This window comes from Camelus bactrianus, chromosome 4, assembly GCF_048773025.1.
Source record: "Camelus bactrianus isolate YW-2024 breed Bactrian camel chromosome 4, ASM4877302v1, whole genome shotgun sequence".
Classification (NCBI taxonomy): domain Eukaryota; kingdom Metazoa; phylum Chordata; class Mammalia; order Artiodactyla; family Camelidae; genus Camelus; species Camelus bactrianus.
In genome coordinates this window covers 33,526,225-33,770,017 of record NC_133542.1, presented here as the reverse complement: position 1 = coordinate 33,770,017, position 243,793 = coordinate 33,526,225, and the positions used below count along the sequence as shown (strand labels likewise).

The 243,793-nt window shown below is 42.1% G+C and overlaps 1 protein-coding gene, 1 long non-coding RNA gene and 2 other non-coding genes across 10 annotated transcripts; 1 reads left to right on the top strand and 3 right to left on the bottom strand.

Moving 5' to 3' along the window:
- Nucleotides 1-6,627: 6,627 nt before the first annotated feature.
- On the top strand, nucleotides 6,628-187,063 carry KANK1 (KN motif and ankyrin repeat domains 1). 7 transcript variants are annotated; one of them, XM_074361652.1, is made up of 13 exons: nucleotides 6,628-6,908; nucleotides 67,951-68,076; nucleotides 131,010-131,129; nucleotides 158,976-161,636; nucleotides 172,981-173,178; nucleotides 173,849-173,957; nucleotides 175,130-175,372; nucleotides 176,808-176,895; nucleotides 179,872-180,091; nucleotides 182,460-182,602; nucleotides 183,131-183,331; nucleotides 185,384-185,482; nucleotides 186,060-187,063. In XM_074361652.1, the coding sequence occupies exons 3-13, from the start codon at nucleotides 131,093-131,095 to the stop codon at nucleotides 186,120-186,122; spliced, it is 4,062 nt and encodes a 1,353-aa protein (XP_074217753.1). In that variant the 5' UTR covers nucleotides 6,628-6,908; nucleotides 67,951-68,076; nucleotides 131,010-131,092; the 3' UTR covers nucleotides 186,123-187,063. The 7 variants fall into 7 exon arrangements, with proteins under 7 accessions (XP_074217753.1, XP_074217752.1, XP_074217754.1 ...); XM_074361651.1 differs by having other exon boundaries at nucleotides 6,630-6,908; nucleotides 158,976-161,648; XM_074361653.1 differs by lacking the exon at nucleotides 175,130-175,372 and having other exon boundaries at nucleotides 6,631-6,908; nucleotides 158,976-161,648.
- LOC123612126 (U6 spliceosomal RNA) lies at nucleotides 25,791-25,894 on the bottom strand. The gene has a single exon (XR_006719319.1). It is a non-coding gene; the product is annotated as a U6 spliceosomal RNA (small nuclear RNA).
- Nucleotides 171,332-171,403, bottom strand: TRNAV-AAC (transfer RNA valine (anticodon AAC)). Its single transcript has one exon. It is a non-coding gene; the product is annotated as a tRNA-Val (tRNA).
- Nucleotides 187,064-193,726: 6,663 nt separating the features above from the next.
- Nucleotides 193,727-199,377, bottom strand: LOC141577454 (uncharacterized). Its single transcript, XR_012506366.1, has 2 exons — nucleotides 199,050-199,377; nucleotides 193,727-194,046 (listed from the first exon to the last, which is right to left on the bottom strand). It is a non-coding gene; the product is annotated as an uncharacterized LOC141577454 (long non-coding RNA).
- Nucleotides 199,378-243,793: the final 44,416 nt, after the last annotated feature.

Genomic DNA, 243,793 nt, shown 5'->3' with positions numbered 1-243,793 from the left:
TGCTGAATAGCATGGTGACAGTGGGCCTCTCTGGGAAGATGACGTTTGAGTAAAGGAGGTGATAACAGAAGCCATGCTGCTCTGGGGGACGAGAAGAGGAATGCCAGGCACAGAGGACCGAAGGTGGACACATTCCTGGCGTGTTCCAGGAAGGATGAAGAAGCCAGTGTGGCTGGAGAGAGGAGAGGGGAGAGGGAAGAGGGGAGGAGGGAAAACTAAGTAACTATTATGGTCTTCATCATGATAAAGGACTCCATGAACCCAACTTCCACTTTGGAATCTCAGTTTACCTGCTCTATGACTGCAGGGAAACCCTAAACAACTTACTTTTTTTTTTGGTGGGGGGTTGTGGGGAGGAGGCTAATTAGGTTTATTTCTTTCTTTCTTTCTTAATGGGGATTGAACCCAGGACCTCATGCATGCTAAACAGGCATTCTACCACTGAGCTACACCCTCCCCCTGGAATGATGGTTCTTGTAAAGCATGAGTAGGTTAGGATTTTTTTCACAAAACTATAACTAGAGAAAGTCAGTATAGCTTAGTGATGATGTGTGTGCTTTAACTGATAGGCCTGAGTTTATATTCTGTTCTCCTTACTTGCTTGATGTGTGCCCTTGAGCAAGTCACTTAACCTCTCTGTGCTTCAAGTTCCATCTCTGTGAAATGAGGCAATTAGAAGTGCCTCCTTTTGAGTTGTGAGGGTTATAGGAGAAGGTCCACGTAAAATGCTTAGCACCACGCTTGGCTCTCAAAAAGTACTAAGTGAATGTCATTATTATTTCTTGAAAAGTATAATTAGGAGGATTAGGTATTTTGAAATATCTACTTCAGTGTACACTTGAAATGTATGTTTAATAGCCAAAACATGCTTTTGAGCAAAAATGTCTTATTATTCTTATTAATAGAAGTGGTGGCCAGCCTCCAAGAAGATCTCCAAGGATCCCCATGTCATTCATTCACACCCTGTGTTAGTCTCCTCTCACATTGCATCAGGGTTGGTCTGTGGGACCAAAGAAGATGGTGGAAGTGATGGTACTTTTGAGATGAGGTTATAAAAGACATTGCAGCTATGATCTTGGTCGTTCTCTCTCTCTCTCAATCACAGTTCTTGGGGAAACCTGCTGCCATGTCAAGAGCAGCCCTGTGGAGAGGTCCCCTATGGAGAGGCACCCCCAATGAGGTACACATGACAAGGCGCTGAGGCCTATTAAGCAGCCCTGCTAGTGTGGGGGGGATGGGCAGGGGTGGAGAGTTAACACTTCTTTATTGACACGACTGAAGTGTGTTGACATCAGTGTTCCTTATTAGGCTTCAGCTGCGGTCATTCTCAGTTGCACGTGGGCAGCGTCCTGCCTCCCGGCTCAGTGCCCCTACCACCCGTGGAAGACCACGCCCTGCCAGCTTCGCTCCAAGCACCTTCGTTTTTATCTTCCCTTGAAAGTTTGTCTGATGAAAAGATTCCAGGGCTCAAAAGACAGCTCTGTTGTTCGAAAACCACTAGGTTAGAGAATGGTGCTAATGAGGTCAAGGTCACCAGGTCACTAGGTCAGGGTTTCCTTGCCAAAGGAGAAGAGGCTTCAGTGACAATGACTCAGCTCGAAGTGATCACTAACATGATAGAAAAAACAACACAAAACAAAGCAATGTAATGCACAGGCTGTCCTAAGTTCTGGCTCTGCACTCCTGCCACCTGGGTTCGAATCCTGCCTCCAGCACTCGGCGCTGTGGCTTCCTGCAGATATCTGAACCTCCCTTAGCTCCATCCTCATTTCTGCAAATGGTGGATAAGAATCATGCTACCTCACAGGAGAAGCAAGTTCTCAGTAAGTGTTATCAATTACTAAAATTATATTGTTTTCATTATAATAATAGTTATTCTTTTAAGTATTATATATTATATTTTATATATAAATGAAGTATTATATTATTATAATTGTTTTATTATAATACTGCTTATATTATTATTATAATACTTATCTTTTTCAAGCCAAAGTCTATTATATTATAGTTAATTTAGTAAATATATTAACTTCCCTAAAGGTCAGGTAATTTCTAGGGATATATTTGTGTCCTTTATAAAGCTTAACCCAGTGCTTTGGTCACAATATTTCCTCGGTAAATATTTGTTAAATAAATTAATGTTCTAAATATAGTGGGTCTGCAGGGATAGGCTTGTACACATAATCCCTCCACTTAGCATCCTAGGAGAATGTCATACACCTTTGAATGCTCTATAAATATTTTATAATAGTAACAATGATATACTGAAGATTATAATTATGAATAAAGATTATTCTTAGCTAAATTTCCTGAACTAGGGTTACGTCCTTCAGGAACATAAAACACGTATTCATACGGGGCTTCGGCTTAATGCAAACTGAACCCTAACTTACTTTGTGAAATAACTAAAGCAAATGAGTCAATGTGTCCTTTACCTTTCAAACAGTCGTTTCCAGGAACCAGAAGTGCGGGACTATCACATTAAAGGCTGAGATAAATTAGGTCCTCTTTTCTTTCTGGGTTTAGATAATAATTATCTTATGTGCTTTCTGATAAGAGTCAGCAACTAGATTATTTTACATTCATATCCTAAGTTTTGTAATGCTTATAACTAAATGGCAAACTAGCTTGTGAAATCTGAGTTATGAGCTTTGGGATATAGAAAAGAGCAGAGCCGGCCAAATGCTTCTCCATTTTAGTTTTCTTCAACGAGGGACGCTGAAGCACTCTTTTGGGAGAGGAAACCACAGAGCCATTGGCAGAAGGGAAGTCTTCCAGATTGTGACTCACAGAGTAGCATTTTGTAATATTAATAACTGTTCCTTAAAAAGAAGACTCCTTGGTGGCAGTAAAGCCTTGGGCAAGGGTGAGGGAACACACCACTTCCCTTAGTAAAATCCACAACCTTGAAGGTTGGTGTTGGAAAAGGCCCTACAGGTGGTGGATCCAGCTCTCTAGACAGCACAATTCCCCTGCCCTCCGGTTTACCTTCCCTCTGAGGGAGACTCACTCGTGCCCAGGTTTGTACACACTCCCTGTCTCACACGCATGCACACGCACACACACACACACACACACACATATTCTTGCCACTTTGATGACTTCCCTTTAATACTCTGGTATGAAGACAGCTAAAACCCCTTCCTTCAAATCTCTGTAAAAATTTTGAGAATGACAAGAACTTTTTAAAAATATTAATAAGTATGGTATATATCCATTGTAAAAACAAAAAAAAGTGAGGACAGGGAATGAAGAAGACTATTAGGAAGGAAATTACTTCCAGGGCCTGACCCCATTCTACCTGCCCCAAAGGTCTGGGGTGGCTTTGGTGACCTCTTGCCTGTGTCTTCCTTGCTCTCTCCTGATTTATCTCCTTGCGGCCATGTGCCTCATTGGGCCTGGGTCTGTGGGACACTCAGGGTGCCGGATTCTTACCTGCAGCATACCCAAGGCCCATTCTGGTCCACTTACTCTGCGCGGTTTGACCCTTACTGTACCTTGATGAAGCAGGCACAGTAGGTATTTCTTCCTTTTATAGACAAGGACCTTGAGGCTCAGGGGGGTCAAAGAGTTGGCTGCTGCTATTTGCACACCATTCCTAGTATGTGGCAGATGACTAATTGCATACATGAAGGTCCACGGTGCAAGTGGGCTGCTACCTCAGAACCAGGGCAGATGCTCTTTAGCTGCGAAGTGTGTGTGACTTACGGTCATGTTCATTATTAATGTACTAGATTTCCTTAACTTAATCCCGAAGGAATGGGTGCAGGATAAAATGGCTTTGACGGGAAAGGAGGGAGAGGATAAGGTTCTGAATGCGGGGATGCTGCCAGTAAGACAGTCTTCCTTATGACCACACATGTGGAGCACGGAGCCATATGCTGCCACTGGGGCTGATATTCAATAAACAAACGATACGTGTTAAAAAGGGCCTGAAGGAAATTTGCCGTGCGTTTAACAGTGGCTGTATCTAGGTGATAGAGTCATAAGTGATTGTTGTTTTTTCTTTATTCTTTTTTATATGTTTCCAAATTTTTCCTTATAATTGGCATGCATCACTTTTATAGTCTAGAAAACTGTTACACATTAGTTTATGATATTTTGCACAAATATATGACTATCAAGTTAAAAACGTGTGTGCTTCAAAGGACACTATGGGAGAAGATATTTACAAATCACATATCAGATAAAGGACTAGTATCAATTATCAGATATAAGGAAAGACCTCTTATAAAGACTAACAATAAAAAAAGACACATAACCCAATTTTAAAATGGGTAAAGGATTTGAATAGACATTTCTCCAAAGAAGATATACAAATGGCCAATATGGATATGAAAAGATGCTCAACGTCATTAGTCATTAGGGAAATACAAATTAGAACCATGAGATAGCACTTCATACCCCCTATGATATATACAACAAAAAAGATGACAATAACAACTGTTAGCAAGGACTTGGAGAAATTAGAACTTTCATAATGGGAATATAAAATAGTACAGCCACTTTGGAAAAGTGTATTAGTTCCTCAAAAAATTAATCATAGAGTTACCATAAAGCCAAGAAATCCTACTAGACATACACCCAAGAGAAATGAAAACATATGTTTACACAAAAGCTTGTACATGAATGTCTTAGCAGCATTATTCATAAGAGCCAAGAAGTGGAAGCAATCCAAAGTGCCCATCAATGTATGAATGGATAAACAAAATGTAGTATGATCCATACCATGAATATTACTCAGCTATAAAAAAGGATGAAGGAATGGTACATGCTACCACATGGACGAACCCTGCGAGCAAATGTTAAGAAGCCAGACCCAAAGGCTACATGTTACATGTTTCTATTTATATGAAATGTCTGGAATAGGCAAATCCGTAGAGACAGAGAGTAGATTAATGGTTGCCTGGGGCTAAGGGTCTGGGGACTGGAGAGTGACTGCTAATGAGTATGGGTTTTTTTTTACTGGAGTGATGAAAGTGTTCTGGAATTAAATAGTGCTGATGGTTGCATAACTGTAAATATATTCAAAATCACTAAATTATACACTTTAAGAGTAAACTTTTTTGCTATGTGGATTGTATCTCAATAGGAAGATGACTAAAAATAAAGCTTCTAGGATAGATCCACTAAAAATTAAGGATCTGCCATACTTTTGATTGATTAGGTTTGACTGATTAGGTTTCATAGGTTTGAGGACCTATGAAATAAGTGTTTACTGATTAAATGTAAGGAAGGAGAAATAAATGATGGAGGGCACGTTGTGTATGCAGGAGCCCCCTTGGGAATAAATACTCTTTTCATAGAATCATAGACATTGGGCGGGAGGGTTAGAGAAGATGTATTGAGTCCACATAGCCTGTTCTACAGTTGAAGAATCTCAGGCCAAGAAGGAGGAAAGAATTTGTTTACTGTCACCTGGTGAGCTGGCAAAGGGGCTGAGACTAAAAATGAGATTTTCTGTTCCCATATATCTTTGAGCTGCCCTCTGTTCATCCTCTTCACAGGCGGGGGCCATCAGTTTCAGGAATTTGCAGGTGTGCTTTGGCTGTGAACATGTAGGGAAACATTGATCTCACAGCCTCTTCTCCCCAGAGGCCAGCCTTTCGTCTTGTGAGGTTTGATGACTCTTCATTTTAACCTACTTGCAAAGATACTGTGACGTGCCTAAAGCCCCCTGGGCATGTGCTGTGCTGGAGAGCTCAGGGGAGGACGTCCCCACCCCCACACCTTGCCCTCCTGCCCCTTAAGAAAGTCAGTGATTGAAAGCTGACATTAGTGTTTCTTGTCTCGGGTAGGTTTTTGTTTTGTTTTGTTTTTTTAATTTAACTAAAGTCGATCCTGCCGTCCTGTTTATTCAAACCATCTTCAATTTGAAAGAAGACTTAAATCATAGCCTCATTTGCACTCACTGAGGTTGTTCTGAATCGACTGTCTGACTTTCTAGGTTGGTTCTGAGCTCCCAGGCAGGTACTGAACCTTCTTGAGTCCCCCGAACACCTGCACCCTTTTGGATACGCATTCTCTCCTTTCCACTGAGGACTCCGTCCTGCAGTTGAGCGGGCGCGGACGCACGGAGGACACAGGGCGGGTCCAGAGAACCGCGGGAGGCTTCTGGCTTCCCCAGAGACTGTCCCGCCCAGGCACCTGCCAGAAACCAGAGCCCAGCATGCTCCAGTGTCCCGCTCTCACCAGGGGCCAGAAAACCGACAGTCACAGAGCAATTTCTTAGCGGAGTGGAGGTGGGGGGCAGTAAAAGGCGTTAGGCGGGGGTGTTAATCGTGCCAGCCTCTCGATCCAGGTACCCCTCAGGGTCAGAGGTGTTAGAATCGAACTGACGTAAGTCTCACTGGGGATGGATTTTTTCCCCCTCCCTCAGGGGAAAAAGGTAAACACACATCCGCAGAAGCAGCGTGCCGGGGTGGAGGGAGCTGCTCTGCCTGCTTCTCGCAATGCAGAAGCCTGCCAGCCGGGGTGAGCCGGCGGAGGTGCGCGAAGGTGCCTCGTGGGCCTGGTGGAGTTGGAGAGGCGCGCAGGCGCACTGGAGTCTGCCCGCCGGCCGGCTACGGGGTACAAAGAGAGCGCCGCGGAGTGCCAGGGTTGCTTAAGGTCTCGGGAGCCGCCTGGGGTTTCGCAGGGCCAAGCTGTCCCTCCCGCCCCGCTCCGGGACGCAGCCACAGACGTTTTCCATCCAGAGTCTGAGGTTTGCCTGTCTTCCCCGAGTACCTCGCGCGTGAGGTAGCTGCGGGGCCTGGGTGGATACTGTACGTTTCGGGGTTTAATTCTGGCGCTTGCGAGCCGGGGCCGGCTCCGCCCCTCCGCCCCGCCCCCTCTTCTGAGGTCCGGGAGCCGTGCGTGAGGCGGCGAGCGGCCGGCGGGGCGCCGCAGGTGGGGAGAAGCGCCTGGAGGTGAGTGGAGCTGGGGACTGCGCCGCGCTCTTTTCCCCAGCGGGTTGGCGCGGTGGCGCCGTGCAACGACCCCTGCCCCGAGCCGGCCTTCTCGCCCAGCCAGGCCAGCTTGGCGCGCGCCAGGGCGCACGGCGGCTGTGGCGGTGGAGGAGGGCAGCCCCCGCGGGCTCCCGCTCCCCGGGTTACCCAGGCGGCCTCAGGGCGGGCCTAGGGACGGGGTCCGAGAGGTTGCGGCGGCCCGGTGGCCGGCCGAATTTGGCGCGCTGAGGCAGCGGGGCTCGGCGGGTCTGGAACGGGAGCGAGGCGCGCCCGGTTCGGGGCAGCTGGAAAGGCCGGGCCGGGCGGCGGGAGGGTGCGCCTGCCCAGCGGGGACGTATGGCTTTTGGGTGTCCCTGGGGCACTCTGTTGGCCCGGGAAGGGGTAGGAGAACTCTCCGAGGGGTCTCTCCGTAAAGTTTTTGGCTCTGCTCCGCAGGAGGGAGTGGCGGTCGACCCCTTTCTTCCTCTGTTACAGAGCGGCAGGTGGCCTCGGGTCGCCCTCAGCCGACTCCGAGATGGTTCCGCCCGGGGTTGGAGGGGTCGGGAGGTGGGGGAGGGGTGTGGGGGGCTCCGGGGCCAGTCGAACCCGGCCGGAGGTCGTGTCCAGGGAGGGTGCGAGCGCCCTTAGGCGGACTTGGTCCCTCAGCAACCCTCTCTTCCATGCCTCTTCGGCAAACACGCAGGAATCCTGCGCCCACCGCAGCTACTTCCCCATAACCATTCTAATCCACCTGGATCCGCGTGGAACTTTCCCAGGCAACTCTTCGCAGTGGGTCCTGCAAGTCAGCAAGAACTGTGCCGCACCGGGGTGACTTAAAGAAAGCTTTGGCGAGTTAACTTTAAAAATAATCTATGGCGTCCTCCAGCGCTCGCTCTCGGCACATCGTCTCCACGGAGTTTCATCTCGTCATTATTAATTAATGAAATGTTGTATCAGGACGAGAACCCTGAGACTAACAAGGAAGGTTAATCATACAGATCTATAATAGTGCACTTTTTTGCCCTACCTTCATCCCATCCATCTCTGAGGTGGATGGAAATCAGGGCCAGTTTCCTTATTTTTAATTCATGAGTTTATTCAACTTGGTTTTTCAGTGGTCTTAGCTGTCCATCTGCTAGTTGCTCCTTTCGTTCAACTTTCTCTTTTTTCTCAAAAAAAAAAAAAAAAAGTTGGGCACCCCCATATTTTATTTATTTTAAAAATTGAGATAAAATAAGCTGTCATAAATTTACCCAATTAAAGCGTACCATTCAGTGTTTTTTTAGTATATTCACAAAGTTATGCAGTCATCCCTACTAATTTCAGAACATTTTCATCACCCCCAAAAGTAACCTCGTACCCATTAAGCAGTCACTCCTCATTTACCCTTTCCCCAGCCTCCTACTCATTCTAAGGTGACCCTTTCCCAAGATAGACATTGAGTGAGAAGACTGAGAGATTATTGACTCCTTTTATTCGGTCCTTTTTCAGTTAATAGATTTGGGGAGAGGTGCTGCTGCTGAAGCAGGGGAAGAAAAATTAAGAATGGGCTGTCCGCTGGTGAGATTACAATGTCTAAGGAAGCTGCCAGTGGGGGAATAATTGCCTCCTTTAAAAATACACAAATTAGGAATGCATTTTATCCCTGTAGGGCACACAGGTGCTTCGGGGCACTTTCTGCACTTTAGATTTACCAGGACCACAAATCACTCTATTTGAGGTTCTAACTCAGAAAATGTGAGTTCTGTTTTGTGTGTATGCGTTTTGGGAGGTGTTAGAGGAGGGAAAAGGACTGCAGGTTTTAAACTAGTTTTGTTTTAAATTACCCAAACTGTCTCCAAAGAAAGAAATCACAGGCAAATGGCTACTAGAATGGATACAGTCAAGACTTGAGTTCATTTCTTGAGTATCAGCATCTGCTCCCAAATAGTCCTGTGAGCTAATGTGTTCGTGCATTAACCCCCTGGTTCCAGGAGGAAGAGGAAGACGGGAAAGGGTCTAGTTGGAGGAAATTCAGGCAATCGGAGAAAGGCTGAAAGGGAGCTGAGGTCTGTTAAAATGGAGAAGGGTGAGCAGGTTCAGAAGCAGCAAAGGGATCTCTGGAAATTACAGACACCTCACTTAGGCATTTGTTGGACTATCTGTGCGTATTTTAAAAGTCACGTTTTAGTGAGCAGAGTTGAAGCTATCCAGATTACGAAACAACCACCACACTTGTCTTCTGCCCTCCAATCAAATGAGGCCAAGTTGGTTTCAAATGTTACAGGATATTTTATGCCTGTTGCATGGATGGCTTGGCTTATGCATCTTTTATTAGAAATAATTTTTAAAGTTGAACTGTAACATACATATAAATATTAAGTGTACAATTTTATGAACTTTCCCAAGTGAACATAAACTTATAATCAGCACTGAACTCAAGAAACAGAGCATTGCCATGTTTTTTTCCAGTCACTCTCTCCCCAGGGGTAACCATAGACTAATTTTGCCTGTCTTCGTGCTCTATATACATGGGGTCATACAGGGGTTTTTTGGTTTGTTTTTCGTTTTTGTTTTTTTGGTATCTGGCTTCCTTCACTCAAAATTACGTTTGTGAGATTTAGTCATGTTGTTGCATGTGGCTGTAGTCCAGTCATTATCATGACTGTCCAATATTTCATTGGGTGACTGCACCACAGTTTGTCCATTTTAGGGTTGGTGGGCATTTGAGCAGCTTCATTTTGTCTGTGGTGAATAGTGTGACTGTGAATATTGTACTCCATGCCTTTGTGTACCTCTGTATTCTGTGCATCCTCAGGAGTAGAACTGCTTTTAATTCCTCTCTCCTTTCAAGTAAAACTCAGTAAAAATTTCTCTAAGGTGAAGGCTGCTCCACTAACTTTCATTTAGAATAAACCAACATCAATGAATTGTAATAAATAATAATTACATTTCTCTTTTATCCAAGGCCCTGGTAGGGAATTCAGAGACTAAGATCCTCATGGGATTCATAGAAAGTGGGGAGATGTAAAGATACGGTATTGAGTTGGAGGCAGAAGTATGGGAATATCTGATATAAATGACTTATTGGAAATGGGGGAGGGGGGAATTAACACTGAGTACAGAGGTTTGGATGATATTTAGGGCCTTGAAGAATGTGTACAGTTGGGGATTAGAGTAAAAGACATTGCAGTTTAGGCCATAGCATTTAAAGAAGCAAAGCAGTCCTTGTCATTGTCAGTCACGTACTTGGAGATCCAGGTGAATGGCAATTTGAGCTTATGCCCTTCTAGTGGCTCTCATGACTACTGAGTGAGCCTCGTGATCCTTGTGGAAATATTGTAGCTCTGGACCCAGACTGGCTAGTTTGAATTTAGATGCTGCTGCTTGCTGTGTAACCGTTCGGTTACTGAACCTCTCTGTGCCCCAATTTTCCATCTATAAAAAGGGGATAATAAAAGCCCTCTCCTCATGGGGTTATTGTGAGGATTAAATGAGTTAAAACATATAGCATGTAGAAGATTGCTTAGCACACAGTAAGTGCTAAACATGTTTGCTGTTGTTTCTTTAATTTTTAATTGTTTAAATATCTGTAGTTATATTTGTCCATAGTAAGTATATTATAAACAACAAAGAAGGGTTTAACATGAAAACTAAAACCCATTACTCCTTTTTTATCCCAACTCAGCTACCGTCTCTTCTCAGGTGTGATAACCACAACCTGTTTCTGTTTTTAGTTCTTTAGGTGATTATCATTGAACAAGTTAATGTAAATTTTAGTGGCTTAAACAGTTGTTTCATGGTATTATCGGTTCTGCGGGTCAAGGATTCAGGCCGGGCTTGGCTGCTTCTGCTCCTTGTGGTGTTGACTGTGGTCTCTCTGTAGCATGAAGCTGGTGAACGGGCTGGTCTGGAGGTATCCAGGAAGGCTTTGCTTCCACGCCACGTGCCTTGGCAGGAATGGCTGGAAGACTGGGCTCAGCATTGACTGTTGACCAGAGTGCCTACAAATGGCAACTTCAGTGTGGTGGCCCCAGGAATTTGCATAACTTATATTGTCACCAGCTTCCCCTGTGTGTTAATCAGGGTCTGTAGAGAAACAGGCCAATAAGGTGTGTTTATAGAAAGATTTAAGATAAGAAATTGGTTCACACAACTGTGGAGGTTGGTGAGTCCAAAATCTGCAGTGTAGGCCGGCAGACTAGAGACCCAGGAGAGCCCGTGTTGCAGATAAAGACTAAAGGCAGTCTGCTGGAGAATTCCCTCTTGCTCAGGGAGACGAATCTTTTTTTGTCCCAGTCAGGCCTTTAACTGATTGGATGAGACCCACCCACATTATGGAGAGCAGTCTGCTTTAACCAGAGCTCACCACTTAAAATATTAATCTCATTCCAAAACACCATCCAAGTAGACACATGAAATTAACTTGAGGTATGAGTGGGAAGCTTCATGCCTAACCTCAGGAGTTATATAACTTTCCTTTCACCAAACTCTGTTGGCTGGAGTCAGTCACAACGAGGTGGGGACACAGACCAGTCACTTGATGGGAAGAATGTCAGAGAACGTGCAGCCTTCCTGTGCCACAGTCTACACTTGATTTCACAAATCTGACTGAGGAAGAAGTGGACTTTGTATTACCTCCCACTTCTCTTCCTCTCCTCTCTGCCTCCCAGTATTTATTAGATATCCTATTATTTTTGTCTTATTAATTTTAGCTCTCTTTTTTCAGTTACCCTTATAATTTTAAACAAAGCATTCTGTACTTGACAAGGCCATGGAGAGGTGGAAAGCTGACATCTGTTGGAGTGCGTGTGTGTTTGGGAGGGGCAGTTAAAGAGAACAGCAGACCTGTCTTGAATGGGGGGACCTCTGATGATGAGGCTCTTATTAAAACACTGCAGGCATGTGAATTGCCTGTGAGCAGGTACTCTTTGCGAGCAGAGCAGGTGATAAAATCCGACAGTTTTTATTTTCTCTCTTTGGCTTCTAAACTTGGATATCTGTTTGCCTTTTCCTTCCTTGAGCTTTGCATTTAAAGTATGGATTCTGGAAGCAAATGATGTTCTCACTGATGAAGAATCTTAAAACAGATACACTGCTGAGTTGGGTATTTGTGTGTGGATGTATGGTCCAGAAGACCCTGTCAGAAATAAGTATCCTCATGCTTCTTTCATTACAGAAGTAATCAGTTAATTGGAAATAGTTATATATTTCGGACACTGTCAGGAACCCTGTAGCTCTGTTGTCTGGTGGTTTCTTTCTTTCTTTTCATTTCTTTCTTTTTTTTTAAATCCATTTAGTTAATGGAATTGAGCAATGGAGCTTAGTTTAACTCTCAGGAGGCATACTAATACCTTTTTATAATTATCTGATCCCCTGAGAAGCACATGAGAACTTCTGTTTTTGTTGGTTTATGTTTATTGCATATGCAGTTAAAACTTGTTTTGATATTTATTTTATATAATTTTTGGCTTGCTCAGAGGCAAGAATGTAAGTTTGTTGTTATCTGCATTATATTTTTGGCTACGTTTGTTTAGATTTCTGTTCATAATTCTGACTGGCTCACCCTTTGACCTTGGGCAAAAATATGAAAACATAATTAGAGCATAGATGGAAATCAAGCCTGGTTTTATCCTCCTCCCCTGTTTTTATATTCTTAACAGAGCTACTCTTTCCTGTAAAACTACCTGCTCAAGAGTGGCTGTTTTTAGGGGCTGGGATTGTCCCTGTTTTGTGATGCTATGGCTCACTTTTCTGCCAAGTGCTCCCTCATCTCTGTTTCTCAAAATAGAGCCATAGGCCCAAATTGATCATCTCCGTGTTATTACCCCTTCCATTCACTGCTCTAGCCCGAAGGGTATCCTTCTAGTAGCACTGATTACTTTTGTCAGTTTTTGAACTTTGTATAGAACCACAGAGTGTGTTCTTTCTTGCGTTTGGCTTCTCTCACTCCATGTCATATTTTTAAGATTGCTCCAGGTTGTTGTGTGTGGCTGTGGATTGTCCACTTCCGTTGCTCTGCTGTATTCCATTGTGTGAATGTACCACTGTTTAGCCATCCTGATGGAGATGTACACTGGGTTGTTTCCAGTTTGGGACCAAAACGGAGAGTGCTGTTGTAAAATTTTTTCTGCATGTTTTCTGCTGAATGTGTGTACTTGTTTCTGTTGGGTGAGTGTCTAGGAGTGAAATTGTTGGGGCATACAGTTCAGCTGTAGTAGGGACTGCCAGGGTGGTTTCAGTAATTTATGTTTCCAACAGTGTGTGTAAGTTCCAGTTGCTCCTGTTCTTATCAATGCTTCTTACTGTCTGTTGTCCTATTTTAACCATTCAGGTGAATATGTGCTATTAAATTTAATGACTGATGAAGAGGAGCACCTCAGGGCTTATATTTTTTAAAAATTTTATAGCAGAGTGAGAAGGAAAAGGTAGACCAGTTAAAGAATTCATTGAGACTTGATATCATTTTTTTAAACTAATCTAGCTTTTCTGTTTCTCCATGTTCTAAAATTTATTTCTTGTGAGTTTTTTTTTTCTTCTAATTGGTGGGAGATGCATCTCAAGCGATTTATTACTAATAAAAGTTGAAAGAATGGAAGTTTGTGAATAACCTACTGGTTCTGAGAATTAAGGTGTTCAGTATATTTAAAGGCTAAAATTTTGCTCATGCTGTCTTACTTGTTCCACTTTTCTGATTTGTTAAATCAATCTATTGATTTTTGCCATTCACTGTGACTTTTTTATAGGGGAATTTGCCTGTAGTTGGCCAGGAATTATATTTCCACATGAAAATGTAAAAAAAAAAAAAAAAAAAAAAGTAAAAGAAAATTTGAGTTCTTGGTGCATAATTTTTTAAAGGAAAAACAGGGGTTGTCAACATAGGGATAAGTTGGATATAGTGACACTTCAGTGGCACTGCTGGAAGTTTTTGCCATTTCTTAGAAAATGAAGTGACTAGTTCTGATGAAACAATATATGGTTTGGTGGGCTTGAGTTTTTGATTTATTCTCTGTTGGCCTTTTAAAACTTCATCCTTCTGCTTCTATTTAGGGCACCAGTGTGTTTTCTCAATTGTTTCTTTTTAAGGATTATGTGCTCTTTAAGAATGCAACCTGTCTTAGTGTGTGTGTGTTCCGTCTTCCCTTAAATGTTACTAGGATTAGTGCTGACCAAGGGATAGACACTACTGGTCCTAAATACTTGTAAAGCATTTGTGGCTACTGTTTGGTTTCTTGGTGGCAAGATTAAGTCCTGGGTGGCATAACCTAAAGGGTCTTTGGAGAATCCAGACTTTTGACCTTGAGGGTAATAAGATTTCTCTGCCTCCAGAAACATCACATTTTGATCTCCTTTCAGAGTTATGATTCAGGAGTGGGAGGAGAGTTGACTGAATCCCTCTCAAGGAGAGGAGGTTGGGAGAGAAATGATTGACATTTGCGTACTACAACTCAAAGTATCCCAGCTCTGGCAGGGTTTTGGTAACAACTGGGAGAGGCAACTCAAATAGTTCACTACTATGGGAGTTTTTGTATATTGTTTTAATGTTGAAGGAATTCAGGTTAGTCCTCTAATGAAGTCATGTGAACTTAACTTGTGTTCTGATGTTTTTTTATTGGGGAGGGGGAGGAAAGAGAAGCCGTTGTGGTCTGAGAATTGTTCATCATGTTGGGGATGACAGCCATGGGGGTAGGGGATGCGGTGTGGAGACACTGCCTTGAGGAACACGAGAGCTTTTTATGGAGCGGCCACATGGGAGGGGAGTCACTAGGTTATGCTTTGTAGGCATTCAAGAGTATTTGTTGAATGAATGTATGTAATTTCATCAGCGGCACACTGTGGCTGTGAGATCTGCTTGAAGGTACCAATTCATCAGTTACAGTGATTTAGGTGCCCTTTGAATGGTAACCTATCCTGCAGGTAATTAGAAGTTTCATGCTTCCATCAGTTGAAGTTCAAACATTTTGGTTGTAAAGAGATTTGTCCTAACAACATTTGACCCCACCTGCCAGGTGTGTATCTGAGTCAGGTGTTGATTCTCCAGCTCTCCTCTCCACACACACACCTGCTTGTGTGTGTGTGAATTTAGAGCCATGAGAGAACCATAGGTTATCCTCCCCAAATTCAGTGAGCTCTCTTTTTCAGGAGAGTTTAAATCAATTTTAGGCTAATAGAAAAAGAGAACTGTTTCTTTTTGTTTGTTTTTTAAGGTTTATTTTAGCCAACCTCAGGAAACAAAAGGCTACTGTTTGGAAACCAGGAAAAGCTAATTGGAATGCCTTTGTTTTCCCTTTGGTGAAATCCTTTATGCTCAAATAGTTTTTTCCCACCTTCTGGAGAGCCAAAGTATTACTCAGAAACAGAGGGCTACTCTGTCCAGGCTCAGTTGCTGGGAAGGGTGTGCCAGTGGTTCACCTGCTGAACTCAAGAATGAGTAAGAAGACCTTACTCTTACTAATGAGCCCAGAAGGACTCAATAAAGTGGCTTTAGTACAGTGGAAAAAAATGTCACTTTCCTGCTCTGTCAAGTTTGCTAGCAAAAGGAGGAAATACTGCTTAAGGGCTTGCAGTTTATATTGTTTATGAATCATTTTCTTGGGAGCGTTCTCTTTCAAAGAAAAGGTGTTGTGAACCTCTGGCCTCACATTCAAGTTGACCAGATAACTGTGCTTGCCTGTTAACCTGATTTGAGCCCTGACTTGGAGTTGTTCTTCACGTTTTGATGTCTGTATTTTGGCCTGGGTCCCTGGCAGGGTTGGGGGTGTTGAGTGTATGGAAACTGTGCGTCATCCAAGCATCTTTTTTCTATTTGACCCTCAGTGACCCAGGGAAGCTTTTCTTTTCTTGTCTCTTCCCCATTTCATAACCTTTATTTTTGGACAGGTCACAACATTGAAGGGACCTGATTCTGTTTAGGGCAGCAGTTAGGAGGTTGGCCTCTGGAACCTCAGGCCAACTGCTTCCTGCCAGCCATGTGTTTCCTTTGCCTCTGTGGGTCTGAGAAGGAGGAGTAATGTAGTTGTGCCATGTGTTTAAGTGTGTCTTGGTGTGGTGGGGAGGGAGGGGGAGGGAAGAGGGAGAAGAGAGGGAAGATAGAGGATGGAATATCTGGGATACAGTCTTTCCTGACTGTAAGTCTCCCTGGAAAAAAAAGTCTCAAAAGACCTACCTTGTTTGCTTATGACCAGAGGAGCTGAGAAAAGGCTGTGATCCCCGGTGGCACACAGTGGACCAAAGAGAACCCTGGGAGCAAGTAAGAAGGTAGAGACAGGTTCAGGGACCTGGGTCCAGTAGGAAACACCAATTCCATGAAGTGCCACCACCTTTCTCCCTTCTCTGCAAGCACTAACACAATTTTAGCTGAGCAAAATCATCTTTCTCTGCTTAGACCGTGGGATAACGAGAGATACTGCACAGAGGAGCTGGGAGGATCACTGAGGAAATAGATGTGTGAGCCCTACCCAAGCTTCCTTGGAATCTGATCATTGGAGAAGCCCATTGCTCCTCCAGCCTCAGACAGGAAACTTTCACTGGCTGTTTAGGAAAATGGGATTCCTGATAATTGCTGGGAAGTTGTTGAGATTGGGATATTTTTCTCTGGGGGTACTGGGTTGGAGAGAGTTGAGGTATGTTCTTTGGATTGTGAACTTGTGCTCTGAATGTCTCTCCAGGGAAACACTCTACAGGGCTGTTGGTTGTGTTGGGCTGTGCTGGAAGCCATGCTGTGCAACTTTTAAGGCCTGGTGGTGAAAACCATTTGCCATTTATAACAATGTTTCCAGGGTATGATGCATAAATATACTTGATAAACTGTGGGCACACTACTGGTTAAATTGGTGATTTCTTGTATCTGAAGCTTTGAGGAAGTGAGGATAGAAACATTGTATTTATAGTCCAGGGCCTATGGAAAGACTGGGTCCCATTCAATTGGCTAGTTACCTTTCCTTCAATCTGTGTCTGTGTAGACCCGGGGATTGGATCTATTTCTCACAGTAACATGTACTATTTTGCTTGTTCTCATGTTCATTAAAATTAAAAACTTTCACTCAGTGGTCAAATTAAGAGTCAAAAGGCAAGTCACAAAGTAGAAGATATTTGTCGTAACACATATCCAACAAGCAACTTGTCCAGAATATGTAAAGAACAGCTATAAATCAATAAGAAAAACAAAACATAATTTTTAAAATGAGCAAAAGGGTTTCAAAATTATTAGTCATCAGGAAAATGCAAATTAAACTGCTATAAAATACCAGCACTTAGTCACCCAAATGGCTAAAATTAGAAAAAAAAAAATCCTGATAACCAAATGGAAATATAGAAAGACTCAGACTCCTATACACTGCTGGGGGATATGTAAATTGGTTTAACTACTTTGGAAAGCTGTTTGGACTTATCTCTAAAACTGAACAAACATGTATCCTGTGACTCAATAATTATACTCTTAGATAGGTATACCCAACAGGAATGAGTGCATATGTGCACCAGAAGTATTTGCAAGAGTATTTATAATGGAATAATAGAAACATAGTAGAATCAATACAAATATCCATGAATGGGTAAATAAACTGTGGTGTGATTATGCGTGAAATACTACATAGCAATAAAAAGGACAAATGCCTGCTACACAAAACAACATGATGACTCTCATAGATATTTCGCTGAGTAAAAGAAGTCAGAAATAAGTGTACATATTGTATGATTTCATTTAAATGAAGTCAAAAAGGCAAAAATACTTGATGGTGACAAGTCAGAATAGGGCAGGGGTGGCGCAAGTATGAACTGACTGGGAAGGGGCTTGGGGGACACTTCTGGGGCCTGATAGTGTTCTGTATCTTCGATCTAGGTGCTGACGACATGGATATATTCATTTGTGGAAAAAAAAATCATATGTTGTAAACTGCTATACTACAATTAAAAAATTCATCATGATAAAAATTTAAGACTTAAGTGCTTTACTGTATGTGTATTATTCTTTAATCTAAAAAGTCTATGAAGATCAAACATTTAAAAATAAAAAATCCAAAAAGTAAAACAAACTTAGAAGGTTTATTAGCTGCAAAGAAGAGGAACTCATTTAAACTGGCTTTAACAAACCAGCATCAACAATAAGAAATTTGACCCAAACAAACAACAACTAACCCAATAAGGAGTTTGTTGGGAGGAATCCAGTGGAAACCCAAGTGCATGGTAGCGCAGCCAGTCCTCCTGGGAACTGGGGAGTTGGGGCAGGAAGTTATGATTTCTTTTGGACACTCGGGGCAGCTTGTCTCTAGCATTTGCACCGTTCTCTGGCTTTTCTCTAGAGATTACCTTTCTCTGCCTCTGCTCCCACATGGCAGAAAATGGCAACACAGCCTTTACTATGACCTTCCATTTCAAGCCTATCTCTTTTTCATACTGTATGGTTCAGTCTTTCTAGCCCTCTCTCATTCGCTTCTGATCAGCTTGGCCAATGATCAGAGTAGGAACCATTCTGTGGTCCAGTCAGCTGTGGCCAGAGAGGCTGGGATCATATAGAAAACACGGAGCAGCCAAGGATGGGTGGATTTCTCTAAAAAAGGGGAATGTGGGTGGGAAAATGCTTGCCATCCTACCACATGTTTTCCTGCTGAGTGTCTGCTTCCTCCCTTCTTTCCCAGCCACTGTTTGGAGCAGGGAAAAGAGTCCCCCGGAAATTGTCTTCCCTCCTGGCCAAATCAGACTGTAATGTCTGCTTCCAAACAGGACATCTCAGCAGCTTGGCCCTAATTTCTTGTTGAGTCTCCTCTAACCACAGACTAGTCTTGCAGAAGGAGCTGTCATTACCTTGTACTGGTTTGGGATTATGGAATAATTTCCCAAATGCTTGACAGTGCACACCTTCTGAGTGTAACTTTGTATCAAATTATAGGAAATATTGTTCCTAACTTAATTTGATTTAGCAATGCAAATAGCCTTTCTAGTCATCTATTATGGGTTTGATAACCCTAGGGGAGAGAATTGTGCGCCCCCAGATTAAGGACTGTTTAAAGCAGAGTACAGCATTACCTCTCTCCTAGTCCCTTGGATAAGCTGTGAATTGTCTGTACACCTTCACTTGGTTTATGCCTGAATGAAGTTTCTTAGTGTTGCCCTTGACCTTTTACCAGGTACCTTCTCACTGTGCCTTTTTTTCATTTGTCCCCTACCAATTGAACAGCTTCTAGATAGCACAACCTGACAGCTTAGTCCTAGTAAGTGTTCTGAGTTTCTTTGGACTTCTAGCTTGCCAAGACCTCATCACAAATTTACAAGAGGGGGTGTTGAATATTTTTCCTTCAGAAATTAATTTTTAGATAAGTTCTTGTATATTTTCAGGGTAGCTATGAGAGGAGTATTAACTTTGGACATTGTTTTTCTTTGGCTTCTGGAAAAGAATTTGAGAGATCTAGTAATTTTCGTTGAGTTCTGTTTTAATTGATCATTTGAGAAACTGTTTGCATCATCAGATCTTATATCTGATTAGTTAAGATTTTCAGGCAGGGACTAATACAGAAAATTGAAAATGAACCTAGCCTAGACTTTTTGGGGGATGATTTCTACATCCCATAAAATCTCAGGCAGTTACATTTCCTTGTTTTGCCAGGATACTGGTGTGCCAGTTAAGTTTATAACCTTGATTCCTGTTTTATCCCCACATCAGTTAGAGATTAATTACATGCCTGTGGAAGGGTGAGCTGTTGAACTTTATCTTCTTTGAACCTACTGTTGTTCTCAACGAAGTCTTCTAAAGGTCAGTCAAACAAGTAACTTAAGTTTCTCCCTTCCCCCTAAAGCACATATTTATAAGGTGAAAACTTTAATTAGAAGAAGGCAGATGTTATTTTCAGTTTATTACATTCATTATGCAGATGGTTAACATGAAAATTCACTGGCAGTGAGACCTACATGTTCATCCACCTTTATTAGGCTGCTCTGGGTATTATTTCGTTGAGCATTAAAACATTTTTTAAAATGAAGTGTTGGTTTCATTTCTCAGCTGAGACTAGATGGAGCTCAGTGGCTTAAAACAACATATTTTAATTTCTTGTTCACGTTACGTGATAGTAAGGGCTCTGCTCCATTCTCTGCTCTAGATCCAGACTGAATGAGCCACCTGAGTCTGGGACAAAATCTCCTGGGGGTCAGAAAGGAAATGACCAATTCAGTCATGGCTATTAATGCTTCTGCTTATATGTTACTTCCACTCACATTCCATTTGCTGAAGCAAGTCACATGGCTAAGCCTACTAACAATAGGGTAGGGAGGTATAAGTGGATATTCCATCTGGAAGCACTACAAGTCACGTGACACAGGAGGTGTAATCCTCTTACAGGGAGGGCAGCAAATAACTGCAACAACATTATAGTCTACAATAATGGAAAGCTGTCAGAGAAGTTTAATGGTCTGTATGCGGATTCAGAAACAGTTTTTTGGAATTGATTAAATCTGTATTTCAGGGTTTACCTTGAAAAGGTTTTGCTTCAGAAATCTACCCAGATACGGAAAACTGTCTGGTTTTGGTACAGGACTGATTAATCTTTTATGAGTGGCAGAACTGTACCCACAATTTGGCAACTTTCTGCTCATTTTTCAAGGGTCTAGATCTGTATTTTAATCAAGAAATGACTCTTCTTACTCTTTCGACTTTTATTTCTTGATTTTCCGTATATTACTGCTACAATACTGGTCATTGTTTTTTGTTTAATTGTCTGAATTAATATGGTCTTGGCAGTCAGTTAAAGGCAAATAGTACTGTGAAGGGTAGAGATGAAGCCTTTTGGTGAAAGTAAAATTTATTAGGTCCTAGTAAATGTGGCCTGGTTTTTTTCTTTCAAAGGTGAAATTGCTGAGCTATTGCTAATATGCTTACTGGGAAATTTCTATCCTATCATCTAAAAAATGCAAAATCAGAATCCTTCAAAGGAAGACAGCAAATTATAATCATACTTACTACGAGATGTAGAACTTTAGTGCTTTGATGGGTTACTCACCATCTAATTTTTGGAGAGATTCAGAACTCCTTTTGAGGATGGGGGAATCTTGATCATTCCTACACGTTTACCCTCACACACATTGTGTGATGTTGGGGGCTGCCTGTTTAGGCAAGAGTCTTGGATTGTTTCTGTAATTTTTATGAGAATGCTGAAATTCCTTCTGCTTGGCTGACTTTTATAGTTGGTGGACCAGCCCTTGATTGGTGACATTGAATGCTGCACTCTGGGTTCTTCCTGAGCACTGGACCTGCCCCAGCTGTTAGTGAAAACAGAGAAATAGGGCTCATTCGTGAAATTCTGAAGGATCTTACATACCAATTCCATCAGAATATTGGATACTTGTAATGTTTTACTTTTCTTTTCCTTCTGATTTCCTTTAATTAAATTTCTTTTCATTGAGCATGTGTTATGTTCTCAGCTTACATTATTGAGGGATAGTAAAGAGTTTAAGAAATACCCACAGGAAACTATCACACATTGCTGCCCCTTTTGTGTCTCTCTGCAGCCCTTTTTTGAGGAAACATTAGAAACGCTGCCCTAAGCCTCTGTGTCAGGCAGTGCTAGGACGTTTCTTTGAAAAATATTTGATTGATTGAACATTGTGAATCTTGTAAGAGAGTATGATTTCTTTATTGCTTTGGTCGAGTTTATATTCCACTGTTAAACTATGTAGAACTTAATGATAGTCATTTTTGCTAACTGGTGTAGGCCTCATTTACTATTCCATTATATTTTCCCTTGTTCTGAGTTTAATTTTTTTTTTACTGTTTTTAAAATTAATGTGCATTAGTCAAGTTTTGAAAGTTGCCTGAAGCCCTTTTTGGAACAAGGTTGTATATAAAAACGTATATTATGCTTACTTGGTGCATTTAAAAATTTTTAAGAGGGTCCTGCTTATATGAAGTACCCAGAGAGAGAAAGAGGGAGGTGGGGGTGGGGCGAGAGGGAGAACACTCTTCTCTGTACTCTTTGTCTCTTTTACTGTTCTCACAAGCAGATGTGTGTGCTCCAGGGATTACTGGGGTCTCTGTCCCTTGTACTCAGACTCAGGTCAAGAGACTATTTCTGGCCCCTTGCTAATGAGGAAGGGGCTCCTGGTGTGCCATGGGATCTGCTCTCCAGGCCCAGGACCGAGAGTGGGATTAAACTGGCAGAAGGTAAACAGTATAATGGGCACTTGTGCAGGGACGGATCAGGAAGGGGCTGCACACTAATTTGGAGGGTTGAAGTTGGTATTTCCTAACGAGCTACTCTGGCATCTAACCCAGCTCATTCTCTAAACTCTGATATTCTCCTTGGGCTAGTAGTGCGTGTCTGCCTGTGCTCCCTTGACCTCCAGCCTCTGCCCTGCCCTGGCTTGTCCTTCCCTGCCCCCCACCCCCTTAGTGCGGGAAAGATCGTGGGAATCAAGCCAGAGTTGGCCAAAAGCTAAATGTGTGGGCTGCTGTGCTGTAACTTCCCTGTGCCTTCCCTGAACTCAGACTTGATGTTATTAGCCCTTTTGCTGTTATTGATGGATAATATAAAGCGTGATCGTGTTAGACTTTTTCTGCACCTGCTGATTGTCCTCCTGGCTCACTCACTCCTCCTCCTCAGTTTCCTTTGCTAGTCCTTCATATCTGTGAATTCTTTTTTGGCAGGGGGCGGGCCTTGGGCTCCGTCCTTGATCCTTTCTGTAGACACCCACCCCATTGGTGGTCTCATCCAGTCTCATGGCTTTAGGTACTGTTGATATTCCAGTTATTCTCACATGTACTTCTCCAGCTCTGACTTCTTTTCCTAACTCCACACTTGTATGTCCAGCTACCTCCTCGTATCCTCACCTGGATGTCTGGTAGCCACGTCAGGCTCAGCAGGACTGAAACAGAATTCCTGGGTTCCCCCCAGACTCATTCTTCTGCAGTCTTCCCTATCTTGATAGGTGGGAAAACCCCCAAACTGTAGCCCTTCTCTCTTGCCTCTCACACTTCACCTGGAATCCATTAGCAAATCCTGTTGCCTCTACCTTAGAAACTTCCAGCTTTCCCCCCTTTCCACTGCAACCATCCTCTCTCACCCAAATGACTGCAAGAGCCTCATAACTGGTCTCCCTGCTCCTGCCTTTACAGTCCATTCTCAACAGTGGTCCTTTAAAAACAGAAGTCAGATGGTGACACTACTCTGCTCAAACCCTCTCTTGGCCTCCTGTTTCTATAAGGGGAAACATTTTTAAGTAAACCCCATGACTTTCTTGACCCGGTCAGTCTGTTGATACTCTCTAGCTTCCTCTCCTGTGCTTGGCAGCACTGGCCCCTTGCTCTTCCTCAAGCATGCATGCCTGTGTGCTTCCCCTCAGGGCCTTTGCACAGGCTGCTTGTGCCCGAAGTGTTCTTCTTATCTCCACACTTGCTCATGCTGAGTCCTTACTCAGCTGTCACCAACTCAAGACCTTAACTGTCTATTCAGAATTATAATCTGCCTTCTTCTGTTTCCCCCTTGCCCAGCTCTTTTTTCCCCCACAGTACAAGGACACATGTCATTTACCTAATATGTTTATTGTCCATCTCCAGTAGAATATGGGCTTCCCTAAGGCAGGGATCTTTATCTGGGATGTTGGCTGATAAATATCAAGCTTCTAGAATGTAGAAGGCACTTGACAGGTATTTGTTATTGAATAAGCTACTGATGAGGATTTGCTGAGCCATCAGACTCCCTTCTAGGAGGAAGTGTATGTTTAAGTTCACATTTAGAAAAACATTTTACAGTATTTCCCTGATGAACAGGGACCTTTTCCCCCCTGAGTCCTGAAAGTCGTATACCTCATCCCGTTTCCTTTTCTGCTTTGGCTACCAGGATGCCAGGAACTAAGCTTTATGCTCACCTGTGATAGTGCTTCAATATTTGGGTGAAATAATACAATCCTTCCCTTCTTTTCCCCTCTCCCCAGCCTTCATTTGATGAAAAGTTGTTCTGTAGTTCTTTCTGTTTATTTTAGACAAGGACTATCTGTACCTTTTGTTGTTAGACCCTTCAAGTAAACTTTGGGGGTGAATGGTTTATAAAAATTCATATCCACTGTACAAAGAGAAGTCATAGCTTATTAAAGAGATTTGTTTGTCTTCACTTATTGCTGGGTTTTTTTGTTTGTTTTGTTTTGTTCTGTTTTTTGAGCTTCAGCCAGGTCAGCACCATTGTTTCAGGTAGTATGCCACTTACTGGTTTGATCAGCGTTCTGAGACAGCAGTTTTGGATGCGCCTTGTCTCCATAGGCTTTTATTTGGTTGAGTTACTCTTATACTAGTATTAGTATACTTGTAAACTAGCATTGTCTACTTGTTTGTCCAGTCAATTCCAAACTCTTGCTTCTTAGATCCAGGGACCCTAATTTCTGACAGAGTGTCCCTCGAAGAATTTCTTGCCACATTTCAATAAAAGGAGTTGTTGGCTAAAACTGGAAAGGATTAAATTAATGGCAGGGTGTTCAGTCTGGACACATAACTGATGTCCCAGTGTGTGCTTTTCAAATGGGAGTAGTTTGCGGGGGTATCCAAAATCAAAGGCCTAAATATCTTCCTGGAACTTCAATTTTGCTTGCAATTTTTTGAGAAATCTCTTTTGAATTTGAGCAACCTCGGAAATTCTGTCACGAAGATGATTACAAAAAAATATACAGAAATCCGTATTTCTGAGTTGGCCTGTTTGAGTTCATGATTTTGATAAGTGTTGTCCTTTGATTTAAGCAGCCTATGGTGATATTAGCAGGGTGGTCCAGGAGAGTAAGTCACAAAGGCTTGTGCTAATGTCCCTGCTCCTGGGACTGCTGTTTATGCGTTAGAACTGGAGATGAGGATTTCACAGTGACTCCTTAGAAATCACACAACTAGTTTTTTAACAAACTGAATTTGCCACCCACAGGATCAGTAGTCTCAGTTGGTTTTAAAATCTGATTACCTAAAGTCATTGGTTCTTCCAGATTAGTTCAGTTTCCTGTTCACGTTGCGTTTAATCAAGTTCTGTGTACAAACCCACACATATGCCTAAACTTCGCCTCTTATGACTAAGGTAATGGAAAACACAACAGTAGGAGGAATTCTGATTTTATCTTGTGATCTCAGTCACTTTAAAATGATAAAAATTGCAGAGTGAATGAGAAAACCTGAAAAATCCCAAACTCTTCAAGGAACGTGACCACCCTGGCATTGTATGTGAAGGCGTTGCTCCTCATGAGTGGGCCAGCGAGGTGAAGCCTGTGTCCCCAGCCCTCAGGTAGGCAGTCCCAGCACTAGTCTCCTAAAAAACACAGACTGCGTTTTAGTGCTGTTTGAAATATGGGTTTTTATTATGTTGGCAGGGCAAGTTAGCTCGTCATTAATTCTCATGTGTAAAAAATATTGAATATCATATGGCTCTATGTAAAAGGTTAACCACGTTTTACATGTGTGTTTGTATTCTTTAAAACAGTCAGGTGGTTCTGCAAGGCCTGTAAATGAAAACAGCACCTCTCTACCCCACCTTCTCCCCCGATTCCTTCCCCTTAGAGGAAACTACTTACATACATACATACATGTATGTACTACGTACATCCAGGTGAGGATACGAGGAGGTAGCTGGACATACATACCTCTTTTGCTTCTAATGTTGTTGCACCATAAGAAAATACTGATATTTGACTGGTTTAGACCTGTGAAAATGGCAGGGTTTTTTTAATTTGTTTTAACTGAAGTATAGTCAGTTTACAATGTTGTGTCAATTTCTGGTGCACAGCATGTTTCAGCCATACATATGTGTACATATATTCCTTTTCATAGTGTTTTTATTATAGGTTACTGCCAGATATTGAATATAGGTCCCTGTGCTATACAAAACTTGATGTTTATTTATTTTATGTATAGTAGCTAGTATATGCAAATCTTGAAAAAATATGGACTGCCTCACGAATTTTCGTGTCATCCTTGTGGAGGGACCATGCTCTCCTCTGTATGGTTCCAGTTTTAGTATATGTGCTGCCAAAGTAAGCAGAAGGGCAGTATTTTTAGAAAACATGATTATACTGTCATTTCTCAATTTTCTAAAATCCAAATTTGGACATTTCCTTTCTTCGTACTGTGAAAGATGAGATTATAACTCTTACAACTACTCCCAACACTCTTTTCTAAAATCCAAATTTGGACATTTCCTTTCTTCGTACTGTGAAAGATGAGATTATAACTCTTACAACTACTCCCAACACTCTTTTCTAAAATTATCCTAATGTAAATAAAGTATTAAATTTTGATTAATATATATGGGAGTCATTCTCAGCTGAGACATGTAATTTAAATGGCATTTCCTTACTCATACAGCTTTTCCTTACCCAGAGTTAAGAACTGTTTTGTTTGTTGACCTTATGTACCTCTCACTGATCCACCCCCAAATTGAAGCCCAGCCTCCCTCTGTCTGTGTTTGAAAACCTCGGGGTAGCTGTCTGTTTGATCCTTTCCTCCTGAAGGCATCCTCTGTGAAGTGTCCCCATCAACCCAGACATGCCCTTCATGTCTCTTTCCTGGATTCTGTGGATCACCTTTCCTGGTGGTCTCTCTTGGTCCCTTATCTTGGTATAGGGCACTGGCCATCAGCTTCTGAGAAAAGGGTACACAGGGGATACAGTTATACAGTTTCTTGAGATTTGACATGTCTAAGTTTTACCCCCAACCCCCCCCCCCACACACACACACACTCTTGATAGTTTAAACATACAATTCTAGGTTGGAAATCCTTTTCCTTCAGCACTTTGGTAAGGTTGCTTCCTAAATTGCTAACCTTTTATGAAAGCTGGAACTTTCCCCTCTTCTTCTCTTTGAAAGCTTTTAGTATCTTTTATTTGTCCCAAGTATTCTAATTGATCTGTTTTCATAGACTTTTCTGGACACAGAGTGACATTCCCAATATAGAAGCTTACGTTTTTCAGTTATTGGAAAATTTCTTGAATTACTTTGATCACTCTCTTCTTTTGCTTGAATTCCTGTTTTCAAACGTTGATCCTTCTGGAGCAATCTTCTGATTTTCTTACCTTTTTCTCCTCTGCTTTCTAGGTCTCTGTCTTTTTATTCAATTTTGGGGTGAATTCTTCAGCTTTATTTATAACCATTTTACTGAATTAAAAAGTAATCTTCAGGGCAGAGGGTATAGTTTAGTGGTAGAGTGTGTACTTCTCATTCACAGGGCCTTGGGTTCAATCCCCAGTACTTCCATTAAAATAAATAAGTAAATCTAATTACCCCCCCAATTTTTTTAATAAAAAAAATTACAAATGGAAAAGAAGTATGGAATTCTTAAAAAAAAATAGTGCCATCTTCAAGTGGATAATACATGGCTCAAATTTAAAAGATATAAAAGGGCAAAATGAAAAACTTCCCAGGTCCTGCTGCTGGCCACCATATTCCCTGCCCAGAGGCAATCAGTGTTCTTTCTTGTAGAAATACTCTGTTCATATATAAAAGAGTGAATGCGTGTGTATTATTTTTTAACAAGATTCATTTTTTCTACATATCGTTATATGCACCTTGCTTTTTCATGTAATCATGTCTTGAGATTCCTCTGTATTTTTATATGGAGGTTCAGTGTCTCCTATATTTTTATAGTTCAGTTTCTCCTGTATTTTTATAGTTTTAAGCACAGCAGCAGAGTATTGCTTTTCACAGATGCTCCGTGTTTTGTTGACCCTGTCTCCTATTGTTTTGCTATTTGCAACAATGCTGCAAGGGATAACTTTGTACAAACATTGTTTTTGCTGACATGTGACAGGATTCTAAATATGGAATTACCCGTGAAGGGATACGTATGTATTTGGACTTGTAGTAGACATTGTCCCGGATGCCTTCCCTGTAAACTCAGCAGCACAGTGTGAAAGTACCTTTTTCTGTATCCTTGCCAACACGGTAGGTTAGGAAACTTCTTGGTCTTTGCCAATCTGATAAGTGAAAAATGGTATCTCGTGTGGTTTTAATTTGCATTTGTCTTAGGAGGTTGACTATCTTTTCATGAGTCTCTAAGAATTTGGATTTACCTTTTTTTTTTTGTATTTTGTATTTGTGTTTACCTTTCTGTGAACTGTTGTATCCTTTGCTATTAGGCTGTTAGTTATCAAGCTGTGTCACTCTGTGTATAAGGGCAATAGGGCCCTTAACAGTGGTAAGAATTGAAGTTGTTCCCAGTTTGTTATTCATTTTTTGACTTGGATTATGTTTCATTTCTCCTTGCAGATGAATTTACCAACTGCTTCTTTTAAGGCCTTTGAATTCAATGCTATAAAGAGAGAATGGTCTTCTCCACTCTAAAAATATATATTTTTTAATTGACCAGGGTTTCTTCTGGTACTTCTGTGGCTTTCATTTTTATATTTATATTATTAATCCACCTTAAATTTATTTCAAATTATTAATCCTCTTAAATTTATTTCAGGAAGTAGGGATATCAGTTTATTTTTTTCAGATGGCTGCTGGTTTTCCCAACCATTCATCGATAATCCATTTTTCTTTTTCTTTTTTTGATAGGAAATGCCACCTTTACCATATACTAATCCCATATGCTTTTGTGTCTGCTTCTGTTCTGTTGATCTCAGGCTATTCCTGTTTTAATTGTAACACTATTCTAATTGTTGAAGCTTTCCAACATAATTTTGTATTAGGGAAAATGAGGTTTTTGTTTTACTCTGTTGTTGATGTTAATCATCAGTTTTGCAGTGACATTTGAAAATGAGTTATGCACATTTTTAAGGAAACCAATTAGAATTTTATGTTATGCAAAAGAAGTACACCACCCTAGGTAAAGGGCAGAGTTTCTTAACTCAAAGTTTGCTTTCTTTTTTCCAATGAGGGAAAAACAAGATGCCAGAACAAGGGTAGTACTTAATTATTCACCTTTGGGATCAAGATTGGCTTATGCATCAGAACATTTAGCCTTGAGGGAGGGAAAAAGTATTTACATAGGTCAGCAATTGTGCAGCAAAACTCAAGTTTGATAGTTGGATGAAGAGACTTGATTGTGGGAATTCTGAATCATTTCAGATGCGACTCTTAGTTCATTCTCAGGTGATGAAAATACAGCATCAGCAGTCAAGCAGCACCGGTGAAAAGCCCTTTATTTGTCTGAAATGAAAAGAGAGACTCAGTGAACCAGAGACCATTTCCTTCTGAACCATGACAGTCTTTTGGCATCTCTCCTCAGTGTTACTCCAGGATAGCCCATGAAGTGGAAAATCCAGTTGCCACTTCTGTGTGTGTGTCTGTGTGAGCCAGTCTGTTGCTGTATTAATACTGGGACAAGAGAGCAGAGAACCTGTCTGGGTGGCCTCCTGAGCTATGGTGCCCCAAAGGCATGCTCATGAGTGAGGCATTTCAGAAACCCGTTTTAATGGGTTTAAAATATTGATTGACTGTGAATGCAAGCACAGATGTATTATGGGATAGACTTGTCTTAGTCAGCTCTGGCTGCTTAACAAAATACTCAGATTGGGTGACTTGAACAACAGACATTTCTCACGGTTCTGGAGGCTGGGACACCTAAGCAAGGGCCTCGTGATTGGGTTCTGGGGAGAGCCTGCTTCCTGCCTCGCAGAGGGCTGCCTTCTTACTGGGTCCTCACATGGTGGAGAGGAAGGGCTCCGGTCTCTTCCTCTTTATGTAAGTTCTCTAATCCCATCAGGGCTGCTCCCTTCATGACCTCATCTAAACCTAATTTCCTCCCAAGGCCCCACCTGCAGATCACAGTGGGGCTTCAGCATATGAATCAGGAGGGGATGCAAACATTCAGTCTGTAGCAAGACTTAAAGTGATAGGTGGAGACGGGCTCCATTTAGACATAACAGCTTAAATAGATTGAAAAGTCACTTGAGAGCGTTCATCTTTCTTTGGGAGCCCTGAACCTAAAACTTGTGTTTTAAGTCTTTCCTGTAATGCCTAGAACGGATCCAGGGTCTTTCAGTGGTTTGTTTCAAAAGGTGCTATAGCCTCATTTCCCTTTGTAAGTGAGAGGTTTCAAAGAAAGAAGCATTCACTTGAATGTTAGCATAAGTTTGTTTGTTTGTTTCTTGTTTTTACCATTTTAAGTGTACAATTCGTTGGTGTTAAGTATATTTATATCACCCACATCCATCTTCAGAACGTTTTCATCTTCCGAAACAGAAACTCTACCCATTAAATGCTAACTCATGTTCCCCTCCCCTGACCCCTGACAACACCCATTTTACTTTCTATTTGCTTTATTTTTATGTTTAAATATATAGCTGATATTCAGAAGCTAAACATTCCTTATTTGAAAGTCTTCACTAAGTTACTTGCCGTGAGCATACAGTTTGCTGATTAAGCCTGGGATTAAACCAGTCTTAATCATTGGTTTTAGAATGTCTTGGAAGTGGATAAAGTGTCTGAGTTTATTGTGAAGAAATGTACTTTCGGATTTCTAGAGTAGATCAGAGATTGCCTTACCAACAGTAGCATCTCAATCAACTGTGTATATCTTACCTCTTGGCCAGAAAACAAAACTAGCCATTGTGGTATAATAAACCTTGTGTACACCGCTGCAGGAGGGAGCAGGGAGGTAGCTGTGATCAGAGACCCTAGGTTACTTGCGGAAGATGGTGGGACATCTGGCACCATGTGGTTTCTGGTAAGAACAGTTTTGGAATTGGATTTTGTCCTGTGGTGATGGTGACTCTTTGAAGAGGAAGGCATTTTTGAATATTTGCATTGCTTTGAAGGCAGCGCCAAGGAGATATTGTGACTTATTGCCAGTCAGAGGCAAAGGTGGGTGTGTGAGGCTTTCATAATTCAGGAGCAAAGATTGTTGAGATAGTCATCAATATTGTCAGTAAAAATTTTGAACCCCCAGGGCAATTTGGAAGAGTCATAGCTGTTTTTAGAATCTGCTGCTAATCACAATATATCATAGATGTTAATCCTGGATTAAGAATTTGAATTTGGGTTCAGAGTTTAGGTCTGCTGGTTTGTGGCTTCAGGCATATTGTTTAACCTTCCTAAGCCTCCGTTACTTCATCTGAAGAATGAATATCGAGACAGTTTGTTACTGGGTTCTTTGTAAGAAACAGATGAAGTAACGCACAATGCGTTTAAAGTGTGTGGCACAGTTTAAGTACTTAATATGTGAAAACTCATGCCCCTGAAAGAGGCATATAAAGTGGAAAGTTTTATACATACATACATATTTTTATCCTCTAGAATACTCTTAAGAGCTTCCAGTGGAGTTTATTTGGCTTATTTGAATCCCGAATAATTTTTCCTGAATCATGTTTGGATATCTGGACTATCCTGGTTGAAGGCGAACACTGCCTGGTGAGAAGTCAGGGATAACAGAGGCTGGTTTTTGGCACAGTCAGTCAAAACCAGGGTGGCATTTCTAGTTCCTGATAGAGTGAGTGAGGCAGATGCAGAGGTCATGTGAGCTTGGAACAGTTCCTACCCATTATGTTGTTTTCCTCTTCAAAACGTAGTCTGGAATTTGTTTTCAGTAGCTAAGTTCATTATCTAACTGTCTCCCAGCTGTACCTCCCCTTTTCCATGTTTATGAAAAGCCAAACAAAATCACTAGGCGCTCACATCATCCTTGTAGGAGGATCTGGAGATTGACTAGCTAACGCTCCCAGATTCTGCAGATTTGGGTTCAGATGAGGAGAAGAATATGTCACCCAGTCCTTTTCCCTCTCCTTTTTATCGACAAGGATTAGCAGAGAGGTTTGCAGCCTGGGGAGCAGAGAAAGGGGTGGGCAGAAATATGCACCCAAATAACGCATCTGCCTCGATAACTGCCTCTCTGGGTTTACTTGGAAAGGGCATGAGTAATAATAGTGGGAGTGTGAAGAATAAGCCTTTAGACCTACCCAGCCTGTGGAAATTCAGAAAATGTAATGCAGAAATGTACGTTTTTCCAGTTTGTGAATCCAAAACAATGGGCTTGTTGGAAGAACTTTTGAGACTTGTTCTTTTTTTGAAAGCATTATTGTGTTCAGTGGGTACATGTTCTTTGCTCATAAAAGTCTGTGCCTTCAACATTGTACACTGACTATACTTCAATATAAAGGAAAAAAAATGCCAAAAAAAAAAAAATTGTGCCTTAATCACATTGCCAGGGAGGCTGTGGATTTTACTGCCAACAAAGTAATGGAAGATGTGGTGTCTTCTCAGCAGGCACCAGGAGATTCTGTTGAAAGGGGGAAAATGCTGCTGTTAAGCAGAAAATGCTGACTGTGTTGGCAGACATGTATCTTATAAACACCACACACTGGTGGAGAATGATCTGATTCTTTGCCACTTGGTTTTATCTTAATCATTCCTAAGGTGATTTTTCCCCCCTTTTAGTTATGCAGTAGCCTGCTGGTTGACATTTAACTGCCGACTGTTAATCCTAGGGAATGAACTACTGTAATTTATAGTCAAGGGTACAGATGTAGAGAGACTGAAAGGATATTCACATGCTTTTAGTGCCTTTTTTCTTCTCTGTGATGTCTTGTCCCAGAAACCTTATGAAAGCACCCAAACCAAAAAAAAAAAAAAAAAATTACATTCGGAGAAAAACTGCCTTAAGTAGAAAATTCTGTGAGTTTCTGTAAAATTTTGCTTTGTCTTACCCACACAGGGACAATTGTGGCCTTTTAATTTTCACTGTGTTTTATAATTCCTTGGATGGAGATGGGTGGAGGCGGGGGAGAGGGGAGGCTGAGGTAGGAAGCCAGGCTGGAGAATTAAAAATGATGTCTTTCTTTGAGGGGCCCCCTTCACCCCCTCCTGCTGGCTTCTCGACCGTGGGACCCAGCCACATCACTTCCTGCCCAAGTTGGCACTGGCAGTGGCACAGTCTCTCTGCCCAGTGTTCTCAAACTGCAGTTGGCGAGTTTCCAGTAATAGAATCAACCAGAGGAACAACTCAACCTCCTTTTTGTCTTTCTTTGCTGTCTTGGGCAGCTTCCTCAGCCCTCAGTCTGTCTGTCCCTTGCGTTTTGGAATAGCCCCATTGAGTCCCCAAACCTTGCCTTTGATTTATAGGGCACTGGCTTCTTGAAAAGCCAAGTTTGCTTCTGTTTCCTTCTTTTATGCTTAGGCCCTAAGTCTTCTCTAGGGAAGACTCGTCAACTGCTTTCCTGTGGGAGAAAGGAAGGATATATTCCTGTGCAATCATTTTTCTCCTTTAGACTGGGTAAGAAAAATAACTCACACTTTTGAGCCTACTGTGTACTCGGCACTGCACTGAGGGCTTTTTATGCATGACCTCATTCAATCCTCAGAACAATCCTTCGAGACGCGTGCTAGTCATCCCTGCGTGCGGGTCACAGAGGTTGTTTGCCCTGGGTCACGTGGCAGGGATGTTGCAGCATTGCACGGACAACAGCTTTGCTCAGTGGGAAGTGGGACAGCATTGCACGGACAACAGCTTTGCTCGGTGGGAAGTGGGTCCCCCGATTGGTCAGGGACCCTCCCCCACTTTGGGGCCTCTCTTTCTGAGGGCACAGTACGCAGCATGGTAGGATGGCAGTATTTAGGTGTATTCTTTAAGGCAGTTTGTGTTTTCTCTACCACCCTCTTCACTTCCTTCTGAGTCTTCCCTAGCAGTCCTTAACATCCAGAGGTCTCGAACAGGTCTGTCCAAGGCAATGTAGACTTTCTCTCCCATCCACTTCGGAAGCCTTCCAGGCTCCACTCACTGCCCAGTTCTAAAGCCACTTCCACGTTTCTTGGAATCTGTTATAGCAGTTATACCCCACTTCCAGGTGCCAAAATCTGTAATGGTTTTCTACCCCTGCTGTAACAAGATTCACAAATTTAATGCTTAAAACAACATAAATGTATTGTCTTATAGTTCTATAGGTCACAAAGTCAACACAGGTCTCACTGGAATCAAATCAAGGGGTGGGCAGGGCAGGTTCTGGGAGAGAATCTGTTGTTTCCAGCTTCTAGAGGCCACCTGTGATCTTTGGTTTATGACCCTCTTCTTCCATCTTCAAAGCCTCCATCAGTGAGTTGTGTCCCTTTCAATTTTTTTCTGGCTGCTACTTCTTCTGTCATCCTCTCTCTGACCACAGCCAGAAAAGGTTCTCTGTGTCTAAGGATTCACGATGACATTGGACCCATCTGGATGACCCAGGCAGATCGCCTCATCTCAAAGGTCCTTAATTGTAATCACACCTTCCAAGTCCTTTTTGCCATGTAATGGAACATAGGTCTGTAAATTAGGATTTGGATATCATTGGGGGTGGGGTGCATTTTTCTGCCTGCCATACATGGCAAGGTATGAACACAAAACACAATGAACTGTTTGGTCTTAATTTGCAGCCAGCATTCCTATAGATTAAGCATGTGGTTTCTAATACAACAAGCATTTTATTCAGGGCTCATGAGTTCCATCTATCTGGCTGGCAACATACACCTTGTAGGACAGGTGTCAGATGAGCAAAAGCTGTTGGAAGGTGGAAGCTTCCACCTCCCCTCTTTCAGGGAAAACATGAAATAGAAGCAAGACCACTTACTTGGGTTTTGACCATCTTCCTTCTTGTGACATTAAGAACTGATACTAAGACAACAACAAAAAGCCTTTCATAACAGAAATACTAGTGCTGGTGTGTAAAACTGACCCACCTCCTAAAAGGCTCTTTCTTCCTTGAAGACAAAACTCAGGTGCATTGTTTCGTTCATGGGAAAATCAGACTCCCTGGCGGCAGGTGGTGTGTTGCTGAGCGGGGGTGGGGGGGTGGGCTTGGAAGATGGGAAGCCCCCCCCCCCCCCCAGCTCTCCACCTGGAATTGGATGCCACTTCTGCTCCAACAGCTGCGTAGCCTGTAAGGCCCTCACGAGTTAACTCTTGTCTCAGGAAGTAATTTGCTAGAAGATCAAAGCATGGATGGAACAGATTAATTTTTCAACAAACCGCAGGTCTGGGAGAATGTAAACGTTATCTCTTTAAATGCTAGTAATGTCTTTGATGAAGGAATAATTTGGGGGGGGGATTCTTTTTTTTTCTTTTAAGATTGTAATTCTGCATTTGATTGGCTCATGTCTTATTATGCTGAAAAAGAACTCTTGACAACTTGCACTTGATGAAGGTAAGGCCCTGCAGTAGCCGGTTACTTTTATGGATTTCACATCTATCTCATTTAGAGCAGTGGTTCTCAAGGGGTTTTGGGGGTCGAGGCCAGGGGTGCTACTACACACCCTGTGATGTATAGGACAGCCCCTGCTATGTACAGCTATCCAGCCCCAAATGCCAGTCATGCTGGGGCTTGAGAGACCTTTAGAGGGATAATTTTCAGTTTTTCACTGATTTGGCTCTGTCTTTAACACGGCACATAGATTTGATTTCTTTGAGGTTTCCAATCCTTTTAGTTTCTCTCTCAACACAGCATCTTGCCCTTCGTAGGCTCAGACGTTTATCCATTGAGTTGATTTCTCCATCCCCCCCATCCTTGTTAAGGTATTCATCCTTTTTTGTTTTGGACCAGAGCTTTTAGGGGCATCGTGGTATGGAGAGTGGAAAGAACACAAGCGTAGGACGCCTCTCAGACTCTGCTTTCCCATCTGTGAAATGGAGGTAATGATAGCACCCAATTTAGAATGATTGAATTTAAGGATGGTGTTGTAGCATACAGTAGGAGACCGTGTTTAGAGTCCCAGGAGCCTAGGTAGGACCGTCTGTTTTTTTGGTTTTTTTTTTTTAATTGTTTTTTTTTTTTTTAAAGGAGAGGCACAAATTCTTAAGCATTCTGGGTTGTTCTCAGCTCTCCAAGGAGGAGAAGAACTTACAGCTTTTCAGTAAAATGTTACTCCTTGATTGACAGAACAATCTGAGGTACCTAAGAGGCATGTTTTGCCTCAGGCCAGAGCTATTTTAAAAAACAAAATTGACAGCAGCTAGTTTAAGTTGGAACATTCCTGACTTAATTATAGATACCTGCGAAGGTTCCTTCAAACAGGGGGGTTTCTGCCATTGGGTGCTATTTGGGAAAAGCTATTTCTTGCTCACTTGTTTTTGAGAGTCAGCTTAGAACATAGGGTTAGCAGTCAGATTTAGCAGTGAATTCTGTCTGTTCTGGCCAGAGCCTCAGTTTTCTCATTTGTAAAATGGACACAATACTACTCCTCTCAGAAGATGTCTATAAGAATTAAATGAAGGCATATTTGTAAGACATCCAACTTCATATATGATGCTTATAAAGATTATTGGTTCAAATTTTTCCAGTTGTTTAATGTCATGTACAAAGGTGCAATGAGAGGTAACAAGAAGTTAATTTTCACCCAACCTATTTTTTGATATTTCTATCCAATTATATTTTGAGAAGATTGGACTTGCTGCTCCTTGTCCTTTTTTGGAGGGAGGGTCAGCACAGATCTCTGTGACTTACAGTTCTCATGCCACCAAACTGACTGTTCCACGCTGTGTGGGCTGTCAGTGCCAGTGGAAAACTAGCAGGGAGCAGTTTACAAAGTTCTCACTCGAAAAAACACGGAAAATCCAACTGATTTTTAAAAGTTGTTGATTGTTTGCAAAATTTGACATCTCTCTAATTAATTTCTATGCCTGTCAATTTGCCTCTCGCCACCTTCAAAATCATCTCAGCCCAAATCCTGCGCTGTAGAAGGAGGCTCCAGACTGTCTCTGCTTCATCCTGATAATTTCTCTATTTTGCATCTCCTAACCACCTGTTTTCTGAGGCTGCCTTTTCTAATTTGCATCTGTAGACCTATTGTTTGGTAAATAGAACATTTCTCATTATGCCGTTTCCCTACCTTGGTATTTTTCTTGAGGACGAGTTCCATTTCATGCATACCTGTTGATACCGCTGTAGCTTCTGGTGCAGAGAGGGGCATTCTGTAGTTCTGCTGCTTATGTTTGCTTTGATGATGAGCCATAACAAATTTGAGATCAGCAGTGAACAGAGGGACCAACCAACAGCGAACGGAGGAGTAAGTGAGGCTGAAGCTGATGGGTGGTGAAAAGAGGAGATACAGCTGGTTTAGTCGGGCGGTCAGGCAGGTGAGTGGAGTAAGTGCTCTGATGGGGGAGGTGCAGGCTATCATGGGCACATAAAACGCTAAACGTTGATGGGTGGTGGGGGTCAGAGAAGCTTAAGCTGAAACCTGTTGGGTGAGGTGGAGTTGGCCAGGTGAAGTGGTAGATTTGGGCAAGAGGCTGTTCCAGATACAGGAGGGAGAGCATCCTGTGTCTAGAACCACAGAGAGTTTAGCTTGTGATTTCAAATTGGAGGGTGGAGTTGGGTACAGGGGTGTGTGTGGACTTGGGGGTAAGGTCATAAAGGGCCTGGCAGACCATGTTAAGAAATTTAAAATTTTATCTCAAGGGTGGTAGGAAATCATTGTAGAATTTTTAACTGTTGAGTGATGTAATTCTGAAGTTCAGGCTGAGAAACTCCCTCTGGCTTGGGGATGTGAGGATGGCCACAGAACTGAGGCACCTGCAGTGATACCCAGGTGAGAGAAGTCTTAGTCTGGGTGAGGGCGGGGCTACGGCAGGGTGGGCAGAGTGGAGGTGTAGAAGAAGGAGCTCTGAGCTCATTGGGTGGGCAGGGAAGAGTCAAGTGCAGTGCCCAGGTTCTGGGAGGGCCGGCTGCGACTCAGAGGCATCCTAGGAGGTTTGTGTGAAATCTGCATTTAAAGTTCAGAACAGAGAGAAAGAGCACACAGTGAGTTGAATTCTGTGAATCTCCCTCATATGACTGGCCATTGCAGCAGTGAGGTAATAAGGCCACTAAGCTGGGGTGGGGTTGTAGAGTGAGAACGCTGAGGAGCAGCCTGCCAAGGAGACTGAGGAGGGGCGGCTACGGAGGTCGGAGGAAACCTGTAAGAGTGCATTTCAAGGGGGGATTGGTTACTGGTGTCTGATGCTGTGGAGCCATGAGAAATGAGGCGTATCTGGTGGATTTGGCAGCATGAACAGTTTCAGAGGCTTGATGGCTGCTGGGCCCAGAGCAGAGGGTGGAGGAGTGGATGGGAAGTGAGGAGGGCGAGACAGCATGTGTAGATGCAGTGGTCTGGCTGGCCTGTGTGGAGCCTTGGGGGCGTTAGGAGAAGGTGTGCTCCCTGTGGGTGGACACAGTCCCTGGGTGTGGGACTTGGGCAGTGGGCCATGGGGGAGACTTCAGTTCCCATGTGCCGCCTTAGTGGGTGCCTGTGTTTAGTATGCACACTGCACCCCCTGGGCAAGGTTGTGAGATGTCTGTATTTTAATACCACTGGTCAGGAAATTCTGTTTTGGCAAGCCAGAGACGGATGTTGCTTTGGCTAATCTAAAGTAGTCCATAATTCAGTGTCAGGTTGATAAGGCTTTAATGCATGGTCAGTCAGCCCCTTGACTGTCAGGCTGGGAAAAAAGACAGGAAGTGTTTCTTGTCTTTAGAAGCAAGCCTTGCTTCTGGCTTTGGGAAGAAAAGAGAACAAATGGTTCTCACCAGATAGGGTTGCACCAGCTCTCCCAGCATTTTGGGAACAAATCAAGTCATTATCTCGACAATGTCAGAGCTGTGTTCCCAGATCAGTTGTTTGAAACATTTGGGCCTGATGAGGAGGAGAAGAATTAATGAGCAGTTCCCTCTCCTGGTGTCCTTTTTCAGCCTTCTCACATTGCAGCAGGACAGTCTCTCAGACATGCGGGCTGCTCACTTGATAATCTGTGTTTTGCACGGGTACAGAGGTTGCTCGCGAAATATTGCGAGCTCCTCTAACGTGAGGCTGATAGTGTCCTGGGTCCAATGAACAAGAGAATCTACTGTAACATACCGTCAATGGGGAAGCACTTGAACTCACAGAACAGCCTTGGAGAGTCCTGGGTAAGTTTGACGACCTACGTTGCCTTTTCTGTTTTCAAGAATGTTTTACCCTGCACCAGTGGGTAAATCTAAAGCCCTTGAGAGAATGAAAACACACTTGATAGTAAGTTTTGGCAAAGAGTGTGCAAGACAATGAGAATGTGTAGGGTTAAGAACAGGAATCATTTTAATTTTAAAATAGTGGAGTGGAGGTGGATTAAAATGAGCTGCTGGCCGTGTTGACTGCAACATATACCTTGATTGTGGGCTTGTTGTTTCTGAATTAATTACTGTATATAGAGACTTATTTTAGGCCCCTTCCTATTAAACTGTTTTTCATATAATTAAAAAAGATAGGGCTGATGATAAGAATTCTCTTCCTACACAGTGAGTGCCATTGTACAAATGGTATAACCGTGCTTTTCGTGTATCTGCATGTGCAGCCTAGTTCCGTCTACAGTACCACAGAATAGGAAAGCACACTATAGCTTTTAAATTTCTGTAGTGTAGCATTCAGTCCCTGCTGTGAAAGGGGAAGGTGGCAGTGGGCAGGAAATGGGAAGTTTTAGGTTAAAGAATACTGATGTAATATCTTATTTCCAATATGGCAGACTCTGATCGTATAGTTAAACAGTTTGAGATCACCTCACATTTAGAAAAATTTTCCCTAGTCAGAACTGTAGGAAATATTTATAAACATTTATTTCGTTTCTAGAGTTCTCTGTACTATGAAATTCATGATCTGTCTTTATAATTACAATAGCATGTGGTTATGTACAATTAAGGAAACTATTTCTTATCTGTCTTTGGTTTGACCAAATTCTTTAATTAACTGGACTAGAAATTCTTTATGATAATTCCTTGAGGAAAGAATATTTTTTTCTTTCAGTTTTATTGAGATATAATTGACACACAACATTTTATAAGTTTAAGGTGTACAGTGTAATGATTTGACTTGCGTACATCGTAAGATGATTACCGAATGCAGTAAGGTTAGTGAACATCCATCATCCCATATACACACCACATTAAAAAAAATGGAAAAAAAATTTTGTCTTCGTGATTAGAACTCTTAGGATTTATTCTCTTAACAACTTTAATATACGTCATATAGCCGTGTTAATTATATTTCTCATGTTGTACATTGCATCCTCAGTACTTATTTATCTTATAACTGGAAGTTTGTATCTTTTGACTGCCTTCATCCAGTCCCCCTTTTGCCCTTGTTAGCCACAAATCTGATCTCTTTTTCTGAGTTTGTTTGTTTGATTTTTAAATATAATTGACCTACAACACTATGCTAGTTCCTGGTACACAACATAGTGATTTGATATTTCTATACATTTCAAAATGATCACTGTGGTAAGTCTAGTTTTCATCTGTTACCATACAAAGATATTACACAGGTACTGACTATATTCCCCATATAGTACATTTCATACCTGTGACTCACTTATTTTGTGACCGAAAGCTTGTACCTCTTAACCTCCCTCCCTTTCCTCCCCTCTGGCAATCACCTGCATGTTCTCTGTATCTAGATGTGACTGTTTCTGTTTAGTTATGTTTGTTCGTTTGTTTTTCAAATTCCACGTATAATTGAAATCATACAGTATTTGTCTTTGACTTAACTTAGCATAATACCTTCTAGGTCCATGCATGTTGTTGCAAATAGCAATACTTTTCATTCTTTTCTTTGGCTGAGGAATATTCCATTTTATATATCCACGTCTTTATCCATTCACCTATTGATGGGCACTTAGGTTGCTTCCATGACTTGCCTACTGAATATAATGCAGTGCACATAGGGGTGCAGATTTTTTTTCTAATTAGTGTTTTTGTTGTCTTTAATAAATACCTAGGAGTGGAATTGCTGGATCATATGGTAGTTCTGTTGTTAATTTTTTGAGGAATCTCCAAACTGTTTTCCATAGTGATTGCACCAGTTTACGTTTTCGCTCACAGAGCACAAGGGTTCCCTTTTCACCACATTCTCACCAACTCTTGTTATTTGTTGCCTTTTTGATGATAGCCATTCTGACGGGTGTGAGGTGTTATCTCATTGTGGTTTTGATTTGCATTTCACTGATGATTGGTGATGTTGAGCATCTTTTCAGGTGCCTGTTGGTCATCTGTATTTTTTTCTTTGGGAAAAAAAATATTCAGATCTTATTCCCACTTTTTAATTGAGTCATTTGTTTTTTGATGTTGAGTTTTATAAGTTCTTTGTATATTTTGGATATTAACTGCTTGTCAGATACATCCTTTGCAAATATCTTCTCCCATCCAGTAGGCAGCCTTTTCATTTTATTGATAGTTTCTGTCACTGTGCTAAAGCTTTTTAGTTTGATATAGTCCCATTTGTTTATTTTTGCTTTTGTTTTCCTTGCCTGAAGAGATGTATCAAAACAAATATTGCCTAGGCCGATGCCAAAGAGCAGATTGCCTTTGTTTTCTTCTACATGTTTTATGGTTTCAGGTCTTACATTTAAGTCTTTAATCCATCTTGAGTTTATTTTTGTAGAGTGTGTGAGAGGTAGTCCAATTTAATTCTGTTGCATGTAGCAATCCAGTTTTCCCAGCACCATTTATTGAAGAGGCTGTTTTTCCCCGTTGTATATTCTTGCCTCCTTTGTTGTAGTTTAATTGCCCATATTAATGTGGGTGCGTTTCTAGGCTCTCTATTATGTCCCATTGATCTTTGTGTCTCTTTCTGTTCCAATACCATACTATTTTGATTACTATAGCTTTGCAGTATAGTTAGAAACCAGGGAGCATGGTATCTTTAGCTTAATTCTTCTTTCTTAAGATTGTTTTGTCTGTTTGGGGTCTTTTGGGTTTCCATACTGATTTTAGAATTATTTGTTCTAGTTCTGTGGAAAATACCATTGGTATTTTGATAGGGGAAAGAATTTTTTTATGGATAAATAATTATGAGAAAGTAATTAAGATAATCCTTATGCCTTCTTACCATATCACAAGCCTCAGTGAAAATGAATATAAATTTTTTTTTTTCTCACTTCAGGCAACCGGCAGAAGATTCTCTAGGGAAGAATGCCAGCTCCTTCTTGGTGTTATTTAGTTAACAACCCAGGGGGGCTTTCTAAATCTTTGTCAGTGATACACAGTGGATTCCTGATTTTTTGATTGCTGCAGGTGAACTTGGTGCTTTCTGGGCTGCTAAACCCTTAGCAGGATGTATAGATGCCCCTATTTGCCTCCTCAAACTACTTTAACAATAATTAGCAAAGATATTTGCCAAGAATGTTTGAAAAGAAAATTCAGACAAAGCTATAAAATAAATACAGATTTAAACAAACAGATATTCATGACTCATGTGAAAAAATTCCAGTGGGTGTAGTATGAGGAAATTTTTATAAAGGCACCCCTCACTAACTAACTCATATGTATTTATATATGTATACATTTGCATAGGAAAAAATCTAAATGGAATGGATGTACTAAAATGTTAACAGTGGTGAAATTTCTTTTGGAATTATAATTTAAATTTTCTTTCTGATTAGGATTTTTAAAAGTTTTATGATTAGCATTTTATATTTATGCAATAAAAATAAAGTAGGGGAGAAGTATAAATATATAAATGGCAGGAATTTTATAGTCTGGTGAAAGAACAGTACACTACATGAAAGTACAGATGAGGTTGTATAAGTAAATTGTACAAAACTAATTTTTTCATTTTAATTCCATCAATAATTCCAAAGAAGTTTCTTTTCTTTATAAATTCAAAAAAAATTTCTTCCACAGGAAAGCAGAGGGAAAGGAGGCATATGTGAATTTTGGGCTCTTCTTCTGTCTGATTTTATCTCTTCTTCTCTCTTATATTGATAATTCTTCTTCCAGCCTGTTGTTCCAAAACCTTCCAGAGGGAGTAGAGAAGGCGCCATCAAAACCCTCCACAAGACTGTCCCCAGCTTCCTACGGTGGGTGTGACCGCAGGCCACTTGCCTCCCCAACACCCCACTCAGCCCTGTGGGAGAAGAGTGCTTTACTTAGTACACATGAGTGTGCCTCATTCTATGGCTGACTTAGTTCATTTCAAGGTACTTCAGTCTGTTAGTGAGGAAAATTGCCAAGAAGTTGTTAATGGGAGAATCGAACTAAACCGGTAGAGGAAAGCTCCACAGTGTTTCAAGACAGGCTCTGTTTCATGTTTAGCAGTTTTTCATGCCTTTAGGATAAAAGGCCAGGCAGTCCTTCGTAAGGACTGTTTCTCCTTCCTTTTCCTTTTCCAGCTCAAACAGCTGTCTCAACACACAGCTTGAGATGGGGAGCAACCTGGCTGCATTGTTGGGGATGTGATTCCTCTTTCTGCCCCGGCCACCTGGTTCCTTTGTTTCTTTGTCCTCCTTGTCCTCTGGGGCAAAAGCGGCAGTGACTCCATGACACAGGAACTCGGATGGTGGTGAAAAAATCCCCAAGCAGGTGGCTGCCTATTGTCTGTCTGGAGGAAGCAAAAAGGGTTCTTCCTGGGACTGCTTTCATCTTCTGAGAGCTTCCAGAGGGCAGAACGATCCTTAATTGGGGTTGGGAGATTGCACACACAAAGTCCTGGGGTCACAAGTTTCCCTAGTGAAAACCAGCCAGGTGGGCTTTGTTCTTTCCCCTTCATAATAACTCTGAACCCTTTTGGGGCAAGGACTTGCTTTCTGATGTGGGCACGTTCGGAATGTCAGTGGTCTCAGTACCCCTGGATTGGATGGAGATACTCAGAATAGCAAGTACCTATTTGGGGGAAAAACACATTGCAGGTATGACAAATAAGTAGATTTAATCTGTGATAGTTCCCCCTTTGGTTGTAATATGTAGTATCTTTTAGATACTAGTAATTCTAGAGAGAAGCTCCAAAGTTTAACTGGGTTTTGTGATAGCCATTAGGGTGTCTATTACCAAAAACCACTCATTACTTAAAAACACTGTGCGAGCCACCCATTCCTTGCAATATCTGCACATAAGCCAGATGGCAGATTTTTAACAATAACTTCCTTCAGGCTGAGCTGCAAGAACAGTTAAATCATCTTCTCAAGACACCACCAGAAAGTAACCTGGACTCCTTTTTAAGATTAAATTCTCTCAGAGCTGGGAGACAGTGGCTAGCAGCCTGAGAGGGTGTAAAAGGTCTTTTGGGTTGTGGCATGGAGGGGGTTAATTATAAGAAAAAGGCCCAGCAGTCTTTTCTCTGTAACCCTTGCATTTTATCCACTTCCTTTTTCCATTCATTCCCTGAACTCTCTTTTGACTTTCTTTAACCCTTCTTCGCCTTTTCCCACACACCAGAATGATTTCCTGCCATGTGTTTAGCAGTTTCTCCAGGTTAATGTGGCTCCAGGAGTCTTCAAGTCCAGTGCTCTTTCTCTTGTATCACTGTGTTTCTCACCTGGAGGAAGGCGAGTGGGAGAGAGTAAGGGAGAGCTGGAAAAGGAATGAGAGGCCAGAGAGGATAGCATGGTGGAGAACTGAAGGAGACAGATGAATAACCTGACGTGAAGGGGTGGTGGTTCGTGGATGACACCACATGCAGGCTGCGTATAACCAGGATTGTGATGAGAAGACCAGGAGGCTTCTCTCCACCCCCAGGGCTTCTCCCAGGTACAATAAAAATAAAGGGAGAAGAATGAAGGCACATCATGGGGACAAAAGGGAAATAGATTTGCCTCTTTACCCCTTTTATCTGGATTGTCTAGGTGGGAGACACAGTCATTACCCATGAAGGTATTTAATACTAGATCCAGCATACTAGGTTATTTGGGTTTATAAGCATGAGTCTCAGAATTTTGAATCTGAGGTTAGCTGTCTGTTTAAACCCAGAGGGTCCAAGGTTATTTTTCATCTTTTACCTGATTCTCCTTTTGGAAACCAGAATGATGTTGAAAGAATTTACTTTCTCACCTGACAAAATTGCATGTCTGAAAACCAAGCTGATCCGAAAATGTGTTTACCTTTTAATTCTACAAAGTTAGATCATCACTCTGGTTTGTTAGAAAATCAGAGAACTGTTCACAATGACCACTCTTACCTGTGCTCGGTGCTAGAAATACAGCACTGATCAAACATGATCCCTGCCTGCAGGGAGCTTGGAGTCTAGTGGGGCAGACAGACATTAAATAGAAAATTACAAAAGAGCAGTGAAGTTATCATTGTGACAAGAGTCTCCAAAAGTAAATAAAGAGAGCATTTAAGGGGAGGATCTCCTCTCATCTAGGCTGGGAAGGCATTCCTAATGGATTTTGCTCGGTGAAGGTCAGAAGCGGATACTCTGAGGTAGGAAGAGAATTTGCTGAGGCCCTGAGGCAGGAAGGGGCTGTGGCCTGCTGGAGGAACAGATTAGGATCCCGTGGCTGCTGTGCAAGAACGGACAGAGAGCAGATGAAAGTAGAAACAGAAAGATCAGTTAGGAAGCTCAGGGACTTGCCCAGGGTCAGTTAGCTGATGAATAGCAAGTCAGGACTCAGACTCAGGTCTGTGTGAAGGTAAAGGCATCCTTACTGCTTGTTAAGTGATACTTGTTCACAATGTTCACATATCAACCCAGAGCATATTTAAGAGACTCTTACATATCATCATTTGGCATGGCTTATTGATCTTTTAATTATAATATAAAAGGTGTTTTCATATGAAGTTACCATCTGCAAAAAGAAAAGAGAGTACTCATTTGAATGAACCAGCAGAAACTTGGAATTCCGCCTGCCTTCTACTTCAGCCTCACCAAAACGGAATTTCTGTAATTCATCCAATCACATTCTTGACTAATCTGCGCACGTCTGTACTATGCCTTGGCCTTTTCCCCATAACGGCTTACGGATCTTTAAAGGAGATATTTTGAAATGCTTTTCTCTCTTGACCAGGGTGTTTGTGGTTAGGTAGTGTGTACACTCCCTTTATTGCAGGATGAGCGGTTTTTCTGTCGTGGGATCCTTTGTTAGGAATGAAATGCAGTTGTAATTTTGTCACCTTTATTTAAAAAAGTCATTGGTAAGGTGTTTTCCACAGAAAGTGACTTAGATGTTTACATCTTCTACTTTCTAGAGACTTCAGCATGTTCGGAAGTATTTAAAATTGAGTAGTTCTCTTAGCTAGTAATGATAACATTACCGTCGTGCGTTGAGAGCTGCTTTGTGCCAGGCAGTATGCTTTAAACGTCTTTGATTCTCACTACTACCCTACGATGACGGTTGTACTGTAATTTCCATTTTACATTTGGGGAAACTGAGGCTTGAAGTGACTAAGTGAGTTTTCCAAGAGCACCCAGGTGGGAAGTGGCAGCTGAGACTTGAGCTCAGGCTGCTTCAGGGTTCTTGCTCTTCAGCCCCGTGCACTTCTGTTTCAGGGTCAAGTTTGTTTTAGGCAGTTGTTGGGGGTCACCTCAAATACTGAGAACCAGCGTAACATAGGGGATCAAGTACATTTGAGCAATGTAATGAAATATTTTCTTATAAACTATTGTAAGTATTTTGTTCTAAAGTCCACATAAGAAAAAATAAAGAAGCAAATTGCTAAATTTCACATTCACTATTCTTACCCTAAATTTTTGGTAAATTCAGAGCTTCTCTCTATTTCAATTTATTTTATAGGAATATTGGAAGATCAATAAACTACTCTTAATGGGTATAATGAAAATTAAACCCAAGTATAATGACATTCTCAATGAATGATCACTTTAAAAATGTCATCCATAGCTATGTTCTGAAACTTTAATGCTCAGCCAAATCCCCTGAGGGCTATATTAAAACTCAGATTGCTGGGACCCATCTCCGGGCTTTCTGATTCAAGAAGTCTGGGACTGGTCTGAAAATTTACATTTCTGACAGGTTTCCAGGTGCTACTGCTTGTCTGGGGACTACACTTTGAGAGTCACTGGTTTGGGGACAGTAATAGTGCTAGTGGAATTAGATGGGCCAGTAGCTCATCCCTGAAAAGGCCATTTCTAAGTCTCAGACCACATTCACAATCCAGAGCAGGATGGTGTCCTAATGCCCACCGGGTTAAGGGTGGTACAGTGACGCCATGGAGCCATCCCCACTGTTGGGAAAACAGTGAGCTGTCTGCCTCTGTTTCCCCCCACACCATGTCGTGTTGACACATAACTTAGATGTGCCAGACGTACACATGGTGAACTCTACAGTTCTGCTGTGCTAGGTGTGGACACAGTTGCCAAACCTGCTAAATTAAATGCGTCAAATACGTGAACATAAATCAGGATTTAGAAACAAATCAGGTAAAATATTCTAATTTGTATGTCTTGGGGATTGTCCTTATTCTGGGATGTTTTAATGCCAAAACCTTTGCTGGATTCCTCCTTCTTTCCCTGCAGTGACTGAGAATTAGCTGCAATAAGCCCAAAGTGTAAGATCCCCATTTGGCTGGAAATTAAATCACATAGGCTGATTTAGAAAGCTTTAAGAAATTCTTTGACATTCGATGCGTTCAGACTTGTACTGGAATATGAAATACTTGATTTAACAAGATCTGTGAGTTCCCAGTGCGTAAATGTTTTTGAAAATGTTTCTCAAAATACAATTAGGAAAAAATTCCATTGAAATGCTAAAATTACCTTTTAAGTGGTGATAAAGATGCTGACAACCCCTTCTAAAAAAACCAAAACAAAACTTTTAACCTTTATGTTGCTATAATATCATTAATTTGTGTGTAGATGAACATCATTGGTCATATTTAAAGTAATCATTAAATTTTTTCAGAACTATACTTAAAACTCCTTTTTAATCTTACTACTCCAATTGAAATATTACTTCAAAGTTGATGATGGGTAGGAGGGGCTAGGTTGCAATTCTTATTTCTTCTTTTTCTGAAGTCTTTTTTGGCTTAGTTTAGAGGAAGAAACCAAAAAGTTGTAACTGAATATAGAAGCATTTTTAAAAATCTCATTTTGAGGAGGAAGGGAAATTTTGGAGCCACTTCTGATAATGAACCTCGAAAAAATCTGAGATGTATTAGGATTTATTATTTAGCTTATCTTGTTTAATTTTCTTATTTTTAAATTAAAGAACATGTATTACTCACATAAAAATTCCCTTATTTGTGCATGTATGTATGTATCTGTTGCAGAGAGAGTTCAATGTGCATTTAGTAATTCCCAGTGAAGCCCTTGGGAACCTTAATATCTTAATTGTGCTGTCTTCTGATTGAGTATGGGTTGAGTCTTAGGCTCTGTGGTCAGCCAGCCAGTTTTAGTGTCCCAGTGGAGCCAGTTACTACATGTGACCCTAATACCATTTAGCCATGAAGTCTCTGTTTCCATATCTGTGAAGTAGGTACAATCGTATTATCGATGTCATGTGGTTACAACATTAAGTAAACATTCAGTAAGTAATCTGTAATGTTTGCAGTCATCCTGATAAATTGTACTACCGTATTCATTTTCGTTTTGTAAGAAAAATAAAGTAAGGATTTTGACTATGTTGAGTGATCTGGGTAAGCATCCAAGAGGTAGAAGTAGTCATCTGCACCAATGTTACTTACCTTATATGGTATTTTAGGCTTATTTCATTTTGGTCTTTTTGATGAGATCATATATAAATGTATACCCAAGATTACTTTAAAGTGATAGCATAATTATTAAGGTGCCATGATATATAAAAAGGTACTTACCAAAATTAAGGTTTGGAAAATGAAATAAATTAGATACAGTGACTGTAAGATTTTCTTTTTAATAGCTGGTTTTTTCATTACTCCATTGATCCAAAGTGGGATTTTAAAATGCAACGTCCTTGTTCCATTGAGATAATTCAATCGTTTATCCAGTTGTTACTCAAATTAAGTTCTTAGCACTGTTGGTGCTTTTTCTCTGGCTAGTTTCCTGTCTCCTGACTTTCCAGCACGGTTTTAATTTTACTCATTTATTTTTCTACTTTTGTGCACTAGGCTTCCCATTTAGTCATTTTTGTTGAAAGAGCTCTTCCTCTCTTGTTTCATGTCTTTGCACAAAGATGAATCCACTTTGTATTTTATATTTTAACTTACCCATATTTATTTTAGTATAAAATGTTTTAAATTATTATCAAATAAAATGGTTTGAGTAGCCCTTCCAAAATGACACGATGTTCTGGTTTGAGAGAGTGGTCTTTGACAAAGAAAGGTGGATCAAATTTGTGTCTGTTCCAGTGTTGGGAGGAAAACTAACCAATGCGTTGTCAGAAATCGAAATAGAAAAAGGCTCCCCAAAGCTGAGACAAGCAGCATGAACAAATATACAACTAAGCTCTACTGAATTACAGCTCCCTGTTACCTAGGCTAGGGGAGAAAAAAAAAAGTTGTGTGCCTGTGGATCAGAGAGCTGGGTCCATAGCAGCTCTTGTTAAAGAGCTTTAAGGCTTTAGCCAACCGTTTGGCATTGTTGGCCATCTCCAACAGTATCACTGTCACAGTACTCAGAACCAAGGAGATAATCACCCCGTTGTCTTCTGCCTTGGTCAGGCTGCCTCTGAGGGACTGCTTTCAGTTCTGAGCTCCACATTTTAAGAAGGCAAACCAGGGAGGTAAACAGACGAGAAACTATGCCCTACCAGGAACAAGTTGAAAGGCTACTGAGTGGAAAAGAGAGCAAAGTTAATTTTCAGCTTTGGGGACAGAATTGGAACTTTTGGGTAGACATGGAAAATGATTCCTTTCTGTGTCAATTAATTCAATATTTTTTGTCTGTGTGTGTATACACACATAAGATGAGGATTGTATAAATACTATTTAGTAATTGCTTTTTACCAGATACACCATGTGTATCATTTCATGTTAGTATTTTTATATCTGTGTTATATTTCTGCTGGCAGCATAGTATTCTATATTATACAAATGCACTCTTATTAAAACCGTCCCTTGCTGATAGTCACTTTGGTTGTTTCCAGTTTTTTAATGTCATAAACAGTGGTGCTATAGTGAACATCTCTGAGATACTCTCAGTACTGTGTGCTTGTTAGGTTATTTCCTTAGGACGAATTCTCAGAAGTGGAATAACTGGGTCAGAGTTAGTCTTTTTTTAAAAAGACTTTGGATACTTATTGCCAAATTGTCTTATCAGTAGACCTGGACATATTAAAGAAGTTGGATTACCCCCAAAGTCAGAGGTCAGTTGTGGAAAGGATTTTGGCAGTGGGTTATATGTTGGACTATGATCTTGAGATCCCTTTAAAAATGCCAGGAAGGTTTTTACAGAGGACCGGATGATTTTATCTGAAGATGTGATGCTTCATCCTTACCGTGTCAGTCATAGCATTGTAGCAAACTAATTTTTAAGAATCTGTAAGGAAATTCATACAGATTTCTACAATCAAAAAGGACTGGAAATCAACCAATGAAGGGAAGTGAATCTCAAGCTGCAACTCAGCCCTGAGACCCCATGGCTGGTAACAGTCAGCAAATTAACCATTTTAAAACAGATAAATTGGGCTTTTCCAAACTAAGTGAATTGCATCTTCTGCACACTACCAGAGCTGGGTAACCTGTGCTTCTGGGGAGGGTAGGAACAGGCAAAATGCTGCTCTAGGTTGAATTCCTAATAGAGAGCTCAAGGTGATTTAGTACATATTTTATCCTCACCACCCAAAGCCCAGCTCCTGTGAGATGAGGTGGTGTATTGTTACCATCAGGGCAGTGGATTCCAGCTTCACTGCTGAGGTAAGCCCCTTGAACTCTTAAGCCTTAGTTTCTTAGCCTGTAAAATGAGATGAGTAATGATTGCTTATCAATTCTTTTCAGAGTTATCATGAAAATTACATGAGATAATATATAGGACAGTACTTTATAATCTGTGAAAAGCTACACAAATATTAGCTGTCACTATCAGTTAATGGAACTTTCAGCCTGAATCTTTCTAATGAATGAAGGAGCTAGTATACTTCATCAAGGAAGAAATGGGGTTTGATTTTGTCTTCTTCATGTTTGGCTTATAGTTGTAACTCACTAAGTAGTTGTTGAATGAATGCAAGGCAGTTCTTGTGGAATATAGCCTTAGGTGGCATAGAGCAACATTTTTCCCTTGAAAAGTGTGCTTTTCATCTTTTTGAAATAAATACTGCTACTCATATCATGAGGAAACAGATCCACTGATTCTTAAATCATTCTGACAGCCAGATGCTGCAGTTTCAGGTGATTTCTAATCACATGGAGAAGGGATTACAGCAAGTACTTTTTTTGGTTGTTTAAGAGAGAAAAATGAAACAAATCTGTATACTATAGCTCAGTTGTATAAAACCATTTGAAGTGAACTGATGAAATATTTTGTCAGACTTTATTTTTATTTACTGACCCTTAATAGAAACTAATTTTATTTGTTTTCTATATAGCCTTCACTAACATCTCTGTTGCCAGGAAGCTACTTCTTTTATCCATGCCCCTAACATGGCAGCTTTGTCTATGTTTCTATTCTTTGTGCATTATGTTCAGTCTTAAACTGTGAATATTCCATTAACTGAGAGCTCTGAATGGCCATTGTGTAACTGGAGTGATATTTTGTCTGTGTCAGTTCCATGCATTGTGTTTGAGAATAAAGGTGCTATTTTATTTCTGATGGGACTTCTCTCATTGCCACTAACAATGTGATGTTATAGAAAAGATAAGTCTATGAATAAACCTCATAAATGCTTTGCATTTTTGAAACATGTAATCTTTCATTTTAGGATTGTGTAATTACACACAAGTTCCTACATTTTCAAATAGGCAGTAGAACTACCAGTGTTTAATCCTTGAGCTTTATGTGAGAAATGTCAATGAAATTGAATCCAGAATTACCTGTTGATGTGTGCTTTGTTTGGGATAAGCTCCTCCCACCCCCACCTCTTTTTTTTCCCCCATCAGAGTCTTATATTTAGCCTGTAGTCTAGAAATGTTGAGAGACCCTGACCCAATAAATTCATTTCAGCCCTGGTAGCTTGTTTGATCACTAGAAAGTGATATAAAATACCTAGACTAGTACAGGGTCCTCATAGGTGCTAAACAGGTGTGTGTTGGAGACCGGATCAGAATCACAGGTTCTGTTCTTACCTGTAACACATCATGGTTGCTGAGCTCCTAGAGGACAGAGTATATGTTTTACTCATTCCTTCGCATCCTGACTTCTCGCCTCTGTCTCCCCACGTGAAAAAAAAAAATGCACATTCTATGTCAGAGTAGAAGTCTTAACCTTTTTGTTAGAATTCCCCATTCATACAAAACAGTTTGAGCACATGTCCTCCAAACAGGCTCTTATTTATAAGTTATATACTTCCACACATCTTCACTGAGGATACAAGCTCATACTGTTTAATGCTGATGATAGAAAACACACACATAGCAATGTTAAAGAAGATGAAAAGCAGTGTTTTAGAATATATTGACAACCACGATGGCTTCATATTAATGTTAACTAATATCCAAAAAGGTAGACTGTATACTTATTTCTTCTCATTCCTACTTTTGTCCCCCTCTTGATCTGGGCTTGTGCCCACCTCTGGCTTCTCTTGGCTCCCCTCCTGCTTCCTAACATCCTTTCAGCAGATGTCCTCACTGTTAACTGCTTTTTCTCTAAGTTCAAATTCCTGAGAATCAGACTCTCAGTTAGCTAGTTTACCTAATCGTGTCAGGTCAGCTCATGTGAATCTGTGATAGCATTGTTTTTGGCTTCTCTTAGGAAGTTACTCTGTTCCCCACAAGTGGCTTGAGCAAGTGGGAGACAAAGTCACTTGGCACAAACATGGCTGCTCAGGCAGCAATGCATGTGGGGGACAGCTTCACTGAAGAGGAACCCAGTGAGGCTGGAATGGTGACTGGCCTCACCCTTCCATGAATATGTCTGTGGGTCTAAAAGAGACACCAAAGTCTGACTTTCCTTTGTTTCTCCTTTGCAACTCCATGCCTATATCCTTTTAAAGACCACTTGGCATATTAGGTAAAGTTTTTGTAACTTAAGTAAACCAGGGAGCTGGAGACCATTTTTTTCCCACAAAGGTCTTCTCCACCCACCTATCCACCCACCCATCCACTTTTCCTGTCTAGTTACTACTCAGGAGAAAATGGTAGCAGCTCCACCTTTAAGACTTAACCCCCAGTTCTTGGACTGAGGAAGAATGGTTTCATGTTTGCTTACATTCAGCCTCACGCAGACAGCCTCAGAAAGATTTCTTCTGCAGAACACAGCTCATTTCTTCTAAGTCCCTTCTGCATAGATTGGAACCAACAAGGAAGACTTTTGAAGCATTTCCTAGTTTGGAAGGGCCATATAAATGAAGCTGTGTTTGGGAATGTGAAACCTATTTATACATCCATGGGAATGTTTCCTTTTGAAAAGCAGCATTCTGGGTCCCTTCCTTGGAGAACTTTAGTTCACTGTTACCCCATTTTAAAGGCTGCTTGCCACCTGAGCAATGCGTGAGCTTGTCAGAGTCAGACCTTCTCATCTGAGCATCTTCCTGAGCATGTTTTATAGCTTTAAGTGGCCACGTGGTATTAAATTTAGAGCTAATTTTTTATAACTTCCTAAAACCTGTCTAGCATGAACAAAGTTTATAGTCTTATAAAAAGAGAATGAGTCCTAACATTTATTGATTGCCCAAGGTCAGCATTTTGCATTCTTTGTTTCATTTACTCTTCATGCCCCTTTCAGGTAACTATGATTGTGTCCACTTTGAGAGCAGAAAACAAAGATCAGAAGTTAAGTGATGTTATTGAAGTTACAGACTAGCCAGGTGTGAGGTAGAAGGTGATCCTGTGTGAGGATGGCTTACATTTTTCTCTTAACTAGACTCCAGCTATGCTGAAAAGCATTTTAACATGCACTGTCTACTTTATTCTCACCACATTTAAGCCTCAGAGGTTTTAAAAATTGGTCTCATGACTTTGTAGACCAAGGGCAAACACTATTAAAATGCTGATGTATTTTTCCTTCCAGTCATTTGGGTATAATTTTGTATAATCTCTTTAATTTCATTCCCGTTTTCACATATTATAAATGAAACATTTCCTCATCTTAATAAAATTTTAGTAAATATGTTTAGTATCTGCATGATAATTTAATCATTTCAGTTTCTGACTTTTTGCTGTTACAATAGTGGGGCATTGAATGTACTTGTGCCTAAATCTGTGGGTTGTTTTATTTTTAAACATTGCCTTCTTAGTGTGTATTATTAGAAGCAAAATTATAAGGTCAGAAGTTAGAAACATTTATTTTTAAAACTGTAACCACTTTAAAGGCCCTTGATACATTTTGCCCAGTTGATTTCTTTTAAAAATAGGACTGTTGTCCACTGCTGTGGCAGTGTGTGATTGCCTGTCTCCCTGTAGACCTAGCCCGGGGGATGGGAGGACGGTTCTCATGCTCCACCATCCAGCCATGGTGCTCCTTCCTGGCTGACTCCACTATGGGGTGTTGGTCGGCTGTTAGGGCAGATACCTCTTCTGAGTCTGCCTGACGCCTGACTCTTTGCAACTGCTGGGCACACTCACTGCAAGTCCTCCTGCTCTCCCTCCATTGTGTCAACTGCGTTTTGAAAAGCCTAACTTCGTACCTCTGTATTATTTGTCATTGCCTGACTTATACCCCTCAGTGCAGAGTACTCATCTTGTTTCTAGTTGTATTCACTTGTACGCAGACTCACAACAGATTTACTTCTTTGGTTGGATTTTTAAACAAGCTCTTGGGTTTACCATTTCTGTTTTTTTCTGTTGTTTAATGCATTCATTGTTGCCATAGTAACTTGTTACGTAGTAATTTTTTTTTTTAACAAATGAGTTGAGTGTTTTTCCTCATTTGGAGATTTAGTTCATTTATTTTGATTACTTAGGACTTACAAATTTATCTTCATCCTCACCTTGAGCAAATCCAATAAGCTTTGATATGTAGGGTTTCTGTTTTTGTTAATTCTACACCTTCGCCACTCCAAGTCACTTTGTTGTTTTTCCGAACAGTCTCATGTTAGGATTTATATGTCTTTGAAACAATAATTATTTAGAATAGTTTCTTTTTCTTCATGTATTGAGTTTTTGTTTAAATGCCTATTATTTCTGTGATGGTTTTATTTTAATCTGTGCTTGTATATGGTCTATCCTTGCTACTTTGCAGAATGTATTGAATTCTTTTTTGAAATAATAAATTATTAAAATTATGTATGTGACATTTGGAAAAGATATTATCTCTGTAGTGTTAACTTAGGCTTAATTTTAAAAATTTGTGCTGTATTTTCTACCGTGAAAATGTGATGTCCTCAGCATGCCCTGAAATTGAAGCCTTGACTTGTTCTCCTAGCATGGTTAACAGTTTTAAGACAACTGAGTCTCACGATCTGGCTGCGCTGTTACCCAGTGTGCACAGCTGGGTGTGCAGCCTGTGTTATGGAAAGAAATCAAGGCTCAGGGCCCTAGAAACCTATCTGTGACCTAGACCTTGTCCCTGAGGTACTCTGAACAGAAAGTTAATCTGTTAGAGGAACTTTCATCAATATAAAAGGCAGAAATAATTTTCTTAATGCTGTTGATAAAGTCTGGACACATCCTGGTTCACCCTGTTTATTATGGAAACAGCTTGGAGACTTACTTTCCCTTTTAAAACCACCTGCCTCCATTAACTTACATTAATTGTCATATATATTAAGCATTTGAACATTTGTACCTTTTAGAAGTTTGAATGATATATATGCTTGAATTTAATAGTTATTTAAGACTCCTTGTTCTCCATGAGACTTCATAAATATGTTTAATGTCTGCATAATAGTTTAGCAATCATTTAAGTTTCTGACTTTTTGCTGTTAGCAGTAGTGGGGCTGTGAATGTATTTGTGCTTTAACCCCTGGGATTTTGTTGAACGTTGTTTCCTTAGTGTATGTTATTAGAAGCGAAGTGAATGGGTCAGAAATTACTAATGTGTGTGAATGAAATAACTGGAGCCACTCTAAGGACCCTTGATGCATTTTGCCAAATTGATTTCTTTTCAGGATGGAAGATTTCCACTGTCACGGTGTTGTGTGAGTTCCTGCCTCTCTGTAGAGCTCACCTCGGGGGTGGAATGGGTGTTTGGAGTGCTTCTCCACCCAGCTGTGGTGTTTCAGCCCACACCAACTCTGCTGTGGGGTGTTCTGTGTGACAAGGTGGTGTCATGTGTCTTTTGCACAAGAAAGGGCATTGTTACCAAGGCAAACAGTGACACTTGATACAGCTATGTACAGGCTAGAGCCAGAGAAAAGCTTCACTGGAGGGATAGTGGACAATTGTTAGAGGTTGTAGCAATGCAGAAGTTACATAGTGTTCCTTTGGCAACACATGTTAGTGGGTTTGTTCTCATGTTGGAGTCTGACTTAAGTGAAAATTCTGAACAACTACACTGGAAAAATATAGTAATAAAATAAAAAGTTTTAGTCAGGAATGCACTGCTTAAGAAATTGCAAATGAAGTCCCATGTTATTAAAGTAGTTTGCTTTAAAAAAAAATAGGTAAGGGAATAGCTATGCTTCACTTTCAAGTCAAAAATATTTATGAAAACAGATTTTTAACAAGGAAACAATGACCAAGATATACTCTCTGGTCCCCGGGCAGTTATAATCTCATGTAAATTTACAACTAGTAACTTAATACAATTCTGCTTTTTTTAATGAATGCTGAAATACCATTGGAGCCAAAGACACTTGGACACATAGAGTGAGGTTAAATCAAAATGACTGATTTTGTTTAAAAGGCAGTGCATGGATGCTTCAGGGAGAAAGGAATGTGGGGGATTTTAAAAGAAAGTGCTTAATAAGTACCTGGTAAAGACTCAGATTTTGTTCTTTAACTTCTTGTCTCATAAAATTAAGTCTGAAATTCATCAAGCGATATTCTCCCCAGTCTTCCTTTGGGTCTATGTACAGAACAACTTAGGAGCATTGTAACTGGGCATGTATGTCTGCCACTCCACCCACGAGGTGGCTAGGAGGACATGCCCATTTTCCGTTTTTCAGGTATTTCAGCTTAAAACAAGTCTGGACTGGAATGTCAGTGTTTTCCCTCCATTCATATGTCTCTAGCTTGTGTTTGTAATAAACAGAGACTAAAAATATATTTATACTTTTTAGAAGGACAAGTGTGTCCAGCAGGAGTGTTTCCTATGCCGGTGCATTCTCGATATCTGCATTTTACCTGATGAGGCGACCGTGCCTGCATCTAGCAGAATGATCCTTCTGTCTTTAGAAAATTTCTGAGCTGTGATTTCTTGTTGGGCCAGAGCAAGTGGCAGATTTCTTCAGGACTTACTTTTTTTCCTACTTCGCAGTGTTATCAAGCCTTAACCACAATATATGTCTTAATACAGCAGCGGTTAGGTTTAATACGAACCTATCTTTTCTTTCCAGCATACGCTGAGAAAAAATACTTGAGGCAATAAGTTGTAATTACTGGCAGGATTCACGATGCTGTTGTGCTGCTGCTGTAATTGGTCAGGGGCTGCCTTTATGGTGTGAAGGAGATTGTGGCGTTACCAAAGGACGGTCTCTACAAGCAGAGAATAAAATAGAATTGGAACATGTGGAGAGCCTAGATCAATGAAGTTTCTGCCTTATCAGTCTCTGAACTTATCTAATAAGTAAACATTGGGATTTTTTTTTTCCTTTAAGCCAGAAGTAACAGAAGTCATTATTAGTGCAAGAAGAAAGGCGATGAAAGTAGCAGGGATTATAGAAGCCAAAGGCATTGTTTTGTTTTTATTTTTATTTTATTTATTTATTTATTTGTTTTATTTTGATTGAAGTACAGTCAATTACAGTGTATCAGTTTCTCGTGTACAGCACAATGTTCCAGTCTTGCATGTACATACGTATATTTGTTTTCATATTTCTTTTCCATTAAAGGTTATTACAAGATATTGAGCATAGTCCCCTGCTATACAAAAGGAACTTTTTTAAAACTGATTTTTATATATAGTGGCTAACATTTGTAAATATCAAACTCTCAGATTTATCCCTCCCACCCCATTTCCCCGGTAACCATAAGATTGTTTACTAAGCCTGAGAGTCTGTGTCTGTTTTGTTGTCTATATTTTTAAAGAAAATGTTAAAATGGTTGACACTGTTCTCTAACTGAGCCTCCTCCCCTGAGACTGATAGATGTTTGCTCTAAAAATACTGAGTGAAAAGACTGAGGAATTACCTCCCTGTGGTCACAGTCACTGGTGGGAGAAGGTCAATCTTGCTACATTACAAGGTGATAGTGAGACATACACACTTTGAAAAATTTTAATAGTAGACTGTTTAATAGTCTAATATTGTGTTTATCTTAGGTTATGTCTGCTACATGTTTATAGTTTAGTATTGAATATAGAGGAATAATACACTTCTTATTTTTGTAATTTCAGTTAGCTTTAATTAGAGGCTCAGAGTAGAAAGCTAGGGGTTGCTTACAGGGGCCAGGGAGGGAGAGTCATGTTCATCCAGCTCTGCTCTGTGCTTCCAGATTGTTTGTGAGGGTAACCTGAGCTTGTCTCCCTAGTGAAAGGAGTCGTCTTGTCCTACAGAAGTAGGATTCCCTGACGCATCCCTGGCAGGATCTCACCTTGGCCCTTGGGCTGCAAATACTCAAAAGGCCCACCTCAGACCCACTCCTCTCTTGGGAAAGGTGAGAGTTCTGTGCCTGTAACATTCCATTCAGGCTAAGGATCAGAAGGAGAGTGAGTGGGCAGGGTGCCAGTTGTCTGTGCTGAAATACCAGAGCCTGGGCTCTGATAATTAATGAGGTTTGAGAGAACACTTCCTTGGCGGACTTCACTGCCTGACCCAGTTGACTGGGGCACTCTGGGGGAATGAGCCTCGATTCCTGTTCTTTCCTCCTGAGATTGAAGTCTGGCATTTATATGATTGTTAGTATTGAAATGAACACCTGTACCATCCTATTCTCATTGGAAAGAAGCCTTTATATTTTGTAATTCTTTATTGAAAGTACTTTTTCTTTTTTAAAACATATGTACTTTTAAAACTGAAACCTGTATATATTTGCTCTGTCTTTATGCACACAGGGGCACTTGATAGAAACAGTTTTTTTTTTTCCCATTAGGAAGAATTCAGATTATTCTAAATTTTGAGAAGGCTCCCATTTGCAAGGTTTTATATTTTACAAGGATAAAGATTTCTCCCTTCTTTTCTGGTGAGTGAGGGGTATCAGATACTTGTCTTAAATGTTACAAGTTGTTTCAATTAAAGCAGACAACAGTATTCTAAAGACAGCCAATAGCTGATACTTGGTAACGTCTCATAGTAGTAACTTTCAATCAGATTTACAATATTAGGGAGGTAGGTAGACTCAATTTAAGCATGAAAAGTTAAAGCTCAAAGTTAATACAGTACCTTGCATGAGGTGAATCACATGATTGATGACAAAAATCTACATTCTTAGTCCTTTATGTAAGAAGAGACATCTGTTTTAATGTAGTAAGTTAATTAGAGAAGATAGCGTTCTAGTTAATAGAAAGGAGTAAGTTTAGCAAATGGTTCTCAGAATACGAACCTGAACCAGCATTACTTGCATCATCTGAGAGTTTGTTAGACACTTAAATTTTTAGGATTTACTCCAGACCTATACTGATGTAACCTCAGGAGGTATGGGAGTCCAGCAATCTATATTTTTAAAAAGGCCCACCTCACGCTTGTGATGCACTCTAAAGTTTGACTGTATCACTGGCTTGATACAGTCTTTCCATAATTATTTATGTAGTTTAAATGCTCGGGGTTGCTGAGGTGATACACCTAGGTGGAAGCAGTGGGGCAGCCTTCCTGGAAGCCCTGGCATGGATAGTCTTAACAGGCCCCCAGAACCTGACTTGTCTAGGTGCAGGGAGAAGATAGGTATGGAGGTGGAAGAGGAAGTGATCTTTGGATTGCCTCTGCTATGCCCAGCATGATGGTGGCTTTCCTCAAGCAAGATCTCCTGCATTCAGTCCTCACTTCGGTCGAGTGTGTGTCATTAGTATGTCCCTCATACCTCATGGGCACTTCACCACTTTCTAGTTGAAATCTCAGTCTGTCCTTTGCTTTGGTTCTCCAGTTGATAACTGCTGAGAGTTGATTTTTCCATTTCATTTTGGGGGCTGTGCCTTGTGTTTGAGAAGTAGAAAGCTTCCTGCTGAACTTGGTGCTTCCTCCTGGCAGCTGTTTTATTTACTTTGGGCATGTCAGGGGAGGGAAGGAGGGACCTTGTCTTTCTTGGAAAGCATTATGTTCCTTGTGCCTAAGGTAAGATGCTTGGTCAGCAAGTGCTGAATTGATGTACATGATTGTATCACCCCCTAAAGAGCTCATGCGCTCTTCAAACTCACTTCTGTTTAAGGCAGTGGTTCTCAAATTGTCATCCCCCAATCATCATCAGCAGCAGCAACCGGAACTCTGAGAGTGGGGCCAGCGATCTGTCGATCTGTGCTTTAATAAGCCTCCAAGGTGATTGCCCCATTTATGCTAACATTTGAGAACAACTGGTTTTAGGCATGAGGAGTGGGCGTTTGTTTTTTTTAAAAACTGATAACCTTCTATTATAATTTTCTGAAAAAGTAAAGATATTTCACATTTAAACTTTGAGATAAAGGCACGCTGAAGAGGAGCATGACATCCTGCAAAGTACCTGACAAAGAGCAGACTGCTGACGGTTACCTGCTCGCACACCCTCTCCTCATTCAGAGTCCAGCCAGGGGGACTCCCTGCCATCTCATCTCCAGGTGGTCACTTCCTCCACAGAGAACTGAGAGAGGAGAGAGAAATTCTGGAGGGTACAGAGATTTCCATCTGAAAGCTTAGGGTTTAAAGGGCAGAACTGAGTCAAATGGTAACCCCATCAGGGAGGAAATCGTTTTCTGATCTGATCATAAAATCAAAACTTTTTCTTTCCTTGCTGTCAGTGGACATAGTCTTCTTAATTTATATATCTAGATACCAAGTAAGGAAGTTGCTTTGGATGGCTGAATGCTCCTTATCCATATGCAGTCTCTCAAGTAGGACCTTTTTTTTTTTTTTTTTTTTGGCCTTTGCCAAGCCATGGAGGGTTAAAAAAAATTATATATATTAGCAACATAGTTTACAAGAATAGCAGTCAAGATATTTCATTTCTGATTGATAAATCCTAAAAGGGAAACCTTTTTTTTCTTGAAACCTCTATACAGTATTTAAACATTTTTCCCTAGACTATACCACAGTTTGAGTGTATCTCATCGCTGATTTTTTTTAAAGTAGATGCGCAGATGTAGACAGCTCGATTTATACATTGTCACAGCACCAGTGCATGTTTTTAAGGAAAGATCAAGGATGAAAGTTGAAAATAAAATACTTATTACCAAGCAGGACTCTTCTTTACCATTTCAAGAAGTTGTACTTGGATGTTTATGGGAGAAATTTTTCCAGACCCTACCAGTTCTCTGTCAGAAAACTGATCATATTCTGACAACCGTTTTCTCCCACCCGTGTATAATATTTAACTTTTCCTTGAACTACAAACCCAAGCTGTGCTAAAAATTCCATCTTTAAGTTATCAAGCCTATACAAGGGATGGGCGTGGAGAGCAGAGCACGCTCGTAACTTGGAGTTTTACTGTCATATCTTGATTTACTAAAATGTCTGCGGCTGAAAACAGGAGACGTTGACTACATACAGGTTTGTGTGTATATATATATACACACATACATATATACACACTTATATATATATGATATATTCAAGTAGAGCATTCATCTTGCACCTAGAAAAATGGGTTTCAGTGAGGCAGAATTTGGCAGGGAGGACCTGATGAGAGATCTCATCAATGGGAAGGTGTTTCTAGTTGAGAGCCTGGACTACACCTGCCCTCTTCCCCACCCCTCCTTCCACCCCACTGCACCCTGGGTTTACTTCCCTCTGGTCTGATTTGGTGCCCACCCAGCACACCCCATTATTAGCTTGATAACATGGTAACAGGGAAAGAACAGTATTCAATTGGGAATCTTTGGGCACAAGGGATAAAACCAACTTAAGGAGCATTTTATCAGGATACTGAAGTACTCCAAAGAATTCAGGATCCTCAGAGGTAACTTAGAATCAAAAACAGGAAAGCACAAGGAATTTGAAGGAGTCTGTTGGCTCAACTGCCCTCAGCTTTATCCTCACCTTTCTGTTGTAGACCAGCTCTGTCTGTGGTGCTGGTCACAGGTCTCCCTGCATCTAGGGTCTGGCTGGCAGCTCCTCAGTGCCCATTTCTAAGCCCCAGAGGAGAAGAGTCTTGCTTAATATGAGTCTGATGTTTTTAAGTGGTCCATTGAGCCACGGCCAGGCGAGGCGTGTGCAAGGGAGGCGGCATGGGAGACCCACCTCTGACCCTGTGGCTGTGTCAGAGAATTCCAAAGAAGGGAGTAATTTGCATAGAGCAGATGAAAGCATCCCCCCACACATATCACTAACATGTTCCTGTGGGTTTATTCATTAACCCCACTCTGGGGCAGTGATTATCTTTGTCTCCAAGAAAAGCTGAATTTGGACCTGAAAAACCATGGGCCAGACTCTGAATCAGGGTCATTTTTGTGGTGAATTTTCCGAAGTAACTCATAGCTGTCATCAGCTAATGCCTCCAGAGACCCCTGTCTCTGTTAGTACAGACCCCTCATACAGCAGTGGTGATGAGCAAGGCTGGGTGTTCTTGGTGAATATCCATGTTCTTCTGCATAATGCAAAAGCCTCATGAATCTATGCTCTAAAAGCATTCTTTATTCTGAGTAACATTCTGACCCACTGATGGAAGCCAATGAAATTAAACTAATATTGTCAGAAAAATATATTGGTACTAGATCTTTAACCCTTCTTTCATTTGCTCGCTTGGTTGTTAATTTGAATTGGGAATGACTCTTAGTCCACAAGCTCAAGAGTGCAAGAAATAGTGCATTTTCCTGAGTCAACTTAGTTTTGACTGGGGTAGCAGAAAAGGGAACCTTCGTTAGGCTTGGGTCTCTTTCCCACACTACCCTTCCAGGGTTGTGCAAGGGTCCAGGTTCTTACTTCATGTCATAAGGTCAGGAAAGCACCCTGGGTCATCTGTTCACACTGGTCCCTGCTGTTTCTGGGCCATATTTGAGGCTGGGGAGGATGCTTTTTCAGAGCTTGGAGACCCATCTCAGCACCTGGCCATTCCCTTGGGGCTCCTGCACATCTGAGGGTGCTGCCAGGAGCAGATGTCCTGTGCTGCCGAGTCTCACGCTCACTCTCCTCCTAGACTCTCCTTTCAGTCTGCAAGGATACTATCTGTATTTCTCTCTTCTCAAACCCTTTCCTCCTTATGGAAACCCAGCCAACCACAGCCTCTCTGAAGCAGGGAAGCCAGAGCCCTCTCCTCACATGAATGAGAAAAGTTCAGAGAGAAAAACATCGAGGAAGCCTCATGCCCCTGAGTCAGTAACTACCCAGGTTCTGGCTAATGGGTGGTGTACTGGGCTCTGTCTCCTCTCCAGTCATCCAGCAGCAGTCGCCTGTGGACAGAGCCCCCGCTGCCAGGCTTCACCTGCTTTTTCTCATGGCTGCTGATTTATGGGAGGCTGTACCTGCCCCAAAATGGCAGGGATTTGAGGCATTTGTTGTTGTTAGGCTGTTTTCAAAGCCAGTTTGTAAGCCTGTTTCTTCCAGAAGCGTACCCTTCAAATTCCTAAGCATTTCTATAAATCTTTAGTGTATTTGTAAAATTTGGGGGAAAGATTTCCTTTTCCCTTTTCTGGTAATGGATACTTAGTTCTGTTAATATTCCTGCAGAGAAACTTATCTACCTTGTTCACACACATGCACTTTTGCCCTCAGAATTCTTAGTGACTAATTGTGAGTGCATCCAGTTTCAGGGACCAGCTACCTTCCTTTAGCCATTATTTTGGATCCTGCCTTGCCCACAGCACAACTAATGGATTAAAAGATAAAAACATTTTGCATGGATAGATTTAGGGTTAAATCAAGGGGAATGCTGTGGAAGATGGAAAAGCTTGCACATATCATTAATGAAAATATGCTGTCTTGGGCAGCCAGCATATTACGTAGGATCTCTGAATGCCTCTTCATCTAGAATTTCAGTACGAGCTGTACATAAAATATTTATACAGCTCAGTGCTGCTTTACCCTGAACAAAAGCATAGGTTCAGGTGTCTGCTGTTACCATAGATGCTGCTAACATATAAGCAGCTGAAGCACTTTTAAGGATATTTGGAATGTTAGAAAGTAAAATATCTGTCATGGGCTTCAGTTTGTAGTGACTGGTGAAGTGGCCTTGGTTCCTAAACAGAAACGTTTATCTTGTTGCCAGAATGGCACTTAATAGTAAAGGCACGTCATAGAGGAGGGAGAGGAAGAGAGTTTACTAATGTGAAATTTAGAAGAATGGCTGGTGCAGAAGCTAGTGACCTGGTTTGCTGTTGGTGGAGGGGCTGGAATAGTCCCTGGGATGACTTTTAAGGAAGAAATGTTATTAAAAACACAACTGAGAATAATTCTGTTACCAAGTCTTTTTTAGGTTCAATGCAGAGCTTATTTATAAAATAAAAATCTGACTATAACTTTACAAATTATGGGTGCCTATTACATCCCATGTGTAAAAGAGGAATGATAACACCTGCCTAATGGGCTCCTTGTAAAGATTGAAAGAATAAAGCATCTTAGTGCTTAGTAAGAAACAGCGATTTTGTTTTGTTTTGTTTTTTGGAGATTTTTTGCTTTATTTTAACAAAAATTACTTCCATTCATGACTTACTTGCATTTTCTTTAACCCTCAAAGTAGACCAGTGAAGTAATGGTATTTCCATTTTAGACATAAAAATAAAAATTGAAAATATTTGCAGTATATGTCCAAGTTCATGTATAGTATCCTTATGGTAAGGATCCTTTCTGGCTCTAAAAGACTTGAGTTGGTTTTGTTCCTTGTAGCCAGAGGTTCCCAAATAATCTGCCATTTCCTCTGCATTATTAAGGTACCAAGTTAATAATATACTTTTTAGATGAAGAGGAGCTACAAATGAATAAGATGAACATTACAGCAGAAAAATAAAAAGCATATACAGGAAGTGCAAAAAAGTAAAAAATGTTCCACCTCAGACATATGCTAATAAAAATGAACTTTTAAAAACTGTAAGATAGGACAATTAAAAAATTAATACTAACCAGTTTTAGAAGGAATGTGGAAAAGTGTACCACTTTTATACCACTCATATACCACCAGAGCACAGATTAGGTCCAGCATTTTGTAGGGCAAGATACCAGTAATACCAAGTCCATATTTTTTCCACATGTTTAAACCCTTGACTTTATCCCTAGAAAATACCTACTGGTGCTTTTCAGGATAGCTATCTCAGTATTATCTACATAATCAAAAGTTGGAAGTGACTTAAATGCATCAGGGAGATTTATTAAAATTGATTTTTGTATAGTTACTAAAAATAAAGACATTGAAGACTAATAAATGACACAATGCTTCCATCAAAAAATGGGGAAGGCAGGTTAGAAATAATGCCTGTGATTCACTTTAAAAATTGTACATGCTTGCACGTTTGTTTTTTATGTTTATGAATGTGTCATGTATGCGTACCAAAGTGGAAGGAGATTTAGAAAAGTGCTAATGGTGCTTGTAATTATTTTCTTTATTCATATTTGGTTTTTCTAAACTTTCAGTGAAGAATAAGCACTACTTTGAAGGAAGAAAAAGTGTTTAAAGTTATCTTTTTGATAATTCAATAAACATAGGTATTGTACCCAAAGGTAGTAATACAGTATCTGACCTGAGTCTGGACTTTTGCTCTGTTGATCTGATACATTTAAGTGTCTCTTTTCTTTTTCATTGTTAAATGAATAACTATTATTTGCCTAAAGCAGGAAAATACAATTTAGATGTTCAGACTTGATAGCATATAACCATTGAATCGTTCTGTAAAGTTTTCAGGGAACCAAAACCAAGCACACAAGGGTGGTGTCAGGAGAGATTGGTTGGGTTTGCGTTCAGTTATATTCAGTAGCTGAGCTCTGTGCGTATGGAAAGGCAAGGAATAAGGGAATAAGAACAAGGTGAGGTGTTTTTTATCAGGCTGTTAAGTAAACTCAAGGTAGAAAATGATCAGCACAAACCCCTTGGCTTTATAAGCACAGTTCTTGATGGGAAAGGTTCTGCTTGTCTCCCTTTGCCCTCCCAGTGTCTTCTCAATCCCCTGCAGCCTGCTCCTGGACCAGTCCTATTGAAAATTGTCCTTCAGGGTCACCAGTGATCTCCTTACTGACTGTTACATCCAGTGACATCTTGTCAGTCCCCATCCGCAGCACTTGAAGTCACACATCTTTCTTTGGGTTGGTGTGCCTCTCCACCCTCACGGTTAGTCTCCTGCCTCTGCAGCCACTCTGTGTCTCCTTCAGTGGTTCTTCTTCCTCCAGCTCCCTTGCACCTTCACTGTGTCCTCTACTCATTCCCCTTAGAACCTCTATTTAGTCTTGGGGCTTCAACCATCATCTTTTTCAAGGTACAAATCTAGCAACCTGTCTTTCCCCACTGCGAGTCATCCCTGTTGCTGCTGAAAGTTTGGTCATAAAATGGTTTTTGAAATTAGAGACACGTTTGCTTTGACACAAAATCTGCAGACGTTGGAGACACTTGGAAGACATCTCCGGCTCTTGGAAAGACCCCTGGGTTGTCTAGGAATGGCCTACTTACTGATGATGGAATCAGATCCTTGTGTGAGCCTCTTCACGCAAGTGAAAATAGTGGAGTTCATAAAAGAATCTCACCTCAAGGCTCAAAGGCTTGTAAATTTCAAAAAGCATTTGCAGAGCTGATGGAAAAAATACTGAGATTGTAAAAACTCTGATGTGGTCCACAGCACAATGAAAACCTTACTTGAAATAACCAGAATAGTCCCTTTCCAGCTTGAGAGCTAAACTCAATAAACTTGAAACAGTGGCCAGTACCGCTGAGACATTGTGTGAGGGTTAAATTATCTGGAAGGTGGGATTGCCGGATCTGGGAACTTGAGCTGGGCCTTGACTACGGGGTTAAAAAAAGCTGTATCTTGCACGGGGAATGATAGTTGCGAAATCAGGGTGTAGGAGTATGTGTTCTTCGGAACATGATAAGACTTATCTGACTAGCACAGAAGGTGTTTGTTGGAAGTTGGAGGAAGAGAAGATAAAGTAGAGCTAGATTATGGAAGAACCTGAAAGTCAGCAGAGGAGTTTATATTTGTTGGAAGAGAAATGTCTTACCACTGTGGATATGGATGTAAGACAATGCTAGCTTGGGGGGTGAGAAGAAAAGGGAACTTCAGAGTTGGAGGTATCCTACAAGGTGGGGTAGGAATGACTAATATTCATTAGACCTGCTGTGTGTCAGGGACAAGTTCTCATAGTTGTTATTCGTACAGCAACCTTAGGGGTAGATGATGTTAGTCATCCCATTTTATGTATACCAAACGAGCTCTGAGGAAATACAGTTTGTCTGAGTTCTGTAGAGTGCCGGGGCCGGGATTCAAGCCCAGAGACATCTGACTTCAAAGCACAAGGAAGATGGAGAACACTGAAATCAGTTCTTCATTTTACAGTCAAGAAAACTGAGCCCAGGAGATAGGGGACTATCTGAGGTATGCAGGTAAAAGGATGAAAGCAATCGCTCTGCAGGAGTGTGGATAGGCAGTGATCTGGAGAGAGGCCAGGTTAGAGGCTACTGTTGTAAACAGGTGGGGGTGCCCAAGAATTTGGTACTAGCAGTGGCGTAAGTGTGAAAAAAGAAGTAGAGAGCAGTAGGACATTCAGGGAAGGTGTCGGTGGACTGGTCTTGGAATGGGCGATGATGGAGGGGGACGACGTGAGAACAGTGCCAAAGTTTTCACCCAGCAGGACTGCCACTCACCAGGAGCATCCTCAGCAGAGCTAGTTTTAAGAGAAGGCCGTGTATTTCTTATGGGCTGGTCTGATTCTGCAATGACAAAGATGTCAATACAAAAATTGATGATATTCATGAGCTGACTTATGTACATAATGACAGATGTATGGAGAGCAGTAACAGAAGTGGGGGGAAAGTCTGCGAGGAACCAGCCCTTGTCTTTGAATGGGTGGTGAGATGCCCCAAGAGCTAGCGACTGGCTTTTACCTAAAGCAAAGGAGACTCCTGTCTGCATGATATCCTAGGTTCTTTTTTATTCTTGCCTGCCCCTTCCACCCCCAACGGGAGAATGCCTTAACCACAGTTTGACTTCTAAACTGCAGAGCTGCCTCTAATAATTGATTCCTCTCTCCTGTAGGTCTCGAGCCTGGAAAGGAGTATTGCCCCATCACATTTCCCTCAGTGAGGCTCTCTTTTCTTTCAGAGTGATTGTCACTGTGCTGGATGGACCACTGAACTCTTGAATTACTTCCATCTTTTGACCACACTAGGAAATTGTCCATGGAGCTGAGATATTTACTGCAGTAATTTCTGGCCTTACGTACTTGAGGTAAGTTATACTTTTTTTTCTATATCACTATCATGAAGTTGTCATGTTTGTCTTCTTTAACTTTGCTTTTTAAGAGACATTAACCTGTTCTTTCCCTCCTACTTTTTTCTGCTCTAATAATCCCTTCAGAGTGCTCTTAATCTGCAAATATATGAGTGCAGAAAAGACTTTTATATCATGAAATATGAGCAAGCTGTTTGACTCTGAAGAATAAAGGGGAAAATGTATTACTCTTTAGATTAAATCAATAAAAGTACCCCATTTCCTTAAACACGATATGCAGAGACTGGATTATACTAGAGAAAGTTAATAGATTGAAAGGAATATTTATTAAGTCTACTTGAAAAAAATGGAGGAAATTAAATATTAATATATTGCTGGCTTTATTCAAGTAAAGAAAATTTAGGAAATACAGGGAATTTAAAAGAAAAAAATTCATTTCACTTCTGGCGATAACCAGTGTTAAAATTTTACCGAATTATTTGTAATGTTTGTATTACAAATATTTATAATGGAGAGTGAGTGTGTCATATGTGTTAACTTGCTAGATTTTTGCAAATGAGAAACATTTATCACATGCCAGGCCTTGTACCAAGCACTTTACATACATTAATTTATTAATTCTCACAACCCTATGATGCTGGTGCTTTTCTTATCCCATCTATACATAAGAAAATTGAGGCTCAGAAAAATTAAATAACATGCCCATGCTCATACAGCTGGTTAACCCACTCAGAACTTGAACCAGTCAGATGCCAAAGCCCATAACAATAGGCTTTTTTAAAAAAAAAAATACTACTTTTATTTGACAAAGTACTTAATCCTTTTTTTCCTGCAGCATCATTTTAAATGACTGCATGGTGTACATTTATTTGGGTATGCAGTGGTTTCTCTGCACCATCTCCTTTGCTAGACATTTATTTGTTTTTCATTATTTGGCTTTAGAAACAATGTTGTTATAACATCTTCTGTGCACATCCATAACTGTTTCCCTCGGGCAGACAGCTTCAGGTGGCATTTCTGAGTCAGCCACAGTGTGAGACTGGATCCTTCAGGTTTTTGATGCACTCTGCTAATTGTCTTCTCAAAGGTTGTACCAGTTCATATTCCCACGAGCAGTATATGGAATGCCCGATGACCCTAGGCCCTCAGCAGCACTGGTAGTTGGCAATGGAATAATTTTGTTTGCCTTTTGAAAAGACTCCAGGTGTCCTTGCTCAGCTCTGTCTTCTTGTCTCCAGTCCTCTAGAGCCGTAGCCTCCTACCTGGTTTCTGTTTCTCCACTTTAAACCTCACTTCATCACTAAAGGAACTGCAGGGCAATGTGTAACAGAATGGACTTTGGAGCTGGATGCCTGGGTTTAAACTATGGCAGTGCTGTTCTGCCTGTTTTCCCATCAATAAAATAGAAATGGTAATAAAACCCCTCCTGTAGTGGTACTAGGTGATAGTTGACATAAGTGTCTTAGAACAGTGCGTGACTTCTGGTACCTGCTCAGTAATTGCTGGTTATGACTATTGTCTCCCAGAAGTCCATGCTCATATAACTGAAAAACCATAGTTATATGCAATTGACCCTTGAACAACATGGGTTTGAACTGCACGAGTCCACTTACGCACAGATTGTTTCCAGTGGTAAATACTGAAGCACTGCGCGATCAGTGGCTGGTTGAATCTGCTGATGTGGAACCCTGGGTACTAGGCAACCCGGACATGGATGGAGGGACAACTATAGGTTTTTGACTGCGTGGAGGGTCAGCACCCCTGACTCCCGTGCTGTTCAAGGGTCCACTGTACTTGTTTTGGGTTGAATATGATTATTGCCAGATGAGTAACTCACAGTAGAAACTCCAGGTGCTGACATTACGGTGTCACGTGTGAACTCTCTGAGCAACCTGAAGGTCACAAATAACCATCCCTGCCTCCACTGACGCTGCGAGGTCCAGACATGGAGGGGAAAGAGTAACAGGAGTAACTAGAATGTTAAAGTGCCCTCTAAGCTCACAGAGCACTTCCACACACATTATCTTGCTGGATCCTCACAACATCGCTGTGAGGGAGGTGGAGTAGGTGTTGTTCACCTCGTTTTATGGAGGAGGAGTTTGATTTGGAAGAATCGAGTGACTTGTTCACTTGAGGTCATGGAAGCAGTGAGTGGCAGAGCTCAGTGTGCACCCTAGGCCTTCTGACTAAATCCTCACTCTGATGCTTCATGACATGATGCTAGACTCAGGAGGTGCAGGACAGGATATTCAGGTCCAGAAATGTACTGGAAAAGGAAGGAGCAAAGAGAGACGCTGCCGGGGAGGAGGCAGCAGAGTAGGGTAAGGAACTTGGATGTATTGAATGTAAGGCAGGGGCCCAGTGGGGAGGGAGGAAGGGAGGTGGGAGAGAGAGCATGACCAGAAAGAGGGGAAAATCGAAGGGGCCAGGACCACAGGACCCGTAGAGCTGGCTGAGGTGATGGAGGGAGGGGGCTCCATCGTTGCAGGGAGGAGGGGAGGGAGAGATGGAGGATAGTGACTCAGGTGCTTTGAGGTAGAAAGGAATATTTGAGAGGGCTCAAGACTTATGGCTTGGATATACCTCCTGACTAAAGAAAAAGGGAAGTATTCGTGAGACTAAGAGTGGTCAGTTTGAGGTTTTTGATTTGAGAAAGAGGAACTACTTGGAACAGCCAAGGTGTGAAGTGGGCCCGGGAGTTAGAAAGGGCTGTCAGAGAACCCAGGTAACGTCTGGGTTCCAACTTGGCAGACTCTGTGACCCCAGCATCCCTGCTTTAGGGGTGCTGAGAACGTGCACTTGCCAGACAGGGGCAAGGTGAACATTGGGAAAGGGAAATCCCTTAGTTGCCTGTGGAATGAGAGGAAATCACACTCTGCAACAATCCTCTTGTTTCCAAATACCACAGCGGCTGTCAGGCTGTGCTCTAGCCCTGGGGTACCCTTTGCTCAGAAGTTAAGTACTGCAGTGATAATATTTATACACACTTGCTGGTGGTTGCAGTCAGCAGAGAAACAAGAAGCACTCGTTCAGCTCTTGGTTCTAGAAACCTTTGTTAAGGGCTGTGCTTATAGTCAGGTAGGTGAAGTGGGGAGATGGTAGGTGGTTTCTTAATCTGTGAAATGAGGAGTTAGACAAGATACATGCCTCCAAAAGTCCCTTTCTGTCATACCATTTTCTGATTCAACTCATCTACACTGAGTCTTCTGTCTGTGACCTCCTTTACAAGGCAGTTTAGCATTTCTACAGTTTTATTTTATGATGTTCTATTTTTTTCCTTAGGTTCTTTGTTTACTTGTTAAAAGCAATGTATATTGACTTATAGATAAATGAAAGATATATAGATAAAATAAAAGGGCCTGTTGAAAAATGCACAATCCTACCACCATTAAATCACCACTGTTAATACTCTTCAGAGATTTTTCCATGTGTATATGCTTAAATAAGATTTTTTAAATACAAATATGCAACCTATTTTTCTTAACTGATATATTGTACACTTCTCTCCATGTCTGTGTCATTGCTACATAATTATTCAAGGCTGGTAAAGATTCTAGTTTAGGAATATATGTACTTCACAAATCTCCCTCTGGACATATGTATCTTCCTAACTATAATTTTGAGGCTACCCTTAATTATTCTTAACATAAAATCAGGAAAGAGGTTTTTGATTTGTAATACCTGAAAGACAACCAGTGTATAATCGCACTGGCAGTATGCAAGCGTTGTCTTTTCCCACAGTCTTCATAACAGTTAGATCATTGAATTAAAAAAAAAATTTACCCAGTTTTATGCACAAGTAAACATTTGTCCTATGTTTATAAGCCATTTGTGTGTATTCTTTTGTGAATATTCTGTTCATGTTCTTTGCCCACTTCTCCAAAGAAGTATATGCTTTTTTGTTACTGATTTGTAAGTCTCTTTTTTTATAAATTATCTTTTATGATACAAATATTATATATCCTTTGCCTTTGAATTTTACGCAGTGTTTTTCATAGTAAATACTTAAGGTGGTTGAATCTTTTCTGTGGTTCCATATAGACTAACTAGGAAGCAAGAATGCCTTGGTATTCCTCCCCTAAAGTCTGTTCTTCACCTTCCAGAGTGATCTCTTTCAAGTGTAATCACACCTTGGCACACCCCTGCCTAAGCCGGTCATGGCATCCTCCTTACCATGTCCTGCAAGGCCCGGCATGATCCAGCTTTGCCTGCTATCCAGCCTCACCTCTGTCACTCACACTCAAACACTATGTTCCAACCCTACTGGCCTCCTTTCAGTTCATAGAATCCATCAGCCAGTTTCTTGTTCCCAGGATTCTGTAGGTGCTGTTCTTTGCCTGGAGCATGTGCTTGTGTGTGCGTGCACGTGCACAGACACACACACACACACACACACACTCTCATACACCTTTCTTATGACTGACTCCTTGTTCAGAGAGCCAGTTCTCGAGAGAGAGCTCTTAGAGTAGGCTGCTTGGCTTCACCTGGCTTCCACATTCACTAGCTCTGTGTCCTTGAACGTGTTTCTTCACCTCTCCTTACCTGTAACAGCAGAATCATCATCATATTAGTACCTAACTTGACTTGTTGAGAGGATTAAGTGGGTTAATCCATGCAGAGCTCTTAGAAGACCACCCTGTTCACAGAGTGCAGGTAAGTGGTTTTCTGTTATCATGGTCCTCATTCTTCAGGCTTCACCTTAAATTTTACATCAGACAGAGTGCCTTCCTGTCTAGCATTTGGTCTTTCTTCCCCAGTATTCTCCATCTCACAATCCTGGTTTCTTTCCCTTTGCATGTATCAATATGCAATGATTTTTGATTTATTTTCTTTTTCTCATTTCCTCCTCTGGCCTGTGACTCCATAGGGACAGGGGTTGTGTCTGTGTGGTCCACAGCTAGGTCTTTAATGTTAAGCATGTAGTGTTTGTAGAATGAATGAATGAATAGCAATTATCTTCAACCACAAGATTGCATAGAAACCCACCTATATTTTCTTATTGTAGTTTTATTGCTTCACTTCACATTTTAAAATACTTCATCTGTATGAAACTGAGTTTGAAGTATGAATGAAAATTAATTTTTTTCCCCAAATGAGTAGCCAGTTGGACTTTTCTAATTCTTTTAAAGAGAGCTCTTATTACCACCCATATTACGGTCCTTAGGGACTCTGATGTTGCTTTTTGTTTCTTTGTTTGTTTGTCTCTCCTTGTAGTTGTTTTTCAAAAAGTACATGCAGAAACTGTTCATTGACTTGAGCCAAATTCTTCCTGAGCGTACCAGCTCAGTACCATCTCAGCCCAGGAGAGATGCTCCTGGGGTCGCCTCCCGTGGCCATGTTTCCAAGAGGAAGGAAGACGTCATGTTGCCAGTTTAGGGGCTTGTTCTGTTTGCTCAATAGCTAATTTCATAGAACCTGCTAGAAATTTTGACAGTCTTGTTTTAGATATTGTGTCTGCCTTTAAAAAAAAAAAAAGTTGAAACCTGGAAACTTCAACTTTCCGATGACTAAGTTTCTTTTCTTTTGCTGCCTCTTGCATTTAGATAAGGGGCAAAAACGCTTTGGCAGAATCTGTATTCTGATTTCTTGGTTTGGAAAGATTGGTCACCATTCTTTTCCACATTTTAGCTTTTAAAATGAATTGCAAAAATAATGCATATCCATTGTCACATATTCAAGCCATAAAACATGTATGAAGAAAAGAATTGACTTGCATCCCACCTTCTGATCCCACCTCTTAAAATAACTACCGCTGAGTTTATTGTATATCCTTTCAGACTGTTTTATGCTTAGTAAATATATTAGATCTTTACCAGCCCCCCCCATATACTTGCATGCATTTTTTGAACAATGTATTAAACCCACTTTTTTATACACATCAGTGGGCTTTAAAAACACTTGAAGCCTTTGTTTCTGGCTGGCAGCATCTTAGAGAAGTGACTAATTGATATTTTCCCAGGACTTTGAACACCAGGCTTCCTTGGTTTGCAGGAATCACTGAATGTAATCTTCCAGAGGACAGGGGCTCGGGCACATGCAGGAATGCGGTATAATCGGATACTGATTTTTGTCTCACTGCAAAGGAAGAAATGGGGACTTTGGAGTGGGAAAGGAGAACATTCTTCCAAGTTCATGAGGGTGAACATTTAGTGAAATGTTTCACTGGGTTATGTAACAAGTAGTTTGACTTCCAGGGAAGCAGGATCGCAGATGGGGTGCTGTCAGGTTACAGAATTTCTCACCGCTCTGTCTCTCATCATTCTCTTCTGCCTTTCTTTTTGGACCACAAGAATAGGAGGTAAATTTGGGGTGGAAGAGGATGGAGAGCAGAGTGACTCACCGGGCTGTGCCCTTCACACTGGACTTGGAATTCATGCAGCTGGTTGCCCTGGGTTCTGATGTATGGCACTGCAGTCCAGAGAACTGTAAGGGTTTCTGTAAGTGATGAGTGCGCTGAACTTAGGCAGAATGGCACTTGTTGGGGTTTTCACAGTGCCCACCTTATTACACTAGAGAGGCAAGTTTCATTGCTTAAGGGGACAATTTATGGCAATGAGCTTATCTCGTTGTTTTAGCTCTTGATGTTTTTCTGCCTCTTTAATAAAATGTGAAGTCACAAAGCAATTAAATAGTAGTGTAGTTTTCTGGCAGGAGGTGGAGAAAGGCTAACCAGGGGAAAAGGCTAATGTGATTGACAGAGGCTGACTGGAGATTTACATTGAGAATAACTCGTTCTTCAAAACTTTCTTCATTTTCTTGTGGGAATTACAGGGTAAATCATAGACCAGGAGGATGGATGATTAAAAATATAGGAGTTATGATTTCTTTTTGACTTTGTAAGTCTCTAAATCCTCCATCTTAACATAGAGTTCTCATTTCAAGAACTCTTGATGAAATCATGGGACCCAACCTTGCCAAGGATTAAAAAAAAGCAGAAACACTAAAAATCTTAAATTGTTCATAAGCTTGAGGTTGTTTATATTTTGTAAAATGTCTAAAGATCCAATGAAATGAAGTAGAGAATTCATGAGTGTTTTTTTGTTTCATTTCTTAAGCTCAAATCCACAAGTATAGGTATTTTTGAATATTCAAATATATTGAATAGGGTTTTAACTGTTAGTTTCTAAAACTTTAAAAAGTAGCATTAGTGCTGTTTACTAATGACACTTAAATGAGGAAAATTTTGAAAAAATTGAAGATAAAAATCTGGAGAGTTAAGATTCCCGTCACTCTTATTCAGGCTCCTCTAACATATGAAAGAAATTCTTTTGATTTAGCCACTTTGTATTGATGAGATCTGTTTATTCCAATCAAGAGAATTAACAAAGTTATGTAAGTTCTTCATATCATTCTTTCTTGTTACAGAAACAATTTGATTCTACAAAGTTTTGAAAAGCCGCCTTTTGATTTGAAATTCTCATTTCCTAAGACATGGAAATAGCCAAAACAAATAGCTTAAACTAAAATGCAATTGTTGGTACCTTTGGAGGATTAACTAAGAGTTAATTTATGTGACCCAGAAACAAGCAGCTGAAAGGGCAGTGCTTTTTCTGGTGTGGATTTCTGTTGCCATGGAGGCACTGTGAAGGGGACAGCCCGTACCTTTGCGGGAGCACCCCAACCCCCTGACTTCCCACCACAAAAAGAACAAGAACTGGGGAGCTGACTGCAGAGTGAGTCTGCTGCCCTTGAGGGCGTGCTTCCAAATAGATCACCAGTGAGAAGATTTGTGCTGAGAGAATAGGAGAAATGCTAATTTCTAGGACTTGGTAAAATGGTGACAAGCAGCTTTTACACCAAATCAGCAAATCTTTTCCAGGTTCTTACCCGGGGTCCTGTGTATGAGCTGTGGTTGTTTCCTCCCCTGTAAAGGAGGGAGGGTATGGGGCTTCCTATCACTGTTGATTAAGTGTGGAGAGAGAGGAGACTGAAGGCAGCCGGGGCTTGTCCTCTCAGCCCTTATCCTAAGCTCAGCTGGGCTGACTAGGCGGTGTCTCAGGAAGTGGATCCCTTTGCTGCCCTGGGAACAGTGCTTACTTACAGTCCCTAGTATGTAAGTATGTTTTCTTTTCTCCTGGTGACAGTCCTTTATCCAGAGTGTTCCACAGAGAGACATCTGGATACAGAAGATGCCTGTCCACGCTGATACCAGTCTGACTATTCTGCAGTAAAGTAACAGTGGGGATTGGTGTTTTGGTCTTACCTATATAATACTGTTTAAATTGTATTTATCGTTAAGGAGATGAAATCCACACAACAACAACAAAATTTTTTAATGAATAATTTGGCAGCGTTTATTACATTCACAGTGTCATGCAGATGCCCCCTCTATCTAGTTCCAAAACATTTTCCTCATTACCTCAAAAGAAAACCCTCTACCAATTAAGCAGTAACTTCCTCTTCCCTCCTACCACTGCCCCTGGCAACCACTTACATGCTTTCTGTCTCTATTAATTTACTGATTCTGGATGTATCATATAAATGGAATCATAGTATGTGACTTTAGTGTCTGGCTTCTTTCACTTAGCATGTTCTTGAGAGTCATCTGTGTTGTAGCATGTATCAGTCACTTTATGGCTGAATAATATTTTCTGTTGTATGGATACGCCACAGTTTGTTTATCCATTCATCCATTGATGGACATTTGACTTTTTCCACCTTTTGGTTATTTGAATAACACTGCTATGAATATGGATACATCAGTATTTGAGTCCAGTTTTCAGTTCTTTGGTGTCTGTACCTAGAGGTAGAATTGCTGGGTCATATGTAATCCTATTTAACTTTTTTGAGAAATTGCCAAACTGTTTTCCATAGCAACTGAGTCATTTACATTCCCACCAGCAAAGCATAGAGGTTCCAGTTTCTCTACATCATTGCCAACACTGATTTTTCCTTAAAAAAAAAAAATTATAGCCATTCTTGTGAGTCTGAAGTAGCATTTCATTATGGTTTTGATTTGCATTGCCCTAATGACTGATTATATTGATCATCTTTTCATGTGCTTATTGGCCATTTGTAAATCTTTGGAGAAATGTCTATTCAAGTCGTTTACCCATTTTAAATTGTGTTGTCTTTTTGCTGTTGAATTGTAAGAGTTCTTTATATATTCTGGATACTAGACCCAAATTTGAGTCCTCCAACTTTATTTTTCTTTTTCAGTATCATTTTGGCTATTCAGAGGTTCTTGTATTTCCATATGAACTTAAGGATCAGCTTTTTCCATTTTTGCAAAAAACGATTGTTAGAATTTTGATAGGGAGGGATGGCATTGAGTCTATAGATGATTTGGGGTAGTGTTGCCATCTTATTAAGTCTTCTAATTCATGAACATGGGATGTCTTTCCATTTATTTAGGTCTTAATTTCTTTCAGCAATGTTTTGGAGTTCTCAGTGTACAAGTCTTGTCGCCATTAAATTTATTATTAGGTATTTTATTCTTTGGATACAATTGTAAATCAAATTGTTTTCTTGATTTTTTTTCATATTCTTCATTCTTGGTGTATAGAAACAAAACTGCTTGTACATTATTTTTACATTTTTAAAAATTTTAAATTAAAAAAATAATCTCTACTGGTTATTTTAAAAATTAGGTAAGAACACCACCATCTCTCCAGATACTTCCTGGAGTGGCTCCTGTTAAGTCTGATACACATCCTTCGATATATTCTCTATACATATGTGTACAAATACACTAGGCTCATATCTGTCATAGAGTCATATGCTAGACTCATGACTTTGTGTACATTTTAACTTAATTGTTTTTACTTAATTATTGACTATGAAATATTTTCTTTGCCAGTACATCTGGATTGACCTTATTCCTTTTAAATGCTGAGTAGTACCCTTTTGTACAAATGTACTATATTTGTGTGAAAGCTTTCTTTTAATGAGCATTTAGTGTGTTCTCAGTTTTTCCCTATTATAAACAATGTGAAATTAATAATCTTGTACCTTCATGAATGTATACTTGTGTGAGCATGTTTTTAAGGTAAATTCCTGTAAGTAAAATTGCTTAGGCAAGCAATGTGCAGATAATACCTTTTGATGGACAGTTAGAAATCTTGTTTTTGTTTTTAAGTGCCTGTTTACTCTGGAAATAGATGCCACCCACTATTAGTTAAGAATTACAAAGAGTAGTTAAATGCTTGGCGGGGGGAAAGGAGAAAAGAAGTGTATGTCTAACCCTTTTAATTCTTGTGTTATGTAGTAACATTATATAGTAATCTAAACATAAGGTAAATAATAAAATCCTTTTGGGTATGTTTATGAGCTACGTAAACAAGGTGTTTAAAAGTGCATTGTTAGTCCAACTTACTATTGTCAGGTGCAGAAGCAACTAGTAGCACGATTGCACCTCTCAGGCTTTTCTTCCTCTTGCTTTTTGTGTACCCCACCCGACTCCTGTCTTTTATTATCCCCGCCCCCCACTGCTGTCAGTCATTCTTAAATAGTTTTGGATTTTATGCCAAAAGATCTGCTTGTTGACAGTCTGTGAACACCCAGTGTTCTCTTGTTTATTAGCACCATCCACAGAAGATCAGTTTGGGAATTTACTAACATATTCTAAAGTTAAAGACTTTGTTTTGTTCAAGGCTAACTAAAAGGTTTAGCTAAACTCCAGAAAGCGGACCACATTCATTTAGGGGGGATGTAACTGTGATATTCTGTGTATCTGAGTCTCATCTCACACCTTTCTATGCTTTTCACATGGTTAACTAAATAAAGCAGAGTAAGATGCTTTCATAAAATGCCCAAAGGAAGGAAAGCCAGTGGAAGTGAGGAATGAGGATAATGACAGTTGCTTTCCTCATCCAAAAAAAAAATTTTTTTTTTAATTTTGAAATAATTTTAGACTTGGAGAAAAGTTGCAAGAGGTAGAGCAGAGTTCATAATAGCCTTCAGCCAGATTCTCCTAATATTAGCATCTTACATAACCATAGTGTTCTTATCAAGTATCAGGAAATTTAAATTGATAGCATACTTCTAGCTCAACTGCAGACCTTATTAGCGTTCCATCCAGTTTCCCGCTAAGGTCCTTTTTCTGTCCCAGGGTCCATATTGCACCTGGTGGTTCTGTCTCTGTAGATGCCTGTCATTTGTGACAGTTCCTCGGTCTTTCCTTGTCTTTCATGATCTTGCTACTTTTGAACAGTTCTCGTCAGTTACTATATTCAGTGGCTGAATTTGGGCTTTTCTGATGTTTACTTTGAGCTTCTGTAGGCATTTTGCGTAGGCATCAATACCACAAAATTGATGATGGGGCTTTTTTTTTTTTTTTTTTTTGGTTAGTGGTTACTTGAGGTCAGTTTCCCTTATTACTGGTGACGCTAACCTTAATCATTTGATTCAGGTAGTCTCTCTCATCACTATAAAGTGACTATTATTCTCTTTGTAATTGATAAGTATCTTGGGAGGAGATACTTTGAAGCTAATCAGTTATCCTCTTTCTCCTCAGGCTTCCACCTGCTGATTTCAGCATACATTAGTAGATCTTGCCTGCCGTTATTATTACCATACCATTTGCCTAATGGTGATTTTATCTCCTTTATTATTTGTATGCTTATTTATTTATGGAATTCTTTAAGGAAGAGCTATTCACATGTGTGTGTGTGTGTGTGTGTGTGTGTGTGTGTGTGTGTGTGTGTGTAATCTCAGTATGGACTCATGGATAGTTACTTTTCTCTGTGAGTTCTAATCCAATATTACCATTATTTTGTTGCTCAGATTGTTCCAGCTTTGGCCATTGGGGGTTCCTTCAGATTAGCCCTAATGTTCCTTTGATAAGTTCCTAACCTTTTCCAAACACTTCCTTATGTTGTAGCACCTCCAGATGTTCAAGGCTCATCTTGTGTTTTTCCTTACTCTAGCTCTGGAATCAATTACTTCTTCAAGGAGCCTGGGTCCTTTTACTGGAGAATGTTTTGGAAAGCAGTATCTACATTAGATGTGCACGTTGCACCTGGGGTGTCATTGTTTCTACTTTCCGTCAGTTTCACAGTGGGCTCTTTCCTGTGAGCATGGGTGTAGCAGGTCTGAAACTTGACATTGCTAGGTAGTGAATCATTTTAATGTAAAGTCATTTTGATCAGGCCACTTAGTGGTGGGTTGTTAAAATTAGTGCTCATAGGCCTATAGACAAGCAGATATTTTGACTATAAATGGAGTGGGTTACTTTTTTGTGGAAAAACAGTTTTACATTCAAAGGCTAGTGTTCGCATCCAGACATCCCTAACATTCTTTCAATAACCTTTCATGGATTTTTGACTCTTAATTTTTAGTTCATGCCACATTTTAAAGTAGAATAATTTTTGGTTTTCAGTTATAGAAGATAAATACTACCTGATGTATTCCTACTAGAGTGTCTTATTCAGTGTTTAAGTACAGGTTGATCATCCTATAATAAGATAATTTCATTTTTGCTTAGGTTATTAGATGGCACAAAACTGGGAAATTTTTCATGTCCTTATAACTTTACTTGTGAAGTCGTACAGTCAGAGGACATTGATGAAATGTTTTTGTTAGTTATAAGCATGGAGGGCCTCTTTTCCTTGGAGAGTCAATGCAGTTTCTTTTGACTACTGCTTTTAATTCTTGCAAAATAGATCTTGCCTAGGTGAAATTCCAGTGTGACTCCCTTTTTCTTTTGTAATTTTTTATGTTTCTCTTACTATGCCTCAACTCTTTTGGCTAGCAGCTTCTGTGAAAACAAAGCATGAATTCAAGGCATGTTGCATTTGTGATGACTGGGATTGTAACAGTTACGGGTCGTGTCCATCTGCAGTGATTATGATCTTCCTAAGTGTTTTACTCTATTTCAAAACTCATTCTGGGGTCTTACCACCTTCTTTTTGTATATGGAGAAGGTGTCTCTTGTTTCTTCTCAACAAGAAGCAGGTTTATTCAGAATTTCCAAAGATACATTTTTTCAAGAACATTTCCTCTTGGCTTTGGCATTTTGTAGGAAATTTTCATATTCTTCCCCCTTCTGGCACACTTTAATTTGAGAGTGGGGTTAGGTACAATATGGTACAATCCCTAGCTGGTAAATAAAGCCTAGAATTGTAATGTTTTGAAAATATGCCTGACTAACTCTGACGTTTAAATGTATAGATTGTCTTTGCATCAGTAAGTGATTTTGAAGAGCTTGGAGTAGCTTTGATAACTAATCATTGTATGATCATGCAGCCAGAAGAATTTACCAAGAATACCTTGTATATCTTGTGCCCAGTTTAAAGTTTAGTATTGTGAGACTCATTCCTGGTGCCTGTCACTCTGGGTATGTCGAGAGATACCACATTAGCATTTATTGTATCTTTACTCATAATAGTTTCTACATCATACCTTTTCTTGAACCTGGATATAACTTCTCTCTTAGACTTTCTTATTTTCCTGTGAGTGGAAACTTCAGGCTGGAGGAATATTATATTTAACAGCAGAGAAAATAAAGCACTAAACTTGAGTCAGTTGTGACTGCCTTGACCTTTAGTTTGAATGCCCCTGGCTTCACCTTGCACCCAGCATATATGGAGTTTGAATTCAGGAAGCCCAGCAGAATGATGCAGTTAGGAGTATCTGGGATCAATAAAAAGCTCTAACTCCAACACCCCTTACATTTATCCTCACTAAATTGCTAAGGTGTGAGCTTCTGCTGATACTGGACTCATGATGAGATCTTCCTTTGGAAGAAGGTAGTCTTGAAAAGAGGAGGAGGATGGATCTTCACCTGGCATATAATTAAAAACCTGCTTTACAGGTTCTGATCAAGTGGGGTCATAGGTGTTGGGCTTAAGATGTCAAAGGATTTTGCTGTAATTAATGATTTGGGATGTAAAGGAGCTATCCAGCTGATATCGCCTGAAAGTTCCCTTCTTAGGCTGAGGGAAAAAAATTGAGGATATCATAAACACAGCAATCACAAATAACTTAAACACTGAAAGACTCTCTTAGGCGCTTGGGTTTATATATAAAAAAGTCATGTGACTTTTATGTACATGATGCTTATACTAGGAGATGGAAAACTAATAGAGCATTTTGTGTTTACAATACATGCATCTGAGGCAGATAACAGAACCACTTGCTTACAACTAACCTTTCAGAGAAAGTTCTTGTCATTGTACTAACATACTATTGAAGACACAGCCATGCTGGTAAGAAGCAGTTAGTCCCGGCCTGTTTTTAATTGGTAATGAGAATTATCTTATTACCACCTTGTATTTTAAGTGACACTTAAGGAAGTGACTGGGAAATGAAGTAGGGGGGAAAGACTATTATAATTAAATATATGCCATTAGCAGACTCTTAAAAATTGGGAGGAATTGGCATAAGGAGAACACACTGGAGTCATACTCCCTGAGGTCAGATACATTATGACATGGGACGTCTCTTGTCATTAGAATTTTTCGTTTTGGAACCTCTGGACTCAGGGACCCAGTGCAGTGAGAAATTCAGGTGTCCGTGGAAGGAGAGTGAGTCCTGCCCTCCTTGCTGCACGCAGGCGCTGGGAAGGAGGGCCCTAGATACCGGGCACTGATAGAATGACAGGAACTGTCTCCTGCCACCCTGTTTTGGTTCTCATCCTTCCCTCTTTGGTTTGTTTGCTCTTCATGGCTTAGCATTCCTACTCACTGAATCTGTTGCTCGTAACACACTCGGGTACAGAGGTCAGTGCTGGGGTAGACTTGGTTTGATGCTTTCAGATAGAGTGTGTTTCAAAGCAGCTATGGAATAGCAAGTAAAGCTTCTCTAAATCCATTGAGAATTTGGACTTAAAACAACGTTAAAGCGCTTAAGAGGTTTCCCAGCCATTGGTCACTGGGGATGCTTTTTGATGTTTTCTAAGGTAGTAAGGCTACTCTGGCTACACATGAAATGCAGGAGAATTTAAGATGAGTATCATATGGTATACTATGAATGTAAGCTAAAAAATGTGCAATAACGTCAAGTTTATTTAACTGCAAGTTGCCTTGCAGATGTGCATTCAGAAATTTTAAAAAGTTGGGCCACAGTTCATATTCTATTTATGTATTTTTCCACACAGCATTATTTTATATTAATGTTTCCATAAGTGGACAGAAGTCATAGAATGGTCATTTTTATTAGGAACATTAATATCCTGTTGTTTTGATGTACCATAGTTCTTGCTACGCTGTTTCCCTGGTGTTGGATATTTAGTCTGTTTCTAGTTTTTCTCTATGACAAACACTAAGGGTTATATATAGAGAGGGCCGCTCTTGCTTTGGTGACTGTGGAGCATGTGCTGTATGGGGCCGTGCGTGACGTCAGATTCTGTGGTGGATGACACAAAGACGAATGAGGCACAAACTGCTGGAGGAGACTGCAGGAATGGGGGATGCCTCCTGCCTAGTGTGATCAAGGAAGGCTCCCTGGAGGAGAGGCATTTGATTCAGGGTCTTGAAGACTGAGTGTCAGTAAGAATGGCAAATATGGGAAAATTGAACTCCAGGCAGTGAAGTAAGCAATTTCAGAGTATTGTAGCTGGAGCATGTTGGGTCCATCTGCTAAAGAGTCCAGAACACATTTCACCACAGAATATCTTGCTGTAAGAATGTGCCTTAGATATGTTTTAGAAGGAGTATGTACTTACAAGTAAGTGTGTAATAAAAATGTTGTCTAAGAGATGCTAGAGATAGAAAGTATGCTACTAGAGGCTTAACTCCTGTTTGCCAATCACTTTTTGATCTTCCCTAACAGTGATTCTGTAGACCAGTCTTATCAGGACGATAATGCCTGATTTCCAAGTGATAAAAGGGAGGCATTTAAGTATGCCATTTTCTGTAAAATACAGGAGGTTATCGACATACATACAAGCAAACTCCAGTTCCTTCATGCATGGATCAAGGATTTTTAGCTAGTTATTAAGTGCTAGATGGGCTAGTGCTGGAATAAAGAAATAGAAGACTCTATCTCCTAAAGAAACTAAGGGATTAATTGAAGACAGAACCAAAATAACAACAACAACAACAACAATGAAAGTAAAAACTCAACAGTATGTTAAGCTCTTTGAAGTTAGGCATAGGGTACTGTGAGGGCATAGGAAAGGGACATTTATCATTGGTGGGGGGAATCGGGGAAGGCTTCCTGGAGGAGGAAATGTCTGCACTGGGTTTTAAAGAGAGGGAGGAAAACAAATGAAGCCCTTCTGCAGTAGACAGGGTGAGCAGCCTGGGCAAAGGCATAAAGAAGTGAAAGAAAATGAACACTAGGAAATTCTCTCTCTCTCTCTCTCTCTCTCTCTCTCTCTCTCTCTCTCTCTCTCCCCCCCCCCCTCTCCCTCCCTCTCCCTCTCTCCCCCCCTCCCTCTCTCCCTCTCCCCCCATATATATATGTATGTATGTATGTATGTATGTATGTATGTATGTGTATATATGTATACCGTAGTTCAGCTGGAGACATGGGGAGACCAGAAAGTGAATGGCTCTGAATGATATGCTATTAAGAAAGGTCTGAGTTTAAAAAAAAAAAAAAAAAGAAGAAGAAGACACATGATCACGTTTACCCAGGAAGTGAATGAATTGGTCCAGGCTAGTGATGTTGAGCATAGCTACAAGGCATAGAAGGGGACTGAGAAGGAGGCCTCCCTGGTGGCCTGCTCTCCTTCAGTGCTTTGGAATGTGATGACATGAACAGCATCCCCAAGGGAGCCGCTGTATCCAGAACAGTGTGCAAATGTGGTTCTGTAAGGAGAGATGAACACCTGCTGAGAATTGTTTTATTATGGGTTAGTCAGTGCCCAGGATGGAAAAGAGAATGGTAACAGGGTGAATCTGTGTCCATACTCCCCACGGCACGTGGGGGGAGCCCCAGGTCTGTGCTGTGTTCCGGCCCTGCGTCCCGAGGCCCTTCCCCCTAGAGTGGGTGGTGGTTAGACAGGCTCAGCCACACTCTGCACTCTGGGTCTGGGCTTCCCCATGCAGCCCATTCTATCACTTAGGGTAAGCATGTTTTCCTCTTTAAAAGACCATAGCGGAGAGAAACCATGCAGCTGTCCCCTACTGTATAGCACTGAATATGATATAAAGTATATATAATTTATAATAAATTGCGATTTAAATCTACAAATTTAAAAATTTTAAATACACAGTGTAAGTCACTGCTCCCATGTGACCACTGCAGTTGAAAAGGAGGGCCAGACTTAGTGAGCTGTTAAAGTGTATGCATCCACTCCACAGATTATATATTGAGCTCCTACTATATGCCAGGCACTGTTCTCACCACTGTGTACACAGCAGAGAACAGAAACAAAGTCCCCCTTCTCATGGAGTTTATATTCTAGTGGATTTGGATAAGATAAGGCACATATCTGGGTTGTTTTAAAACCTAAAAAGAAAGTGGTTAAGTGTAGTTGTCCATTCAGATTTTTATTTTTAAATGTTTTATCCTTAGGGAAAACTTCGGGGCTGGGGCTTAAATTCCAATTTATGAGTTTTCATGGGTCATTCTTTAAAACTGGCTCTTCAGCTGGTCATAGATAGGTAAATGATGCCCTCTTTCATCTTCCTTAATTCCTTTGCGTATTGTTGGGTCATTCAGGATGGCACTGAGGTCAAATTTCACGTATCATAATCCAATTGAAAACAGACGGTTAAGCCTGGTAAACACAGGTTCAGTCGGTGCCTCTCCTGTGGGCTTGTTGGTTCCTGTGCAGATTCCTACTTCCACCCAATTCCAGGATCAGCTGCACATACCTGCCCCACCCCAATCCAGGAGGGCCAGCCTTGTTTCTTCACCCAACCCAGAAGCAGTTCTAGAAACATTTGCTTTCAGGGCTGTACGAACCTCTGTAACTTTTTCTCCCTTTCCCTGTTCTCTTAACTTACTGTGCTGGGAGACACCATCATGGTAGGGTGGCAAGGATTTAGAGGCAAAGAATCAGCTGGAATGGACGTGGTGCTGAAATGAGGCTGCTCTCCAGGAAGAGACCAGGACCCTAGAGCGCCTCCTTCATGTCTCCACTACCTTTACCTGGTTGTGTGTGTTGTGTATCATTTGTTCTTCCTTTTGAAATCTGTGTGTGTGTGTGTGTGTGTGTGTGAGAGAGAGAGAGAGAGAGAGAGAGACCCCCAGTACCATGGAATCTTTGAAGGAAAGAGTATAAAACTTTCAGAATTATAACCTTAATGACTTCGTTTAATGTGCATCACATTCTGTGTTAACAGTAGACCAGTTCTCCTTTACTAATATTTGTGTATTCTCCTAAAGACCTGAAAGAAAGTTTGGCTTTTAAAGTCTCTTTTGACCAATGTCATATTAGAAAAATGTTATTGTCGTAGTGCATATGAGATGAAGACGGTTAACAGGAGGGTATTTGCATGTGGAAACTATAAAGAGAGTTGTGGTTTCCAGGGGTGGGTCATATCTGCAGTCTACTTCAGGAATAGCGCAGTCATCACCCCTGCTGATCTGGTCAGTCTGTCTGTCTTTAAGCCAAGGGGATAAACAGACTTCACAAATTGTTCACAAAAGATTGCCAGTTTTTAAGGTGTGACTGTTGAACCACACCTGGGAAGCTACGTACGCGAAGCCAACTCATAAAGTTACTTAAGAGCCTCCACCCCAGCGGATGGTCCAGGTAGTCTCCAAGGGCGGTGAACTAAGCCAGTATACTAAGGCTTTGAGTGGGACAAGGCAGTGGTGATAATGCATAATGGATGCATTCATGTACACCGCTTCTACACAGCATTTTCTTGGATGGAAGCCTGGGAAATAATACAGGAGCACGCACTCAAGCTTCTTGTTAGCTTTCTGGGTCACCGCTGGCCTCCAGCTGTCCTTTCTTGCCCAGCTACTCACTGGGAGTTGAGCTTTTGAAATATCATTGAAAATCTTTATGTTCTGAGAATCTAAAGGGAAGAAAACTTGACCGCTAGCCCTTTGGAAACTTGGTTGAGCCAATAAAAAGTTTGGAAAAAAAAATGTCCATACGCATAGCAGTTGGCTTTGACTAGAAAAAAATGGACATGTTATTAAACTGTTAATTGTGGTGTTGCTGTCATGCCACTGTAGTGTTTTAATTTAGAAAGTACTTGAATTATTTCAAATGATTTTTCTCTGGTTTATGGCGTGGATGTTAAATGGATTTGTTTGTAAAGTCTTGGGGAGTTCCTCGAACCTCTGATTGCTGCCTCAAGTCCATTTTAAGTAGATCCCGTAGCTCTTCATCTTGCTGCCGTGCTTTATCTTTTAACCAGCTGGTACTTCTTTCCTTTCCTTTAGTGAACTTCAGTGAAATTTAGGAATGCTTGTAAGTCCAGTAAAATTCTCTCTAAATAAAGGAGAAGTAAGTCAATATCTTTGTTTGGAGCTATGGCAAAATTAACTTTCCTGTAACCACTGGTTAGCAAGTACTTTATATTTATTTGTTAAAGAAAATCAACAAAACATTTTAAATTTCAAATAAATTCTACCACCCTACTATATCACATTTTCATCTTTCTTATATATATAGATTGAGTTATATTTTAGTTATGAGGTGCATTTGGAATACTACTTAAAGTTGTAGCAGTTTTCCACTCATCTTCAAAGCCTTTAACAATTATAATGATAAATAATCTTTAATCATATCAATGTACCATAATCTATACACCATCTTTCTAAAGTTAAAAATGTAGATTGTGTGTAATTCTTTGCTACTTTAGACATTATTGCAGCGAGATTATCAGGCTGTAATGCATTATTTCTCTGGGATAAATTCATAGGAATAACTAGGTTAAAGGATGAACATGTTGTGATTTGGTTAGTGAGTTTATATTTATCAAAACTTTTCAGATTATAAAAGTAACACATGATCATCCTAATAAATTAGAATGGTATAGAAGTATAAAAAAATACAAATTCTCAATGGGACCTCAGTTCCAGTCTTCAAGTGAGTCCTTAAGCAAAGGGCGTATAGAATGAGAAAAGGTAGTTCTGACGAGTGGAATGATACACAAGTGGTGATGATGTACTGTGTAGTTTAAAAACAAAGTACTAGTTTATTTGTATGATTTAAAAAATGCAATCCAAGCAGTCCCTTCTTTGGACAAGACGTAGAGGTATCCATTGTTGGTTTACTGTAGCAGCTGGTTTGACAAAGTGCAGTCTCCCGTATCAGGCAGTGTTAAGAGATACCCACGCCCCCTTGACTCTGATCACGAAGTGGCTGGAACCATCAGGCCCCAGCTTTCTTGGGTTTAAGGGTCATTGAAGAATCTTTGTAGATAAAAGAAGGATTGTATATTCCAGGCCCTGGAGTGAGGACTAGGCTTGGAAAGCCAGAAGGGCCAGTGGAGACGGTTCAGGTGTGCTAAGGGGAGAACATGCTTTTTGGCTGTGTGTCTGTGACCTGAGTATCCATTTGATTTCATCTTCTAGACCCACAGGCAGACATCAGGCTTGTGGCCTTTCCCGCTTTTCTGGGAATTGTGACTGGGCAAAGGCAAAGAAGCTGGTACCCAGGACTTCTCTTTATGGAAGTGTGAATTTCCTCCACAAGCCCATAGAGGAATATTGCAATGGTATTCTCTCATTTGGTTGCTTCCTTGAATTATTTCGAGTGATTTTTCTCTGAAAGATGTCTTCTGGGTCCTGTATATGCTCCCTCTGCTACTCTGGCCCGAGTAAATTAGGTTATGTTATCACTCTGCCTGCCAGCCGTGTCTGCATCCTCTCATCTCAAGGGAGGGTTGGCTAACATGCATGGTGGTTTTTTTGGCCTTTGGAGATGGTAGCTGTCAGTCCCCAGAGTTCCATTTGCTGGTATTGTGCCCACTGCAGGCTTACTGCCTGTAAGAGCAGTAGGCAAACTAAGGAATCGTTTAGTAAATCACAGATAAGATTGTCACTGAATGGAGAGTCCTGCTTACTGGACCAAGTTCCTCACTGACTGTACTTTTGTTTCCAATTTGTAAAATTGAGTATCTGGATTGAGCTCCAAGATTCTGTCTGGGACATAGATGAGAAGAGGTGGAGGCCCCAAGTGATGACTGAAATTGGAATAAAAATCATGACACCCATTTCCCCTGTCTGTCATGCTTTTCAGACCTGTCTTAGAAGTTGCTCCCTGCTCTGAAGCTGAATTCCAAACAAAGAAGCCACTGAGGAAGTTATGCTTCACTTCACTTTTTAATAAAAGAGTATCTCATTAAATAGGAGTATGTCTAAAATTCAGAATCTCGGATACTAATTTTCTAACCTTCAGATGATCTTTCAGTTTTCCAGGAATTTTTGGATAATTTATCTTCCCATTAATATTTCAGTTATCTTCATCACCTTGACCATCAAATTTTGTGTGCCCATGCCTGTGCACGTAAAAATACAGTGTTTAAAATAAAACCTGCTTTCATTTGCATCATGAACAAACATACTGCCTATAATATCTCCCATACCAACCTACCCACACTTCATACATTCTGATTTGCTAATAGGAAATGGTTAGTTATTTTGTGCTTTTGGGAGTTCTGGAGAAAATACATAGTCAAGTATTGTGACTCGAGTGTAGGACTGAGAATGTAATTTTTCCAATCTGTATTTTTAATAGCTTATTATTGGAGATAAGAAAGGAAATTTTGAAGAAAAAAAAAAGAAGCGAAAAAAGAGAAAGAAAGGGAATTTTGATAGGAAGTGTGAGATGTCCCAGTGATGAACTCTCACTTGGCGTCAGCATCTAAACAACACTGACTGAATGCAGTTCAGCAGTGCGTAGGCAGGGCTTCTCAGATAAGCAAGATGTGTGCTCAAGTGCTGATAAGGTATCCAACATTGCCCTCCGTGTTTCTGGAGAGAGAAGGGGGAGCCTTTGGGATTTCAGTATTGTCATCTTCATGCCTGGTGCTGTAACAGTTTATATTCTGTCTTTGATTAAGACTTTATATTTAAAAAAACCTTTTATATGAAATATTTTATAATTTGGAATACATGGATCCCTTACTAGGAGTGGGACAAAGTATAAAAACAATGAGACCCAGTGGTTTTGTGGGATGGGAAGTAAAGAAGCAGTCCCTTCAGTTGAAGAAGCTACAGGAATTTAGCCTGAAGTCCTAAGGATGAATTTAACTTTCATCCTAAGATGATGACGTCTTCTGAGGCCATACTGTAATGTGAAGAAGATGGTGCTTATAAGTGAGGAATACCTCTGAACCCCAGTTTTGACCATCATCAGTTCTTCTAATGAATTACAGGTGAGAAGGGGACCCCAGAGTCACACAAGGCAGGAATCACCATGGCCTGTGACAATTGCCTTCTGTACACTCATGGTTCCATGATCATGGTCCCAGTGGTAGCATCATACACACAACACAAGACAGTAGTGGATTTTGTTTCTGCGTACCCATTCTTTCAGAAGGAAATTTACGGTGGCTTAAAAGGGTATCCAGAATGAAGTTAAACATCAGTGGGTGAGGATACTGGGACGAGGGAATAGCAAGAAGAGGAAATAAAGGGTGAAGATAGAGCATGTATTGCTTGAGGTTGTGTGAATACACTGGAAATAGGCTCCATGCTCTCCAGCAGCAGAGCAAGGAGAGAACTGTGACCAGACCCATGATTCACAGGACCTTTAAGGTTCAGTGAAGTAGTTACTCATCACATGGGGACAAGTGGGCTATGCCGTCAGCAACATGCTGATTGTAAGTACAGCCATAGCAGTCATTGCTGGAGGAAGAGCAGGGCTTCCAGGCTTGACAGGGAAACAGAATTTGCTTGTGTGCCCCTAGTGTGCTAATAATACTAAGAGTAATACATAGACTAGAAAGTTTCCTTTAGTACCTTTTTTCCTCCTCTAAAATGTAAAACAAGTGATACTGCAAATGCAACTAAAACAGGTTAATTATTATACTGCATGAACTCTACTTTAGAAATAATAGGTCCATGGGCCCGTATATTTTTGTCTTTCTGGTAGAAAAAGGCCTGTATTCACTAGGTGGCAGTATCATCAGCCTTTTGGGAAGTTAAATGTGATCACAAGTCTCAAATCCTGAAAATGCAGAAGAGTAGGAAAACCATTTACTTGGACATACAGGATCTCATTTCTACACCTCACGTGAAGGAGTATATTTCCATTTCCTCCTCCCCTTTTCTTCAGGGCCAGGGAGAAGGTGCTGTCTGTCGTAGCTGTAGGCACATCGGGATGGCACTGGAGGGGCACATTTCACGAGAAGCAAATGAGCAGGAGTGACTGGCAGTGGTTCTGGACCAGCTGTGGGATAACAGTGAACTGATGGGGCGCAAAAACGTGTTTAATAAGGGGGATAACTTTTAGACCCTTGGCTTTGCTCAGTTATTTCTAGCATCAAAGCAATATGACCTCTCCCAGGGAAGGAGGTGACTTGACTTTTCTCTATTTATGTAAAAGTCTTTTGCCTATTTACATCTTTGTGGAGAGACTAAATTCTTTTTGAGAGCATTTTTTTAGTGGAAAAGTTAGATTCAAAAATCATGTTATGAAAGTAACGAACGGTATTTGGTTGAATTTTAGGGTTTTTATATTGTCTTAGGTAGCACGTGAGAAGTCTTAGAAAAATTGGTCTTTGTCCTATTCCTCCTAGCGTTTCCTTAATAGCAGTGCTGCTGGTGTTCTGCGTAGGACTTCTCTTCAGTGTGTGTGGCTGTCCCATGTGCTGTAGGGTATGCTGCATCCCTGGCCCTTGTCCACTAAATGCCAAAAGTGTCCCTTAGTCATTGTGATGACCCAGTGACACAGATGTTCATGTGCCTTCTTAAGGGGGCAAAGGAGGGGAGGTGGTGTTGTCCGGGGTCGAGAGGTTTTAGTGTAAGTAAAGAACCTGTGGAATGTAGTGGGCATAATCTCTTAAAGACATGTGCATTGATAACTTCATATTTTAAAAAATCACAACCACAACCCTGTCACCTTAAACTTTTACTCATTTGCATTTATTTGTGGGTTGTGATTCTGCTTAACTCTACATAAACACAATTTTTACATAGTAAAAAATTGTACATATATAATTTATGGTATACTTTTTGTATGACCTCATCATGTGCTTTTCCTTGTACACCTTACTAGCTTTCTGTTTAACTGACACATCACGTCCAGATAGTTCATTCCCCTCCACCCTGCATCCCCTTGCCCCTTTTAAAATTACAAACATTTTTTTTTGCCATTTTTGCATGTGAATTTTAGTATCATTTTCATGAGAACTATAAAGTGTCTTTTGTTTGCATTTTAACTGAAACTGTTAGTATATAAATAACTTGGGGGTGAATTGTATTCTTTCCTATTTTAGTCCTTCTGGCATCATATATATTCCTTTTTGCTGGGCTTCCCTTTATTTATCCCTTAAAAGTTTCACTGGGTGGGAGGAAGCCTTGCCTGTGTTCCCTAACCCTTACTGATCCCACCTGCCCTTGAGCTGTGGTTGGTGTATGTACGTGTATTCATTTCCAAATTGTGCTAGTTGAAAAAAAGAGTAATCTTGTTTCCTTTTCTCTTTTTCTTTTTTTTTTTCATCAAGACTGAAAATTCCACTGGAGCTTAAGGCCTGGACCCTGGGATTCCTGTCTGTTCTCTTGGTACCTAGCACAGGGCCAGTCCATAGTGCATCCTCTTGGTGAAGACTTAACTGATTGGTGTGTTCTCAGTTCACTTTCCCTAGGTGGTCTTTGCATTCGTGTGGTTACCACTAGCTTCTGCATACGGGTTGGGTGACCATAAAATATGTCCAGGACAAAAGAAGCAAATTTTATATCGTCCCTTTGATGTTCAAGACAGAAGGTAGTGGTAGAGAGGATCCCAGGTGGCACCTGATCTAACAAAAGACCTATGAGTAATGGAGGAGAAGAGAGGGACAACAGCTGCGCAATCCAGGTGGAAGAATGCCGGCCGGCTTCTGGTCCTTGGCGTGGCAGCTGATAACATGTGCTCTCTGCACCTGAGTCAGTGCCATTTGCCTGCCCAGACAAGCCTCTTATGCACAGAAGCCTAAGGAAGGTCTTTCCCATTAAGGAGCAGCAGGGACTCTTCTGCAACCATCATGCCAACATTACCTCCCCACCCAGCATCAGCCTAGCATCACACCCCTGACTGAAGCTCAGTAAAGAAATGCTATTTAATGCTAAAGGGTATCAACCAACAAGATGGAATTTTAAGGTTTAGGTAATCTGGGGGACTTGTTTGTATTTTTAGGCTTTTAACTGTGATCTAATCCCTAGAACCACCTTATTACAAGATGTATCCGTGGGGACTAAGGAGAAGCTGTTTTGGTAATTACTTCAGTGACTCCTCAGGGGCAAGTTAGTATTCTGCCTACTCATGTCCGGAGCAGCTGGATTAAAGATGGCAGACCTCATCCTGATTGTTAGAGTAGACACCTTAGATGCTGATTAAACTGCCGTCAACTTGTGTAACTCAGATCTTTATTTTAATGTACAGAACCTTCGTTTTGCGTGCCACTTTTCCAAACTGTCATTTAACCTCAAAGCTGCTTGTCTCCACACTCTCTCAAGAAATATTTGACTTACAGTCAATTGGTACCTACCAAATTTCTCCAGTGGATTTCTCAGTACTTCTTATCATCCATCCATCTACCCATCCATCCATCCAAGCTTTGTTAAGGGTCCTAGGTAAGGCATTCAATATGAATCAAGATACTAATTATCCTACATGACCCCAAATCTCAGTGGCTTTCAAAACAGATTGGTTTCTCAGTTGTCCTACATGTCCCTGTGGGCCAGCCGCAGCTCTGCTCTGTGACCTTGATCTACTGATGGAACAGCCTCTGTCTGCACCATTGCTACTCTTCAGAGCAAAGGAGGATAAGAGGGCAAGGTGAAGTTCCTTGCTGGCCCTTTTCAAGCTTCCTCCTGGAAGGGATATGTGGTCCTTACCCAAAGCAAATCACAAGGCCACACTTGAGTTCAACATAGCAGGGGGCGTATATAATTCCCCCTTGGAAATGGGCAGGAAATTTTGGTAAATAGTAATGTAATATAATCTACCACCCATCTGAAAATACAGCACCTACCCTAGAAGATCTTAATAATCTAAGAGAGAGTAGTTCTTGTTTAGCTTTTCAAAATGCAGTACTTTAAATCAATGGTGGGTCAGTCAGTTTGATTCTTTTTTTTTTTTTTTTTTCATTCTTGTAGGGAATCTACTTTTATGATTAATAAAGTATAATAAAGAGTTCATGATATTTGAGCTCTCTTTAAAGTTATTTTATTGTGGCTTAATTTATCAGGTATCAGTGGCCTAATATAACAATTTGTATTCAACAAGTGTCATATGTGGGCTTTGCTGTTGAACATTTATATTTCAAAGCCAGATGTGTCTTTTGTCTTCAAAAGGCAAATGGAATCAGGTTGGGGGGAAGGACAAAGGAATGGGGGATGGCAAATGTCTAATATCCTGAGTTTTATTTCCCTATTGATTTTTAAGTGAATGGCAGTACTTGCTCACCTGGGTATGTCCCTGCAGTCTGAGAAGTTATTTTTGCTCTTGGACAGAAGCCCGCCTGGCAGGGAGAGCCCAGTGTCACCTTTGCAGCTGCTGGGTGTGGTGAGGGGCCAGTTCGTCTTCTTTCATCTGGCTGTGGGAGGAGGCACTTGCAAAAGGGACTGGTAGGAAAAACTGCTTTTGGGTCCCACCATCACTTTAGGCAGATAGGGTGACACTCTGCACCTATCTTCTCTGGCAGAAGCTGAGATCAGCAGGCCAGTTCCTGACACACATCTACGCACATTCTGAATTGCTTATTCTGTTTTCCTCTTTCCTGCTCGGGTTTCTCTCAGGAGTAGGCTCCGCTTCAGGCTTATCACTGTTGTCAGAAAGAAAACACATATTTATAGAATGGAATATCTTACAGAAAGAGGGTGTGGGCAGAGTGGAGGAAGAAATGAATCCTGGGTGTTGTCAGTCAACAGTATTTATGGAATGTACCCTCCGGATGCCACACTTCTGGTGGGCAGTTACCAAAGAAGAAAGTTTGCCCACCTGCTTCCTGTTATCCACCCTGCACAGAAGACTTCATCCTGGAGATTATTTCCACCAGTACTACCTGTAGAATTCAGCTTCCTCTAGACAAAGAACAATATTTCCAAGTATAAATTAGAAAGATCTAGACTCCATGTGGTGTAAAACTGTGGTATTCATTGAGAAAGGTAGAGTATTCTCAGTTCCAGATTCACATTTTTAATGCAAGAAATGGATATTGTCTCACTGTCAGAATATTTATCAGGGCATACATTTTTTAAAGCAGAGACTGCAGTTTTTAAAAAACACATTCACTCTTAGATACCTCATTCACTTCTTCACATCCATGAAATAATTTTTTAAATGATGATGAGTAAGAGAGCTTGCTCAATTTTTTGAAAAATCTCCAACAACATTCACATTTGTCATCTGGAAAGAGATGCTTTGATTCAGTAGAAAAGCTTGTGCACACTGGGTGGGGAGGCAGCCTTTTCTCTTTTGGTTCCTAACATCTCATGTCTGTCCTGAAGCAATACAGGCTCCACCTTATTATCCCAAGTACACCCTGCTGCTTCTAGTAGTTTGAACAAACTTACTTAACCTGCAACCTTAAAACAGAGAATAAACTTGTTGGAGGAGAAGTGGAGATTAATGACTAAACTTTGCCTACTCAGCAAATGTGAATTAAGAAAATGTTTTTAAATGTGGACTTAATGTTTTCTCAACTTACATTCACTATCTGTTGGTGAAAATCAGCAGCACCCTTAGGTGGAAAAACTGTAAGCCATGACTAAGTGCAAGTCCCTCTTTTTAAAGAAACACGTACCCCGCTTGTTTTAGAGCCCCCTTGGAGGGTTGAATCTTCAGTTCTTTCTTCAGCATCCATACTTGCCTTAAAGGAGTAGGAGAGGCTTACAGTGCTTTTGAATTGGGGTGCTTGGGGTAGGAATCATACCATGCCTCGAGACTAGTTTTTGTAATTGTTATTTTTCAAGCCAAATAGTGCTAAGAGGCATCGTGATGCTTCCTCTTTTTTGTCTCGTTGAGTGGAAGGTGGGGCATGAGAGAACAAGTAAGAGGACATCAAAGCTGTGGCATCAGCCGTGAGCTGGTATCCTAGCAACTTCCGCCCTGGGAGAGATGCTATACATACTTTACCCTTTGCTTGGCATCAGACTTGGGTTGGCCCAGTGCCTTTAAACTTTGAAAATGTGTAAGTGTCTACACAGAGGAAAGCTGGCATTGGTTCAGAACAGCTAAATGTGCTGTTCTTTTAGAATCGAATGAGTCGCTGTATAATCATAATAGCTTCCCAGCACTGAACGAGGGACGGAACGGATAAAGATATTTGATGACCTACAAGTAATTTTGCCTTCATGTTGTTAAGTGCATGTAGATTACAGAACACAGGTTTTCTCAACTCAGTATTACTATAATTTTCAGGAGTTTTATATACAGTATGTTCCCAAATTAAAATGTTAAAATTAATGAAAATACTAGAAATTTTCTGTAACTTAAAAATACGTTAAAATGTAGATTTTCCTCAGGTGGGATTGTTTTTCCGAGTATATTTAGCTGTTTAAATTCTTTTGTTCCTTTCTCAGTTGTCTGGTTCAGGCCTAGGCAAGCCACGAGACTCGGTTCTTACTCCATATTACTCAGTGTCGTTAACCACATCCCGTTTTTTCCCACCCTGTCTTGGAATGGGACATTAAGTCTGTAACAACACAGCACCTTAAACCTGATTTCATGGGTCAGTGTGAGCAACAGGTAATTGTTTGCAAGAAAAGTGAAAAAAAATAAAAGAAAATATTGGGATAGAGTAGGATTAGCCACATAAAGTTTGAAGGAATAAAAAGTGGCATTTCTTTTTTCAGTGACTACAGCCCTGTTAGCAATTTTACTCTTGACCTAAATACAAAGTGTGAGTTTGCTAATGGAATTGATCATATTCCAGACTGGGAAGCAGTTGTCATCTGTTCTATCAGAGTTAAGACTCTTCAGGTATATTCTCTGATTTGTTTCTCTCATCTGGCCTACCGAATTTTCATTTAAGGGCTAAACTGCTGGAATACTTTCAGAATGCTTGATACCAGAAATCCAAGGTATTTAATTCAGGCTCCTTATCTGAAGTCCGTTTTCACCCTTTGGGGAAGCTGATGTATTTAGCTAAGAATTTTACATAGGGGCCCCATCTGGTGAGAATAACTGAACAATTGACAGCTATCTGATAACATGTTAGCAGGGTAAATGGTTAATAAGTGCAACCAAAGATAAATGAATAATTTTGAACCATTTATATTGGCTCTGCCAAAATTGGATCATTAAGTGTCCGCTTTATGAAGCATCACAGGCTGTGGTTAACAAGTGTGAGGAGAGCCCTCACGTGCTCTCGAGGCAGGTTTGACTGCCACACTGACTTGGCAAGTGTGACGATTCTCAAGTCATGATGTCAAACAAGAATGAGTCCACGAAGGGTTTTTTAACCACGTGGCCCATTACCCGAAACAAAACAAAACACTTAAAGGTCTTAGACCTGAATCATGTCATCCTAGTGAATCTTCAAGGAACACAGATTCTGAGCAGTTAGAGATGAAAAGTCTGAAACTCCATGATAATCCATTTCCCCCTTTCCCGTGACTAATAGACATTCCTCCAGCCAGTGCTGATTTCTTCCTTCTGTTTCTCCCATCGAGAGCATGGGTTGCCCTCTCCAGCCTAGCACAAGTGCAGCTCACATCCTGCTTTCCAGCCCTGCCTGCTCGCTCACTTTCTCCTACACGACCCATTTGGCATCTTGCTGTTGACCCTTACGTGTGCGCTATGCCCTGGCCAGGGAAGGAAGTGCAACCCAGACACAGGATGAAGGAACCCAGGTGCTCTGCCAGATGGTTTATCTGGGGGACTTCTGGTGTTGCTTTGGCCTCTTGGGGAGAGAGAGATTGAGAGAGAGAGAATGAGTGAATGAGAACAAATCCCCAAAACTGCCCTAGGAAACCTATGACAATAGTGAATGACAGACTCTCTCTGATAAGACAGTTTACAGCTAAAAACTTACCTTTTGAGTTCATTTGCTTCTTGAACATTCCAAAACTCCGGAAGACAATATTGAAGCTCCTTAACTGTTAGGAGGGAGAGCCTGCAAGGAAAGAGGAGAAAGATTTTTGGAAGAGGTTTTCTGGGTGTATTTGCAATCACGTATAGCTTCTGCGCAATCCTCTCAGCATGTAAGAGGGCTTTGCACAATTCTGTATCCAGTAAAAATTAGCCTCATTATTGATTGTTCCCACTTCCCAGAATGGAAACATGAACAGATTTGTTAACGTCTCGCCTCTTTGGTTCTAAGGAGCACAGGGGTTACCGTATTCTAAACCCTGGCTGTACATCATCAGAATCCTCGGTGAGTTGTGTTTTTTAAAATACACTTGCCAGGACCTCACCCTAGACCTAGGGAATCACAGACTCCTGAATTGGGAGCTGGGCTCTGTCCGTCCAGGAGCTCTCACACAGCCTGGTGGAGGATGCAGAGGGGTGGACATCCAGTTACCACACGGTGTTGTTAATTCTCTAGGAGGGCCAAGCTTCTGTTTGTATGCAAACCACTGCCATTCACTGAACATCCTCTGTGTCCAAGTCTCATGCCAACTAGTGGCAGAGCTGAGAATTAAACTCAGGACTCAGCCTCAAAGCCTGTGTCCATCTCAGAGTTCAGCTGACCCCCAGGGGCTCCCCCATGGTTACTGAGGCTCTGTCACACATCTGAGCAAACCTAGTGTGAATCCTGGTACCCATGGATCCTGTCAGCACTTTTTTTTTTTTTACTGTCATGAGGTTCTTAATTTGTCCAAAACCCATTTTCTCCATTTTTCCTTTTACTACTCAAAATCTGCATTTAAAAGAACAAAGCTATTGGTTTGGTAAAAATAATACATGTCCACTTAAACAAATTTCACCAGTATAGAAAAACAGAGGGAGATTAAAAAATAACTCTGAAATTCCACTGAATTATTGAATAGTTATTTTGGACAGTAGCATCTTAGCTGTAAAGATCTCTTCTACCACTCATTCTCATTATTACAAGTACACTAATCAGTATAAAATTTCATGTTTTTTAAGCATTGTATAGATTGAAGTACTAATTTTCTCAATAGTCCTCTGATTTTTTTTTAACATATATATTTATAAAGAGGTAAATGGTTTGCCCAAGGACAAATGCTTAGTTATTTGTAGTTTCTTATTTGCAGAGCTCAAACTATGCAGTGTGTGTATGTGGGGGGGGGCGGTCTTTGGACTTACTGTGTACTGCTTTGTGTCCTTGGTGGCCTGTGCATAAGCTGCTTATTATGAAAGGGAGAGAGAGAGAATGCGAGTCTTGCATGATGTTCAGAGAAATGCTGAACTATGGTTTTTAAAATTGAAGTTTACTCATTTTCCTTTTTTTATATGAAGTTTAATTTTCATTAACATCATTTTCAACCCTTCCTTAAGCTTATAGTTTTGTTTTGTTTTTTTAATGACAGTTTTCTTTTTAGGACTTTTGTTGCCATGCCATGTATTGGCACTTTACAAAGGGTGGAAAGAAGAGAATAAAGGAATAGTCTAATTTGGGCCAGTAGAATAGTTCCTGAAACCTGATGAAATTTATTTGGAATTGATGACTTCTGTTTTCAATCTCTGTAAAAGACTTCCCTCGGGGCAGAGAGAAGCTAGTCCTCTGTGTGCCTCATCCCTTCGTGCCCCTCCCAGGCTCTGTGATAGGGCACTGTTTTCGGTGTGGTGAAAGATGGCTGCAAGGGTAAATAACGCATGAGTCCTGCCCTGGAAGGAGCTTAAAATCCAATGGGAATGAATGATAAATGCATAAATGATTACTTAAATTTCAGATGAATCTAGTGTGAACCTGGAGACCTGCATGGAAGTCTCCTAAAAGTTGCACTAAACAAAAACAACAAACCAATATCTCCTTTAAAATGCAACTTAAAAAACAAAACAAAACTCCCTCAATAAACCATCAAATAAAGCCTGTCTCCAAGCACAAGAGGTGCACATCTGGACAGTCTTTCATTTGAAGCTTAGATCTTGACAGGGAATTGCTTTATGCCCTTGAGCAAACTATTTAACTTTTTTTATTCCTTAATTTTTAAATTATAATCTGGCAATGCAACCTAACATAAATGTCAAAGAAATTGGCATTTACAAGGTGCTCTGGGGCTGAAAGGTGCTACTGAGGATATGTAGCCTTTAGGCTCGTCAGTGTCCAGGCAGACCCCACAAGCCCACAGAGGCTCTTTAGTAGCAAACTCCTGCAGATTTCCGAGCCAGATTTCCTCACGGAGAGAAAAGACCACTACCGCCATGAGAAAGATTTGCTAAGACATATTTTCAGAACATTCTTCCAAGTCCTTATCAAGTAGGGCCCCTGGATAAGAACCGTTGAGTATTTAGCTGTAAGCCAAAAGTTGAGAATAGAAAACATTTAAATCTTTAAGAACTTGAGTCCAACAAAAATGCTGGCTGACAGCCTGACTGAGGTAAAGTAAACCTGATATCCAGGTTTTTCAGAAAAAAATTGTTTATTTTTGGGCAAATCTCAGGCCTCCATGTTTTTGCTTATCTTTTTTCTTTTCATCCACAGGAAACATGTGTGGAGCCTTCTGATAGTTACCCATTGTTAAAAGTTCTCTGTCTTTAGACACCTGCTTCACATGGAATGTCTCAAAAAGACCAGAACTTGACATTGTTTGATCACTTTTTAAAAACTAGCATTTTGGACAGATCTCTGCCTTTCCCTCATTTGTTCACTAAATATCCCCCATAGAAATATCCTGAAATAGCCACTCAACAAGTGTTTGGAATAAAATGAATGGAAAGAAGTTTCCAGCCTCCTCTGCCAAACATGGACCCATGCTTTGAAATGATCAGTCTCCTGAGTAGTTTGGCTTAGGGGGCGTGCTGTGTGTTTGATGACTGAGAATTTGGCCCTTTTTCTAGCCTGCTCATCTCTCTCATCAGTCAGTTTACTTCCCAATTTCACCCACTCTCCATTGCCCCAATTATCATTTTCATCCTGAGCCCACCTTTAAATTACTTCAGAAACCTCCCTACGTCCCATTTAACTTTCTGGATCTCCCCTTTAATTTCTTGCCTTCTCTGTGTGTACACCGTTTTCCCCAATATCTTTTCTTTCCAGTGCACTCCTTCTGCTGTTCTGTATAGCCATTTTTGCCTTTATTCCTTCGCACTTACTTGATTTGTTCTCTCCTTAGTGTCCATTCCTTAGTGCCAGCCAAAATGTGGGGTGAGCAACAGAGAACCCTTGACCACTGCCATCCTTAAAATATCTAAAATCATGAAATGTGAGAGACAGATTGTGCCTTAGATTGTCCTGTCCTATTCTTCATTCTATGGAGAAGTCCACCCAGAGTCATGTGATAGATGAGGACAGAGCCTGGGTAAACCCAAGTCTCCATTCCCTCCTGTTTCCCTCAACCGCACTGTCCTCTAAGAGCACCCAGGACCACTCAGGTTGGAAATAGAAGCCCTTATCTTTGACCCCTGATTTCTTGCTCCCAGTCTGCTACCATCTCTCCCCTCCCGGTCCAAGCACGTGCCTTGGTAAGGACCTTCTTTCCCTTTTGATCTCTGTTAATAAGCTTGCAGAGAAGATGCCAGGATATTCCAGGAGATCTAGAGATTGGTCTCTTCTCCCAAAGATGCTCTTTGGTGACACCGAGGGTCTTTTTGCCAGTAATGAACAAACCTCCCGGTTTGAAGCTGCCTGTCTTCTATTCTGTTTAATTCTGTTGTAAAGTTACCTCCTGGAATCTGCCTTCAATCTGTTGCTGTGAAAACATCATGTCATCCTAGCTAGTATTTTGATTTTGTTGTCGGTATGAGTTTCAGGGAGACCAAGGGTGGATGTGTGGGGTCTGTGTACTTGTTTAAGCATAAATACATCATGTTCTGGACTGGGGCAGGGGGGCTGTCTTTTCTCCTCTATTTTCAGCTGTGATGGTAACTAGCCCTTAGGAATTTAGGTCCAAGTAGGGTTGGGGCCAAAAGTTAGTGGTATTTATTTATTTACTTAATAAGGATTTATTAAGTGCCTGATTTATGCACAGCTCTCTGCTAAATGAAAATTATACAAAAAAAATTGAAATCAAAAGATCTGACTAAAGGAACATTCAGAATATTTATGTCAAAAATAGTAAGTGTAATTTTTATTGGCATAGTTTTTTTTTTAAAAGGATACAAAACACTTTTAAACTACAGTTGCTTGTTTCATTTCCTCAATAATCCTAGAGAAAGTATTTTCTGCATTTTATCGGTAAGGAGTTGAAGCTGGCAGAGGTTCTGTCCTGGCTCTTGAAGCCAGAATACAAGTGGATGGAGGGCTATCCTCAGGTCCAGCCCACCTTCCGGATCTGCTCCTGGCTTCAGAGTCCTGGGTGCCCTGCCTGTCTCCCATGTGCTCTCATTCCTTGCAGGTGGCACCTGCTGGATCCCTGTCTGGCTTTTAGAACTTTGGTTTCCATCTTGCCCTCTTTCTGAGTTTTGTTATTCTCAGCTCCAGACCTGGAATAACTCCTGGGATGGGCCTCATGGTGGGTGAGGGTTCCTGTATTTCTGTTCCCCAAAGCACATATTTTTATGCATTAATGTGTCTGAAATTGGGAAACACCTTATAGCCGCCATTGAAGTGTACTTTTTTCTGAGAGTTTGCCTCTGCCAGTCACTAGGGTACTTCCAAACTGAGACTAAGCATGAGTGCCTGCCTGAGGGTGTTCAGACCACACTGGTGGTGGGAATTCAGGATGCAAACCCACCCAAGTACTGGCTTGTGGTTCTCATCCTTGGGAGAGGCCCTCTTCCCCCACCCAGTTCCAAGGTCTCATTGCCATCTCTTTTTGTGTGGCAGGCTTATTTCTCTGTGGCTGTTTGGTCCCCCAGCTTCCTGTGGGTCTCCTCTGTTCAACTCCTCGTCTTGAGTGCTTTTGATTTCTCAGTGGCACCTTAAATGCTGTCCATATTGTGATGGTGACATCTCAGATTTGATGAAATGTGGCATTATATGGTGAGAGTTGCTCTGGATGGCTGTTGCTGTTGCATAGCTTAGCAATTTTTGGTTTCAGGGGAATTAGTGGGTGTTCTTTGCTCTCCATCCCAGGTGAGGCTTGCTCAGCTGCTAAGACAAAAGCCAGAGTGTATCACCATTCACTCTCCCTTCACCCAGCTTTCCTGGCAGCTGCCTAACTTCGTTGCACACATGCAGCAGAAATACAATGTTAATAAATATTTCTACATGTAATAGAGAAACAAGCCATAAAAATAGTCATTTGCCATCTGCTCAGATGAGTTGCTGGGAAAAGCAATGACATTTTCTGATTCAGTAACTTAACTATCCTTGTGCCTCCTGTAAGGAACATCAAAGACAAACAAATTATAAATACCCAAACACATGTCCTGAGAGAAAATGCATTGGTCTCTGAAGCAAATATAAATAACATGTGCTACCTGATTCTTTTTACATCTCCCAGTGAAGATCTAGAACATCACTACTCAGTTCTCACTCAGTTACAGTGTTTCAGTTTGCAGTCTACAGTACAAAGGTGCTGGAGGTGCAACATCTCCTACACCTGTATAGAGAAAATAGGTGTAACAAAGTGGAGAGAACTGGGCTAATGGACTCCCAAGGCTTATGCAGGGGGAGAGGAAAGTGCAGTAAACAGCCCACAGTAATAGCAACTTACTTCTTCCATGCCCTCTGTGTCAGGCCCTGTGCTGGCACTTTGCATATAGTAGCTCATCTCTTAGTGGAATATGAGTGCCTATTTTAAGAACAAAGGGGATAATGAAAGAATAAGGGTGATTAATCAAAAGCCTAGATGTGTTTCATGTACAACCTAAGTAGAGGGAAATGAGAGAGGCTGCAGAAAGCTTAGTCAAGCCCTGGTTGTTGAAGTTTGTCTAACAAAAAGGGAGAGTTGGGGTGTGACTGATTAGTGGAAATAGATGTCTTGGTGTAAGCAGTTGTAGGAGGTTATGTATCTGTTGTTGTTACTGTTTCTGTTCAGTGCCAACTGTGGTTGCATCCCACCCACCCAACCACCCACAGTTTCTTTCTCCTTTGCCTTTGAGACATAGGGCTTGAATTCACAAGTTGAGTTAAAAACAGGTTAAATATACTGTATAGTTTATGCCCAGCAAACAGAATTATCTATGAAAGTTATGTAGCCCAAAGAAAATTGAAATGCTTTACGGCCTCTTCAGAACCCCAGTGCTCCTGGGGCTTCCCCCTGAGTAGCCTTACTGGGGGAGTCCCATGGTCCCCACCGTATTCCACCTCAAGTTTCAAGATCCTTTCCTTTCTTTCAGAGGACCGTCAACTGTAGCTTTGAGCTCAAGTGTCCCACACTGGTAGGCTCCATGTCCGTGCCTCCAGTCCAGATGTCCCTTCTGATCCCTCACTGCTGGACACTTCCACGCTGGGACAATTCCTAAGTAGTCTCCTTGCTTTCACATTCCTCCTCCACTCGCCAAGTCATTTCCCTCACATCAGCCAGAGAAGTAATTCCTAAGAACTAACTAACACAATTCTGTGGCTTTGGAGCTCAGGTGACTTTCAGTGACTCCCACTGCTTTCAAAATAAAATCCAAACTCCTTCACTTAGCATAAAAAGCCCTTAGTCACCCAGCCCTTGCATATTTACTTGCCCAGAACTCCGTCATACACACTCCGTCCTGTGGTCTCTCCTTGCCTTTGCATCTGCTGTATGTCTTCTTTGAAGACCACACGTCCTTCCCCTTAGGGCCAACTTACTCATCTTTAAAACTCACTCCAAGAGTGATGGCCCCTGATAACCCTTTCCCACATCCCAGTTTAGGTTATCTACCATTCCTTTGTGTTTATGTACCTCTCAGCTCACATTCTTAGGATAAGTATTTAACACACAGTTAAATTACAGTATATTATGATAACTTCCTTCTCTCACTCTGTGTTTCATGAGTTCAAAGGCTGTATCACTGATCCCTGTCTCCCTAGGACGAGCACCTTAATAGTCGCTTAATAAAGATTTGAATGAAATGGAGGGGACATGTGACCCTCAATTTAGGAGGACTAGTAAGTCATTGGTCAAGCCTTGGAAAGTAAGCATCAAACTTCTGTTGAAGTCAAATTTCATGGTTTCCTTTAACATCAGATATCAGCTGTCAGCTTTTTTAGATTTTCCTGGCCAGAAATATTACTGAAATTCCATACTCCAAGACTTTGATCTCTGGGACAATAGATCCACAGCATGTAATTATTTGTCTGGATAATTGTGCTTTCCCTTGGGGTTCTAAGAGAAGATGTTAAAGGAATCAATGGTTAAGTAATTGTATTGTTAATCTTAAAAGGAAAGTTGAATGGGAAATATTTAAAAACTGGTTAGAGAAGGTAATTATTGGGAGCATAGAGAAGATAGTTACTTATTATATATACTGTAACTGGTGCAGATGGAGGTTTCATGCAAAATAAAGCAGCTTGTAATTTTTTTTTAACAATTTCTACTTTGATACAGGTTTAGCAACCCTCAGGGTACAAAGCACCTCCTTCCTTTTGGATGGGGCTTTTTAATAATTCTGTAGCTGCACACTGACTGTCTCTCTGTGTGTGTGAGGAGGGTGAGGGACATTTCTATTCTGATGAGCTACGCTGAGGGTTTAACTTAGACTTGATTATCACAGGGAAGATGCCTGGGTACCTCATCAAAGAAGATAATGAAAGTGAGTGTTTTTAGCAAAGCAAATAGGCTGAGCAAAACAGCCTGTTCCCTCCACATGTTATGAGCTTTTACACCATTTTCTGCTCAATCTCGACTTTTTTTACACACTCATTTCTCATGTCCCATAAGAAAATAAGGGAATGAAAGATTTTATGGATATTAATAAGTAATAATACTTATTACTCTTTTTCCTGCCATTCAGGTTACTACCAACAGTGCCACTCTTACTCAAGACTCCTAATTAGTAAATTCTCTTTGCCCATGATGCAAAATCCATGTTGCTAAACCTGGTCTAGGAGCCCTCAAGAATTCATTCCCGCTCATCTTTCTGGTATTAATATTTGAATATGTTTTAGGTGCAAATAAAAACCCAAGAAAACCCCAAATCAAATTGCCTTAGACAATAAGAAAAGCTAATCTTTTTCATAAATCCCAAGAGCAGCTTTTGAAGTTGATTCAGTGGCTCAATGATTACAGAAGCCCAGGTTGTTACTGTCACTCCACTGTGCTAGTCACCATCTGCTGGTGCATCCTCTACATGGTGGCAGAATGGCTGCAGAAGTGCCAGACGTCACATCCAGACTGGGCGTTGTGTATTTATTTTAGGAGTGAGGGAACTTCCCAGAAGTGTCCTAGAGAATGTCGCCTTACATCTCACTGACCAGAATTGAGTCACACGTCCTTTCCTAAATGAATCACTGCTAAGGGAAATGAGGTTACTATGGTAACCACCCTGGGTAGAACAGAGGTGGAGAGTCAACCATCAAGACTAAACTGACTATACTTCAATTTTTTAAAAAAGTTAAAAAAAAAATAAGCCTACAGGCCTTCCCTACTTCTCACTGTGTCTCCCTCCTTCCCACCCCAACCCGCCTCTATTTTGGCCTCCCCAGGGTGGCTATTACAAAGCCTTGCACCTGCCTATCGCCAAACCTCCTCTCTGTCCCTCCAAATCCTAGGCATCTCCTTCCTCCAGGTCCTCATTTAAATTCCCTCTGCTCCATGGAACTCTCCTTGCTCACCCTCTGTTCTGCTCATCCGGCACCTGTGTGAAGGTCACATCTCTCTGACGGGATTCTGAGGTCCCTGGTCATGTCTGTGTCTTTCTCTGTTCCCTAGTGTACTTTTTGGAGAACCACAGATCCTGACTTTATTTGTGCAAACCTTTCCCCCAAAATGTTAAGACCAGTATAACCCACAGAAGGAAATGTTCTTACATCCTATTTATAATAAGCCCCTTTGAGACTAGAGCCAGTCCTAAAAATAGAATATTCATCCCTTCTATTATTAGAAAAGTAAGAATTCCCTATTAGTAGAAAGAGTAAAAGTGGCATTCACAATTTATTAATATTCTCTCTTCATCCGTTCACCCACACCCCTTTTTATCCCTTTTATAAGCTGTCATGAATTCAGTTTCTGCATGGTACATATAAGCTTTAGACTTTCTTAGTATGACTTTTTCTAATACCTTCAGACAGTGATTCAGTCCTCCAGGTACATCAGAATTACTGGAGGAGCTTTTTAAAAACATGCATATCCAAGCATCATATCTAGTGTCAGTTGGTCTGGAGTGGTGGCTGGTGTGTTTTCATAAACTGGGATCTAGGAGTTTCCAGGAGCCAGTGAGGATTGTGCTCTTAGGTAGCCCTATGCTAAACCCTTCTTGGTGAGAATGATCAGACTAATTTCAGTACTCTCGGGATTCTTGTCCAGATTGCTGCTGCGTCTTACTGTTCCTTGTCACTCACACGTCTAGCCATGCAAGGTAGGTGCTTCTTGCCGTGTGTTTAGTATCCACCTTCCCTTTGCACGTTCCTCACTTGGATCTTAAGCATCTCCTCATTCCCCTTCTGCTTCACAGCATTCAGAGCAATAGTGAGGGTGCCATGGAGCTCATTTTCCATCAGGAGAATAGTTTGGCCCAGATCCTGAACATAGCTTGTCAGCTTCATGCTTGCTGTGCATTCTGTTCTGTAAGCTCTGAACTGAACTTCCTTTGGGCCCAGAAAGCCAGCCACTTTCTCAGAGCCTCCACCAAGTCACTTCAGACATCCCCAGCTCTTCACAAGTCCCCTGTTCAAAACTTTACGCCTCTCAGGAATATTTTATCTAGTGCTTTATTTCATCCAGTTATGTGCCCCTTTTGGACAATGGCTACTTGATTCCACTCCTCCAACAACTCCTGGATTTCACTTTCATCAGGAAAAAAAACTTAACTGGCGAATTGGAATAGTGTCCTTCTCTCAGCCCTCTTCTTTATCAAGCCTAGTGTTCCCAGGTCTTCTGTGTCCTTCAGACGCCACCAGATGTTCTTATTGTCACTACACAACGATGATGTGAAAGTTTTGGTGTGAGACTTTGTGAATGTTCGTTTGTCTCTCTTGCCTTTCTTCATCGACGACAATACCTTATTTAGAGCACGGAGGGTAAGATGATACCTGTTTAACCCCTTTTGTATGATTCAACATTCATTTGATTGTGATAATGGTAACTGATACCTGGTGTCATAAGTAGTGTGTTGTGCAGCAGTGTTTCCAAACTTTAGAGTGCGTTAGAATCACTAGGTGTGCTTATTCAAACACAGGCTGCTGGGCCTCACCCACAAGGATTTCTGATTCAGTAAGTCTGGGGTGAGGCTTAAGAATATGCATTTCTATTAAGTTGTTGAGTGATGGCGATGCAGCATGTCTGGGGAACATACTTTAAGAACCAATGTCCTGTGGGATTAAGAAACAAGCCAGAAATGACTGTGTATGTTTTCAGGTTAAATATTTAATGTCAGAATATTTAGAATGCTTTAGAGAAACGCTTTTAGATGCTTTTCCTAATAGCAAGTACTCAGAGTATTTCATATGTGATCCCCACAGTATATCATAGATTTCAAAAGGAACTTTTTAATTGAGACAGGTGTAAAATTGCCATAAACATAAAGAAAGTTTAATTGTTTTCATAACGTAAGTCCTGAGAACAGCTTTCGGAGTAGATGATTCAGTGGCTCAATGATATCACCCAAGATCTAGGTTCTTATTCTCATTCCACTCTGCCATCCACCACGTGCTGGCTCTGCATGGTGGCAGAATGGCTGCAGAAGTGCTGGGCATCACATTCAGATCACATATAAATACACACAGTTTTATATCCTAGTTTACATAGCAGCAGTCCCTGTTGGGAACCTGAAATGGAAGATCCAGAGGTTCTTATCAAAAATAGTGATTAATTCATGAGTACAGTAGTCATTGCGGAGCAATTTAATTTAGCTGTGTGCTCTCCATCATTAGGGGTAGATTAAGGCATTGCTCATCCAAGAAGTGTACCTTTGTGGTTCTTTTTCACCTACACTATTATTATTTGAGGCTTTTCATCAACCTCTTAAACATCTTAATACTTTCAGAGTATATCACAGAATCTTGCAGTTCCAGGGAGTCTTTTGGCAGACCAGTGTCCTGAAGGAAGGGATCAGTCCCATCCCACTGTCTGGAACCCTGGCCTGTCTGACATGACAGCATGGAATGTGGACAGACACACCCTCTGTGTCGGAGGCTGGTTGGAAACAGGACTAGACTAAATGGGCACAGGGGGCAGTGAGTTCAAGCACGTAGGCCCCCTGCTCCTGCTGTTTTTCTTACCTGTGGTGTCATAAAGTCTCCTCGGTGGAAGTTCCACCTGCACCATCTAAAGCACCTCTGTTCTCCCCTCTCCTACACCTTCCAGGGGTTTTGCTCTCTGGGCCACGGTCTTGCATTTCTAGAAGGTAACTGTAGCTCGGCCTCCTCTGCTGTGTCAGGGATATTCTGGTAAGTCTATCAACAGAGTCTCAGATAAATATTTCCTGAACATTGGTGCTCAGATTATATTGGTGGCACCAGCTCTGTGAAGTGTCCCAATGTCTCTTGTCAACTAGAGGCAGAATATTTGGCAAAGAATGTGTTGGTTCTCTGCTCCCAGGTTCTGGGTAAATGTCAAGTCGTTCATTCTTTTGAGATAGACTGGCTTTCTTGTCTTTCTTAAACTTGCTGAATTTGGCTTGTGCCATTGAAGCACTTGGTTGCCTACAGCTCTCTTCTGCAGATTCCTCTGATCCTCAAATCGATGTGAGTGTTGAAATATCCTCTTCTGACTCCTCCACAAAATGTTTCTTCTCCCTGCCGTTCAGCCTGACTGTGCTGCTGTGAGGGACAGCTAGCAAAGGGCAGAACGAAGTCCACGCATTCAGGAGCAGTTTACACTTTTTAACCTAAGGCGGAGCAAGTAGGTTTGAGTACCTTTATTTTTGTGCTTTTTAGTGCATTCACCTAAACAAGGTGGATGACTTGGAAGCTTCATAAAATGCATAGTGCATTAAAAAGAAAAAAAAACATATTTCAGTTTAAGTCCTGCATTCCTAAAGGAGCCCCATAAAAACAGTCTAAAGACACACTTTTCCCCCAGAGATCTGATGCTGAGTGCTTTGTTTCACCAGGCTTCAACAGCTCTCTCCAAGCTGTCATTTTTACTTTATCTGATATACATTCCACTCTGTTTCACTTAAGTATACACCTCCCTTTTAACATTCTCTCATTCTTATCATTGGCAGTAATCAGTTTCTCTAGAGCCCACCCTCTTTCTGTATGCTGATCTTGGATGATTTTACCAAGCAGTACCACACCCTTCTGCCTGTGTGTGTATCTACCTGCCTGTCTCAGGCTCTAGGTAAAGTTTCCAGATATCATTGTACATGGCTTCATTTTAGCGTTAACTCCACACCTAAGTTAGGGACCCAAAAGCTCGCATTCTCAGTCCTGTGCTTTGCAAAATATAAGACTTGGCCGCCCAACTTCCTCCTAACTGCTCAGGCAGGTGAAGTCCGTTTGAATGGAAATCCCTCTTGGGAACACACGTCAGCATTTTAAAATGTCTGCCTATGTTGCAATGAAATTTTAAAAGGGAGTGCTTGGTTTTGATGTCACTTTTTAAATAAATGTAGCCAAAAGCCATGTTGGTAGCCCAGACCACTTTTTCATTTACCACCAAATGATATTCCAAGCCTGAAAAACATAGTCCTGTGTGGGGAAAAGCCTTCCAGTGGTCAGAAATTCAGTTCTGAGAAACCAGGTTCCCCTGTGAAAGTGACAATTAATGCAGTTAGATGTGTGCAGTATGTTTAGGGGTGCTCTGGACTGGTATGTGTGGTCTGTCTTTATCAGATAAACAAATGAAAGTCGTTTACCTCATTGCTGTTCCCTGCGTTAACATCCACCTTATCACCTGTTTGCTGTGGTCACTGGAAGTAAAGGAGAACATCCTGGTAGTCCTCCCTTCTTGTTAGTACTCTTTCTGTCCTTTCCAGACAGGAGTTTGTTTTGTGGCGTGGCTGCTTAGATCCTCACCACCACCAGCATCAATGTGTAAGTGGAGCAGCATTCGGGGTGTCTCGAGCATTGGGATTCCAAATAGTTTTAAGGCAAATGGCCCTGCCCTTAAGGAACTGGGAATGGAGGCACCTTCAAGCCACTGCCTCTGTGTTTTACAAAAGTACTGGGAGAGAACAGCCTTTCTCTGAGGGTAACATGCAAAGGCCCATTTCCTTACCCTTTCTAACCTTAAAAAATAGACTTTTTTTTTATAGTAACTTTTAAAAATTGATTTACATTTCAGCAAACTGAAAATTGGAGACTGGAATTTAGTGGCAGGTCTGGTTTTGAACAAGTGTTTGATTTTGCTAATCTCAGCAGTGCTTAAGCTTACCTTTGTAAATTTCCTGCCCCAAGTTCCTGGCTCACGGGCACACTCAGACACCAGAACTGAGAGAGGGTTTGCATCTCCGTGAATGATCAGCTCTTAGAACGTGCCACCTTTAAAGGGGAGAAAAGTTCAAGCTTGGCAAGAACTTATGCGGCAGGTAATTCTTATTTGATATTTATTTGAATTTCTAAGGGCAAATTAACTTCTGTGTCCTTCACAGTAAATAAGTACTTGTCACTTTTTTTTTTTTTCGTCTTGCATCTGGTGAGTGTCTACTATAGATGGAAGAAAGTTAGTGCTTCCTTGTGGTATTTTGAGAGTTTTATTTTTGTGCCTTTCCTTGGCAGCCTTCTCCTCTTGTGAGCCAGTTTTGGAGTGGTGGTGAGGGGAAGTATTCCTGGTGTTCTAGAAGATTTTTTTTAATGCATGTTTACAAATGAGTAAGTCTATCACTTTTTTCTCCTTCTTTATAGCTCCATATTTAATATGTTATGAACCTTTTAATAAACAAAAGAGCGGAAAGCCTATTTGGAAACATAAAAATAGCAGAGTGAAGATTATTCTTAAATATCTGGTTAGATCACAATTTGGAAAGATCTTATACTTTAAAACAAAAGTTTGAACCATGGACCTGTTGAGGGTTGGGACATCAGTCCCACATCTCCTTTCGAAATCTCATGTGGATTTGTGTATCTGTGCGTGTGTACATATCTGCATTTTCTGGTGAGAAGATCTGTAACTCTCACAGACTTTTCAAAGCCACCCTCTTAAAATAACTGTTTAGTGAGTAACATTTACTATACTTGTTTCAAGATCTGCTCTTTGCTACTTGAAAACAACTTTCAATATTAGTTAACTCTTTAAATGCTTCTTTTGCAGCGTAAGATCCTTTTTGCAACATATTTTTTAATTTGTTTAATTTATTGTCTACTCAGAATTTTGGTTCACATTCCAGGGGGCTTCTCCCATGAGAATTTGGTGTAAAAGCAGAGAATTTTAGCATAAATGAACTGGGCTTAGCTTTGATTTGTTTTGCATGTGGGAAAACGTACGTTAGTGCAGTTGGTGACGTGTCATCCCGTAGAGCACGCATCGTTCTTTACTGCGATTGCATTGGTTCCTCTCTGTTCTGTCTGTGGTAAAGCCAGCCTTTTTAACCTCTGTAACAGAGATGGAGCAAACCTGGTAGGTCTGGAGACTGTGCTATGTATTGTCTCCTGGGAAAGTAGTTAAACAAAGCACAGACTTTTAAATTAATGTGTGGTCACTATGGTTTCAGGCAAGATGATAAATACCTGTGATTTTTGTGTATGTGCTGCTGTTTTGAGAAGAAGCATTACCATTAACCTGGCTTAAAAAGGACTAATTTGAAATTTTCAGGAGTTTAACAATTAGGCCTTCAGTTAATACTCAGTGAAATGAGAGATTGCAGTTTTAAGAAATAAAATCTCTCATGTTTAAAAAACTAATAATATACACATTAGTCTATGCAACAAAAACAAGTTAGTGTTAAACTATTGTGTGATTTGACCGCAAATTACCTTTTTGGCCTTAAAATTCTGACCTGGCCATAAAATTAAATATTCATTTCAACAAGCACTTACTGAATGTGTATCCCATGCCAGTGGAGAGACTATGTGCAGAAATAACAAGAGGACTAGAGCATGATGACAGATCGCCAGAGCAGGCGGTTCAGGGCAGAGCAGATGTCTAATCATGTCACAGCTTAACTAACCCTGTGTTTTACTTTTGTTTTCTAAGTTTGTTTAGGATACCTATTTTGACCGTCATACAGATCTTTGGAAAATACAAATATCACCAGCTACCATTTTTCGTATTTTAAATATAGGTGGTATTTCTCCATCAGAGAATATGCTATTCTGGAGAGCTGAGCTTTCCAAATGGCACCGGATTTCTCCTCTAATTGTGTCTTCTCTGTCCCTCTCTCACATGAACCATTTTGGTTTGAAAACTTTCTGAAAGTGATTGCATCCTTACAGACTTTGTTCTTTTTTTAAAAAAAATGCACAATTCCATTTATATAATGTTCTAGAAAAGCCAAAACTATAGGAACTGAAAAACAGACTGGTTGTTGCTAAAGGACATGGATGAGAGGAAGGGTTAACTACAAAGGGTTGTAGAGGAATTTGTTGGGGTAATAGGACTGTCCTGTATCTTGATTGAGGCGGGGATTAAGTGACTGTCCAAACTTGCAAAACTATATATGAAAAATTTAGAGTGAATTTTACTGCATGAGAATTTTGCCCTAGTTTTTTTTTTTCTTAATGGAAAAACATAGCCATCAGGCATTTCTTACAGACTTTCTTAAACCATTTATTGGTTTAACACAATGTAAGCTTCTTGTAGAAAGTTAGGTCCGTCCTTGTCCATTGTAATTATCGTATGGTGCTGTAATAACAGCGTCCCTAGGAAACAAATAGCTTATAGGACTGTTAGCGCCAATATTTCAGCTTTTTAATGATTTATAAATCTCTTCCCTTGCTATAGGAATTTGCCTATGAGTTACTATGACTTTCTGAAGCAGTCGCCATGACCTTATAATCTGGCCAGGACTAGAGGACGTGCGGGACCCCAAACAACCAAACTTAATAGAACCATATGTGACTTTGGGATTTCTGTATAAACTAAGTTTATAGATATTATTTTTTGATAGTTTATCTATTTGATTCTTTCTTTCTTTCTTTTTGGTCGGGGGAGATAGTTAGGTTTATTTATTTATTTACTTTTACTGAAGGTACTGGGGATTGAACCCAGGACCTTGTGCATGCTAAGCATGCACTTTATCACTGAGCTGTACCCTTCCCTGCCTATTTGATTATTTTCTGTTCTCATTAGTGTTCCAAATAGAGTGGCTAGACTACTAAGTTTTGGGTAGATATGTCATTATCACATAATGATATTTCATGATATTTCTTGGCATTGTAAATAACTATACTGTATTGTACTTCTATTATACTGATGAAATATGAGAAGTAGGCAATCACAGAAGCTTCAATTTAAGAAAACACTCTTTGTTGTTTTTTTTTTTTCTTCCTGCCTTTCCATGAAACTTAATCAATCCATTATAAATTCATCTTTGGCACTAGTCAGGTCTCAAACTAGTGAAAACTACAGAAAAATAGTTTTTGTAGTATTCATACTCTCCTCATTAAATGTGTACCTAATGTATACTTAATCCCCACTCTTTTTTTTTTTTTTTAAATCATCCCAGTTTGCTTTAAGAGAGTGAACTTGAGGAAACCGTATGGTTGTGTACGCCCGTAGTGTCAAATGAGGAGAAGCCTTGAAAGGGAAAGGTTAGGAGCAAAAGTTCTCGCCAGAGTCCCACACTCGTGAAGTGTCCCAAGTTATTTTTTCCTTGTTGACTTGGAAGAACAAATACCAAAGAAGGCACCGAATGACCTCACTTTTTCTGGCCCAAACATATATAGCAGAGACATGAAACACCAGTCCCAATCCAGGAACTTCAGTGGGTAGTTTGGGGAATGTGTTATTCACAGAGCTGTTATTGAAGTCTAAGGAAATCAGGTTGAAAGCCAGAGGATTTAGTTGACCTAAGTGCATTTCAACCATCTGCTTTCATAGGCCCCTCACCCAGCTAGTCTACCTATTAGAGATCACCATTTCTGTGTGTTCCCTCTCATTGAAGCTGTAATTAGCTACATAGTAGTAAATCCCTTCCTTGTTCCTTTCATCTTTATTTAATAGGATCATCTCAATTTTTTTTTTAAATTCCACATATATAAGGTTTGCCTTCTTTGAAACATAAAGTGAGGACATAGACCCAGGAATAGAGACATACCAATTATTTTTCTTACAGAATTTATTCTTTCTTTTAAAAATTAGTTTACTTATAAGTAATTTTGAACACTGGCTGTCCTAGGCTCTGAGTGCTTGATACTCAGAAAACTAGGATGACACAGTCACTGTGCTTGCAAAGCTTAAAGTCCAGTGAGGAACAGCCGCACGGAAAGTCCCGCCGCGGAGTCGCACGTGCAGCTCCCTTCTCTGAACTTCAGTCTCCTTGTCTGCTATGCAGTCTCCTTATCTTAGCGAAGATAATGCATGTGAAAACATTGCAAAATTGTAAAGCCCTAGACGTGTCTGTTGTCATGTTTGGTTTAAAATAGAAGCTGGGAGAATTTTAATCCTGACACCATTTAGATAACCCAGTTACGAGACTCTGGGTAAAGTGAGAGAAACAATGCACGTCAGTGTCAAATTGCAGTCCCAGGGGAATGTTTGAGATTGTAGTGCTAGGAGCCGCGCATGCTGGAAATTGTTTTATTGGTATTTATGCTAAGTGGTGATGACACTGGGAGTAGCACAGCGTCGTTGGACATAACATGTTACCGTCTGTGTTTGTTAGCACTCAGTGCATTTTTACTGTATCTCGTTAATAAGAACATTTTGAGCCTCATGGCATTGGGATATATGTAAGATGCCTGTTTTATAGTTGGTCTCTAGAGTGTCTTTGTAGTAATCTAGTGTTTCTGTTTATTGTTATTCCCCTCCCTCCCCTTTTTTTTCTGTTAGTTCTTTAAAGGTAGGGAGGTTGCATGTCCCAGTTTGCCTGGGACCAACCTAGTTTATGCCTGTTGTTTCAACATCCTGTCCATTTAGCATTTTAGCATTCTCAAAAATACCCCAGTATGCCCCATAAGTTACCTGGCCACCCTGGCTCCAGGCATAACAGGAAATGAAGGGCCAGCTGTCTGATTACCAGTTCACATCACAGCAGGGTCCTAACAAGCTGTTAAGCCTGGAGCATGTGTTTGTTCACGTTGGTTCAGAACAGCAGCTTTGGCACTTGAAAGGTTCTCACTCGAGCATGGCTCGTTGCAGCTTGAGGGCTGACATTCCTTCTTAAAGGCCCCTCAAGGTTTTCATTCAGTGTGAGCATATGCATTAAGATGGTATTGATCCTGTTTCTGACCATCATTCACCCATGGCAGCCATTCACGGGGGTTGTAAAACATGTCTGTCACCCCTTCCCCACCTGTGCGGCTCTTGTGGCATGACTAGGGATGAGTAGCATGCAGCCTAGAGGGATGGGCCTCCGTTGCAGCCTCTCTGCCACAGCCTCCTCCCCTTTCAGAATGAATGAGAACGTAGGAATGAAAGGTCCAAGAAAGAAAGAAAATTCTGCAAGGAGAAGGGTGCCACTCTGTGTGTTGGCTTGCAATCCCTAATACAGTGGAGTGAAATTGTCTCTTCCTGCCAATGTTAATATGAAATGTTTTATAAAGGTCAAGGGGAGATGGATGATAAGGACCTACTGTCTAGCACAGAGAACTATATTCAATGTCTTGTAATAACCTGTAATGGAAAAGCATCTGAAAACGAGTATGTGTGTGTGTGTGTGTGTGTGTGTGTGTGTGTGTGTATACATATAACTGAATCACTTTGCTGTACACCCGCAACTAACCCAACATAGTAAATCAACTACATTTCAATGTTTTTTAAAGGTCAAGATGATATGTGACTGTTTTAGTATGTGCAATCCCAATATGTTCAAAGCACGGTAGCTTCAAAAAGATTCGCTGCAAATTATGCTTGTTTAAAAGCAAATGTGTAAAAGAAAATAAAGAAAAATCAATAGAATGGGTCATTTTATTGCTATCCCCATTTTACTTTCCAGAGAGGCAAACGTGGTGTAGAGATCTCCCTTAAAAGAGTGCCTCTCACTCTTTAATGTGGGGCTTTTGTTTAAATGCAGATTGTGAGACAGTAGGTCTGGGATGAGGGCCAAAGATTCTGCGTTTGTGACCAGCTCCAGGGGATGCCAGTGCTGCTGGACCCCAGGCACCACTCGTTTAGGTTGTTGGGAAATGAGCGCTCCGTCGGCTTCTGACTCTGGATGTCGCTCTTGCACCACAGGCGAGTCACAGTGACACAGACCGGAGACACCCTCCGTGGGCAGGATTGCTGTGTTTTAGTGAGAGGTCAGAGCCAGAGGAACTGTCCAGACACTTAGGGCTTAGACACTGTTCCTTGTCTCTTAAAAAAATCTTAAAGTATCCCCTGCAGAGGTCCAATGCTCCTGCTGAGGAAAAGAATAAAGAAATACACATTTCATGGACTTGGAATTCCAGTAACTGGCTCCTTTTACATCTCCAAAGGGCTGTGAGGAAAGGAGTGGGGAGCAAAAGATGAAGAGAATAAACAGGAAATTAGAGGAAATTCAGAAATGGAAAGTTCTACTCCCTCCTGCTTCCATCACAGGAAAAAGGCTGTGATGTGCCTTGCTGTCTTCACACCTCTAACTAAAGACACAGACCACTGTTAGCCAGTTTGTGTGACCGTATTCTGGCTATTTAACCTCTGTTATTTCACAAAATGTCTTTGTCTTCAAAAGCATTTTGGATGTTTTTCAGCGCCTTTTCAATTGTAAAGTATAGCAACTGAGAGTATTATGATCATATGACACTATATATAATATATACATGTGTCTTGAAGAATGTAGTTTTACGCCTGAAAGGACACCTCCAAAATAGTGTATATAAATTTTGTGTTTTTCCCTATATTCCTGGTTCTTTCTTTTAAAAAAAAGTTTACTTTGTTTCATAGCCTCAAAGTTTTTATTTTTTAATGTAATCTGTAATGGGCTGTATTAATTTCTGCTTCCGTAATTCTGATCTAGGGAATCTGGCCTCAGGGTTGTAGCACTGGCTAGAACTCCCTTCTGTGGTTTGCCAGCAGACACCCTAAGCGTGTGCTGGTTTTAGGGGTGTGTGCGCATTTGGATACCTTTTCTGAGGGGAGGAAGGAATGCTTGTTCCAGAAGGTGCTTTGCGTCCAGCTGTGAGTGTTCAGCTAAGTATGTTCTCCCAACACCATGACCTCTTCAGTCTTAGGACAGAAGTCTGGGATTTGTTCATATCTCTGTTCTGACTAATGAGTTACACATCAGGCCCTTCGAGATGTCGTAGGTAAACAAGTGCTGAGTCAGTCAGGGGTCTCATCCTCAGACTTCAGGATGAGAGATTTTTTTTTTCCCTATAAATTTACACCTAGAGACAATGTTATATACAGGAGTTGAGTTTTATAAACATAAATTACTCTGAGTTGAGGATGAAGAATGAACATAGAATCCCATATTGAGCAGCTAAAATTGCTGTCCTAAATTCAAACTGTGAAAACGTATTAATTGTAAACAGAGAGATTTTCAGTGCATTGTTTTGAGGGTGTGTTTACTGTGTTGAAAACAGTAAACGTAGGCTTGGAGTCCAGTTTCATCAGCCCTCCCACACGGTTTTGGGGAGAGTTTCAGTTGGCATCTTTCTGCAGGGCGACCTGACATCATCCATCGGAATTTGCAGGCTCTGTCTATTCCTCTCACAAATCCACTTCTTGAAATTGATTCACAGCAAATTACTGGACAAGCACACAAAGCTATATGTAAAAATATGTTCCTCAAAGAGTAATATGAAAAAACTGGAAAGAATCTAAATATTCAACAGTCAATATAGGTCAAGTAAAATATAGCTCAGATATGAAAGGTAACACTATGCAGGCATTAAGAGATATGGGTATTGTATTTAAAAGATGGCTATAATAAATGTTAAAGGAAATAAAATAATATATTTGGAAAAATTATACATGTATACACACGTGTATATAAGCATGGGGAAGAACTGGGAAGCTGCATACCAAAGGGACGATACTAGTGGAATTGTAACTGGTTTTTCACTTTCTGTACTCTTTGCTGTTGTTGAAAATTTAGTACTGTTATTACATTGAGGGGGGAAAAGATAACTTAATTTGGAAGGTTCAGAAAAAAAGCAGTCACTCTGGGAGCTGAGTTGGAAGAGAAGCCAGAGCCCCATTGTTTGGGCATCTCTTGGGTGTTGACTCGTGGGAATTCTCTGACTGGTCACTGCTGTGGCAGGAGGCGCTTCAGAGGCAGTGAGGGCCCGTGAGGCAGGACCCGTGTCCCGCTGACTGATCCAGAAGGTCCCCTACGGCCTCACTCAGTTTGGCAAAATCGGCCCTGGGGAGCCTTGTCTGCCACTTTGGCCAAGGATTCAAAAGAACAGAATTGCTGAACGTCAGGCCTGAAAGTGTCATTAGGGCTGTTCTAGTCTAGATACGGAGAACCGGAGGCTCGCCGTGTTTAAGCAACTTTTCCAGAGTCCCGGAGGCAGTTCCAGGCCAGGGTGAAATGAACACGCAGTTCCCAGGCTCCTGGTTTGGGGCTGCTGTTTTGCTGATCTCTGAGTTCTGCGGTCATGGACAAGCCCCCACTTCTCACAAGCAGCTTTAAAGGCCAGAGAAAAAGAGGTTTCCAGGTAAAGGAATGGATTTTGTGTCTTAACTTAGAACATTAAATTGTTAGGCCTTTTGTCCATATCTGCATCCTGTGAAATATGTGGAAATTCAGAGGTTCCTGACTTTCCTTGGGTCCTGGCCCCTTTGGGATACCTTGTAAGGCAGAAAAACCTCTCCCTTGAACAGTGTGGGTTGGCGAGAAACCACAAAACTTTGCATTTGAGTTGGGGGTTTCAAGAACCCTCTGAGACCTGCCACTGTTGTAAATGTTCTTTGTCTGATGTCCCCCAAGTTTTCAAGTCTGTCTCTTGCATTTGGACATAATGCAACTATGACCTGGTTTTCATACCTTTGTGGTAAGTATGTTTCTTGACAAAACAATAGCATGGGATGAGAGAAAGAAAGGAGGGGTACGAGGAAGATCCACACACCTTATCACATTAGACGTTTGCTGTTTTCTTTTGTTTCCTGTTGCTGTTAGATTGTCTTTCCAATAAAAGTAAAATTTTATGAGATTTTTTAAAGCTCCCATCACCCTAGCACAACTGCTCTCATCTTGGCTTTGCACTCCGCTCTGTTCCTATCCACATGAGTAATTTATGATTATAACCAAAGACAGTCTCCAGGGTGTTCTTTCATACTGTTCTTCGGAAGAGGACAGCCCCTTCCATAAGAAAGACACTGGCCCAAGATGAGGCCAGAATTTCTCTGTACTTCTCACCAAAGACTAAGTGTTTGCGTAAGAGCAGGTAGTTTCCACTTAAAATATGTAAGAGTTTTGAAAAAAGCCTAGTGCCGTGGTTTTCAAATCAGCTGGAAGACTTGTGAACCCAGTGACCACTGGGCCCACCTGAAGAGTTTCTGATTCAGTGGTCCAGGGTGGGGCCCAAGGATACGCATTCTAGTAAGTTCCCAGGTGATGCTGGCATGACTGGTCCAGGGCCACACCTTGAGAAACAGTGACCCAGGAGTAGGAGCCCTGTAAGGCAGTGTGTTTTCCAAACTTTCCTGATAACAAGAATCACTTGGGGATGTGTGTGAAAAATATAAATTTCATCCACATGCCAGACTCACTGAATCAGAATCTCTGGAGAGAGTCTTGGGATGTTGCTTAGTCAGAGTTAGGGAACCACTGTTGCTATCAGGAAAACCCTGCAGATCATGACGGGACGCTAGGAGATGCTGAGCTACAGCTTCCTTACCAGTTGCATGCTTTGACCCTGTGGTCCCCTCAGCCCCTTAACATGTGTCTGCCTGGCTTCATCTTCCTTTTTCAGTGAATGTTAGGCCTTCCTTATAAAACATAAATATTTTTATTTGAGGTGCTCCGCATATTGTATTAAAGAGACACCAGAGTACCTGCCTTCTGAGAACTTGCTGAGATTTTATTGAGTTTCCTCTTTAAGAGCCTAATCTCAGTGTCTGTGTGTGTGTGGCGGGGCGGGTTGGGGAGAGACAGAAAGAGAAAAGGAGAGAAGGTGGGAAGGAAGAAAGAAACATGCATTTCTAGCAAGTTCCCTGGTAAGGTAGCCTGTCCAGGGACCACACTTTGAGAACCACTGGAATACACCAATGACTCAAACACAGCACACTGGAATCTCCTAAGGGAGCATTAAAAAATACTTCTGCTTGGGTCCCACCCCCAGAGAGTAATTCACTTGGTCTGTGGTTGGATGTGGACAGTCATTCAAATGATCCGCCAAGGTTGTGAACCTCTGCTGTGGGTCCCTCAAGATAGAAGAAGGTAACCTGTTAAGAAGCATGAGGCCTGATGGGAAACAAAGGGCTAAGCCAGTGCCTCTCTCACTCAGTGTGCATGCGAGTCAGCTGGGCTTCTTGCTAGGATGCAGATTCTGGTTCAGTTCGTCCGCAGAGGGGTCCAAGATTCTGCTTTTTTAACAAGTCGTGCAGATGCTGCTTCTGTTAACGTGGGTACCACCAAGTCTCATGGGGCTTAGAAGGTATTAGCCAGCACATGTAAGTGCCTGTCAACACATAGCTTTTATACTTATATTTTAAAGGTGTAGAACAAGTAAAAGCACAAGTGTCAGACAATTTAAGGTAGAAATAATATATATTTTGCCATTAATGAATGTTTCTCTTCTCTTGATGGCTGGAAATTTTTGTTTTTGCTTCTCTCTGCCCCCTACCTATAGTTTCAAAAAAGTATTTGTGAGTTAATTTTGCTTTCGTATGATACATATATATTAACTGGCCTTTATCCCTGCCCCTATATCTGGATCTCAGTGTTCGCTATCTTTCTGACTTTGGTATCTTGCCTTGGAGCTTCCTCATTATCTAAGACCCTGCCCGTTAGGTGTTACCATCCAGGAGGCTAAATGTTCAGCCATGCCCCTAGGCCCTCATTTCAGGAGCTTATGGTGTTTGGCTCTGTAGTGTTGCCAGATTGCATGCTCTTTGAGCCAACCTTCTTGGGACATGGCTTCAGCCTATGTTCCTGTCTTGAGTCCAGCCTTTCTGTCCTGGGTGAAGGGTGAAGCTTTTCTTTGACAGGTTCTAGGCTCTGGCAATTTTCCTAGCATGGTGGAGTTGAGACATTGCTGTCAGAGCGTTGTAGAAGTGGGGACAGAGAAGCAGGGCAAGGAAGAGGCAGGACCTCGGGTGAGGAAGAAGGGATTTAGGTCCCAGCCGCACAGTCGGCTTCCGTTGGCCTGTTGGCCTGTTGCATTTCCCAGCTGAGCATGGCAGAAGTGTTGGGTGATTGATGGTCTTTGAATTGGCCCTCAGAGGACATGTCTGTGACCTCTTCCTATTTGAAATTGGTGGGAATGACCCCAGGGGTCCTCTGTTCCCCTGCTGACCAGGGAACAAGGCTCTCCTTGCTGGGCATGGCCTGTCACTGGTCATGCTGTCACTGTATTCCTATTGTCTGAAGCATCCCTCAGTGGAATGGGATACTGGCAGAAAAGAAATGTTTTCAGTTATTTCCCATTTTCAAATAAAATGTGGCAGACACCAGCACCCCCCACCCCACCCTGTACCCTGTGTTTGTCTCCTGTCATGGGTAGAGAAACATCAGCTGGATTTTTGCACTGTCATGAAAGCAGTGTGCTTGTCCCAGCTGGCAAGCTTGAGACAATAAAATAGCAGGGAACGTTCTTAGTCTCCTATATTAAAAAAGAGATTTATTTTGACTAAAGGAAAGCAGCATTCAAGACTTACTGGAACAGCTTGTGTGGCATGTTAAGGGCAACTTGCCTGTGGCCGGGGCACAGTGGATGCTAGTTTTGCCTTTTTAAATCTCTGGATTTCGGTTTCTGGTTCCAGCTTTTACCATAATCATCTTCAGTTGAAGTGCATAGGCTCCGTTGATAACACAGTGTAACATTTCGGGGGACTTTTGACAGGCAGCAAATTACAAAGTATCTCCTGGGTTAGGCACTTGATTTCTTTTAAGTTTCTCTTAAATAAGTAAGAACTTATATCTTCTGGGGAAAATACAAGAACATCTGGAAAGTTTCTGTTTGGCATGGCTGAGCCTTTCTGCTATAACGAGTGGAAAATAAAATTTTTTTAAAAAGTAAAATCAGCGGACTGGTCTGAATAAACTACTCCTGGATGGTCCAGTGTCCCTTCTCTATCATAATGTAACTAAAGAAGCCCCGACCTACCTTTCCTTAAAGATGGTAAGAAGCCTAAGCAAAGTACTTCAGAATAACCAATTTTATGCTGTTCGTTGGCTTTAAAACTCTCAGTGACTTTCTCTCCACTTAGAATAAAACTCGCTTTCCTTACTGTGGCCAGCAGGGCCTAGCAAATCTCTTCACTAGCCTCTGCTCACTTCTCCTTCCAGCCCAGTCTGCTCTTTCCCTCTCTTAGTAGACTTAGTTGCTCAAATGGTAGAACTTTTCCCTGCCCCAGAGCCTTTGGGCCATTCTTTTACAGAAAAAAAGTTTTTTCTTGTTTGTTTGCTATTATAACTGTAATTTAATTGGATCTAATGGTTACTCATTACAATAACACTAGCTTGACTGGCCAAACATACTATGTTAACAGATTTCCAGAGCAGAAATGAGGTAATAGTGAAAGTGTCTTATAATGGTGTTTAGTATTAAAAACCTCAGCCTCCCACACCACTCCTCCACCATTTGTTAACTAATATAATTTGTGTGTCCTTCAAAAAGGTTTAAATTTTGGTGAAGACCACTTTATCAGTTTTTACTTTTTTTAAACTTGTATTTATTTTTTTTTTTTTGCATTTATCAATTTTATGGATCTTACTTTTGGTGTCATGTCTAGAACTTCAGCCTTACAGGTTTTCTATGTTTTCTTTTAAAAGTTACATCGTTTTTTTGGTTTCACATTCAAAACTATGATTCATTTTGAATGAATTTTTTTATATGGTAAGAGGGTAAGATCAAGGTTTGTTTTGCCTGTTCCTGGCAAGTTGCTGTAGCACCATGTTTTGAGAAGACTGTGCTTCCTTTCTTGAGTTGTTTTATACGCCATTGTGGAAGAGTGTGTGGGAGCCTTGTGTCAGTCTTTCTGGGCTGCATTCTGTTCTCTGGACAGTTCTTATCTGTCACACTCCCCCACCTAACTCCCACCCAGCCTTCCGGTTTCACCTCCATTGTCATTTCCCTGGAGAAGCCCATAAGAACCGCCCATTCCCATCCATCTCCGTACCCTCAGCCTTAATCCTAAGAAGTTCAGCCTCTGTTAACCTTACTCTACACCTGTTTTTCTCTTTCTCATGACATTTAGCATAATTTGTTACAGATTTGCTGGAGTGTGTGTAGATATGTGTGTAATTCCTGCCGGAAGCCCCAGGAAGGCAGGAACTAGTCTATTTTGTTTACCATTTTCGTGCCCGGCAGTGTGCACATTACATTCTGAATCCCCAGACTGTATTTTTTGAATAAGTGAATGGAAAAAAGTCAGACTTTCTGGGGCATGTTTTCTAAATCACTGTGTATTATTTTCTTAAAGTCAGATGACATTCCTGGCTCTTACAGCCTTAGGACCTAATTTTTTCCCAGTTAACCCATCTTTTACAGCAGTGATTTTGAGAACCTTTGGCTTGCATCAGAGGCTCTTGGAGGGCTGCTGGACCCCACTCCCAGAGCTTATGATTCAGTAGGTCTGGGGTGGCCTGAGAATTAGCATTTCTAAGAAGTTCCCAGAAGATCATGCTGACACTGCTAGTCTGGGAATCACACTCTGAGAACCACTCTTCAGAGGTTAAGAACCTAAAGATGTTTTCTGATCCCTTTACTTAGTCCAAGGCACCCTTGAACTTGTCATTAACAGTATTGATCAATTTAAGAGTCATCACAGAGACTATCACATAAAAATCCAATCCTAGAGGAATTAAAGGGAAGATGACTGCTTTAGCAATAAATAAATGAGAACTGCACATTTTAAATAATTTAAATAGAAAATGAACAAAAAGCCTTTCAAGCTATACTAAGCTAATTCTCTTACATATGTGGCTGTATATTTTGGTTCTTTAACATTTAGATAGGCAAAAACCCTGATATTTTAACTCATAAACTGTCACCAGTAGAGATGCTTGCTAAGTAAGAGCAAGACTTCACTAATACTTGTGAAATCAAGGTTAGGTTTCTGCTGTGGACTGTTTCCCTTGACCCATTAGATGTGAACCAAAGCAAGTCATTAAATACTACTTCACATGCCTGCACTGAGTCATCACATTACTTTCCCCTGAAGTCAACAAAAAGTGTAACGGTGATACACCTTTTAAAAATCTTCAATAATTCTACTTTTCATTTGTTTACTTTTCTCCAGTCTTTCACTTTTTTTTTTTTTTTTTCCGGAGGAGTACCTGGTTTCAGCCTGGGTTATGATCTGATAAACTTTCGTCACAGAAAATTTCCTGGGAAGAAAATTTGCCAGCATCAGTTCTTGTCAAGTGTTAAGAAAGCTGTGTGGTTCCTGGTAAGCCAGCTTGGGGAGAGCCACGCAGGGCTCTGAAAGCATGTGCAGGCATGTCTGAGATGGCTTTAATCTGTCCATTGGCAGCACTGCCCTTATGCACACTCTCGGAAAGATGCTAATGTACTTTCATGATGTCTAGTGGATGTGGATGGCCAGGGAGGGTCTGTGAGAGGGCTGGATACATCCATGCTCACTTTGGTGCCTAAGGAGGCAAATTTTAACATGGGAACTCTTTTCAAATAAGGCAGAAAGGGTAAGGAAGGAGTTGGCATTTGGGACACCTAATCTGTTGAGAACACTCTTCACCTAAATTATCTTTAGGCCAGAAGCACAGATCTCTAGTTAGATTATTTGGGGATGGTGGGCAGTGGGAGGTGCCTGCCTTGTTCATTGCTGTATCTTCATGACTGCCTGGCACATCATAGGTACTCCTTTGTTGAATGAATGAATGAATGAATGAATGAATGAATGAATGAATGAATTTATTTATGGTTGCTTCTTCCGTACTTTCTCTTTGTCTCCATTTAAATTTTTTACTATGATATCAGTACCTCCCATCCTCTTAAATATGTTACCCCAAGGAATAAGGCTGCAAATATAACTGTTTGAACAAATATAGCATAAATTTTTTTCTAATGGGCAAAACCCAACCTTTTTTCTATGTTATGAATGAAAACTAGTATCCAGGTAAGATTCTAATTTAGATCTTGATTGATAATCGAGACTTCCCTTCACCTATACCGTACTCTTTACTAGGAAAATTATCTACTGTATTTGAGGAGGTCAAATGGCGTTGAGTCATATTAGGTAATTTGGTTGCAATAACCAAGAGCCAGTAAATATTCCCGCACAATTCTTATGGTAGGAGCCAATATTAGAAATCACTGAAAGATAATCTGATGACAAATTGTGGCCAGAGTTTGCACTGAAACATTCTTTTCATTATGTTACTTTTAATTAAATTCTTGACAGAAATATGTGGGCAATCACAGATGATGTATAATAAATTAGACAGGTTTTTGGATGACTATTTGAAAGACTGACTTGTTTAAGGAAAGAAATGAGCTTTGCATTTTTTTTATTAGGGTAAAATATTTGTGTGTCTGGGTCTGTGTGTTTTTTTCTGTTTGGTTCTTATAGAATCTACTTCCTTTAGGCTTCTCTTTAGTACCTGGTCTACTTGTGTCCACCTTCTCTCAGACAGTTCCCGTCACTTACAGCTAAGCCTTCCTGTAAGCAGACTGTGCCTCAGCACTACTTTCTTTGCACTTTCTCGTCTCCTCCCTTTGCATGTGCTGTTCCTTCTGCCTAGCATGCCCTTCCATGTTTCTCTCCCTGAAAAACACTTATTCATCCTTTAAGACTTAGGCCAATTGGTTTCTTACTAATACATTTTTTGGCCACTTCCGCCCTTTGGGGGCAAAGTCAGACCACCTTACTGTGGATTGGAGTTGAACTTTGTATACACTGCAGTTCTAATGCTTTCTCCTTTAGTCTGGAAGAGACTGTGATGGGTAAGTGCTGAGATGTACCGTGTGTCACGTAAGTGCCTCCTCAAGCTCTTCAGCATGTAATCTCCAGGAATAAAGTTGGAAATACAAATGCTTTAAAACCAGTATTACATAAAATTCTGAAACATAACTGTCTCCCTAAAAGGGATTTGAGCAAAGTGTCCTTGCAATAAGCACATACATCCCTTAGGTGACTGCCTTGAAAGGGACCTCACTCATTTATGCAGGTAAGTTCCTGTTTGTTGAAGCAGCAGTGCCCTTGCTCTCCATCATTAATCACACGGGGCTGGAGCATGAGCTGTAGGGCTGAGTTGCTTAGCTTTGAGTGTAGCTCTGTCACTTACTAGCTGTGTGACCATGGCAAGTTCCAAATCTCCCAGTGCCTCAGTTTCCTATCTGTAAAATGGGGAGGAGGATTTTAGTACTTTATAGGGTTGTTGTGAGGTTTAATTAAGGTAATAACTGTTAAATGCTTTAAAAAGTGCCTTGAAGGTAACACAATTTCACCAAGTCTGAGATGCACACTTTTTGCAATTTAACACTTCTGAAATGAGGATGTCTTACCATTAATGTAATTTGAAGAAGCACTTTATTACCATTTAATTAGCAACATCTTTTTTTTTTTTAATCAGTGGTACTTAAAGTAACAGTGCATCTTAGAGTCAATGACATTTTAGATTTCAATAACCAATAGAGGTAAGAGCTTGGTAGACACTGGCTGTCGTCAGTATTGTCACCATCATCATCATTTTCTTGGTTCTAACCAAGGCAGCGGCATTTGATTGGTTGGCATTGCTAACTAGCATGCACATCAGATTTCAGATACATTTATTTTCATTGATGTTTTCTTAGAAAAGGTCTAGTGAGCTCTTTTCCATGTCTAGTGAGCTCTTTTCCATATCTGTTTCATATTACGCTCATGTATTTATGGGGTTAATTCATGCAGTGTCTACATTATTCTCTGCACCATAATGGAGGAGCTGCCTAAAATGTTCTTCAATGCAGATTAGCCTCTTGAAATGAATAGAGAAGAAGACAGATTCTTTATTCTATTGATATATTTTCGTAAATCCTTTTAAAGAAGTGCTTTTTCTTAGCGAGCAAAACTAAGCCACTGTTGTACCACTTAAGATTTACTGGTTTGCAGTCTTCTCTGACAGAGAAAAGAAGCAGTTTATTGATCTATAACAGAGAATGGATCATAGCCAACCCTTTCCTGTTTTATGCAATGCACTGACATAAGAATCTGCATATCATTAAGAAGACTGAGTCTTCACCATTTGAGGCCACCTGTCAGGCATGAACAATAACTGGGAAAAAATCAATACACAATACAAACCTGTTGTTTTTGCACACGCACCGCCAGGACCCACACCCAGTAACAGGCACGTCTTGTTATTTTACGAGTGATATGCTGATGGTTCCTGATTTTAGGCTTCCACCTTGTTTTGATTTTATTGTTCAGTTTGGGGGAGGGTGGGAGAAACCAGTTTGGATCTGAGATGAAGATCTTCTGCCAGGTGAAAGAGGTTCAGTAACAGGAGAGGACCTTGGACCAAAGTTGATGAAGCTTGACGAGGAAGGCTCTGGGCACATCTCCATCCAAATACCTTGACACATACTTCATTCACCCATAACCCTTGCAGCTTGTTTCTTCTTGCCTTCTGTTTGCCCTCCAGAGTTTAAATGGTGGTATTTACAAGCCTTTATGAAGCAAGAACACAATCACATAGGGCTAGAATGGGGCCAGTAAACAGCTTTGCTTAGGTTTTGTTGCTGTTGGCTTTTAAAAGTATAATTAGTTGAATGATTCCAGAAGCTGGGCTTCTTTCTTTTGCCCCCTTATCACCTCACTCCTCCTCCTCCTTCAGTTCTCCCAGCCTCTACCTGTTGTTTTTTTTTTTTAAAAAAAAAAACAAACACAAAGATGCATTTGTGAGACATGGATAGTCATTCCTCTTCTTAAAGATAACACTCGCTGTATCCCTGAAGCCTGCCTTTTGATTCAGCTAGCTGTGACTCTCCAAGTTCAATGCCATGGACCCGGACCAGTGCCTGTTTCCAGGAAAGTCAGATGATTGCCACATAGTCCGAGAGATTAGAGCCATCCTGTCCTCTTGGTGTGCTGCCAAACAGAAACTGGGGACCAGCAGGGAGCTGGGAGGCCTCCAGTGGGAGATTGAGAATCAGGTCTCTGCAAGTGAGCTGAGCTGTAGTCCCTGAAGCTGGAAAAGCCATGTGAGGGAGCACACCTGTCAGAAGCAGCCTGTGGAAAACCGGTCCTTTACAGTTTGCACTGAACTGCTTTCACAGTGGTTAGCTTTGAACTGTAGTGCAAACCCATTCAAACAATGAAGAAAATTTCCCTAGTTAAGCAGCAAGAAATCTCATCCTGTGTGATCAAAACGATCAGCCAATTCCTCTTCTTCCTTTTTATTTACTTATATTTCTGACTTCTTATAATCTCCCTGACCATGACCTGATGGCTTCCTTCTGTGTAGCACTTTTAAATACTCTTTTCTTTTTCAAATGCGCTTTAAAGCGAATAAAACCAAAGTTTACAGAAAGTCGCTAATTTTTCTTAATAATTATTATTACTAAAGAAATGAAGGAGCTAAAATCATCTGTAATTACATCACCAAAGGGCAACCACAATGAACATTTTGGTGTATTTACTTCCAATTGTTTTAAATAAATGTGTAAATACATACTTTTTTAAACAAAATTAGGTTGTGACAGAATACCATTTTTATCAACGTACTTTGAGTACTTTACTATTAAAAGCTCTTAAATGACTTCAGAGGCTGCATTAGAATCCAGGGTACGTGGATCTGTTATTTTAGCATTCTCCTGTTGTTGGGAACTCAAATGGGTTTCTGAATTGACACTTTAATTCTCCGTTTGGAATTTATTCAGCTCAATTTCTCCGAGTTTTGTGTCTAGAGTTAGAATTTGGGCATAGTGAAAGTGGAATATTTCTGTCTGTACTATTGTTTGCTTTCCTTGCCAACATTTTAAAAAAAGGCATTCAAAAGATTGGAGCAGTGGTTTTTTTCTGGTTTTTTCTTATTTTTTGTTTTAAATTTTGTGACTGTAGTATATCTTGTTGTATCATCTCAATTAACTTTTAAATAGCGAATCAGTATAAAATAAGAAATATGTTGCCTAGCATGTATTCTAATGTTTCAAAACCATGTGCAATGGTATGTCATTTGAAGTTTATCCAACAGGACAAAGGGAGATTTTAAAGATTTTTTTTTAAAGAGGGGGACTGCCTGGATCAGATTTATGTTTTAAAGGACTGGGTAGGTGAAAAACTTGAGGTATCACAAAAAAATTCACAAGAAGTTCATCTTTTAAAAAATGTGAACATTTGGTACAACAACTGCTTTGAAATTGCAATTGAGTAAATGAAACTGTGGAACTAGCATTTGGAAAGGAGGATATTTTAAAAACCAACAACAGTTTGTGAAATTCTACAGAATGATACACATTTGTATTTGAAGGCCACCTTCCTAAAAAAGTCATGTGTCTAGAGAACCAACTTTATCTCCCATAGGAGTATTGTATCTAGAGACCTGCTTTCAGCATCTGTCCATGGGTACACCTGTAGGTGTGCCATCCTCTTAACATCGAGCGGCCAGGTCCAGGGCAGCCACCACCTTGGTCACTAGGCTGTCTCTCCCACCTTCCGCTTTGCTCTCTTCCTTAGCAGTCATCTTTGTACACAGAAGTCTAAGATTTAGTGTTGTACATATCTTTAAATGACCCATTTTGATGGGGTTCTCTTTATTGTTTCAGGTTGAATGCCTTTGGGAACTTGATGCATAAAATTTGCATGACTCATCACTCCTTTTTGGATCTGTCATTGGAGTCAAACCAGCATGGCTCACACCACAAAGGTTAACGGCTGTACCTTAGGTAACTCCATGCTCTGGACAGTGTGTGTGTGTGTGTGTGTGTGTGTGGTGTGTGTATGTAAGTAAGTGTATGTCTTAGCTCAAACTGATTTATTTCTTTTTTAATAATGGGTAAATAATAGCAAGTTTCTTACATAAGTAGGATTTCAAAGCAACTTTCTGTCCTTTGAAGTTTTTGTTCTTTTTTCTTAATCTCTTAGAGAATTTGCTTTTATCTTTAGAGTCTCTTTATGTACAAAGATCAGTTAGTTAAATTATTACCTAAGTCAATTTTATTGGAGTGTGGAAAGATAAATGTAAAATCCTGAAGGCTGATGCAAGTGTAATGTATACTCTTACGCTTCTTCACGAGGGATTGAGTGATGAGAGAGGAAATGAGTTTGAATCCTTAAACCCAGTTCCTAGTATCCACTCCCAAGCAGCTTTTGTTTGATGTCGCTCAACAATGGGGGAGCAGGGAGAAGGATATGTTCAATAAAGGAACTTTTCCAGAGAGGAGTATGCAACAAGCCATATTATGAATCACAAAGACTTGTATTATAATTCTTTCTTCAATTATATTGGAGACCTATATAGTTTGCGTATCGATTCCAATATTGCTTATGTAATGTTTTGGAGAAATTTGTACGACAAATGGAGAGAGAAAAGCCTCCTGAGAGACAGTACATGACGGGAGATTACAGCCCACCCCATTTGTCCTCCCCTCATTCCTCTCTCGTGTTATCTGCCAACAGTGGAGCATGTGGGAGCCATAACTGTGTATGTGGGAATTCTCGTGGAGCACTTGAGCCCAGAGTCCCAGCTCTGCTGGCTCTGAGCACTGGATAATGGAGAGAATGTGGAATTGGAGCCAGGAGACCTAAATTAGAGTCCCATTTCCAGCATTAACCATTAATTACGGGCCAGGACATTTCTCCATGTGTAAAGCATCAGTAAATATATCCACCTGAAGGGTTGGAACCATTGAGAGCCCAGAAACATGCGAACAAGGGCGTGGAAGCTGTAAAGCACTTTAAAAACTACAGCGAGAGGAGGAGACCTCTGAGCTGGTGACTCTTTGTCCCAGCAACCCCAGCTGCAGGTATCCTCTCTGGCACGATGCTATAGCTTGCCCCAGACCAAACCTACATAAACTCAATTTGTTTGTTCTAGGACAGCTGAGCTTAATCTGTTCACTCTTCTTGCCCTTTCTACTGTTCAGTCTTAGGATTGTTACAGATTGTGCTCAGGACTGCTGTCAGTAATGAAATACACATGACAATACTTACATTTAATGAACACTTACTGTTACCATGGTGCCCAGGATGCTTTGTCCATATTCTCATATTTAATCGTCACAGAAATCCTATGAGTGTATGCTGTTATCCTCAGCACCACTGTCATCCCTGTGTGATGGCACAGAGTAGCTCAGTAACTTACCTAAGTGAAGAAAGAAAACTCGGGGTTGTTACTTGTTTCTCTAGTCAAATATTTGGTAAGGTATGGAGAAATTTCTTGAGAGTCGTGGGTGGGTATCAGCCCCCCGTGATGCCGTGGTCTCCCTCCCTTCTCCCGCCCTCACTTCTGTGCACACTCGGAGGGAGGGTGCTTGCACTTGTTGGTGCCTCAGAACCCTCTGATGTCTCTGGCAGAACCCTCAGTTCAGGGTTTAGATCCTTACCCCGAGTGCCCCTAACTCCTTTTCCAACTTGACTTGTCCTGGAGTATCCCTTTTCTCTTTGTCCCTGAAGTCTGACAATACAGCTGTACCCTTTCTTCCTCTCTTGGTGTCCTGCCTAACAGGTCTGAGCACTGAGTCTGAAAGCAAAGAAAAGCACTCTGATTTGTGATTTCTGGGGTGTCAGGGTATGAATTGTTGTTGCAGACAGGTGTCTGGACCAGGCAAAGAGAGGTTTTTGTTTATTCTAGTCACCATTACCTCTATAAGCCTGTAAGCAAATCTGATTAGAGGCTCAGTCGTACACAATTACTTTAATTTTACATATGCATGTATGTGTATAAATGTGTGTGTATATACATACACATGCACAGATACATAAGCATGCATGCATTATATATACATATACGTGTGTGTGTGTATACACACACTAATCATCTCATGTTCATATCTCTATCTTTAAACTTTTATCCAGAATTTAAACTGGGTAAGGGACCATTCACAAATCCTTTTGTACCCTGACTTCCCCATTGGGTCCTTCAGTTAGACTGAGTAAAAGGTACTGATTTTAAAATAAAAGCAGTTAGTTAACGCTGTAGTTTGTAAAATTTATTACTATACATTTCATACATACAAAATATGTGAAGGTTGTATAACAAACAGCTGTGCACATTCCATCTAAGCTTAAGGAATAAACTTTACTAGTACTCGGCAGATACCACTGAGCACTTGCAATGTGCCAGGCATTGTTCTGGGCACCGGGGATAGAGCAGTGAGCAAAACAGGCAGAAATCCCAGCGTTCAAGGATCTTACATTCTAGTAGAAGTTGAAGTCTCCTTGTGGAGAGAGTATCCAGGTAAAGTAGAGATCATTCTTAGACTATAAAAGTAGTCTTTATCTGAAATTCAAATTTACCTGTACTGTCTCTGTTTTTATTTGTTAAACCTGGCAACCTTACCTGTGAACTTCTTCCAGATTGCATCTTCCTTCTTACTACCACTCCCTCGTTATCACTTGTTTGTTGTAGTGTTATCTCTTTTCCACCACATCCTTCATCCTACTTCTGTTGACTAGTCCAGTTTTGTTTTCATTAATTTAAAATGTTTTATTATGGTATTACTAAGAAGAGCTCAGTGTCATCTGTTAATGTAATGAGGTATGAGCATCATAAATTGCTCGACTGACTCTTCTTTTATGGCTAACTAGGAAGTAAATGGGGGTCATTGGTTAGGAAAATTGCTGTATTTCTGCAGAATTTAGGGGTGGGGGCAGTCTGCTTTTTCTCAGGTTTCCACATTATGCTGTAAACTGGGTGCACTGATGGATACCTCTCTAAACACTAATTAATGTTGTGAAACTTTAATTAGAGCTTAGAATCTCTTTAGAAGCCAAATAACAAGTGGCTTATTTGTCAGATGAAGATGATACTACCTGTCCTACCTTCTTCACAGGATTGTTGTCCAGAAAGAAACAGAACAATAACCGTAAAAACACTTGTTGAGACCTAATGTGCTGGTCATCCTCCCTGTTCTGCCGTCCCGGTCATGAGCTCCTGATCTAATAAGCACCTGCTCGGGTGCCATTGTGCCAGGCTCCGTGTGATGCTGTGACACTGCGGAGAGAATTGAATTATTGTCCTGTGTCTAACAGTTCAGTGAAGTGGATAGATGAGCATTCGGGAGTGACTTTTTAGGCTCGCCATCACCATTTTTATTTGTGCTAATACTTGCCTTCGCTAGTTTATTATAGCTTTTCTCCCTCTTGCTGTTCTCTTTCATAGCCTAAATATATGTGTATTTTTCCAGACAGATAAATATTTACTCATTTAATACACTTACTGAATTGCCTTAAACCTTTGGTTGTCACTTTAAATTAGTATAATAACTTTCATAAAGTCTTGTTATCCTGGTCAGTTATTTGGCTCCAGGTTTTGTCTCCATGCTGATCTTAAATGAGGTACAAAGGCCACTGATAAGACCTGGTCAATCGGACAGAGCCAAAGACTCGTGACAGAGCAGGTAGAATGCTGCAGTACAGTGCAGCCCACTCTTGGCTGTGTCAATATTTTTTCTGGGCGGGAGCATTTCGCAAACAGAACCCTGAGCCCACTGCGGTGGACCTGACAGGAGGAATTGCGTGCTGTTTGTCAGGTGCAAGACCAGTTTGCACTGACTGGTCTGGCTGGAACCGGCCTGGTGTTTTCTCAGACCATCTGTGAAGAAGGTCACAAAGAGTGGCAGAGACGTTCTGTTCACGGTGGTGAGTCTTAGACCTGACCTCTGCGTTTGCTTTACTCCAAAGGCATAGGGTGAGCTGATTAAAAACCGCGGCTGCTGTAATTCACACGTACCCTCCATGACCTTCCAGGGTCTTCTGATGCAATCTGCAAAAGGATGAAATGTGTGTGCTCTGTGTTTTCCCAGAAGTGGTGTGTTCAGTGGTTATCAGAAGAGCTGAGGGGGTAAGACAGAATTGCATAACATAAAAACATAGATAAGAGCTAGAAGGGGTCTTTTTGATTTCACCTGTTCAACCTCCCTTCCTTACTATCAGATGGCAAAACACGACTTATGGTTAGTTAATGGCTAAGCCAAAAGTTGAATGTGGAGAATCTTTTTCCATAGTTTGAGGCATTCTTGTTGATGTTAAAGATCAGAAGTGTGGTGTCTATGAAGTTCTGATTGGACAGGTAAAAGGGAAAGTATGTATTTCAGAAAACTACATAAAACCCAAAAATAGAATGGTTAAGAATAAATATCCTTCCTGATGGATTATTTTTTCTTAGTGTGAATTATTTCATAGAGCCAAATAAACGTATTCTAATCTATATATACGTGTGTGTGTGTGTGTGTATATATATATATATATATATATATATATATATTTCGTACATCAGTGCAGTTTCATCATATTATTTGATGTGTTTAAAAACTAGATTTAATTAGATTATGCATTTCAACTGTAAATGACACCGTTGGTTGTTAGTTTATTGAAGGCCGATTTCACACTGAAGTTTATAAATAATTTGTTCCTTACAGTGATGGTGTTTGAGAAGATAGTTATGTTTTCAGTAAGAAGTATTTACATTTGAATTTCTTAGCTGTTAAAATGCCAAGAACGCCTACAAAGAGGAGACCCTGAGTTTTGGAGTCTTGCTTGTCTGGTTAATCAGAACCTCAGAGTTCATCCAGCCCCAGAGAGGTTCTGAAGAGTCTCTCCCTTGTCAGGGCTTGCCTGTTTTACAAACTTTCAAGGCTTTGGTTTTAGCCTGTAGCCAGCTTCACCTTATAAGCTTTCTTGCTTCAAACCGTGAGTGAGTTGTAATGGGTTAAGCATCAGATTTCAGACAGATGATTAGCTCTCCAGCTAAGCTGAGGAAGGATGACTTGTCTCCCAGGGAGTACCAGCCTGCCTGGGCGTAGGAAGGATAGAATCTGGGCTTCTGCTAGTACCAGATGACGGCCCAAGATACTGTTCCGCTGTCGTTTTCTGCCCAGATACTCTACGGGTGCCAACAAGAAAGGAAAAACACAAAATTAAAAACCCAACGGGGAGATTTGCTATGTTAAGAACTTGAGCTGTTGCTGTTGTTCTGAGACTGCAGAGTGAGGAGAAGGATTACAACAGCCCTTCCTACGAGGATTTGAATCCTTTGTGCCCTGCTCGCCCGCAGAACTTCCCATCGTGAGTGTTGGCCGTTGTTTCTGATTATGCACTTCCCCTCTTTCTGGAAGAACTTTGGGTGGGCTGGTTGAGCCCATTAGCTTCCTTCTTCCTGTGTCCCGGATAATTCCAGTTCATCTCCTTTGTGCAGTTTCTGAGAAAGGTTTGAATGGGCTTGGAGGAAAATGAGTGACTAATGCTCACAGTTTCTGCTTTGGGGACCTTTTCTGTAAAAAGCTGTTTAATTTGACCTGGCATGAAGAATAATGAGCGTAGTTCTCAAATTCACAGAAATAATGCATTCTTGCTCTTTTCTGACAACATACTTAAAAGTGACATTGAGTAGACTTCTCTGATAAAAAACCTCAAAGAAGAGCCCACCAGGAAATGAGACTTGATAAGATTCATTCAAACAGTTTGCAAAAGTTCTAAGTCAGAAAATTGGATGATTCTCTCTGCTCTCTTGGCTGCCCTGTTAAATATTTTTGGAGTGTGATGTAACTGATTTACTCATTTCCATATGCTTTTTAGGAAAAGTATGTTCATGTTTTAGGGGATAAGCCTGGTTCTGCTTTGGGGCTGCAGTTCATTATGAAGCCTGCAAACAAGAGAAGTGTTTAAAATATGCAGCTCCCTTGTGTACGTAGCATTAGTGATCTCAGCTGGTAGTTCTGTATGGACAAGTGATCTCACAACTTAAAAATCAGTATGTAGCTATTTTGAGGATTTTGTGTGTCTGTGTGTGTGTGTGACCAGATTTCTAATTCCAGCAGTTCTTGGAGCAAGCCGTGGCTAAAAATTCAGATTAAGTAATATTCTATAATATTCAGAAGGCCTCCCTAACCAACAGAATGAAAAAAAGAACTATAGACATGAGGGAGAGCTGAGGCAGGAGAAAAAGTGTTGGGTTCATGGCATTTGTTCTCATCTGGAAAGTTACGTCTTTGTACTCTTAATTTGTCTTGTTTGTGACAAGCCAGACTTGGTGATTCGTGACTTTTCTTGCAACTGGTTCAGAGGTTGTGGACGTGGCTACAGTTTCACCGTGTAAACCTTTACTTAAAGGAGCTGGCTCTAGAGTAATAGTTTATGGAAGCAATTTGCTATTAATAGTCACAAGCACTAAATTTATTTTAACTCCCTTTTTGTGCTTTTATTTAATTGGGGTGGTTCTCTCTGAGGGAGACCTTTTGTATTTTGGACATGATCTCTGTTAGATAGAATGGGATTTTCTGAATTTAGTCTCACAATTTTTAATTCAGTTGATAAATTCTATCAGCTTTGCAAATGGTTTTGTGAAAATATTGATTCAGCTTTTCCTGCCAAATTTTCCCTTCCCTGCCTGCTCTTCTGAGTGCCCTCTTTTCTGGCATCAACTGTCTGTGAGGCCAAGGCATTTCAGGTGTTTCTGTACAGCAGGCGTGCCTAAGCGTCTCCTGGGGAGAATCTTCCCGCGTTAGAAATATGAAAGAGGGAGAGGAAGGTGACGTTTCTAATCGTTCATAAGCCCAGCTGCTTAATATCTTTAAACCCTTAGTCACGTGCATTGGTTCTTACTTTCTTCTAACTAAAACCGAAAGAAGTTCATTCTCCCTCTGCCCTCATTGTCTCCCTCGTTCAAGTCAATATACCCACCAAGGGCTGGCCAGTTTATTGCCTTTTCCCTAGCATTTCAGACTGACTGACTGGGATGCTTTATTCAAATCAGGGCCACCCCATGGAGTTGTTTTTTGAGGCAGCCCATTTGGCATGCTCCCTCCAACTGTGAGGACAAAGGCGGATTTGTCTTCCCATGACCTGGCAGAGGAGGTGGAAGTACCTGCCGGCTTTACGCAGCATGTACCCTAACCAGTGCGCCGCCGCCTCTTCAGGTGGTGAGTCAGCCTGATGATATGCTGACTTTTACAGCACACCAGGGTGGAGACCTGGAAGTCTGTAGGCCAGGAGGGGAGGAGGGGATGGTTTGCATGTCACACTGCTCCAACAATGCAGCTTACAGGAAAAAATTACAAAACACCGAAGCCCTTTGCCATCAGATTTTTCCATTAGCACGATGCTTAACACAGCTTCCAAATCTGCCCCAGGGACAGCTGTTCGGCAGCGTGAGGGGAAACGGTCACATCACATCATAAGCTCTGTGGTTGGTTACCTGTCAGCCTCTCCTGTAAGGAACCTCAGCAGGCTCCGAGCATCACACACATACTCAAGGAGCTGTGGATTCTCTGAAGGGGTGCTCAGACATTATTTGGGCACTAGAAAACGCTGCTGGAACCTACGCCACCTCAGGACACTGATTTTATATGAAGGACCCCAAGACAGAAAAGCTTCCAAAAAGGTAAAGAGGGCTTAGAGCCAGGGGCTTTTCCTCTGGAGCATTATTTTTTGGTTTTCTGTCCTCTGGATACTTCGATACTGAAAAAGCAGGCTTTCCAAATAGTGGTGAATTTAAATCAGGGTGTAGTTTTTGGACTACCAGAAAGAATGATATAAAACTCAGCAAAAATAATTCAATTCAGTGAGTTCATTCATTAAGGAGCTCACTTTTAAATGGCTGCACAGAAATTTATTTGGCAGAAGGGCAGCTGTTTCCCTTCTTTGTGTAATGGACCAACCCTGAGGTCCTTTGGAAGTTGGTCTGTCTTTGCCTTGTTGTCACTACTTTGTGAGTTTTGTTTTGTTAAGGATGGCTGGCAAGGTTAAGGATCATTGAGTTTTCTATACTTTTGTTATTTTTTTTCTGTCTCTTGAAACATTTTAGCTTTCACTAACTTTAATCTCTAACTATCTTCTGCTCTTTACTCTAAGCCTTTGTTTTGGCCTTATGTTGACTGAAATCATGGTTTATTTCTGTGTCTTCAGTCGTGATGCCTACAAAAATCATGGTTCGCCTTCCCAGCCCTGCATGGCTCCAGGTTGTAAGAGACCAGCTCTTTCTAGGAGCTTCTCCACCATTCCAACTGCTGCTCCCCAATCCTTCCATGCCTTGTTCCCCTCTTGGTGGCTTTGCCCAGGGCACTGTCCTCTTGGCCTGGATGTCTTTCCCATGTCTGTCCATATAAGCCCTTCTTGTTCTTCAAGTCCTGCTTCCTCTCCTATCTCTTCCAACAAGTGTTCTCAGATACTCCCAATGGGAAATCACTCCTTCCTCCTCTTTATTCCTAGAGAGCTTTGTATTCTGTTAAATAGCTGCCATCATTTGCTTTCCTGCAAAGAGTTACAGTTGCATGTTTCACTAATCTGTAAGCTTTGAGGTCCTCGGAGGCGGGATTCATGTCATCATCTTGATGTGCCCATTGTGCTCAGCATGACCAACAGGCTCAATGGTCAACCAGCAAATGTTAGCAGCACACCTCCTTGCCTCTGCTGAGATGCTGGGCATCTAATACAGAGCAAGTTGCAGGCACAGTGCCTGCTTAGGAATCTGTGGGGTTGAATTGAGCCCTACGAGTTGCCAATCTTAAGTTGTGACCCCCTTAGCAATTTTCTCCCGGCCTGTTCACCTGGGTGTTCTCCCTGGATGATCAGGTGGCTTTCACTCTGTCACATGCACTCAACTTGCCTTCTTCCTCCTCTCACCTCACAGCAAAGTGGAAGGTGTAGTATTGGCTTTCGCTGCATCACATGCGCTAAGGTAGGCTCAAAATGGGATTGTCTGTTAAGTGCCTTGGGTTCTGGGGAGAGGAGACCGGGTCTGATCCAGGGAGGAGCACTGGGAAGCTCAGTCTAGCTCCCATGGCCTCTTTGTTCCTTTCTCTGCTGTTGACACCCCAACCAGAGAGAGAGGAGGCAGAGCTCCACTCAGTTCCTTTTGCCTGGTCTGGTTTGGTGGGCCAGCTCAAACTGTGGATGAGAACCCCAGTTGGTGACCTCTAAGGTGGAGGCATGGCCATTGGTTTACTTTCATTCTCTCCCACTGTTTTCTTGGAAAGGTCTCTACAGATCTATCATCCCTCTTAGATGGAGGAAATAAACTGTCCTGATTGCCATGTCATTTATAGCCTTTATGGTCTCCATCTCATTTAAAATTTTAATTCCCTTTGTTTCATGCCTCAATTCATTCTGTCATTTGGCTTTTTAAAATGCTGATTTCAAATCTCGGATGAAGACATATCATGGGAAAGTCTCTAGTTTAAATTTGATGAAAGTAATAGTCATGAGGCAACTTGTAGAAAGTCAGACTCCAGTGTTAAGCCTTAAATGTGTTTGGGGAAATGCACTTTGTTGAGTAAGGTTTGGCAAAGACAGAAGATTCTTTCCTGGTCCTTTAAGAGAGGCCCGTCATCCGGGAGCGTCCTCCGCCTAATTTCACTCTCCTGTCTGGAATCTCGCACCTCCGCTAGGGTACACCCTTGTCATGTTGATTCTGGCCTCTCCTTAGACAATCTCCCTGTTGTTAAGTTCTAGGTACAGATCCTTCTGATTCAGGCAGGTAAAGGAGGTTTCTTCTTCCAGCACCCAGCGCTGTCCACACCTAACAGGATGAGAAAGTCCTGTAAGCTCTTGCTGGACCTGTCCTTTCCTTGTAATCCCCTTCAAGTCCTGTCGGCCTCCTCAGGCTGTGATGAACGTGGGTGGAGAAGGAGTCCTGGTGATGAGGACAGGAGCTCCGCCCACTTTTCTCCCTCATTGCAGTTCCCTGGGACACCCAGCTTTTGGTGTCACGTCCCGTTGCAATTCTGAGGGGAGAGGATGGGTAACGTAGCCGTGATAAAGTATTTATATTCTTTAGGGGTTGCGGGAAAGCTTCAAACACAGCAGAAATAATTCAGGCCCTTCATGAGTGTGATCGCAGAGCATCCTGCTTTCAGTCTGTCTCTTTTTAAGATGAAGACTCGTAGGTAGGATTTTTACACATTAAGATTACCCGCAAGAGCGATGGTGGCGGGGATCCTTGGCTGTTGTTTTGCTTGTTGTCTTTGTCTTTATTTTTTTTAAGTGAAACATCTCAGTAGAAAGAGCTAAATTAAGTTGGTTTTCTAATTGGTTTTATAATTTGTTTCAGCCAGGACTCTAGCAGTCTGAATGAGGAAGCAGAAGTTGGCCACCTGGAAAATGGGGAAAGGAAAGGGATGGAGACAGGAATGAAATTGGATCCCAGATGGATACCATGAAGTCCTTGCTTGGTGTCATACTGACGCCTGGGAGTGTGTTCTATTTGACCAACTCAAAGTTTTGTTTTAATCTGAATTAATAACCAAGACTTCTTAATGATTTCTTCAGCTTTTCTTGAAAACTCTGAAGATTTGTGTCACTGGATGTGTACTTCCACCGGTCCACAGTCACCTGGAGAAGACAGGTGCCTTCTGGTCTCTCCCAACCCCCTCCAAACCCCTTCCTTTCCTTTATTAACCTGGACTCTGGGGGTGTTTGAATTTATGATCTGAACGTTGAGGCTACTTGTATTGTGTAAGAGGCTGCCCCTAATTTGACTGTTAACTTCCTCTAATCCAAAAAAGAATAATCTTAAATTTGCAGATTTTGCTTATTCTAGAGCTGAGGTTCTCATCCCTGTCTGTGGCATAAATTCATCTGGGAAGCTTCTAAAAATGCTGATGTCCCTAGCCCCACCCCAGAAGATTCTGATTCATTGGGGTGGAGATGGAAGAGGGTGGTGGGCGATTCAGCATTTTTGGAAGCAGCCCCAGGCAGTTTGACTGTTCAGCAGGGTGGGGAACTTGTAGCATGGGGGTGCTTGCTCTGGCAAGCCTTGGCTCCTTGCTCTTGAATGGCAGAGGTAATGTTAACACTGCCACCCCTCTGGCCCTGAGTCCTGCCTCGGTGATAAAACGAGGGCATGGACTCAGAGTCCTTGACAATTTCATACAGCTCTTTAAAAGGAAACAGACACTCGAAGTGTGGCTCCTCTGGAAGGAATCACGTGGAGTGAACGGGTCCTGGGCACCTGTAATGCTGGGAGCACAGTGCTGGGTGAGATGAAGAGGACAGGGCTCCTCTAAGTCTGTGGGGATGTCAGATGTGTGCACAAACTGGACAGGGGGGAAAGCAAGCCGCCCTGACAGCCTGGATGGAAGAGGTGGCTCCATGGAAGGATAAGGAGCAGTGTCTGACAGAACTGATACTTAGCTGGTCCTTGCAAACTGGAAGAATTTTGTCTGCAAAGGTTGGGATTGGGGGGCACCAGAAGGAGAAGAAACAGTACAAGCAAAGCACTGAAGTGGTGTGCTCTTTCCCCTCCCCACCCTTTGGAAATGCCAGCTCTCTTCCCCTCCTCACTTTTCTTTGCCCTCTAGGGGCTACAGGGAAGAACGTGCCTGGTGCCTGGCTTTCCAGCACTGTGTCGTATTAATAGAGCAATTGAGTAGCAACAGGGATGACATAAGCTTCATCTCTAAAATCCAATAATCATGCCTACCTTATAGGGTTGTCTTGAAGAGTAAATGAGCTCATATGTGTATGAAGCCCTTGGAATAGTGTGGTCCAAAAGAATTGTGTGCAGTGGATAGTGGGGGAAGATGAGGCAGGGAGGCTGTTGTGAGAGTGATAACTCAAATGCATCTGTGCAATGTCTTTGAGACTGAAAGGGTGTTAAGAAGTCGGTAACAAAGAGAAGAGGAGCATATTGCAGGAGGAAGGTAAATTCAGGTTACGTTAGGAAAAATGCACCTTAAGATGTCCAAAAATGTAGTTCACTGTTACCACTCACTACTTCATTTAACTTTGGTTTTATCTCTAGACTGGGGGTCAGACCCTCTGGGGAAAAAGTCTTGATGCAGTTACCTTGTTAAGTAAGCACCAGAAGAACTGTGGATTCACATATGCTTGGTAGAAGGACCGTAAGTGCACTGTCTGCTGGCCTGGTGTCACAGAAGGCTTTGTCTCCAGCCCATTTCCCTGCTCATGGGCGGTCAGCTTTCCTGGCTGCTCCCCACCTGTCTGAGGAAAAGCCTTGAGTATATCTTCATCCTCCCAGATCTCATTGGCAGCTTTTTTTGTACATAAATTAAGGGAGAGTAAAGGCAGACAGGTGTGTCTTTCTCCTAACATTGGAAACCTATGCAACGGACACTTTCCAGGCAGAAGGAGCTCCTGTTTTTAATTCTTCTCCCACCGTAAGTTTTGTCATCCTTGATAAAAGACTAGATATTTATTTGTGTACAATGACTTTTTCTGCTAGGCCTCACTTCGTGGGAGCACCTAGACAAAATAATTACCTTCACTTGCTTTATAGAATAAGCTATATTCTTACCAGGACTCTACTTATAAAATAAAAATTTTGCAGAATTTGTTTTTCCAGGATTAAGAAACACTACTTCCAGATGCTTTTCTCAGTTTACTTCTTAAGAACTAGTGTTTTGATTTAATGCTTAGTTTGGAATATAATAACGTAACTAAATAAAACCAGATTTTTCTCAAAAGTGCAGAGAAGAAAATTTCTCTGTTAAAAGCAAATAATAAAACAAGCCCAAGGAAATTTTTAGGGTGATGGATGTTTGCTAAAGCTGGATTGTGGTGATGGGATGCCCAACTGTATACATTAACTACAACTCATCATATGGGCACTTAAAATGGGTGAGTTTTATGGTATGTAAATATCCCAGTAAAGTTTTTTTAAGTCCAAAAACCAGGAAAAAATTGGTTCAACTCAAATCTCTTGTCTAATGTAGGTGTTGCTGGGTAAGATAATTTGGAATTATTTGGACCCTATATTTCAAAGTATCTGGCCCTCCAAACTTTGTTCTTTCTTAGAGTGTTATTTCTCTTTGAATCAGTTTATTCCACCAAGCCCAAATGAGTCCCACTTCATCTTAAAAAGTTCAATCTTCGTAGCCTCACACAGAAAAATGTCTGTTTCAAAGATAATCATTCTTTAAAGCATTCTGCCAGCAGGTGTGGAGCAGTGGATGGAATGAGAAGGGACGTGGAGTGAGACAGGGTGTGTGCCAGCACCAAGGTGAACCAGGCCGACTGCAGATCCAGGGGACTCTCGTGGAGCTCGGTCTCTCTCCTCGCAGCTGTCCCCTGTTGTGAATTTTACAAACCAGGCCATTTAGAGTCATCCCCTAACCTTTGTTAATCTCTGTTTTACTGTTCAGAACTGGCTTTGCTCTTTTGCCTGTAGATAGAGGTCAGTCAGCCTTATTCCACTAAAGTCAGTCATGTTTACCTGGTATAGGTAGGCACAGGTGAAGAATGAGTTTAAAAGTACTTTTTCCCTCCCTCTTTTTTAGGTGGTAAAATTGAACCATTAGAGGGACAGATCATTCTTACTAACTGCCTAAAACAGAAACAAAAGATCACTGAAAAGATGTTACCCCCCTAAAACAGAATGCACTTGTTTGGGAACTAATTCTGTGTCTTTGAAAGTCATATGATCTAATTGGGATAAAATGTTTAAGGAACTATGGGGGAAAAAAAAAAGGTTTGGGTCTGTGGTTTACAAATGGGAGTGTTTTTAGCCTTCAGATTGCTTGTTGCATTAAATAAGAATAAACCGAGAAAAGGGATCACTGTCCTCAGTGCAGCCTGGGCCCTCTGCCTCGGGAGCTCTTCCCAGCACTGGAGGGTTTGGGGGAGGGAATAAGTCAGCAGGAAGACTAAGGAAACATTTGCTGCCTCTCTGTCTGCATTCTTCCTAGAATTAGCAGGTTTACAGCTGCGTTTCTAGGTTAGCATTTCATGTGTCTAAAGACTATGAGGGTAGTTTGTTTGAAAAATTGGAAGGGGCATGGGAGAGTCTGTCTTCACCTCCGTGTTGTCGTTAAGATCCTTGCTAGCAGCTTTGTTCGTTGGTAGTTTTTGCTGTCTCACTGACGCCGAGAGTCCTGGAATTAAACCTCGTGGCCAGCAGGCTGTTCGTTGGTCAGGAAATTCCAAATGGGTATAAATAAATGCTCTGCAGCAGCTCCTGGGCTCTTTGCCTGCTGATGTGCAGGCCCTTTAATGCTGAGGGAAGTGGGCCTGAGACTTGGCTTCCTGCTTGCTGAAAATCACAGTTATTTTGTTTCTGGGTGGGTAAGTAAGAAAGCCCAAAAAAAGAAAAACAGAGGAGAGTGTGACATTTGGGTTAGGGGGAGGTAAAATATAAACTCGAGCTCTGTATGTCATGAAAAATATTTGCTTTTCTTACCAGCTGGAAAGAATAACTCAGTCTTGGATTTTTGGTTCAGTGACAGTTTCAGCTTCAGCCATGGCTCTAACATAAAGATGTCATTGTCGTGGGAGCCAGAGATTGTAAGTGTATGCTAAGGTTTCAGTTTTTGAGTTCATGGCTTATTTAAGTTCCAGAATTTCCTTTCTTGTTGGTAAATCCATTTTTGGTTATTTGTTTTCAGCTCTGTCTTTCTAATGGGGAGCTGCTCGGTGTGCCTCAAAGCTGGTTTCTTTTTCTTGTACAAACACTGTAAAACAAAATAAGAGCTGGGATTCATACAATTACTTTAGCCACCCCCCTCCCCCTAAAAAAACCAGTATGATGTTTTGTTAGAAAAGCATTTTCTGTCCCAAAGTCCTAACTTGTGCTGCTTCTCTGCTTTTCACAAAATTATCATTTGAATGGGCACATTTCCTATATACACTTAGCATGTTATTTTTGAAGAAAGTTTGCAAAACAACATTTAGTCCCCAAGCTAGTTCCCTTCTGTGTGTGCATGACAAATTTAGGCCCTAGTTCAGCAGTAAGCCTGTAAATTAGACCTTGGACATGAGAAAGCAGCCCCACCTAGGTTGGGGGGAGCAAGGACTGAAGTGCCTGTGGCATCTCGACTATTACAAGCTGGATTTTCGGTCGAGTCGCTGCATCTTACAGTTGTCACCCTGGAGGAGAGGGCCACTGTGTGAACCTCTGGGCCTCTGTAATGTCACATGCCTCCTTACTACAATGTGTCCTTTATTAAGACACTACCCGCTCCATTTCCAGGAACAATAATCCTTCCCACTTTCTTGCCTCTCAGTGCTTACTGCAGCCTGGCTTCTGGACTCCTAGGAACTGCCCAGGGTACCACTGACGATGCAGCAAAGGGAAGCTGCATTTGGGGATTGTTAGGTTGTGCCGGTTGTTACGATGCAAATGGAAGGTGCTGAATGGGATGGACAGAGAGCCAGGCACGGGCCCTGCCTGCCCGAGCTCATCTGGCCTGACAGCTGCTCCAGTTAATTTCCTTCTCCACTTGATCACATAGCATGTGATGTTATGGAATTTTGTGTGACATATAGTGAGAGAGTCATGGTCTGGAAGCAACCTTTGGAAATCATCATGTCTCGCCAACCCCCTCATTTTATATGTACAAACCTTATCACTGCGTGTGCAATTCCAGACCCTTGGTGCCCATTGCTTGTCTGTGAACTAGGAAGTATGTGTAGTTCCTGTACTTGTTTTATGAAAACATTATACCATCCCCCCAATTTAGGCGAGCCGTTCTGGATGACCACACGGACATGCATTCAGTGGTTGTAAAGCACACATCTCTGCACAGTGTGTTAAAGGATGCTCTTCTCTTAGGACTACAATAGAGGTAGAAGAATGAGATGGTTCAGAAAAGTCAGTGCCTGCCTTTGTCCTCTTACTGTGCGAAGGAAATACTTTAACTTGTCGTAACATACTTTTAAATGTTGGGGATGTTTGTCTGCTTTTGCTTTTGTTTTATTTTACTTCCTTCCTATGCATAATTGATGCTAGACTAGGGCTCCCTGGACACCTAACTGGCACCCACACTCCACTCACCCTGAACCCCCAGTGTGCACACACTTAAACAAGCACAGCCCCTGCAGGACCCAGCCAACATCTCCCTCAGCCATCAGAAACCAATTTAGACCTCAAGATTTTAGCAGACAAGATTAATTTTGAACAAGTATCACAAATACCTCAAACCCTAGCTTCATGAGGTGAAGGGGAAGGTAGGGTGGAGGAGAGGAGTTCTGGATTATCTGGATGCCAGGGTTATATGCTTCACCAAACAACAGAGGGTGATCCAGTATTAGTGAAAAATAATAGTAGACTGCAGACAAAGCTCTAGGTGTTCTCCAGCAGCACTGTGAAGCAGGTCTATTATTTTCCCAATTATACAGTTGGAATAGAATGTAACTTGCCAACAGCTGGAAAGCGGCAGAGGCAAGATTCGAACCCAGGCAGTCTGGTCCCAGAGTGCCTGATTTTAATCATTACAGCTCTTCCTCCGCCATACTTGACTAACTGGTGCATGCCTAGACATAGCAAATACTGAGCGTGCTGTGTGCTAGGCACTGAAGGATACAAAAGTAGATACTGCTTGATTCCTGCCCCCAACACACCTACACTGGTGGGGGGAGATGGACACATGCCTGGTAATCACAACACAGGTCAGTATGTACTGGCAGAGGGTTCTAGGGGAATGGAGGGAACAAGGTGGCCAGTTCTCCACAGGGACAGAGCAGTTAGGGTTGAAGGAAAACTTTACAGAGGATGGGATATTTGGTCCCTTAAGGTCAACGCAGCTTATTCTGATGGATGGAAGAGGCTGGGGAAGGGTGTGCCAGGTAGAAGGAACAGAATGAGCAAAGCAGATAGGCTTGAATGTTGCTTGGTATGTTGAGGTTCAGGGTGGGGAGGAAACTGGGAAGTGCTGGATTGGGGCAAAACTGTTGAAGACTTTTGAAGCCACAGAAAGGAGCTTTTAGACTTTATAATGGGGCTCCTGGCAACCAATCTGCAAGATTAATAATTGAGAAGCTCTACAGGTCTCCAGGGATACCTCAAACAAATGTAAAATTCCTCCAAGAATATGTAATAATATAGGAGAGAGGAGACACTAGCCCTGAGTAAAAAAACAGGCTGCTTTATTTGCATGTGAACAACAGAGGCGTGTTGGCCTTGCTCCCTGGTGACTGGCTGACTGCTCTCTTGTACCCCAAAAACACTGAGCACAAGTAAAGGGACGTTACTATCATCTGTATCTATATAAATTATATAGATATAATTTTGACATAATTTCAAACTTATGGACAATTTATAAAAGAACCCTAATGCCTCCTTCACCCAGATTCAGGTTTTCCAGTGGTTACTGTTTTATCACATTTGCTCCGTCTCTTTCTGCATGTGTGTATGTCCTTATATATGTGTGTGTGTAAAGACATGCATTTGTCATGTCACCTCCATCTCCTTCAGTCTGGAACAGTTCTCAGCCTTTCCTTTCTCTGATGACCATGACAGTTTTAAAGAGAGAGACCTATCGTTCTGTTGGATGTCTTTCAGATAGGATCCATGGACATTTCTAGATTCAGGCCATGCCTTCTCGGTGGAAACCCCACAGAAATAACCCTGTGCTCTTCTCATGGCATTATGAGCATGACATGTGATGGTAGCCTTGACCACCTGGTCCACGTGGTTCTTGGTCGGCTTTCTGCATAATAGTATCACCATTTTTCTCTTTGTGATTCATTTGTATTTTGTAGGAGGTATCCTGAGGCCATACCAATACCCTGTTCTTCAGTAGGAAGTCTACACACGAGACAGCATTCATTGATGATTCCTGCCTGAATCAGCTACTCTTATAATGGCTGTTAAATGATGATTTTCCATTTCCATAATTATTTATTGAAGTATAAACTGGCACTCTACCAAATATTTCTCATAGCATTATGGACTCAACAGATACCTGATTTATTCAGTGGAATCTAATCTGCTGCTATCATTAAGCATATTATTTTGATGCCCAAATTATCCCCAATTTGGACAGTGGATTCCAAAAGAGAGTTTTTGAGCCAAGGAGACCCTGACACTGTTTCTGAAAGTTAATCTGATGTGTGCTGACAATTGAGATTAGTAACTAGCAGGTAACCCCTGTTACCTGAGGTCTGTCTGTTGTATGCACCTCAGGCAGTATGGGTCACCTGCAGCAAGATCCTTGTCAGGCAGACAGACAGTAACACTCAGGTGACTAGAAGTAAGCTGACCTGAAATTCAGCTTGTCAGAAACGTGTAGTGAGTAGAGGTCTTGAATTTCCGGAGCATATTACTTACGTTCTCCCAAACCCTGTCCTCTGTCTTTAGCCTTCCCTTGGGTAACTCAGCCTCTGGTCAGCCTGGGCAGAGGGTGGGCTGGGACTGAGAGCACTAAGGTTGGCAATCACACACTGCCCATCTTTCCCTCTCTCCTCCACAAAGACTCTTGCTGGCTGCCAGGGTCAGTGTTGTCTTTGCTTCAAAGACATTTTCAGTCCCTGCTGTGCCCATTCTAGTTTCAAATATGGAACAAGTTTGCACTCTGCATCTCAACGTGCAAAATCGGAGCCTGTATTCCCTAAAATGTCCTCTGTTCTTTCTTCCTGCCCTCACTCATGCTGCACCTGTCCCTCCCAGATTAGATTTATCTTATTTTAATGACCTTCTGAAAAGGAAATCCCATCATTTTTCTCTGCAGTGAGTCACCCATTGGTTTAAAGAAAAATATTTTCTTTTTTATTAGCAGAATGAGGTCATGGAGAGAGCCGCAGAAGATGAGCACAAAGACCTGATCCCAGTCTCCAGCTCAGCCCGCCCAGGGGAGCTGAGATTTGTCAGGCCTTCTCAGTTTCCCCATGAATATTTTGGGGAGAAGGTGTAGACCCTGGCTGCCCCCAAATGCAGGCAGGCTCTAAGTTCTAGTGGCTTTAACACTAGGGCTAGTGTTCATTATCTAGTTGAGTAAATAAAACTCTGACACAGTGCAAAGGAATGTGTGAGACCACAAGAAAAATTCATGGGGACTTGAGCAGTCCGTGGAAAACTTTATGGAGGACACTGAAGATAATTTTAATATTTACTGTTTACTCCAGCATTCAGCCAGAGCAGTCTTATTAAAATGCACATGTGATCATTTCACACCTGTGTTTAGGCCCTTCTGTAGCTACCTAAGGCACTTGAGGACCACAAACCTGACTCCCAGGGCCCTGTGGGATTGAGGCTTGGTCCCCTCTCTGCCTCACCTTGGGTTTTCCTTACCATGCCAAGCTCTTTTCAGCTGCTGAAAGTGGCAGGTTTTGAATATGCTGTTTCCTCTGCCTAGAATTTCTCCCACTAAATACCTGCCCCCTACACACACACACATACCCCATACACACCCTACACACACACACACACACACACACACACAGAGCCCAGTGAGCACCTCAAACACAGCACTCTGGCAGAACATTGCCTACACCTAGCCCAGGTGGGGTCCATGCTTAGCTCCTGTATTCTACTCTCACAGCACTTATCACAGTTGTTATTTATTTATGCACTCACTTATCTGTCTCCTGTGGTTCACAAGTCCTACACAGGTAGGCTCTCTGTCCATTTTGCAGTACTCCTAGCAGTGTTTGCCACAGGGTGAGTTCTTACTAATACTCGCTGAATGAAAGAATAAATCCATCTCTCAGTCTGACAATCACATCTTCCCTAGATCAGTATTCCCTCTATGGGGTGTGGGAATAGGTAGACCTGGGATGTGGAGCCAGTATTAAAAGGAGCAGTAATGGGAGACAATAGAAGGTATAGAAAAAGTGTGCAGGTCCATGTCTGTGGGGACAAGTTAAAAAAGCAGAGATAAGATCAAGCTGTGATAAGGAATCTAAAGATTTAGGGGGAGAAGCCAAAAGGAGTCATGAAGAGTTTTGGGTATGAGAAACCACACCACATTATAACTTAGGCACATAAAATAAACCAAGCCTATAAAGTTGAGTTATGCTACGTATGACGTTGTCAGTTGGCCTGGGTTTCCCATGAACTTCTGGCATGCATTTTGGCTTTCCTTCGTGTTGTCATTTTATTTGCACGAAGTGTTTGGGTAGCTGTTCAGAACAGCTGCAACATGAAAAGAAGTCTCAGAGAAATCAGGTAGGTAGTATAAATGCCACGGAACAGGGATTCAAGCCCTGACATCTAATAGATGCTCATCATTTGAATGAATGATTGGATGGATTTGTTAGCGGAGAGAGGGAAAGAGCAGGTTTAAAAATAACCCTGATAAAACAGAAACAGGCTCATAGACATAGAATACAAACTTGTGGTTGCCGGGGGGAGGGGGGTGGGAAGGGGCAGACTGGGAGTTTGAAATTTGTAGATATGACAGGCATATGTAGGATAGATAAACAAGATTATACTGCATAGCACAGGGAAATATATACAAGATCTTGTGGTAGCTCACAGCGAAAAAGAATGCAACAATGAATGTATGTATGTATGTTCATATATAACTGAAAAATTGTGCTCTACACTGGAAATTGACAGAACATCGTAAACTGACTAACTCAATTTTTTAAAAAATCAATAAACACTGAGGACCTTGCCTGTAGTGTTCAGACCTTCAAACAAACAAACAAACAAATAATTAACTCTGGTAAATGCAAGAGCAAGAGAAAGTCTCACTTGCCATACATCTTGGAAAACACCATGAGGAACACTTACACTGTCCTTTTGATTGTGTGTTCTCTAACAAATGGTATTTCTCATGTAGATTTGGTTTGGGAAGCTCCCTGGGTCTCAAAGTCTTACTGCTGACGTGTCATCAGGAGAACTTTCCTGTTGAACCTGTTCAGAAGACCTGTTCCACCTCACTGTCTTCTTCATCCCCTGTTCCCTGCCAGGAAAAGTTAATTTGCTAACTCAATTATTTTCATACCCTGAGTAATTAACCTCAGGAGAACGTAGCTCTAATGAAGTTCATCTCTGAGCTCACCCTGCTGCATTTCTTTCCTGCCTCTCAGCCTTGGCTAATGCTGAATCTTTTTGACTGCTTTGAACAGCAGGACACTTGCACTCTGCTGCTTTTAAATATGGGAATCTGTGTTTAATTATGTGCTGCTTGGGGGCTGACTCAGCTCTTCAGGCAAACTCTTCATGCTTCATGTAAGAGGGGACAATAATATAACAGAATTAGCAGAGTTCTTCAGTTTCAACAGTCAGAGTATCTGGTGAGGAAAAACACATAAAGAGTTTGTGGAAGTCGTGGCACGTGGGTGCCGTTATTTTTCATGGCACCATCAGTCACTCATCGGGCCTAGAGTCTGCAGCAGTGAACCAAGAACAAAGAAGTCATTGTATCCTAATTAATAGATAGAGTAATAGTATCAAAGTTTTGTCCATTTAAAAGTCCCTTGGGACACATTATTTAAGAAACCTCCAGTGCTTTTTGCTCATATTTAAGAATGGCTCACTGTGGTAGAGTGTGTAGAAAAGTATTTAGTGTTTTCTGCGTCAAGTGGCATCTTGATCACCCTCATCATTAAGCATGTTGCTGTGGTCTCACTGAGCAATGGAAGACTTGAAGGCCACAGTTTGCATGGCCAGATTCTCAGTTGCTGTATGTGAATGTTTGACTCTGTTCACTGTCTTCAGCATAGGCATTTTCTACCTCAACACAGCAGTCTGTTCTCGGTATCCAGAGGGGATTGATTCCAGGACCCTCCGGGGACACCGAAATCCATGGATGCTCAAGTCCCTCATATGAGATAATATAGTACAGTTGGCCCTCTGTATCTGTGGGTTCTTCATCTGCAGATACGGAGGACCGACGATACTGACGTTTTGGACTGGGTAATTCTTTGCTGGGGATGTGGGACTGCCTGTGCATTGTAGGATGTTCAGCAGCATCCCTGATCTCTACCCACCACATGCCAGCAACACTTCTAGTTGTGACAGCCCCAGATTTTCTCCAGACTTTGCCAAATGTCCCCTGGGGGCAAAATCACCCCCAGCTGAGAGGCACCACTAGCAGGTTAGTACAGCCAGACTGGTTTCTTACCATCTGATCTTCTAACATTACTTTTTAATGTCTTCCCAAACCATATATTATTTGGACATTAAGCTTAGTTTCCTTGAAAAGTTAAAATCATATAATACTTCATGAATCTAAATGATGTGACTTTTGAAATATCCATATCTCCATTTCACTTTGTTAATGCAGAAAAATTGCAAGGGTAATTTCAAATCGTTCTTAGACTACACAACAACCCTTCTCACAGAGCACTGGTTTTATAGGTAGCAAATATTTAAATAAAGAGTAGAATGACCATCATTTTTTGGGTTTCAACTTTTCTCCAAACGCATGGGAATTTGGTCTGGACTCAGGGAGTTGTCTCTAGTTGGTGCTGTCACGTTTGGTGTTTGGTTACCCCAAATTGCAAACTGTACAAGGAGAGGGGAGAGGGAAGAGAGGGACTTTGTGAGCCTAGGTGTCTAGGAAGTAGGCCAGCCCAGAGATGATGGCAGCCTGAGAAGCCATGTGGACCACCGTTAGAAGCCCATCACTTAGTTTGGCACAGTGGTATAAATTCTGGTGATCCCACCTCTTCGCTTCACTTCTGCCTTGCATTTTATTTATTTATTTTTCCATGCACCCCTCCCCCACTAGACTGTGAGCCTTGTAAGAATGGAGACCTTGTCTCCTTTGTTCACACTGTGTCCCCAGCTCCTACAACAGTACCTGGTAAACAGTAAGTGAAAGGGGTGAGGAGAAGGTGTTACTAAAATTGTTTTTTTAAATCAATATTGATTATAAATATAAGTTAAATATACAAATAATTTTTTTATTTGGTCCTCACTTCACACTTGGGTATTACGACATTTTAACTGGTCCCCTTGAATTTAATCTCTTTCTCTAACTCAGCCTAATCCACACACAGCTGTCAAGACAATTCTTTTAGCCCTAGCACAGGGCATGGTGTGCAATATGTCAGTGCCTAAGTGGGCGAGTCCCCTGCCCCAGGACCCAAGTCTGGTGTCCTCTCATGTACTCAGCCATCCCTCTCTCTTCTAACCTCCACTTTCCTAGAGCTGCACTGACAGACTCTGCCCTGGCTCTTCTCCACCACCCACCTCTGTTTCCTTTTTACTCTATCATCACTTACCTTGTCTTCAAAACTCATCTCCTGGCTAACTCCATTCTGTTTTGGTCATTTATTCATGTGCCATCATAATTTTCTTGTTGATAATATGCCTTTGTAACTGACCTAAATTAGTGTTATATTTAGGGTGTTCCACATTTATCTCCCAGCTAGACTGTAGCTCATTTTACTTTGTATAAATTCACCCTCCTACTCTTTTCCCTGAATAGGACCATTTTCTGCACCCAATTAAGCTTTCCATAAATGCTATATAATGAAGCTAGAAGTGGTGCCAGAAGCAGTCTCCACCACTGGATTTCCAGACATTCAGAAAATTCTTGTAAACACCAGGGACAGTTCTCTGATTCCAGAATATTTCGTTGGAAGCTATTACTTTCTGGATTCCACTTACAGATATAGCCAGTGGTTTTTGGCTGTGTTTAAGCAGGCATAGCTCTTGTTAGTCCAAAAAGGCTTTTCAGGCAGTTGAGTCTTCTTTATAACCCTCTTAGAGATTTTTTTAACAGTTGTTTCTATACTTCCATAATTATTCTAGAATTTATCAAAAAATTTTGTAATAAAAAAACTTTAACATCTGCCCGATTTATCATTTTTCTTTTCAAGATCTGGACTTAATTTTTTGTGTGAGGGTTGGGGGAGAAGGAGGCTCTAGAGGGAGAGTCCTGTATCCATTAGAATTCAGTTTAGCTCTACGTAATAGAAACCCAAAACAAACAAGAGCTAAACAAAATAGAAGTTTAGCTCTCTCACACATAAAAGTGTAGAGGTAGACTTTCCAGGAGTAGTATACTGCTCTGATCCACAAAGCTCTTTGAGACCCAGGTTCCTTCTGGCACTTTGTTCCTCCATCCCTAAGAGTGATCTCATAGTCCAAAATAGCAGCTAGTATTCCAGTCATCACATCTGCATTCAAGGCAGCAAGATGAAAGAACAGAGAAGACAGGATATCAAAGAACCATTCCTATGCCTTTTAAGGGAGGCTCCTGGGGGTTACTGCATGACATATCTGCTTATGGCCATACTAACAGCAAATGAGGCTGGGGAAATACAGTCTTCATATTTGCCCAGCTAAACAGGGAGTTCTATTAGTGTAGAAGAATGTGGTTAACACATAGTGAGGAATATTCAGCTGTCTTTGCTACGGCTGTCCCATATACTCTCCTGTCAAATAAACTTTCTTGGAGTTTATTTCAGTATATTCCTCTTGCTTTCCAAACAAGGACTTTGTAATTGTATTTTTTTAAGACAAATGCCTACATGTTGTAAAAATTTATAAAAACGTAAAGAACAACATTAAAATCACCCATGATTCCACAACCTAAATATAATCACTGAAACAGCATCATGTAAGCAATGTCCTTAATGCTGATATAGAACAAGCAGCTTCAGTCTTCAGAGTATTTAAATGTTTTTCAAAGTTCTATGTTACACTATATAGTTATTCCTTCAGTAAACATTTTAAAACATCTTTGTTCCCAGCACCTTATCAATTCACGTGTGTGGTTGGGAAGGAAAGCAAGAAAGGGACTTCCAAAAATTAAATTTGTTGCTCTCAAGATACATACAGACTAGTACAGAGAGACAAGACAAACATACATGAAAAAGTTGGGAAATCAATCAGGGCCCTATAAATGCCATATTTGTGTTAATGTATGTAATGATGCACTAGAAAATAGGAGATAAAATAATAATGACACCAGGTAGAATAATTTGTACCGTGGACAATTGTTTGTAAAAATGACACCTTGAGAACACATCTTGCTTTCTTAGTTGGTGGAGAATGAAATTTGGATTACATGTCCTTAGGACAGTCTCATTCAATCAGAATTAGGAAATAATCAAGTTTAACGTGGTTGAATTCTAATCTCTCCTGATTCCCAGATTTAGAAGTCCAAAGTTCATTTGGGGATAATTAAGCATGACCCGTGCCTTTTGTGAACTTCAGAAATAACTAAAAATGGGCTAGTTAAGTTTCCCTGAAAAATGCGACGTGTTTTATTTGTGCTCTAAATCCTGACGTTACTGCGTTAAAAAAAAAAAGGTTTTGAAGAGAAACTAAAATTAACCTGTTGAAAATGCTTAAGTAGGAAAATTAACTGTGTTAAGAAATACACAGAAAAACATCTATATCTAAATACTAACAATTGCCACTAGATGGTGAGATTTGAGTGACTTTCTTTCTTTAAAAGGTTTGTGCGCAATGTTCTTTTTTCTTTTTTTTTTTTTTTAAACAAGCATGCACTACTTTTGTAGCTGGGAAAATAAAAGTTTGTTTTTTGGTTTTTTTGTTTGTTTTTTTTTTAAAGAAAGTTTCATTAATGGCAGCGGCTCAGTTGAGATTACTGTTGGAAGAGTAGGAGCCCGGTGCTAGGAAGGTTTCCTGCACTCGCAACCGGCAGCGCGGCGGTCGCTGTGGAACCTGCAGAAAACAGTGCGGCCGATTGTGCCCCGGGCTCCCTCAGGTGCCCCGGGCTCCCTCAGGTGACCGGGGCCGAGGCCGCTTAGTTTCCACCCAGAACACACACCCTTTCATGCGGAAGGGACTGGTGCCGCCAAGACAGAGCCTCTCTGTGGAGACGTTCAAACTGCTGGCTTTATTTTGACTCCTGGCAAAACTGGCATGAAGAACACACATTTTCGACCGCTCCCGGCTTCCTGTTTGCCGTCAGCAGGCCGGGAGCAAGCCGGGAGCGCCGCGCGGCGGAGCGCGCGGGGGGCGGGCCCGCGCGCCGGCGGACCTCATTGGTGAAGGCCGGGCCTATGGCGAGCGCGCGGGCCCGCCGGCCAAGTCCCCCGATGTCCGCCCTCCCCTGCTGACCGGGGGAAGAGCCTGGGCCGGCGAGACGGAGTGCGGGTCCGGTAGGTGTGCGGCGGCGGGGCGGGAGGGCGCCGGGCCACCCCGCAGGGCAGAATCCCCGGGCCTGCGCCACCGGGGCGGGCGGGCGGGCGGCGTGGAGCACCCGCCGGTCCGGGGGCTCTAGATCGGCCTGGTTCAGAATCGCCCACGCAGGGAGATCTGCCTGACACCCGAGCCTGCAGTTTTTCTTTGCTTACGGAATTTCAGACAGCACTGGAAACAGGTCTGGCTGCATATTTTGAGTGAGCTTGTCCATGTGGAGTTAAAAAGGAAAGAAAAGAAGGAAAGACGTTCTGTTAGCATGAGCCCGTTTCCGGGCGCATCGCCTCTGGTCAGCTCTCCCTTGCTTAGGCTAGAAATTGGTGCCAAGTACCTTTTAAATAAAATTCTTTCTCTACGTAATTTAGAATGGAAAGCTAGTACCTAAATTCTAACAGCTCGAACAGTGTAATATGTTTTAAATGAGGACTCAATGCATAATCTTTATTCTTCTGCTTGGCAGTTTTCTTTCTTGTACTTTTTCCAGCTTTTTAGAGGGAAGAGGTCGGATGGAGGCGAAAGGTTTACTCAGAGCGTTCACACTATCAGGTGTCACATTTGGCAGCGTTGAGGGTGGGAGGGGCAGGCCAGCAACCCAAATTGCTGCAAGTACCTGGACCTTGACAGCAGTATGCTGGGTTTTTATACTCAGGATAGGGGCAGGAGTACGGATTGTTTGCATTTTCACTCATTACTTTGGGGTCCTTACCAGACCTCTCAAATGCAGATCTTGTTACTATGACTCTAGGAAAACACATCGTTAGTACCACAATTTAACAAAGAAAAACAGCCTTGGTTTTCAGTTTGAAATGCATAGTTTAGGTCAGCAGCAAGGTCTGTGTCTTGAAAGGTTCTTGTCTCCTTTTCTAAATGTTTGGTTCAGTCAGAAGTAGCATTTACCAAATACCACATGATCCAGTGTTTTGAGTATAGGTTTGCCTTTATTTCATCCTCCTTTGCATCTGTCTGGATCCATCACAAATACAAAACAAGGTACTCTTGGAATAGTAAATGTTTTGTCCAGAAAAAGTGAAAGAGGAAAAAAACTTTTCCTCTGGTGATATTGGGTTTGGGTTTGTTTTTAAATGAAAAGACACAAAATATAGTTGAAGTCTGTCCTCCGATTGTTCTTGCCCCTGTGCTGCTGGAGGTAATCACTCAGTGTCCTCTGTATCCCAGGTTTCTCAGCAATGAAGGTGTCAAGGCAAACTGTGATCTTGTAGCGGTGGTCAGGCGCTGGGGTGTGCTGGCCACCATTTAGAAAGGCTGTGTGGTCTGCTAGACGAGCAGTAGGTGGGAGAACTCACGTCCAGGCTTCCTGGATCTGCACTGACTTGGTCTGTTATTTTATGGCTTTTTCACTTTTTGTGCCTCAGAGTACACTTTATAAAACAGGAGTCATGATGACTGCTGTCTGTACATCAAAGGGCTGTAGACAGCAAAGGAAATGATTTGCTTGAAAATGCTTTCAAGTCTTTTTTAATGCATTCTTTTAAAAAATCAAGTATTTAGTAAGGACTTACTATGTGCCTGGCTCTTAAAAATCATTCTCTCATCACATTCTTTTAACCTTATGATTTAAATACTTACATTTCATTTTTACTCAGGGGGAGACTGAAATTTGGAGAAGTTTATTAACTCACTCACCCACTTGTTAAGTGGTAGATTCACAATTAGAACCTAGGTTTGTCAACTCTTAAATCATACTAGCTCACCACACTGTAACATACACAGATATGTTTTTACCATTTTGTGTATTGCATGATATTATAATTGTCTCTTTTTCTTTGGAAAAGCCAATAATGTTAATATTCTCTTTTCTCTCTCTTAGGAAAAGCAGATGGTGTTCTGAATGGAGATCATGACAGGGAACAGAAGGATCCTTATTTTGTGGAGACCCCCTATGGTTATCAACTAGACTTAGATTTCCTCAAATACGTAGATGACATACAGAAAGGAAACACCATCAAGAAACTGAACATCCAGAAGAGGCGGAAGCCATCTGTGCCATGCCTGGAAACCAGGGCCACACCTGGTCAGCAAGGTGTATGGACTTCCACTGAATCCCTCTCATCCTCCAATAGTGATGACAACAAGCAGTGCCCCAGCTTCCTCCTAGCCAGAAGCCAAGCTACATCGATTCCCATCCCGAGGCCACCGGCCCCCCTGGAGACCTTACCCACTTTTCTTACCATCCCAGAGAGTCGACAGCTGCCACCACCCTCACCACAACTCCCAAAGCACAACCTTCATGTCACCAAGACACTGATGGAGACCCGGAGAAGACTTGAACAGGAGAGAGTCACCATGCAGGTGGCACCTGGTGAGTTCCGAAGGCCCAGGCTGGCGAGTTTTGGAGGCGTGGGCTCCACGAGCTCCCTGTCCTCCTTCCTGGGTTCTGGAAGCCACAATCCCGCCACGCACCAGCTTCAGAATGGGTACCAAGGCAGCGGGGATTGTGGCGCCTATGCCCCAGCCGCTGCCACCGCTTCCTCCATGGGGAGCTCCATCCGCCACAGCCCTCTGAGCTCAGGGGTCTCCACTCCCGTGACCAACGTGAGCCCCATGCACCTGCAGCACATCCGTGAGCAGATGGCCGTCGCCCTGAAACGCCTGAAGGAGCTAGAAGAGCAGGTGCGAACCATCCCTGTGCTCCAGGTAAAGATCTCTGTCTTGCAAGAGGAGAAACGGCAGTTGGCTTCCCAGCTGAAAAACCAAAGAGCTGCATCCCAGAACGATGTCTGTGGTGTGAGGAAGCGGTCCTACAGTGCTGGGAACGCCTCCCAGCTGGAACAGCTCTCCAGGGCCCGGAGAAGTGGCGGGGAGTTACACATTGACTATGAGGAGGAAGAGATGGGGAGCGTGGAGCAGAGCACGCAGAGGGTGAAGGAGTTCCGGCAGCTCACAGCAGACATGCAGGCCCTGGAGCAGAAGATCCAGGACAGCAGCTACGAGGCCTCCTCAGAGCTCAGGGAGAACGGGGAGTGTCGGCCTCGAGAGTGCCGGTCTGTGGCTGTGGGCGCCGATGAGACCATGGACGACATTGTCGTGTACCGCAGGGGCTCCAGGCGCTATAAGGATGCTGCTGTATGGACAGTCACCGAGACAAGGAATTCTGGGGTCAGTGTGACAGAGGCCATGCTTGGAGTGACTACCGAAGCTGACAAAGAAATTGAGCTGCAACAGCAGACCATAGAAGCCTTAAAAGAAAAGATCTATCGCCTGGAAGTACAGCTTAAAGAAACCGCCCATGACCGGGAGATGACTAAACTCAAACAAGAGCTGCAAGCTGCTGGGTCAAGGAAGAAAGTTGACAAAGCCACGATGGCCCAGCCTCTTGTTTTCAGCAGGATGGTGGAGGCCATAGTACCCATGAGAGACCAAATGACTGGCAGTCATGTGGACATGGTTGACACATGTGTCGGGACCTCTGTGCAGACAAATAGCTTAGGCATCTCCTGCCAGCCTGATTGTGAGAACAAAGTCGTGGGGCCTGAGCTGCCCATGAATTGGTGGATTGTTAAGGAAAGGGTGGAAATGCATGACCGATGTACCGGGAGGTCTGTGGAGATGTGTGACAAGAGTGTGGGCGTGGACATCAGTGTCTGTGAAACAGGCAGCAACACGGAGGAGTCTGTGAACGACCTGGCACTCCTCAAGACCAACCTGAATCTCAAAGAAGTGCGCTCCATCGGCTGCGGGGATTGTTCTGTCGATGTGACTGTCTGCTCTCCAAAGGAGTGTGCCTCCCGGAGCGTGAACACGGACGCCATTTGCCAGGTGGAAGCGGCAGTCATGGCCGTGCCTCGAACCACGAGCCAGCACACCAGTACGCTTCTAGAACTGGTAACCCAGTTCACCAACACCGAGACGGCCACCCTTACAGAATCCTGCACCAACACTTCGCTCAGCACCTTGGACAAGCAGACCAGCACCCAGACTGTGGAGATGCGGACGGTGGCCATCGGGGAAGGCCGCGTCAAGGACGTCAACTCTGCCAAGATGAGGTCCATTGGAGTTGGCACGGTGCTCTCTGGCAACTCTGGGTTTGACAGGCCATCAGCTGTGAAGACCAAAGAGTCAGGCGTAGGGCAGGTAAATATTAACGACAACTATCTGGTTGGTCTCAAAATGAGGACCATAGCTTGTGGTCCTCCCCAGTTGACGGTGGGGCTGACAGGCGGCCGGAGGAGCGTGGGTGTTGGGGACGAGTCTGTAGGAGATTTCGAGGAGAGCCCCCAGCCTCAGGCTCCGTCTGGACCGGTGACCGGCTTGGATCACTACATTGAGCGTGTCCAGAAGCTGCTGGCAGAACAGCAGGCACTGCTGGCTGAGAACTACAGTGAACTGGCAGAAGCTTTTGGGGAACCTCGCTCACAGATTGGCTCCCTCAACTCCCAGCTCATCAGCACCTTGTCGTCAATCAACTCTGTCATGAAGTCTGCAAGCACTGAAGAGCTGAGGCACCCCGACTTCCTGAAGACCAGTCTGGGTAAGGTCACAGGTAGGTGGCACTCCTGGGGGATGTGGGGGTAAGGAAGAGTGTGGACGATGGAAATCCAGGAGGAAGGTTGGTTGTTTTTTGTTTTTAAACTACTGGGGCCATTTTTTGGAACCATGGAGAAAGCTTTAGAATGGTAATGGGTAGAATGAAAAGCATCTGAATCCGTAAGCAGCTCTGCTCATCCTCATTGCTGGTGGTCCTGTTGGCCTCTGGCTGAGAACTGAAGCTAGAGGAAGAAAAGCAAATTAGCCCTGGCTGGCTTAGGGGCTGTCTTCTGGGGCTGCCGCTTTGATACCATGTCTTTCAGTTACTTACTTGCTCATTTTATACAGGACAGCCTGAAAAAAGTCCTGCACTGTTTGTAACCACAATTGCCAGTATATTATCAATAAAAAATACTGGTATAAAATGTTTTTAATTAAAATTTTTATGAGGGAAGAAAGACTCCATTAATTCATGTATTAATTCAGTGAATATGATGAAAGTCCTACTCTGTTTCTAGCCGACATATAGGCTCCTGTTCTCATGGTGCTTACCCTCCACCTGGCACTGGCGATAAACAGTAGACCTAAATATGTCAGGAGGGGATACATGCAATGAAGAAAAGAACTCTTCTTAGAGGAGCAGTGAGGGGTGCTGGAGAGGTGGGGGCTGCTGGAGATGGCGTGGTCCAGGAAGGCATCTCTGATGAAGGACCCCTGAGCCAGAACTTGGGAGAAGGGAGCTCTTTCCCACTGTTCATTTTGTTAAGTGCTTACATTTCCATCTTTCTCATCTTTTCCCTTATTCTTTGGGATTCCTGCTCACCCCTGCTTTTCTTTAAATTGAAGCTAATAATGGAGAAATTACCCTGGGAGATTTGATGACATCTGCTGTATCCCTGTGAGCCTCACTAAAGTGAGTTCCCTTGTTACTAGTCACATGTGGTTCTTAGTGTGCATATTGTCACCCTACGGCTGGGTTCCTTTCCTGGCTCTCCAGCTTTCATGAACCAGCATGACCTGGGGAAGGAAAACCATCCTTCTTTATACTCATTGTGAAATGCGCTTTCAATGGACACCCATCCTGTAAGGTTGACAGTGTGTTCATCACTGGCCGGCAGTGCACACAGGGTGGCCTTTGTTGCCACTGGGGTGGTGCTCCTAGCGTGTCCAGTGTGGTTTCTTCTGTTGATGTGCTAAACTATAGTGTGAAGTTTGGGAAGCTCCTAAAAACACTCTCCACTCTGACCAAATGCTGCACGTAAAATGAATTAAAATGCTTCAAATGATGGGTATAGTGTGAATTAAATTTAATTTTATATGAAAATGTGTAGTAGAGACTTAAATGTAAGTTAACAAACAAAAATTTCAGGTTCTTTGTTTCCCTTTATAGCCAAAAAGGCAATGCTTCAGGCAGACTGGAATAGATTATTTTTGTATCTTCAGAAGTTTAACCTCCAAACCCGAATTAGTGTTACTCGTTTTTAGTAACTGTGCTGTGGAACAGGTAGCTTATTTTGGAAGAAAAATTGAACATGACAATGACAGCTGATGTGTGATAGATTTTTGCCCTTTGGAATCAAAGGAGTCAAGTAAATGTACAGGGGAGTCATTTTAGAGTAAAGAGATTAAAATGATGTGTGGACTCAAGCAAGATCTTAAGTAACTAATAACATGTCTGTTTCTACTTCTTTTTAAAAATCATGATGTCAGATGTTGAAGTCAGAATGAAACTCTTAAATACCACCAGACACAGATGGTACACTGGGTCATCCATCATAAGACCATTTTCCTGCCAGCCTTCCTCCCTCCTCCCCAAACCGGGGTTTCTATTTCACATTCTTGCCAAAAATATTCAGCCTTAAACCACTGGAGTGATCTGCCTGACATCCTGAGCATCAAGACCGAGGAGGAGGTTTTATCTGGCTGTGTTACAGTGTTTTTGGTCTATTTCCAGTCCCGCTGACATTCCAGACATCACTGTTTAGTTCTGACCCTGCAAACGAACACCTAATTAATCAGCTAAAATGCATGAGACCTACAGCATTCATGAACAAAAGTATAAATATTTTTTATAGCACTTATTTGATCATAGTGGCTGCTCCCTCTCAGAGCATGCAAGGTTAACTTTAAAGTTTTTCTGTAATTCCCATTGCGTTTGTGTTTTGCTTTAAAGTTCTAAAGAAGGAAGTAGGTTAGGAACTCAACCCAGGGCATTGAAGTTTTGTTATCTGGTGTCTATTATATGGGCTGAAGATTAAAGCAGCTTGATATAGTAGAGCTTCTCAGTGTCTGCAGGCGGTAGAGAGTGAAGGTGTGGTCAGAATGCACTCTGGCCCAGTGTGCACATCATGCACTACAGAATATTGCTCACATTCAGTCTAGAATACACTTCTCTGGCAGAAGGCTTATGGAGGATAGAAAGGTATTCATTTCAAACTTTCTTGTCCAAATCAGATTAGGAAATTGGAGTTTGACATCACCAAAAAGAACATATAAGCGATCACTTATGTGAACCCAGTACTTTAGTTTGAAGAATTTAAGTTTGGGCTCCAAAGCCAGATATTCTGGGTTCGAATCCTTTCTCTGGCACTAGGACAGGTTGTCTTTGTTCCCTCACAAGGTTGAAATGAAGATTCAGTGAATCAGTGTGAATATAGCGTTTGGAATATTCTGCAGCACAGAGTATGAATGCTCAGTAAACGCTGGCTGTCACTGCTGCTAACTGTTTTCAGTACTTCCAGAAATGGAAATGTAGATCTAGAACAAATTGCCAAACAAAAATGCTACAAATAGTCTTTTGTCTTTAATGCAAATTTTTGTCTTCGTAATTCTGGCTGTCCATTGCCTCCCTCTACCCCTGACCCTGGCCAATTCGTCTCCCTAGCTAATAATTTTATCACGATAAAGAAATATATAGATAAATATGGGAAAACACAAAATGAGTAGAATAAATTTTCGATTAGGATTTATTCAGAATCCATGTCAAAGTTCAAAACGAAGCCTAAAATGAATTAGGTGTATATTAGTACCCAACCCACAGAATTCTCTTCGGTTTTCCTAGGGTTAAAAATTTGTGGGTATCACTTTTTAGTATGCGAAAGAGCATTATTTTTAGCAGCGTAATAATAATGTGCAACACTCCAATTTCTTAAAGTTATAACTGGAGTGTGTGCTCCTAATAAACTGACAGTTCAGAAGATCATACAATACAGAGAGCTGCCCTCATGCTGTCATGGGGTGACCCCTAGTGTGTTTGAAATGTGTAAGTGTGCAGGTCTATTTTAGAGACGTACTTTTTTGATAACATTTGAATCCTGCATATTTTACCAATGTATTTTTCACATGAAACATCACAAACATTTTTTCAGTATATTTTTGGGGGGTGGGTAATTAGGTTTATTTATTTATTTTTAATAGAGGTGCTGGGGATTGAACCCAGGACCTCATGCATGCTAGGCATACCCGCTACCACTGAGCTAAACCCTACCCCCCATTTTTTCAGGATTTAAGAGACAGTGTCATAGTTTTGATACTGGGATTTGATGATCTGTAAAATTCTTTTTAATTTTGATAGTGTGAGTTTCATGTAGTTAATATTTTTTTTCATGGAATTAAGCAGTTAAGAGGAAATAAGTTTCTATTCTCACAGAAACCTCAGGGGAAAAAATGTTAATTCTTTCTGTAAATCAATTGGATTGTTTTGGTTTGAGAAGTGGGTTAATATTTCTTTTTATCCTTTTCTTTATCCCTCTGGAGAGAGGAAGGAGGAGAAAGAAAATTCTAGACAAATGACTTGCAGTGACAAATACTCTAAAAATGTATAACTGTCTCTGAGCAAAAAACAAACAAAACTATACCAGTGGAATTTAACTGCCTGCCGCATGATTTATAGGAAACTCATCTCTCGTACTCAAGTAAAAGAACTGCTTTTTAAATCAGCTTCCATATTTGCACTCTTCGGTATCTTGGGCTTGCTAAAAAAATTTATGAACTTGAAGTCATTCCCATAACTGTGAAAGCAATTTTGTAGACAGAGATCTGAGCCAAAGTGAAACCAGGGAAAATAAAATCTTTATGAAATACCATTTCTAGTTAGTTTCTTAGCTCAAATCTTATACCATTTACTTGACCTCATACCTTTTTTTAATCACAGTTTTCTTTTAATTAATGCTACAAGAGCATCAAATGACCCAAACCAAATGTTTCTCGAGCCCCGTCGTGTATGATGGCATGATGCAGAGGAAGTCAGCTGACGTGGAGGTCAGCGGAGCTGACTTCTGGTACCGGCTGTGCAGGAACTTGTGCACTTGAGGGGAGTTTGGGCTGCCATGTCCTCCTGTATCATGAGAGGGTGGAATTAGGTTTTTCAGCAGAATTATTTTATAAAAGTAGCTCTTCACCAGGCTACCCATCAGATTCATTGAGGGAACTTTTTTCCCCCCAAAATTCGTGGGTTTTCTGCTGGCACCCACTGCTACCACCATGCAATCGGGAGACCCATTCAGGCCCTATTTCAGGGAAGTATTGTTGGAATAAACAACCTTAAAGCAAGTCTGGGGTCCAAAGCATCATGAATAGTTTTGTGTTTGGAATTCCTGTGAAGAAAGTACATAATTTTTATCAGATTCTCAAAAGGAATAGCTGACCCTCAGAAAGACTGAAATTACAGATCTAGCGTATCTGTTACAGACCTTGAGGAAGAGCACTTCAGCCCCGAGGGAAATCTTTTACAAAGATTTAAAGTCTGTCCACCAGCTTTGTGAGCCCTTTAGTTCACACTTCTTTGAAAATCTTCCTCTTTTACACTGACGTTTTATCATTTTAAATGGGTATTAGTGAAGTAAACATGCGCTCTAGAAAAAGATGCAAGTTTACTTTGACACTTACAGTCCCAGTGAATCCTGAAGTGTACAGTTCATTTCTGGCTAAAGCATGGAGGTTGGTGGTTTTTGAGAACAGACATGTCTTTATGTTCCTGGATGTCCAGTCATAAACAATGAAGGGAATTGTTGGTACGGGATGATGGTTACAGCTCTTTGTTCTTCCTCCAATCAGCGAGTCATTCATATCTCACTGAAGATGTTTAAAGTCTACCCTGTCCCCATCTCTGTTCAGGTCAATTGATAGCCCTACATTCATTGTCAACTATATGCAAAGCATGGTCCTGAAACAGAGATATAGTGTGATCTAAGCCTTGAAGATACTCTGCTCCAGTAGGGAAGCCAAGACACATATACTAGAAATATGAATGATAACCCTTGACAGTATATGTTAGCCACCAAATAAGGTAAAAGTAAAAGTTCTTGAACAGTTCAGCTGCAGTCAGTCTCTCTGAAATTTAGGGAGGAGATGAGCTTAGGGTGGAGAGGACGACCTTGACTGTATCTGGAAGGACACGGAGCATATCTGCTCAAGCCAACTTCAGTTAGTGCAGCTTCTCAGTGTGGGTTTTCTGGGTCAAGTCTTGGGATAGTGTGTAATTAAATGTGGGTGGGGTTTCAGTGAAGGAGAATCTGACTCTTAATCCACTCTAGCATTTTAATTTTTAAGTACCCACTTTTAGATATATTCATGACAGCTGTCTGGTATGTTCCCAGGAAAATACTTAAATGGCCCTAGAAATTATAACACTGTGGCTCTTACCATTTAGTGACTTTAGGTTGGTGGCCACATGCATTGACATTTAGAGTTCTGAGAGGTGAGCCTACAAACAAAGGGATTGTCCTTTCTCCTCCATCAAAGTTACATACTTCCATCCAAAAGTAATGTGTACCAAGTAAAGAATACATGAATAATCTCTACTGTCTATTCCCCAGACCAACATGTGGTGTGGAAAGGGTGAATTCGTGCTCAAGCTCTTTCCCTTATGGAAAAACTAGAAGTATTATTTTACTTCCCTTTGAATTCTGAGTTATACTTCGGAAAAATGTCTAAATGATTGAATGACCTTCATAATGATTCAGAAATTTCAGTCCCACCTCTTGACAAGTAAGCTAAATGTTCTTTAAAAATCAAATCAGAATGTTTAACTGAAAATTTGTCACAATAACCCGGTTAATTAACTGGTCACACTGTTCATAGTTGTGTTTTCAGAAAGCACTTGGCATTATTTAAAAAGAAAAAAAAAAACGAGTTAGCATGCCAGAAGAGTTGGAATACATAAATAGAGGAACTTTTAAAATCCATGTTAAAATGTTTTTAAAAATCATTTTTCTAATTTAGAAACACATTGCTATATACTAACAATGAATACCCATGCTAGGTGGATAAATATCATAGAGGAAACTGGAGAAGATGATCTCTTTGAAAACTCCAGCTCTGTTGTTCATTGCTTTTTTTAAATATAAAATAGTTTGCTTTAGCACTTCTAAAGTCAAAAATGTAAAAAAATTTTTCATTTTAAGTTATTCATTTTCCATTATAGTTTGCCTTAGCTAGTAGCATAATTATCCATATATCAAGTGCTAAGTGTATTTTAAAATTAATACTTTGAGAGTGCTCTTATTTTCCAGAACACTGAGATTTCTGTCACTTGCTGTCTTTTAGTTATCACTAATCTGGTCAAATCGTAAAATGAAGCTCATGCTTCATTGGCATTTTATAGCCATTATAAGTTTGAGTTAATTACCAAACACTGTACAGTTGCCCACTCCCTGGTTAACTAACTCCCCAGTGGTACCCGCAGAAACCATTGCCCCCTGATGTGAGTTTTGAGCAGCCAGGCCAGAGGGCCAGAATTCTGAAGGTGTTTGGCAATTACTCATGTTGTTTTACCCGTATTGTTTGGGTAGCATTAACTGGTTATGGACTTCTCCCATTAGTGGTCCAGGGCTGTTACCTAAAACCACCAGTGAATTGGAATCCATGTGGTCCTAGTTGATGGACTGAAACCAGAGGGAAGTCTTGTTTTCAGCAATCAGGTTTAGACTGATTAATTTAATTGACTGGTTCCCAATCCTGGCTGCACACTGAAATCACTTGCAGAGCTTTTAAAAACGACTCATACCTGGGCCCACGTGCAGATAGTTCATTGTGTCTGTATTTTTAAAGCCCCGCCCCGACCCGGCTGATTGTGAAGGGGAGCCAGGGCTGAGACCATTGAATTTTGTTGGCCACTTTATGTTTGGCTTTCTTGGAGGCACGTTTCCTGTGTTTTGTGCCCGGAGTTGTTGTCAGAGTCTTATGCTAGTACATGTGTCTTATGTGTGCCCTCTAACCACAGTGAGCATTTATCAAGATCAGACAGGTGTTTCTGGGTCACCAAGAGCAGCAAGAGTTTCAGCACCATCTGAAAACCGTTTTCTGGCAACAAAGGTGACAAATTTCCTCTGATCCAATAAGTGAGAACTAGTTTAACATTGAATGTTGTCCTTTGCCTTGCTAGTTAGTCGTAACAGAATTCCTGTGACCTTGCTGTGACCTGTTGAATTACACAGGCACTTACTAAAAGCTTTCCATTGACCAGCACGGTTGAAAGCACCGAAGAATTCCCCAGATAAGGGGCGGACTCGAGGAGCTCACAGTCTCCCAGAGAGACACAGGTGAAACCCAGGGAACAGAGGGCAGGCTGCGTTCTGGTCTGGACAGTACGTGCTGCAGAACAGTGAGGGAAAAAGATCTCTGTAGAATGGTATCATAGGAGAACAACTATAGAGGACATAGAAATGGTGCCAAGCCTTGAGCAGAATTCTACTGGCAAAGGTAAAGGAAGCTGAAATTTTAGGCTTGTAGGACACTGTAGGAAGGAAGGGCACAGGATTGGGGGTAATTAAGTCACCAGACCACTCTGATTGAGGAGAGGGTAGGAGTCGTTTAGCAGTTAAACTGCCCCGATGAGAAGCTGTCCATGTTCACTATAAAGAAAACCCTCAGGTGCCTGCTTGAGAGGGTGGACCTTGAGTGGAGAAGCTTTAAAAAGTCCTAGTTTACAAAACTAAGTTCTGGTGAAGAGGAGTGTTTGCCTCTGGAAAAGGGCAGGAGGTGGGAAGCATGGATTCACTGGGTTATTAGAAATGTTCTGTATCTGAATGAGGGAGGTGCTAACACAGGCATGTACGTTTACCAACATTCATCAAACTCTATACTTAAATTCTGTTCATTTTATTGCATATAAATTATACCTCAATTTTAAAATATTTTAAAGCCATATTTAGAAAGAAAGAGAACCTATGAATTAAAAGACTTAAAAACCACTGTATGCTATATACAGTGGGAATACAGAACTGGGGTTCTGATTCAAATATTCAATACAAAAATGTTAAGAGGTCATGGGAGAAATTTGAATACCTGACCAGATAAGCGATGATTTTAAATTATCTTTTTTTAGGTTTGATAGTTTTAGCTTTATAATTATTTTCTAAGAGTTCTTTCATTTAGGAATATATACTAAAATATTAATGAATGAAAGTGATAGGATCTCCGGCCTTTGCTTCAAAATACTCTAGTGTGAGTGGGTGGAGGAAGTAGAGACGAGACCAGATTAGCTGAGCGTTATTGTAGCTAGTGATGAAAACACAGGAGTGTATTATACTGTTGTCTACTTTTGTGCATGTTTAAGGTTTCAGTAACAATGAAAACTAAGCATGTGTTAGCATTTTAAGAATCATTGTTGATTCTTGAATGGGGATATACTTTAGTGAAAGTGTTCTTTAGAAGTATTCTGGCACTTAGGGATTAACTGTTGAGACTCCTCAAGGTTACTGCAGTAATTTCAAAGTAATGATGCATGGAGTTGGAGAAGGAGGCGTGAAGACAAATGCCCTGCTTTGTTTATTTTACTCCAACTGAGTCAAAGGCACTTGAGACATTTCTCGTTTGCTGTTAGGAAGACACACTAGGTCGTGGGGGCACTGGATGTTATTTCGAGGGCTGCATTCAGTACTCTATGTGCTGAGAAGCGGGGTGGGTTTGGGAAGGAGTCACCTGAGGGGCTCCCCATGCCTGTGGAACTAGAGGAGGAAACACTGTGCTGTTGATTCATGGACAAAGTGCCATTCATGGGATTAGGAGATGTGTGTTCTAGCCCATCTCTGTGGCCTCAGGCAAGTCCCTGGCATTCAGAATTCTTAGCTTGGAAATAGGAACATTAAAATTTAGATGCTGATACCTCACTTTGAACATTTTGTGTCCTTCCACCTTTTCTTTTTTTATTAGACTGTCGTTGTTTTAAACCACTAGTTTCCAAAGTAGGCCACCTGCATCAGAGCCTCACGTGGATGGGTCAGTGGGGATGTCAGAAATGCCCGTCACTCGGCCCCCTGGCCCAGACTCTCAGAATGATTTTCTGGCGGCAGGTTCCTGGAAATCTGCATTTTAACAAAAATCCCAGGTGATTCTTATGAACCATGGAGTTTGAAGAGAAGAGTTTTTGAGTTTCATAGTTCTTTTACTTCTGGTTGTCTCGAAATACAGTCAGTCCTTAACTTTCTGTTCTTCTCAGGATCTAAGGGATTTCAAAGCTTTACTTTAAAAGATAGAAAGTTGTGATCAAATTCTTACCGCATGACATTTTGGATAGATTTAAATTTTTATTTGTATTATTAGGTTTATAATGCATAATTTAGGAAATAATAGAGACATAAGAAAAAATTATAATAACATATAATTCTTTCAGCTTTAGAGTCAGTTTTTTTTAGGGTTTTTTTTTTTTTTTTTCTGTTGGGGAGGTAATTGGGTTTATTTATTATTTATTTCTTTCTATGGAGGTACTGGGGATTGAACCCAGGACCTCGTGCATGTTAAGCATGTGCTCTACCACTGAGCTACACCTACTTTTTCAGCTTTAGAAAAGCACTGTTAAACAGATTTGCTGTATATCCTGCCAGACTTTTTCTAATATGTATACATACAAATATATTTACAAAAATAGGTGTATTTTCTCCATACTATTTTATAGCCTATGTTGAAAACTCACTAACACATGATCTCTTCTTTCTGTGTTAATAAATGCCCACCTACATCAACATTTTTAATGGCTGAACTAAATTCCTTTGTATAAATGTACCAGAGCCTATTTCACCACGGTGTGAAATCTGCCTGTTTTTACTGTTTTACACATGGAAGCGATAAACATTTTTTTGGTATTTTTTGTACATCCTTAGGGAAAATTTTCTAGAAATCATATTGCTTAGCCAGAGTTTTTAAATTCATTTTTAAAAGGTGATTTTTGAACACAATTAGTCAATATTCACTATAGAAGAGAATGGCAAATACAGAGAAAAGTTAAAATTACCAGAATTTCCAGGTAACTTCCCTCTCTCTCTCTCTTTATATATATATGTTTAATAGGATCATACCATACATAGAATTTTATTATCTACTTTTCTCATTTAACCATAGATTGTAAACACCTGTCCATGTCAGCCACATTGAAAATTCTGTGCTATACCTATATACATGAATTACATAGTAGTAGTTAATCCAATTTTTCTGTTTCATCAGTGAACAAATATTAAACACCTAGCATATGCAAAAGCAACCTAGAAGATGTGAGAGAAACAAAGTTGATTAAACGTGCGGCACCCTCAAAATATTTACAGACTCAAAGGGAATCTGAGACCATCACACGAGTCAGCTAGTACCTTGTATTGTAGATCTTACAAGAGAGTCTTAAAGGTGGGCTGTGAGAGTTGAGAGAAAGGAGAGTTAATTTCGGGTAGGGGGATGAGGAGGTGAAGGGGGGGCTTGGCTGTGAGAGTGGGGAAGAAGGAGCGTCACCGGGTAGGAGAGAATAAGGCAGGTGTGTGCTGTTGGCAAATAAGAGACCCTACTTTCTACACTGGGGGGAGTTCCATCTACAGGGATGCAGCCCACACCCCCAAAAGGACCGCAGGCCTAGTGGAAAATAAACTTGGAGAGGTAAGTTGGTGCCAAGTGTAGATGGTGTAGAATATCTGGCTAAGTGGCGTGGACTACGTTTCCTGAGCCGCGGGGAGCTTTTTAGCTTTTTCAGGTTATGTTTCAGCTGGAGTTAGGATGGGGTTTGAGCTGAGTTCCTCTGCAGAAGAACGGGAGAGGGGGCATAGTGAAGGAAGAGGGACAGGCAGGATGCTGTGCTGGGGCCCAGACCCAGGCGAGGTGGCGGTGCCAGAACAGAGAGAAGAGGGGCACTGTGAAGCTAGAACGACTGATCTGGATGTGGTCGTGAAGGGAAAGGTGCAGAGTCAGGAATGCCTTGGAGGTTTGACTCTGGGTGGCTTGGATAGTAGTGCCAATTATGCAGAAAGAAAACACCAAAGAAGTACTTAAGAAAATGATGAGTTGCAAGAATCTTTTTTTTTTTTTAACCTTTTAGTCTGTTTTATTTGGTCCAAGCATCACACGCTTCTACACCTTCTCCTTCCTGGCAGGCAGTAACTTGGAATGCACATGCAAGTGTGGGAGCCTTCAGTCAGGAGGACTCTTGAACCCTCGAACATCCCGGGATGAGCTAGAGGTGAGGACCACGGAAGGGAAGCCCATCAGCTGCCAGGATGCCTTCCCTGCTCAGGAGGGCACGCCGTCTCCAGTGAACCTGACAGACGACCAGATGGCCGCTGGCCTCTACGGTAACTCTCTTTACTCACAGCCCTTCTCAGCATCAGCATTCTAGGACCAGCCTTGCCAGCATTCCCATCTAATGCCAGTGTGTCTTATAAACTGACCTGGAAGAACAGTCACACTGTTGTTAGGCAGGTGGGCCTAGAATATCTTTAAATTAAGATTGTGGAAGAAAGACATGCAGTCTCCTTAAGAAAACTCATCTGATGTTGCAAATTACAAAATTTTTCAAACAACATTTCACTCTTTCATAGTCCGGCAGGCAGAAATTTTTTTCGAGGTTATCTCAACTAAAAAAAAAAAAAAAAAAAAAAACACTAATAATAATCCCTGTCTTAGTGCCTAGATGGTTTTTTAGGGTCAAGCAAGTGAGACACGGCATCACTTGATAAACAGTAAAGCCTGACACAGATGCTAGTCGTCACTGCTTTTGTTATGTCTGGAACGACTGATGGACTTTTTTTTCCAGTTAAAGAATGTTATTAATGGAACTTTGAATTATTTTCTTTGCACACACACAATTTTCCAGTGGATTTTGGGCATGTTTCTCATAGATACATGCCAGGATCTGTATTTACATGAATAAAAAAATGTCCATGAAGAAGGAGTACTTATTCACTTAACTTTCACGGGTGTGAGTTATATTCATTTTGGTCACCGTGGTTCACTTTCTCACAGTATGCACAAATAATGAAAGCGCACTGAAGTCCATCATGAAGAAGAAAGATGGCAACAGAGACTCAAATGGAGCAAAAAAGAATCTTCAGTTTGTCGGCATTAATGGAGGGTAAGGAAGGATGGTGATGCTAGTGGTTATACGTGGTCTGTCTGTTTTCTTTGCCTCCTGCCTACTCGAGTCGTGTTAAAAGGTGCCTTGTCTGGGACACTGCCCCATCTGGGTGACGGACGATTCCCTCCTCAGAAGGGTGCATGTGGGCTTCTTTTCTCTCTTCTTGCTGTCTTTAAGGATAGATCCCTCTTGAAAGGATAGCTGATGAAGCTGAGTGATTTACATCTTCTCGCCTCTGGTCTGAAACAAATGGTCTCTAACAAAAGCGGCAGCAGCAGGCTCCCCGCTCTGTTGGACAGCTTGTACTTAACCTGTGTCAGAACTCAGCAACAGACAGAGACAGAGTGCATCACTCCCTGGGCCAGTGGTAGCCACCCACTCTCCAGAATGGGGAGTTGTTTCGCTTAATCTCCGTGTTTACAAACAAAATTGTAGGGCCTTTCATCTGAAGAGTAACCTCGCCATGCCATCAGTTCTTTTCTAAACAGAATGTGTGTTAGTTGTTAATTCTTTCTCTTTTAATTGGCCCAGGTAAATAGGTAAGCCTGTTTGTCCTCCTACAGTTGAATCAAAGCAGTTAATCTGTTAATACACAGCCTCAACAAGAAAGCAGTAGTGCAGAGTTAGCTGAGATAATATTGATAGTAAAGTGTACCACACAAAGATTTAACTTAGTGCCTGTTTTCCAGATCTTTTTATTGAGTAATGTGGCCCACATTTTTAGAGGGCACGTACCAGAAGAACAATTGGTTACCTACATAATCTGTTCACCTTGACACTGGGAGAATTAATGGAACAAAATAGGAAGAATGAAAGGGAGGAAGAAAAGGATCAGGAAAAATGAACAGCTGCAGACCTGGTTTCCACAAAATAAGTTTCCTTTCATTTGTACTAAGCCAGAGGTGCTATAGATAGGCACATACACTATATATAAAATCTTTTCTAAAAGTGGTATACGATACCAATTGGCAACCTAGGTTATCCCTTTTGAGAACCCATTGACAACCACCAGAGTTTTAGTAGACCATATTCCAAACTTCAGAGTACAGGGTCTAAAACCACTGGTGAAATTTCTGGAGTCAGTTAGCAACTTTACCTTTATAAAAATTTCTGTCACTGGGTCTTTATGGGCACACCTCGCATCTCCTGAACTCCCAATTGCCACCTAGGTATGAAACAACTTCAAGTGATGATTCCAGCTCAGATGAAAGCTCTTCTTCCGAGTCAGATGACGAGTGTGATGTCACTGAGTATCCTCCTGAGGAAGAGGAGGAGGAAGAGGAGGACGAAGACAGTCGGGGGATGGCGGAAGGGCACCATGCAGTTAATGCTGAAGGTTTCACGTCCACCAGGGTGGAAGATGAAATGCAGGTTCCAGAATGTGAACCTGAGAAGGTGGAAATCAGAGAGAGGTGTGGTACATTCCCCTCCCCTCCCCTCCCCCTTCACACATTTGACGTACTTTGGCCTGGAATTGGCCAGCTAGGAGATTGTGCAGTTGTATCTATAACTTTGGTCTCTCCAATCTCCAAAGAAGAGCTAAACTTTACCTGTTCCTCAGAAGTATGTACATCTTGTCATGATACTAATAAATACAGATGCATAAGTGATAACTCCTGGATCTCTTATGGTAGTAAAGAAAAGATCCTGATAGCTGTTCACCTTTGGTTCTTTAACCATTTGCTACCTAATTTTATATGTGGGGTCACCATCCGCCTAACTGTTAAGCTCCACTAAAGTTTACATTGTTTGAACAACCCACCTTATATTTAAAGGCACGAATTAGAACTTTTTTGCCGTCAGCATCTTGCACATTTCAAAGTTCCAGTTTTATCATTAGCCATTTCTCCTCGTTCAGGTGTCAGTGCTGTTATTACAGGATCATTGTGTGTGAGAGGAACAGCTCTTGGCCTCAACCAAAGGTCACATTTACTATAGAGATGATGTGACCCGTCACATGTTCGCATTTTGTTGCTCCCTGAGTGATGAGGGACACCATGAGAATGGGTTTGGGAATAACATAAAGAACAGCTAAAATACCAAATAAGCACTCTGGTTGGCTGACACAGGGACCTGAAGGTGTAGTCGACTGTGAAAACCTAGCAAGTACGAAATTGATGCTTATAAAACAGAGACGATAGAACAGGTGGACGTTTCAGGGTGGTTTTTACCCGTGTAAAGTATAAATAGAGCATTTCAGAAAACTTACCTCTATTTAATCTGGCAAAAGAAAGTTTCCTGCATTAACACAAGGTAAGTGTCTTTAGTTTGTATTTCCAAGTATTTTCAAACGTCTCAATATCTTGACATCTGTTGCCTTTTTTTTAACAGCTTTATTGAGGTATAATTTACATACCAAATGTCCCCTGACTTTTAAGTTGATATTTTCATATGGGTTAAAAAACATTTCTTGAATCATCAGATGTGATTTCAGATGTGTGATTTACTGGTCAGCATAGTGGGTATGTGGTAATTCAGACCTCTTCAACCCTTGAAGACTAAAAATATTTTTAGAACTTAGAACTTAGACTAAACTTAGCACAAAAGCAGCAAAAAAAAAAAAAATCTCCAACTATTATTCCATAGTACCACACAGGCCATGGGGTGAAGCCGAAAGCTACCCTTGTGAAAAGACCCAAGCGCTGGCTGGAAGCGTTGGCTCTGTGTGGTAACATCAGCCCTCGGGTGCCTGGACTACCACCAGGCAAGCCCCTAGCACCACCACGGCCTGCCCAGGTTGACTTGGGACCTCTTGTCTTGTAAAGGGTTCTGGAGTTTGAGGTAAAGGTGCCTTTCTTTTTGTAGCCAGTCACAAGCTCTCTTTCTTTTATTTTTTCCCCCTTTTAGATATGAATTAAGTGAAAAGATGTTGTCTGCCTGCAACTTGCTGAAAAACAATATAAATGACCCCAAAGCTTTGACCAGCAAGGATATGGTGAGTCTGACCTGCAGATGCTGTCCCCAGTCAGCACAGAGCACCTGAGCAGACACCACCCTTAAGGCATCTCTAGCCTGCCCCTGAGCTGTTGTTGCCTGCATGCTTTCCCCCAAGACTATTTATAGCATGTGTGGGCAGAGTGAGCACGTGTGCCCTGCTCGCTGGACCGCACTGTGAACATTTCCCTCAGGCCCAACTTCATACATCCTTTCTCCACCCTGTACTTTTCCTGGGGGTGGTGCATCTGCAAGGCATATACTTGCATGTGGAAGGGAGGGCTAATTGCAGTCATTCGTCATCTTTCTACATGTTCTGCTGTTTACAGAACCTTGTGATCCGGGGAGCAGAATCCTGGAATTTTTTGTTCTTTAAGTTAGCCTGTGTTTTCAAAAGAAACCTATGTTGGCCGAGGTCAACATTCCTTTTAGTTATGAAACTGCATATTATGTTCTGGTGTGGGATACAGGCAGGCACTATTTTTAAACCTAGAAATAACTGCACTTGTCATCTTCTCACAGTTTTGAGAGATTCAGAAGCAAACAGCAGAGAGGTCGATGGTTGCTTTAGGGAGCATGAATGCACAACATAGGACAGGTAGATGTTTCCTTGGCAATGGTGAATTTCATGTCGTTGCCAAGTATGTTGCTCTCCCATGCACTGGTGGTGTTTAGATGTGCAAGCTTCTTTCATAGGACGGACCAACCTTCTGGTTGACAGCTCTGTTCAGTGCATTTAGAAAGTGTAGTATCATGTTTTTTTAGGTGGTCGTGTGCATTTGAGTCTTTGCATATTGGTGGTAGATTTAATACGAAGTTTTATGCTGAATAATTTAAGTCCGCAGCTAGTGAGAAAGTTGATTCATAGGTCTCACAAGATTATAGACTTATGAAACCAAAATGTGGGGACCAGAAGGGACTTATGCAATTCTTTAATGCTAGAAAGACAAATAGTTTCCCTTGTACAACGAGCACAGTCTGAGGAAGAATTGGCGATGGCTGTCACCGGCCTGGGAAGTGTGTGGGTGGTGTGTCCCTGAGGCTCCTCTATTCTGGTTCATCCTGCTTTAACTGAGGCACTGAAGATTACAAGTCTTGTCTGGACTGTCAACTATCGGTTAGTGCTGGGGCTAGATTATACCTTTCTTGAGTACTGGTCCATGTTGTGTTTATCCGACCCGGCTAAATCATATTACCTTATTGTATAGCTTCTTTTTTTAAAATTGTGATATTGTCCCAAATTTGTTTCTATTGCTATAGAAACAAATTTATCAGAGCCAGCTGAGTCTTGACATTCAAACACATGGCAGTGATGCTTACAGAAGGAAGTACTAAATGAAGTCCCTGGCCTGGGGGGACATGGAACTACGTGCTGGACTCCATCAGTATAGACTAAGTGCCTGTCTGTGCCTTGGTCACAAATAGTAAAACCATGAAAGGTCACTGTAGTGTTAATATTTCCCACTAGATTTAACCTGAACTTAAAACTGGTGCTTTCAGACCCCAGATTTTATAGCCATAATACATTTTTTCTTTTATCTTCCCCAAAATACTAGGTTACATGGTCCTCAGGGAGGACTTTACACTTCAGCAACCTTAGTTGTCAATCATATTGTTGGGCGCACGCTCCATGATTGGTGCATATTTTTGTTAATTGAATATTTATGCAGTGAAGAGGTGTTTAAAGTACTGTGCTGTGAAAAGTAGCAGACATGTGAACGGTGAATGGTCACAGTGCCAGGGCCGTGTGACCGTATCAGGACACTGAATATGTAGCTTTCACAGAGTTCGACACCCAGATAACATAACTTCCCTTCCTTCTGTGTGAGGAATCTGAAGAAATTGAAATCTGAATATGCGAAAGAGTGGGCAGGAAAAAAGAAAAATTAGATGAACTCTTTCCTGGCCAGGACCCTTCTCATCCAGTGTCCCAAACTGTCACGGAATGGGCTCCACCTGAATAATCACTAGCAGGAAGGTGGAGAGATGGGTGTTCTACAGTCCCACTTCCACCTTTTCTATAGGAAAAAGACTGCATGGGTTCTGGTGCTTTTGACATAAGCTTTCTGTCTTTCTTGATATATTTTTAAACCTGTAAAGAGCAAGCAAAGCATGAATGAATGACAGACTCATATGAAAAGCATGTGGTTTTCCCCATCACCTGCAGTGGCTCTGCACAGGCTACATTGAACTTCATGTCCAAGTTCGGCTTGATGAAACAAGTTCATGTGTCCACAGCCTAAGGGAAGGCAGGTGGGGCTGATGGGCAGATGCAGATGTTCCTAATGAGAAAAGTAATTTGTTCCAGGCCTGTGTTTTAATTCCCTCTCCATGGTTGAACATTTGTATTTGGGATTGGAGTAGGAATTGGGTTTGCTGCATGGTTATGGCCTCCCAGCCTGGTGCCGTGGAGATGCTGAAAGAGTTGAGGTTGGTCTGGATAGGAAGGAAGCACCATAAGTAAGAGTGTTAAGTAATTTCTTCTGTCCTCATTGCAAGGCCAGCGTAACCCACATAACATCAATAGCTCAGTAGTAAATGGATCCAGGCCTAAGTGGTTTACATGTACTGCCTCATTTGTCCTCGTCACAAACACTGTGATCATCACAAACACTGTGAAGGAAAGGTATTTTTATTATCCCCGTTTTGTAGATGAGGAAACTGAGGCACAGAGTAAGTGTGTTCCCCAGTTAGCAGAGCCAGAATTTGAACTTTGGTGGCATGACTGTTGTATAGTACTATATGACTTGTTTTATAGAAGTTAGAATATGAGTGTGATTTAAAATTAGGAGTGATATTTCTGTTTGGTGTTTGAGGCTTCACTTCGGGCTCTGGGTTTCATTAGTCTTTTTTTTTTTTTCTTTTGAGAGCAAATTCTAACTGCACACCCTTTGACTATAAAAGGCCTGGCTTCGCGGGCTTTCAGAAAGGTCTATAAATAGAAGAACTAATGGCTGATTGCTCGGTGTTTTGGCAGAGATTCTGTCTGAACACTCTCCAGCACGAGTGGTTCCGTGTGTCCAGTCAGAAGTCCGCCATCCCGGCCATGGTTGGGGACTACATAGCCGCCTTTGAGGCCATCTCCCCCGACGTCCTGCGTCACATCATCAACATGGCGGACGGCAACGGCAACACGGCCCTCCATTACAGCGTGTCCCACTCCAACTTTGAGATTGTGAAGCTGCTCCTGGACGCTGGTACGTGGGCTGTCCCGGTCTCCTCACCAGCACTCAGTTGTGACTCATCTTGAAGGAGCTGGCTGATCCACTCCTCAGTCCTGTGACCGTCCTAAAATCCTTTTCATTGCTTTACCCCATGATGTGGCAAGAATCTCATCCATGAGGCATTCATGGGAGGCCTGAAGTTTAACACAACAGGGTGACACGATGCCATGTCTGTTTTGAAGTAAGGTTTTGAGGATATTCTTGCCGCAGTCCAGTTGCATTCAAATGAGGTGTGTCCCTGGTGACAGATAGGACTCATGTTCCCTCCTGCACTGAATCATGCAGGCTTGGTGGTTCACTCTCAGGGGGCAGAACACTACTCCTAGGGCCGGAGTCACAGCTTTGGTGTTTGCAGGCTGCTGTTTGTCTTTGCTGCATGACTCCTCTCCAGCAGCCTTGCAGAGCTGAGCCGTCAGTCAGGATGGGGACCAAGCAAAGCCACTGTAATAGATTGTGACAGAATTATCAGCATTCCCACCAAAATACACCGTTACTGGGGAATCAGCATAGAGCAAAGAAAGTGTTATTCTTATATCCAAACCATAGTAATGAGAACAGTGAAAATTCTTGTTTATAATTGAAACTTGCCGTTCCAAGATATGGTCAATGGATGTATTAAACATGGAGCAAGTCGTGGTACATAGAAGGATCCCCTTGAGAAATAGTGAGCTTTCAACATTCTGTTCAGTGGAACAGCCCAGTGATAGATTTAGTCCCCAGATCACATCTTTTATTTATTTTTGAAATCGATACTTTTATTTCTAGTATGTGACTGATACAGAATTCACAGTACCACAGTCTAACTAGTGGGAACATAATGTGAACATCTGATTTAGAATATGTGATAAAATTGTCCAGTTTTCCTATACTGCTTCTTGACCCAGCTGTCCAGTTTTTTCTGCTCTGTTTTGGTGATGTTGGATTAATGCAGAAAAGAAACCAGATTTACCTTTTTTTCTCTTCTAAGTTTGCTTGTTCCCAGTATAGAGGCCATGTTAGGATAAAACTGCTTCCATCTTACAAGAAGGAATTCCAAGCCTCCTTCCCTTCAGACTTTCCAGACTATAAACAGAGCTGATGATACTATCAGCCCGAGTCACTGGTTAGACAGAGAAGTGGATAATATCCAGGAAAGCTGAGAACAGGATTTCAGGATTGCTCCTGAAAGAAACAGTTTAATCTGCTCTTGGAAAATTTGCATGGACATGATAATTTGGTAAATTAAATGATTTTAATTCCATTGTTGGATGACTTTGCTTCATCACTTTTCTGGATTTACTTCACTTTTTATTGCTCCCCATTATAGACTGAGATGGTGGCTCCATAAAGTGTGTTTGTGAATCTAGGATACCGCCGCGTCAGCGAGGATCTGAGCACCAGAGACACGGAGGAGCCTCCATGTCTGCTCACCCACTTCTCCATCAGACAGCTTTTTTTTTTCCTTTTCTATGTTAAAAAAATATAAATGCCATTGTGTAAATGCCATTATGTCCCTAGTATGCAGTTGTCTTAGAACTCAGTTTCCACCGAACGGCTACCGTCTCTTCTCACTCCTGCTGATGGAAACATCCTAAGCACTTTAATTATGTTTGATCACACATAAAAAGCTGCTTTCCTGCACTCTCCATTCCCTTCATTTTTTAAGAAAGTGCTGAAGGAATTTAAAAACGCCTGGAGGCTAATTTAGCCCCCAGGACTCTGTAAGAATTCTAGAACTAGAAAAGGTCTGGTTTATTGGGTCTTGGAGTCCCGGCAGTGTCTGAGGTTTAGTTGCAGTTGCTCTCAGACCAGTTCCTAGAGCTGAGTGTCATGTGACTGGAAGTCTGCTTCCAAGGGCCCAAACGAGTCAGAGCAGCACACTCGGGGTCTTGGGTGAGCAGCGGTCTGTGAGAGCACAGCACCGTGGCCAGTGTTGCCTGCATGTGCCTTTACGAATACTTCTTCCCACTGGAGCACTCACCGCCTTGTTCACTCCAGAACAGTGATCTCCTAGATACAGATTAAGGTCTAGATCTCACATTATTGTTTATTCTTCAAAGCAACCATTACTTAGACCAGCCTCCCAGACCGCCAAGCTGTTGGAGTTCAACCACCAGTTGCAAACAAAAGTGCTGTGAAAGCTTAATGTCATTTCTGTTGCTTCTGGCCTCATGAAATAGAAAAAAAAATTTTTTTCTTTGGTTTGATATGAAAACATCTCTCACGTTTCCTTCTGAACCACTGTGGAACTTTGCCTGAGGCCATTTCTCTGGGCTCTTCCAAGCTCTATACCTTCAGTTCAAGGGGACAGCTGATGCTGTTCGGAGGTGGCTCCTCCCTACAGAGACTCCTGTCTTTGCAGATGTGTGTAATGTGGATCACCAGAATAGGGCAGGGTATACCCCGATCATGTTGGCTGCCCTCGCCGCCGTGGAAGCAGAGAAGGACATGCGGGTTGTGGAAGAACTCTTTGGCTGTGGGGACGTGAATGCCAAAGCCAGCCAGGTGAGCGCACTTGCTGCAGCGTGTGTGCTGCCTAACACAGCTCTGACCCTCACAGGTGCCCCCGCCGTGCACCCTGAGCCCAGTCCATGCGGCCGCCTGCTGGTCCTTGAGGACCGAGTACACCAGTGAAACACGGGTTTCACTGCACATTGGAAACTTCTCCTCCTTTGCCTTGCATTGCCTCTGCTTGGTAGCTTCTTGACTGTCTCTATGCAGTACTGTCTTCATGCCAGGCAGAGTGCCCCTCGTCCAGATGTGTTCACACTTGACTTGTAATGATCCCCTGAACATTTCCAGGTCCTTACTATCCTCAGACAGATCCTCCAAGCTAAAGGGAAAAATTGACTCATTACTTTATAACCTAACTTAATAGCTCATAGCTCATGAGAAACTAGTTTCTCCGTGCCTGCCACCACCCAGCCCCCAGTGATTCCACGTCCACTTTTCCCCTGTCATCGCACTCCCTCCTCCCCTCCCCCCAGCATAGCCCCATGGACTTCTGAAGTCCGCTGTCATTTCTTCCCACAGGCAGGACAGACGGCCCTCATGCTGGCGGTCAGTCATGGGCGGATAGACATGGTGAAGGGCCTGCTGGCCTGTGGGGCTGACGTCAATATCCAGGACGACGAGGGCTCCACCGCCCTGATGTGTGCCAGCGAGCATGGGCACGTGGAGATCGTCAAGCTGCTGCTGGCCCAGCCAGGCTGCAACGGCCACTTAGAGGACAATGTAAGCTGCCTCTGTGGGACCTCCATGCCAGGGGCCGCAGGGGCACAGGGAGGGCATTCTGTGAGTGTTGCTTGATGGAGGAGTGAGCAGATTCTCCTACATTCTCCTCAGGGATTTGTGTTGCCATCCAGGCCACTTCCCTTCACAGCCCAGCTTGGCAGCATTTACTGGGTGCAAACTAGTACTCCCATTAACTGAAGCCAAGGGCAGAAAGATGAATAGGCCTGACCCTGGAATTCGTAAAGGAAGAAGGTGATGGGCATGTACGAGGACCAGCGTCCAAAGGGAGATAAGAGAATTTTACAATACAGAGTCACAGTCAGCGTGAGCAGCTGCTCAGTGCACCAAGAAGAGAAGGTTAGGTCTCAGTCCATGTGGAAACCCTTCAGTGGGGCCCATCAGAGAGGGTAATTTGTCTCGTTTCATCACCTTCTTTTGAGCACATCTTCCCACTCCTTTTCCAGCTGTTCCCATCATCGTCACCCTAATCTTCCTCTCCCAGTTCCCAGGCTGTCCCATCCCAGACAGCCTCTTGAGTGGGAAACATTTGAGGGAAAGCTGCTGCTTCTGGGTGTCTCCAGACCAAAGGGGTGGAGTACCGATAGGTCAAGACACAGGAACTAACATTTGGGTGGTGACACGGTTCCGAGGTCCAAAGGTCCCAGAGGCCGGGCAGGGTTGGTTCTGTTTTTCAGAGTTTATCTCTGTGGAGCACAGGTTTGAAACGGAGCTTTCATCAGCTCGAAACACTAAAGGGTTAGAGGGAAAACACCCTCCTTTGTGCTGAACCTCAGATCCCAGTGGGCCCACACCAGCAGGAAGAGCAAGTCAGTGCAGGAATTTACTGGCACGACGGACTGACTGGCTTCTGCGGCTGCAGTGGCCTCCCCAGGAGCATGAGCTGCGGTTGTACCAGGCTCCCCACACCTCTCCTGCAGCAGGGTCCATCTCCAGCTATCTTTCCTCAGGGACAGTCTGTCATGTGCCCTGTTTTTGTTTGTTTGCTTTTACTTCTACTCTCTTCCAGCAAATAGCAGCTTGTAGATAGAGTAATAAGAGGCCACTGAGCCACAGTGACTTCCTGAAATCCTGGTCACCTCAGTCTGTTGTCTGCCTCCTTATTCTTAAAGGAAAAGGAGGACATCCCACTGGCCTCTGGAAGAAGAGTAACTCCTAGAGTTCACAGAGCAGGAGGGAAGACCATGAGGTTCAAACCACACACAAATTGTTTCCTGCTGCTGGTGACCAGAAAGAAATACTTTTTCTAAGACTAGACAGAAAATACGTTGTGCTGGGTTTTTTGTTGGTTTTTTTTTTTTTTGTCGTTTTAATAGTATTATTACTTTTGATTGAGATACAGTGGATGTACAATATGCTGTTTTTTGTCCTTATGTATCTTTATATCCATTTAAATTCCTGCAACTTAATGGAAATCAAACATTTAGCTGAAAATAAATTTTCCCTCGTATTTCCATAAGATACATTTCTGCAAGTCAGCAGGATTCAGTGCTTCCACATAGATGTGACCTGTTGCCTTCTGTAGGGGTGCTTAGGGCTGTAGGATTAGCTCCCTCCTCAGGAGGAAAGTTAAGAGATCCTTGGCAAACTGCAGGGCATCAAAGTATACACCATGTTCCTTGACTGCTCCTTAGCAAGTGTAAGGAAAAAAAGAAACTAAATTATGTTTCTGCCCCCCACCTCCTGCTGCCCCCTGCTGGAGGGCAGGGTAGTTTAATTAGAGTTTGTCATGGGCAGTGGGCTTCTGCTGAGGCTCCATGGTGTGCAGATCTATAAGCTGAGCATGTGAGGCAATGACAGAGGGGATGGGGTGATTTCTCTTCTTGACTGAGGGCAGGGTGGGGGCTGTGCCTCTGTCATCCTTGTGTCCTTCAGGCTTAGCACCTCCAGGTCCAGAAAAGTTTCCCAAAGGACTTAACAAATGGCTAGACTGGAAAACCTTATCTAATTGAGAAAGTCTTGAGTTGTTGCCTTTTGGCAGCCTGGAAGTTTGAGAAACCCAACCTGGTCTTGTTGTTTTCATCTCATCTTAAGGATGGCAGCACCGCGCTCTCAATAGCCCTGGAAGCAGGACACAAGGACATCGCCGTTCTTCTGTACGCCCACGTCAACTTCGCCAAAGCCCAGTCTCCGGTCAGTGTCGTGCACCTGGCGTTTGTGAACAGGCTGAAAGCCACCAGACTAGTGGGCCCCCTTCCTCGGGGAGTTGACAGGAGATGCAGGTTTTATGGTGATTCTGAAAATCAAAGTTTTAGTCTGGAACCTAAGAGTTCATCATTTTTGTCCCGCCCAGAAGGCCAAGAGTGCTAATGGTTAGTGCAGCAGAGGCTGGACGCCTGCTCGTCCTCACACCCTCACAGGAAGGGTTTATTCTGGGCAGAATTATCCAAATGGCACATCCTGAGCCCATAAATACATTTCACCACCTTCCTGGATTTTTCCTTAAGCAGACAGTGATCAGCAGCCTGTGGTCCCAGAGTCCACTCTTAGCAGGAAGCTGACTTCCCAGGACAGCTGGACACAGCACTGCTGAGCCCAACTGGCCCCAGAGCTGTTCCTGCTAGTGGACCTGTGTGCTGTGTTCCAGCTCTCCTCACTCTGGCTCATGGGTGGTGATCAGCTGTGGTGGACGGAGTTCCTATGTCATAGAGGACACATCTGCCTGAGATCACTTATTAACCCCCAGTTTTTTTCCTTTCCTGGTCTCTAGGGCACCCCTAGGCTTGGAAGGAAGACATCTCCTGGGCCCACCCACCGAGGTTCATTTGATTGATTATGTGCAAATAGCTGTCCATACACATGCCACCATTTAGCTGCTAATTGTTCCTGTTGGGGTGACAGATACTGAATGTATATTGTGCCTGAGCTCACCAGCAAACAGAACGCGTAAAGTCAAGGGCTGAAGGCTGGAGCTGTCACAGCGGAAGCGAGCCAGCGGGAGATTGCTTGCTGGGCACACACCGCCTCCCTCCTGGCCACCTTCCCTCTGTGTAGGGCACACTTGCTGTTGGGTCATTGCTCCGTTATGTACAGTTGTAGGAAATTGTAACCTGAGCTGAGAGGGCAGCTTCTGTTGCTTCTCTCCACCTTCCACCTCTGCTGAGAAGTGTCAGGTTCTCACTGACATGGTGTTTTTAAATTTTCCCACAAGTATTTATATTTACGGAATGTGGAACCATTAAAAAGCTCTTTGACAATTCCATTCCAGGATGGTTTTGTTGATTTTTTTTTTCGTCTTTATGATTTTAAAGTAAGGAAGTCGAGATGACTTTGATCATCAATTGGGCCTGGTCTGGTAGGTTTCTGGTTTAAAAATAAAAGATAGAAAGTCTGAAAACTTAGGACAGGAAGTCTTTCTGGTTGGTTTTATCTTGGTGGATGTATTGTATGACTTTTTATATAAAGGGTATCTATATAAAATTGATGCAGTATTTTCAACTTTTATATTCTATAGTAATTAAAGACATGATGAATGACATGTAACATTACCATATTTTTATTAATAATTGCACAGCTCTGTATCTAATGACAAAGGTTGACTTGTGTTAGAGGAATTGGCCATATATTTGCCTCTAGAAAAACCTAGTGTAGTTCTCCACGTATTTATGGATTCCTTTATCCCATGTCACATTTACTTTGGTCTTATATGTATTTAAATGTTTGAAGTGCCTTAGACTCTTGCCATATTTTCAGAATAAAATTTCATTAAGCTCTTTTGCTTGTCCCTGCTTCATCTCTGACAGCTGTCTGCCCCTATCCTATTGACTTACAGCAGTGGCAGCAAAGGCTGATGGATGGAGCACACGGGGAGGGTGAGTGCCTGGTCCACTGGTCTTGGGCTTTGACAAGAGGAGACGTCTTCTGAGAGCACTACTCCGTTTCCAGCTCTGCTCATTACTCAGGTTGCACGTCGTGAGTGTGAAATTTAAGACCTTATTAGGCAAACAGTTCGTCAGATAGGTAACCTCCAAGTTAACCCCAGTGAGCTAACTGTTCTCAGGTGCAGAAGCACACTGGCCCTTGACTCTGATTGGCGGGGGGGGGGGGGGTGCAGCTGCTGGGGGACTGGTGGAAACCTGCAGTGACGAAAGGAAAGATGAAGCCAGACAGACGTTTTATTTCAGTGTGCTGTTGGCCATCCAGCACCTGTTTTCAAGTCCTTTTTAAAAAGTAAAGGGGATTGAGTCTATCTCGTTGAAAAGAAGCCTGGCAGGCAAAATGCAGACTAGGTGTTTGGGCACAGTTGCTGGCGGTGAATTTTAACTGAGGCTGTTTGTGAAAGCCACGTGCATTGGAAATGTCACTGAGGCTTTTCTTAAACCTCTCTTTCTTTCATTCCTTTCTTTCATTTATTCATTGATTATTGAGCTCGGGAAAGAGGCCAGAGAATAGATTTTTTCCAACAGGTGTGTCACCACAGTGCTGGCACAGGCACAGCTGCTTCGTGGACTCAGAGGTTTGCATCTTCAGAGAACTGGAGGGACTGTGAAGAGTGCTGGGGGTTCAGGCCAACCTTGGGCGGTCACAGATGCTCTCCCAGCACTGAGTCCGGGCCTCTGGGACAGAGGGACCGTCCTCTTCCATGAACCGTGAAAGTGAGGTCACAGCTTCGTCGAGTCACGAGCGCCTCTTTCGCTCCCAGGACAGACCTGCTGCCTCTGGGATTTGGGCTAAATTTCAGTTCAGATAGTTATTCAAGCCCAAGTTCCTTCAGACCTGAAATAGCACAATAAATTAAAGCAGAAGCGTTTTGAAGAAAAGTGGGGCCCTGAGTTTTCTGCCCCTTAATGGCATGACTGGCCTTTTGAGCAAGAAGGCTGTGTCTCAGGTGGTTTGCAGTCCTGGGAATTTCCTTTGTTCCGTTTGAGAAAAGAAGGCATTAATGTCGTCCGTGCATGAGAAAATGAATTCCTGCAGATGTGTTCTGCATTTCAGATTTCTTGTGCTGAGTTTTGCAAAAGAAAATGAGTGCTTGTTTTATTGTGGAATGAGGTCTTTAAGGAGCTAACTTCTGGGTAATGTATGCTGGCTTGCGCCTTGTTTGCTTCGCTAACTCTGGGCACTTAGAGTGCTTTTTAGCTTGGGATCTTGGCACACTATATAAACCAACTGACTCTCCCCATTGGTACAGCTGCAATTTATTGAGGCACGAGTCCATAAAGGGATTTGTGGCAAGACGCTTGGGCAAGGTCCCCAAGTGAGGCCAGCACAGGGATGGAGACTCCTGAGTTTATTTTCCAGCTTAAGTGAAAAGAAAGCTAAACCTTTAAGTGACAGAGAGCCAACTTCCCGGACACCCTTGCCCTGGAAATTTAGAAGCTAAAGACCAGACTCTTCCCCAGGACAAAAGGAATAGAGCAGTGGGAACTCTGAGACTTTAGTGTTTAAAAAAAAATAAAAATAAAACTGACAACTTTACCTGCTGCCAATATGATTAAATGGACTAAATTCTGTACTTGCCATGGGGGAGGGGGCCTTGCTTCTGGTACTAGTCCCCAGAATATGTGAAGTTGGGCCCTTACTGGTAAGTTGCCAATACGCTAATGGGAACAGCTGTATCCCAGACTTCGTGATACTGAAATACTGCAGATAAGTAACAGCCCTTACGGATGGAATCAGTTGAGAAAACTGCTATTTTTACCTTGAAGGAAATAACATTTCTTTACATTCTAATGGGTCCTTTTGGGATGGGGGGAGCCTGCTGCAATCAGAGATAATTTAATTTTTGTGATGCTTTTCGGTTAGCTTTCCCCTTCACATCATGCATAAGAATTTCCTGAGGGAGCTGGTGAAAATGCAAATTCTGGCCCCCCACCCCCACCCCGAGGATTCTGATTCTTAAGGTCTGGGAACCTGCATTGTTAACACGCCTCCCAGGCACTTCTGGGTGTGGCCTTTGGCCTGCACTGAGAATGTTACTATTCCTGAATTGTGAGATGCTACCCATATGTTCTTTTCCAGACAAGTTAGGTGGGGTGGGGAAAGCCAGAACAAAACAAGAAACATTACATTTAGCCTTTTACCTTTGGTATATATAGTCTTGGTGTGGCATTTTTCCACCTTCAGTGGCATGTCTGCCACTTTCTCCTGGAGTATAGTCACTTACAAATGGCCAGGAATCATGGCTGCCATGGATCCCAGGTTCTGTTTATGGGACGAGAGGAGGGGGTGGCTCTGTACACGAGCGACGGCAGTTAAGCAAGCAGACAGCTCTTGGAGTATTTTCGTAAGATGATCTTTTCCTTGCCCACTTCCTCCTGAAACAAGACTATTACTGCACAGGAAGAAGGTCGTGACCTGTTGCTTTGGCTTTGGAATAAAGACGGTTTTCTGTTTTCTCTTTTACTGAAAGCACATTTTTTTCTAAGCCCTGAACCTTTACCAGAGACTATTTAGTGCTACTTTCTGCCATAAGGAAATTGCTAATCATATGTTTACTATGTTGTTGTTCAGCATGGCTGTAATTTAGAAGCCAGCTGATCATAAAAATATATTTAAACTACATTTTGTTAAAGATGATTCTCACAAAAGAATGTAAGCTGAACCACTGGTCACAGTGTTCCAGAGCTGCGTACACTTGCCCTCCCTCCCCACCAAAGTCACGGCTGCTTCCTCTGGGAAGGAACTGGGAAGTCACAGTCAGCACTTATGTGTGAAAGATGGGTTAGTCAGCACTGGTCACGGTGTCCCTGAGATGCCTGGCCTGAATTCTGGCAAAGAGTTTTGTAGAGAAGATAGAGAACAAACCATGTTTTATGGGTGCATGCTTGTACAGATATGTCTGATTTTGAGGACGTTTGGAGAACAGCTGGCATTTTAGGAAATCAGCGGCCCGCTGCCTCTCCGTTAAGACCTTTGATGATTTCACAGGCAAGGGAATGGGAACCATATCCCTAATTTTCAGATAATGGAAGCTGCATGAGAAGTATTCCTAAGGCCAAAAGATAATCTTGTGTTTGGACTGAATTAGGTTTTACACTTGTTCCCTATTCCTCAACCCAGAAAGATCCAGTTAGCCCAGCCCTAGCACCACCTGGAAGGGTGAGGCTGTAAGATGGGGAGGAAGAGAAAATATCTGAGCTGTAGGTGGGCAGGAGCTGCTTCGAAGCTGCTGGTGTCAGGCAGCTCAGCCCTGTAAATGGCAGCTGTCGGGGACCCGGTGCCAGCTGGGCAGGCCACTTATTTCTCATGTGTCAGGCAGCCAAGAGATTCTGGCTCTGATTCCATCTGCTCTGTTACGAATGTGCTTAAATGAACACCTAATAAAGACAATATTCATTAATTAGGTTGAATCCCTGAGAGTTCAGAGGGTTCACCCTCCTGCCCACCCCGCCAAACCCTGTCTGAAATTTTCACCCCCAAGAAAAGCCAGCCCTCTGACAGGAAGCTTAGTAAGATCAGCTTTTGTGCTTGGGTTTGTAACACCACCTGCCAGGGCTGCGAAGTTCCATCCCCAGCTGATAAATCCTAATTGAATGAATGAGTGTGAAATGAATGTGTTGGAAGTCAGGAGCGTGTTCCCATTAAGGAAGAGGGGAGGAGATTCCTGAGGGGCTGGGAGCTCCTGACAGCGATCTCTCTGTTAGCCTTGAAGCAGCGGCGCTGTTTTGTTCACTTTATGATAATTCATCAGGCTGTATACTGATGATTTGTGCACTTTCCTATGGGTATATTAACTTCCTTTTTTTTTTTTCATTAAAAGCATGAGACCAACTGATCAAAGAAGATCTTGAGGAAAAGGTTTAGATTTTGTTAATTTGTAGGTCAGTAGGAACAAAGATAAAGTGAATGTAAGACCAGGAGCCCTCAGCCCTGCTGGTTCTTTAATGTTAATACACAGCTTTGCCCATGGTGGGTATGGTGGCCCCTGCATAACCTGGGATGTTAGTCATTCAGGCTGTTTTCGGACACTCCAGTTATTTTTCTGGGTACTGCCTTACATTAATCTTGACCCTGTGACTTGCTTTGCTCCTGAAATGTTAGTGAGAGTGACATGACATGTGTCCATTCCAGATGGGAGCTTTAACACGACGCTAGCCACGTCACTCAAATCTGGGTGACAGTTGTGTTTCCTCAGGGGCACCCGGTCCACAGTGGGCGACCAACGTGTCAAAAGCCAGTCTGCAGTTCACCGGGTCCTCCTACCCCCTCGTCATGGTGATCCTAGGTGATCCTAGGAGCAAGTGTTGATACGGAAATCAGCCCTCTTCCCCGAGGGACTGCGGGGTGTAGGGTTCTATCGCCGACCTATATTACAGGTATATTGTAATGCTGAGTTAGGGAAGTTTGGTTGCGATTTGTTACCACAGCATAACTTAGGTTTTCTTTATGATACAAAAATTGGTTCCAGGAAGTGGGTGCTGCTGAAACCAAATGGCTCAGTATCTGGTTGGTGGACAGCAAGGACATACATGGTCATTGGAGACTCAGTCATGGAGCAGGAAGCTATTTGAGTGACTCTTTAGTTTTCCCAAGAATGGTAAGTACCAGTACCAGCCTAGATGCACAGGAGAGAAGGTAGCCATTACATAGATGCCTTTGGGTACTAAGGACTAAATCTCTTTGGGAAAGGAAGCGCTTTCCTGTGTAGTCTTGTGAGGCAGATTGTATCTTATAAACTCGTAGTTCTCAAACTTGAGCACGCATCAGAATCCCCAGGAGGGATTGTGACAGTGCAGGTTGCTGGGCCCCACCTAGAGTTTCTGATTCAGTAGGTCTTGGAAGAGGCGCAAGAACTGGCATTTCCGGCAAGTTCCCAGGTGATGCTGCTCGTCTGCAGACCACACTTCGAGAGCCATTGCTCGAGGCAAGGGGTGTTATAAGTGGACTTCCCCTTATCTCAACCACAAGTACCTGCTGGACAGGAGTCCTAAGCGTCTGTACTCTTCAGTCTTTGTGGGGTGTTTGTTTGCAGTTTCCAGTGACTAAACCTTACAGTTAGCCTGTTCCCTGTGGAACTTTTGCTCCCCAACTTAAAAATTGAATTTTGTTAAGTTGTGACTGTCTAATGGCAACTCTTTCTTTATACAGCTTGTGTAATAATGTCAAGTGTTTATAAATCCTGTATTCATCCAGAATTGGGTTTCCCAGTTTAGTCAGAGGACTTGAATCACAGCAGTTTCGTAAGAAAAATGACCCACACATTACATTTAGAAAGAAATCTTTATGTACACTGCTCCCACTGAGTGTCTCTTTGTGTTGGCTCACTCCCTCATGAATGCTCGTTGACAAACCACGGTCTCCTTGCGAAACCCCAGTGAGGCATGCAGGAGCCGGTGCGCTGTGTTGCCCTCCTCCCAGCTGCCACTTCTCAATTCCGTCTCTATGTTCTTGTTCTGCCATCGGGCAGAGGCATACAATGCTTTCCCTTTACAGAGCCAGGACAGTGGTCATTCCAGATTCTCAGGCCAAGGTCTGAGAGACAGAGGCATCTGTGAGGGACAGCCACAGGGGCCCCTGGGACCCAGAATCAACTTGAGGGATCTCCCTGCCTGCAGGCACATAGTGCATGTCCATAGCTCTGGGGTCAGAGACTGAATTGAGATGAGTTAACAACAGGGAGGAGAAATCAGTGTTGCCCTGGAAAACTGGGGGCAACTTGTTTATATCCTCCCCCACCTATAAATTAATCTCTGAGAGACAAGACTCACTTTCAGAAAGTACACTTGCTGACACTGATTGATGGCAGGCCTTGAATGACCAAAGAATATTAATGAAGTTCCTCTACATGCCTCACTCAATCATTGTCAGGATATATGACCAATGTATAACCAAATAGCCAGAAGCTTGGTGTCCATCTTAAAAACCCGGCTGTATGTTTTGATCTGGTTAATATTTTAAAAGGTAAAACAGAGTGCTTCCATTTATCTTCATGTGTCCAGGGTTGGGGGATCCCTGCTCAGGAGGCCAGTATACCTGCAGTTGCTAGAGCACAGCAGACTTGGATTTGTGAATTTGTTTTGCCATATTTTTATCTGGGCTTCTAATCCACACTGAAATTAGGGAAGCCAAACACTGCCACTACCCACCAGTAAGTCTTACAAAGATTACTTTTCAATGATCTGTACACATGCTGACTTCTCCTCCATGGGGAGGAGTTTTGTCTAGATGCCACCATAAGAAAGACTGACTGCTACAAACAACCCATCTATCTGGGTAGGGAAATCCCATATTGTCCAAAGTCTCTGGAAATAGACATGGGTGTCACTCTTCTTGTCTTTGCTTCTCCACCTCTGTTCATTTGATGCCTGATGAAGAATGACTTTCCACTTCTTATGCTCATTCGGTGGCTTCTACCGTGATGCTAAATGTCTCTAGAGTTAAAGACCAATGAACGATTTTCACCTCAGGGCAATCAATGCAAGTGAAGAAGCAATCTACAGAAACCTATTTTATTTGAAGGTAGACGTTGCTTCTAATAATTCTTCAAGGGGTGCATCATTCTCTGATTTCTGAGTGGGTGTGTCAGTTATCTGTGGCCACAACAATGCTGTGTAACACACAGCCCTTAGAGCCTCAGTGGCATACAACAGTAAGCAATTACTGCTCACATGTCCAGGTGGTTCTGCCAACTTCGGCCAGTCTCACTCACTGCTGTCAGCTGACTGAGGCTGGCTGTTGTCAGGCAGTGAGGCAGTTCGGGTCTGTTCCACATGCCTCTGATCTTCCAGCTGGATAGCCCAAGCGTGTTCTCATGGCTGCAACAAAAACACAAGAGGAACAAGTGGACAAGGCTTCTTGAGGCTTAGGCTCAGAATTGGCATGTCGTCATTTCCATGGCATTCTCTTGGCCCCAGAAAGTCACAAGACCAGCCCAGATTCAAGGAGATTGGGAAACACATTCTGCCTCTTTTGTGAGAAGAACCAAAAGCCACATGTCAGAGTGTTTGTCTATAGACAAAAGTAAAGGATTTGGAGCTGTGAAATGCAGTAGTCTTTAGTAGTGAGATCTTCCCTCAGTAATAGTTCTGGCCAGAATTTGGAGGTTGCTTAAGGGACATACCTCTCTTACCCTCTGTAAACACCTGCGGTAAAGGGTGGAGACGGTAAATTGGGTCTTTTCTTGAGGCTGATGTTGGCAGAACATTTTTTACGGAGGAGGCCTTACATAAGTCATCAGCATAGCATTATCGCTACCATGACTGTCACCGTGGGGGAGCCCCTGACTAGACTGTCTGCTACAAGGCACCCACAAAGCAGTGGACAGAAAGCAGTAGCTTGTCAGAAATCATGGGGTGGTCCAGAAGCAGGTGGAAAAGAAGAGTGTTGTCATAAAAGAGCCTTGGGAGTTAGTGGTAAATATTTTTGAGAAGGGTCAGAGTAAGGCACAACTGGGGATCTACTAGATTCTCCCATCTGTTCCTACTAAAGAGCCTACACCAGGAAGTGTGAGGGGAGGGGAATTTGATCTCCACAGTCTCTGACTTCCTCCTGACAGAATCAAAGAGGGGACTGGCATGAGTCATGCTGCAGTCTCCTTAAGCGCTTAGCTGGCAAGCATTATTTTCACTGCCGGCCATGGCTCCTTCCTGTGGCCAGCAGGGAAAGGCCACATGATCATTCCTGCGTTCTCGTCCATGACACTGCTCTGAGGCAGTCTTACTGAGTAAGTCTGGCTCCATTTCTGGGCACCTACTCAAAGGCATCACCCTTACCTTTGATAGCAGATCCCAGCCTCATATGTCACGTGGAGCATGGATGTGGATTATGCCATCCTGGGGGGTTGTGAATGTTGAGGTTGGGAATGGGGCAGTTGGCAGAGAGAAGAGCTTTACCACTTGCTAATGAAGTGAAAGGAATTCCTCATTGCTTAACGGTATTTCAACCCTTCTGGCTTACTCTGGATCTAAGCTGTCTACAGAGTCTACTCAAAATATGGAGGCATTCGTTCCTGGTCCCCCTGGAAAAGAGGAGCAGACTACAGTCATCACCTTAGTCAAGCATGAGAAGCAGCCTTACAGGAGAACAGGTGGAACTAATAGGAAGAACAAGGATACAGACTATGTCAACTCTCAGACACTGTGAGAACCACTGAGGATGACGCAGTTAACCAGCCTGAGGCCTGACCCTCCTGGTACCCACAGAGGAAGGCTAAAACACCTGTTGGCCTGTGGCTGCAGTCAGACACTGAAGCTATGCTGGAGCTAAAATGGATGTCTTCTCGCATCTGCATCAGAGAGAGCGCAGATGCCATGGAGATACTCTCTGTGCGTGGGCTCCAGGATCACCAGGGTCGGGCTCTGCAGCTGCTCCATTTCCCTTCTAGGTGTTGCCAGAGAATAGGTTCTTGTGTTGCCCAGGAAAGAGTTCAAGAGCAAGGCATAGTAGAGTGAAAGTAAGTTTATTCAGGGAGATACACACAGGGAGATGCATGCTCCATAGACAAGAGTGCGGGCCATCTCAGAAGGCAAGAGAGAGCAACCATGAGGTGCAGAGTTGTTTGTCTTTATGGGCTCGGTAATTTCATATGCTAATGTGTAGAATGGTTATTCCAACTATTTTGGGGAAGGGGTAGGGAATTTCCAGGAATTGGGCCCCGCCCACATTTGACCTTTTAAGGCCAGCTGAGGAACTGTCATGGTGCCCGTGGGTGTGCCGTGAGGCTCAAGGTCTACTAGAAGTCGAATCTCCTGCCATCTTGGTTGTGACCAGTTTGTCCTGTCCTCAGTGCTCATTCCTTCAGTGGTTGTGCACTGACCCGTTCCCTCCTGTCTCACAGGGACCACGCTTTCTCCACAACCAAAAAGGCAAGCAGAACCAGCAGCAGTTGCTTTGCTGAGGTTGAGAGGAGGGTACCTGGCACCAGTTCGGTTTAGAACCTGTCCTGTGAGACAGATTCGACAAGGTGTTCAGGGCAAGTCTCGAGGTGGTCGGTGACACATCTGAAGGTCAGTTGTGCAGAAAGGGAAGAGAATAGCTCTGTGCTGCTCCAGGAGGAAGGAGGTCGAGTAGTAAGCCAAAAATCCAATAACCAGAACACAGTACCTTTAAATGGCGCCCCCAGAAGAGAGGGAACCAGGAAAAATCCATTCAACTAAATCAACAAAATAGATGTTTGTTCAGTTAAATGAAGGGTGAATGAGCACCACTGTTCCCTCTGTGAGGGGCCTTGTTAAGGGGTGTGAGAGCTTGTGCAGGAGTCCTGGGGTTCCCTGCCTCACTGACTGCTTCCTCCACTTCCTGAGCCCACCAGCTTGCTTTATTCCTTTCTGCAACCTGGCCTGTCAGCTCCTCCTAGTGGCCAGCATTGGACACACCCAAGCTTGAGCTAGTCTCCAACTAGCAATGGTTTTCCATCAGAAATCATGGGTTACAAATACAACTATGAGCAATTTTTTAAGATCAAATCAGATATCTCAGACTGTACCGTGTATAGTAATGGTAACTGTTGTTTCATGATTTGTGTGTGTGTGTGTGTGTGTGTGTGTGCTGAGTCACAAGGTAGGATGTATTATAGTCGGCAGGGTAGTTTTAAAAGTTTGCGAAACCCAGATCCAAACATGATGCGACCAGGTTCTCCATAGCTGTGGCTCCTCATGGCAAGGGAGACCAGGAGGAATCATCTTCAAGCAACCATTTCGACTCATTCTGAGTCAGGAACCTGGGGGAGAGAAGGGGTAGCACAAAACGGACAGGATACAGTCCCTTCTCATCTTGGGGGTAATAACAACATAGGTGACAAACAGCCACACCCAAGAAAAGAAAAGCATGTTGTGCTGAGGCAGGCACCTGAGAAAGGACACGGCAGGTAGAGCCCAGGGGAGGGAGAAGGGCTGGGCAGATCTGTTCCGAGCTGTATCATGAAGGACACAAATGGCATGACAGCACTAGTTAAAAAGGGATGTTCACCTCGCCGCAGGCTGGGGCTAGAAGGGACTTTTGGGCTAATGTCACCACCTCATTTTTTCCTGGTAACCCATATTTCTAGCTTCATGGACTATAAAATTTCCAAACTTACAGCACGTGCCTGTCTCTTTCAGAACTGGCCTATTTCTCCCTCTTGTTTTTTTTGACTTCTTATTACACTTGATTTTTGTGTGTGTGGTAAAATATACATAGCATGAGTTTTGCCATTTTGACTATTTTTAAGAGTATGATTCCGTGGCATTAAGTACATTCATGATGTTGAAGAATCAACCCTGACATCCATTTCTAGAACTTTCATCACCCAAATCAGAAACTGTATCTAACCACTGAGCAAAAACTCCTCATTTCCTATTCCCCCTCGCCCCTGGTCACCTTAGTTCTACCTTCTGTCTCTCTGGATTTGCCTTTCTAGATATCTCACATAAGTGAAATAACCATGTAATGTTTGTCTTTTTGTGCCTGGTTCCTTTCACTTAACAGTGTCTCCGAGGTTCATCCACATTGTTGCGTGCGTCGGAAATTCATTCCTGTATAGGGCTGAGTAATAGTCCATTGTGTGTGTGTGTGACATTTTATGTATCCGTTTGTCTGTTGATGGACACTTGGGTTGTTATCTCACCTCATTTTCAGTGAAGGCGCTGAAGCTCTGAGTGGTCACCCCATTACTTGGGGAGAAGCCTGATCAGAGAGACCAGATCTCCTGCCTCCCAGGCCAAGACTGTTTATCACTACATCAGGCTTCTGAGCATGACACCTTTTTTACTTCACATTCTGCTGTGGTTTCAGATAGTGAAAAATGACAAACCCTCATATAGCACTTAACTATGTACCAGGCGCTGTTCTGAGTGCTTTCTGCATGCCAGCTCACTTCTCCTCATCATAGACCTACGAGGCAGATATACACTATTGCTGTCCCCTCTTTACGGATAAGGAAACAGGCATGGAGAGGTTAAGCAACTTGCCCAGTGTCACACAGCTATTAAGTGACAAAGCCAGGCCAGGGGCCCAGCTCCAGAGTCCCTGCACTCAATCACTCTACCACACCGCCCCTCTTGTGGAGAGAAAAGTATTCTTCACCAGAGCAACACATCCAAGTGGGAATATATTTCTAGTGTTAGCAATTTGATTTCAGAGAGGAAGTCAATCAAGATGCCCTTTATCTGAGGTTAACTCAGGAAGAGATTCTATCCCAAAGACTGCAGGTTGAGTTATACCTGCCTTTACACAAACGTCCATGGTCCCACACCGCATGGGTCTCATGGGACAGTCTCTTCCCCTGACTGGGATGATCTAGGACCTAAAGGGCAAATGAAAACCCTTCAGGTCCAGAATTGGTTCCCTAAGACTCAGAAGTCTGATTCTGGGAATGCCCGGGCTACTGAAAGTGCCGTTGGCTTTCTCTGTGCCTGAGTCACACGCCAGCCTCCCACAGCCTGTGGGGTCGGCCAGGAATCTGCAGACCCCAGCAGCGTCACAGAAGTGCCCAACAGCCCTGCCCCGGGTGTTGGCTAGGACGATGACGACTTCTAGAAAGAAAACCAAAGAAAATCCACAGCTACTTTCTGCAGGCTTCCTATGCTTGGAAAAGCAAGTGATGAAGAAATCACTCCCGTTCTGAGGAGGAGGGAAGCTGGAAGGAGTCCCACGGTCTCCAGTAAAACAAACACGGGTGCTTAATTTCCAGGCATTGCCGGGAAAATGTATTATTAGAAAGTCTGAGCCCCAAGGGACGCTGTGCCCTTGCAGTGTGGCTGTCTGAGTTCTCCAGGCTGTGGTCAGCCAGTTAAGTCTAAGGACTTCAGCTGATGGGTCACCAAGAACAGAACTTACTCACCTGCAACAGCACGTGGGGCTGTAGCTTTGGTAAGACTCCATCGAAGTGCCTTCCCAAGGCGACCGGTTGCTGGCTTCTGCCGTTTCCTTTGGGGAAGCAGCGGATTGCTAAAACAGCGAGAAAGGGCACCAATGCACTGCTATTTTATGTTGAGCTGTTTTGAAATTTTCCTCTTCAACTTTACTCACCCATCGGTATTAGCCAACTTCTCCTACCTCAGAAGCCTGTTTTCCACAGAAAACAGGGTGATACTAGTCAAGGAGGGGAAACTTTTTCCTGTCACAGACTGGAGACTACAGATCCAGAAGGAACGTTCTCTGGAGCTCAATAAAAGACCTTCCAACCCCGGCTCCGTAAGTAACTCCTGTGGCCACACCCTCCTCTTGCCCAGAAGTCTTCACAGATGGGCACCCCTGAGTTCTAATAAAGCCTGACACGCTGTCCAGAGCAAGGGCAAGAAAGAATCCATGGCAGTAGGAAACCAGCGAAACCTGCAGGCTGCAGCCCCCTGCCGGTGATGTGCAGACCCCCGGAGAGTCACACAAGCACCCACCACCCCTGACCTAGGTACAGCCAGGTCACATGACCCATTGCCTAGGAAGAGAGGAACTTCAAGAACAAAACCCACGGAGACTCCACGGCTGCTTTCTCCAAGCCTGTTATACTTGGAGCAGCAAGTGATGAGGAAACCACATGAGACCTCATGTGTGAAAGCACCTGTGAAGGTGCACGGTGCTCTAGAAGTGCTAGCTGTTTCGCTAAGGGTAAAGGAAGTTTTTCTGAGGCCAGGGGGTTTTTCATCATTCCAAGTTTCACTCCCTGAGCACACAGGCACTCACACAGAAACCGCATCTTCTGAGTTACCCCATGACCATGGACAGCAGCTGGGCCGGGGTAGACACCCACGTGCAGATCGGATTGTCTCCTGCAGCGCGGAACCCAAGCAGGCTGCCCTGACGGGGAAAAACAAGAAGGTTTTTTTCTGAGGACTCTGCAGCTTGTCTTTGCTGGGCGTGAGGAGGAAGGGGGTCCTCTCAGAATTAGGATCTGCTGTGGGGTAGCACCAGAGCTGCGTGCGCTCCGTGTTGCTCTCTTTGCAGGACTGACTGAGGCCATCACTCCTCCGGGCTGCCCTGTGGAATGTTCAGGTTCACTCCCCATGTATTTCTTGCTCTGTAGCAGCTCCCTCAGCTGTCCTCCCAACTGGTGCTTATCAGTTCCTCCCTGTGGGCCTGTTACGGAGCTAAGTCCTTCACATGCATCACCTCCTCAAATCCCACTAGCTAGGTGGTGGCCAAGCCCACCTGTTCCCACCTCCCTAACGGCTCTTGTGTCCCTCCCCTTCTCCCACCACTGTGCCTTCACCCAGGGCACCGCCACTCCTGGATTGCCGTGAGAGTGTCTGTGGTGGTCTCCCCACTGCCAGCCTTGCCCTCTTCAGTGTGGTCCTGTTCTCTGTTTAAAGCCACTCGATGGCTCCCTCACTTCCTCCTCGGTCTGGCTTGATGAAAGTTCCTCCATAATTTGGGTCCAGCCCCAATGCATTCCTCCCACACCCTCCAACTGAGCCAAACCAAACTGCCCCAAGGTCCCTACACGTCAGCCCTCATGCCACCCACTTGATTACTCATAACTTCTCCCCAGCGCGTTCAACAGAGCTGAGGTTCCTTGGGTTTTCTCGTTTCTGAACATTGAATGCTGATCTCTCTGCCAAGGAGATGTGTCTGCACGGTCTAGAGAAGCATGTCCCCAACAAGGGTTACAGCCGATGGCCTTGTCCACATCGGGACAATACGCTCCTAATGCAGCCATTCATCTGGTGGGGCTTAATCAGGGATTAAACACAGGTAGACACGGGCCTCCCTTACTGGTTCCAGTTACAGGGCAGGAAGGTATCTCACTGTCCCAGCCCCTCTTCCTTCCATTCTGTGGCTGACAACTTCGGTCTCTGTTGTCACTAGTCCGGAAGCTTGGCTCCTACTCTGCTGAGTGTTCCCTTTCACTAACGAAGCTTAAATGACCAGTAATGATGGGCCACAAAGGAGAACACTTCAGACATCACCGTGGTCTGAGTGGGAGATTCTCCATCTTTGAAAGCACGTCCTGTACTACTTTGGAAAAAGGCAAAAAAGTATTTCCTCACCTTGTAGGTTGCTGGACGTGCCATACTTCATATCAAGTGAGGTGATGGCCCAAAGAGGGCTCCCTGGACCAGCTAAGCTAGCTCTGGCTCTCACCTTACCTGTGCTCACTCCGTGGGCGGTATCAAGAGACGACCCTGTTTTTGCCTATGGTTGTAGGAACACAAGATTTTTGTCTTTTGATTTTTGTACTAACATCCTAAGATACTGTAAGACTAGAATAAAACATCATCAAAGTAAACTTCTTTCCTTTAAAATGAGATTATATACACTTCCTGTACCACAATTAGAAAGATGTTTATCCCGCCAATGAAAATAAGGAAAAGAGAATTCAAAGAGGTCTAGTTTCTTTCAAAAACCCAGGGGGAATTAAAATACCACTTAATAGTAAACTTTCGCAGTGTTTCATCTAAACTACAGTTTTTTTTTTAAGCAACTTTGAGTCTTGGCCTTCCAGTCTTGCAGGGTTGGCACATGTCTCTGCTTCCATTTTTTTTCTCTCCCCATTTGTTTTTTATTTTTCAATTCTCTATTTCCTGCAGTAAATTATGAAACTTTTAAAGTTTGAGTATATATTTAATTGTTGTACATGTTCCTTTCCTCGTATAAAAGAATTCAGGATTTATCATTGTACATATCCTTTCTTAATTTAAGAGAATGCAGGAAGCGAGAAGCAAGAAGGGTGCCCAGCCCAGGCAGGGGAGCTGGGTGTCCTGGGGCTCTCTGCCACCTAGTGTCTACACATGGGTACTGCACTGTCCTCAGTGTTGTCTGAGGAGGAAGGAGTCCTCCCTCCTTTCTTTCATAAGGCCACCGCCATCACCAAGCAGTCGTCCCCAGACCAGCCCTCATCCTTTGGGCTGGGGGAACACGTGCTCCCGTGCTCCAGGAGGAAAGTGCAGGCGCTCTGCCATCAGGCCGCACGTAGACTCCTGGGCTCCCCCTTTACGGCTGAGACAGGCAAGTTACTTCGCCTGTTTGAGCCATAATTTCTATATCTATAGAATGTAGGCGACCACGGACACCTGCCTCCTGACTTGTGGCCACTGAACTTCTAGTGAGCCAGATGGAGGTGATGCTGTAGAGACTGAATGAAAAATCGTAAAGTGCCAAAGTCATAGACCCATGAATACTTCCTGAACAAAAGAAGGAATGAGTAGACTAGCTGATGCAACAGACTCGGGAAGAAGCTTGAGCGAATCAGTCCAACTTCCTTCATCAATGCTAAGTCCTCTCCTCTGAGGAACCCAGTGAGATGAGGGATACGAGCGGTGGTCGCTATGGGAGAGGCTGACTCTCTGACAGTCGCTCTTGGAGTCCCACTTCCAAATGCCTAGAGACAAGGAACTGATGGGCTTCGCTGGGTTGGGGGCCTGCTGGTGGTCCCAGCAACTGGCCAGGAGTCTGCTATGTTAGTTAAGGGAGACCAAGAAGGGGTGGGTCCTTTGAGCTGAACACGAGAGCCTGAACCAAGTAGCAGTGGCAACAGGATATCAATGAGAAAAACCTATGTCTTCTGAGACCCAGAGTTAGGCCTTGTAAGTGAACCACTGGAAGGGTTAAGAAAACCCCATACAACCTCCAGAAAGTAGGTGGGTGTGGATTGATTGATCTCATTCATCTGCCTCTAAAGAGTCAACTGAAACAAGCATCAATTTTATTCCTACTTCATATATACAAAAACTGAAACCCAAGAAGTTTAGAGTTTTTGCTTGATGTTACAGAAACAATTTGGTCTAAGCCAGAACCCAAGTTCTGCACATTCTGGCTGAGGTTTTCTTCCACCTAGCATCAGAGCCCCAAGCAAAGGACAGGCTCCAGAGGAAGCTGTTGGTTTCTCTACGAAGGGCAACCCCCAGAAAGACTTGATGAGCTGGACAGGAGGCATCGTCCTCTAGATATGGCCCTCAGGAGGCAATGAGGATGTATCTCTACGCTCTTTAGTCCTTGATGACCCCTGACCTACTTGAGGTAAGGGTTCATGGGTCTTTTTATAGAAATATATATATTGGTCGTATTTTTCCTATTAGCTGTATTGAACACATTTCAACCTTAGGGAACAATTAGAACATCGCCTAAGTTAAGACTTTTTTTTTTTAATTAATGGATTTTTATTTATTTATTTTTGTATATACTTTTTTTAATTGAAGTATAGTCAGTGTACAATGTTGTGTCAATTTCTGGTATACAGCATAATGCTTCAGTCATATAGGAACATACATATATTCATTTTCATATTCTTTTCACCATTAAGTTACTACAAGATACTGAATGTAGTTCCCTATGCTACACAGTATGAACTTATTGTTTATCTATTTTTAATATATTAGTTAGTAAATAGTAGTCTGCAAATCTCAAACTCCCAATTTACCCCTTCCCACTGTCTTCCCCTCCAGTAACCATAAGTTTGTTTTCTATGTCTATGAGTCTGTTTCTGTTTTGTAAATAAGTTCATTTGTCTCTTTTTTTTTTTTAGATTCCACATATGAGTGATATCATATGGCATTTTTCTTTCTCTTTCTGGTTTGCTTCACTTAGAATGACAATCTCCAGGTCCATCCATGTTGCTGCAAATGGCATTATTTTATTCTTTTTTATGGCTGAGTGGTATTCCATTGTATAAATACACCACATCTTCTTTATCCATTCATCTGTTGAAGGAAATTTAGGTAGTTTCCATGTCTTGGCTGTTGTAAATAGTGCTAATATGAATATTGGGGTGCATGTATCTTTTTGAATTAAAGTTCCCTCTGGATATATGCCCAGGAGTGGGATTGCTGGATCATATGGTAAGTTTATTTTCAGTCTTTTGAGGAATCTCCATACTGTTTTCCATAACAGCTGCACCAAACTACGTTTCCACCAGCAGTGTAGGAGGGTTCCTTTTTCTCCACAGCCTCTCCAGCATTTATCGTTTGTGGACTTTTGAATGATGGCCATTCTGACTGGTGTGAGGTGATACCTCATTGTAGTTTTGATTTGCATTTCTCTGATAATTAACAATATTGAACATTTTTTCATGTGCCTATTGGCCATTTATATGTCTTCACTGGAGAAAATCTTTTCACAAAGAAATTAATGCCTTTTAGAGTCTATTAATCATCCTTTTCTCTTTTGTTTTTCAAAGTTTTAAAAATTCAATACAATATTTTTTAGGTAGTACATTTTTACAGAATCTCTGTGTGCACTGTAAATTGTGCAGAAAGCAAGCATGGCAGCAGACTCAGTGGCTGCCCTCATCATCTTGACTTCCTGATGCTCATACCTTTGTGACGTGCCTCCCCTTGTGTGTAAGTGGGGCCTGTGACCCATACAACTGGACAAAGGTGGTAGGATGTCACCTCGTGTGATCACGTTACATAAGATTGCAATGTCTGTCTTGCAGGGAGATTCACTTCCTTGTAGGCTTTGAGGAAGTAAGTGATCATGTTGGGAAGACCTACAGGGCAAGGAGCTGAGGGTGGCCTCTGGCTGACAGTCCCCAAGAAAGGGAGGCCCTCAGTCTGACAATCTATGAGAAACTGAATACTACCATGTGAGCAAGGAGGTGGTCCTTCCCGACTCCTTTCACAGTTGAGACCATAGCCCCAGTCATCATGTTGATCTCAGACTGCAGCAGACACAGCTAAGTGATGCCTGGACCCCTGGCATCGGTGAGATAATGAATGTGTGTTGTTGTAAGCCATGGAGTTTGTGGTGATATTGTTACATAGCAACAGATAACTAATACAGCTAGAAAATACAAATATGAAAAAAATTATATTCTCATTATCCAGAGATTACCATTGTTAACAGCTTTATGTGTATCCTCCTGGGTAAAATTAATACATTTTTATTGAAAAATCATAGTTAAATAGAACCAAATAAGTCAAAAAAGGAAAGTTCCTCACCTCCTTCTTTACCTTGTCTCCCCCCCGTTTCCTTGTTAATTTTGTGTGTTTCTCTCTCTCTTTATCTCGACCCCTCCCAACCCATGGAATTATACATTTATATATAGTAAAACTGCACATACGTGTTATACATATATAGAATACACCTTGTAGAAGTATATTTTACTTATTTTTAAATAGCAATGCACATGCACGGTTTTAAAAAAGACTGGATTATTGTATGTTATTCTGTACCAGTTGCTCAAGTCAAAAAACTAGGACTCCCCTTTGTTTTTCTTTTTCCTTTACTCCCCACATCCAAGTCACCAGCAAATTCCATTGCCTCCTTCTCTGAATATAACCCATGTCTGCCTAATTACTTGCCACTGCCTCATCACTATTTCTGTAGGCCAAGCTACCATCTCCTCTGGCTCTTCTCTTGTCCTAAGTGGTCCCCTGCCATGGCCTTGTCCCCCACAGCCTCTCCACATCACAGCCACAGTGACTCGGTGAAAACCTGAGTCCGATCATGTCACTCCTCTGCTCAGAACACACCAATGGCCCCCATCCTACATGGAATACAAATTTCAGCCCTTCCCGCACCTTTACCCCTGCTGGATAACCTGTCAAAGAAGGACCAAAGTTCAGAATGAATGGTGAGTTTGGAGGATACAAAGGGGGAAAAAAGTGAAAATTTTATTTCGGATTTCAAAACAAATTTCGGACATGTCAAGCCCACTTTTTTCTAGTTCCTTGTACCCCAAATACCAGTACCTGCATCATGGCTGGGTTTGGGCAACATTTGAGATTCTTCATACAAGTAGATGCATTGCTGAAAGATCCCTCTTCAGTCGGAGTAGCTGAGTGCTCCTGCTTCGTCCACACAGGCCCTGATGTGTCATTACGACCACTGAGGATTTTTTTTAATCCCTTAAGAATAGTTTTTCAAGCCCACAAAGAATTTCTTTATCAGGAGATCTTGCCCACAGTGTGGACATTCCCGCGTCTGAGGGTGGAATGTCCTTGGTAAGACTACAGGCAGGGTTGCCTGGCTTAGAACCCTTCCCTGGCATCCACAGCCTGGAACACGAAGTCCAGTCTCCTGGTCTTGCACACACAGCTGTCCACCGTCTGACCCCACCCTCTGCTCCAGCCTTATTCTCCTGTCCTGCCCATTCACCGCTCTGCTGCCCACTGTTCCCCCTCGGACCCTTTGCACATGTGGCCGGTCTCTCTCATTTTTGCATATCTAAATCCTACTTATTCCCCTCAAACCATTCACATATTAACCTAAATATTCACCAGTTTATCAACATCCAATCATGAGCCCCAATAATGGAGCATCTCCTGTGTCCCAGAGCATTTCCTCCTCCCTCTGTGATTACGTGGTCTTTATTTGAGTTATTCCTGCAACACACTTAACCTCTGTGGCTGTTAGCCACAATATTGTACCAATTGGATATGGTCCCAGAAATATTTTCCTTAATTAAGATCTTTACCTTAGGGAAAAAACCCATCCATTCCAGTACATGCCTCCACATTCAATGGGAGGCAGACTCTTCTCTGCCAGTGAGCAACTGAATTGTAAATGCTCTCAGCCAGGAGAGCTCGCTGCACGGGGGGGATGAACGTGCTTTGCAGTGTATGTTACTTACTCTGCTGACACCTCTCTTTATGCCAGTTACTTTGTGTTCCACCAGCTAGTTTGGGTCCACCTTGGCTGGGAAACAGTTTGCAAGCATAGCACTGGACCTGCCACAGAGAAAGAAAAAGAGAAGCTGAGGAAGAGGGTGTTCAAGTGCAAATTTGACAGTGACTCTGGGTAACTATAGTGGAATGGTTGAGAGAGCAGAGGAAAAAGATCAGCAGGCTGTTAGAGATTAGTGGAATGGCTTTGACATTGTTAGAACATCGTGAAGTTCACTGCAGCCCAGGAACACTCACCAACAACTAGAGGGACAGCAGGTGGCAACAGTCAGGACTGGAAGCTTATCTATTTTTGGTGGACAGAGCCCCACTTACGTGCATGGCCAAGTGCACCTCCTTAGGGATAAGGCTGTATGGACCACTTGTAGGCTGATTTAAATAGCACACCTTCACCCAGGAATACATCCTTCATGCAGAACAGTAGTGCATGTGTAATACTTCCATGTCTATTATTTTGTTTTATTTTCCTTTATCAAATTGTAAGTGTCTTAATATCTAAATGTGTTCTAGATGTACATACTGCTTTGAACATGGCAGTCATGGAGAAAGAGTTCTTTCAACAACTGAATTCTAGAATACCTAGACTGGGTACCTTGCTCTGGATACAGAAGGTGCTTGCAGACTAGTTTTCTTTAAACATTCTCTCTTACCCACCTAGAATAACTCCCATACTTTCTTATGTTATAGCTCTTGTCACGATATAGATAGATACACATATTCTTTCCTTGTCTGTCTTTTCCATTGGCCTGATAGGGCAGAGCTGTGTGTCAGTCAGGGTCTCAATAAGAAACAAGTGCCATATCCAAACTGGGAAACTCCAGAAAGAATTAATAAGGGACAATTTACCATGTTAAAGGCTGGGTATTGGGAAACACAGGGATGCTCTAGCACCCAGAGCTAGTAGAACCAGAAGGAGAGAGTCTTGTGCCAGGACCTCCTCCACTTGAGGGACATGGACAGCCTGAGACGGTCATGCAAACAGAGCAGGGGAATCAGTACTCCTACCTCACTCCCCTCCCATCCTCCAGTCTCTGCCAGGGCTCCCTGTTGGCTGAGCCACTGCCGGAAGGCAAGGAGCCCTTGGATGTGGTCCACAGACTCGCCCTTCGATGCAGAGATCTGGGTAGAGAGAGTGAAGAGTGGATCTGGCCGGGCAAATGGCAGATACCCAGACAGTGTGTGTCCTGTTTAATATTTATGTCCCTGAGGCCTAGAACAACCCTCATTTAAGATTTACATCCCTAGTGCCCAGGAAAATCCTTGATACTAGGGGGGAAATTGTAGTTATATTTCAACCATATTGTCAGGCACTAGAGATATAAACATAAATGTTAATAACCATTTGGCTGGAAGGAGAGCATGAAGGATAAATTAGAGAGGAAGAAAGCAAACTTCTGAGTCAGGCATGTCTGATTAAATGACGAGAACATGTTTTCAGGGCTTCAAACCTCTCTGGGGACTGGGTCAGCTGCCCCAAAGGTGAGGGTTAGTTTAGATAACTCAGGAAGACTATTTCACCCCCCTTTTTTAGAAGACAGCAGTACAAGTGCAGTTCATCTCCAACTACTGGTGGGTATCAAGGCAAACTGAGTTTTGCCGGGTCCTGTGCACGGAGCTAGTTAATAGCATCTGTCCAGGTAGATGCAGTTACGCTATACAAGAACATAAACGTTCAGAGGCTTCTTCTGGGTGTCTACTCAAAAGAATTGAAAGCAGAGTCTCAGAGAGATGTTTGTATGCCCATGTCCACAGCAGCGTTACTCACAGTTACCAAAGGAAGGAGCAACCTGAGTGTCCAGTGGGTAAATAAATAAACAAAATGTGGCATGTGGACACAATGGAGTATTATCCAGCTAGAAAAGTGAATAAAATCCTGCCACATGCTGTAACATGGATGAATGTTGAGGATATTGTACTAAGTAAAATCAGCCAGGCTCAGAAAGACGAATTTTGTGGAATTCCACTTTTATGAGGTGCCTAGAGCAGTCAGATGTGTAGAAGCATGAAGTTCAGTGGTGGTTGTCAGAGGCAGTGAGGAGTGGAGGTAGGGTGGGTTTTTTTAAAAATGTATATAGAGTTTCTGTTTTACAAGGTGAAAAGTTTTAGAGATTGGTTACACAGCCATGTGAATATATACTTATCACTACTGAATTGTACACTTAAAAATAGTTAAGATGGTAAATTTTATGTTATATATATTTTACCACAATTTAAAATTATTTCTTAATTAAAAAATGGCTTGAATTACAATGATTTCTTTCTCACTCCCACTACATTTTCATCAAGGGTTAGCTGGGGGCTCTCCTCCATGTTATTATTGTCCTTCCTCTGGACCCAGCTCATGGAGCAGCTGCTTTCTGGAATCCTGCTGGCTTCCATGGCTAAGGAAAGAGACAAAGGGTGAGTCCTTCCTACCCAAACCTAATGAACTCAAGGTGCCCAGAGTTTCGTGAGGTCAGAGACGTGGGGGCAAGAAAGCCAAGAACTAATGCAAATCAAGAAGTATGTCTAGAAAAAAAAACATGGGAAAGGCTACTGGCACGAGAAGCTGAGTAGACTCAGGGAAGAAGCTGACCATGGTTTTTAAAGAACCACTAGCCTGGCCTAAAAATGCCTGAGACTTCTTGAGATTTTAAATGATCCTTGGCTTCCTCAGCCACCTTTGGGCAGCCAGCAGGCTGAGAACGCTGTTCATCCCCATGGAGTCCTTTACTAATGTCCTATTCGGATAACACTAGGGAGAGTGATGAGCCAAGGGCCATGGAGAACAGACACAGGGACTCCCCCAGGGAGCTCAGTCAGGGCCCATTCAAGAAGCATCCCCTCCCTGCAGGAGTGGAGGGGTGGAGGCCTCTCGGAGTGTCTGTTTCAGAGTTGCTGTGGACCAGGGACGGCTGTGTGTCTTCCAGTTCCCTCTTTCCCAATAGGAGTGTTTAGCCACTGCGTGTTGGGGAGGAGGGCACAAATATCTCGTCTTCCCTCTGGTGCGCTGGGTTCTAGATCAAGAGGAGCCATGCTCCAGCTCGACGAGACTGTACCACGTTCATTAAAGTAGGAACCGTCCTGAGATCATGAACACTGAGCTTGACACTGAACCTGGATGGGACTTCCGGGCTCTAAGGGGAATTGAGAGAGGAATGAGTGTATTTTGTAAACCGAACACGGGGCCCCCAGATGGGTGCACTGTCATAGTCTTTAGTGATGTTCACCAAGTGTTCCGCACTCTCTTACTCTGGGTACCCAGTAAGCTGGCGCCTCCTGTGCCCCTGGTGGTCGGGAGAGACTGAGAGACTTGTTCAGTTCTTTGCCTCTTGTGCTCATTGGCACACGTCTGTACCAAGAAAGTGGTCTGTGGGCCAGCATTTTAGAAACTACAAATATAATTTTCAATTAAATGCTCAAAAAAAAAAAGAAGAAGAGGTAAACAGAAAGAGATTATTGATGTAATAAAGGCCTGGAGCAGACAGGACAGGATATTAAGAGAACAGGGGACAGATCTGGCACCAGACTGAAGGGTGGCCACTTTGCCTCCATGGTTGGTGACAGCCTGAAGGCTGGTGGACCGAGATGCTTTGGCTCATTCACCTGCTCAGATTTGCTGTGTCCAGCCCATCACTGACTCTCCAGCAACTCGTGTGGCGGTTACAGAGCAATCACAGCAGCAGTTAAGTGTGTTCCTTGGCATGACTTTAAGGCTAAGACTTTGTATTTTCCATAACACGCGTTTGATGCCACTAACTCGCTAACTCCAATCCAGCAAGGAATCCCAGACCTGGCAGCCTTCCCTGGAGGAAAAGTTCCATTAGAAAAATCCCCTGGCCAGCATTGCGAGCTAATAGATTATGTTGATCCAGCCTGTGACAAAAGCAGGTCATAGGAATTCATCATGTTAAAGCCACTTTAGTGGGGTGTGGAACGTGGGAGGAAGAGAGGGTATTATGATACCTTAAGACACTGGCGAAAGTGCCACACTCACCAAGGATCCCGGAGGAACTAGGCAAGGTACACGCATCAGTGCGCCACCCCCTTGACCCAGAAAGGCGACAGCGCTCTCTTCAAGGCCACTCTGACTCCTCCCTTGGGCGAGCGCCCTGTTTCTACCATGGACTTCGAAGAGAAAAGGTCTTTGTAATCAGAAAGCCAGAGACCTTAACAGAGTCCAGGAGGAGGCAGCAGGGCTTCTGGATAGGCGCACGACCTCCTTCCCAGTAAAACGTATCAGCCCAGACCGAGGTAAGCTTGATTCTTGAAAAACAAGAGGTGCTTGGCTTTTCGTCCCTGAGTTTCTCCAATCACACTGTCGAGTCTGTCTCCTTCTCCACCTCTGGACTGCTCTGTACTTGCAACACCTGCGTCTCATTTGGCCACTCCAGCGTACTTTCAGAAGCAGATCTTATTCCAAATGTGACGTCACTGCTGAGCAGTACTCAGCAGCTACGTGGCAGCAAATCTGTGAGTTCACAGACACCACTAGGTGCTAGAGGCCACCCAGGCTGCAGTGGGAGAGGCTCCCGGGTGCATGCATATACCCTGCAGGCCAGGCACAGGGCTAAAGTGGGATGGCGGATGCGGCTGGTCCCTCGGGGCCCCACGGGGCGGGGGGTGCTTGCTTTTCACTGGGTTTCTGCTGATGAGTACTTTGTGCGGTGGAGGAGCCTCACTGCACGCTGCTCCTCTGACACCTGTGAGTCACAGGAAAAGCAGCTGCTGGTGCTGCCACGGCTGCTGGTAGAATTTTCTGAGTCCAAGTGTGGTTGATGCATTTTCTGTTGTCCTTAAGCTGCTCTCATGCCCAGTAACCTGATAAGGTATCAGCTACAGACAATTTTTCAAACCTCTGAAGTCTTGTTCCCCTTATCTCATTTATGCAAAAATTTCCAGCGAAGCAGGAGGATTTCGCTGAAGGCAGGGAATAAGGCCCTCCCAATATGGTGTGGTCTCCACAGAGTCACTTTATTAGTTTGCAAGGGCTGACTTAACAAGTGACCACTAACTGGGTGGCTTAAAACAACAAAAATTTATTCTCTCACTGTTCTGGAGGTTGGAAGTCCAAAATCAAGCTGTTAATGGGGTCACGCTCTCTCTGAAGGCTCCAGGGGAGGATACTTCCCTGTCTCTCCTGCGTCTGGTGGTGGCCAGCAGTCCCTGGTATTCCTGGGCTTGTAGACACTTTACTCCAGCCTTCGCCTCTGTTTTCACATGGCTACCTTCCCTCTGTCTGTGTCAGCACAAGGTATTCTCTGTGTGCCTGTGTCCACCTTTCCCTCTTCTTATAAGGACACCAGTCATTGGATTAGGGCCCACCCTAAGCTGGTATGGCCTCACTGTAAGTTAATTAATTACATCCAAGAAGACCCTATTTCCAAATAAGATCACATTCTAAGGTTCTGGGTGAATGTGAATTTGAGGGGCCTTCTAGTCAACCCAGGACAGGCATGGAAGTCTTTCTGTCTGGGCGTTGGGGGCATGTCCCAGAGTGGCTGGTTAATTCCCTTTCTCGAGCGTACCTTTGCCTTAGCTTCTGGTCTGCAACTCGGTAGCAATAATAGTTGGGCTCCTACCCTGGGCCCGGCCTTATATACCCCACACGCAGTAGCTCATGACATTGCTGCAAAAATCCCACAAGGCTGCACTCTCATCATCCTCACTTGAAAAAGGAGGACACTGAAGGAGCTGAGAAGTTAGCGGACCCCCACAGATGCGCCAGACCACCTCTGCCCCTGCTCTCAGGGGTAGAACAGATGTGTCAGAGCATCTTGGCTTTGTCTATTTATTTTGCTTTTTGTATTTCTAGGAAATGTAAAACTACGATACATGGAGAAATATTATATCAATGTCCATATTTTTTAAACAATAAAAATATTTGAAAAGTGAATTAACCAGGATAATTCAAACAACCATCTAGCAATGAGAAAACAAAAGCCCACCTATGAAATACAGTACAGTTCTCTTCAAATTGGTCATACACAGTTAATTTAAACCAAGTCCCAGGGCTAGATACCGTAGGGCTATGAGCTGGGTTATTTTTCCCATAGTGATGGGCACCACATCGAGAAGGCAGCAGACTGACCTTGATTATGAGAGCAGCCCGTCTCCACGTCCAGGAGCAGCCTGGAGGAACCAGCCACGCTGCTGGCCCAAATGACATCCTCTCTGAGCATCAGAGATGTCTCTTCCATGGGGTGCCTCCCTGCCAGCTGTGCCTGGTGGGTGTGCTTGGGCTATCCCTGTAGAGCCTAAACATCTAGGCACCGGAGGCACCGCATCCCCAGCAAGACCTCTCCCACTGCAGGGTGAGCCACAGCTCCCCACCGCGCTCTAGTGACATCAGCACTGCGGCCGGGGGGCCTCTCTGGCCCCTTAGTCATTCATTCCACAATACTTATTGAAGGTACTGGGTAAGGGAGGCATGGAGATGCCGTGGTGACAAGATAGACAAGTCACTCTCCTCTTGGAGCTTGTGTTCCAGGGGGAGACAGGCATTAAACAAATAAACGAGCTCATTCCAGAGAGTGAAAAGTACTGAGAAGACAGTGAGGGAGGGTGATGAAGTGGGCAGTGACTGCTGGGTGAGCATCAGGAGTTTGGGGCACTCAAGGAGGGCCTCGTTAAGGAGGTGGTGTTTGAACTGAGAGCTGAATCAGGGGAGGGTAAGCCTTTGTCTGGCTGAAGCAGGCTGAAGAACCATGAAGCTGAATTCATCCATCCTCCAGGCTGGCCTAAACCCTGTGGTCTGGCAGGGCCCACCAAGAAAACGAACTTCTGCCCTTGGTGCTCAGTGCCCTGATATACCTTACAGTCAGCACTGATGTAGCAGTGTCTTTAATAGCACAGGTGGGAAGTAAATGTAAAGATTTATTTACAAAGATCTTGCTCTGATTGTAAACAAATGTGTGCAAAGAGTTGGACATAATATTGTTAACTATTTAGTATTGGGAGACAGTGCACTCCATCAAGGCAATGGAGTCGTTCCCTTTAGGAACAACTTCCACTTCAATTTACAATTAAATAATGGGAGCTAGGAAGGAAATTATTTTCTTTAAACCAAAGGTCACTTCTGTCATTCTTCTGTAAGTTACAGTGAGCCCAGATGATACCTGAGTTAAGTATAGTTTTTCTGAACCTGGGAAAAGTCTGGGTTCTAGGCAGTGGCTGGGGTGGGGTTCCCAGAGCTGGGATTCCAGTGGGGTGTTGTCTGTCCCATGTCAGGGTGGGACTGAGTGATCAGCCTCATCAGCTTTCATTTTCTGCCCCCTGTGCTGTAAAAGGCTGGCCAGTGTGCAGAGTCACTGGGCATTGATAAGGGGTCATCGGGCTGATGGGAGATACAAAGGTTGGCTCTCCCAGCATCTACTCCGATCACCTCCAGCTTACTCTTGTGCTTTATATAGCCTGGAAAGCTAAATTACACTCTTGGTGTCCTTTTCAGCTGGGGTGCTAGAATGTCATGTGGTCCTGGTTCTGCCTGGAGGACCACTTATAGGAGTCCCTGAGTTGTAAGTGAGCAATGTGAGGCAGCAGCCGTGTGCAAGGGGATGAGAGCTTCCAGCAAACACGCTGGTAGATGCACCTGGTCCTTCTGGGGCCACTGCGGCAGTTTCAGGCACCCAGTCCCTAATTTCACAGGTGCCCAAGAAGGGGAAGCAGCAGCCATGGTGCTTTCAGTTAGAACCACGCTAAGCCAGTGGTTTTCAAACTTCCCTGTACATCACAGTCACCTGGAAAATTTGTTAAAATACAGATCACTGGGCCTCATCCCTGGAGTTTCTTCAGTGGGTCCTGCAGGGGAGGTCTGAGAATTTGCATTTCTACCAGAGGCCCAGGTGATGTTGATGCTACTACTGGTCTGGAAACCACTCTTTCAAGGTCTGATTCCTCATTTCTCGTGGCTGCAGTATCTATGGCTGCACTGGTCCTATATGTATAACTTCCAACCCTGCGTGGCCTTCCTGGAGATTCTGTGAATCAGTTAATACCCTTTGGTAATTCCCTTTCTACTTAATCTAGTTTGAGTGGGCTCTGTTGTCTGCAGCTAAGAACACTGATCCACGTAAGTTCTTACCTACCAATGCTCTAAACATTCTCATCATTCTCTACCAGTCCTCCCTTCTCCATGTCAATTCTCTATCCCTGACTCATAAAAATCACATGACTCCTGCTGACACAAACCTGTCCTACCAGATGTTCTTCTGTTTCACAGTCATATCTCAGTAACTCCCCCTTGTCCTACAGTGTTCCCCATCTCCCACCTTCTCCGAAAATAATCAGACCAGGAATGTTCCCTGAAGAACGGGGTTAGGGTCTATTGCCTCAAAGGCAAAAATGTCTTGAATTTAGCACTGAAGTAGCCCCAGAGAAGAAAAAGTAATATTATAAAAACAATAAGTCTTTTTATCTGCCAGACGGAGGAAAAAAGCCGGATGCCAGATGTCTGCTTCATACTCAAGTTTTTAAAATATTTGATCCTCTTTGTTTTGGTAAAGTATCTTAATGTGAAATTTAAAATAAAAACAGCCTACATGAGCCCTCTTTGATGGGTATGAGAGTGGATAAGATTGATAAAATGGCATCTTGCTAGACATGTCTATTTAAAAATTGGTTAAAAGATATTATTTACCCAATGAACCATAAGAGCTCAGGGGAAAAAAAAAAAAACCAAACACAATAACAGTCCCTCAGGTAAATGCCCCTTCAGACAGATTTTTAAATGTGTATCATTTATTTGATAAAGCATAGCAGCCTATCCAGAGAGGAGTTATGGTCTGCTGCATAAATAGGCATTTGGACAGCTTTAAAAATGCATAGTCTTTACACCCAAATGCCGAGTAAAAATCCCAAAGGAAAGTGGTTATTATGAACAAAGAGCAACCACTTTTCAAAACCAAGAGGTGATCCAGCCAAATGGTATATTTTAAACTTTCTTCTCTAAATGCTACATAAATATATACTTATTTACTTAAATGAACACTAGTCACTTCTGGGCCTGGATAGAGAGACTTCCCAGTAAGAGTGAACGGATCCTCCCTGAGCTTGGGCTGGCTCAGTGTTCTCACCTTGCCTGCTCACCAGAATCACCCAGGAGCCTGTCCAGACCCCATCCTAGACAAACCTGGACAAAGTGTTCTAAACGCCCCCCCAAGTGATTCTGATGGGCAGTCAGGGATGAGAACTGGGATAAAGAATCTGAAGCCCAGAGAGGCAAATTGACTTGCCCAGGATCACACAGTAAGCCTGGTGGAGAACCCATGTGTCTGGATCCTAGGTTTCACTCTTATTACTATTCCAAATTTTTTCTCCTTTTCTTTCAAAGTTGCATTTTTAATTTACTTTTAATATGATTTCATGCTTTCATTACATCTACTTTTAAAATATATCAATAATATGCAGTGGTTATACAATTACATTAGCAGACATTTAGAAAACACAAGGGAAAACACATTTCTATTCCCGAAATACCAGTTCAATTAGTTCTTTTGTACTAAATCTACTAGATTCCTTTAGATCCTCTTTTCTTCTCTATATTTTCCCTATTTGTAAATATGAGCTTGTATATTTTAAAATTTTATATTCCAAGTAATCTACTATAAAGTCTGTTGGCTTTATGTTAATTTTAAAAGTAATAGATGTTCACTGAAAATTTTAAAGACTATAAACATGCAAAGGATACAAAATGGAAGGTCCTAAACTCTCCCCATCCTGGTTTCTAGAGAGAATCTTTTTTTCTGTCTATGCATGTTCTGAAATGGAATTTTACGATGGGTGCAGTCCTGCAATTTGGTTTTGTTTTCTTTTCTTTTTTAACTTAACAGAATGCTTCGGGCATTTTTCCACTTCAGTACATACCGATCAATCTCCATATCCATTGAATGGATATTCCATAATTCAGTTAACCAGTCTCCTACTGAAACATTTAAAAGCCTTCTCTGTCAAAAACAAATACACAAACAAACAACCACCCAAATGAATGTCTGGGCCTCCGAGCCAGGCTGCCCTTCCAGGGGCACCTCCCGATGCCAGCGTCCCAGTGCATACTCTGTTCTTGAAGATAGAGCGCTGGGGAGGAATCCTGTCATTGACTCCCTGACTCGGGGTGAAAGAGGCAACCCACAAGGAGTGACACTGATAATTCACCCCCTATCCAAGGCAACTCAGGAACAGGGAGGCCAGGCCCAGGATGCGCCTCATCTCAGTGTGCTTTCAGAAATCCTCAGAGCTGCTGTCACGCAAAGACTTCAGGTCTCCTGAGCTGAACCTCTTTCTCAGGTCCCTCTCCTGCTGGCAGCTCAGGGACGGGAGGCAAACATAAATAGAGCCGCAGCTACAGCAACACAGGTGTTCTGAGTTTTGTTTCTAAACCTCAAGGAAGGAAAGGAAATAGAAATTTGTTGCCCAGAGTTATTTTTACAGAAAGCAATTCAGCAAAGTTTCAAAAGCCTTAAAAAGTCTCTTGAAACTTTGACCCAGAGATTCTACTTAGCAACCTAGCCTAAGAAAACCATCAGATTTGTACAGAAATATTAAGTTCCCAGGCCCTGAAGGCAAAGCACCAGGGTTTGGATCCTGGATGTATTCTTCACTATCTCTCGGTGCCTGTTCTGTCATCTGTAGCATACAAGTAATATGCTCGGTGGGGTCTCGTGTAGAAGACATGAATTAACCAGCATAAGCATTTAGAAAAAGACCTAGAAAGCTTTGTAAACGTTGGCTATTGTCATTTGTAACAGCAAAGATTGATGGGGAACTGGTTAAATACATAAGGGAATATTATGTGGCCATGAAAAGCCACCATAGGAAGATGCACACAGCATAATGTTAATTGAGAAAGACTGAATAAAGAACAACTTTATATAAAGTATGATATCAATTACATAAAATTGCAGCAAAAGATTTGATATGTCAGGACTATAAGATTATGAGCATTTTTATATTTTCACATTAATGACTTTTGATCAGGAATAGGTTTTTTTTTTTTAATAAAAAGCATCTTAGGGTATATATATATATATTTTTTTTTTTTCAAACCATACTAATCAAATCAGAGGACTCATGGTTGTCTGCTCTCCGAGTCTCTGCAGTGTGTGTGGCCCTTCCCCCACTGCTGCCCTCAGTCTTCTCACTCGCCTCCCCTATCCCTTACATGGCTTTCTCTCAAGACAGAATTCTATGAATTTATTCAGGCTCATTCTAAAAGACTGTTAGTGCTGAAAGTGTTATGCTTCCCATGTGAACACATGTTTTACCAGGGAACAAAGATAAGGAATGACATCCCTAACAGTGGAATTTTAGGCAACAGCAAGACAATGAAGGAAGCTATTGAATAAGCAGGAAGGAAAATGGTTTCCTGATGCCTCTGGAGTCAAATCCTGTTGATTCATGAGGCTGCCTCAGCTCAAAACCACAGATAGTTCAAAGTGGAACATCCTTATCTCCTGAGAGGCACAGACCTGGATCAAATGAGCAGAAATGGATAAACCAAATTGGAGGCAGTGTAGGAGAGGGCTGTAGAAAGGGCTAATTCACCCAGGGGAGAGTTTTTACTATTCTAAATACAGTACAGGCCTTTAATGAGCCTTTAAGGTGTCAAGAGGGAGTCCCAGGGGATTGTGCCAACTCCTCAGTAATGACATGAAAAACACCAGTGACCTCCAAGAACTAGACATGCCTGACTGTTTGCCCATCACAGGTAGAAGGAAGGAAAAATGAATGCCCTTCCCAAGTTCAGAGGGCGCTGTGCTGGGAAAAAGAAATGATTAGAATTTACATTGTCTGAGCCCAGGTTTGTAACAAAGAAATTGCTTCATAATTTAAAAATTATTCATTCCCGCCTATGCTGTGGCCTCATCCCAGGAAGTAGCAAGTCAACTGTATCCAATGAGGGATTAAAGATAATAAATAAAAGGGTAGCAATTAATTGTGCATCCTGATTTAAGAGGCTGGGCTGCCTGGGTCATGCCTGAGTGGCTTATCAAATTTAGCTCTATTATGACTGTCTTGTATTTCAATTGATGTTTGTGCTCACATTTGAAGGCACTTGTACCAGGAGGCTTTTCAGATATAAAAGAATTTAAATGTATAGATTGTTATAGGATTCTATCATTCTTACAGCATGAGGCAAAAGTGTTGAAAATGGCAGTTTAATGAGTCATGCAAAGCGGCTTGGTATTCAGAGTCACTGATTCAATTATTTTTCCCCCTCCAAAGGCCATTCGAGGCAGAGTAATATAGTTGTTTTCTAAATGCCATGGTTCTGACTTGCCTTTTTGTAATTCTTGGTAATTTCCTTGCTTTTAGAAAAGCAAAGGCATTCCAGGGGCCAAAACCTGAGGCAGTCTGATAACCAGAATCATGTTCAGAGCCAAACAAGGAAAAAAAAAAAAAAAAAAAAAACCCAAGGTGAGGAAATGGGCAGGGGGACTTCAGATACAGTGCTCACGGTGAAACCACTCTTCCTGAACTATTGCCAGGGCAGAATGTGGAGGTGGGTGCAGGAAAGTGTCCTTGCTGAAATGCAAGAAAAAGTCCGTCTTTTACGGCCACATCTGCGTCCTTGGCCAGAGGCCTCTGAAGGTGCCCTCGACAGCCCCAACAGGCAATGGCTTCCCTGCTTGAATGGCAAATCTAATTTTAACAGTGCTCTAATTCTTTCATTTGCTGCCCTCTGTGTTTTCATTTCCAGGCCGTAATTTTACCTGCCAACTCAGGTAAATAGTCTTTAACAGGACAAAGGCTTTGAAAGGTTATACTGTACTGGATTTTGCGCTGAGACTGTACTTTCATGTCGAGTCCTCAGAAGAGCGGTTTTGTCATAGAAGGCAAGCACCAGGCTCCCCCAAGGGTCACCTCCTTGTCACGCTGTTGGGAAGGGAAGAGTGGTTAGGTCTGCTCCTCTAAGCCGTGCTTTCCTCTGTCCACACGTGAGTGGACCTGAGGGAGATGAATGTCCTCTTTGCTGTCCACGTCTCGTCTCCCTCTGTAATGTCACTGCACACAGATATGCGGGGACAGGCTGGGGACCACGAAAGGAAATAAGAGAGGAGGATTTAAAATTGAACAGAAATAGGACTTTTCTCATAATACAAAGGAATAGCCCTCATGAAAGAAAAAGAACAGAATTCAAAATAATTATCATGCACTGTACTGCACAGAAGTCAAACAGAACATGAAAAACCTATCAAAATACAAAGAATCAGCTGGGATGCTGAAATTCAGTCCCTCACTTCTCTTCACAGCATTATATGAGGCAGAATGGTTTGTCCACAACCCATCACAGTTGGGTCAGGCCAGACCATCTGAGGTCTCCAGAAACCCCAGAGGCTTCAATAACTGGATTTTAGGAAACCTTTGTAATTTGTTGTTTGGCAACTTGTAACACTCGGGTCCATAGCCACAAATTGGTCTCACATTGATATTACATATTTGTGGGCTTAATAAGGGTTCTTATACATTTTCCAAAGGTACAGTTACATGATTTTTAGACTCCCTAACCCATTAGATAACCAGCAAGCATGGATATTTGTATTCATTTCCTGGGCTACATACAAACTACACAAACTGGATGGCTTAACAACAGAAATATATTGTCTCACGGTTCTGGAGGCTGGAAGTCCAAGACCAAGAGAGGACACACAGAGGCCAGCTTGGTTCCTTCTGAGGGCTGTGAGGGAAGGGTATGTCCCATGCCTCTCATTTACCTTCTGGTGGTTTTCTGACCGTCTTTGCTGTTCCTTGGCTTATAGAAGCATTATCTGATCTCTGCCTTCATCTTCATACAGCGTTCTCCCTGTGTGCATATCTGTATCCAAATTTCCCCTTTTGATAATGACACCAGTCATTGGATTTAGGGGCCCACCCTACTCCAGTGTGACCTCATCTTAACTAATTACACCTGCAATGATCCCACTTAGAAGTACTGGGGGTTAGGATTCTTAAGGGACACAATTCAACTCATAACAGATATCTTTGCTTCATTTGGGGGAAGAGTGGTTGAGTAGTTCATTGAAATCTGCCATTATGAACCTGGCCTTTGTTCAACACAAAGCTGATTTATAAGTAATGAAAAATATTGTTGGATTTGTTTAAAAAAAAAAAAACCCTCTAAATACTAACTAGCTGAGTGACCCTGGGTGAGTCCTTTAATCTCTTTGGATTCTGCTTCCTTATCTATAAAAATGAGGAGTTTGGGATAAGCTCTAAAGTCTTTTCAGTATTAGAAATCCAAGCCCAAAGAGCAAAGGGGAGAATTTATAATTTATATTACCAATAAAATGCAAAATATAGTTTTACAGTGGGCTTATGATCAGATAATAAAGGCATATCCAAAAAATTTAGAAAGTTGCTATGCAGCTGCTAAGACAAGCAGACCTGCTTCTGCAGATGTGTGTGCACACAACTGTTCAGCGAGTGACCCTAAGTATGCAAAGAATTCTGCCCCCACCCCGTGATGGACACGCTTGCTCCCCTGGGCCCTTTGGCATAGCTACCATGTCAACTAAGCAGCCCCGGGGTGACCATGGTCAAGAATAACAACTAAATCAAGGCTGATAATAAATGCACAGGTCACTTCTGAGGATGGAGGCCGGCTCTCTCTCAGGGTACAGATACTTAGATGATTGTTAAAAATCGTGCTCTTCCTTACACATCACCAAGTAAGCTCTCCGATAAAGTTGTCTTCTAGAACAGTTATGGTGAGAGGACCATGAAAATAGCAGCATCTGGAGCAGCATTATTTTTAATCATCTAACAGAACGCGAGCAGACCAGGAAACCACTTTTTTACCCTTTCCTTCTGCTTCTAAGCAAAGCACTGCTAGATTTCCTTGGCTTCCAATGCTGAGTACAGATCAAAGCAAACTAGCTTCAGAATGTTATTCTTCCCGCTTCTGTGACAATAGTGTTCTCCATCTTAGCCTTTTTTGAATAAACATAATCGAGGAGAAGTTGAAAAATCAGTTGAATGTCTTGCTTTGCTCCCTTATCACTAATCTTAGTCTTAAAGTGACAAAATTGTCCAAATTTTCTTCTCCTTTACTTCATTGAAATGGAAACATACTGTCCGCAAATGAACTTCCTTAAGAGATGCAGGAAAGTCTTCCTCAACTAGTTTGAATCAATAACAATTAGAACCAACAACAACCAAGTACTTTGTTTAAAAGCAGATAATTTTGCTTTAAGTACATATTGCCACCTGGGTATATTTGTTTAGAGAATATGCTTCTCCTAGGAAAAATAGTTAAACAAATTATTAAAGATCTCCTGGGTGGAATTTTATGTATTGATTTAAAATTATGGTTTTGAAGTCTATATGATGACATGAGCAAAAGTATATTAACGTCACAGAGAAAAATCAGAATGACCAATGTGTTCTTACAAACATATACACAGTAATTAACAGAATGAAGTCCCATGCTCGTGCCCAGGTCTGCATGATCTGGCCCCTGGCCTGGCTCTCTGACCATACCTCCTCTTTCTCTCCTGGTCCTATAGCCACCCAACCCCTCTTTTGGTTCCTCACACACCCAATTTGTTTGTACCACAGGGCCTTTGCACATGTTATTCCTGCCTGGAATGCTCCTTTCTGTCTCTTCACATGGTAGCTCCTTCCTGGCAATTCAGGTCATGGCTCAACATCACCTTCTTGTGAGGCTTTCCCTGAGCACCTGATCTAGTGACAAGACCTCATGTCTTCTTATCATCTTGTTTGATTTTTTTCTATAGTGCAGGTGACAGGCTGAAGTTATCCTTCTTTCACTTATTCATTAATTATTTTTCTTGTTTACTCTATGATATCAGGAGCTTCGCTTGCTGTTTACTGTTAGATTCCCAAGATCCCAGAATACTAGTTGGTCAGGTAATATTTGTTCTATGAATGAATGAAAGTATGCATAAGAAAAGGAAGGCAATATATCAAACTGCCAGCTTTCAAAATATGTACTGGGGTTAAGGGTGACTTTTTTTTTTTACTTCTTTTCTACATTTGTAATGATTTCTATAATATTATTCCATTTTATAATTTAAAAAAAAGAAAAGTTATTTACCTTCCAAAAAGCCCATATGACCATGAAAAGAACAGTCCTATTGTATACTCCAAACTATGAAAAATTCATAATTTAGTAAACAAACTCCATAGATCCCCAAGAAAGTAAGAACACTTACATCTGCTTTTGGAAACTTTAGATCTAACTCACAGAGAAACTGATCACATTAATTCATTCAAGAGCATTCTATTTCTTATCTTTTGTCTGGAAAACGGTATAATGAAAATTGGGTTTAGAAGGTTCACCTCAACATAAATCAACCTTTCTGTTATACTATGGGCTCATACTTACATTCAGATTACTGGAAAGTGCTTATTACACCAATTTTAAGTAGCTTGCCTTGATTTAAAAAAAAAAAAGAAGAAGAACCTAACCTCATTAAATAAATGTCATTTGAAACTTCTAAGCACTGCACTGGTGAAATGGGCAGCATATATCTGGTAAAATGGATGATAGGGGCACATGGGAATGTCTAGAAACCATAAATTTTGACCAGAAAATTGGGGGAGAGAAGGGGTAAGAAAAAAACAATTCCGTACGTCTTCTGATAAGGCATTTTCTGGTTCTGCAGTTAAATAAGGCAGGGTCGGAGTGGGGAGCAGTGAAAGGAAAGAAAAAAATTCCCCAGATCTCAAAGACAGTGACAAATGGAGGTTCTTCCAAATGAATGGCCTGTTCATGCCACCTGCTGGATTCTAGTTGCACTGCTTAGTTATTTCAGGGCTGGTTGCTTCTTGTCCTCTGAGCAGCTACAAATCCTCTAATCTTCCTAATTCCCAACTGGACTTCCTTCCTTCTTTAAAGATCTGAGACTGTCTACTGACATTCACTGGACTTGAATTCTGGCTCTATTCATAAAAAGGACCTTCTGAAAATCAACTCTTCTACAAGGATTTGCCCCAGGCTCCTCCCCTGCAAAGCCCTGGTGTAGAGTTAGCTGGCTCAGCTGGCCTTGTGTTGTGAGTGTGTGGTCCTTGGGGGCACACTGCTTCCTCCCACCTGGAGTGAGAGAAGCATGGTGCTAATGGAGGCAGAGTTTGTTCAATGCGGTACTCATTTAATCCTCATGACAACCCTGTGAGTAGATAATATTAACCCTACTTCATAGATGAGGAAACTGAGGCACAGAGAGGTTAAGTGACTTGTCCAAGGCCACCAGCGGAGGAAGTGGCAGGCAATCAGCTCCATGTCCTGTGCCCATCTTTGCTATTCTGTCAGCCACTCTGTGGACACTGAGGTGTCTTGTTTGCTTCATTTGTGGAACTGGCCGTATGTTGACCTGTCACAGAGGGCCACTTGCTGGGGTAAGCCCCCCCTCTAGGCCCCATCCTCTCTTCCTCACTCTGCTCTGTGCCTGGGACTCTGGCCTCTGTGGACTTTCCTCTGTATCTTCAGAGATGGCACTGCCCCAGAGCAGCTTTCCCTAAGCACCCTACACAAAATGCCACTGCTCCATTTTCTAGATTCATACCCTCTTTTCGTCTTCTTCATAATACGTCTTCCTGAAATTATCTCACGTACATAGCTTTCATCTGTCTCCTGTTGGCCTTCTCAGTTGAATATACCTCCTCCATCACCTGCCTCCAATTTGGGTGTGTGTCAGTGGGAGGCCCTCGTACAACCTGGAAGGGCAGGAGAAGGGCAAGGAACATTTCTTTCCTTGGTTTTCTCCCTGTTGGGTGGCAGAGGCTGATTTGGGGTCCTCCAAAGGTGCAGCAAGACTCTTGGGTGCCCAGGACCATTCCTTCCTTTGCCCCTTCAAGCCAAGGTGGTAATGGCTTCCTGCTGATGCCAGCCCTGGGGCACTACACCACCCGTATTGGCTTCTCTTAACCCTCCTTACACACCAGTAAACTGTCCTTTATTCATTTCTCCTCCATTCCCCACCTGAGGGTGCCATCCACCTCCTGTCGGTACCCTGACTAATTCTGCCTGCAAACACCTCCTTCACCCTCTGAAGTTCTTCTCACCCGCTGAATCCACCATTCAGTCTTGTGAGTTAAGGGTTTATGTTTCCAAGTATCCTTGTTGACAGGCAAATGCTAGGAATCCCAAACCATTAACAACTCTATCAGATTGCTTGCCAGCCCTGACCCAGGGCAAATAAGTTTTGCTGTGAGGAACAGGAACCAGGGAGTTGGGAAGAGGAGGGGAAGAGAAGGGGAAAGGGAGATGGCACGGCCCCAAGGACAAGCTCGGCCCAGGTCCTAAGGACAACTTCAGAAAAGGCTCTCTGCTGGGGTGGTTACAGCCAGGCAGGGAGGAAACAAAAATGGGTGGGAGTCACAGCTCTGCTACTTAAGTTGGGAGCACTTAACTGCTCAAAGACTTTATTTTATTTCAATTGAAGTAGAGTCAGTTTACAATGTTGTGTCAATTTCTGGTATACAGCATAATGTTTCAGTCATACATGTACATACATATATTCATTTTCATATTCTTTTTCATTATAGTTTACTACAAGATACTGAATATAGTTCCCTATGCTATGTAGAAGAAACTTGTTGTTTATCTATTTTATGTATAGTAGTTAGTATCTGCAAATCTCAAACTCCCAATTCATTCCTTCTCACCCCCTTTCAGCCTGGTAACCATAAGTTTATTTTCTATGTTTGTGAGTCTGTTTCCGTTTTGTAAATAAATTCATTTGTGTCTTACCATATGATCCAGCAATCCCACTCCTGGGCATATACCAGAGGGAACACTAATCCGAAAATATATATGCTCTGCAATGTTCATAGCAGCACTATATACAATATCCAAGACATGGAAACAACCTAAATGTCCATCACAGACAACTGCATAAAGAAGTTGTGGTATATTTATACCATGGAATACTACTCAGCCATAAAAAAGAATAAAATAATGCCATTTGCAGCAACATGGGTGGACCTGGAGATCATCATTCTAAGTGAAGTAAGTCAGAAAAAGAAAGACAAATATCATATTATATCACTCATATGTGGAATCTGAAAAAAAAGACACAAACTTATTTACAAAACAGGAATAGACTCGCAGACTCTTAATTTAGAAAAGATGACTAATAGTACCTGCTTCATAAAGTTGTCATGAGATTAGATAAATAATGCAAAGAAAACACTGCAGCATCAGCCAAGTGTTCCATGAACATTAGCAGTTATGGACTCCATTATGGAAGCATTTGGTGTTCCCAGGGGTTTGCGAGGCTTGGCTGAAGTCATTTACTGAGTGATCAGTGAGCTGTGGGAGGTCCACTGAGGGAGGGTGAGTGCCGTCTGGAAAGCAGAGAGCTCTGAAGTCAGGAAGTCCTGGATTCAAATCTTGATCCTGTCAATTCATAGTTACTTGACCTTGGGCAAGTTTTACTCAAACTTTTTGTGTCTCAGTTTCCTCATCCATGAAAGGGAGGTGACTATACCCACCTCATAGCATTACTATGTGGGTTAAATGATAGCAGAATGACTATCACATAAGAGATACTCAATTTTACTTTCTTCCTTTTAAACCAAGATGATTTGAGGGATATAATTATAGATATCACCGAGAGAGGGAGAGAGGGAGAAGTAGATTTATTTTAAGGACGTGGCTAATGCAGCTGTGTGAGTTGGTGAGTGAGATCTGCAGGGCCGCCCAGCAGGCTGGGCACTTGCTTTCACAGAATTTCCACATTACAGCCTTTAGGCTGCCTTCCTCCTTAGAGAAACCTGTGTTTGCTCTGACAGCCCTCAACTGACTGGATGAGACCCCACCTACATTAAGGAGAGTATTAACCACATCCATAAAATACTTGCACAGCAACATCTAGACTAGTGTTTGATCGAACAACTGGGCACCATAACCTAGCTAAGTTGATATACAAAATTAACCAGCATAATGCTCATTTGAGTTCAGTTTAGTTTAAGACTTTAAAGACCACAGGCTAACATATCTCTGTGATTTGTGTGCGTGTGTGCATTTTCTTTGCTTCTCCTTTAGGTCATGAATTCTCAACAGAAGGAGAGGAGAAAACTGCTTCTTGGGGGACAAAAAAAATCCTAGATATTGCAATAGTCTGTGGCCCTCTAAAGTCAAACCCTAGCTGACAAAATCTTATTCCTTAGAATTTAACTTCTTTCACTAGGAAGACATTAAATTATGTATGATCTATTTCATATTATAGAATTTAAATTAATTTCAGCTTCATTAATTGGTTTAAATATATTACATTAAAACATTTTCCTTAGAAGTTGATAATGAACAAAAAAAGGTGAACACTGCTATAGGCCCTCCTGCAGAACATATTTTAACATCTCCAGCAAGGGAAGGGAAGGCACAACAACAGGGTTTTTCCCCGCTGTGCCATCTTTAATTTTATGAGTGATGAGAGGGTTTTGTGTTCTTTGATTTAGCCAATCTTTAAAAAAAATGTGGCCATTAAGTTGTAGTAACTCAATATTAGAAGTAATTTCCATAGCGATTTGTCCAGCTGTCAGTAGCTGGGGCACTAATGCTGCATTACTCAGTGTCTGACAGCAGACCCTGCAGCCTCCACAGCGGGGCCGTAGCTCCTGCCGCCCAGACGAACCTTATTACAGGCCTGACGAAGCAAGTTATATGTGTGACGATGACTTGCAGTTAAATCTACAGCCAGGACCTCTTCCTCCCGAGCCTCTGTCCTGTTCAAAACACCATTTATTTCGAGAAACCTCTAGTTATTTCTGTTGAGCGTCAAATGAGCTGCCAGGTTGCTGCATGAAATAAAACCGCTTGTTTCTGGGGAACTTTCAAAGTTTTCTTTAAGCGTGAGCTACTTAAACAACCGGAGCACAGCCTCCAGCTCTATCCTTTAACGTGCGTGATCTGGGCAGGTAACTTGACAATTCAGAGCCTTGATTCCATCTCTTTTTTTTTCTTTGTAACATATATATAATTGACATATAACAGGTGTATAACATCATGATTTGATATTTCTATATATTGCAAAATGATCACTGAAATAATTCTAGTTAGCATCCATCACCACACATAGTTACAAAATTTTTGTGATGAAAACTTTTAAGATCTAGTCTCTTAGCAACTTTCAAATATACAATACAGTATTATTAGCTATAGTTCCCCATGCTGTACATTGCATTCCCATGACTTATGTATCTTATAGCTGGTAGTTTGTACTTTCTAACCCCCTTTCCCTGTGTTGTCTACCTGCCACGCTCTGCCTCTGGCATCCAGGAGCTTGGGTTTTTGTTTGTTTCCTTGGTTGGTTAGTTTGGGATTTTTGTTCTTGTTGTTATTTAGATTCCACATATAAGTGAAATCATATGGTATCTATTGTTCTCTGGCTGATGTATTTCACTTAGCATAATGTCCTCAAGGTCCACCCATATTGTGGCAAATGGCAAGGTTTCCTTCTTTTAATGGCCAAATAATATTCCACTGACTGTATATTCCATGTTTTCTTTACCCATATATCCCTCGATGGGCACTTAGGTTGCTTCCAGGGTTCCTTCATCTTAAAAGTGGGAATAATGGTGCCAGCCTGCCCCACTCCAGGAAACAATTAGTAAACCACAAAGTGCTACCAAATGTCTGGTCTGATGATGATGAAGCAAAAGCTCCAGGATTTTCTGTACATAGGTTTATTGCTAAAGAGAAACTGCACACGCTGTTCCCTCCAGCTGTCTGTCTGTCTGCACACTCTTAGCCTGACCATGGGGAGGGGGGGCACATCCTCCAGATCTCTGCAGAGAGTGAGTGACCTCCTCAGAGAACTCCTCCTTGATGCCCCAGCCCAGTCAGCCCCTGATTATTATCTGTCACAGTGCCCTTCAGTGGCCTTCCATTTATAACACTCCTCGCCATCCATACATACACGTTTCTTTCTGTGATTATGCGTAAAATGTCTGGCTCTGCTCCTGGAACAGAAGCTCTGTTCATTGGCTGTGTTCACAGCTGTCGCCCTAGTGTCCTGCACAGGGCCCAGCACTTAGTAGACACTCAGCAAATATTTATTAAAAGTGAATAAACCTGGCTGCCCCTTCTAAGATTCTCTTTCCTAACATTTGAAGGGAAAAACTGGGGCTTATTTTCTCTTCCTAACTTGCCCCCAAAGAACCCCTTTTTCTTAAAACAAAAATAGAGGAAAGAGAGCTTAACTTCTGTTCAGACATTGTAAAATCTTCTTATCAAACCTTAGAGACTTCATCAGTGGAAAAGTAATATTCAGGAATCTGCCCTCCATATAATAATTTGCAAAAGTTGGGACAGGCTTGACAGAAGTCCCTCTCTTGGACTACAGTGACCTTGAACTATGGTGACCCGTTTCCGGATAACCCCATCCCTTACCATGGGCCCACTAAGGAACCTGGCCCGGGGGAGTGGTTGTCCTGAGCATCTCCTCTTGTTCTTAAGTCTTGCTGCTTCTCCTTTTCTTCCCTATTCCCAATTACAACTCCTCCATCACAAGTCCCCCATCAGGCATCAATCCCTTAGGAGAATGATTTTGGCATCAGTTCAAAATTAAAATATGACACACGAATCCATCTTCATATAATGATATGTTTTCCCTTGGGAACAGCATGGCCATCCGTACCACCATTATCCATGAGTAAGCATCCAGCCTCTGTTCAGTACTGTGTTGGCTACTGAGAAAAAAGCAGAGGCTGATAAAAACATGGTTCCTGGCTGACTTCCATTTCCCAGAAAAATGGCAAGGTAGGTACTTCGAAAACTTCCCACAACAAAAGACCTACCGATTCTGGATAAAATAATAAAAGTATCTTATAAATTAATAGCTGACAAGAAAATAAGGGAAATCCCCAAAGGCTAGAAAGACGAAGCTAAAGAACTGAGGGGAAGAGAACAGACTGTGGGTGCCCCGGTGTGGGCTGCACCCATTTGAGTGATGGAGGGGCCTGACTTTTAAGACCCTCACAGGGCCAGGAGGCAAGGCCTGTAGCTCCCTTTAAAAACTGAGTTGGAATTGATGCCCCAGCCCAAAGTTGGGGCTTTCAAAGGGAGACAGCCTGAATAAAAGAGTAGACTAGAAAATCACACCCCTTGGCTAAGATGACAAGGAAGCTTCTCTGTCTGGCCCTTTTGGGTACAGGGGTAGCATGTGGGGAAGTTATGTTTCATGAGAATTTGTAACCACAAACCTATCCTCACAATTTTAGAGTCAGAATTTATGTTACCTGTGAGGTCTGGGAACCCCTCTGCAGAGTTAATTAATATCAACAAGTGGCCCTGGGCTGTTAACACTCTTGGGGGTGTCTGACAGAAGCAAAGGCAAATACTTCTGGAAAAATATACTCTCAACCCAGTTTGCCTTTCCCACAGAGAGACGCCCACAAACCTTGAGCCCAGAAGCCCAAATTTCAAAACGTATGCAAAAACAGAACAAGATTTCCGCCATCTTGGAGTTTACAATCATTTAGGAAGACAAGGCACCCAGTCAACGAAACGCTATGCTGAGATCAGTCTCACTAAGGACTTTGCAGAGCTGTTACTTCAACCCAGAATTTCTCAAAGGCAAAAACCTCAGGTGCCATCGAGAGCTAGAGAAGAAAACTTTTGTACTGGCAACACTTTTTGTATGCCCCTAAAAATCACTTAAGACATGTAGATCCGACAGCTAACTCCCAGAAAATACCTGAGAACCAGGAGGCTTGTGCTTGTGCGATCATAAGGCTCACTGGGATTCTGGAATCAGAAGTGTAAGTATTGCCCACTATGGGGTGACTGAGAATGGGCTCTCCATCCAGACTACTGGAGTTACAACCCCTACCTTGCCACTTCATTTATCCTCTCAGTGCCTCAGTTTCCCCATTTTTAAAACAATGAGAGTAACAGGGCTGACTTTACAGAGGTGATGTGAGGACTAGGTGAGATTCACTCATTTAAAGAATTCAGCCATGTGCCTGGCACTGAGTGTTCAATTAACGTTAGCTTATTATAAACTGATTACCAGGGGGAGGGTATAGCTCAGTGGTAGAGTGGATGCTTAGCATGCAAGAGGTCCTGGGTTCGATTTTCAGTACTTCCATTAAAAATAATAATAATGAATGAATAAATAAATAAACCTAATTGCCTCCTTCCCCCTAAAAAAAAAGAAATCCAAATAAAATAAAATAAACTGATTATCAAGTCTAGGTGATTTCTCATCAGATATGCACTCAAATACTTACTTCCAAAAGCATTCAGAAAGTCAGTCCTAAAAATCACATCAATTCATAGAGATGTTGCCTCCTATAGGAGCAACTTATCTTCCCCTCTCCGATGAAATGAATTAGGTTTTCCTTGGACTAGGCAGAGTTCTTAGCTGTAACACCCAAAATCACAATCCGTAATGGAAGAAAATTAAGAAATTGTACTTGATCAAAATTCAAAACTTTTACATTTCCAAAGACACCATTAAGAAACTTAAAAAACAAGTCACAGCCTGTGAGAAAATATTTGCATATTATGTGTTTGATAAAGGACTTGTATCCAGAATAAGAACTCTAAAAACTCGAGAAGACAAACAACTCCATTAAAAAACCACCTCATTAAAAAAATGAGCCAATTATTTGAATAGATGTTTCACCAAAGATGGTGTAGCCATAATTAATAAGCACATAAAAAGATGCCCAATGTCATTTTTCATTAGGGAAATGGAAATGAAATTCACAATATGATATACTTCACACTCACTAGTGTTGATTTTTAAAAGAAAGGCTTTTCCTCATATTCCTTGGGCAATTCTGCCCCGTTCCTTCTAGGTGTTTATTCCTTGCTTTTTTTTTAAAAAAGGACATATAATTGACATACAACATTAGTTTCAGGTATCCATCACCACACATAGTTATACGTGTGTGTGTGTGTGTGTGTTTTCTTGCCTATTAAAATTAAAAAATTCCCCTCAGGATTATTTCCTTCTTTTCCCACATACTTCCACTCGGAAGCACCAGCACGTGTACGTGTCACTCTGAGTAGGTGATCATTTCCCTTGTGACCTTCCTCCTTGTCTCCTACCCTCCCTGCCTGGACCATGTCCTCCAGTGAGAAAGGGGCCTTTCTAACTGGTTCTCCTGGCCTTTGCCTCCTGGTTCTTGACTGTTTACCACATGCCATGCACTTGTGTTGAGCTTTGGAGAGACAGCGGTGAGTGAAACACACGGACTTTCACGAGGCTTTGGTTAGGGTAAAAATTGCACAGAGCCAAATCTGCAGATAAAAATGTTGGAGTTGGAGGTCAGCAGGGGTTTTGGTTTGTTTTTGCCTTCTTCCGGATTTCCTGAATAGAAATACGAAATCTCTTTCTCTCTCTGGGATTGATGTGATCCTTCTCCACTTCTTCCTTCTTCCAGTTTCCTTCAATATCTACTTTCCTTAGTTTCTTACTGGCTTCTTTCTTCATTCTTAGTCTGATGGATTATACTCTCATTCCCTCCTTCTTACTTCACCCACAACCAGCCCAGATTTAAATACTGAAAAAAAAAATGGGTGAAAGTGGTCAAAAGGTACAAACTTCCAGTTATAAAATAAATAAGTCCTGGGTATGTAATCAGGATGGTGACTGTAGTTAACAATACTGTATTGTATATTTGAAAGTTGCCAAGAGAGTAGATCTTAAAAGTTCTCATCAGAAGAAAAAAAATACAATTACGTGTGGAGATGGATATTAACTAAACTTGTGGTGGTGATCATTTTGCAATATATACATATAACGAATCATTATGTTGTGCACCTGAAACTAATATAATGTTCTATGTCACTGATATCTAAAAAAAATTAAAATTAAAATTTTAAATCTGAACAAAAAAATCATAGGCTAATCTACAGAATGATAAAATGGACTAGGCTATGTCATTTTTCAGTCCAGCTACAGAACCAGTAGACATTTGAAGTCATTGATGAGACATAGGTTTGGTTGCCTTAACCAACAAATTACCCAGCAGCAATTAGAAAATGTCTCTGAATTCTGGTTAGCAGAAAGGTTGTCACCTTTGTCCCATCTGCAGTGAGAATTTAGATCATGTTCCAATGAGAAGTGTTCAATCCATGAACTGGCCCTGGGCTGGGCGACAAGGGGATTCTGACTACTGGAGGAGAGGGGACCTTCTGTGGAGCAATGTGTGCTGTCCTAGCACAGTGCCTTTCTGCTCAAGTACACTGGGACTTGAACCTCTAGGAATGAAACATTGACATACTGATTATGCAATTTGCAAACCATCTAAGTTGTGTGCAAAAGAATTTTTTTCTTTTCCAAGCAAAGAGCTAAATTTATCAAAAACAAACAAAATATAATTGATTGGAGAGGGCAAGAGGGAGCCTTCTGGAGTGCAATAAATGGTCTGGGTCTTGATCTAGATGGCAGTTACAGGGTCTACACAAATGTAAAACTGCATGGAGGGGGACAAGAGGGTAACCTCCTACACTGTTCCTCCTACACTGGAATGTAATCTGGTGCAGCCATTATGGAAAACAGTATGGAGGTTCCTAAAAACTAGAGTTAGCATATGATCCAGCAATTTCACTTCTGGGCATACATCCTAAGGGAACTCTAATTAGAGAAGATACACACACCCCAATGTTCACAGCAGCACTATTTACAATAGCCAAGACATGGAAACTGCCTAAATGTCCATCAGCAGATGACTGCATAAAGAAGTTCTGGTATATTTATACAATGGAATACTACTCAGCCATAAAAAAGAATAAAATAATAACATTTGCAGCAACATGGATGGACCTGGAGATTGTCATTCTAAGTGAAGTAAGCCAGAAAGAGAAAGAAAAACACCATATGGTATCACTTATATGTAGAATCTAAAAAATGACACCAAAATGAACTTATTTACAAAACAGAAACAGACTCACAAACATAGAAAACAAACTTATGGTTACCAGGGGGAAAAAGGGGTGGGAAAGGATAAATTGGGAGTTTGAGATTTGCAAATATTAACTACTAAATATAAAATAGATAAACTAGTTTCTACTGTATAGCACAGGGAACTATATTCACTATCTTGTAGTAACCTGTAATGAAAAAGAATATGAAAAGGAATATATATATGTGTATGTATGACTGAAACATGCTGTACACCAGAAACTGACACAACATTGTAAACTGACTATACTTCAATTAAAAAAAAAAGAAAAAAATTCATGAAGGGGAACACTTAGGATTCTTGCACTTTTTAAAATATTTCAATATAAAAATTTTAAAATAGAGATGAGTGCTGGTGATGGTTAAACAACATGGAATGTACTTAATGCCACTGAACTGTACACTTAATAATGGTTAAAACGGTAGATTTTATGTATATTTTACTGAAATTAAAATGTGCATATTTAATTTAGTACAGCTCACTATCATATATTAAAGGATGCTAATTAACCTCCATGATGGCAACTTTATCCTTGTAAGTTGCTGGAAAACCACCTCTCTGCTCGGAGAATTTGCCTTGGCTCTATGTTCATTTTCCCAAATTGCTTCCTTCTGGAGGACTATAATCTCTACTAGAAAATGGAGTAATATCTGCAAGTGTGGCTTCTGTCCGGGCCTTCTCTTGACCCTGACCCGACCCCACCCTCACACCCTCCCCTGCATGCATGAACTTCCAGGGTGGGGAAATCTGAACAAAGGCCTAGGGTTCAAGGGGAGGGCAGGGTGCAGAGCAGGGCGGAGAGAGGAGGGAGAGGCCCGCCAGTATCTCTGCTCTCTGCCTGTCTCTGGCTTCCCCTCACCTCTCCTCCCCCGGCGCGAGGCAGGAGGCCAATTGTAGACTTTTAGATGCGTAAGAGACCCAAGTTCCCCCTCCTACGTTTATTCATTTTATTTTATTTCTTAATGAGACACAGCACAGAGAGGTGAAGGGGCTTTTCCAAGGTCACACAGCCAGTTAGAGGCTGAGCCAAGAGTAAAATTTGGTGTCCATTGCTGTAGTAGATCTACACCTGGAATGCAGCCCTTTAGCTCTGCTGCTCCTGAGTCCCTCTATCCCTTCTTCCTCCTCTACCTCGCCTTCCTGCCTGGGCATTTTTAAATAACAACTTTATTGAGGCATAATTCACATATTTGCCCCTTTAAAGTCTACAATTCAAGGTTTTTTTGGTATGTGGAGAGTTGTGCACCCACATCAGTTTCAAACCGCTTTCATCACCCCAAAAAGAAACCCTGTACCCATTAGCAGTTGCTCCCCATTCCACCCACCCCACCCCTGGTCCCCCAGCCCTAGGAAACCATTAATCTCTAGATCTGCTGCCTTTTCTGCACATCTCATATAAACGGAATCATACAACATGCAGCCCTTTGTGACTAGCTTCTTCCACTTAGATTGTCTTCCAGGTTCATCTATGTTGTAGCCCTCCAGATCAGAGCGTCGTTCTGGTCCCAGTAGGCAGAATAAAGAGGCAGAAGGAAGAATGAGAAAGAGAATCCTGAGGGTCCGAGCACAGCGGCACAATGAAATGAAGGTGAGAGTCCTTTCTATGTACAACACACCCAGGCAGGCTGTATCTATTCCTCACCTCCTTTCGTTTAACCTCCATAGTCTCGGAGCATCGCTAACCCCAATTCAGACGTGAAAACCGAAGAGAATTTCAGTAGCTCTTCCAAGGGAAGGCAAGTCATTAGGAGCAGCCTAATGTCGTTCGCTCAACCAGGTCACATCCAGAGCTGTCAGATTCTGAGGGTGTGGATTTCACTACCGTGATGGTGGGTGACTTCTGGCCAGTCTTTAAAAAGTGGTGGTCACTATTTTAAAGTCAAAAAATTGTTCTAAAGTCATTTCATTTCCCAGCCCAGAGTTTCCTCATTCTAAACTCATATTCCTCATTGCAGTGCTACCTCTAATAGCAAAGGAAGAAAAAGACCTACATGTCCAGGGGAGGGGGCTGGATAAAGTGTGACATATCGATGCGGTGGCTGCAGCTGTAAAACAGCCTGTCGGGAAATCAGGTGCATCCAGTGAAGAAAAGCCATGTGCAGGTTGGTGTGTATACTTATCATTTGTATAAGAAGTATGTGTGTGGGGAGGAAGTGGAGAACCAACACACACACACACACACACACACACACACACACACGTATTTGCCAGGAATCTCAAAAAACTTAAAACCTTGTTGCCTATGTGGAGTGGAACTGCGTGATGGGGGCCCATGGTACTTTTAACTTTTGACCCATGTGACCATATTACCTATTCAAACATACATATATATTTTAAAATCCATTTAAGCATTCAACAAATATTAATGAGCCACCAGATGCTGGAAATACAGCTGTGAACACGATCAAACAAACAAACAAAAAAATGGAAAAGAATCCCGTAGATTCATGCCCCCTTGTTTCTAAGTGTCCAAAGGACCAGTGCAAAGGCCAGCTCTTCTGACACCAGTATAACTTCCCTCCTCTCTTCTCTGATTGTCTTCACCATTTATTATCTCCATCACACTTACTGAATTACCTGCCCCTTGGTTTTGTTTCCTGTTGCTCAGTGTCGATCACCCTAATGAAGTTGCTATCACCATTCACACAGTCGTCCCAGATAGTCCTGGGACCCGAGAAATAGCCCACCTCTCCATTCCCATCACCTGACTCGTTCCAGCTGCCACTATCTGGGGAACAACAGAAGAGCAACCTGATCTTTGTTAATCTGATTAAGAAGGTGAGCCTGGGTCTACCTCCTGCTGCTCTCAATCTCTCTCTCTCTCTTTTATTTTTGAGATTGGGCAAGTCACTTGACCTCTGTGTGTACCTCAGATTCCTCATTTATAAAGTGGGGATAATGACAGGACTATGTCAAGGGCTGTTGTGATAATTAAATGAATTAATATGAAAAGCAATTATAACAGTATTAGGCACATAGAAAGCTCCACCTTGTTAACTGTTGCTTTTATCTTTAGTCATTCCTTCCCCACCTGCCATCCTCTGCCCCTCAGGTTCAGTCAAGCTTAACTCCTTCATTTCTGGAATATATTATACACTTGCAAGCATCTGAGCCTTTATCCTCCTGCTGATCTGAAATAGATGCTCTTGCTTTTCCTGCCTGCCTGATAAGCCTGGGTTGTGCACATAACTCTCCTCTCCTCCCCAGGCTTAATACGCTTCCAGCAGAACACTTTATTTACATGGCTGTCTCCCCTGATAGTCATGAGCTCTGTCAAGAGAGGGCCTATGTTGTATCCATCCTTTAAACAGGGGCCCAAGGGGTAGAGTGGGATGGGGGAATTGGGGGGTCTGAGGGGCAAAGGCAGGACCACCATTTTAGACCAAGCCTGACATTCACAAACGAAATGAGTTACCCCATTTTGACATATCTTCATTTAAAAAAAAAAGGCACTGGAGGCCTCAGAAAACCAAAGTCTACAGCAGGGATCCACATTCTTTTTTAAAATTGAAGTCTAGTTGATTTACAGATATACAGTAAAGTGTTTCAGATATACAGTAAAGTGACTCAGTTATACACACATACATTTTTTCAGATTCTTTTCCATTATAGGTTATTATAAGATATTGAATATAGCTCCCTGTGCTATATAGTAGGTCCTTGTTGTTTTATATATAGTAGTGTGTATCTGTTAATCCCATACTCCTAAATTATCCCTGCATCTTCTGTTTCCCCTTTGGTGACCATAAGTCTGTTTTCTACATACTTTTTTAGGTAAAGGACCATATAGTAACTTTCAGTCTTTGTGGGCCATATGGCCTCTGTTGCAACTCCTAAACTCTGCTCTTTTATCTCCAAAGCTGCTATAAATAGTATATAACGGACTGGCGTCTGGAGCCCAAGTGGGAGACCAGGTAAGAATCACAAGACTGAGAAGGTGCAAAACTTTATTTATGGATACCAAAATTTTCATTACACATAAATTTCATGTGTCACAAAAATTCTCCTTTTGACTTTTGATTTACTTTCAACCATTAAAAACATAAAACCCATTTTTAGCTCACAGGCCATACAAAAACAGATGGGCAGCTGAATTTGGCCTACAGGTCTGTAGCTGTAGGACCCCTGGTGCAATGGGTGTTTTTCTTACTTCAGAAAGGACTTGGGGAAACGATGTTTCGCAGGGCCCATAAAACTTGGGTCACACTTTCAGTGAGTAAAAACACAAAACACCCAGTTAAATTTGAATTTCAGAAACAAGGAATAATCTTTTTTAGTGTAAGTATGTTCTATGTGTATTTTATCTGGCATCCCTACTTCAAAGAGTGTAGTACAGTCCTGTCCCAGTATCCGTGGGGGTACTGGTTCCAGGAGCCCCTGCAGATACCAAAATCAGAGGATGTTCAAGTCCCTTATATAAAATGGTTCAGTACAGTGAATACAGGAGGCCCTTCTTATCCCCAGATGCGGAACTCCTGGATACAGAGAGCCGACTATACTTTTTCGGTGTAAGAATACCAATCCCACCATTTATCCCCACCCCCCACCCCCCACCCCCACCCCCACCCCCACCGCCACCATCCGCATTCCACCATCTGTGCATACCGGCTGGAAGAGCACGCCTATTTCCACGAGGCGGCGATCTTTTGAGCTCACGATGTTGGAGGAAGAGCAGACACTATCTGTCAATCACTGTGGAAGGGGGTGGGTTTTCTGGACAGGAAATGGGGCCTGATGGGGGAGAGAAGACTCCTTGCCCCGCCTAGGACCATCCCGGTGCATAAGTGCAGGATGGCACCAGTCACGTGGGGCGAGCCTACTGACTTGTGGCGGGGGTGGGGGCGGGGGATGCTGGGTAAAGATGTTTGGTGTCTGCTGCCTTCGGGCAAGCCTGTCTGTGGGATGAGAGAGTCCCAACCAAGAACCCTTTCTCGTGGGATCCCAGGAAGAGGAACCGGAGATTACACTTTATAAGCGTGTCGATTCTTGGCACTCTGATTATTTCCTCGTTGTTCTCCCCAGCTTTTATTCGTGTGTGTAAATAATAATAAAATACACCATCTTTGTCTCAGTAAGGTTCTTGGAAGCAAAGAAAGACTTCCTATTCCTCCTGAGCCCATTAAAGCAGGAGAAATGCTTCCACTAAGGACAGTGTAGGGCAGCAAGAAATGAGGGAGATGGAAGAAATGGGCACCCCAGGGACATTTAAAGAGAGTCAAGGTTGCATGAATGTCCCCATCAGGAGACAGCCCCCGTAACCCCCTGGAAGATTTAATTCTAGTTTGTATCAGTTTATCACCCCTTCATGATTTGGTTCATTAATCCAAATACTGCTCTCCTGAAAGCCTGCTTCTTCCAGGAAGCCTCCCTCCCCACTGCAGTCCTCAGTGCTTTTCTCTTCATGTCACTCTTAATGTCACCTTTCAATTGACAATGAATCCTGCACTAACTGGAGACATCTCTTAAACTGGACTGTTACTGATGTTTTCTGTGGTGAAATATTTCACTCCTTTGTCTTGTTTTCCTTGAGCACCAGGAACATTTGCTTTATAGTGTTCCTTAAGTCATGTTTGGCTAAGGACGTTTTGGCCCTTCAAGTCACAGCAGTCAACTCTAGCAAAAACCATTTTATCAACTTGAAGCAATATATAAATGAATGTAATTGTTTTGTCATTTTATAGTTGTGGGTGGTATTTAAATAATTTGTGTCAATAATTTCTGTGATTGTAGTTAGTCTAATCCTTGGCATCCATTACCACAGTCATCCTCACTGTTTGGCCTGGGCTCATCATTCTGTCTTCTGGAATTAGATGCATTTTTGGTCTTATAATATGTCTCTAAAACTCAGTATAGTTTTCTTCCCTACCTTGTAGAAACCTGACAAGGCCTTCTTTAAAAAAAAAAAAAAAGTAAAGAAAGAAAAAGAAAGCTTGATAAAATACATAATAGCTGGTATATATGTGTCTACTAAAAGTTTCAATTTTTAAACTTTGAATCAGCCACAAAATGTTCATTTTACTATTCCCACCTCTCTACCTCATGTTAATGGCCTATGGTGAAATTTCAGGCCTACTTACATTGTTATTTATCCTAGGAGTATTAGCACTGCTAATCTGTTTGTCTTGTCTTTGTTTTGTTAGCAAACTGAGAAATCAGCAAGATAGTGGCTATTGAACCCAATGGGAGAAGTATCTGAGCTCCTTTGTTGATATACATTTTAACTTCCAATTCATTTGAAACTCTTAAGTGAAATTTTATTTCAGGATTTGTTTTCGCTGTTGCCTCTGTTCTTTTTAATCTATTACAGCAGAAGACACAAGAAAACTCTTTCAAGAGCCTCAATTTACAAGATCATCAGTTGTATAAGAAAGTACTTAGGTAGATGGTAAATTGAGTGAATTATTAAATTGAAAAATTAATCATCTTTGCTTTTAAATGGCCAGTTAAAAGAAGGCATTTATAAATTATAATCTGAAAGAGCATGCTAACGTTTATTGGCTCTTCACAAACATCAAATAGTTAATGTATGTTGTTACTTTTTCCCCATGAAATTAAACTTTGTAAAATGCATATTTTTCAACCAGATATCTTCTTGAAATTTTAAGCAATTGAGCCTACAAGAAAAAAACTCATGATAGTAAGCCATTTCTTTTTCTTAAACGGAAAAGGGTCACTATGCTGCAGATAGTTCCAAAATAGCAGTTAATACTGAAAAGTCATCTACAATTATCTTCAAAATACATTTTTAAATTTGTCTGGATTATAAGTACATTTTCTCTAGATCACTTCATTTAACTTATATCATGTTCAGTGATTTTCCTAAATAACTTAAGCTTTCCTCTTTAAATGTCAAAACTTACATTATAACAATTTTTATTGGGAAAAATTCTAGAGTATTTCTACTCTTCTTCAACAGAAAGGAACTTAACATGATTTAATCTTTTGTTGGTAACTCACAGGGCATGACTTGTGAAAATCAGTCATTGTGTGGTCATGAAGCAGTGATGCTCCTGGGGTCTCCTTAGGCAGAAGGCCTCTGCGCTGAATAACACAGAGCAGCCTTCCCTGCCTGTGGCTGTGCCGTCTCCTATCCTCCCGTCAGCTCTAACCTTTGCTGAAGTGCTGCTTGTGATGTGCGCCCTTACTGTATGTTTTCATCTTCCTGAGAGCCTGAGACTGGCTCCAGATGCTCAGGCAGTGCGAGGATGATGCACTTTGTGATGGATGTTTGCTGCTCAGATGTTCTGTCGCTTATTTCCAGGTTCCAGGCTAGGCTCCTAAGAACTGACCTTGTTGGGGACAGTTTGCTTGAGAGGAGCTAGCAAACTGCCCAGATCCAAAAACCTGCCTCCTTGTTCCTGTCATCTCTCTGTGCTTCAAAATTCCTCCCATAGAATTCCAAAACAACAACAGTTCACACTTCAATGGTGCTTCTGCTCTCACAGGCACTCATTTCAGCCCTTTACATACGTCAGTCATAGCATCTTTACGACACTTCTCAGGTTACTTACAACTTCCAGATGAAGAAAGGGTGGCACAAAGAGGGTAAGTGACTTGCCCATGGGCTCATGGCTGGTAAATGGCCAAGCTGGGACTCTACCCAGGCAGCCTGACTGCCAGGCCTGCAGTCCTATCTACCACACTTTCCAGGATCTGACTCTCCATCTCTGTGGTTATTGGTGGGAAGTGGGGTGCAGAGAGGGAGGTGGCTGGTAATGAGATTTCACAGCTGCACCCTCGGGTAGAGCCATCTTCCTGAACAACTAGGGCCCTGCCAGCATTATCTGCTTTCAGATTGCTCCTGCTCCACCAATCCAATCTGCAGTTAGCGTCAGCTGCCAACAGTGATCGAGTGTTTTCTGTGTGGCAGGCTTGGTTCTAGGCATCTGACAGATATCTCTGACCCCTGTGCTACTGTCTTCTCCTCATAAAGAGGGAAGGTTCAAGTGGCTTATTCAGATCACAATGATTGGCAGGCCCACCACTTTCATTCTTCAGACACCTCAAGGACAAAGCCTCCATCCTTCTCCATTTGCCTATAGGATAGAAGCCAAATTCCTCACTGGCAGGCAAGGTGCCATGCTATCTTTCCAACTTTATCTCCTGCTGGGCTCCAGCTTGACTCCTCTGTTCCAGACTGGCATGTCTGTGCCCTCTCCCCCAACCCACAGGCTCACTCCCAGTGCCCCACCATTCATCTGTTGTTCCCACGACCTAAAATGTCTTGTTTTCTCCTTTGTGCCTACTCAAGTCCTGTGTGACTACCAGGTGCTGTTCAGTCTTCCCTCTCACACAGGGTCCTCCCACACGAAATGCTTCAGGTCCTAGGAGTCTCACTTCCCCCTTGATTCTTCCCGCTCATACCAGCCCCTAGGGCACCGAGCACATGAAGTTGTACACCTAATCGTTAGGTCCAGCCAGCTCCACACTTGACACTTGAGCTGAATATTTTGACTCATATAGTATCTTGCTTCATATATATAGTTAGAAGCACCACAGGGAATTTTCCCTATGACCTGTTGCACCAAGAACTGGAGCAAAAACTGCTTTGCCTGGACAAAATGCAAAATAGATTAAATTTATCATTAGTCTTTTCTAATATAGTTTCCCCCTCCCATAAGTTATGCCAGTACCTGGAAGGTTATATATATATGTACCTTACTCACTACTCTTCTTTTCTTTAAAATATGTAAATAACAACAATAACAACATTAACAACAGCATACATATTATTGTGTGCTAGATACTTTTCTAAGCACATTATGAGGATTAACTAATTTAGTCTTCCTAATAATCCTCTGAGGTAGATGTTACCTTCCTTTTATAGCTGAGCTGACTGAGTCACAGAGAGGTTAAGAAACTTGCCCAAGGTCACACAGCTGGCATTCAGTTAAGCTCAGCACTTAATTATGATGCTGTATTCCTCACCAAGAAAATAATGTTTGTTTCTAATAGTGAAAGTAATGCCTGCTAGGTGAATTTTTTTAAATCAAATAATAAATAAAATATATGCACCACAGAGCTGTAGTAACTGGAAAGCAAAACACATAATAATTTATTGTGAAACAAGATTGGGTTCTAAATTCTAATGCTAAGAATGCTGGGGAGCTGGGGTTGACCACAGGGCTGACATTGAGCCCGCAAGGCCCAAACTCAGATGTCAGTGCTTACCACCCAGCCGCAGGGAAGAGACAGAAGGGAAGGTGCCAGAAACAAAGAAGCAAACTCCCAAAGTATAAGAATATCACCCATAATTCTATAACCCATGGAGAATTAAATAACCTACTTAAGCAGATATTAATATACATTAGCTCCTATTTCAGAAATGGAACCCCACTGTATATCACAGTTTTTTTTTTCTTTTAGTTCAAAAATTTAAAGAGTTTCATTGAGGTATAATATGTCAACTATAAAATTCTGTTTTAATCATACATATAATTTTAGTAAATTTATGGAGTTTTTCAACCATTATCATGATCCAATTTTAGACCACTGTATCACCCCCAAAAGATCCCTTATACCGAATTGTACTCACTCTCCATTCGAAAACCCAGCCCCAGCAGCTACTGATCTGTTTTCTCTTTATATTGATTTGCCTATTCTGAACATTTCATATAAATGGGAACATATAATACGTGGTATTTTGAATCTGGCTTCTTTTACTTAGCATACTGTTTTCAAGGTTCATTCTTGCTGTAGTATGTGTCAGGATTTCCTACTTTTTGATGGCTGGATAATATTCCATTGTATGGATATACCACATTTGTTTATTAATCCAGCCATTAGGGGACATTTGGATTGTTTCAAATGAATAATGCTGCTGTGATACTCATGTACAATCTTTGTGTGGACATAATATTTTCATTTCTCTGTAGTAGACATCTAGGAATGAAATTGCTGGGTCATATGGTAAAGGTTTCCAAAATGGCTGTGCCAGTTTACATTCCTACCAGCATTATGAGTTTCTCCACATCCTAGCCAATACTTGCTACCATCTGTGTTTTTGAGAATAGCCATCCTAGTGGGTGTGAAGTGGTATCTCATTGTAGTTTTGATTTGCACTTCCCTAGTGACTAGTGATATTAAGCTTCTTTCCATGTCCTTATTGGCCATTTGAGTATTTTCTTTGGTGAAATGTTCACTCAAAATATTGCCCATTTTTCAACTG

What these genes read in the sequence shown, in the direction of transcription:
- KANK1 (XM_074361651.1), top strand. Translation starts at nt 131,093, where the DNA reads ATGGCTCACACCACAAAGGTTAACGGCTGTACCTTAG. An exon ending in TGAATGCCAAAGCCAGCCAG is followed by an intron (nt 182,603 to 183,130) that starts GTGAGCGCACTT and finishes TTCTTCCCACAG; the next exon opens with GCAGGACAGACGGCCCTCAT. An exon ending in ACGGCCACTTAGAGGACAAT is followed by an intron (nt 183,332 to 185,383) that starts GTAAGCTGCCTC and finishes TCTCATCTTAAG; the next exon opens with GATGGCAGCACCGCGCTCTC.